This window comes from Staurois parvus, unplaced genomic scaffold, assembly GCF_062004578.1.
Source record: "Staurois parvus isolate SC_StPar_1 unplaced genomic scaffold, SC_StPar_1.0 ptg000340l, whole genome shotgun sequence".
Taxonomy (NCBI): domain Eukaryota; kingdom Metazoa; phylum Chordata; class Amphibia; order Anura; family Ranidae; genus Staurois; species Staurois parvus.
Genome location: NW_028318136.1, coordinates 4,148,624 through 4,430,907, shown reverse-complemented (window position 1 = coordinate 4,430,907; position 282,284 = coordinate 4,148,624). Strand labels below are relative to the sequence as shown.

Here is a 282,284-nt window from a genome sequence, read left to right as displayed (position 1 = left end):
CAGGGATGACCAGAGACTGCGGACACAGTACAGGGATGACCAGAGACTGCGGACAGTACAGGGATGACCAGAGACTGCGGACACAGTACAGGAGATGACCAGAGACTGCGGACACAGTACAGGGATGACCAGTGACTGCGGACAGTACAGGGATGACCAGAGACTGCGGAAAGTACAGGAGATGACCAGAGACTGCGGACAGTACAGGGATGACCAGAGACTGCGGACATAGTACAGGGATGACCAGTGACTGCGGACAGTACAGGGATGACCAGAGACTGCGGACAGTACAGGGATGACCAGAGACTGCGGACACAGTACAGGGATGACCAGAGACTGCGGACAGTACAGGGATGACCAGAGACTGTGGACACAGTACAGGGATGACCAGAGACTGCGGACAGCACAGGGATGACCAGAGACTGCGGACAGCACAGGGATGACCAGAGACTGCGGACAGTACAGAGATGACTGCTGACCTTTGGGGAGGGAGGGGGAGCGGGTACCTGAATTTGACAGGTACCCGCTCTTACTTCCGCAGAGTTTTTTTTTATCTTACCTGTTCCTTTATCCAGCCGCGCGCTGTCTTCCCGGCTTTTGTAGTGTGGGCGCTCGTCGGACAGCCGGATGCCCAGTGCGCATGCGCGAGAAGCGCTGCGCTTTGTGATTGGTCCGGCGGCTTCTGGGATCTGTCATGTGTCCCAGGTACCGCCTTACCATTCACAAAGAGCACTGCTTCTTGTGCATGCGCACTTGGGACCCGGCTGTCACGCACACTACAGCCGGGAAGACAGCGCGCCGCTGGATTCTCCTGGCGTGCCCACAGATAAGGCTCGGCGTGCCGGCTGTGGCACGCGTGCCACGGGTTCGCCATCACTGTTATAGGGTATCCCTCAACTATTTGCAGTTTCTGTTCTTCCTGTAACTATATTGATAAGAATGGAATGTTTCACTGGTCATCCTGAGATTAAGCAACGCCTACTGAGTTCTGTATAACCGTTCTTGTTTTGCATTAAACGTTCAGAGATTTAGCTTACACACTTCGGTGTCTGGAGCGGTATTTCTCCCAGGCCTGAGGGTGAAAATAACTAGGACAGGGGCTACAGACATACAGTTGTGTTCAAAATAATAGCAGTGTGTTGAAAAAAGTGAATAAAGCTCAAAATACTTCTAATAGCTTTTATTTCCATACACACAAATACATTGGGAACACTACACTTTTACCTGATCATGTCACCCTGGTCAGATGCACCCAGATAAACCCTGCAACTCTTCTCCCTCTTCCAGGGGGGGGGGGGTAGACGAAGCAGAAGAAGACACCAAAGACGTGGCACCAGAGGATGTGGTACATGACTGTTTGGAACTTATGCAGGCAGAAACTACACACCTACCAACAGTCCATGATACGCCCCTATCAAATCCTGACCTAATACTTTTTGTGGTAGGTGCCAGCATTATCTGCAAAGCGGGATCCATCCACAAAAAGTATTAGGTCAGGATTTGATAGGGGCGTATCATGGACTGTTGGTAGGTGTGTAGTTTCTGCCTGCATAAGTTCCAAACAGTCATGTACCACATCCTCTGGTGCCACGTCTTTGGTGTCTTCTTCTGCTTCGTCTACCCCCCCCCCTGGAAGAGGGAGAAGAGTTGCAGGGTTTATCTGGGTGCATCTGACCAGGGTGACATGATCAGGTAAAAGAAGGGAGCCTTGCAGTCGCAGATGCCTGGCGGCAGATAGATGTTTTGGTTGGGTTTGGTTCAGTATTGCGGTAATGTCATGGGGGGCCAGAAGTGTGAGTGGATGTCCTAAGACCAGATCTGCCGTCTTATCCAGGAGAAGATGGACAGCAAAAACAGCCCTCAGACAGGAGGGACCACCTTGTGCAACCGGGTCTAGCCTGTAGGAGTAATAACCCAGAGGCCGGAGGCGACCCCCATGGCGTTGTGCCAGAACTCCTGTTGCATGACCCTGTCTCTCAGCCACAAAAAGTTTGAAGGGCTCATCATAATCTGGTAGACCTAATACAGGTGCAGTGGAGATGGCTTTTTTCAGGCGATGGAAATCAAGTACAGCTTCTTTTGTCAGGGTAAAGGGTTCAGATTTCAGGGCATCATAAAGGGATTGCATCAAGCTGGAGGCTTCTGGGATCCAGGAACAACAATAGGAAACCAACCCTAGAAAAGCATGCAGGGTTTTTGGTCCCTGAGGTATTGGGACATTCTGGATAGCCCGTACTCTATCCGGTGTGAGGTGACGAGTGGCTTGGGAAATGCAATGTCCCAAGAAAATGACAGAAGTTTGGCACCACTGTAACTTGTCCTTAGAAACCTTGCAGCCCTGTTCAGCCAGGTGGTGGAGGAGGCTCAGAGAGGAGATTTTTCCTTCAGAATGGTTGGTGGCACATAGGAGCAAGTCATCCACATATTGGAGCACTATGACTTCCGGGTGTGACTGTTGCCAGGTGCTGAGGATAGTTGTCATGGCCTTTGTAAACTGGCTTGGCGAATCTTGGGCCCCTTGGGGCATACCTCTCCAGGTATACTGTCGGCCAGCATGGGTAAAGGCGAAGAGAGGGGTCCAGCGGAACACTGAAGAAGGCATTTGCAAAGTCAATAACTGTGTACACTTGGGCTGTGGGAGGTACCCCTGCAAGCAGGGTGTGGGGGTTTAGTACAATGGGGGTTTCCAAAATAGTTGCCTCATTGACTGCTCTCAGATCTTGAACCATGCGATATTTGGTGGGCTCACCTTTTGGAGTTTTTTTCTTCACTGGGAAAAGGGGTGTATTGCATGGGGACACACAGGGAATTAATGCCCCATTTTCCAGAAGTATATTGACTTGTTTGGAGATGGCGTCCATCTGGGCTTGCTTCAGAGGATATTGAGGCTTTCGTGGCAATGGTGCTCCAGGCTTAAGCTGGACTAACACTGGAGCAACTTTCAGATGGCCAATATCCTCAGGGCCGGTGGACCAAAGAGTGAGTGGCAGCTCCTGTAAGGCCTGTTCTACATGGTCTGGCAAGGGGTGGCCTGAAACTTCCTGTAGAGACATCATCAGTGGTAATGAACATAGAGCCGAGGTGTCTTCCTCTCCCAAGGGGGTGGAGAGCTGACAAGACATCAGCTCCCAGCAGATTCAACGGGCAAGTATTTGACACCACAAAACGAGACAGAAGATTGGGTAAGGTGCCGATATGTAGAGGTTTTGTAAGCCAACTGCGTTGTGGGCAGCCGTCTACTCCAACGCAGGAAACATCAATGTTTGAGAGGTATGTTTCATTGGGTAAATCTTCTCTCCGCAAAACGCTTATGGCTGCACCTGTGTCCACTAAGAATTGCGTAGGATGTCCCTCGATGGGGACAGTGACCTTTGCTAGGGGCCCACTAGCACAATATCCATGAGAAGAAACTGTCATAAGGGGAGTGGACACAGGTTTGCCCCTGTCCTATTGGAGAAGGTTTAGATGTTCTTGGGTAGGACCTGTGCGTGGGGGTCCTGGAAGCGGTGGAGGTGGTGGCATTGCAGACTCTTCCCACCCTGAGTTGTAGTCATTGGGTCGTCGTGAACGTCTGGGAGCTCTGCATTCCCTTCTGAAATGTCCTGGTTTTCCACAGTTGAAGCAGATAAGTGGGTTTCTTCTGGAGACCTGCTCTCCAGCTGACAACATGAGTGGTGCCGGCTTCCGGGCCACCTGGGTGGTCTCTAGACCTTTTGCCACCAATAGCAGTATATCCAGGTGGAGGGTACGGTACTCTGGACGGGCAGTGATCAAACCCTTGCGAACAGACTCCTTTAGTCCTGATACAAATGCAGAGGCCAGCATTTGAGTATGTACCTTGTTATGGACACTGAATCCCAGGTCTGTAAACACCTGTGTTAGTCTGGTATGGAACTTTTCCACCGACTCAGTCTTGTCTTGGGTAATGTCCTGCAATGTGGTTGCCTGGTCCGCCAGTCTCTCTCTGGCCCACTGCTGCAACTGGTCACAGAAAGAAATTCCCGAGGCATAAGTGGTGTCCTCATTTGGCTTTACTCTGGTGAGATCCTTTTCCATTATAGGCCAATATGCATCCCCAGCCTTGATCTCACACAGACTGACCAAATCCCTCCAGGCTGTGGAATAGGTCTTGTGGATCTGGGCTATGCGCCGGTAAAAAGGCATCGGGTGTTTCTCCGGGTCCGGGAGAGTTGTGACTAGTGCGGAGGCTTGGGATGGAGTGAAGGCCACATACATGATAGGAGCATCAGGTAGGTTGGGCACCGGGCGGGGATGGTCTCCTTCAGATCCTTGGGGGCGATAGACAGGATTGTGGTAAGTGGAAGAAAAGGGATGAGGTGCTGAGTCTGCTTCCATTCCAGACTCATACATAGATAATTTTTGACGTTGGGGTTGTGTGGTTGGGGGAAGTTGAATGAGTGGTTTGCTTTCTGGACCATGGCCTTCTGAGAACGGATCATTCTGTTGGGAACGAATGGAAACAGCATCATCCTCTCGGGTACCCTGGCGGACTGCCGCAGCCACTGTCTTTTCTTGAGCCCATCCTCTTCTGTCTGGCAGAGAGGTAGGGGTTACCACATCTGTAAAATTCCAGCCCTGCCATTCTGTGGGTGTCTTCAGTTCAACTTGGTCTGAAGCCTCTGTTTGTTTTGGTGGTGGTGGTACTACAGGCATTAGGGGTGTGTGGAGGGCCGAAGGTGGTTGGGAGCCAGAGACAGTAAGCACTGGGCACAAGGTGGTAGCTGGTATGAGGTGTGTATGGTGTATCGGTGTACTAAGCCCAGAGTCAACATGGCTTCCGGTGGCCTCACTGGGCGCCGCCATCTTTGAAGAGGGCGGAAGCGGAAGGGGCGGAGGCGGAAATGGAGGTGACTGAGTTGGAAGCATCGGATGTTGCATAGTCAGCTTCCGGTCACATCCCTTGCAAATCTCCTCCCACCCCGGATTCTTAACTGAACACCCCTTACATATCCGGAGGTTCTGACTACACGGTATGCAAAAATCTGGACTCTCGGGGTGGGGCCTTCCTGTATTTCCACATGCCTCGCACCTCCAGGACGGGCCATCATCATAGGGGGGCGGCGCCTTGCCGGGCGCATCTCCTTTCCTGTAATATACATATACAACTCCCCTGTCCTGATCCAGTTTTTGCTCCACCCACCCCTCCTGATGTAGGGTGCGGGCCACATTAAACCAAGTTTCTGCTGTCTTTAACATGTTATATTTCAGTAGAAGCCCTTTCTTCTCTTTACACAGCTTTCTCAACTTTTTTACATACTCTGGTCCCTCTCTCTCCTCCACCAGTTCACAAGCAAACGAACTGTTCTCTGGCTTTATAAGTTTCTGTCCCATTTTGTTTTACTTCCCTCCCGGGGACCCTAAGGTGGTCCCCAAAGCCGTCACTCTCTCTTGTTCTGAAAGTGCTGTGTCATGAGACGTTTAAGCGCAGCACTTGCCCCCCTGCTTCTCCTTCAGAGAGACTTCCCTATTTTTCAGCTACACTGAGAATAATGTACATTAACCCTGTAAACCAATATATCAGGAGCTACGATTGTCACTGTACCACTACTTGTAGTACTTTCACGAATCCCCACTCTTTCGTGGTGTACACCAAACATTAATCCACATACACAGTGTGATCATGACATAGTATTTCAGACACGCCTGTCAGGAGTAAAATGTTTTTTTTTTGTTTTTTTTTTTAGTTTTCTTTTTCCCCCACAAGCCAATCCCTGGCTGTGGTTATTTTTTCCCTCGAGTCACCATTACTGCGACTACGAGTTTCCCCTCGACAGTCACCATCACCACGACTGCGAGTGCCCGGCACCCTCTCTCAAATCAGAGTGTTTCCTGTCCACTCCTGACAAGGAATATTTTGCCGTAATTCTCCCCTCCCTCACAGGCGCATCAACAACAACCCAACCAATCACACTGGTACACACAGACAACACAAAAGACAAGACATATCACACTGGTAGATGACGTTACACTGACAGGTGGGTTCAAAGGAGCCCCGGGCAAGTATACCTGTCACTTTGCTGATCAACGGACAGCCAGACGGGTGAGTAGTCCCGCTGGGCAATTCCAGACTACGCAGGTAAGGAATTATTAGACATAAAAATTCACTTACCGCTTTTGGAGGTGATCAGTCTCCGCGTCTGGAATGCTCCACGGTCCCCCTCATCCACTCTGGGTCGGGCTGAGCCGGTGTTCAGAACCCGGGCCCCACGTTGGGCGCCAAATGTCTTGGACTCGGTCACTTACAGACCATTTACCGTGATCTACCAGTGAGCCAAATTAATATGAGAATACGTGCACGTGGAAGTAAGACACTGACACTTCGCAGTTTGCCAACTTCCTAAAATTCTGTTTTATTGAGGAACTAACAGTATCATTTATAGGGCATATGATGCAGGCAAAGCATATACATTGATTGAGTGAAAAGTCCACTGGGTTTCTGCGTGTTCGTCCATCCGTGTTGATATCTTCCAATCATTGTCCCCAAAGAGACTCATTCCCTTTTATGGGGGTTGTTTACATTAAAAGATACTTTTCTCCTAATGAGTCACCAAGGGCGAGACTCCGGATGAAGGCGCCATCTTAATTATCATCATTGTTCTGTCAACCTATATCTGATTGTTTACTTAAGAGAGTAAGGAATTTAAAGGGCAAGAAACAGACAGTAGCAAGGCTATAAAATTGTCATTTTACTGATCATCTAATAAAACGTGGACTGTCTATCACAATCCACTACAAGTCTATTCCAAATCAAAACATGAAGAAAAATATATCAAATTTGTGTTGTTCCTCTAAAAAAAGTGACTGTTCAAAAAAATAGCAGTGTTTGTATTCTTCTTTACAAACTCAAACATTCACTATATAAACTGAAAAATGTTTGAAGATTTTGCTTTCCTTTGAATCACTTAATGAATATTTGGTTGTATAAGCACTGTTTCTGAGAACTGCTGTACATCTGTGTTGCATGGAGTCACCCAACTTCTGGCCCCTGTGAACAGGTATTCCAGCCCAGGATGATTGGACTACATTCCACAGTTCTTCTCTATTTCTTGGTTTTGCCTCAGAAACTGCATTTTTGATGTCACCCCACAAGTTTTCTATTGGATTAAGATCCGGGGATTGGGCTGGCCACTCCATAACGTCAATCTTGTTGGTCTGGAACCAAGATGTTGCACGTTTACTGGTGTGTTTGGGGTCATTGTCTTGTTGGAACACCCATTTCAAGGGCATTTCCTCTTCAGCATAAGGCAGCATGACCTCTTCAAGTATTCTGATGTATTCAAACTGATCCATGATCCCTGGTATGCGATAAATAGGCCCAACACCGTAGTATGAGAAACATCCCCATATCATGATGCTTGCACCACCATGCTTCACTGTCTTCACAGTGTACTGTGGCTTGAATTCAGTGTTTGGGGGTCGTCTGACAAACTGTCTCCGGCCACTAGACCCAAAAAGAACAATCTTACTTTCATCAGTCCACAAAATGTTGCTCCATTTCTCTTTAGGCCAGTCAAGGTGCTCTTTGGCAAATTGTAACCTCTTCAGCACATGTCTTTTTTTCAACAGTGGGACTTTGCGGGGGCTTCTTGCATGTATCTTGGCTTCACATAGGCGTCTTCTAATTGTAACAGTACTCACAGGGAACTTTAGACCTTCTTTGATCTTCCTGGAGCTGATTGTTGGCTGAGTCCTTGCCATTTTGGTTATTCTTCTATCCATTCAAATGGTAGTTTTTCGCTTTCTTCCACGTCTTTCAGGTTTTGGTTGCCAGTTTAAAGCATTTGCGATCATTTTAGCTGAGCAGCCTATCTTTTTCTGCACTTCTTTTTATGTTTTCCCCTCTCCAATCAACTTTTTAATCAAGGTACGCTGTTCTTCTGAACAATGTCTGGAACGACCCATTTTCCTCAGAATTTCAGAGAGAAATGCACTGTAACCAGCATGGACAACATTTGCTGCCTTCCTTCCTTAAATAAGGGCAATAATTGCCACCTGTTTTTCAAAGAATGAATGACCTCACTAATAGAACTCCACACTGCTATTATTTTGAACATACGCCTTTCAATTAGTGATTCAATTACACAGAATCAGCAGCATGCATGTCATGAGTGTTGGGTCTGCTGGATTTCTATTACTCTGCTACACCTGCTAGTAAATGATTTGTCATGTAGAAATATCATTTCTACCAAAAACAGTGATTGATCAGGTTAGTGATGTCTGACTGCTATTATTTTGAACACAACTGTAGGTTGAAATTATGGTTTCAGCCCCCATTCTTCCTTAATTATTTAATTGGCTCACTATGTAATAGATATATAATCCCTTCATTGAAAGTTAGATTTAATAACATCTTCTTCTTTCCCTATGGTAGTGGGCGGTACTGGTCAAAGGGTCATTGTGTGAATCCACAGGGGCGACTAGCTGTCACACCTTATCTATAGGAGATGGCTTCCATGCTTAACAGATGATATACATAAGAAAAGACTTTCCTTGTGATTTAGTTTGCATTTGAGAATAATTTATTTTTTCCTTGAATATTATTTATTGTGATGCAGTTGATTATGGATAGAACTTTGCATTACAATGTGGTATTATTTCCCTGAGGAAGGAGCTCCTGTAAAGAGCTTTGAAACACATTGGATACCTTAAACTGACCAACTAACAATCAAGATTCAACGGGTTGTAAAGTGTGGACATGTTTTGTACATGTGTTAGCTGGGGACACCACTGTGTATAGACTGATAACAATTGTACTATTTGAAAATTAGTCCTTTAACAAGGATGTATTAAATATGGAATACTTCTGTGGAGAATATGGATGTGTGAAACAATGTATAGTGTACACTACTAGATATTTGGTTTCTGAGAAAAACCATTAATAATAAAAGGTTTTTTTTATATTCATAATGTTTTGAGTACTTATGGTTGCCTTTAAAGGCAGATGAAGGGGGTTTTTCAATTGATGTAATTTATTTTTTTTATGTATAAACTAAAAAAGGCAAAAACATTTCTACTTTCTCTTATAAAACATATGCTGTAAAAAAAAATCTAATTTCTTCATAAATTTAGGGCAAAATGTATCCTGCTACATGTATTTGGTAAAAAAAAAAATCTCAATAAGTGTGTGTATATCAATTGGTTTGTGTGAAAGTTATACAGTCTACACATCGATGGTATATATATTTGAAAATTGATCAATTCTGATGTGCTGGCGGCCTATCTCATTTCTTGAGGCTCTAAAACACCAGGACAGTACAAATGGTCCCAAATGACCCCTTTTTGGAAAGTAGACAGTCTGAGGCATTTAGTAGGAGGCAGGGAAAGTTTTTTGAAGTAGTCATTTTTTGTCAAATTTTTTTTGAAAAATTAAAAATTAAAAATGTAATTTAAAAATATTATCATAGTGGCTGGGTACTGGGAGCTGCAACCTGCCATGTCTGTTGTGGGTGCAGCACAACCCTAACCTGGAACAGGCTGGGCAACGTACATGTATGTTAGCCAGCCTGCCCATGCCACCCCCCCACAGTAAATGTACTGTGTGCGGGCGGCAAATGGTTAAATTAGAACTTTACCCATACCAGCTTGATAGAAAATAATTTGTTCTTTAGCAAGGAACGTACATTCTACATTAATAATTCTGCTACCTAAATTAGTGTGTGCTGTAAATTGCCTCCAGCATTGTTCCTGTTTCTTCTTGATAGAGGCAAGAGTCCTGAGCAGCATTAAATATTTAGGCGGTCAGCTGATCAGCCTTTACAAAATCGGCACAATGCCTAAAAATGGAGAGCAACTGAGCATGTGCAGAGCAGGGTGAGACAGTTTATTACTGGATTTTAAAGAGTATAGGCACTTATTTTTAATGTTTTACATAGCTATACCTGCAAAAGGGACCATTCTGAAGCAGGGGCGGACTGATAACTCACGGGGCCCCCGGGCAATAGGGGATCATGGGGCCCCTGTGTCCTTGCCCAAACTCAAAAAAGCCTATGAAAACGGTACCATGGGGCATCTGATGGGGCCCCCTACTGACCCCGGGCCCTCTGGCAGTGCCCGAGTTTCCAAATGGTCAGTCCGCCCCTGTTCTGAAGTGATGTAGGACCTACTTAACAAGTAGGTCAAATGCGCTTGATCAAATGATCAGTGGCAAAAAGCTATCCAGCAACCCCTCTCAGCAATTTTCCAGAGGTTTCCATTCTGCTTCTGTTTCATTGCAGATATGCCCCTATCTTTGCATTGATAAACACTAGACATTTGGTGATTACCTGCAAGCGATCGGCCCTGGGTACACACAGTCTGTGTCCAGGGCTGATCACTGCAAGGCAATCATCACCTAGCAAATACATGCGAGTGGCTGCAATTGGCTGTGCCAGCCAGCAGCTTCCCATTTCAATGGTGCTGTGTTCCGCACCTCTGCTGATTTTTTCTGCTTTTACATGCTGGTGTAATGTAGCCTTAGCCCTGATGAATCCTAATCTATTATAAATATTGCTCCTGTCTAGCCACTCTGCCATAAAGCCCAGATCCCTGGAGGGTTGCATTGATGATTGTCCTTCTGGAACTTTGTCCCATCTCCACACTAGATCTCTGGAGCTCAGCCAGAGTCACCATTAGGTTCTTGGTCACCTCTCTTACTAAGGCCCTTCTCCCCAATCGGAGCTCAGTTTGGCTGGGTGACCAGCTCTTGGAAGAGCCCTGGTTGTGCCAAACTTCTTCCATTTGAGAATTATGGAAGCCACTGTGCTCTTGGGAACCTTCAGTGCAGCAGAAATTTTTTGTAGCCTTCCCCAGATCTATGTGAGAGCTGTGAAAATGTGGAATAGACTCCCTCAAGAGTTGGTTCTGGCCAGCTCAGTGGATTGCTTTACAAAAGTCCTGGATTCTTTCTTAGATACACAGAATATAACTGGATACTAACATTTATAGGTAAAGTTGATCCAGGGAATATCCAATTGCCTCTCGGGGGATCAGGAAGGAATCTTTTTCCCAGCAGGAGCAAATTGGATCATGCATTACTGGGTTTTATTTTGCCTTCCTCTGGATCAACTGTGGGTATAGGATTATAACTTTTTTTTTTAACTGGATGGATTTTTGTCTTTTTTTCAGCTAGACTATGTATGTCTTGCAATAATCCTGTATCTGAGCTCTGCAGGCATTTCCTTTGATCTCTGATACAGTATGCATGGTGAGCTATGAAGCCTTTTATAGAGGTGTGTGCCTTTCCAAATCATGTCCAATCAGTTTAATTTACCATAGGTGGACTCCAATCAAGGTGTAGAAACATCTCAACAACAATCGAGAAATGGAAGGCACCTGAGCTAAATTTCAAGCGTTGTTGCAAAGGGTCTGAATACTTATGCCATTGTGATATTTCAGTGTTTTATTTTTAATAAATTCAGACATTTCTAAAATTCACATTATGTTTTCCCTTTGTCATTATGGGGTACTGGGTTAAACAACTGTTAAACAACTGTTAAAGTTAAACAACTGTTGTATCCGGTTGAAACATAACAAAATTGAAAAAAGTGAAGGGGGTCTGAATACTTTCTGAATGCACTGTGTATGTCTTTTATGATATTTAGTGCTCTATATCAGTAGTCAAACTTTTCAAACAAATGGCCATTTTACTGTCCTTCTGACTTTAGGGGGGCCAAATTGTGGACATTGGGGGTATAAAATGTCTTGGGCCCAGTATCAGTGAGGATATATTATGGCCTCAGGGATGGTGGTCAGTAGGAGGAGGAGTAGTGCCTCATCATTGGTATTAGTAGGAGAAATAATACCCCATCATTGGTATCAGTGGAAGAGAAATAGTGACCTATTGTTGGTGTCAATGGGAGGAATTGTGCTTCCCATTGACACCATTGACATTGGAAGGAATAGTGTTCCAAGGGCTGGATAAGGGCTAAGGGCTAGCAAAGGGCCACATCTGGCCCTCGGTCCACAGTTCGGAGATCCCTGCTCTATACCAATCAGCTTCCAGGTTTTTTTGTCAAAGCTTAACTGAACAAACTGAAGTTAGAAGCCGATTGGCTATCATGCACAGCTACACCAGATTTTGCACTCTCTAGTTTTAGTAAATCAACCCCAATATTTCCATATGGTCCCCCATGCAGTATATGATGTCGTTCAGGGACAATACTACTAGGGTTGCTGCCTCATCCCTTTAAAACTGAACACATATTAATTACACAGCAGGGGTGGACTGACAACTCATGGGGCCCCCGGGTAAAAGGGGATCATGGGGCCCCTGTGTCCTTGCCCAAACTCAAAAAAGCCTATGAAAAAGGTACCAGGGGCATCTCATGGGGCCCCCTACTGACCCCGGGGCCCTCGGGCAGTGCCTGAGTGTCCAAATGGACAGTCCGCCCCTGTTACACAGGTTTTGTGGATGGTTAAGGCAGTAATTAAACTCACTTAGGTCGTTATCTGCAATAAATTAGCCTCAGAACCTGCGTAGTCAATATGTGTTCAGTTTTAAAGGGATGAAGTGGCAACTCTAAATACTACTCCACTGGACAAAAAAATGGCAACCGTCCCAACCTATAACCAGCCTTAGCAGTAAGGTGCACATGGAAGGGCGATGCACATCACAAACAAACGATTTCCCAGCAGCACTTACCAGCCAGCCTGCAAAACAACCAATGTGGCCTTGTCTAACAGTTTGCGATAAAAACAGAGGATTTTGTTTGCACACATTTTCAAATACATGCGTAACCCGCAGTCCCACGTCAAGGATCCTCTGTATACTGTGGACCTAAAGTTTCCAGAGCCTCCACAGCAGGACCACATGTATAAATGGATAGGTTAAGGGCAGTGTTTCTCAACCTTTTTCCAGTACGGGCGCCCTTGAAAAGTATTTTCGGTCTTGAGGCACCCTAGTCTAATGCAGGCCATAGACGGTTCGTTTATCGGACGATTTTTCGTCATCGTTCATTCTGTAAACTGATGTAGCCACTAATGATTGCAAAAATTGGCTGTTTTTCAGGACTTTTCCAGCATGACCAATAAACGAAATGAGGAGGAACCGCGAAAATCGGCCGACGCCATTGCCCCACTAACAGTGCGAAAATCGGCCAATTATTCTTTCGGACAAAAAAATCGGCCGATAAACAAACCGTCTATGGCCTGCATAATGCTTGGTTCACAGTACTGCGTATCAGGAAATGCATGCAAAATCATCAAGGAATAGTGCCCCATCATTGGTGTCAGTGGGAGGAATAGTGCCCCATCATTGGTGTCAGTAGGGTTGCCCCTTTAAAACCTAACACATATTAATTACACAGGTTCTGTGGCTGATTAAGGTTGTAATTTAACTCAGTAAGTGCCTTATGTGCAAAAAATTTGTCTCAGAACCTGTGTATTTCATATGTGTTTGGTTTTAAAGGGATGAGGTGGCAACCCTAGGTGTCAGTGGGAGGAATAGTGCCCCATCATTGGTGTCAGTGGAGGAATAGTGCCCCATCATTGGTGTCAGTGAAGGAATAGTGCCCCATCATTGGTGTCAGTGGGAGGAACAGTGCCCCATCATTGGTGTCAGTGGGAGGAATAGTGCCCCATCATTGGTGTCAGTGGAGGAATAGTGCCCCATCATTGGTGTCAGTGGAAGGAATAGTGCTTCATCATTGGTGTCAGTGGAGGAATAGTGCCCCATCATTGGTGTCAGTGGGAGGAATAGTGACCCATCATTGGTGTCAGTGGAGGAATAGTGCCCCATCATTGGTGTCAGTGGAAGGAATAGTGCTTCATCATTGATGGCAGTGGAAGGAATAGTGCCCCATCATTGGTGTAAGTGAGAGGAGTACTTGCCCATCATTGGTGTCAGTGGAGGAACAGTGCATCAAGGGCCGGATAAAGGATAGCAAAGGGCTGTAGTTTGGAGACTCGTGATCTAGAGGATGTAGGCAGTGCATTAATTCCCTCCTTTTTCCATGTGTAGTATCATAATACATGTCTTGTGAAAACAACTAATTTAATTTAAATTTAATTTAAAAAAGGCAATTGTATTTTTTTGGCAAACTAAGTGTTGTTTAATTTGAATGTACATCTACTTTTATCTTTTTTTTTGTGACAGTGTATGTCTTCAAACAACCACTAGATGGGGCTGTAACGCACAATTCTGGAGTGGGCCCATTAGTTGGTGTCACATTTTGATCTGCAAGGGCCGTAATGTCTGCAGTTGATTGCCACTTGACTTAGGTTGCTGTTTGGACATTTAGGACAGGTGGAGGCAGTCTGATGTGGCGCCCAGGCTTTAGTAGTGTCTCTCGGGCGCAGACGGTGCTGAATGTGTCCAGCATAGCTTAGCTTACTGGCATTACATGAGCAGCAATGTGTAAAGAATCCCTTCAGAGCTCATCAGTGCAGGATTGGTGCCTTTGTATAATGAGAACCACTCCAGGCTGACTGACAGCCTCTACAAGGGAAATGATAGTCCCAACAAAGTGCTCCCTGTTAAAAAAAAAATGTAAATATAAATAGCCCAGCATTTTTGAAAATAAAAACAGCTTTTACTGCAATACTCGCCCTGAAAATCCTCTTTTGGCCACTAGCTGCTGCCCTTCTTCTGAGTTGAATGATGACCAGCATCATCGCCTACTTCCTGTGATCCCTGTTCATCCCATTGATGCCGACAATAGGGCACTATTCTTCCCACTAACACTAATGAAGGGACACTGTTCCTTAAACTGACACCAATGGTACACTATTCCTTCCACTGACACCAACAACATCGCACTGGTCTTCCCACTTATGCCAAAGTTGGGACACTATTTTCTTCACTGACACCAATGATGGGACACTACTTCTTTCACTGATACCAATGATGGGACACTACTTCTTTCACTGACACCAATGATGGGACACTACTTCTTTCACTGACACCAATGATGGGACACTACTTCTTTCACTGACACTAATGATGGGACACTACTTCTTTCACTGACACCAGCATTGGGACACTATTCCTCCCAGTGACACCAATAATGATCCCTTATTATTCCTTCCACTGACACTAACGTTGGGACACTTTCTTTCACTGACAACAATAGGGCACTATTCCTCCCACTAACAGCAATGGACACTGTTCTTCAAACTGACACCATCAACAGGGCACTATTCTTCCCACTGACGCCAATATTCAGTAACTATTCATTTGACTGACACCAGTGATGGGGCACTCTTCCTTCCACTGGCACCTGGTCACATGATCGGGAAAGAAATGCCCGTAGCGGAAAAGGAAAAGAAAATTAGCGCAGGGCAGGCATGACTAGGCCTAGAGTGGGAAGGAGAATAGAAAGGGTTATGTATAGTGCCAGGGGGTTTGAAAAGTATAGCTGGGGTGCTGGTTGGTAGAGAGAGAGCGTGGGTGGGCTCTGCCGCACCTTAGGGTGGGGTGTCTTGGTGGGGGGGGCGTCAGTTGGAGCTAGACGTTGGTGAGAGAGCTTCCCTCCCGCCCTCCCTATTTTAGTGAGTATTGTGTTCCTCTTGGGGGGAAAGGGGGGTTATTTCGGTCATGGGCGGTTGTTGGTCTTTGGAGGCGGTTCTTATCTTGGAGGTACAGATAATGGTGTGGGACCCATCGTTGGTATGGTGTGCCCGGGAACATTCCCAGTTAACCAAGGTTTAACTGGAAGGTGGTGGTGCTGCACTGCGGACGGTATGGTTGTCTCCGAGCTGGTTGGTTGCGGCTGGAGGCCTAGTGTATATGGTTGTCCGCAGGTGCATTTCAGATCATTTTTGGGGGGTGCCTTCGAAGACCAACAACAACTCTGTATGTTTCTGTTATAAGGAATGGTTGGTGTGTTAAAATGTTTGTTAATAAAAGGCCATGTTGGCCATTTTACTCCAAATTGGTGTCATGTTTTCCTTTAAGTATAGCAAGAAGGGGGGGATTTGGATGACCTATCTCTGGTGCTCTAGTCAAGCTTCTGGGTTCTTTAGAGATTCATCATAACTATTGTCCAACGTGAGCATTCAGACTTTGGGAAGCCAGAACAACTGGTGGAGGTAGAGACCTGATGACTGAGCCTTCAGTCCTACAGGTTTAGTATGAGATCTGTGGAGTGTGGTGCTTTATTGTTTTGTTTTTAAGATGTTTTTCATTAAAGAAGTCATTCATGGGAATTTTTTCCACTATCAGCCTATTTATCTATGTTAGCACAACATGAATTAGTATACTAAAATCCCGTAAGTCCTGGTTGAATCCATAACCAATCTATTTATTTTTGTTTACTTGTCAGCGTTCACAATCACACCTGTGCAATGCAACGAGTCACTTTTTTGGTGCATTTGTCGCACAACAGCATAGGGCAGCCCATTCACTTGGGCTGGCCTACATGTGACAAATGCAACACTGCAACACTGTACCCAAACTACATTTATATCATTTTTGTCGCACAATTAGAGCTTTCTTTTGGTGGTATTTAATCACCGCTGGGGTTTTAGAATTTTTGCTATTCTGCTACATTTCTGTGGTGCAAATAACCCAAATCAGTGTTTATGGTTTAGTTTGTAGGAAAGTTATAAAGTGTGCAAACTATGGAATATATATATATGAAAATCAAACAGTCCTGATGTACTAATGGCCTATCTCATTTCTTGAGGCCCAAAAAGTATCAGGGCAGTATAAATACCGCCCCCTTCCCCAAACAACCCCTTTTTGGAAAGTAGACAGTCCAAGGAATTTAGTAAGAGGCATGGTGAGCTTTTTGAAGTTGTAATTATTTGTCATCATTTTTTGGAAAATTAAGAGATTAAAAAATGTTTAGAGTAGTATTTCACTACTGTACTGCATATTATATAATGGTGAAAGCAGGAATGATCTCTCTCTCTTTGATAGGGTATCCTGGATGTTATCCTGTTTTTATATCTTGTGTGTTCTGGTCTTTGTACATCTGTGATCCATTGAGGGAACTTGCTTTCATTTCCTGTTCTATAAACACAACAGTTAAAGTGGAGTTCCAGACGTTTTTGTGTTTATTAAAAACTGTAGCTGCTGACTTTTAATAAACACACGCTCACCTGTCCCGGGGTTCAGCAATGTGCTCACCCACGCCGTCTCCTCTCCCCTTCTTTCCTCCCTGGCGTTGGCATCTCAAGTGTGGGCACCAGGCTGTGACAGCTTGTGGCGTCACAGCCTCTGTGCATGCGCGAGTCGTGCTGTGCCTCCTCATTGGTCCAGCAGTCTTCTGGGACCTGTGAAAGTTCCCAGGAGCCTGGGGAGGGAGGAGGGGGCTGAACTGCAAGCTATTTTGCTACATTTCTTTGGTGCAAATAACCCAAATCAGTGTTTATTGTTTAGTCTGTAGGAAAGTTATAGAGTCCACAAACTATGGGATATATATTTGAAAATCAATCAGTCCTGATGTACTAATGGCCTATCTCATTTCTTGAGGCCCAAAAAATATCAGAACAGTATAAATACCGGCCCCTTTATCTATGTTAGCACAACATGAATAAGTATACTAAAAACCCATGAGTCCTGGTTGAATCCATAACCAATCTTTTTAGTTTTGTTTGCATTCGGATGTTTGATTGGGGATTCCCGGATTATCTTTTTGAAACCTTGAGGCCCTTTTTTCTGGGAGATATTAGAGATTGGAAAGTGTCAGTCTTGGAACTCACAGCAACCTCCTGTAAGAAAGCAGTGCATGCAGGGAAATTTAAAGACCTCATATTTGGTATAGCGGCATCCTCTACTCTGCAATCAGAGATAGTAGTAGATGTAGAATCATATAAGGAATGAAAATGATAAGATGTGGAAGTAACTCTAAAATGAGGCATGCATTGATGGTGTGTGAACACATGGGAAATATCTATGACTTTATTGTCTGGGATAGGAAGGTGAAATTTCCCAATGAAGACCTAAAAATAGCTGTGTTACCGTTAGTGCTGCATGTGTGGCCGATTTAATACTTCATTTTTCTTTTCTCTCTGGATTCCTCTTTGAGACTAATAAAGAACCTGGAAACACGTCTGTTATAGAATAAATACGGTTCAAAGGAGTTTACATTTATTTACTGAACACTTTCCTGCTGTTTAAAGTCAAATAGTCGCCTACACAGTCATTTCCAGGCTTGGATGAATGTTCTGTAAAATACAGCTTATGAGCTCACGTGGACGTAGGGATGTGTCAAGGCAGAAGTACTACCACTAGCTCCCGATATATGAGATGATGCCTCCATCCAGGGGGGACTGATCATTCGGACACTCGGGCACTGCCCGAGGGCCCGGGGTCAGTAGGGGGCCCCATGAGATGCCCCTGGTACCTTTCATAGGCTTTTTTGGGTGTGGTTTGAGTGTGGGCGAAGACACAGGGGCCCCATGATCCCCTATTGTCCAGGGGCCCCATGAGTTGTCAGTCCTCCCCTGCCTCCGTCTATACTTGATGATCCCTTCTAAAGGTAACTGTACCACTTTAAAACTGAACCCCAGGCAGATATAAAGAGACACTAAACTCTATTTAAAAAATATATATATATATAGTCAAATTTGTACAACCCCAATTCCAAAAAAGTTGGGGTGCTGTGTAAAATCTACATAAAATCAGAATGCATAAAATCTCATAAACTCATAATATTTTATTCACAATAGAAAATAGAAAGCATGCCAAATGGTTAAACTTATTTAGAGAAAAAAATAGAGTCATATTGAAATTGTTGGCAGCAACACTTCTCAAAAACATTGGGACAGGCAGGGGCGGACTGACCATTTGGGAACTTGGGCACTGCCAGAGGGCCCGGGGTCAGTAGGGGGCCCCATGAGATGCCCCTGGTACCTTTCATAGGCTTTTTTGGGTGTGGTTTGAGTGTGGGCGAGGACACAGGGGCCCCATGATCCCTTACTGCCCGGGGGGCCCCATGAGTTGTCAGTCCACCCCTGGGGACAGGGCAACAAAAAGCTGGCAAAGTAAGTGGTACTAACAAGGAAGAGCTGGCAGAACATTTTGCAACGAACTAGGTTAATTGGTAACAGGTCAGCAATATGACTGGGTATAAAAAAGAGCATGTTAGAGAGTCAGAGTGTCTCAGAAGTAAAGATGGGCAGAGGTTCACCAATCCATGAAAAGCTGTGTCTAAACATTGTCGAACAAATTCAGAATAATATTGGGATATAGCCATGTTTACCATGGTGCAGCATCCCCTCTTCTTTTAACAATATGCTGAAAACATAAAAAAACCCACCCTGTTTTGGGGTTTAATATCACTTTAACTGCTTCTGCGTAATGCTATAGCAGAAATACTGCTACAGGGTGGCAGAGGAGCGCAAAATCATATACTGTATATATACACGATTTTGCAGTCTGCGCCCTACCCATGCAGCCAATCGCAGCCTTGGCTTTCAATCACCGGGTCGCTGATCTCAAAGTATTTCTGACAGGGGAGAGACCTGTAAGTAAACAATACAGATCTCTCCCGTCATCTCCTGCACACTGCTTTGTATGGCTCTGCATAGCAGAGGCATACAAAGCAGTGTGATTACAGTGTAAAGCACACATACAGCACACATAGTAAAACAGCACACAGTTAACCCTTTGATCGCCCCACATGTTAACCCTTTCCTGCGCAGTGCCATTAGTACAGTGTCAGTGCTTTTTAATAGCATGATCACTGTATTGGTGTCACTGGGGATGTCAGTGGCACCAAGTCAGTTCCCCCCCAGTGTCAGAATACCTGCCACAGTCTCACTATAAGTCGCTCATCGCCGCCATTACTAGTTAAAAAAAAATCCAGTATATTTACTGCCATTTGTATACGCAGTAACTTTCACCAACCAATTAATGTACATGTATTGGGATTTTTTTTTAGCAAAGACATGTAGCAGAAAACATTTTGGCCTAAATTAATGACAAGATTTGATTTTTTTATTTTTTTTTTACTGGACACGTTTAATAGCAAAAAGTAAAAAATACAGTTTTTTCAAAATTGTGGGTTTTTTTATTTATTTTTTTGTTTTTGTTTATGTTTATTTTTTTGTTTGTTGCTTTTTTTGTTTATAACTCAAAAAATAAAAAATGTACAGGTGATCAAATACCACTGAAAGAAAGGTCTATTTCTGGGGAAAAAAATAACGTAAATTTAATTTGGGTGCAGCGTTGCATGACTGCGCAATTGTCAGTTTAAATAACGCAGCGCCGTATCCAGGGGCGGACTGACCATTTGGAAACTCGGGCATTGCCCGAGGGCCGGGGTCAGTAGGGGGCCCCATGAGATGCCCCTGGTACCTTTTTCATAGGCTTTTTTGAGTTTGGGCAAGGACACAGGGGCCCCATGATCCCCTATTGCCCGGGGGCCCCATGAGTTGTCAGTCCGCCCCTGGCCGTATCGCGAAAAATGGCCTGCTCAGGAAGGGGGGGGGGGAATACTCTGGAGGGCAAGTGGTTAATGCACCACTTAGGATCAATATCTGCTCTCCATTATACGTAGATGACCCCTGTCTTACTCTGCTGAAAGTACAGCATCATCACTGATCTCTGATTGGTTGCTACATATTTCCCAAACTGACTGACATCCTGGCAGTAATGAGGGTGGTCCCAGGTAGTGCACACTGTGACGGGTCATCCTCTGTACAGTCGGGATGTGCATGCTGTTAGCTGCAGCTTGACTGGTACAGTCGGCACCCTGGGGAGATGTATGAGAAGGAAGAAGAAACAGATGTGGGGGGCCACGCTGACCCCACCCAGTATGCAGCACATGTTTTCTGGTAATGGTGATGAATAATAAGACCACCTCTCCTGTCCTCCCTCCTCATACCCCCTGCAGTGCCCCCAGCATAGCGCTGCCACCAACCAATACTATGGGCTGACTCACTGAAGGCTAATGAGTGACAGATGGAGGTCTTCCCTTCTAATGCACCGTTCTCTGTATTCAGACATTTCACTATACAAATCTGATATCATGAGAGTACACAGGTCAGGATACACCGACATCCCCCCTCCTAGTACACAGGTCAGGATACACCGACATCCCCCCTCCTAGTACACAGGTCAGGATACACCGACATCCCCCCTCCTAGTACACAGGTCAGGATACACCGACATCCCCCCTCCTAGTACACAGGTCAGGATACACCGACATCCCCCCTCCTAGTACACAGGTCAGGATACACCGACATCCCCCCTCCTAGTACACAGGTCAGGATACACCAACATCCCCCTCCTAGTACACAGGTCAGGATACACCGACATCCCCCTCCTAGTACACAGGTCAGGATACACCGACATCCCCCCCTCCTAGTACACAGGTCAGGATACACCGACATCCCCCCTCCTAGTACACAGGTCGGGATACACCGACATCCCCCTCCTAGTACACAGGTCAGGATACACCGACATCCCCCTCCTAGTACACAGGTCAGGATACACCGACATCCCCCCTCCTAGTACACAGGCCAGGATACACCGACATCCCCCCTCCTAGTACACAGGTCAGGATACACCGACATCCCCCCTCCTAGTACACAGGTCGGGATACACCGACATCCCCCTCCTAGTACACAGGTCAGGATACACCGACATCCCCCCTCCTAGTACACAGGTCAGGATACACCGACATCCCCCCTCCTAGTACACAGGTCAGGATACACCGACATCCCCCTCCTAGTACACAGGTCAGGATACACCGACATCCCCCTCCTAGTACACAGGTCAGGATACACCGACATCCCCCCTCCTAGTACACAGGTCGGGATACACCGACATCCCCCTCCTAGTACACAGGTCAGGATACGCCGACATCCCCCCCTCCTAGTACACAGGTCAGGATACACCGACATCCCCCCTCCTAGTACACAGGTCAGGATACACCGACATCCCCCCTCCTATTACACAGGTCGGGATACACCGACATCCCCCTCCTAGTACACAGGTCAGGATACGCCGACATCCCCCCTCCTAGTACACAGGTCAGGATACACCGACATCCCCCCTCCTAGTACACAGGTCAGGATACACCGACATCTCCCCTCCTAGTACACAGGTCAGGATACACCGACATCCCCCCTCCTAGTACACAGGTCAGGATACACCGACATCCCCCCCTCCTAGTACACAGGTCAGGATACACCAACATCCCCCCCTCCTAGTACACAGGTCGGGATACACCGACATCCCCCCTCCTAGTACACAGGCATCGGGACACTGAGTTCTCTTTACCTAATACTCAGGTAAACTCTCCTCCATATACACTGACCTTCTCCTCCTTCTCATACACTGATATTTATACACTGATGGGGAGGAATAATGTCCCATCATTGGTGTCAGTGGGAGGAATAGTGCCACATTGTTGGTGTCAATGGGAGGAATAGTTCCCCATTCTTGGTGTCATTGGCAGAAATGATGTCCCATTATTAATGTATTTGTAAGGAATAGAGTCCCAAGGGCCAGATGAAGGCAAGCAAAGGGCAACAGTTTGGAGACCACTGCTATACACTGACATTGATACATTGACCTATCCTCCTTCTCATACACTGATATTTATACACTGATGGGGAAGAAGAGTGCCCCATTTTTTTTTATCAGTGGGAGGAATAGTACCCCATTGTTGATGTCAGTGAGAGGAATAGTGTCCCATCATTGGTGTCAGTAGAGGGAATAGTGCCCCATCATTGGTGTCAGTAGAGGGAATAGTGCCCCATCATTGGTGTCAGTGGGAGGAATGATGCCCCTTTTTGGTATCAGTGAGAGGAATAGTGCCCCATCATTGGTGTCAGTGGGAGGAATGATGCCCCTTTTTGGTATCAGTGAGAGGAATAGTGCCCCATCATTGGTGTCGGTGAGAGGAATAGCGCCCCATTCTTGGTGTCAGTGGGAGAAATTATGTCCCATTGTTAATGACATTGTGAGGAATAGAACCCCAAGGGCCAGATGAAGGCAAGCAAAGGGTCGCAATTTGGAGACCACTGCTATACACTGACATTGATACACTGACCTCTCCTCCTTCTCATATACTGATATTGATATACTGATCTCTCCTTTTTCTTGTACACTGACATGAAGGCACTGATATAAATATAAATACACTGACCTCTCCTCCTTGTTATACACTGATATTGATATACTGACCTCTTCCTTCTTCATACACTGACATTGGTACACTAATGTCTCCTTTTTCTTATACACTGACATGAATACACTGAGCTCTCCTCCTCTAGAGTTTCTCCCACATCTGTGTCCCTAATCAGAGTCTCCCCCACATCTGTGTCCCCCATTAGAGTCTTCCCCACATCTGTGCCCCAATCAGAGTCTTCCCCACATCTGTGTCCCCAGTCAGAGTCCCCACCCCATCTGTGTCTCCACCAGAATCTCCCCCCACATCTATGTCCCTAATCAGAGTCTCCCTCACATCTGTGTCCCCCATTAGAGTCTCTCCCACATCTGTGTCCCCAATCAGAGTCTTCCCCACATCTGTGTCCCCAATCAGAGATTCCCCCACATCTGTGTCCCCATTAGAGTCTCTCCCACATCTGTGTCCCCAATCAGAGTCTTCCCCACATCTGTGTCCCAAGTCAGAGTCCCCACCCCATCTGTGTCTCCACCAGAATCTCCCCCCACATCTATGTCCCTAATCAGAGTCTCCCTCACATCTGTGTCCCCCATTAGAGTCTCTCCCACATCTGTGTCCCCAATCAGAGTCTTCCCCACATCTGTGTCCCCAATCAGAGATTCCCCCACATCTGTGTCCCCATTAGAGTCTCTCCCACATCTGTGTCCCCAATCAGAGTCTTCCCCACATGTGTGTCCCCAGTCAGAGTCCCCACCCCATCTGTGTCTCCACCAGAATCTCCCCCCACATCTGTGGCCCCAATCAGAATCACCCACACATTTGTTTCTCCAATCAGAGTCTTCCCCACAGCTGTGTCCCCAGTCAGAGTCCCTCATTTGTTTCTCCACCAAAGTCTCCCCCCACATCTGTGTCCCTAATCAGAGTCCCCCTACATCTGTGTCCCCAGTCAGATTCTCCCCCACATATGTGTCCCCAATTAGAGTTCCCCACATCCATGTCCCCAATCAGAGTCTCCCCCATCTGTGTCCCCAATCAGAGTCTCCCCCACATCTGTGTCCCCAACCAATGTCTCCCCCACATCTATGTCCCCAATCAAAGCCCCACCCCATATATGTCCCCAGTCAGAGTCTCCTCCACATCTGTGTCAATAATCAGAGTCTCCCTCACATTTGCATCTCCAGCAGAGTTTCTCTCCCTTCTACGTCCCCAATCAGAGTCTCCCCCCATCTGTATCCCCAGTCAGAGCCCCCCTACATCTCTGTCCCCGTCAGAGTCTCCCCCACATCTGTATCCCCAATCAGAATCTCCCTCATATCTGTGTCCCCAATCAGAGCCCCACCCCATCTGTGTCCTCAGTCAGAGTCTCCCCCACATCTGTGTCCCCAAGCAGAGTCACCCCCCCAATCAGTGTCCCCATCAGAGTTTCCCCCACATCTGTGTCCCCATCAGTCTCTCTGCACTTTTATGTCCAGCACACATTTTCCTCTTACGTTAGTGTCTGCAGCACCTCCTAGCTCCTGCTCTGCTGTCACTCAAGCACTGTGGAAGCGGAAAGGACACAGATTTATACAACGGGAGGGAACTGGGAGGTGCCTCATTGAGCATGTCATTGGTTGCTAAGACGCCGGCAGTCCCAGAAACCAGCTCCATGTCGCAGTGCAAGGGCTGGGCTTTGTCGGTGGGTTGCAGGGACTTGCCCTACATACAGCCAGCGGGTGGTGGGTTAGCGGCAGTGCAGAGGACTTTAGCTGTGGGCTGGATAAAATATACTAGTGGGCCAAACCCCGATTTACAACATGACTTGTGTAGCCAGGACCGTGGATATAGGGGTACTACCAGTCCTGTATGGGGCCCAGGCCAGCAGGGGGGCCCAGGCAGCTGGGTGAATTGGATGTGAGCAGGGAGGGTGATCGGTACAATGGCGATTACTGGACCCAATCCCCTGTATGGCTTTCTCTGCAGCAGCTGAAAACTGGCTTCTTCTCCTCTCTCTCCTGCTGCCTTTCAACTCTGCAGAGAGAGCTATACAGGGGATCGGTTTCAGTAATTGCCCCCCCCCACTGCACCCTTCACCCTCCCTGTGCACCATACGTTTCCCCTTGCTGCCCAGGCCCCCCCTATGTACCCCCCACCTGCTGCCAGCTTCCCTCCTCTCCTTCCCACTGGCAGCTGCCAGCACACAATAAGATCCTTCAGGATGGAGAGTGGGGGAAAGATCCAGTAAATATGACGCATTTACCAGCCCTTTCTTTTTTGAATGAACACAATGAGTGATTGGTACCAATCACTCACTGTGTTCATTCATAACTGAAGCCTAGAAAAACTGCTTTGTTGTTTTTTTTTGGGGGGGGGGCTGTCAGGTGGGCTGTATGGGACCCCATTGTTTCTAACAGCAGCCCTGTGTGAAGCATTTGTATATGATATATGCTTGAGGTGATCATAGCCCTATTAGTGCATTTGCAACAGAAACAATTGAGTACTGTCCGTGATACTTTTTTTAATTCAATTTCTGTGTAAAAAAAATCTAGCAAATAAAAAAAGTATCACAGACAGTACTCATTTGTTATATGATATATAGATTTTTTAATTTGCTAGATTTTTTTACACAGAAATTGAATTACCCTTTAAAGAGCTCTTAACATTTTGCTGCTGTATATGCAAGAAAAGAAATGTTTGAATGGTGCCAAGTTTTAATTCATCTATCCATACAATGAAAAATATTTTCCTGCAGTACAGTTGTGTCCAAAATTATTCAACCCCCACTGAAATTGAGTGTTTTGGCCAGTTTGACATTGCTTTTGATCATTCAGTCATCTTGCTTACATTTACATTAAAGAGGCACTTGTAGGTCAGACAAATATAACATAACAGTTATAATGAAATAACCACAAATGTCTTTTCTGTGCTCACAGCATTATCAGTTTTATTCAACCCCCAAGTGACATTCAATCTTAGTACTTAGTACAGCATCCTTTTACAGTTATAACAGCTTTTAAACGTGAAGCATAGCTTGACACAAGTGTCTTGCAGCGATCTACGGGTATCTTCGCCCATTCTTCATGGGCAAAGGCCTCCAGTTCAGTCACATTCTTAGGCTTGCGCACTGCAACTGCTTTCTTTAAGTCCCACCAGAGGTTCTCAATCGGATTTAAGTCTGGTGACTGCGATGGCCACTCCAAAATGTTCCAGCCTTTCCTCTGCAACCATGCTCTAGTGGACTTGGAGGTATGCTTGGGATCATTGTCCTGTTGAAAGGTCCAACGTCTCCCAAGCCTCAGGTGTGTGACGGACTGCATCACGTTTCCATCCAATATCTCCTGGTACTGAAGAGAATTCATGGTACCTTGCACACGCTGAAGCTTCCCTGTACCTGCAGAAGCAAAACAGCCCCAAAGCATGATTGACCCTCCACCATGCTTCACAGTAGGCAAGGTGTTCTTTTCATCATAGGCCTTGTTCTTCCTCCTCCAAACATAGCGTTGATCCATGGGCCCAAACAGTTCTAATTTTGTTTCATCAGTCCACAGAACACTATCCCACAACTTTTGTGGTTTGTCCACATGGCTTTTGGCATACTGCAGTCGACTCTTCTTATTCTTTGGAGACAGCAAGGGGGTACGCCTGGGAGTTCTGGCACGGAGGCCTTCATTACGCAGTGTGCGTCTTATTGTCTGGGCTGAAACTTCTGTACCCACATCTGACAAATCTTTTCTCAGTTCCTCAGCAGTCACACGGGGACTTCTCTCCACTCTACGCTTCAGGTAGCGCACAGCAGTCGAAGTCAGCATCTTCTTTCTGCCACGACCAGGTAGCGTTTCAACAGTGCCCTTTGCCTTGAATTTGCGAATGATGCTTCCTAAGGTGTCTCTTGGTATGTTTAACATCTTTGCAATCTTCTTATAGCCATTGCCCTTCCTGTGAAGAGAAATCACCTCTTCTCTTGTCTTCCTGGACCATTCTCTTGCCTTCACCATGTTTGTAACCACACCAGTAAATGTCTAGAAGGAGCTGAGTATCACAGTCATTTTAAAGCTGCCTAATTGGTGCTTATTATGCTTGATTGCTGCTCGGTGACATCCACAGGTGTTTTCAATACCTGATGGAAAGCACCTGTATGAACCTCTGTTCTTCAGAGTGGTAGTCTTTAAGGGGTTGAATAATTGTGGCAATGAAGAAACCACATAAGAACCATTTACTACTGTATTACATAAACAATTGATGTCATTTTAGTTGCATTTGGGTAGTTACAACGTCCTTGTAGGATTTGATTCTGAATACAATTCCAAATGTACACTATAGTCCCTAAACCCCTTTACAGCATTGGGGGTTGAATAATTTTGGACACAACTGTACCTAATTGTTGGTAATGATGCAGTAAATTGGATTTGCAACCAACAATTTACACATGGGATTGAGAACAATTGACCCCAAGCTTGTGGTTGATTTCAGCAATTTTCCAGTCTGGCCTTTCCATGCAAATAATTATATAACATCCTACTAGATAGGAATGAAAACTGCATTCGGGATCCGGCTGCCACATCTCATAAAATCTGCCAGTCTATGCCATCCTAGTACAGAGATGGCATATTTCTCCTCTCATGAGAAGGCAGGTCTCTCCTAACAGGCAGACATGTGTGCAAGCTCTGACATGAAAATACATGGGTACTGTAGTACGGGGGAGTTGTAAAAGGCAGTGGAAGAATATTTTCCTGGCAGGCCGGGCAGGCTTTGTGGTTTAGCTGTGTTATTACACTGGCATTTTACTCTAAATATAACCTGACAACAAGGCGGATCCTGTCTGTGCCCGTACGTGATTATTGCACCCTGGCACTGTCACCCAGCGTCCAACTGTCCATAATGGCACAAACCTAAATATAACCCATGGTGGCGCTACCCTTGGTATTTCTGTTTTTACCAGGGGGCTTATAGGGGTGCAGAGCCCACAGATCAGTTCGATCTTTTATTTCTCCACAACAAGCCAACTTCATTAGACAATCTTTAAATTAGAAGGGAGGCTATGTACTAACCTCCCCATTGCCATACACATACATTTGCTGCACACAGCTGGGAATAATTGCAATGCTAATATCGTTTTTCTAGTGGTCACGTGACCGCACGGCAGTGTAATATGGAGAGCCAGCAATGGGAATTGGTCACATAGAGCAGTGATGTCATTTGATGGTGCTCTAGGCGTTGTTGGAGGGGATCTGGAGCTCTGCAGTCATGTGACCCCTAGGAAAATGATTAAAAAAGGTATTTACTCTGACCTTTGTTACAAACTGTATGCATCAAATGTAATGGCAGTGGGGAGGCAGCATTTCAAAGTTTGGTTAGTGCATAGCCTATCTACTGTAACCACTTCCCGATGATCTTTTAACTGGGCTATTAGAAGGGGTGTATTTACCACAAGGCATTTTCCTAGGGCGGCATTTTTTAGGGGCGGCAGTGCCACTCCCTGGAAGAAGGGACAGAAGAAGGGACCCATGCGGCATGGGGACCAGGTGGGATCCGAGAGAGGCTGCGGGCTGCTTGACGGTGTTTGAAGAGCCTCAGAGACTCTCATTCCAGGGGATATCTGGAGCTGTGAAGGTGAGTATCTTTCTCTCTCTCACTGAGGGGTGAACGGTGTATGGAGGGTGGTGGTAGTGGAAAGCTTTCTCACGTGGGGGGTCAGGGGGGAGGTGGTGTTGGTTGGTGTCAGGCTCTCTGTGCGGGGGGATGGGGGGCGGACAATTTTTGTGTTTCCTAGGGCAGCACAAAACCTAAATACACCACTGGCTATTAGTCCTGGGGGGTGGGCTGTCTGATCATTGGCTGTCACAGCAATCACATGGTCAGGAGCCAGTCCTGTCATTGCTAAAGACAGGGACTCCTTTGGCATCTCAGCCTCTGTACTGACACCACTTTCTCTGTTACAGTTGTATACTTTAGAAGGGTAACAGTGGTGTCCTGTCTTCACCCCCAGCCAGCTGATTGGCCAATGAAAGACCAGCAGGAGACTGATGAATTCACCCTTCTACTCTTATCAGCGTTTTCTTTGCCAGCATATGTGCATGCAACACACCTGCATGGCTTTGCAATTGGCTGATACCAAATCCAAATCACACATTTCATAGAAAAAAATGCAAATAACAATGTATTCAAGTAACAATGTATTCATGAATACCTAGCTGCATTCATTGGTGTCTTTTAAATCTGTATTAAATTAAAATAGCAATTATATCAATGCAGGGCAAGCTCATCCATTTTCCATTCCAGGGAACCACTTTTTAAGCTGATCAAATATTTTACAGAATCCAATTAGCAAGTTCATGAAATTCTTGAGGAATTAATGACTTTGTTGTAGCAAAATACAGCCATTGACACTTACCTGCTGTAGGTAATGTTCACATAAATTACATGGTCTACAGTCCCCATGGAAACAAAGAAAAAGTGAACCATATTTGTCACAATGAATTCTTCAAGAGTCTGCAGCAAGGTATCAGAAAAGATAATACTTGCCATTTACAAATCTGAATAATTCACCAACCTGTCCTTTAGCAGCAAATGTATCAAAACAGTATTTGTATGTTAGCCACTAGAAGGAGTTCTCAGATATTTTGTGCAATGACATTGCCTCCACCTTAACAACTGCTGAGAAATTAGCTATGCCAGGAAGGCTTTGTTTTCAGAGAGTTGGATGACCCATAGACTGCAATACAGTTGGACTAATGTGTAACAATTCAAAGCAGGAAGATGAGCCTAAGTATGTCATTAAGAGGCATGTCTGAAACAAGGCTTTTAAACCATGTTTTTGTTCCCATATTTTTTGTCACTGTATTAAACATATACATTTGTGGACTACCAATAGAGGAAGGGTAGTTTATCTCAGCCTTTTTCAACCTTTTTATCTCTGCTAAAATTAATTGGGGATCAGTGGGAGGAATGCCCCCCTACAGTGAAGGTCAGTGGGAAAAATGATCCCCTTACAATGGTGATAAGTGGGAAGAATGCACCCCCTAACAATGGTGGTCAGTGGGAAAAATGCCCCCTTTACAGTGGTGGTCAGTGGGAAGAATGTCCCCATTACAGTGGAGGTCAGTGCAAAGAATAGCCCCATTATAGTGGTGGTTAGTGTGAAAAATGCCCCCCCCCTTACAATGGTGGTCAGAGGGAAGAATGACACCTTTACGGTGGTGGTCAGTGGAAAGAATAGCCCCATTATAGTGGTGATTAGTGTGAAAAATGCTCCCCCTCTTACAATGGTGGTCAGTGGGAAAAATTCTCTTTACAGTGGTGGTCAGTGGGAAGAATGCCCCCATTACAGTGGTGTTAAGTGGAAAGAATAGTCCCATTATAGTGCTGGTTAGTGCGAAAAATTCCCCCCCCCCCTTACAATGGTGGTCAGAGGGAAGAATGACACCTTTACAGTGGTGGTCAGTGGGAAGAATGGCTCCGTACAGAGGTGATCAGTGAGAAGAATGGTCTCTTTGGAGTGTGGATCAGTGGGAAGAATGGCCCCCTTACAGTGATGGCCAGAATTACAGCTAAAAAAAAATAATTGAAGTCACGCCACTGGCTCTCCCATGGGGAAATGGATTCAGAACTATATAGGTACCATTAGATGGGAGGTTAATCAACTACAGTTCAAGGAATCCCTAACAACATCAGGAGGAACCCTAGAGAATGGTTGCTCTATATAATGGCTTAACAGCTGTTTTATTTTCATATTAGATGTATCTACTGCTTTGAGTTCTAAAACCTATTTCTGGTGACCCCCTTAGAATGGTTACCAGTGGGAAGAATGCCCCCTTAGAGTGGTGACCAGTGGGTAAAATGCCCCCTCTTATGGTGGTGACCAGTGGGTAAAATGCCCTCTCTTACGGTGGTGACCAGTGGGAAGAATGCCCTCCTTACAGTGGTGGCCAGAATCCCAGCTAAAAAGATCATTGGTGTCATACCACTGGCTCTCCCATGTGGCACTGGACTCAGAACTATGTAGGTACCATCAGTGGGAAAATGACCCCTTAGAGTGGTGACCAGTGGGTAAAATGCCCCCTCTTAGGGTGGTGACCAGTGGGAAGAATGCCCTCCTTACAGTGGTGGCCAGAATCCCAGCTAAAAAGATCATTGGTGTCATACCACTGGCTCTCCCATGTGGCACTGGACTCAGAACTATGTAGGTACCATCAGATGGGAGGTTAATCACCCACAGCTCAAGGAATCCCTAACAACATGTGGAGGAACCCTGAATGAAAATCGCTTCTATATAAAATTGCTTAACAGCTGTTTTTATGTTCATTGTAGATGTATCTACTGCTTTAATTCTAAAAACTATGTGGTGATTTAGTTCCAACATTATCATAAGACACAGTATAGCAAGATGTAGTTCCTAGATGTCCCTAGTTCTTTCAGTGGCACTGGTGGTGTGTTTTTGAGTTGTGGTTGTTATAAATAGTTCAGATTTGGCTGAGTAGCTTGTAGTCTTAGAATACCGATGGATTGTAGAAATGAATAGGCACCTCATTTCTTCTACTTCAGCAAGCCAAGCCCTAAATTGAACTGTACAATCGCCTTATAATTTACACAGACAGAGACGCTTTGTAATTAATATAGCAGAGTTTGGTATCCTATTATTGTATCATCTCTCAAACACTGAGTCAAAGCTCCCTGCACCTCGTGCTTTGGTGAGGGAAGTAATAAACTCCATCCACTTGATGTAAAGCTGACCTTTGTGCCAGATATCTTATGTACTCTCCAGCGCCTCAGGAAATGCACAACCAAAAGGGAAAAAAGCAAAAAAAGGGCGCACTCTCATCGTGCATTACCGTGGTACACCACGTATTTATTGAATAGACAAATGGTTATATACTCACAAACCAACGAAGATAAAGGCAGAATATGTGGTCTGCAATAACAGTCACACAAACATTGTGCCCTAAATAGGGATAAGCTGACGCGTTTCGGGAGATGCACCCCCTTCCTCAGAGCTGAAAAGTATGCTAGCAAGGCTCCCATCATCCATCCACTACACATCTGCACCAGAGGTTGATCAGTAGCTCTGAGGAAAGGGATTCGTCCCTGAAACGCGTCAGCCATTTGTCTGCACTGACAGTTGGAACACCTTGCTTGCCGTTGTGGCCATCGTCATTATGCAAATGCTTCGTCTGTGAGTATGTTTTTACCTTTCAATAAACCTTGGATAATGCACTAGGTGTGTGCGCCACCTGTTTATTCTCTTGACCTTTGTGCCAGTTACAGCTCTTACTGTACCAGGAAGACGGAAGAGCAGCACCCACAAGGACATACATTTTTAGTTGTAGAGCACCACAGAAACTGGTGTAAGCAGCAGATTCCAAAGTGTTCTTAAAAGTTTTTTCCTTCCTGCTGTTTTTATGCTCAGACGTTCTTCAGGTCAAACAAAATACAAAATACAAAATGTTACAATGTAGCTTGCTGTAACAGTTGCCCTGGGTTGACCTGCTGGGTGATGGACCTGAGAAGGGTTTCCCACTCTTTTCAGAAAGTTACCTTTCCCTACAGGTCATACCATATAAACAGGGGCTTGTTGGTGCCCCAAGAGAGAAGTCTGGATATACTGACAAGATGTAGCCATTAATTTGCTGGTTTGTCCCCTTGTGGGAGCCCAGTCAGGATTTCAAGAGACATGGATCTACATGGACTTATGCTGGACTTTTGTGGATTAACTGTTGCCCTTTTGGATTTAGTGCTCATGAGGACTCTTGCCTTGCTATGGATTACTTTTATGGACTTTGCTGCTAAACTCAAGTATGACTACCTCAAGGGGCACCTAGAGATCTCTGTACAGAAGTGTATGCCGAATATGTTTTGGAGAACTGTTTCCGTGTTACCTCCAACTACTTTAGTAAATAATTGTGTTGTTCAATTCAGCTGTCTAATCTGAGGCCCTTAAAAGGGTGTATGTAAGGCATATCCAAGAACAGGGCTTACAACAGGGGACTAAGAGGTTAGATAAGATATAGTACAGAGGTCTAACAAGCAGAATGCTGTTCAGAGAAAATTATATTGCCATTGCTAAGCACTACCATCTGTGTCACTTGCTAAAGCAGCCAACCAGCCAGAAGACGGGTGACATTGCAGTGGTTATGAATGCCCTGGCAGTGAAGGGGTGTTATGTATGACCCCTTCACTAGCGGCTGGTTCCCCACATTCTGGGACTGACACCATGGCACATAGTACCTAGGTATCTATCTTGGAGTCACAGGAAAGAGATGTAGAGGGGCATCGGTTAAGGAGAACAAGCATGGAGTTATGGAATTACGTGTTTCCTGTGTACAACAGTAACATACAAATGTTGTCACTGGGAGTGAGGTGACGGGATTGCTGGGTTGGTGGAGACAGGAACATGCTCCGCAGTATCGGCTCAGAAATGCTGAATACCTAGGGAGAGGTGATCTCTAACAGAAGTTGCATCTGTAGTGCTTTAGTGTCAACAGTGTAAGAAGTTTAGCTATGGATTATAAAGTGTTAACTATGCAATCCACTTACCTCTAAGTCTTCCACATGACTTTTACATGACTGCAGCTCCTGCCTAAGGTATAGACAGCTGTAAGTGCTATTCATATTGTCCTCACTAGGGTGCGTTAAGCCCCACGCACACAGGGTACACAATTACAAAACTATCTCCCCCTCTTCACAATTGGTTCGTAACTGTGATGGGCAGTCTCATTTACTGACAGTGATGGGGGCACATGGGGTGGGTGTAGGCAGGATCTAAACTTTCTACTTATATAATAAAGCCCAGGTTTTGTTCCTGCTCCTTAACACCCAACTGCAGCAAAATTCAAAAATTCTCCCTTGCAATGGGGCTGCAGTAATGAGTCATCCCTTTGTTTGCTCTACTTTTTCCTCCTGTCAGATTGTTTCCTGTTAGCACTGCCACACACCTGACCCTAGTTTTCAGTTAGATCCCTTGGAAATACCCAGAACGTCGAGGTGTTGGAGAGCAAGTGACCCTCTTCTCTTTATCCCACAAAGACCTTTCTTTGGCACTTTGGTAAATGAAACCCAAAGGAGTGTATGACTTTGTCACTTCCATCTGTTTATTACAAAATTTTACCTTTTTCCTGGAGCTCTACTTTAAAGAACAATTATTATTATTATTATTATTATACAGGATTTATATAATGCCAACAGTTTGCTCAGCGCTTTACAATATAATGGGAGACAATAGTACAGTACAGTATACAGTATTTATATAGCGCCAAAAAGATTGCTCAGCGCTGTACAATATAGTGGGGGACATTACATGAGACAATACAGTAACAATACAATATACGAGGGGTTCGAGGGCCCTGCTCTTTGGAGCTTACAATCTAGGAGGGAGGGGATAGTGGTACAGGAGGAAGTGGCTGTGGGGGATGGAGTGGTAAGAGGAGTGGAGGAGATCCGCTGTTAGGTGAGTGTGGGGTAGGCTTCCCTGAAGAGATGGGTTTTCAGGGTGCGCCTAAAGGTGAGGAGGGTAGGTGACAGTCTGATGGATTGTGGTAGTGAATTCCAGAGGATAGGGGAAGTCCTGGAGAAGTCCTGGAGTCAGGCATGGGAGGAGGAGACAATACAGCAACAATACAGTTCAATACAAGAGGGATAGTAGCTTACAATCTAGGAGGGAGGGGCTAGTGGTACAAAAGGTAATTACTGTGGGGGATGGACTGGTAGGAGGAGTAGAAGATTCCATTATTAGCTGAGGGCAGGATAGGCTTCCCTGAAGAGATAGGTTTTCAGAGATCGCCTAAAAGTGAGCAGAGTAGGCTATAGTCTGATAAATTGGCATAGAGAGTTCCAGAGGATGGGGGAAGCTCTGGAGAAGTCCTGGAGATGAGCATGGGAGGAGGAGACAAGGGAGCTAGAGAGCAGGAGGTCGTGCGAGGAGCGTAGAGGACGGTTTGGGTGATATTTGGAGACAAGATCGGTGATGTAATTTGGGGCAGAGTTATAAATGGCTTTATATGTAATGTGTTAATGTTTTGAATTTTATCTGTTGGGCAATGGGAAGCCATTGGAGGCAATTAAACTTCTGCCTTTTTTTCTTTCTTTTTTTCGGGCCCCAGAAGCTGTTAGCCATTATGTACTAGTATGCATAGCATATCAGTGCATTATGGCAGACTTATCTGGCAAGCGATCCCCCCCCCCCAGCGCTGTATTGTCATCGCTCCCATCGAGCCCGGGCACTGCCATCTTTACCTGGTCTTCCTTCCGGGTACCAAGCCACTGGCCAGGCTGTGAAAATGTCACTTCTGCTCATACACAGAGATGTCACATGGTCACGGCACAGAGCAGTGCTATACATGGCACAGAGCAGTGCTATACATGTATGCAGAGCTGCACATGCACGGCTCAGTGTACAATAATTCTGACAGTAGAAAGAAGCAAGTAAATAAGTAAGTCGGTGTATTACTAAATACTAATAAAATAAGTGATAAATAACCCCAGACGCCAAATTATACTTTTTTCCCGAAAGTCACAAATATATAGTCCAACTCTTATTCAGCGTCTCTGTGTCAAAAAAGACAATTGTGCAGATGTCTTCTATTAGAAAATTCTTCTTTCTTTCACAAGTGACAAACTCCTCTTCCTCCACTTAATACTCTCAAAAAAATAAATAGCATATAGTGCATTATCCAAAACACATAATATCCAATACAAAGAAACGCACTTACAAAATGAGTGCAAATATGTGTAAAACACTCCACTCCACCATGTGTCTACGTCTAACCTTCTGTCATCTTTACTCTTACCCTCTTAAAATTAGGAAGAGTATCCACCTTCTTTCGTGGTTGAACGCCTATAGCCCAGGGGCGGACTGACCATTTGGAAACTCGGGCACTGCCCGAGGGCCCGGGGTCAGTAGGGGGCCCCATGAGATGCCCCTGGTACCTTTTTCATAGGCTTTTTTGAGTTTGGGCAAGGACACAGGGGCCCCATGATCCCCTATTGCCCGGGGGCCCCATGAGTTGTCAGTCCGCCCCTGCTATAGTCGTCCAATTTCGTACAGAAAATGCACCTCCAAAGGAATTATATATAGTGTCATATCTTCACAATAGCATACGTACTCCCCTCACATCAAACAAAATATTCCCAGTGTTGGTGAACACACTGACCACCACCTACTATCTTACGCACCTTACCAACTGATAAAGTCCACTTGCACAAAGAGGGGGAGGGGGGCTCCTCTCACTTCACAGCGTATCCGATTCAAAATGGCATCATAACATGTGATAAAATAAACTTCAAATAGTGTAGTAGGCAATAAATAGGGATATTTTTCTTTAATAAAGAAAATGTGCTCACAAACAAGCAAGGTGTGGTAGCATAAACGCCTACTGGCAAAACTGCATGAAAACCTTTTCCAAAATGGCCACTCTGTAACGTCACGCCCTGATGTGTTTCGTCACTTCCGACTTCATCATTTAACCACAAAAGAAGGTGGACTTTGCGGATACTCTTCCTGATTTTAAGAGTGTAAGAGTAAGGATGACAGAAGGTTAGACGTAGAAAGAAGCAGTTATGACAAAACAGACCAATGGCGTATCTTCTGTCATAATAATCCTACGTGTCTGTGTTTTTAAAAAAAAAAAACAGTTCAGGTTTAATTCCACTTGAAAGTACCCATCCACCCAAAAGTGACATTTCAGGTTGAAGTGAAGTCCAATGGGCTGAGTTGCACACTGACATTCTTTATCCCATTGCTATTCCAGTGATAAAATCTCAGGGCATCGCTTTAGCTCTGCTTCTGCTCACCTTGTAGTCTCACTCCTCCTGCCACAAAATGGTTGCTGCCACTTCCCGTTGCATTACTCCTAATGTGAACTGCATAAATAACAACAGGGAGAGCTAGACAACTAGTAAGCACAACGATGGGTGTGCCGAAGCAGAGATCATGCAAAGATCTTGACGCCGACATCACACAAATATGCAGCTTCACAGAACCCGTCTTTGTGCTGGGAGTGCGCCGCTCCCAGCGCAAAGACCGAGGTGTCACTGAGAGCCCCCTATTCCGGGTCACATGATCGCTGTGATAGCCTCTGATTAGCTATCACAGTGATCAGTCACTGTACAGCCCGGGCCCCTTGTTTTTTTCTCTCTCTATGAATGGAGGAGAGAGATACATTGTATCTCTCTAACTCCTGGCATAGAGAGGAAAAAAATGTTTGTAGAAAAAAGAAAGAAGATAAATAAATATTAAAAAATAAACGAAAAAATAAAGAAAAATACATAGATCAAGGTTTGATCTAGTTCAGCGCCAGGGTTAGTGTTTGGGTCAAGGTCAGGGTCAAAGGTCAGGGTCAAAGGTCAAATTAAAAAAAAAATTGGTATCACTGTTAGTTAGTGTTAATGTCAGTGTCAGTGTGTTTTAGGTAAAAAAAAAAAAAGACAAAAACAAAATGCGCACTATTGTTTCTGGACTGTACTACGGGTACAAACAACAAATAACATACACATATATGGTATCGCTGCGATCGTCAAGAGCTGGAGAATTTATTTTGGGTTGTTCTTTGGTGGTAGGTTATGGTAGTAACAAGAAACACACAGCTAAATAAAAAAAAATTTTTTTTTTTTGCTATTTTGGGCCAGTTTTCCTTTGATAATAAAAAAAAATCAATCAGGAGATATCCATTACCCTTTACCACCAAATGAAAGTCCAATTTGTCCTGAAAAAAATCAAGGTATAATCCACCTGGATGTACAAAGCAGTTGTGGTGATATGTACGGTTTTACTAACACATGTCAACGTTGCAGAATTGTGCTTAGGCATTTAGATTTGTTTTACCCTTAGGCGTGAAGGGGCTAATGCCCAAATCTATGAGAGATGCAAAAATAATGAATCTCTGGCATATACTGAAAACAGAACTGTTTGTTTTTGGGGTGATTAACCTTACACGAGGCCATCTATCATTATATCTCTGCATTTTTATTGCATTTCCCATCATTCCTCTTCCCCACCTTTGTCATGAAGACTGCTTGGAGCCTAGTGTGATGATGCATGTCTGCAGGGGGTCAGAGATTTTTATGTAATTAGGTATTCTTTATTGTAAAGACGTCTTCATCTCCTTCTCTTCTTACACTTCTCATCTGAGTAATGCAATCTACGCTATGTCCAATTTAATATCTTGGTTATGGATTTCTCCTTTTTGGGTCATAAGGTCCTGGGATATAGATACATTGCACAGCTCCTAGCAATGTTCCCCTGCAATGCTTGACTCAGTATATCATGCTTGCTTCTCTCTCGGCTGAGTCATCGCTGGTGTCATGCAAAAAGCAATGAGGTCCCATGGGCTGCTTTGCTGGCTAACTCCCTTCAAATGATAAGCTTTGGAAGTGGCTGTATATTCAAAATAAAGGTCCATCCTAAGTAGAGAACGGCCGGGCAGCATTGGCTGTGAGTCTTTTGTCGATCTCTGTGCACCCAACAGAGTAGAAGAGGTTACAACATTTACAGTGACCATTTACTTTATATATTAGGCTGAATTCACAAAAAGTGGTTGTAAACCTAAGACATGAAATATGAACAAGTATATCCCTTTATAGTGTGTATTTGTCTCAATCCAGAGTACTAAGGGTCATTTCTGGCTGCTGCCACGTTTCTCTGCTATCAGCATGAACCACTTCTGACAAGTTTTCCTGACACCAAGAGAAAAATGGTGACAGGGGAGGGACTTCCAGTAGATTGACAGCCTCAGCTCTGTTCCTGTGTGCTGTGTGGAGGAAGGTGTGTCCCTTCCCTCCAATCAGCTCTTAGAGCTCTCCTCACTGGGCTCTGCAGTGTATAATTTCTTCTCTCTGTCCGCTTTTTTCTAAACGTTCAGACAAGCTTTATAAATTCAGCACTTTTAATGACCGTAGAGAAGAGAAGACTGTAGATAAACAGGTACAATTTATGTCGGAGGATTTGTTTAATCTCTGTGTATCACCTGAGGCTAGTCACTTCACTGGGTATAAGTAAGAGTTTACACCACCCTAAAGCTGGCCGTAGTTGGATGGGTTGCAGAAAAGAAAATCGCTTGATTCCATCATCAACACTGTCTGTCCCTCCCTTGGAACCATTGTGTTCTCCCATTGGGGGAACCGTTCCCCCCCCCCCCAGGAGAACACAATGATTACTGCTTGTGGCTATAATAGCCACAAGGAATAATCGAATGTAAAATTCGACAGGCTGGTTGTACCCAAGTTGATCGATTGACTGATCAACTTAGTTACATTCAGTCTATACTTGGATCAAATCTCGGCTGGTCCCTGCTGAACTGGCCGAGATTCAAACTGTCTGTGGCCAGCTTAAGGCACCTGATTTTTAGCCTATGTGACAGTACTTTTTAAATTTCATTGGATTCAACTGAAAATAACTGTCACTTTTTTTTAAAAAAAAAAAGGATACTTATCCTGGTGTGTTAGCTTTGTAAATTACTATTATTATTATTATTGTTCTACATTATTTATATGATCCCAACAGTTTGTTCTGTACTTTACAAAATTGTGCCTGTAGTCTTTTTTGCTGCCCAGGTCCACCTTTGGATAAGCCCAGTAAGAAATCTGGTACAATGGGTGCTAAGGGGAGTGATATACAGATTACATGTGAGTATCCCCCCCTTCTCCAGAGCAGTGCTTCTCAACCATATCAAGACCTGGGTCCATTAATTCTTCTGTGCCCCAACAGTAAAAAAAAAAAAATAGTTTATACTCACACAATAAAAGTATGGAAATACAAAATATGAATTGAAATGATGAAAAGCTCTGGAGGGGGCTGAGTGTTACCATGGGGGAGCTCTGGTGGGGGTTAGGAGACTCTGAAGCACTTGGTAGCACTGCAGGGAATGAGGGTTCTCCAGGAGGCTGGGGACTTTGCAGGGGCACTGTGTGGGGTTGGGAGCCACAGTAGGACCTAGTTGAAGGTTGGGGCATTATTGGAGGCTAGAGGCTCTACAGCCCTGGTGCCTAACCTGAGGCTTGAGGGCCTCATACAACTCTTTGGTGTATGATGTGCGTCCCTCAGACCTCAACAGTCTATAGTGAGAACATTGGTTAGCATAATAACATTGATCTCCACTAGCCCCATATAACACCATATAACATGTTCCCAGTTTTGTATTGTCTTCTACATGATATCTCCAGCCACCAATGTATCCTGTCCACACAGTCTGACCTTCATTTCATCTATTAGGTCTGCAGTCTCTAAATACATATATGGAACATTATGTGCGGCCCTTTGGTGATGTCAGGGGCCCAATTTTAGGCCCTCTTTAGCTCATAAGTTGACAACCACTGCTCTACTGCAAGATGAGGGGGGGAGGGGCACTGTGGGGGCTGAGGGTTCCCAGAGGGCACTGAGGAGGGTTTTTGGGCATTGTGGTAAGCTATGGGAGGTTGGGTGAACTATGTGAGCTGGGAGGTTGGAGATCTGCAGATAGCTGGAGACCCGGAAAGAGGGAGGCTGTGGCCCAGTGGTGGAGAACCACTGATGTAGTGGCATTAGACTGGGATATAGTGGAGACCAGTGCTTTTCATTCTATGGTTGGTAGACCAAAGCAGGTCCATGGACATGTGTTGGGCAATCAGTAGCCATCTTCCATTGTTCTGCTATGGCTTGTGTTGCTATTATAAGCAGTGGGTGGAAGTAGGATGGGATATCTGATGTTACAGGGCAAGGGCTGACTATAGCACCACACTGTGCCATCGCACATGGCATCAGTTCTGATGGAGAAGATAACATGTCCATACATCACATTGCTCCATTGCAAGTAGCTAGCATCAGGGGTGTATTTACCACAAGGCAAACAAGGCATTTGCCTAGGGTGGCATTTTTTAGGGGGGGCAGCACTGCCCCTTGGAAGAAGGTACGGAATAAGGGACACACGTGCCATGGGGACCTGGTGGGTTCTGAGAGATGCTGTGGGTTTCATGACGGTGTATGCACAGCCTGACTCTCGTTCCTGGGGATGTCTGGAGCTGTGAAGGTGAGTATCTTTCTCTCTATCACCATGGGGGATGGTGGCTGGTGTATAGGGGGCAGTGGTAGTGGAAGGCTCAGGTGGAGGGCAGGGGTGTTCTTGGTCAATGTCAGGCTCATTCTGAGGGGGGCGACAATTTTTGTGTTGCCTAGGGCAGCACAAAACCTAAATACACAACTGGCTAGCGTACCATTCTTCTATAGGAATAATTGATCTACTGTATAGCTGACAACCCATTTGATCAATATACTACTCATAGGGAAGTGGATAGTTAAGATATGATCGCATCTCTGTTTCCACCATCTAATCTCATAATCTGATCAATCAAAATATAATCATATTCATAAGCAAAGTATTTTGGTGCTGCTGATCAATTCAAAACAATCTATAATTTTCTGCTTTGTCCAGTTTAATTGAATCCAATCTAAATGGAACCCAAATCAATCAGAAGGGAAGTTTTGGCTATTCGGTCATTTGCAGATTCGATCAAATTGATTGATTTGCACGTCAATCAGATAAGGCTCACTATACACATTACAGTCTGTGTACAATCAACCATATAATATGAGGACCACACATTACAATCTGATCGTACAATCTCCTCTAGATCTACAAACAACTATATAGCGCAAGGGCCTGCCTAATTCGATACAGATTGATTGGATAGATTGGGTAGGTCCTCATATTGCATAGTTTTGGTAAATCTAAAGTTGATTGTGCAAAGATTGTACAGTCAGATTGTAATCTGCATGGTGGCCCCTCAGGAAATGTGTTACTAGCAGATCAAAATAAAGGACAAAAAGCCTGAAACAAGAAAAGTAGCACAACCGCCATATCTAAAATTTTCATTTTTTTTTCTTTGGTTTAGGCCCCATTCACACTTCACATAGCAGGAACTCACATTTCCACTTTAAATATAAGAATTTGGTGCTGAGAGAAGGTAATAGCTCAGTAATATTGTAACAGATAAAATTGTTAAAAACATGAATAAGAAACATTAAAACAAGTCCATGATGTAGGCACTAACGTTAGCAGCTCCCCATAGAGTGAAGCAGACTGTAGGAATATAAGAAAAACACATGGGGGCGCCTTCCTAAGTGCAGTATATGAAAAAAGTTTATTGATAAAATAGCCAAATAGTTACTCACAAGGAAGATATGAAATAAGGCGTTGAAAACATGTCCTCTGGGGGCCCAGTATAGGGGCCGATGGTGTCCCAGAAGTGGGATGTATGGTAAACTGTCAGCGGTGGACGCCATGACAGGCGCCGTAACCAGCGTGGAACGCATGGACGTCAGGAACCAGAGGGCAGAGGTCTGAAGAAAAAGCGGAAGCTTTGAAACGCGTCACCTGACTCATCACCTGACCCGTCCTCGCATCCCTATTGGTGCCCTCTGGACATGTTTTCAACGCCTTATTTCATATCTTCCTTGTGAGTAGCTATTTGGCTATTTTATCAAATAACTTTTTCCATATACTGCACTTAGGTTGGCGCCCCCTTGTGGTTTTCTTATGTTTCCGTTTGCGACTTTGCGTGGGTGATTTTTAAGCTTCCCAAAATTTTTAAAAGCACGATTCTGATGTGACAATCGCAGCAAATGAACACCTTGTTTGGGGTGCCATTTAGAATGAATATTTATTTATTTCAGGTACTTATATAGCACCATCAATTTACGTAGCACTTTACATATATATAAATATTGTACATCCACATCAGTCCCTAACCCTCAAGGGGTGTACAATCTAAGGTCCCTAACTCACATTCATACATACACATACTAGGGCCAGTTTAGACAGGATCCAATTAACCTACCAGCATGTCTTTGGAGTGTGGGAGGAAACTGGAGTACCTGAAGGAAACCCACGCAGGCACAGGGAGAACATGCAAACTCCAGGCAGGTGGTGCCGTAGCTGGGATTCGAATCAATGACCCTAATACTGCCAGGTGGAAGTGCTAACCATTTAGCCACTGTGCTGCCCATAGCATCCAAATGTGCGGTGCATGTTTTGCTACGTGATCTGGATTAGCGGGCAGAATCGTGGCGATTCTGCCCATGATTCCAAGTCGCCAAGTGTGAATGGGAACTTAACATATTCATGCTAGGGCAGTACAAAGGTAAAATCCCACATCAGACTAGCTGTCAGTGACCACTTGAAACCACAAACAGCTCTTTTAAGTGTCAGGAGCCGGTGGTGGCTTGAAAAGCCTTTAATGACATCACGTGTACTAGCAGCCAATCTACTTTGAGCTGTCAGCAACTGAGTGCACTTAAGCTAATGAGAGATGATTTCTGATTGGTCACTGCACTTTGGACACAGCTCATTAGAGCTTTGTTGGCACTTGATAATGTGGGGTTAAATATTTGATGCTTCGGGAGTATCTCTTTAGAATCCGCCCACACGCCGAATATGATATTACCACGAGAATTCAGAGAGTAGTCCCCACACCTCCATACCCCCTCCCTTGCCCCCGGGTGGGAATTAAGGAATTTTTGGAATCTGAGTTATTTTAAACACCAAGGGAGAATCACCAGAGGCAGAGCATCTCATCCTCGTATTATTGGATATTTATAGCTCCGCTTCTGCTGCGGGTTATTCATTATTTTGTCATCGGTTGAAGCTTGGAATGGAAGAGCGTTGCATCGTCACAGAACTATCTTTGTAATACCCTCCATGTGTTTGAACCACAGCAACCAATGTGACCGATGTAACTACTGGCGACCACCAAAACAATTATTCCTTTCCAGGGGCAGCCTGACAACTCATGGGGCCCCCGTGCAATAGGGGATCATGGGTCCCCTGTGTCCTTGCCCAAACTCAAAAAAGCCTATGAAAAAGGTACCAGGGGCATCTCATGGGGCTCCCTACTGACTACTGACCCCGGGCCCTCAGGCAGTGCCTGAGTTTCCAAATGGTCAGTCTGCCCCCTGTTCCTTTCATGTCTTTAGTTTGTTTCAGTTCGATTACTATAAGCAACACAGGCAGTTCTTCTTTCAGACACTTTCATACTTTAAATATTTTATTTTCAGTTATTTTTTTGAGTTATTGCAGTGTTTACCTTAAATTTGAATGCTGGGCACAAAAACTTTCAACAAAATATACAGTTCTGAGCAAAAGTTATAGGCAGTTGTGAAAAAATGCTTTAAATGAAGAATGATTTCAGAAATTGCAGTGTTAATACGAGGGGCATTCAAGTCATGCCGGGACTTTTATTTTGCAGGTATAAAAAGGGATGGTAGCATGGTGGTACTACAGGCAATAGTAAGCGGCAAGTGTGTCCTATTACTGATAGGCGGCGCACATGTCGAGGACCAGTCCAGAGACCGTTACTCAAGATGGCAGACAACAGTGTTAGTGCGTGCATGGGACAGCATGTGGCGATGAAGTGTCTTTAACCACCCATCAATGCCACATACTAGTGCCCAACACTGCACATCAATGCCACATATCAGTGCCTACCAGTGCACATCAACGCCACATATCAGTGCCCATCAGAGCTGCCTTTCAGTGCCAACTATCAGTGCTAGTCAGTGCTGTCTGTCAATGCCAGCCAGTGCCGCCTATCAGTGCCAGTCAGTATCGCCTATCAGTGCCCATCAGTGCTGCCTATCAGTGCCCATCAGTGCCACCTATCAGTGCCCATCAGTGCCGCCTAACAGTTCCAATCAATGCCGCCTATCAGTGTCATATATGAGACCTGCCTTTCAGTGCCCATCAGTGATGCCTATCGGGGCCCATCAGTGCAACCTATCAGTGCTGCCTATCAGTGCCCATCAGTGCACCCTATCAGTGCCCATCACTGGAGTCTCATTAGCGCACATCAGTGAAGGAGAAAAATGACTTATTTACAAAATTTTATAATAGAAACAAAGAAACTTTTTTTTTCAAAAATGTCAGTTTTTTAGTTTGTTTAGCAAAAAATAAAAAACCCCAGTGGTGATCAAATACCACCAAAAGAAAGCTCTATCTGTATCAACAAATGTATAAAAATTTTGTTTGGGTACAGTGTTGCATGACCGCGCAATTGTCAATCAAAGTATGAGAGTGCTGAAAGCTTAAAATTGGCGTGGGCAGGAAGGGGGTAAATGAGCCCGGTAGGCAAGGGGTTGAAAAGAAAACCCACGGACATCTAGAGAAGGCATCAAGCACAGTAAGATATCTGAATGGTGTAAATGTTACAAAAATGGCCGTACGTCCGTCAGTGGCAATCCCAGCCGTGGTGGTTCCCAGCGCACAGCAGCCATTCCTGTGAACATTCAGCGCGTGGAACGCCTGATACTGGATAATTAATGCATAACCTGTCACAAGAGACAAATCTTTCTGTGGGAACACTGAACACAATCATTCACAAATACTTGAATATTCCAAAAGTTAGCACACGCTGGGTCCCAAGACAGCTTTCTGCTTTTGGCCGGTACACAAGTGATGTGCACGTCTGCGGAAAAAACAGCCTGGTTTGATCACTAAGGGCGTCCTGTTTCTCCAGGACAACTCACAAGCTCATACTGCTCACCGCACTATGTGCACATTACAGCAACTCAGCTGGGAGGTATTGCCATATCCCCCTTACAGCCAGGGCCAGATCTAGGGGGGTGCAGTGGGTGGGCTGTGCCCCCCCAAATATTACTTGTGCCCACCCCCCTTCCAAATCTCTGAGAGTGCATCCACTGATCTGATGCAGACAGTTGATGTAAGGGGGCACTCTGATGGGGACACTGGATGTAAGGGGCACTCTGATGGGGACACTGGATGTAAGGGGGCATTCAGATGGGGATAACTGATCATATGTAAGGGGACACTCTTAAGAGGACAATTGATGTAAGGAGGTGCTCTATTAGGGACACTGATGTAAGGGGGGCTCTATTAGGGACACTGATGAAAGGGGGGCTCTATTAGGGACACTGATGTAAGGGGGGTTCTATTAGGGACACTGATGTAAGGGGGGCTCTATTAGGGACACTGATGTAAGGGGGCTCTAATGGGGAAACCTGATGTAAGGGGGCACTCTGATTGGTACATCTGATGTAAGGGGGCACTCTGATGAGAACCTGATGTAAAGGGGGACTCTGATGAGTAGTCATGATTAGAGATGAGCGAATCGAAGCATCCGAAGTGGAATTCGAGTCGAATATCGGAAAAATTTCGATTCGTGCCGAATCCGAAAAACAGCCTAATTCGGACGCGCGAATCGAAATTTTTCCGAAAATGGCGGCTGACATGTGCGGCGACGGAGCGGGGATGTCGGGGAAGGCGCGCAGACAAGGCGCGCTGCCCCATAATGCATTCCTCAACGACATGTGATCGCATCAGCCAATCAGCAGCCAGCCAGCCAGCACTGTGTAATGGTCGAGGTATATATAGCGGCCATTTTGGAAATCTTCATTTGCCTGCAGTCATTGAACAGAGGCAGACCGCTCTGTACTAGGGACAGGGACAGAGTTAGGGCCACAGAAACGAGAATTGGGGACAGAGAGAAGTTACTTAGGGACAGAGAACCATTACTCAGGGACACAGACTTGTTAATGAGGGCCACAGAATCGTTATTTAGGGACAAAGAAACGCTAGTTAGGGCCACAGAATTCATACTCAGGGACAGACAGAATTGTTACTCAGTGCCAGAGAATTGTTACTTAGGGCCACAGAAACGTTATTAGGGCCACAGAATTTTTACTCAGGGACAGACAGAATTGTTACTGAGTGCCAGAGAATTGTTACTCAGGGACAGACAGAATTGTTACTGAGTGCCAGAGAATTCTTAGGGCCACAGAATTCATTCTCAGGGACAGACAGAATTGTTACTCAGGGACAGACAGAATTGTTACTGAGTGCCAGAGAATTGTTACTCAGGGACAGACAGAATTGTTACTGAGTGCCAGAGAATTGTTACTCAGGGACAGACAGAATTGTTACTGAGTGCCAGAGAATTGTTACTCAGGGACAGACAGAATTGTTACTGAGTGCCAGAGAATTGTTACTCAGGGACAGACAGAATTGTTACTGAGTGCCAGAGAATTGTTACTCGCACAGACACAAAATTGTTACTTGCACAGACACAGAATTGTTACTCGCACAGACACAGAATTGTTACTCAGGGCCACAGAATTCATACTCAGGGATAGACAGAATTGTTACTGAGTGCCAGAGAATTGTTACTCAGGGACAGACAGAATTGTTACTGAGTGCCAGAGAATTGTTACTCAGGGACAGACAGAATTGTTACTGAGTGCCAGAGAATTGTTACTCGCACAGACACAAAATTGTTACTTGCACAGACACAGAATTGTTACTCGCACAGACACAGAATTGTTACTCAGGGCCACAGAATTCATACTCAGGGACAGACAGAATTGTTACTGAGTGCCAGAGAATTGTTACTCAGGGACAGACAGAATTGTTACTGAGTGCCAGAGAATTGTTACTCAGGGACAGACAGAATTGTTACTGAGTGCCAGAGAATTGTTACTCGCACAGACACAAAATTGTTACTTGCACAGACACAGAATTGTTACTCGCACAGACACAGAATTGTTACTCAGGGCCACAGAATTCATACTCAGGGACAGACAGAATTGTTACTGAGTGCCAGAGAATTGTTACTCAGGGACAGACAGAATTGTTACTGAGTGCCAGAGAATTGTTACTCAGGGACAGACAGAATTGTTACTGAGTGCCAGAGAATTGTTACTCAGGGACAGACAGAATTGTTACTGAGTGCCAGAGAATTGTTACTCAGGGACAGACAGAATTGTTACTGAGTGCCAGAGAATTGTTACTCGCACAGACACAAAATTGTTACTTGCACAGACACAGAATTGTTACTCGCACAGACACAGAATTGTTACTCAGGGCCACAGAATTCATACTCAGGGACAGACAGAATTGTTACTGAGTGCCAGAGAATTGTTACTCAGGGACAGACAGAATTGTTACTGAGTGCCAGAGAATTGTTACTCAGGGACAGACAGAATTGTTACTGAGTGCCAGAGATTTGTTACTCGCACAGACACAAAATTGTTACTTGCACAGACACAGAATTGTTACTCGCACAGACACAGAATTGTTACTCAGGGCCACAGAATTCATACTCAGGGACAGACAGAATTGTTACTGAGTGCCAGAGAATTGTTACTCAGGGACAGACAGAATTGTTACTGAGTGCCAGAGAATTGTTACTCAGGGACAGACAGAATTGTTACTGAGTGCCAGAGAATTGTTACTCGCACAGACACAAAATTGTTACTTGCACAGACACAGAATTGTTACTCGCACAGACACAGAATTGTTACTCAGGGCCACAGAATTCATACTCAGGGATAGACAGAATTGTTACTGAGTGCCAGAGAATTGTTACTCAGGGACAGACAGAATTGTTACTGAGTGCCAGAGAATTGTTACTCAGGGACAGACAGAATTGTTACTGAGTGCCAGAGAATTGTTACTCGCACAGACACAAAATTGTTACTTGCACAGACACAGAATTGTTACTCGCACAGACACAGAATTGTTACTCAGGGCCACAGAATTCATACTCAGGGACAGACAGAATTGTTACTGAGTGCCAGAGAATTGTTACTCAGGGACAGACAGAATTGTTACTGAGTGCCAGAGAATTGTTACTCGCACAGACACAAAATTGTTACTTGCACAGACACAGAATTGTTACTCGCACAGACACAGAATTGTTACTCAGGGCCACAGAATTCATACTCAGGGACAGACAGAATTGTTACTGAGTGCCAGAGAATTGTTACTCAGGGACAGACAGAATTGTTACTGAGTGCCAGAGAATTGTTACTCAGGGACAGACAGAATTGTTACTGAGTGCCAGAGATTTGTTACTCGCACAGACACAAAATTGTTACTTGCACAGACACAGAATTGTTACTCGCACAGACACAGAATTGTTACTCAGGGCCACAGAATTCATACTCAGGGACAGACAGAATTGTTACTGAGTGCCAGAGAATTGTTACTCAGGGACAGACAGAATTGTTACTGAGTGCCAGAGAATTGTTACTCAGGGACAGACAGAATTGTTACTGAGTGCCAGAGATTTGTTACTCGCACAGACACAAAATTGTTACTTGCACAGACACAGAATTGTTACTCGCACAGACACAGAATTGTTACTCAGGGCCACAGAATTCATACTCAGGGACAGACAGAATTGTTACTGAGTGCCAGAGAATTGTTACTCAGGGACAGACAGAATTGTTACTGAGTGCCAGAGAATTGTTACTCGCACAGACACAAAATTGTTACTTGCACAGACACAGAATTGTTACTCGCACAGACACAGAATTGTTACTCAGGGCCACAGAATTCATACTCAGGGACAGACAGAATTGTTACTGAGTGCCAGAGAATTGTTACTCAGGGACAGACAGAATTGTTACTGAGTGCCAGAGAATTGTTACTCAGGGACAGACAGAATTGTTACTGAGTGCCAGAGATTTGTTACTCGCACAGACACAAAATTGTTACTTGCACAGACACAGAATTGTTACTCGCACAGACACAGAATTGTTACTCAGGGCCACAGAATTCATACTCAGGGACAGACAGAATTGTTACTGAGTGCCAGAGAATTGTTACTCAGGGACACCTAATCGTTGAATTAAATAGTATGTCAGACAACATGCAGAGGAGTGGCAGAGGAGGCAATGTTTTAGGAGCGAGCAGACGTGGCAGCAGAGGAAGGGGTCGAGGCAGCAGTATTCGCAGCCAGAGGCCAGTGCTCCCGGTGTCATCCAGCGGTCGTGTCTCCACCGACAACCCTGCCGTCATTGATTGGTTGGCTCGGTCGTCTTCCTCTTCCCAGGTCACCTCTGACACCTACAGCCAACGGTCGGTGGGTACGTCAGACACAACCGTTAGTTGGCATGGCCCGGGACCAAGCCCACTGAAATCACGTGTCCTCTACCTGCCCCTGTCCTTTGCTGTTCCCTCACCAAGCGAAGTATCGCATGCTGTGGGCTCAGCCCCACTGTACAGTGAGGAAGAGCTAACAGAGGGCGGTCAGGAACGGGGGGAGACATCGGCCTTTTCAGCAGCCAAGCGAACAAGTACTGGCGAGGAGAGTGGCTCGGTAGCCGGTCTAGAGACAGGTCTGTCTCCTGACCCAGACGCAGCCGAGGGGGCTAGTAGTGAGGCGGAGACCCTACTTGATGATGAGGAGGTTGATCGCACTTGGCAGCCTCGTCGTCATCAGGCAATTTCTTCCGCATCATCAGGAGAAGAGGGTGGCAGCTTGGCAGCGAGCAAAACAGTCGGTGGGTTGCCCAGGAGACAGCAGCAGGGTCGCATCAGTGTCAGTGGAGCCAAACGTCCACGGAGTAGAGCACCAGCTCCACTGCAGCCTACCACCACGGCCAGTAGTGGTGCCGTTGCGCACGGAGGAAGTAGCAGTCAGCCAGTGAAGAGTAGCGGGGGCAAAGTTTCCTACTCGGTGGTGTGGCAATTTTTCCTCAAGCCGCCCGAGGAAGTAAACGTAGCCGTATGTCGACTATGTGGCCAGAAATGCAAGCGTGGCCAGGGGGCCCATGTTGGGACTACAGCGTTGCGTCAGCATATGCAGCGTCACCATTCGGTGGCCTGGGAAAACCGTGATAAACATACGGCGGTTCTGCCTGCCCCAGCCCCCGCTCCATCACCCGCTCCGTTACTTGCTCCGTCACCCGACGTCGTCAATCGCCCTCTATCAGCCAGTCAAGGCTCCAACACCTCTGCTGAGGGGAGTTGTCGCTCATTGGCATCTTCCGCTCGTTCAGATGCTCCTTCTCCTGCTACTCCTCTTCTCGGATTCCGTCAACAGTCTTTCTTGGAATCCGTATCCAAGAGACAACAGTTTGCGAGCACGCACCCGACGGTGCAAAAGCTGAACGTCCTCCTGTCCAAGTTGCTGGTGCTGCAGTCCCTCCCTTTCCAACTGGTGGACTCAGCACCTTTCCGAGAAATGATGGCTTGTGCCGCGCCGCGGTGGAGAGTGCCAAGCCGTCATTTCTTTGCCCAAAAGGCAGTGCCAGCCCTGCATTCACATGTAGAAGAGATGGTGGGCCAGTCTTTGAGCATGTCGGTCTCTGCCAAAGTGCACGGCAGCGCCGACGTGTGGAGCTGTAACTACGGTCAGGGACAGTACATGTCATTTACGGCCCACTGGGTGAACGTGGTGCCGGCACAGCCGCACCAGCAACTTGGACAGGTCACGACGCTTTTGCCTCCACGTTTGCACGTCCTTGGTCCAGCAAGCATGTCCGCCTCTACCACCTCTTTTTCCGCCGTGTCCTCAGCCGCCACCCCCGTGCCAAGTCCCATTACCCGACCGGCATATCACATGTGCAGGGCGCAACGGTGTCACGCTGTGCTGCACCTGGTATGCCTTGGCGAACGTAGTCACACAGGGGAGGAACTGCTGAGTGTAATGAACAGAGAAATCGACAGATGGCTGTCTCCGCGCAAACTAAAAATCGGAACCATGTTGACTGACAACGGAAAGAACATGGTGTCTGCTCTGCGTCAAGGAAGGTTGTGCCATGCGCCATGCATGGCTCACGTGTTCAATCTGGTTGTCAAGCGGTTCCTAAAATCCACCATCCCACTGCAAGACATCCTTAAAATGTCACGTAAACTGTGCATGCATTTCAGCCATTCCTACACCGCAAAGAACACCCTCATTGAGCTGCAGCGGCAGAACGGAATTCCACAGCATCGCCTGATCTGCGACGTTGCAACAAGGTGGAATTCAACCCTACACATGTTAGACCGCCTTTACGAGCAGCGAAAGGCCATCACCGATTTCCTGATGTTACAAGCGGATAAAGGTACTCCCCTGTGTAACTTAGATGTCAGCCATTGGCAGCTCATGCGTGACACCTGCCGCTTGCTCAGGCCCTTTGAGGAGGCCACGCTATTCGTGAGTCGGCAGGACTATGGGATGAACGACGTCATTCCTCTGTTGCACGTCCTGGAACAAATGCTGTTAACAATGGCTGGTCAGGGTGCGGTAGACGTGGCGCACAGATCTCAACGCCACATGACCCCTGTGGGGGCAGGACAGGAAGAAGAGGAGGAGGTAGAGGAGGACATTTGTTCTCAGGAATTATTGAGTGAAATGGGTGGTTTTTCCACTCAGCGGACAGGAGTGGAGGAGCAGGAGCATCTGGTAGAGGAGGAGGAGGAGGAGACAGAGGACCCAGACGCACCGTGGCAGTATGCTGTGGAGATGGAGGCAGGGAGTCCCTCGCATTCCTTGGCACAAATGGCCCATAGCATGCTCGGTTGCTTGCGTAGCGACAGCCGAATAATAACCATCAGACAGAGGGATGACTTTTGGCTGTCCACCTTGTTGGACCCTCGCTACCGGTCCAAAATGGTGGCCTTTTTCACACCTGCTGAGAGGGAGGCCAAAATTACGTACTATAAAAACCACCTATGTAGTCAGTTGGTCTCTGCCTTTGTGCGCCAACGTCCATCCTCAGACACTGTGGGCCCTGTGCGCTCGCGTTCCGCTGGCATGGCAGCAGGGGAGGGGTGGGGTGGTAGGAGCAGTGGCAGCTCCACCAGCAGCGGCTGCCTCAGTCTGCAGTCGATGATGAGTAGCTTTCTTCACCAGCGCAGTGAGGAAACTACTAACCAGCCGCAGCAGCAGCAGCAGCATCAGGTGGACCTGGAGCAGGAGCTCAAACAACAGGCTTGGGCCTACTTGGACAGCACCCTGCCAACCGAGGTAGACAATCCCCTTGACTACTGGGCAACGAAACTTGACCTTTGGCCCCAACTAGCTGAATTTGCCCTTGAAAGGCTGTCATGCCCGGCCAGTAGCGTGGCATCGGAGCGCGTGTTTAGTGCGGCAGGAGGTATTGTAACTCCGCGGAGGACACGACTGTCCACCCAAAGTGTGGAGAGACTCACGTTTGTGAAAATGAATCAGGCGTGGATTAGTCTGGATTTCAAACCACCAGTTCCTGACACAACTGACTAAATCCGCCATGAATCATGCCTCAAACATGTGCCACTTTCAGGTCTCCTCACACTGCTGGTGTGTTTAATTTTTTGACATAGGGTGCTGGCAGATTACGGGCCTCCTATAGCTGCTGCCAGGCCCCTAATCTGCCATAGGCCCCTATATACCGCCTCCTCATGCTGCTGCCAAGTCCAGAGTCTGTCATGGGTCCCTGTATGGCCTCCCATTGCTGCTGTCTCCATCGCCACACTCTGCTGCCATGTGCCACTTTCAGGTCTCTTCACACTGCTGGTGTGTTAAATTTTTTGACATAGGGTGCAGGCAGATTACGGGCCTCACATAGCTGCTGCCAGGCCCCTAATCTGCCATGGGCCCCTATATACCGCCTCCTCATGCTGCTGCCAAGTCTAGAGTCTGTCATGGGTCCCTGTACGGCCTCCCATTGCTGCTGTCTCCATCGCCACACTCTGCTGCCATGTGCCACTTTCAGGTCTCCTCACACTGCTGGTGTGTAGAATTTTTTGACATAGGGTGCTGGCAGATTATGGGCCTCCTATAGCTGCTGCCAGGCCCCTAATCTGCCATAGGCCCCTATATACCGCCTCCTCATGCTGCTGCCAGGTCCAGAGTCTCTCATGGGTCCCTGTACGGCCTCCCATTGCTGCTGTCTCCATCGCCACACTCTGCCATGTGCCACTTTCAGGTCTCCTCACACACTGCTGGTGTGTAGAATTTTTTGACATAGGGTGCTGGCAGATTATGGGCCTCACATAGCTGCTGCCAGGCCCCTAATCTGCCATGGGCCCCTATATACCGCCTCCTCATGCTGCTGCCAAGTCCAGAGTCTGTCATGGGTCCCTGTATGGCCTCCCATTGCTGCTGTCTCCATCGCCACACTCTGCTGCCATGTGCCACTTTCAGGTCTCTTCACACTGCTGGTGTGTTAAATTTTTTGACATAGGGTGCAGGCAGATTACGGGCCTCACATAGCTGCTGCCAGGCCCCTAATCTGCCATGGGCCCCTATATACCGCCTCCTCATGCTGCTGCCAAGTCCAGAGTCTCTCATGGGTCCCTGTACGGCCTCCCATTGCTGCTGTCTCCATCGCCACACTCTGCTGCCATGTGCCACTTTCAGGTCTCTTCACACTGCTGGTGTGTTAAATTTTTTGACATAGGGTGCAGGCAGATTACGGGCCTCACATAGCTGCTGCCAGGCCCCTAATCTGCCATGGGCCCCTATATACCGCCTCCTCATGCTGCTGCCAAGTCCAGAGTCTGTCATGGGTCCCTGTATGGCCTCCCATTGCTGCTGTCTCCATCGCCACACTCTGCTGCCATGTGCCACTTTCAGGTCTCTTCACACTGCTGGTGTGTTAAATTTTTTGACATAGGGTGCAGGCAGATTACGGGCCTCACATAGCTGCTGCCAGGCCCCTAATCTGCCATGGGCCCCTATATACCGCCTCCTCATGCTGCTGCCAAGTCCAGAGTCTGTCATGGGTCCCTGTATGGCCTCCCATTGCTGCTGTCTCCATCGCCACACTCTGCTGCCATGTGCCACTTTCAGGTCTCTTCACACTGCTGGTGTGTTAAATTTTTTGACATAGGGTGCAGGCAGATTACGGGCCTCACATAGCTGCTGCCAGGCCCCTAATCTGCCATGGGCCCCTATATACCGCCTCCTCATGCTGCTGCCAAGTCCAGAGTCTCTCATGGGTCCCTGTACGGCCTCCCATTGCTGCTGTCTCCATCGCCACACTCTGCTGCCATGTGCCACTTTCAGGTCTCCTCACACTGCTGGTGTGTAGAATTTTTTGACATAGGGTGCTGGCAGATTATGGGCCTCCTATAGCTGCTGCCAGGCCCCTAATCTGCCATAGGCCCCTATATACCGCCTCCTCATGCTGCTGCCAGGTCCAGAGTCTCTCATGGGTCCCTGTACGGCCTCCCATTGCTGCTGTCTCCATCGCCACACTCTGCCATGTGCCACTTTCAGGTCTCCTCACACACTGCTGGTGTGTTACATTTTTTGACATAGGGTGCAGGCAGATTACGGGCCTCACATAGCTGCTGCCAGGCCCCTAATCTGCCATGGGCCCCTATATACCGCCTCCTCATGCTGCTGCCAAGTCCAGAGTCTGTCATGGGTCCCTGTATGGCCTCCCATTGCTGCTGTCTCCATCGCCACACTCTGCTGCCATGTGCCACTTTCAGGTCTCTTCACACTGCTGGTGTGTTAAATTTTTTGACATAGGGTGCAGGCAGATTACGGGCCTCACATAGCTGCTGCCAGGCCCCTAATCTGCCATGGGCCCCTATATACCGCCTCCTCATGCTGCTGCCAAGTCCAGAGTCTCTCATGGGTCCCTGTACGGCCTCCCATTGCTGCTGTCTCCATCGCCACACTCTGCTGCCATGTGCCACTTTCAGGTCTCTTCACACTGCTGGTGTGTTAAATTTTTTGACATAGGGTGCAGGCAGATTACGGGCCTCACATAGCTGCTGCCAGGCCCCTAATCTGCCATGGGCCCCTATATACCGCCTCCTCATGCTGCTGCCAAGTCCAGAGTCTGTCATGGGTCCCTGTATGGCCTCCCATTGCTGCTGTCTCCATCGCCACACTCTGCTGCCATGTGCCACTTTCAGGTCTCTTCACACTGCTGGTGTGTTAAATTTTTTGACATAGGGTGCAGGCAGATTACGGGCCTCACATAGCTGCTGCCAGGCCCCTAATCTGCCATGGGCCCCTATATACCGCCTCCTCATGCTGCTGCCAAGTCCAGAGTCTCTCATGGGTCCCTGTACGGCCTCCCATTGCTGCTGTCTCCATCGCCACACTCTGCTGCCATGTGCCACTTTCAGGTCTCTTCACACTGCTGGTGTGTTAAATTTTTTGACATAGGGTGCAGGCAGATTACGGGCCTCACATAGCTGCTGCCAGGCCCCTAATCTGCCATGGGCCCCTATATACCGCCTCCTCATGCTGCTGCCAAGTCCAGAGTCTGTCATGGGTCCCTGTATGGCCTCCCATTGCTGCTGTCTCCATCGCCACACTCTGCTGCCATGTGCCACTTTCAGGTCTCTTCACACTGCTGGTGTGTTTAATTTTTTGACATAGGGTGCAGGCAGATTACGGGCCTCACATAGCTGCTGCCAGGCCCCTAATCTGCCATGGGCCCCTATATACCGCCTCCTCATGCTGCTGCCAAGTCCAGAGTCTCTCATGGGTCCCTGTACGGCCTCCCATTGCTGCTGTCTCCATCGCCACACTCTGCTGCCATGTGCCACTTTCAGGTCTCTTCACACTGCTGGTGTGTTAAATTTTTTGACATAGGGTGCAGGCAGATTACGGGCCTCACATAGCTGCTGCCAGGCCCCTAATCTGCCATGGGCCCCTATATACCGCCTCCTCATGCTGCTGCCAAGTCCAGAGTCTGTCATGGGTCCCTGTATGGCCTCCCATTGCTGCTGTCTCCATCGCCACACTCTGCTGCCATGTGCCACTTTCAGGTCTCTTCACACTGCTGGTGTGTTAAATTTTTTGACATAGGGTGCAGGCAGATTACGGGCCTCACATAGCTGCTGCCAGGCCCCTAATCTGCCATGGGCCCCTATATACCGCCTCCTCATGCTGCTGCCAAGTCCAGAGTCTCTCATGGGTCCCTGTACGGCCTCCCATTGCTGCTGTCTCCATCGCCACACTCTGCTGCCATGTGCCACTTTCAGGTCTCTTCACACTGCTGGTGTGTTAAATTTTTTGACATAGGGTGCAGGCAGATTACGGGCCTCACATAGCTGCTGCCAGACATGTAATCTGCCATGGGCCCCCGTACCGACTCCTCATGCTGTGACGTTGCAACAAGGTGGAATTCAACCCTACATATGTTAGACCGCCTTTACGAACAGCTAAAGGCCATCACAGATTTCCTGATGTTAAAAGCGGATAAAGGTACTCCCTGTGTAACTTAGATGTCAGCCATTGGCAGCTCATGTGTGACACCTGCGCTTGCTCAGGCCCTTTGAGGAGGCCACGCTATTCGTGAGTCGGCAGGACTATGGGATGAATGAGGTCAAATCGGCCATGGGCCCCCGTACCGCCTGTTCACGCTGATGCTGGTCCCACAGTGTGACCTGGGTCCCTGTACGGCCTTCCATTGCTTCCACTCTGCCATGTGCCACTTTGAAATCTCCTCACACTCCTGCGGTTGTCCATTTTGTCATAGGTTGCTGGCAGATTACAGGCCTTCCATAGGTGCCACCAAGCCCCATATCGGCCATGGGCCCCCGTACCGCCTGGTCACGCTGCTGCTGGGCCCATAGTGTGACCTGGGTCCCTGTACCGCCTCCCATTGCTCCCACTCTGCCATGTGCCACTTTCAGGTCTCCTCACGCTCCTGCTGGTTTCCATTTTGTCATAGGTTGCTGTATGGCCTCCCATTGCTGCTGCCTCCACCGCCACACTGTGGCTCCAAACACTGGTTTTGGCCCCGTGACTGGCCAAAGGAGTGAAGTGTGCAGTGATTCTAAGATCGACGGCACTCATCTGCATGTCATACTGACAGACAGTATTATTTCTCTTCCCCAGCAGACTCCAAGGGCATTTAAATTAAAGGTACAGTGTTCTGCACTAATATTAAGTCTCTCTGAAGCCTAGAAACACCCTTTTTTAAGTTAAATTCACAGCGAATTTATTCGACTCGAATCGAATATTGTCCACGAATTCGCCGAATCAGTCGAATCGAATTTTTCATTTCTTCGCTCATCTCTAGTCATGATGTAAAGAAGGACTCTGATGAGGACTTCTGATGTAAAGGAGGACTCTGATAGGACATCTGATATAAGGGGGCACAGGTTTTGTTTAATCACCCTAATCTAATGCGTAATAGTGTTTCCAGGTCAGGTGTGACAGACTGTCAGTGACTCAAACACAATGCTGACTTTATGCCCCCTGATTTTCTTTTAATGCACCCCCAGATCAGATAGGCTAGATCCGGCCCTGCTTACAGTCTGGACCTCTTTCCGAGTGATGTCCACCTGTTTGGACCCTTAAAAGAGTTCCTCAGAGGTCAGCATTTCAGCACTGATGACGAAGTGAAGCAGGCTGTCCTTTGATGGTTCAGGCGTACTGACAAATCTTTCTATGCTGAAGCTTTCCAGGTATTAGCTAAACGCTGGGATGAGTGTATAAATGTAGCAGGGGAGTATGTTGAAAAACAAATGCAGTTTCCACTCTGTGAAATTTGTTCTTTTATTATGTAATCTCAAAAGTCCAGGTTTGACTTGAACGTCCCCCGTAGTTTATTTTTTATCAATTAACAAAATGAAAAGTAAATGAACAGAAGAAAAATCCAAATCAAATCACTATTTGGTGTGACCACTCTTTGCCTTCAAAACAGCATCAATTCCTCTAGGCACACTTGCACACAGTTTTTGAAGGAACTTGGCAGGTAGGTTGTTCCAAACATCTTGCAGAACTAACCACAGATCTTCTGTGGATGTAGGCTGCCTCAAATCCTTCTGTCACTTCATGTAATCCCAGAAAGAGTCCATGATGTTGAGATCAGGGCTCTGTGGGGGCCAAACCACCACTTTCATGTTCTTCCTTACACTGAAGATAGTTTTTAACGACATTGACTGCATGTTTGGGGTCGTTGTACTGTTGTAGAATACATTTGAGGTCGATCACACACCTCCCTGATGGTGTGCCATGATGGATAAGTATCTGCCTGGAATTCTCAACACTGAGGACACCAATGATTCTGACCAAATCTCCAACTCCATTTGCAGAAATGCAAGCCCAAACTTCCGAGGATCCTCTTCTATACTTCACTGTTGCCTGCAGACACTTATTATTGTACAGCTCTCCAGCCCCTTGGTGGAAAAACTGCCTCCTGCTACAACCAAATATTTTAGATTTTGGCTCATCAGTCCAGAGCACCTGCTGCCATTTTTCTGCACCCCAGTTCCTATGTTTTCATACATATAATGTGGAAATAAGGCTAAGGGACTCAACTATACACAAATGTAAGCAGCATAAGCTTCTGAATTTGACTTGGTATCAGCATCTGTACAGCAGAGCTTAGACTGGGAGAGGAAGAAGCAGCATAAGGAGCCATTCAGTACGTGTGAAGGCAAAGAGCACGCTGAGAGGAGTAGAAAGCAGAGTGACAAGGAGATAAGCTCTTCACTGTGCTGTTTCTCCTTTCACTGTGCAGTCACAGGCTATGGGTGGGTTCATGATGGTCAAGATAGAGAAAGTGTGTTGAATGATGCTGCTCTCCTTTTACTGTGCAGTCACAGGCTGTAGGTGGGTCCATTACGGCCTGGGCTCAGGGGAAGCAGATTGAATTATGCTGATTTTCTATTCAACCTGGAAGACTGAGGACATCTACTACGGTACTTTGTTTTCAGTGGGTCAGCTGACTCATACAATTGTTTTGTTAGAAGGAGCAGTAAAGCACTTCAAAGCAAGAAGAAGATGCTGCATATTTAATGAGCTAATATGTCTGCTCCCATGTACTGTGTATATATAAAATGACAAATTATACATAACAATTATTTAAAAAAAACAATAACAGACACTGATTTTATTATTAATATCAAACTGATCTTTTTTTCCCTCTTCTTTTTCTTGTATAGCTACAAATTGAGATAACTGTACACTCCCTTTAAATTCTGTTGCTGGGTGAAGAGGATTTACTGTAGCAACATAGAAATTACAGGCTTCGGTGTGCTTGTGTTCCTTAGATGTTGTTGAAATACTTTTATATTGTGTTCTTTGAAGTGTCGTTGGGTTACATCTGTCTACGCTCCTGATTAGTGAGTTGACACTCAGTTCCCGGATCTGTTTCAGTCCGTGATCTTCATCACTGATATTGTCTCCCTGACCTTTTTAAAATATGTAAAAATCAGATACCACCCCAAATAAAATCTTAATTTGTTTCAGAAAGACAATTATTTTATTAAACAGTCAGGGGTGGACTGACAACTCATGGGGCCCTTGGGCAATAGGGGATCATGGGGCCCTTGTGTTCTTGCCCAAACTCAAAAAAGCCTATCAAAAAGGTACCAGGGGCATCTCACGGGGCTCCCTACGGACCCCGGGCCCTCGGGCAGTGCCCGAGTTTCCAAATAGTCAGTCCGCCCCTGTAGACAGTACATATTGCCCTCAGACCCGCACTGTTGCACCGTAAAGAGAAAGGGATTTAATCATTAGATGTTCTAAATCTTCGAGATAGAATAATCTGAAAGACTGAAGACATACTGTGAGTCCAGGGTCTTATGGACCCACCCCCAAGGGGGCGTCACCATGGGACCAGGTGATCAGTGTAATGATGCAGAGAGGTAATGATACTTGAAAGGTGGTATGGCTTGCATCCTCTACTTACATGTACACTGTACCTACTGGTTCCTCATCACACTAAATCATCCATAAAATTAACCATTAAGGGGAGTCCCTAACTATAGCCTGTCTCCCAACACTAACCTCTCCTACTTCCAAACTCGAACTATTTAGGAGGGTGCCGAACACGAATTTACTTCCTAAGGCTCCATGTACACTGCAGCTGATAAACTCACGTTTAGGAGCTTTTCTGCATGTTTTTTCAGCAGCCCCTGAACTCTCCCTAATGTTTCCCTATGTGTCCATGTACACATCGTCGTTTACAGTTGTTTTTTTCAACACACCCAACTTGCGTTCAGGAGTACATTTTATCAGCGTTTCAAATGCCAAACGCTTGTAAACATGTGTAAACTCAGCTAACTGCATTTAAAACCATTTGCGTTTGGAAATTTTTTTTAACTATTCCATTTCCAGATGCTGTCCAGAGCCTTTTTTCATCATGAAAAATGCATGCAAAGCGTTTTCCCAGTACTCAAATGGACCTGGTACACCATACTTTGAGGTTTTGCATGAAAGAAAATATGTTAGACACTGCTGCAATAATTTCTGCACAGAAATGAGCTGGAACACATCTAAGCACCACAAAAAAAAACAAAGACAGCTAATCTCAACACATACTGCTCTCTCTATTTCTCTCAAAATGTCTGAAATAGTTAATTTGTTACTGTTTTTAAGTGCATTCTGGGCATTTTGGAAGGTCTCCTGAGGTTATCTTTAAAAACCGCTTCTAAATGCAAACGCTCATAAACGCGGTATGCAAACACGGCTAAACAGACGTTTTTTAACCTACGTTTTCCAGCAGTCAGTTTCCATTGTTCAGAAATGTCCCGTGTAAATGGAGCCTAACTCTAACATTCAGAAAGGTGCCAAATCTTTTACTGATTTTCTCCTGGTGATGGGTGGTCCTCAGTGATGTAGAGAATGGCACTAACCTGCTGACATCAGTGCAGCTCTCTAAAGCTGTGATTGTAGAGTGCTGTGGTGATGCGCCCTCAGGGGTGGGTCCATGACACCCTGGACTCACAGGATGTCCTCAGTCTTTCAGATCATTTATCCTGGAAGACTGAGGACATCTACTGGTTAAACAAATTACTGTCTGAACTGGATTTCATATTTTACAATACCTGGGGCATCTTTAAAAAAAAATAGCTGAAAACTGGGCTTATATTAAACCAATTCTGGAAAATGACAGTTAACAACTGAAGATTAAATCTGATTGGCTGCTACAGAGAAGTACAAAAAGTTCATATCCTAATTCCTTGCCATTACTTTAGAATATATACTTTGGCATCATGATATTGACTGTGACATTACAATAACAGTTGTCTGCTTCGATTGCTAGCTCTTGTCCTGTGAATGTCTCTACTATTGCAAAAACGGGTTATTATTTTTTCTTTATTTCAAACTTTTTTTGTGATGGAAATAGAATGTTCACTAGTACTTATACCTAAACCTCTTAACCATTGTAATCCATCCCTGCCGTGCCTAACTCATATTCAATATTTTGCCATTAAATGTTCATTAGCACATATAGTTAAAGAGGTTCTTCAGTCGTTTTTTTTTTAAATTAAGTGACAGCAGCTACAGTATTTATTTATATACTTTTAATAAATAGATGTCTTCGCGTCCCCAGCACCACCATTGTCAGGAAAGGCTTGTCCATAGTGCAAGTGAGGGCTCGCGGCATATAAGTATGCGCATGCGCAGAAAAATAACGGGCCACACGGATGTGCATGGATTTGGGCATGCGCACTCGTGCATCCAGGCATGCACCTGTCACTAATGCTGGCACTAAAAGGTCTATTTAAACTGGCTGCAATCTTGTCTCATTGCTGTTTGGTCTTCAGCTTCTGAGTGTGTTCCTGATTCTTATGCCCGACCTCTGATACTACCTGGCTTGTTCCTGATCTTCGCTTGTCTGCTACCTGCCCCGACCCCAGCTTGTCTTGGACTATTCTTCTGCCTCCTGATCTTATCCAATTGTACCTCCGCTGCTGACTTGGCCTGTGACCTGACTTCTCTGCCGTCTGCTGTCTATGCTTGATCCGCCCAACTGTTACCGACCCGGCTTGTCTGACCTCGCATATTCCATTCTGCTGACTACAGTCCATGAGTCCGGCGAGTCCGCATCTGGATTTTGCTCCCTGCTGTATAGGTATAGGTATAACCTGCCGTCCACCAAGATCCGTGCCAAGCTGTCCTCCTTCAACCTGTCCTGCTTCTTCACCTGCCTGTGGACTTCCACTCACGCACATACTACTGGACTGATCACAGGCACTCATACCTTGTCGTGCTCTTGTGGCTATTGTCCCACCACCAGTGGCCCTTGAGCCGGAGCTGTACGGGAGGCCTGCCTCTTCAAGTCAGGCTCACTATCTAAGGTACGTGACAACCATGTTTAACAGAGGGTATTCAGCTGTGAATCCTTGCGGCTTCACAGCTGGCTCCTCACTGCGTATGCGCGAGCCACGATACATCCTGTGAATGGTCCCACAACCTCCTGGGACCTATGACGTCTCCCAGGAGGTTACGGGTGTAGGGAAGTGAAATTCCAGTGGGATCGCCTAGGCGATTCCAGCAGAAATGGGAGCAGGTGCCTGCTAAAAAATAGGTACCCGCTCCCCCTCAAAAAAAGTCCTAAAAGTGTTAGAGGAGAAAGAAAGAGAAGCATCAGTGGAACTTCCCTTTTAGGGTGAAGTACCACTTTAAACTTCTGCACCGTTGTAGTACATCCCCGCCATGCTTGACTCGTGCAATATTTCACCAGTACAATTACACTTCTTCATCCCTGCTACGTTCAACTTATGTTTAATATTTTACCAGTAAATGCTCATTAGCACATATACCTAAAGAAGAGCTTCACTCTCTAAATCTCATGGGCTATTTCTAATCCTTATGTTGCTAGAATTAGTAAATCGATAGGAAAATATAACACATTTGCTTGTTTTAACCTGTTTTTTGCATTTCTTCATTTACTTCCTGGTTTCCATGCCTAGGCAAATGATGTCATACTTCTCAGGAGGCTTCAGGAGGGGAGGGTTCTCAGCACAGCCTATGCCTGAGCTAAGGACAGATGGATTTCAGGAAGTAACTGCTACATGAATCATCTACCCTTACTCAAGATGGCCTCTGCGAGAAATGCCAGGAGGTGTTTTTCAAAATAATTTCTCAGCAAAATAAAGTATGGTGACATGGTTGGATGGAGGAGTTTGTTTTGAATATAAAATTAAATTATATAGCATTTTTGGTTTGTGCTACTTAATGTACCACAGATGTAGTGCAGTTCCACTCTAAAGAGTATGTTAGCCCAACATTTCATATTCCTAATATGTATCTGATGTACCATGTTAAAAAGTATCCTGTTCTCTTTGTATTGTTTCCTTTGTGTGCAATACCTGGTGATCCTGCCAGTTCCCCTGCTTTCCTTTTTCAAACTGACCACGATTGGCATAGAAGCACATTCATCCCAGCTTGGTCATTTTTTTGGCTGTGCAGGAAGAACAGCCTGCCTGTCCTCCAATGGCCAAGACTTGTGCTGACAAGTCCCCCTGCAAAGTCATTCCCTGGGAAGATTAGTGTACTGCTTTCTCCTGCTGACACACGCAGTCTCCACCCGCAGTTTTCTATGTCGCAGCGGAGAACAGAGGTCATGTGATTACTTATAGTAAAAGAAAAAAAAAGTATTTATATATTTTTTTATATCTATATACACAAATGTTTTGCCTTTCATTTCTATTTTAAATAGAATAGGTTGTTTTACAAGGTGAGGGTTTACATATGCTTTAAGTTGTAGTCCATCCCCACCATGCTTGACTCATGGTCACCATATCATCAGTAAATGTTTATGAGCACATAAACTTCTCAACCTTTGTGGTCCATTCCCACCATACTCAACTCATGTTTAATATTTGTCCAGTAAATCTTCATTAGCACATACTTAACTTCCAGCCATTGTAGTCCATCCTTGCCATGCTTGACTCATGTTCAACATTTTGCCAGTAAATGTTCATTAACACATATACTTAAACTTATCAACAACCACAGTAGTTCATCCTTGCCCTGCTTAATTCATATTCAATATTTCACCAGGATATGTTCATTGGCACATACTGTATTCTTAAAGTAGAATTCCAGGCTTAACGTAACTAGTGTTAAAAATGTTCCTTCCCTCTCCTAACACCTATGTTGATGAACCTGTGTAAGAAAAATATATATACTTACCTTTTTTCAGCCCGCTCTTGTCCGGTCATGTGATCCGGCTCCCCCGTGTCAGCCAGAGGCTTCAGGGGAGAGGAGGGACCTCCGACAACGGATGGGCTATGGGACCTTAGGGGTGACGTCACCGCTCCCAGGCATTCTCAACCGTTGTCAAGCTCCCTCTGTTCTCCCTTGCAGCCGCCTCCAGTTGACACAGGGGGGTTTATTTACTAAAGCTGGAGAGTCCAAAATCAGACTCTCTTCTGCATAGAAACCAATCAGCTTCCAGGTTTCATTGCCAAAGCTTCATTGAACAAGCTGAGGTTAGAAGCTGATTGGTTTCTATGCAGAAGGGAGTCTGATTTTGGACTCTCCAGCTTTATTAAATAAACCCCAGGGGATCATGTGACCACACCAGTGATCATCTTTTTATGTCCTTTTCCATCTTTATAAAGCTCCATTACCTTGTTATGCAGGACTTTTGACAGTTTTTTTCTGATCCCCATGACTCAGTATCTAGCCTACTCAGTGCTTCCACGTAAGAGCTAACAAACTCATTGACTATTTATACACTGACACTAATTGCAATTTAAAAAGCCACAGATGTGGGACATTAACCTCTAATTGGCATTTTAACCCGTGTGTGTCACCTTGTGTGTCTGTACCAAGGCCAAACATTCCAGGGGAGGGAAACTTTTGATCACTTTTGATTTGGCCATTTGGGTAATTTCTGTTATCATTATGATTTAAACAACTATTTGATAATAAATGGCTTCATATGATCATCATCCTTCAATAAAAGAGCATTTTTTGGCATGATCAGTCATATTTTCAATATCAATGCCAAAATTTCACAATTTCTGCCAGGGTATGCAAACTTTTTAGCACAACTGTACTTAAAGTGGTTCTAAAAGCAGAAGGTTTTTTTACCTTCATGCATTCTGTGCATGAAGGTTATAAACCTTCTGCAAGCAGTTTCCCTCCCAAGACCCCCACCCCCTTCCCTTATACTTACCTGAACCTGATCTCGATCCAGCAATGTGCACGAGAGCCAAAGATCTCTCGACTCTCTCTCTTTATTGGCTGGCACACAGCAGCAGCTATTGGCCAACAGCTATTGGCTCCCGCTGCTGTCAGTCACAGCCAGTGAGGAGGGATTGGGGGGTGGGCCTGAGCAGCGCTCTGTGTGTCTTATACCAAATTGACTTCATAGCAAGCAGGGGAACTTGGTGGGGGAGAGGAGCCCAGAACATCGGAGGAGGACTCAAGAAGAAGGGAATTGGCGCTGCTCTGTGAAAGACCATTACACAGAGCAGGTACGTATAACATGTTTGTTATGGTAATAAAGAAAAAACGTGCCTTTACAATCACTTTAATCTTCTCAACCATTGTAGTCCATCCCCACCATGCTCGGCTACTGTTCAACATTTTACCAGTATCAATTAGAATGGAACTATATTAGTGTTAGTGCTTATAGCTGGGAATTCACGGTTCAGTTGCTGCGGTACTCTTAGCCCAGTCCAAATGAATAACTCACCAGAAAAACAACTAATTAGGCCAACAGTCAATTCTATTCATGGCTGTGGAGAAAGAGGGTGGAGGGACCTTGTTGTTTACTGAAGCAGTGCAGCGTCCGTCCAACTAAATACAAATCACAACAGTTTCATTAGTGTGCTACGAATTTATTAAAGAGTAACTCTGGTCAAAAACATTATGTGTATTATTGCACAAATCTTTTGTCAGCTAAATACATTTTTGTATACATGTGATTCACCATTGCATTCAGCAGGAGCCTCCCTGGTTGGGCCAAAGGGTTTTAGGGACTGATGTTCAGGTAGAGCCGACCAGTCTGTGACTCTGCCTGTACTCTTGTTCCCCTCTACAGATGGGGTCATGGAAACAGTTCCTCAGCATTTGGAGACATGAAAATCAGAAGAGGTAATTAGCTTCTTCAGAATAGGTAAGTTTTTTTGTGTGTCTTTTAAAATCTAGGAGGCCAGTCGGACTGGGTCTTTAATACATTGTAGGCACACTTTCGGTCCTCTTAGTGTGTCATGGCTCTGGGATGCAGAGTGAAATGTATAGCATATTTTTCTCTGCTCTATAATTGTCACTTTCTCTTGAGAGTTTTGTTTGACCACAAAAACCAGAAGATAATTGTGTTTGTGGGAAACATCCTGTGTGATGACTGCCTCCCTTCTCCCCCCCTCCCTGTTGTCGGTGTCTGATCTGGACTCAAACAGACTGACTCTGTATATACACATCGATTGGGACCCTCCAGAACAAGACCGGCTCAACCTCCCACGTGTCTGTCCACTCTGTCTGACACATCACTCACTTCATCCACAGTCTAGGGGCTTACCAACTAGATTCGGTTAAAAAAAGGGCTTTGAGGAGGCCCTTACGTCAAGTGTCTTTTTGGTTTATTAGGTTATTAGGTTATTTGGTTATTAGGTTATTTGACAAGAGCAGGCATTACCTCTTCTAAAAATGTGAGTTTCTTCCCTGTTTTTCTTTTTCCAATTCTCTCCTTCCCAATGCTAACCCTTCTAGGTCATCCATGAGGAAGTTGCATGTGCAATTACTTTTAACCTAGACCACGAGAATTAAGCCTTCCCCTATACTCCTCATGGACCACATATCTCCACATATGGTTCTTGCACTTGATATATTGTTGATCAATGCAGGTCTTACCTATGATCATATGATGTTGCTTTGTTGCCCACAACTGTATTCCCTCTGTTGCTCCAAGGAGCTGCTGGAAATAAACCAGGTTTCTATTACCTGTTCAGGGGATGCCAGGTGCAGATACCAGTTTCCCAGCACATCGAAAAGCACAGGCTCAGACAAGGGGTGTCTTTTTGAAGATTTATTGCAGTACTTTACAAAGGGGGTTGGAGGGATGAGACTGCAGGATACTCCCAAAACACAAGCAGGTACAAGAGGACAGATTCTCGAGCAAAGTCCTTCCATAACAGCCTTAAGTATTGCTGTAGGTAGAGGAGGCAGCCAGTTAATCTGAGACTCTGTAAGACCAGTCACAATTCTTGTAGCAACCTCTGTTGTCTAACCCTCAAAGGACAGGCATACCTGAAGCTCTAGGAAAAGGATCCTACTCACAATGTCCAGAGACAGCTCCCCAAAGAGCTTTCTCATGACACTTTTTAGTGAAAGGGTTCCTTCTCCTTCTCCAGACCAGCTTCCTAGAGTAGCGTCCACCAGCAGATGTCTTTCAGGCCCTTAGCCAAGTATATGCTGGGGCCTAACTGCCACAACTCTTCAGTAAAACAGGCTGCCTCCCAGGGGCAGAGGCCCCAGGAGAAGAGACCTCTAAACAGGCACTTCTTAACATTTGTCTTCTCCCAGCCACACCTTTCCAGGCACCCCAACGCAGGGCTGGCTGAGATCAGATAAATTTCATAGTCTAGGGATTGAACCCTATTTTATTTCCGGAACCTTCTTCCAGAGGTAGGAAAAAGCAATCAACCCTCAGGTTTAGGGATAGACCTGATCAGACCTAGAAAATAAACTGCTGCCTAGCTGAGTACAACAGAGCCAAAAACTCCCTAGAAGAGTGAGCTGGCTCTCTGTTTTGTTGGGACCAGTCCAGTTTCTCAATAGAATTGGCTGTGCAGTAAGTAGGAAAAGTCACCAAGGTCTGAGAATCAGCTAGTGATGCAGCACTACCTATGGTATACCATCCCAGTGTGAAAGTATCCAATCAGATGCTGAGTGAAGTTATAGAATAAATATAGTATAAACCATCATTGTCATGAACCAATCAGGAGGGCAAAGCCTTGTACAGATGGATGGATGGTTCTCAGTTCAAAAATTGCTATAATTTTTCCCCAATGCAATTCAGGGCATAAGTAGATCTCCCTTACAAGGTCCATAAACAAAAAAAATTAAAATCTAGATCAGAACCATAGTACCAACAGCAGTTTAAAATGAGAGAATCATATAAAAAACAGTGTTATGATATTAATGTTGTCAGTTAATAAAATTGAGTAAATTACAATCATGATCTGAAAACATATCTATCCATTTAAAAAATAAAACATTGTATAATTTATATAATACATGGGCAGCACAGTGGCTAAATGGTTAGCACTTCCGCCTGGCAGTACTAGGATCGTTGGTTCGAATCCCAACCACAGCACCACCTGCCTGGAGTTTGCATGTTCTCCCTGTGCCTGCATGGGTTTCCTCCGGGTACACCAGCTTCCTCCCACACTCCAAAGACACTCTGGTAGGTGAATTGGATTCTGTCTAAATTGGCCGTAATATGTGTATGTATGAATGTGAGTTAGGGACCTTAGATTGTATGCCCCTTGAGGGTTAGGGACTGATGTGAATGTACAATATATATGTAAAAAGGATGTGTAAATTGACGGCGCTATATAAGTACCTGTAATAATTAAATATAATGTAAATAATTCATTAATAATTAGAAAAGTGCAAATCTTTGTTAAACAATAATTATTGATATTTATATTTTACTTATTGTTTTTTAAAGATTGTCAACATACTGTAGATACCATGATGCTGCATTTTACATGTTTTTTCTCATTTTGACTTTTTTTTATGTCAATAAGATTCTGATATTGGTTTTTACCTTTTTTTAATTTAATAGCCCTGATGAAGGGGATCTTACAATGTCCCGAATGGTGTTGGCTAAGAATACAATACAATAAAGCAACTTCGGAATTAAAAATCATGTCAGTCTATATCTCTCCTAATCCAAAAGGTGTACTCACTTTTGGTTGTACTTTATCTATTATTTAACCACTTGAAGACCTCAATACATATATATATGTTGCAGTTTTCAAGTGGTTTACTGGGGTTATGGTTGAAGAAATAAGCCATATCCAGGTATCATTTTTTTCAATGAATGGCCGGCTTTTACATGAAAGCGGTCCTAAAGGCTCTTGAGCCATTGGATCACTTTCCATAGCATTGGAAGGGGACGTCTCCCCTCTCCAGTCACTCACCAGTGTTTCTCGGGCTTACTGTTAACGTTGGCCAACTCGAAAAACAATCCAAAGGTGCGGCCTCCTCAAGATGGTGGAGATGAAAGACTCTATGCTCTTTGATCGCCTCTGTCATGATGGAGGACCGAAGCGATGTCAAGACGTCATATCTGGTTGTTGGCAGAAGTAAACACATTTTTTTCTTTTTTAAAGCAAAAGTTAAAATAAAATCCTTTGATCTTTTGATCTTTATCCTTTTTCTTACCTGAGCCTGATTTCGAACCAGCGATGTGCACAGGAGCCGAGGTTCTCTCAGCTCTCACACCTCATTGGCTTAAAGACAGCAGTGGAGGCCATTGGCTCCCACTGCTGTCAATCACAGCCAGTGAGGAGGGAGTGGGAGCGGGGCTCTGGAGCAAGCACACACGACTGCCTCCATAGCAAGCAGACTGCTTTGGGGGCACTTAGAAGGGGGAAGGAGCCAGGAGAGCCAACAGGGTACCCTAGAAGAGGAGGATTGGGGCTGCTCTGTACAAAATTATTACACAGAGCAGGTAAGGAAAAAAGATATGTTTAGTATCACTTTAGATGTTGCGTGTTTCCATGGGTATTACTTTCAAGATCGGAAGTGGGTAGTAATAGGTATGAGTGATTGATACTAGATCTAAAACCTTCCCTCAACCTTCAACTTCTCCAACTTGGAATTCTATTACCTCTCCCCTCCTCCCACCTACAAAGCAATAGGCATGAGTGTCAGGAAGAGAAAACAATTCAAGTCAGGTTTGTTGAGGCATCTATTCAGTGTGCACCTGGGACGGGACTTCCTCCAAAGAAAGAATGGTTGGCAGCTCATATCTTTTGTAGACACCTTTGTTGGTGGGTAGATCAAGCCCTTTCTGTTAGTCATTGAACTTTTTTTTATTCCCACTGTCCATATTGCATTATTTTGCTTTATGTAATTATGGTTAATTTAATTTTAGAATTCAGCTACATTGTTGCATGACAGCTGACAAGCCACAGGTTGCCCGTTCCCATTGAAGCTTCTTGGTGGTCTTACAGTAAAATGTGAACTTTTATTAAAAGGGGTCAAGTGGATGATAATCTCTCATTGGGAAAATAGGCATTGAAGGCTGGCTTTCCTTCAATTGCCTGTTTATATGGGTGGTCCCACTCACTGGGTCTGAGTCATAAGTCTGATTCCAGTTTTTATAAGTGTATCTTTGAGTATAATGTAACTCATCTCTAATGTGCAAAAGCTTTATTTTGTCTAGCCAATATGAGCATACTATTCTCTAAGATCTGAAAGACTCTAAATAAATAGAGGGCTTCATTATTATTTATTACAGGTACTTATATAGCATCATCAATTTACACAGTGCTTTACATATATATTGTACATCCACATCAGTCCCTAACCCTCAAGGGGTGTACAATCTAAGGTCCCTAACTTACATTCATACATACTAGGGCCAATTTAAACAGGATCCAATTAACCTACCAGCAAGTCTTTGGAGTGTGAAAGGAAACCCACACAGGCACAGGGAGAAAATGCAAACTCCAGGCAGGTGGTGCCATGGTTGGGATTCAAACCAACGACCCTAGTACTGCCAGGCAGAAGTGCTAACCATTTAGCCACTGTGCTGCCTGTCCATGTGTTAGATGTATTTATATTAATTGTTACTATGCATAAAAAGCAGACCCCCCCCCTCTGGTGCCTTCAAAAAATAGTGCCTTCTGGTGCCATGAAAAATACTTCATGTATTAGATGTAATTATATAAAGTGTCCTCATGCATAAAAAGCAGACTTAAAGTATAACTAGCTTTGGGTTGAGTGGAGGTGGATTAGAACACTTATTAGGTTTTTGTTGCCACCTGTGCTCCCGTTAAAGATTCAACCTCTCTATTTATCCTGTTAACCATCATCATCGAAACAGAAACCCCAAAATTTGGGTTGTCCCCAGAAAAGTAGTAAAGGGGAAATTTACTAGGTCACACTAGTTTTGGTGACATGGGGGTCTCCCAGGAATTCCCTTAATATGTAGAGATTTTCCCACTTCCTGTTTTAGCTCTTAGGCAGGAAGTGAAGGTAAATCTCCCCAATGGAACACAGCTGGCAAATAATAAACTAACAGGGGTTTTAACCCTCTCTTTCTCTATCCAAAATGAAAAAAAAAAATGTTTTGCCTATAGTTCTACTTTAAGCAGTCTAATACACCAAAATTCTAGTGTGCTTTGTGAAACAAATCTTAATGAATGATTGCTAAAGGTGACGGACAGTCTCTGTGTCCTATAAGGAGTTGAAGGAGGGATAAGCTAGCTTTTTGACTTTTGTTTACAAAGTCTAGATTTGTATATCAGAGTACACCAGGATTCAGGGCTACAAAGATGCAGAAGACACTGGTAGACATGTTAGGGCAGCCATGATGGCAGCTATACTTGCATTATATCTTCTCTCCATGTTTTGCTCAGGTACATACCTCAACTTCTCTTTGTTTCATCCTATAATCTAAAAACATTCTGGTAAGCAGACTGGCCTCTGATAAGATTGACCCCAAAGTGTAGCCCCTTTATGATTTGGAAAGTGAGAGAAGGCAGGGCAGGACTACTATTATAAAACATACTCCAAGCACTTGGATGCTAAAAAATATTGGTTTAGGCGCAAAATTAGAAATTCTCATTTACTAATACAGTGTACGTGATGTCACAGAGATGTTTACAGCCTTGCAGCTCTCTTCTGATGCAGAAAATCTTGAAACAATTTTAACTAATTAAAATTATAGGCATGTAACCATCGATCACATCATATGGACAGAGCATCCTCATATCTCCATTCTTGAATCAATTGATGGAAGTGCTCCCATAGCAATACACAGATTATAAACCGTAGCTAACGTGTTTTGAGGAACGAACCCTCTATGTCAGAGCCAAAGCTAATGTTATTCATCTGGGACAGTGGCGTCACTAGGGTTGGTGTTACCTGGTATGGTAAAAAATAGCATCACCCCCCCCCAAAAAAAATTTTTTCCCATATAACATAGAAACTGGGCAGGCTAGCGCATTGGGCTCTCTCTTGTCTAGCCTGCCATAGTGCCAAACAGGGAGCTGGGCATGTTTGTTTCAGGCTGGAAGCGCAAGGTCACAGTGCGCACCCCAAACCAGCCCCCGTAAATATGCTGTCATGAATATGATTGATATCATTGCGGTTGGGTACAGGGCCATCTTTAATACTGATTGGACCCTGGGAAAACATTTTCTCGGGCCTCTCCCAATGCCATTTTGCTCTCTATCCCAACATCCCAAAAAACAAACACACATATAGTCTAATGTCAAAAACTTTAAAAACGTAAACATGAAGAACTGCTCCACACTCACAGATTGGTCCAGGCTCACTGCTTGGTTACTAGAGATTACTGTACATCATTACAGCTCACTGATTGGTTGCTAGAGGTTACTGCACATCATTACTGCTCACCCATTGTTTGCTAGAGGTTACTGCACATTATTACCGCTCAGTGATTAGTTGCTAGAAGTTACTGCACAGCATTACCACTCACTCATTGGTTACTAGAGGTTACTGCACATCATTACCACTCACACATTGGTTGCTAGAGGTTACTGCTGCACATCATTACCGCTCACTCATTGGTTGCTAGAAGTTACTGCACATCATTAACACTCACCCATTACTTGCTAGAGGTTACTGAACATCATTACCGCTCACCCATTACTTGATAGAGGTTACTGCACATCCTTTCTGCTCACCCATTGGTTGCTAGAAGTTACTGCACATCAGTAACACTCCCCTATTGGTTCTTAGGGGTTAGTGCACATCAAAAACACTCTTGCTAGAAGTTACTGCATATTATTACTGCTCACTGATTGCCTACAACTCAGTGCCCCCTCTGCAGGCTGCTCGGTCCTGCCACTGCATGACTAATCTCTCCCTCCTTTGACAGAAGAAGGGTGAGGGAGAAGAAACCACACACAGTCCGCTCTGTGTGTCTTTGATCTCCATGCTGCTTACCAGAGAAGGGGGGGAGAGAGGGGAAACACTCCTTGTCACAGCTGCTCTGGACCTGACAGAGGGAGAAGCCGAACGAGCTGGCTCCAGAACATGCAGCCTGCAGCTGTGCCTGTCCCCTGTCACAGTGTGGCCACGGGAGAGCATGCAGGGTGAATTGGCTGCACCCGCTACACCTTGAAAAATATTTGAGGGGCATAATGGTTCACCATGCTGGTGTGTGTCACTCAGGTGCGATCCGCATCTCCTGCATCCCCATAGCGACGCCACTGATCTGGCATAACCTTTAGTCCCCAGTCACAGCAGTGTGACCTGTCATGTAATTTGATAGAAAGGAGAAAATAACATCCTTTTTAGGCCTCTGTACGTGTCATGAAAGGTTCCAGTGGATGAGGAGGCCACTACTGTGAGGAACCTTTCTGCCAACAGTGTCTTATTGCATACTGCCTACCAGCTGCCTCTTGTGTCAGGTGCTGTCAGAATCAGAGCATCACTCTCCACAAGTACTGCATAATTATCTGTGAGTGAGTGTTTCTTCTAGTTTGAACCCTCAGCATAACCCTGCTAATGTGTGCTTAGAACGTTCTTGACAATACACTTCCTTAAAATCTGGGACTCCGTGTGTGTCGTTTCTTCCCTCTTGGGTGACTACCACCTGGATTCTCCCTGGCCTACAATCCCTTAATCTCTAGAACCTTGCTTGTTATGGAAAAGGTTCTAATCAACATACACTCACCAGCCACCTGTTCAATTGCTTGGTAACACAAATTGCTAATCAACCAATCACATGGCAGTAAATGCATTTAGGCATCTAGACGTGGTGAAGACGACTTGCTGAAGATCAAACCGAGCATCAGAATGAGGAAGAAAGTGGATTTAAGTGACTTTGAACATGGCATGGTTGTTGGTGCCAGACGTTGCTTGTCACACTTCAGGATGGATTTGTGCATGTAGAGACACCTTCTCAGATCCTGTGCCACGTAAATGTAAAAAAAAATTGGTCACCCCTTTGAAATATCTATTACACTATCAAATGTAGAAAACAATTATAAAAAAAACAATTATACTTATATAAGGAAGTATATCTACACTGCATTTGTTACTGAAAACTTGCTTTGAGTTACATTTTAGTCTAGTCAAAAGTGTTTGTTTTTAGATTTTTGTAGATTAGGGAGGGTTTAGCATGTCTGTCAGGTCTTTAAAGCGGAGCTTCAGTCAAGCCAAAAAAAAAATAAAAGTCAGCAGCTACAAAAACTGTAAATGCTGACTTTTCAAAAACAGCCACTCACCTGTCCCATGATCCAGTATTGTACTCACCGCAGCCAGTTTCTCACAGCCGGATGCCCACTGCGCATGCGCAAGTAGCGCTGTGCCTTGTGAATGGTCCAATAGTCTTCTGGGACCTGACACATGTCCCAGAAGACTATGGGGAGGGAGGACAACTTCCTCTTCCGATCGCATAGGCGGTCGCAGCAGAAGTGGGAGCTGATACCTGTCAAAATTGGGTACCCACTCCCCCCCGCTCCCCAAAGGTGCCAATTCCTCACAGGGAGCAGGGTACCAGTACTTAAAATGGAACCTCCCTTTTTTATTATTATTCTTATTAAACAGGATGTATATAGCGCCAACAGTTTGCACAGCACTTTACAAAATTAAGGCAGACATTACAGTTACAATAGAATTTGGTACAAGAGGAATCAGAGGGTCCTGCTTGTTAGAGTTTACAATCTGAGAGGGAGGGTAAAGTGATACAAAGGGTAATAGCTGTGAGGATGAGCTATTGGAGAAAGTAAAAACACAGTGCATTAGTTAGAAGCAGGATAGGCTTCTTTAAAGAGAGGAGTTTTCAGGGATTGTATAAAGGTGGATAGATTAGGAGATAGTCAGGCAGATTGGGATAGGGAGTTCCATAGGATGGGAAAAGCTCGGTAGAAGTCTTGGAGGCTAGCATGGGAGGAAGTGACACGGGAACTAGATGTGTAATGATGTGTATGTTTCCAGTAAAGAGACTCGCTCTTCCTGTTTTTCATGACGTGATGGGAAATCCAACATTTTCAGTTGTCACTGGAACAGGTGGCAAGGAGAAATATTCCAGTGGGGACAACTTTTGCAGTGACAGTGGTCCAAAAGGGAATTTCCTTTCACTTTAAATTTCCTCTCATTTACTGCTGTGTCTTCAGGATAAGAAGAAAGTTTTGTTTGTGTATATATATATATATACTTGCTATACATGAGTGCTTGAACGCATACAGTCCCCTTTGTTGTTAACCTTATGTTTACCTCCACCAGATGGTGCAGTTCAAGTGGGTTCCCAAGAGATGGCACATTACCAGCTTATATCTTCTTAATCAGCAGAGAACAATATAAGGATTTCTCAAAGGCATGTGTTGATGAGCAAATGTAGCTTACTGTGCCTTCGAAGCTGCCTTGCTGCTTCAAGCTGCTTTTGCGTTTTCATTGACTTGTATGGGGAAAGAATCTGTTGTGGCACAAACAAAAGCCCATCGACACACGCCTTAAAGGTGTTAAAGGATCATCAATGATCAGAGAAAATTTATTTTATACCATCCCAACAACTGGTTAATTTATACGCTTTTGGCCAACAGTGACAGTCTAGTCCTGCTAGATTGCTTCAGGCTGCCCGCTGAAGGTATAGCTATGCAAAACATAAAAAATATGCTCAGTTACTCCCTATGTTTAGGCACTGTGTCAAATATGTAGAGGCTGATCTGCTGACAGCCTAAAGATTTAATGCTGCTGAGGACTCTGGGCTTCTGTAAAACGGCGACCTCTGGCAAGAAGAACCAAGAACAATGCTGGAAGCAATTTACAGCAAACACTAATTTTGGTAGCATGTGGAATGTATGTTCCTTGCTAAAGAACATTTTTTTTTATCAAGTTGTTATGGCTAAATTTCCACTTTAAGGACTGAAGTCTGGATAGTACATGCATTAAAATCCAGGACCACCAGTGCCGGATTACTGGCTTATGGGCCCCACTCTAGTTAAGGGCCCCGTGACAATGGATCAAAATAATATTGATTTGATCTTGAAAGAAAATTACAGTGAAGCTTTCTTAAATTGTTTACGAAAGGTAGAAAAAATAAAACTTTACATTAAAGACTCTATAGAGAAAATACTGTATTCATGTAATGTACGTAATAACAACTTAAAGTACATAAACTACAGACATCAGGTTCACATTACAGTTTGTCTCTTAAAGGCTCATCTTCTTTCAGCTGCCAGTTTGTTGGTGCAGTCTACGTACGTTTAATGTACAGTAGTGATAGTCATCTCCATCCACTGGCCAATGTGCACACTACTTAGTTCAATGTTATCCCACTACAGTGCGCAAAAAAACTCTGGAAACCTGTGAGGGGGCCCTAAGGTTTTGACTGCCTAGGGGCCTCTTCAGAGTTTAACCTGGCATTCAGGACCACATCAGTTCTTTTATATTATCTCAGTTATCAGCACTTGCTCAATATTGGAGTTTGCAACCCCTAACAAATATCCTCATCTGTCAGATCTGAAGATGGGCCACCACCAGACAAGATGGAAGCTGTCAGGCAATCTTTTCTGCCAGTATATGGCCAATATATGATCAATGCTCTGGATGTAAGCATTCACATGATGTCATTGTTTTGTGTCAACACACTCTTCTATTGAATAGTTTTGGAACTTAATATTCTGACTTATTTAATACTCCTGATCTGCTGTTGGAACAGTTGATAAAATCCCACACTGCAATGTTCCACTCACAAAACTTGGCTTTTCATATAAATAAAATGTCAAGCCGTAAAGGAGAGTGAGAGCATGCAGCAAGGAAGGAGGTTCGGAATGGAAGGGTGCATTGACACTCCCAAGGTGATTAGATTTCAGCTGGTGGTCCGATAAGGAGAATGTGGGGGAGTAATAGAAGAAAGCATTCCTATATCCTGACATGATCTACAACACTGACCACTGGAAATGGTCTCGGGAGGATATCAGGATATCACATACTCCAGGCTCTACAACATTACACATATAGAAATTCTCTTTGTTACAGATGTCAGTGCTTCTAAATATACTTGTTCTAAGACTCCATCCACTCTGACGCTTTCCTGACAGATTTCTCTTTTCTTGCAGAGCAAAAAACAATGATGGTGCAAAAAATGAGCTGTAGCAGTCAATCAGATTCTTACTAAAACCTGACCAGTGAAGTATGAGGTTGGGATGGTTGCTACTAGACATGAGAAAGCTTGCAAAGTTCGGTTCACTGGATATTTAACAAACATAGCGCCAAACCCAATTTTATATCTGTGGGAGCCAAATCTTGTTTTTTTCAGACCTTTTTCAAGGCTAATTTGCAGGCTTTTGCTAAAAAAGGGCATGGGTAGCGCCGCACTACCATGGTGGACATGTAGCAATGCAAAAAGAATTAAAAAAAATATTATTCAGTGGGAAGAGGGTCTTTTAATGCAGCCTAAAAGACAACATTCTAAATACAAAAATCCTTTAAATAACATGCTTTGGGGATGTCTTAAAGCTGCATGTAAAGTTAGGGAGCAATATGAATTAATCCTTTAAAACTGAAATTTTTTGTTTGTAAACAGCGGACAAGTAGTTGTCATTTATCAGCAGTAGCACTGCCACTGCTAATTGACAGATCCCCAGCTGACTTCTGTCTGTAAACAAACTAGCCAGGGATCTGTCATTAAGCGGTGGTAACACCACTGTCACTAATTGACAGTTCCCTGGATAGCTCCTGTTCATAAACAAACTAGGCAAAGATCTTGGGTGACATCATTGATCAAATATAGTCAAATACAGTCATTCACAAAAACAAATTAGATAAAAGCACCCACAACCGTGAAAATGTAATTTATTAAAAAAATAAACAATGTTCTCCAATGTAAATCTAACATCAATCACGTCATGCAGCAATTTTAATCTCCATCGCTCGTAATGAATTGCCGCCTGGCGATCTTTCCCTCTTGCTTGATGATGTTTCCATGTCTCTACGACAACCCACTGCCCGGCGATGCTGCCCTGATGCTACTCCCAGCATAAATTATAGATTTCTGCCACTCAATGAAGTTTCCACTGGATGATCACCCGCTGTCCGATAAAGGGGTGACCACTACCCATGCAAAATGACAAAAATGAAAACAAAAAATTATCCCGAGCCAGCTGCTACTTGTAAAAGAACCTGCTGAGGATCCTGGGTGACATCAATATGGTCATGATCATAGCTGGTCAATGATGATTCATTGTGGCACTGTGGAAACATTGTGAGGTGGCAGAGCAACAATGTTGGGTGGTGAATCATTGCGACCGATGAGGATCTACATCACCAGATGAAGTTATTGACATTGGATTTACATTAGGGGACATTGTTTATTTTTTTACTTTTAACTTTTTTTTTTGTTTTGCAGAACCACATACTCATTCCCCTGGAGGCGGGTATCTGGGGGTTTGTTTGTTCTAATAGATTCCACTAAATCACCCCCATGCAAACCTCCACATTCCCTTTAGGGGACAGGATGTGGGGGTGAGGCCCTTTTGCCTTCAAAAACCCTCCCAATGATAAAAGCAAGTGGCATGGTATAATTTAGTAAAGGGAATGAATGCTTGTCCACCTTCCTTCCCTGTCCACCCAGGTTGCATGCTAGATTTAGGCTCTTTTATGAATTTTAAGGGGGGCAACATGCTGTTATTTCCTAAAGGGACAATGCGCATACAAAATGGGAGATAAAGTGTAGGATCCACTCTAAAATTTAAACCAGATCCTTATTCAGGCATGCAGCCTGAGAAGCCAGGAAAAATAGGGCAGTGAGCATGAGCCCTCCTGTACCAGCCTGGCTCACATGCCTTGCAAGGCATCTTGTCTCCATGTTGAGGGGACAAGGGCCTCATCCTTACATCCTGTTCTCAAGATAGGATGTGGGGGGGGGAAGTATATCAGAATCTGGAAGCCCCCTTTAGAATAAGGAGGCCCCTAAGATATCCTGATTTGTCATCCTGCGAATGATTATGTATTACTCATTCCCCAAAAAACAAACAAAGGAAATAAAAACATCCAAACAAAAAAGTAAACAATGTCCCCCAGGGTGAATCCAACATCAACCACATCATCCAGTAATGCAGATCCACTTCAGTCATGATGACCCTCTGCCCAACGATTGCCCAACGATAACCATATTATAGTGGGATCCTAATTTATGCCTCAACCACACAATATTAAAAAGAAAAAAAAAATTTACTACAAATGTATCAATTCGACAAAGGTTAAAATGTAACAACAGAAAAAATGGTTTAAAAAAATAGTTTTTACATGGATTACATATCTGAAGATCAGCACATCAACTGGGTTCATGCAAATTGCATAGTATAAGGTCGATGTATAACAATCGAAGCATTTCGTGAGAGTACCCACTTCTTCAGGTCTAGTTGACCTTGGACATTTCTATAAGTACAGAGGAGAGTACCTGCAAACACTCCCCAAGCATCAGTCCCAGAACCCGGGGGGGACCAAATCGCTCAAGTCACCACCGGCCTGTGTGGAGGAGAAGACCCAGTGCCAGATCCAGACAAATATCTTTCAGAGCGTGGGCGCCATGTTGACATCTGGAGATGAATAGAAATAAGAAGCGTAAACACTACGTTCATACAGCTTTTAGAGCATCAATGCCCCGTTGACATGTGTAGATGGATGGTAATAAGATGCACAAGCACCACATTCAGAGTTGTTTATCTATGTTATCATATGCAGGTGTCTATTAAACATGGCGGTATTGACCCACCAACATGATGACCCACTGCCCAATGATGTTCACCAGCGGCACTATTGCCACAAAATGACAAAACCCTGGCTGGCTGCTGTATGTAAATAAACTGGTTCAGATTGCTGGATGACATCACTCATCAAATATGATCATGACCATATTTGGTCAAAGACATCACCCAGGATCAGAGCTGGTTTGTTTACAAACATCAGCTGGCCAGGAATCTGCCAAATGACAGATCTCCAGCTGATGTTTGCAAACATCAGTCAAGGGTTCAGGCTGGCAAGTTTCCCAAATATGGCCAGGTTGTGTTTGGGTCAAATTCACATTCAACCTAAACTCGAAGCTCATCCGTAGCTGCTCTAGTCTAGAGCATTGCACTGTATACATTGCTTTTTTAAGGGGTTAATGTGTGTAATTCTATGTCTATTTCTCTCTCTGTCTTTCCATTATGAAATCTCTTTTCTCCATTGCTCCTTCTCCTGACCTCTTTTTCTTCTCCTGTTTCTACTTTTATTTTCATCTCTTCTCTTACTCCTGTATTTCTCATCTTCTCCTTTTTTTTCTTCTGTTTCTACTCTCAATTACTGCTTCGCTCTCCACTATTTCTTCTCATCTCTGTTCTTTCTCCTTTCCTTTTCTGCAATACTCCTCTTTTATTGTGTCACTCTTTCTCCTCTTCTTTGTTTGCCCTCTCCTTATCCCCTTGTTTGTGTCTTTCCACTCCTTGCTTCTCTTTTCTCCCTTTAGGCTAGGTTCACATCTGCGCGGATGGATGCGGGTGTGGAAATCACAACTGTTCCCCAAGGGCGGACTGACCATTCGAGCACTCGGGTACTGCCTGAGGGCCCGGGGTCAGTAGGGGGCCCCATGAGATGTGTGGGCAAGGACACAGGGGCCCCATGATCCCCTATTGCCCGAGGGCCCCATGAGTTGTCAGTCCGCCCCTGCTGTTCCCACACTTGCAACCACCCACAGCCAAATCGCCCCACTCTGTAGAGACACGCAGGGCTGCCATTCATTCTTAATAGCACCCTTGAGCATCTCAACCCACAGCTTGTTTGCAGGTGCAGGAACCGCAGGGAAATTGCATGGTGATTTCCCTGCGGCTGCTTTTTGAAAAAGGTGCAAACACCTTTTTAACGGGAAGATAGGCACGGCAGCTCATGTGTGCCGTGCCCAATCAAACAGATGTACCTATGCTACTCCTGTCTTCTCTCTTTTTCTCCTCATTCCTCCTCTGCCCTCTTCTTCCTTCTCTCCTCTCTTTTTGGCTCTTTTTACATGGGGCAGAATCCGCTTTGCTCAGTGGGGATCTATTCACTGATCCCTCGCTGAGCAGAGCAGGCAGATGATAGGTCCATTTTTTCTTTTTAAGTGGATTGAATTGGAGGTAAGTAAACAGACACAAGTTCATTGACACCCGCCGGTCCCTAGGAATACATGGACCATCCAATCAGGTCTGTCTGAAAAACTCACAGGCAGACCTGATTTATCTCATTGCTATTATTTCTCCTCTTTTCTCCTTTCCTCCCCTCTCCCATTCCTTGTTTCTTTCTCCTCTCTTTTTCCTTTTGGCATTCTCTTTTCCCTTTCTTCCTCCCTCCCTCCAGTTCTGTATCATTTAAGTTGTATCTTTCTGTCCTTCTGTCTCTCTTTCTCAGTCTTAATAGATATATCCTTTTATTCCTCTGGTTGTTATAAATCAGCTCTGTGAGGTTACGCTGCTCCATCTGTTATTCTTGTCTCCCTGGATACATGTGAAGCAGCTCGTGCTGGATTCTGGTTGATAATTCCATTCAGATGTGGGTTGACGTGCTGGGGGTCCCACCGTGTGTCACACAGTTCTCTTTGAAATCTTATTCTCCATGATCAAACAATGTCTGAGACCCCTAACAAGCACAGGTGTGTCCCTTTTATGTGGCTTTATATCCATGTGGGATGAGGGGCAGCTGGGGAACATGTCTACCAGAAGGAGAACAGCTGCCAAGAGGTAAAAAGGGACCCTGCAGAATAATATGACGGGAAGGAGTTTGTTAATACACTGATGGGGCATTGGTTAGGGTATAATGCAGACGGTTATGTGAACGAGATGTAGCATGGTAGTTAAGACAGGGTGACATTTAGCTAGCTAAGGCATTGTGTATAATAAACTATTGCCTTTTTCGTCATGTATCACCCTATTATATAAGTGCATGTTGGTAGGTAAATTTAGTTTAGCTGCATTGTAATCAGAGGAGCAGGGATTGATTGTTCTGGCCTGCTCAGTGTCTCACAGGCTGATGCTCTGATTACATCCCCCTGTATTCTAGAGGATTCTAGACTTATAGTGGGAGGAAAAACAGAGTAAGCTGCATGAAATTTATGAAGGACCAGCCAATCCCTGGGGCGGTGTGCCTGGAAGATGGCTGAAGGGCCCATAAATAATCGGAGGCCTGATGCAAAAGAGCAGAGTTCTTGTGTCCAGTCCTGCTACAGGAGACCCCTGTGTAGGGGCTCGGCCCCAGGGCAGGATAATTTGAGGTGCCATCTAGAAGACATCAAGGTCCCAGATGCAGCCTTAGCTGGGGACCCATTTGCAAAGCCTAGTTTGGGTCTGGAGAAGCTCATTGAAGAATACCAGGAAGTTGGGGGAAAAGTGTCCAGCTGTCCTATGGTGGTGTAAGTCTGTGTCTCCCTCTCTGAAGATTGCCTGGTGGATAACAGAAGGAGGCAACTGATGATGTGAGTAGATGACCCAACTGCTGGAAGTTAGTGACTGTGTACATTTGTGCAAGATAAAAAATTCCTCCAAAAATGCAGTTCACCAGTTCTGGGGTGTCCCATGCTCCCTTCATCCCATTCAAGGTCACTGTTACAATAAAACCCTAAAAAGAAACCCTTAGACTAGACTGTTCATTCGAGCCAGTGGAGGAGTGAAGAAAAACGCTGTGTGCCTGTCTGTGTGTGCATTGATCTGGGGAAATGCATCAGTTTCACCAGCAGCTCCTCCAGGGCTGTGCAACATTTATAAAATACTTTTTTTTTTCACTTTTTTAATCTATTTTTTTTCTGGACAAGCTTCCCACTAGCGATTAGGATGGACGATGTCTTTGCATTGTATGGCAATGCTGCCGCTTGTAGTCTCCAGTAGGGGAACAGTACTGGTGACAATGCAGGAGTTCAGTTGCCTAAACAATGAACTTCATGGCAGGTTCACCAGGTTAAACAATAGGATGATACTAGCCCTCTGGATTAATTTGTTTTAGTGTGAAAGCAGCATCAGAGGCTATTCTGTCTAATGTGACACTGCGTTCATACTAAAACAAGTGTAACAAATTCTTCTGGAATGCTGTTCTGCTCACATAGGAATTCTGTATGGCACAAACAAAAAACTTTTGAAGTTATATCTACTCAACACATTAAAACTTGCATGTGACTATAGTGATTTGTGGATTTAGATGTACTTTATGGCTACATGAACAAAAATGTTGAGGCATAAAATTAAAGTTAGCATAAAACTCTGGGGTTTCCTTAAAAAAGTGGCCTTTTGTTTCAGGTGTAGTATTTTGATATTTTCATCTCTTTTGTGGGTTTAATCATGTAACATCAGGTATGGTTTTAAGGCATGCTGCAAGCATGTGATTTAAAGGATTTGTGCTTTATAATATTGCCCTCAAAGTGCATGAGAAGACCTTCCTTTTTTTTTCTTTTTTTTTTTGTGTTGGCACTTTTCCTTGATGATAATGCCCGACATCCATGCTTTTTTTTTACAGTAGTTCGCCTATTAACTCTAAAAATGGGCAGAATTTATTAACAAGATTTTCATACTCCTAGATTGTAAGCTCTGAGGAGCAGGGCCCTCCTACCCCACTTGTATTGAACTGTATTGTTGCTGTATTGTCTCCTGTTATATTGTAAAGCGCTGAGCAAACTGTTGGCGCTATATAAATCCTGTATTATAATAATAATAATAATAATAATACAAGACTTATCAAACCCTGGCAAATCTGCCCATCACTAGGAGGTTTATATTACTATCTCCTAGATTGTACGCTCTGATGAGCAGGGCCCCCTGTTTCTTCTTGTACCAAATTGTATTGTAACTGTAATGTCTACCTTCATCTTGTAAAGCGCTGAGCAAACTGTTGGCGATATATAAATCCTGTATAATAATAATAATAATATGCTAATGATATTTTGAGTAAGGATGACAGAGTGGATAGGAGGCTTACTTGTAGAAAGAAGAACACATGGGAACTTTGGGGCCTTTGAAAGATTAGCAGTCTGTGTCTTGGTTGGTTAACTTTCAAGTCATGAATGTTTTTTTTTTGTTATTTTTAAGGGATTGATATATTTTTCTACTTTTTACTTTAATAAGGTGTGACTCTCTCTTTATACATACAGTATATGACTGGTAAATGCTCCTAATTCAAGGAAAATCATGAGTACCTTATCAACATTGTGGCCAATTGGGCCAATTTCCATTCTCCACATTTGAAATTTAGTAGATGCTTAAGGGATACATGAACAACTTACAACTGAGTAAGGTTTTATGTTGTGGTTGATGGAGCAATACTCTAACTAGGTTACACTATAGTGGCTGATGGAACAGTAGGAAAGCTTTAGTTTAGTTGATGGACCAGTAGGCACAATACAGTGCCTTGAAAAAGTATTCATACCCCTTGGAATTTTCCACATTTTGTCATGTTACAACCAAAAACGTAAATGTATTTTATTGGGATTTTATGTAATAGACCAACAGAAAGTGGCACATAATTGTGAAGTGGAAGGAAAATGATAAATGTTTTTCAAAATTGTTTACAAATAATTATCTGAAAAGTGTGGCGTGCATTTGTCTTCAGCCCCCTTTACTCTGGTACCCCTAACAAAAATCTAGTGGAACCAATTGCCTTCAGAAGTCACTTAATTAGTAAATAGAGTCCACCTGTGTGTAATTTAATCTAAGTAAATACAGCTTTTCTGTGAAGCCCTCAGAGGTTTGTTAGAGAACATTAGTGAACAAACAGCACTGTGAAGGCCAAGGAACACACCGGACAGGTTAGGGATAAAGTTGTGGAGACATTTATAGCAGGGTTAGGTTATAAAAAATATCCCAAGCTTTGAACATCTCACAGAGCACTGTTCAATCCATCACCTGAAAATGGAAAGAGTATGGCACAACTGCAAACCTGTTGAAATCCTTTACACACAATGTGATAAAAACATGATAGCTCCAAGCCTGGACAGAGGAACAGTAGAAGCGTTTCACACAAACACGTGTTTAGTCATTACTTAGTAATGACTAAGCATGAGTTCACATGAAATGCGTCTACTGTTCCTCTGTCCAGTCTTGAAGCTATCATGTTTTTATCACATTGTGTGTAAAGGATTTCAGTAAAGGATCTCGTTTACTACATCGCTATCTGTGCAGCCAACCATTTTGTCTTTTCACTGCGTCTACGATCACAGATCGGGCCAGCACCTGCGTGTCTGTGGAGGGACTACACAGATTTGGCACCCACCTGGAGCTGTTCTTTTGTTTTCACAAGTGCAAATCTACAAAGACATGGCCGTCCACCTAAACTGACAGGCCGGACAAGGAGAGCATTACTCAGAGAAGCAGCCAAGAGGCTCATGGTAACTCTGGCGGAGCTGCAGAGATCCACAGCTCAAGTGGGAGAATCGGTCCACAGGGCAACTATTAGTTATGCACTCCACAAATCTGATCTTTATGGAAGAGTGGCAAGAAGAAAGCCATTGTTGAAAGAAAGCTATAAGAGGTCCCGTTTGCAGTTTGCAAGAAGCCATGTGGGGGACACAGCAAACATGTGGAAGAAGGTGCTCTGGTCAGATGAGACCAAAATTAAATTTTTTGGCCTAAAAGCCATGTGTGGAAAACTAACACTGCACATCACCCTGAACACACTATCCCCACCATGAAACATGGTGGTGGCAGCATCATGTTGTGGGGATGCTTTTCTTCAGCAGGGACAGGGAAGTTGGTCAGAGTTGATGGGAAGATGGATGGAGCCAAATACAAGGAAATCTTAGAAGATAACCTGTTAGAGTCTGCAAAAGACTTGAGACTGGGGTGGAGGTTCACCTTTCAGCAGGACAATAACCCTAAACATACAGCCAGAGCTACTATGGAATGGTTTAGATCAAAGCATATTAATGTGTTAGAAGGGCCCAATCACAGTCCAGTCCTAAATTTTCTTAACCCCTTCTCATCAGAAGACGCTCTTGGTGAGGTGTTAACTTCCATGGATGGCCTGGACGTCTCGGTGAGATGGTTGCAGTTCAATCTCTGTTACATTTTTGTATCACTTTTGCTACAGTATTCTGACTGCTTAGTAAAGCTTTGCTGATCTTCATGTAGCCTTCACCTTTCTTGTGTAAAAAAATTATTTTCTTTCTCAAGTCTTGTGACATTTCTCTTTCATGTGGTGCCATTGCTGACAGCATGAAATGGGAAGGGGTTTTCTTTGTTAAGTAATTACCTTTTATAATCAACTGTCTGCTGGACACCTGTTTCATGAATAATTAGACACATCTGTAGTTGAATTCTTGTTAATTAGGATTTTGTTGTCTAAAGTGTAGCTTTGCTCCTAAGACTTTCATTTGGGGGAGTATAATTTTTGCAACATGGTCTTGAATGAATTTGTTAGGAAAAATACTTTTTTGTGTGCAAATTAACAAATCTTGTTTGCAATCAATGGCCCGCATTTGTGGGAGTATTTTGTAGTATAGTGTCCCATAGAAAATGTTGATTCTGAAAGGCAAGTAAAGATTTTCTGACAAATCAGTTGGGTTGTACTCATTTATGCTGAGCACTGTACAACATGGCTGGGCAAAGTGTGCGGCAGCCAGGATATCTCCTTTCATCTTGTCTGCATGCCTTAAGTCAAGACGAACCCATCCTCAGCCTGCACCCTCACCAACCAGCGGCATCCACCTCTCAGGACATCAGCCTGAGCGGGGATCCCAAGCATTAACTCACATAAGGTGTTATGGATTGATGGATAGCACAGTAGGTAGGGTACAGTACCATAAAACAGTAAATAAAGAATAAAGGTTAATGGATGATGAGGTGCTTTGCATTAGATAACAGAATAGCAAGTAAGCTGTGAGCTAGGTGCAAGGCAAGTCAGTGGGGCAGAAACCAAACTTAGCCACACATACTTAACCCAACTGCCAAAGATCTGTACATAGATCTGCATGCTAACAGTTCTCTTCAGAGAAGCCTATCCTGCCTACACCTATACATGTATTTTCTCAATCAGCTCATCCCCTACATTTAATACCTTTTGTATCACTTGACCCTCTCCTTTTAAATTGAGCAGGACCTTCTCATTCTTCCTGTATTGCGCAAACTGTTGGTGCTATATACAGTAAATCCCGTATAACAATATATATTGTATATAATATAATATTATATATAATAATAACAATAATAATAATGCTAGTATCGATCAACCTTGCATGCCTATGTATAGATACCACAAACTTCTTCTCTTGGGATAACAAAGCCTACTACTGGATGGGAAAATCCAATGTATCTGATCAGTTTTAACCTTGTCTATTTGGTCAACTATGCAACCTTTTGTCTAAAGGTTCTCATACACATAGCAAGAGTCTCCTGATCTAGCTCAAAATTGGATGGATTAAACAAGAGCTTTCTGGCTGTGGGTACCTTAAGACACAGTAGCTGATGCACAGTAGCTGGGTGAGTTGTCAGTAGCTCCTCAGACAGGGGGTAGTGAGTGATAACTACTCATAAAGGCCATGCTGAATAATATCTGATGATGGAACACTTGAGCTACATATTGATCCAGTGAGTACCAGAGTGAAAGTGAACCTGGGAGTTCCTGGGGTGGTCAGTGACTCAGTGATATTTTTGGAAGCGGTGACTGTGTGATTGCACAAGATGGTACATCAACTCCCTACGTAGACGTCCAGAAAGCCTTGATCCTCGGCAGAATGGGCAATCCTGCTTTCTCCTAGTGGTACAGACTAGACCTTTGTTTAGGAAAAGTGGCTGATAAGACCCTTCTTCTCCTCCTGGCTGTGTTTGAGTTATTCTAAACTCATAGCATCCTCTGATTTTCTCATACTTCTCAATAAATGAACCATATGCCGGCCATTAATCATCGTATGACAAATAACTAACCCAAGGGCTCTATACAAGAAAATGACATGTTTATGTAACTGACATCTCTACAAAGTGCTATTACTATCTAAGGGGGAAGGGGGGGTGGCGGTGATCATAGGAGGTGTGCGCCTCATATTTCCCTACATCCCCCTGTCACATCGCCCCTTCCTGTAATTATAGCTTGTGCTCCACCTGATAGAAAACAGATGTGAGAGGAAAACTTCTCTGTATCATGGAAAGTGCAGAGTCATGAATGATGGCATTTACCGGTGCCCACCCCCACCCCATAAACTACTACACCATGACAGCACAGCCAGAGTACAGGCACTGCTACACCGCAACATGCATACATACCCACAGGGATAGGGTCAAATGACATGAACCTAAACTGTTAATGTGCTCCCTGTCTGACTACAACAATCTACTTCTGGCAGCAACATCCTGTATTTTTGGGAAAATCCTATTCTCCCATTCTAGTTTCCTAAACATTCAATCCCCATATAATCAACATGATCAGCTGTGGAGTTTGCTCAGGAATCCTATATGGAACCCCCCTTTTTTTTTTCAAGAACAATTTTTTTAACACTTTATTTCTTTTATTTTCAAGATTTAGAATACACAAACTGATAAAAAAGTAAGAGATATAATCCAAATAGGTTACTCATGTATCAGGTATAGCATTATACCAGGAATAGAAATGATATGTAATGAAATACAGGCTTTTAGAAATCGTCTAAGATGTAATGTCAGTGGACAGAGTAGCATACAAAAGAATTATGTTGAATCTTACCCTTCCCTCCCTATCAGTGTAAATGGGTAGGGAAAAGTATACAACCCAGAGGGCGTTACTCTTCACTTTAGAGTAACCACAGGCAAAATGCTCGTAAAGGTAACGAGGCACTATGAGAGTCTTGAGTCCAGGGTCCCCATTCTTATTTTAGTTACTTATATAGCGCTGTAAATTTAAACAGCTCTTTACATACAGTCATGGCCGAAATTGTTGGCACCCTTGATATTTTTCCTGAAAATCAAGTATTTCACACAAAAAAGGTATTGCATTAACACATGTTTTGCTATACACATGTTTATTCCCTTTGTATGTATTGGAACAAATATAAAACAGAGGCAGAAAAGCAAATATGACATAATGTCACACAAAACCCCAAAAATGGGCTGGACAAAAGTATTGGCACCCTTAACTTAATATTTGGTTGCACACCCTTTGGAAAACATAACTGAAATCAGTCGCTTCCTATAACCATCAATAAGCTTCTGACACCTCTCACCCGGAATTTTGGACCACTCTTCCTTTGCAAACAGCTCCAGGTCTCTCTTATTGGAAGGACACCTTTTCCCAACAGCAATTTTAAGATCTCTCCACAGGTGTTCAATGGGATTTAGATCTGGGCTCATTGCTGGCCACTTCAGAACTCTCCAGCGCTTCTTTGCCATCCATTTCTGAGTGCTTTTTGACGTATGTTTGGGGTCATTGTCCTGCTGGAAGACCCAGGATCTTGGACGCAAACCCAGCTTTCTGACACTGGGCCCTACAGTGCGACCCAAAATCCTTTGGTAATCCTCAGATTTCATGATGCCTTGCACACAGTCAAGGCACCCAGTGCCAGAGGCAGCAAAACAACCCCAAAACATCATTGAACCTCCACCATATTTTACCGTAGGTACTGTGTTTTGTTCTTTGTAGGCCTCATTCCGTTTTCGGTAAACAGTAGAATGATGTGCTTTACCGAAAAGCTCTATCTTGGTCTCATCTGTCCACAAGACGTTTTCCCAGAAGGCTTTTGGCTTACTCAAGTACATTTTGGCAAACTGTAGTCTTGCTTTTTTATGTCTCTGTGTCAGCAGTGGGGTCCTCCTGGGTCTCCTGCCATAGCGTTTCATTTCATTTAAATGTCGACGGATAGTTCGCGCTGACACTGATGCTCCCTGAGCCTGCAGGACAGCTTGAATGTCTTTGGAACATGTTTGGGGCTGCTTATCCACCATCCGGACTATTCTGCGTTGCAATCTTTCATCAATTTTCCTCATCCGTCCACGACCAGGGAGATTAGCTACAGTGCCATGGGTTGCAAACTTCTTGATAATGTTGCGCACTGTGGACAAAGGCAAATCTAGTTCTCTGGAGATGGACTTGTAACCTTGAGATTGTTGATATTTTGCCACAATTTTGGTTCTCAGGTCCTCAGACAGTTCTCGTCTCCTCTTTCTGTTGTCCATGCTTAGTGTGGCACAGACAGACACACAATGCAAAGGTTAAGTGAACGTCTCTCCTTTTTATCTGCTTTCAGGTGTGATTTCTATATTGCCCACACCTGTTACTTGCCCCAGGTGAGTTTACAGGAGCATCACATGCTTGTAACATTCTTATTTATCCGCAGTTGTGAAAGGGTGCCAATACTTTTGTCCAGCCCATTTTTGGAGGTTTGTGTGACATTATGTCGAATTTGCTTTCTTTCCTCCCTTTTTTTGTTTTGTCCCAATACACACAAAGGGAATAAACATGTGTATAGCAAAACATGTGTTAATGCAATACGTTTCGTGAGAAATACATGATTTCCTGGAGAAATATCAAGGGTGCCAACAATTTCGGCCATGACTGTATATTGTACATTCACATCAGTCCCTGCCCTCAAGGAGCTTACATTCATACACATACTAGGGACAATTTAGACAGGAGCCTATTGCCCTACCAGCATGTCTTTGGAATATTGGAGGAAACCCACACAGACACAGGGAACAACATGCAAACTCCAAGCAGGTAGTGTCATGGTTGGAATTCAAACCAGCAACCCTAGTGCTGCTAGGCAGAAGTGTTAACCACTTAGCCACCACGCTGCTCAAAATGATCTCACAGTGATCATAACGTACTTGTAGGCATTCTAGAAAAGTTGATAGATTTGTGATTTTCCATTTCCGCAGAAGTACAAATCTGGATGAAAAGAGGATATGTGTGATCACAGTATGGTATTGAGTAGGCCAGTTTTCAAGACCTATTCCCAGTAGCACCAGTTGTGGGGTGGGGGTGATGGAGAGATGTAAAATGAAAAATGAAAAGGCATTGATATCCTTTCGAAATTGGGTTTGATGTGTACAATACCACCAGATGTGGTGCATAAATCCAGAGTTTCCACAGTTCTGCCAACAGTTAGGGGATCGATCCAGGAAGATGTTGGCAAGTTTGTCCAAGGTGAAATACCATCTCCGATAGACCTTCTGAGTAATCTCCCAATGGGACAAACTGTACATCTAGATTTATTCTTCGGTTTATTCAGCGATAAACAACTGTTCATGAGAAAGAGAGAAATTGAAGAGACATTCCCAATATATCATACAGGAAGGTTTAATCTGCAAGGAGGGAGTGAGCAGAATATTGTGCAGACAAGAAATACCCCTCTGAAAAGGGGAAGGTTGGTCATAGATTTTAATTATATCCCATATTAGGGACTGATTAGTCCTTGAAATTTTTCCAAGGGCATGTCCTATGCGGAGGAATTTATAAAAGTAATTCTAGGTAATGCCTAATTTTGAACATAAGTCTTGAAAAGAGCATATATTAGAATTCAAAAACAATTTTACTATTCTTAATAATAATAATAATAATAAAAATAAAATTAACTGTACACAAATGGAGATATAACCACCCCTCTTTAAAACAGTTATGTAAATATACCATATAAAATATTCTATTGTACACTGCAGCTAATGTAAGTACCTAGGTGTGACTTTGTTTCAGTCTTTTGTAATCCTTTGTACAAGGAAGGGGCCACAATTGAGCACAAATCTAGAACACACTGTATACTTTGACAAATATGCTTGCAACCCACGTCCAGAACACACTCCATACCATGACATATGCATACAGTCCTGGTCTAGTAGATATTCCTCTGCAGCAGTGGTCTCCAAACCTCGGCCCGTGAGTGTGTCCCTTTGCTTGCATTTATATGGCCCTTGGGGCACTGTTCCTCACACTGATATGAGGTACTATTGCTTGCATTGACACTAACAATGATGCACCATTCCTACCATTGACACTATTCCTTCCACTAATTACAATGAAGGGGCACTATTTCTCCAACTGACACTAATGATGGGGCACTATTCTTTCCACTGATACCAACGATGAGGCACTATTCATTCCACTAATACCACTAATGGGACACTATTCCTACCACTAATACCGATGATGGGGCACTATTCCTTCCACTAATACTAATGATGGAGCACTATTCCTTCCACTAATACCAATGATGGGGTACTATTCCTTCCGCTAATACCAAAGATGGAGCACTATTCCTTCCACTAATATAAATGATGGGACACTATTCCTACCACTAATACTAATAATGGAGCACTATTCCTTCCACTATTACCAATGATGGGGCAATATTCCTTCTACTAATACCAACGATGGGGCACTATTCCTCCCACTAATAACAATGATGGAGTACTATTCCTCCCATTAATAACAATGATGGGGCACTATTCCTCCAACTAATACCAATGATGGAGTACTATTCCTCCCATTAATAACAATGATGGAGTACTATTCCTCCCATTAATAACAATGATGGGGCAATATTCCTCCCACTTATAGCAATGATGGAGTACTATTCCTCCCACTAATAACAATGATGGGGCACTATTCCTCCCACTAATAACAATGATGGAGTACTATTTCTCCAACTAATAATGATGGGGCACTTTTCCTCCCACTAATACCAACGATGGGGCACTATTCCTCCCACTAATAACAATTATAACACCATTTCTCCTTCCTACTAACCACAGGCATTATGTAATTTTTTTATTCCCACTGATTACCAACCCCGAGGCATTGTTTACTTCCACTGATGTTGGCGCATTTTCTACTCTCACTAGCCACAGTCCAGCTCCCTAAAGTTTAAAGTTTATTTAGAAAGCTTGGAGACCCTGCTACAGTGAGGTGGGCCAAAACAAACAAAAAAGCCCTACAATTAACCAATGTGAAGCACAGTAAAGCCTTGTTAAAACATAAGGAATCCACAAGTCTGTCTTCTATCGCAAATACAAAAATAAGGGCTATATCCCTCATTTAGTGTATACACAACATGTACTGACACTGCTATACAGTATGTACCAATGTGGATTAGTAGTAGTCATGTCTGTAGTATGACGTATAGAGGAGCTCAGGTCCTGTGCAGATGCAGTTAACACCGGGGAGCTCTACCTCCTCCTCCTTCCTGGAGTAGCCAGAGGCAGGAAGTTGACCAGCAATGTGTGTTATTGTATCTAAAAACAGCTGTTTCTTCTCAGTAGACACAGAGGGCCCGACCTCTCCCAATCCAACATCTCACTATACAGTGTGTGGAGGAATGTGTGTGAAGACATCAGACACTGCTCTGTGCAGAAGGCAGCAGGGCCACAATTCTTATGTAGACTGCTTACCCATAAAATGGTAATTCCCATACCACCCAATTGGGTTCAAAATAAAACATTTGGACATCTTTAAAGGGAACCTTTTTTTATGGGTGATGACATGTTTTTAAAAGAAAAACTTTCCTGAAAGAAACTTTAACTTTCCTGGAGGTATTCCCGAGTGTAGCTCGGGGTAAAGTTTCAGCACCACAAGCGGTAATCCCGAGCTACAATCGGGAATACCTTGCAGCGCTGCTCCGGGATCTCTTCTTCACTTACCTTGTGCTGCGCTCCGGCGATGTCCCTCCTGCAGTTATGGTTTTAAGGCATGCCTCAAGCATGTGATTTAAAGGATTTGTGCTTTATAATATTGCCCTCAAAGTGCATGAAAAGACCTTCCTTTTTTTTTTTTTTTTTTTTTTTTTTATGTGTTGGCACTATTCCTCGATGATAATGCCCGACATCCATGCTTTTATTTTACAGTAGTTTGCCTATTAACTCTAAAAATGGGCAGAATTTATTAACAAGATTTTCATACTCCTAGATTGTAAGCTCTGAGGAGCAGGGCCCTCCCATCCCTCTTGTATTGAACTGTATTGTTGCTGTATTGTCTCCCGTTATATTGTAAAGTGCTGAGCAAACTGTTGGCGCTATATAAATCCTGTATAATAATAATAATATGCTAATGATATTTTGAGTAAGGATGACAGAGTGGATAGGAGGCTTACTGAAAGAAACTTTAACCTCCCTGGCGGTATTCCCGAGTGTAGCACGGGGTAAAGTTTCAACACCACAAGCGGTAACCCCGAGCTACACTCGGGAATACCCTGCAGCGTTGCTCCGGGATCTCTTCTTCACTTACCTTGTCCTGCACTCCCGCGATGTCCCTCCTGCAGTGTCCCCGGATATGTCCTCCGGCCGATGCATCTGTCTTACGGGTTCCGTTCCCTGCAACATCAGGACGTACGGGGGACGGAATGGTGGGAAATTTAAAAATGTGAAAAAGCGACATTCACTAAATACACTAAAATCACATAGTAAAACATTACTGTATCAAACCATTTCACATACATTTTGTCCCGAGTGCTTTGTCCTGTGCCCTGCCTGCATTTTGACTGTTCTTTCTGTCTTGAAAAATGTCCATGGCGTCCAAAAAGCATCCCTTTAGGTCAAAAGCGGTTTTAGACCAGCTGGAGAACAGCGATAGTAAAATAGATTGTAAGCTCGAAAGAGCAGGGCCCTCGATCCCCTCATGTTTTGCATTGTATTGGTATTGTTCTGTCACATGTTCTGTCCCCCTTTGTAATGTACAGCGCTGAGCGAACCATTGGCGCTTTATAAATACTGTATAATAATAATAATAATAATAATAAATAGAACCACTTGCAGAATTGAGTGATAATGATTCGTGGAGAAATTCGTCATCAGACACTGAAAACGATTTTGCGACTTTGCTCAGTGGTGTGCGAACTTGGCGCTCTATTTCAAATTTCAGTGTTTTTGGTTTGATTATATTATTGAATAAAATTTATTATTATTATATTATTATTTTTTAGGATTATTTATTAAATTATAATTTATGATTTCGTGTTTCAAATTCTATCATATCCGGAATGTTTACTAGACTCTTGTTCGGACAGATTTCAGTGAGTTATTCCTAAAAATTACAGGCCTACATTAAAAAAAAAATACATATTTCCATGCAAAAAAATGTACCACTTTGAGCACAGAAATATGGACATAATCAGACCGCTAGGGAGGTTACAGCTGAACTCCAGTAATTACATTTTTTTTTTACAAACTTACATTGGGCCAACTTAGCTTGATGTAAGTATCTAATATCCTGAGGGCCACAATCACTGTAGTTGATGGCACTACATTAACCACTTCCAGACCGGACACTTTTACCCCCTTCCTGACCAGGCTAATTTTCAGCTTTCAGTGCTCTCACATTGTGAATGCCAGTTACTCAGGCATACGACACTGTATCCAAATGAAATTTTTATCATTTTTTTCACACAAATAGAGCTTTCATTTGGTGGTATTTAATCACCACTGGGGGTTTTATTTTTTTCTAGAAAAGTGGGAAAAGACTGAAAATTTTGAAAATAAACATGTTTTTCTTCATTTTTGTTACTAGATTTTGCAAATAAATATACTTTCTTCATTAATTTAGGCCAAAATCCATTGTGCTACCTTTGTTTGGTAGAAATAACCCAAATCAGTTTGTATTATTTAGTCTGTATTAAAGTTATAGAGTCCACAGACCACGGTATATATATTTGATATATTTGAAAATTTATCAATCCTGATGTACTGGCTACCTATATAGTTTCTCAGGGCCCTAAAATGCCAGGACAATACAAATACCCCCCAAATGACCCCTTTTTGGAAAGTAGACAGTCTGAGGTATTTAATGAAAGGCAAGGAGAGTTTTTTGAAGTTGTAATTTTTTGCAAATTTTTTAAGGGGAAATGATGAAAGTAAATAATTTTAATTTTTTTTTCACAAAGTCGTCATTTTAACAAGTTCTTTCTCTCACACGGCATAGGCATACTTGCAGTTACACCCCAAAACACATTCTGCTACTCTTCCTGAGTATGGTGATACCAAATGTGTGAAACTTTTTCACAGCCTAGCCACATAGAAGGGCCCCACATCCAATAAGCACCCTTAGGCGTTCTAGGGGCAAAAATTACACATCTAATTTCTTGACTGTCTATCACAGTTTTGGAGGTCCTGGAGCACCAGGACAAAGGAATTACCCACAAAATGACCCCATTTTGGAAAGAAAACACCCCAAGGTATGTTTTAAGAGTCATGTGGAGTCTTCTGAAGACTGCATTTTTTGCCAAACGTTTTTGGAAAATGTGAAAAGAAGATGAAAATGTATTTTTTTCTATGCAAAGTTGCCAGTCTATGAGATATATCTATTACACAACATAGGCATACTTAAAATTACACCCCAAAACACATTCTATAACTCTTTCTGAATATGGCGAAACCAAATGTGTGAGACTTTTTCACAGTCTGGCCACATAGGGGGGGCTCCACATCCAATAAGCATCTTTTGCAGTTCTAGGGGAAAAAAATGACACATCTAATTTCTTGACTACCTAATGCCATTTTGGAGGTCCTGGAGCATCAGGACAATGGAATTACCCACAAAATGACCCCATTTTGGAAAGCAAACACTCCAAGGTATATTTTAAGAGTCATGTGGAGTCTTCTGAAGACTGCATTTTTTGCCAAAAGTTTTTGGAAAATGTGAAAAGAAAATGAAAATGTTTTTTTTTTACGCAAAGTTGTCAATCTATGAGATATTTCTATTATACAACATAGGCATACTTAAAATTACACCCCAAAACACATTCTATAACTCTTCCTGAATATGGCGATACCAAATGTGTGATCAGAGATACCGTGAGCTGGCAGGCAATGTTTTGTGAGTGTGTGTGTAAACTGTGTGCAAAGACTAAAAAGTACTCACAGTTTGCTGTAATGGCTCTCAGGTGATCAGGACTGGTATGGTGGTGATCAGGACCCGTGGGTTTGGCAGCGATCAGGATCCAATGATGTGGCGGCGATCAGAACCCGCTGGTATGGCGGGGATCAGGACCCACTAGTTTGGTGGTGATCAGGATCTGCTGGGGTGGTGATCAGGACCTGCTGGTATGGCTGTGATCAGGATCTGCTAGTGTGGCGGCGATCAGGACCCGCTGGTATAGCTGTCCTGGGACCTGCAGGTGTGGCGGTGATCAAGACTTGGTGGTATGATGATCAGGACCTGGTAGTGTGGAGGTGATCAAGACCTGCTGGTGTGGAGATCAGGGACACTGGGACGCTATGCAGTGATCAGGGACACAGCTGGGCCGCTGTGTGGCGATCAGGGACACTGACGATCAGGGACACTGACAATCAGGGACACTGACGATCAGGGACACTGACGATCAGGGACACTGACTATCAAGGACACTTGTGATCAGGGACGCTTGTGATCAGGGACGCTTGTGATCAGAGACACTGACGATCAGGAACGCTTGTGATCAGGGACACTTGTGATCAGGGACACTTGTGATCAGAGACACTGACGATCAGGGACACTGACGATCAGGGACACTTGTGATCAGGGACACTTGTGATCAGAGACACTGACGATCAGGGACACTTGTGATCAGGGACACTTGTGATCAGAGACACTGACGATCAGGGACACTTGTGATCAGGGACACTTGTGATCAGGGACACTGGCGATCAGAGACACTGGCGATCAGGGACACTGGCGATCAGAGACACTGGCGATCAGAGACACTGGCGATCAGGGACACTGGCGATCAGGGACACTGACGATCAGGGACACTGACGATCAGGGACACTGACTATCAAGGACACTGACGATCAAGGACGCTTGTGATCAGGGACGCTTGTGATCAGGGACGCTTGTGATCAGAGACACTGACGATCAGGAACGCTTGTGATCGGGGACGCTTGTGATCAGGGACACTGACGATCAGGGACACTTGTGATCAGGGACACTTGTGATCAGAGACACTTGTGATCAGGGACACTTGTGATCAGAGACACTGACGATCAGGGACACTTGTGATCAGGGACACTTGTGATCAGGGACACTTGTGATCAGAGACACTGACGATCAGGGACACTTGTGATCAGGGACACTTGTGATCAGGGACACTGGCGATCAGGGACACTGGCGATCAGGGACACTGGCGATCAGAGACACTGGCGATCAGGGACACTGGCGATCAGGGACACTGGCGATCAGAGACACTGGCGATCAGGGACACTGGCGATCAGGGACACTTGTGATCAGGGACACGGACGATCAGGGACACTGGCAATCAGGGACACTGACGATCAGGGACACTGGCGATCAGGGACACTGGTGATCAGGGACACTTGTGATCAGGGACACTGGCGATCAGAGACACTGGCGATCAGGGACACTTGTGATCAGGGACACTTGTGATCAGGGACACAGGCGATCAGGGACACTGGCGATCAGGGACACTTGTGATCAGGGACACAGGCGATCAGGGACACTGGCGATCAGGGACACTGGCGATCAGGGACACTGGCGATCAGGGACACTGACGATCAGGGACACTTGTGGTCAGGGACAGTCAAGGACACTTGTGATCAGGGACAGACAATCAGGGACACTTGTGGTCAGGGACAGACAGTCAGGGACACTTGTGGTCAGGGACAGTCAGGGACACTTGTGATCAGGGACAGACAGTCAGGGACACTTGTGGTCAGGGACAGTCAGGGACACTTGTGATCAGGGACAGACAGTCAGGGACATGTGATCAGGGACACTGTGATCAGGGACAGACAGTCAGGGACACGTGATCAGGGACAATTAGGGACACTTGCGATCAGGCTTGCTCAGGCTATCCGGCTCCTTCTCTCACAGACAGAACTCCGTGTGAGGAGAAGGAGCCGGAAGCCGCACCATGCGGCTTCTGTTTACATTTAGACTGTGTCCTTATTGGACACAGTTGGTCACATGGTACAGGACGATTTCATTGGTCCTGTACCATGTTACCTGATCCCCTGTATCTGAGGGACCCGGCGATCTCTGGGCACGCGCGTGCGCGGTCAAGGGGGCGGAAGCCGCACCATGCGGCTTCTATTTACATTAAGACCGTGTCCTTATTGGACACAGTCGGTCACATGGTACAGGACGGTCCTGTACCACGTCAGGTGATCGCCGGTATCCGAGGGACACGGCGATCACCGGGCTCGCGGGTGCGCGCTCTAGGAGCCGCGCACGAGCCTCGGATGCGGGCGGCCGTTTATAAACGGCCACCCGACCCTGCACTGCCACCGTCCGGCCATTTATATACAACGGCCGGTCGGGAAGTGGTTAAGAAATAGCCATGATCTTCCAAGTCCTTCTCCAGTGACTTCTCCTCTGCACACTTGCTACTTGCTCAGCAATCAAGGAATGCCCCGTATTTTTTTCCAGTGAATACAAGACATTTTCTGATAGGACAAGGTGCAGAAAAGGGGCAGATGACACCACTATCTTCGCCTCATGTAATTAGCGAACATCTTGTAATGAATGAAAAACATACAAGGAGTTCTCTGAATGGCAACAATGCCAAACGAGTGGTCAGTGTGCAGAGGGAAAGCCACTGAAGCATCACCAAGATCAGTGCTATCACTTTATGTCAGCCTTTTTCAACCAGGGTGCCCAGGTACCCTGGGGTACCTTCAGGTTTTTTTCAGGGGTGCCTTGGCAAAATGCCTAAAAACTTCTAAAAAAGTCTTTATAAGCCAACAGGTGGATCAAGCCTTCCTTTTAGTTACACAAAGCCAAAGCTTTTCATTGTGCACCATAACAATCTTCTAGCTGCCGGCATCGTAACAACCAATGACATCATCGGATGATGAGGACGTTGGGCACATGCGCAGCATCCTTGTTTGCCCCTGCCCTCTCCATCAGTACTGGGGTCACATTAGCTGAGTGATAGAGAAAGAGAAACCCTGGAATACTAGTCATTACCAAAATGCAAAGGTGTATTTGCTTTGGAGAATACATCTCTAACCTTGGGTATCTTACTCGTCTGGATGTTGCTGCATTATGTAAAACTATTGGTTTCGTTTTTAACATTTTAGAATGGGGTGCCTCAAGATGTGCAGAATTTTAAAGGGTGCCTTGGCTGAAAAAAGGTTGAAAATACTGCTTTATGTAGTGCAGATTTCCAGTGATTCCCAGCACCTCAGTGGCCCTGTGGTTGTCAGATATGGAAATTTACAACAAGCCAAGCTGGCCCAATGGTTATAAAGAATATCATTCCTGGGGTTCTTCTTTAAAACTGTTGTTGCTGACTTCTCTTTTTGTAAATACCTCTAACCATAAGATCTTAAGTCAATAAAGAAGAACAAGTGTCCAGATAAGGACTTTACCATATGCACCTTTGCTCTTGGACAGTGACTGAGGGTGGGCACAACAGCCAACTAGTAATTTCAGGAGCAAGTCAGCAATGGTAGCTTTGATATTTCTTATAAATGATGATTACTTTAAAGTGCAAGTTCAGCTTTTCAGGAAGAAAATAAAGATGAGCTAACACCCTACACTATCATTTCTCAACCTTTTCAACACAGGGGAACCCTTGAAATAACTTTGCGGTCTCAGGGAACCCCTGCTAAAAATGACTATATCTACAACTCAGGATACATTGGTGTGATGGTCACAGGGAAGAATGCTCCCAACACTTGTGGTCATTGGAAATTATTACCCCCTTACAAATAGCTGAAAAGATCAGTGGTGATTGAGGGAACTTATCTGAGAAGCAGACATTTCTCATTGCTCAAGGAACCCCTAGCAACCTTTGGAGGAACCCTAGGATTCTGTGGAACCCTGGTTGAGAAACCCTGACCTACACTGTCCCTACAGGACAGGTAATTAGCTGCTCCTAACCACACAAAACCAGTGCAGTGGTCCAGACATTTGAAATCCCAGTTCATCTTTCCCCTTTTTCCTTAGGGCTTCCAGGACAGGTCAGAACAATGATTGGTCAAAATGGTCATGTGCCAGCACCTGACCAATCAGAATTGATTTGATCCATAAGGGGTAGAAGAGTGGGGCTTTCAAATGCCTGAAATGCACTGCCTGCATGGGTAGTGACCAGGGGCGGACTAACAACTCATTGGGCCCCCGGGCAATAGGGGATCATGGGGCCCCTGTGTCCTTGCCCAAACTCAAAAAAGCCTATGAAAAAGGTACCAGGGGCATCTCATGGGGCCCCCTACTGATCCCGGGCCCTCGGGCAGTGCCCGAGTTTTCAAATGGTCAGTCCACCCCTGGTAGTGACAGCTAATTACCCACGGAAGTAAGTACAGTAGGGCCCAGGGGAAAATGGGAAGAGGGAGGGAGGTGTGGGGTGTTTATTTTTTGTAAAAAAATGAACTTCAATTTAAGGTACAACTTTAAAGGCTATCATCTTTCTCCCTGCTTCAAAGCATATTGAGTCACGGACTAAGATGAAGCATGCAGCCAGGAATGTATCAGGACACCCTTCAGGAAATGGGCCTATTTTTTTTCCCAGGGAAAGGGATAAATCTGTATGTAAGCAGAAACCCATTTAATGTAGAATGCTGGGCACATACATTTTCAATAAAATCTATTCCTCAGTAGCCACAGAGGCTATACATCTGTTTTGTGTGCACAGAGTGCCTTTGCAAACCCAGTTATTACCTTGTAAAAGTAGCAGTGACATCATCAGTTTGCTATACATAGCCTGTGCAGAACGCAGAGTTGTAGGAGAGACCCAGTAGGCTCCACCCATTACAGGATAGCTGCAGAAAGCTACAGGAGGGGGCGGAGACAAGATCAGTCACCCTGCACAAGGAGAGAGAGCAGCAGTGACCGGTCTTTATTACAGGAAGCTTTATTACAGGCAACGTTTCACACTGGATTACTGCACAAGGTTTAAGTAAGAATACACCTTTTGTATTTAGACAATATTTGCTTTTCTCAGAGTTCAGCTTTAAGCACAACTACAGCCAAAATTATTTTATTATTATACAGGATTTATACAGCGTCAATAGCAGAGCTTTTTTTTAAGGGGGAATACAGTCCTGGCACCTCCAGCATTGAATGTATGTAATGGCAGAGGGTGTTGGGGTGTGCTGCAGAGACTATTGATGCTGGCTGCTGGGGGAACTACTGTTGCTGGAGGGATCTATTTTTGCTTGCGCTATTGCTGCTGGGGAGGTATGTTGCTTCTGGTGGGGAATCTGTTGTTGCTGGGGGTTCAGTTGTTGCTGGGGGGTCAGTTGTTGCTTGGAGGGATCTACTGTTGAGGGAGGGGGTTTATTGCTGCTGGCTGCAGAGAGGTATGTTGTTGCTGTCATAGGTCTATTGTTGCTGAGGGGGGTATTATGTTGCGGTTGATCCATTGATCCATTGTTGCTGGGGGGACCTATTATTCCTGGGGGGGTCTAGTGTTGTGGGGGTCCACTGTTCCTGTGGGGAGGTCTAGTGTTGTGGGGGTCCACTGTTGCTGGGATGGTTATTGTTGTGGGTGGATCAATTGTTGTTGGGGGTGTCTATTGTTGCTGGCTGCAGGGTTTCTATTTTACTGCTTTTCTTGTTATCATTAACACATTTCATAAAATTACTTGACACTCCAAAATGATACTTGATTCTATATTCTCTAAAACGGGTGGTACTAGGAGGTGGATAGGAGGTGTAACCAAAGGAACGATGACTGGAGGTGGGTAGGGGGTGGAACCAAAGGAACGATGCTTGGAGGTGGGTAGGGGGTGGAACCAAGGGAACGATGCTTGGAGGTGGGTAGGGGTTGGAACCAAGGGAACGATGCTTGGAGGTGGGTAGGGGGTGGAACCAAGGGAAAGATGAGTGGAGGTGGGTGGGGGTGGAACCAAGGGAACGATGCTTGGAGGTGGGTAGGGGGTGGAACCAAGGGAACAATGCTTGGAAGTGGGTAGGGGGTGAAACCAAGGGAATGATGCTTGGAGGTGGGTAGGGGATGGAACCAAGGGAACAATGCTTAGAGGTGAGTAAGGGGTGAACCAAGGGAATGATGCTTGGAGGTGGGTAGGGGGTGGAACCAAGGGAACGATGCTTGGAGGTGGGTCGAGGGTGGAACCAAGGGAACGATGCTTGGAAGTGGGTAGGGGGTGGAACCAAAGGAACGATGATTGGAGGTGGGTAGGAGGTGAAACCAAGGGAACGATGCTTGGAGGTGGGTAGGGGGTGGAACCAAGGGAACGATGATTGGAAGTAGGTAGGGGGTGGAACCAAGGGAAAGATGATTGGAAGTGGGTAGGGGGTGGAACCAGGGAAACGATGCTTGGAGGTGGGTAGGGGGTGGAACCAAGGGAACGATGCTTTGAGGTGGGTAGGGAGTGGAACCAAGGGAACGATGATTGGAAGTAGGTAGGGGGTGGAACCAAGGGAACGATGATTGGAAGTGGGTAGGAGGTGGAACCAGGGGAACGATGCTTGGAGGTGGGTAGGGGGTGGAACCAAGGGAACGATGCTTGGAGGTGGGTAGGGGGTGGAACCAAGGGAACGATGCTTTGAGGTGGGTAGGGAGTGGAACCAAGGGAACGATGCTTGGATGTGGGTAAGGAGTGGAACCAAGGGAACAATGCTTGGATGTGGGTAAGGGGTGGAACCAAGGGAACAATGCTTGAAGGTGGGTAAGGGGTGGAACCAAGGGAATGATGCTTGGAGGTGGGTAGGGGGTGGAGACAAGGGGTGACTCAAAGAAAGAGTTCCTATTCTCTGAGAAAAAAAGCCCTGGCCAATAGTTTGCGCAGTGCTTTACAATATAAAGGGAGACTACAGTTACAATACAATAAAAAACAAGAAGATTAAGAGGGCCTTGCTCATAAGAGCTTACAATCTATTATGGTGGGACAAGTGGTACAAAAGGTTATAACTGTGGGGGAAAATTCTATATTTTGTTTGGATAATGCCTATAAAAACTGGGGCCAGGCCAGGTTTATATTTAGCCCTCATAATTGTGGAAATTTCCCCTCTCTTCCTGTCAGGCCAGGAAGTGATAGTAATCTCTTCAATGGGGACATCATAAACAAAAACACATTTATATTAAAATAAGGAAAGCTTAGAACTTACGGCAATGGGTTTTTTTTCCCCTGTCCCATGACAACCATTCTGTAAGGGCGTCAGAGGGACAGGGAGTGAGGGAAAATCTCCCCAATGGGGTCACAGACAGAAATAAAAAACCTAATAAAAACTCTTACACAATTTATTCAAATAAAAAAAAAAAAATCAGCTGGTGACAGGCTTTAGTCTTTTTGTCTTGAATAGAAACGAGTGATGTTCAGTCGGCGTATCAACGTTTTGCAGAGTCACACGGTTTCCTGGACGGCGCTGACAGAGATCAGCTGTGGGTTGATTACAAGCTGAGGGCTGTATCAGCAGATGCTATCCAGTCTTCAGAGGGGCTGTGGAGCCGGGTGATAAGGGGGGGGGCAGGATGCTCCTCGGTGCTGAGGCCGATATGGCCTGGCATATCCCTTCTAGGGTTTATTTTTAGAGCCCGCAGCTGCTTTAGTCTTTTGAACAGTGATATCTGTCAGCGGGCAGTGCAGGGTTGAAGTGTCAAGGAGGAAGAAGATGAAGGCTCACTTTACTTAGTATAGGACAGAACAATTCAGATCTGGGGAGAATGCCAAACCTGCGAGCCTCGCCTGTCACGTATGGATTGTCGTGCATCCAACGAAACGTCCGTATGATGAAACCACACAATTAGAACAAGACTAGGGATGAGTGAAATGGAGAGTTTTCCTTGAATTTTTAGCTAAAATCAGCAAATTTCTGTAAAATGTATTGATGTCAATAGGGAAAGTGAAATAAAGTGTACACTCACCGGCCACTTTATTAGGTATTCCTTGCTATCCGGTGTTGTCTTCTGCTGCTGTAGCCCATCTGCTTCATGATTCAACGTGTTGTGTGTTAAGAGATGGTATTCTGCATGCCCGGGTTGTAACAAGTAGTTATTTAAGTTACTGTTGCCTTTCTATCATCTCGAACCAGTCTGCTCATTCTCCTCTGACCTCTCACATCAACAAAGCATTTTCATCAACACAACTGCCACTCATTGGATATTTTCTCTTTTTCAGACCATTCTCTGTAAACCCTAGAGATGGTTGTGCATGAAAATCCCAGTAGATGAGCAGTTTTGGAAATACTCAGACCAGCCCATCTGGCACCAACAACCATGCCACGTTCAAAGTCACTTAAATCCCCTTTCTTCCCCATTCTGATGCTCGGTTTGATCTTCAGCAAGTCGCCTTCACCACGTCTAGATGCCTAAATGCATTGAGTTGCTGCCATGTGATTGGCTGATTAGCAATTTGCGTTACTAAGAAATTCAACTAATTTTCCCACTTGATCTATGGAAGATTTTACCCCCTTCATGACCAGGCCATTTTCTGCTATACCGCACTGTGCTACTTTAACTGTTAATTGTGCGGTCATGCAACACTGTACCCAATCGAAATTTATATAATTTTTTTCACTCAATAGAGCTTTCTTTAGATGTTATTTGATCAGCACTGGGGTTTTTATTTTTTGCGCTATAAACATAAACAGACTAAAAATTTAAAAAAAAAATTTTTCACTTTCTGCTTTAAAACATATCCAATAAAAAATTTAATTTCTTCATAAATTTTGTCCAAAATGTCACTGCATTAATGATACTGGCTGGGAAGGGTTTAACATCTACGACAATCAAGGGGTTAAATGTGTACCTAACTATGTGTAATGTGTGTAAAGTGTGCTGCTTTTACTACTAGATGTCTAAGTTTCTCATCCTTGCTTTGCAGTAATGAGAAACAGAGATTGTTCCCTCTGTACGGAGCTCTGTGTTGATTGTCAACACAGAGCTCTGGGCGGTGATCGTACACAGATGATCAGGCCTGGACTTGCTGACAGGCTTCTTCTGTGTACAATCACAGTGGTTGTCAGGTGGGGGGGCGCTCATGTGCACAGCCAAAACTTGGAAGTAGGCAGCGACATATGGGTACATCGCTTTGCAGGGCTGCTGGTAGAAACCACATGCCCCATACAGCCAACCTGGCAGGCCCCCCCCCCCCCCCCCCGTGCAAAAAAAAAAACAGTTTACTATGCTTCAGTTATGAATGAACACTGTGAGTGATTGGTACTGATCACTCATTGTGTTCATTCAGGAAAGGAGGGGGATGGTAAATGTGACATATTTACCAGACCTTTCCCTCACTCTCCATCATGAACAATCCTATTGTGTGCTTGGAGCTGACAGTGGGACGGAAAGGAGGGAAGCTGGCAGCAATTACTGGAACCGATCCCCTGTATGGTTTTCTCTGCAGCAGCTGAAAGCCAGTGGGAGGGAGAAGAAGCCAATTTTCAGCTACTGCAGAGAATGCCATACAGGGAATTAGTTCTAGTACCTGCCCCCCCCCCCTTCGCCGCCATGCTGATCACCCTCCCTGCCCACTTCAAATTCGCCAAGCTGCTGGCCTGGGCCCAGGGGCGGACTGATAGCTCATGGGGCCCCCGGGCAGTAGGGGATCATGGGGCCTCTGTGTCCTTGCCCAAACTCAAAAAAGCCTATAAAAAAGGTACCAGGGGCATCTCATGGGGCCCCCTACTGACCCCGGGCCCTCGGACAGTGCCCGAGTTTCCAAATGGTCAGTCTGCCCCTGCCTGGCCCCATACAGAAGGACTGGTGGTACCCCATTATCCATGGCCCTGTCACTTTGCCTACAGCAGCCGCCCGTCCACGTTACATTGAGGGCCGGCAGTTGTTAAGTGATTACACTAGCAGTTGGGGGGGGGGGGATCAAAACCCTGTGATGGAGCCTTAATTTTACCACCCACTAACTGTGGGTTCAGTTTATGCCTATGGGTAGAGGTCTGTGTTATACTATTGCACTGTTTAGTTGGGCTTTCCCTGCCCAGGGAGGTAAGGGTTAACCCAGTTGGCTAGGTTTTCCTGGGCTTTTTGGGGAAGTACCGCCTTCCACTTGGCCAAACACATAAAAAGAGAAGGAAACACCTCTTGTGGGCACTGCAGTTAGTAAGACAGAGGTATGGTTCCAGGTCTCCACATTCAAAGAACAGAATGCTGCTAGGGATGGGAAATACTACTTGCACTTAACCACCCCGTGTGGGAGCCCAGCCAGGGTTTCAGTGTATAGACTCAGAATTGACCAAAGGACTCTAAGGACTTTCTCACCTATTTAACACATGACTACCTCATGGGGCAACCAGGGGCACCAGTGAGGGGCTTTTAAAAGATTGTGTACAGGAATGTGTATAGAAGACATCTTTGTAGAACGATTCATCTGTATTATTTAAACTACTTCAAAGAACATTAAAAGTAGGTTCATTGCTATTTAACTTTGCCTGGTCTGAAGTTTCTTGAGGACAATCTTAAAGGGATGCAATGCACTCGCTTTTAAGTTGGGGTGCTGCCTTAACAGCAGCCTCAGCCCGCCTTTGGGGGCACTAGGGAGCACTTTTTCTGGGTCCCAACATGGGTGCAGTAAGCTCCGCCCACATGCTTTTTAGAAGAGCAGCAATCCCTGCCATACATGTGAATGAGCGCTTAAAGTGGAATTCAAGCCTAACACTAACCATTCTTTAAAATGTTGTACTTTATGCAGTAATGCATGCATGTTATATTTACTGTGGAACATAAGGGGTTAATCCTCCCCATTGTGTAGAAAGGATGTTTGAACCCGTCTTCTCTGATCCTCCCCTTCTTCTACTGTCCGCAATCTATCTGCTGATAGAACAGAGCCTTGGAGGCAAGCTGCACATGATCAGTTTGGTGTGTATTGCTAGAGAGTTTTTTTTCCTCTTGGGAGAGTACATGTGATCAGCACAGGGCCAATCAGCACTGTCCAGACGGAAGGTCAGGGGATCCAAGGATTGCTGGTGGGTTAATTGGTTCCTGTCTAAATTGGCCCTAGTATGTGTATGTATGAATGTAAGTTAGGGACTTTAGATGGCTAAGGGACCTTGAGGGTTAGGGACTGATGTGAATGTACAATATATATGTAAAGCGCTGTGTAAATTGACGGCGCTATATCAGTAGCTGTAATAAAAAAAATGTAATTAAATATGCAGTCTCATAGGACAATGAGGGGAAATGTAAACTCCTCCTACAAGCTTTAACCAATGCTCTGTTGGACACTTATAGAAGTCACAAAACTGCTCTAACTGCTGAAACTGATTACTGGGATCTACTGGTTGCTGGGAGACACCCACTGGTGGACACTGGAGTGACAACCTTCTGCTCTGGGAATCACAGTGCCAATAGCAGGTGATCCAAGTCCTGACTGTTTATTCAACTTGACTGTGTTCACTACAAGCTGTGGAGATGTATCCCACCCCTTAATCTACTTTATGTCTATAGCTGTGTTTGATGGTACATCTGAGAACAGTCAGATATGTGTCCAATATCTTCTTCACAGCTTCTGCCCTAAACAGGAGCGTTCAGTATATTAAATAACCACTTTACAACCACGCTATAGCCAAATGATGGCTGCACTGCGGTTGTCCAGTTCTGGGAGAGCGTCATATGACGCCCTCCCAGAATGCGCGCCCCCCAGCGATGCGACCTGGCATAGCTGATCACATGACTAAGTAAGAGGCCAATCACAGAGGCCTTTTACCACATGATCAGCTGTGTCCAATGACACAGCTGATCACAAAGTAAATATAGCTGCCGGTTATCGGCAGCACTTTCCTCACGCTGTCACAGAGTGAGGAAAGTACTGCCAATAATCGGTAAGTGTCAGGGGACATCTGCACTGATAAGGGCACTAATTATCAGTGCAGCCCCAAAAGTGCCCCTCAGTGCCACCCAGCAGTACCCAGCAGTGCCACTCATCAGTGTCCAGCAGTGCACACCATCAGTGCCCAGCAGTGCTGCCAGTCAGTTCTGCCTATCAGTGCCCATCATTACCGCCTATCAGTGCTGCATATCAGTGCAGCAGCATCAGTGCCTCCTCATCAATTTCCACCATAGCTGCCTCATCAGTGCTGCCTATCAGTGCAGCCTCATCAATGCACATCAGTGAAGGAAAAAATTTTTCACATTTTTTCTCTTTTTTTTTTATAGTGATTAAATACCACCAAAAGAAAGCTCTATTTGTGTGAAAAAATGATAAAAATGTCATATGGGTAAAGTGTTGCATGACCGCGCAATTATCATTCAAATTGCAACAGTGCTGAAAGCTGAAAATTGGCCCAAAAGGGGTAAAAGTGCCCGATAGGCAAGTGGTTAAAGCAACTTTTATTTTCCTGATTCAGTTTTGTCCAAGTATGACATTTTGAGGCAGAGCGCTGGCCACATGCAGGAACAAAAATGCAAACCTCTCCATGTATTTGTTGACTAAGGCATAGGGACAATGAAAGGTGATTTCTGGATTAATGTGGTCCTTGTAGATCAACATATTGCTCATCTGAGTTGACATGCAATGTGTCAGATAGCGGGATCAATGATGCATGCGTTTTTATCATCCAGGAGAATATCCTTTTCTCATAACTGGAAATTCGTCAGCACAGACTTGTGAGCTCTCCTCATTGTGTAGTCACTGTTTGCCTGTGACTGGATCAGCAATGATGTCACTGACGGGAAGTAGACGATTATAACTGGCAGGAAATCAGTTGTGTACCCGCTCATACACGCCGCTCTTTATCAGAAAATCATGAATCCAAATAATTCCATTAATAGTTAGTTTGGCATCTCCTGTGACAAGAACTATTGGTCGTGTTTTGCAATGCTTAATATTGCAACCACAACAGACGTCTTTTATGGATTAGTTTAAAAATCAAAGTGCAGCATGCTAAGCAATGTATGATTGTGTGTAATTGTAACACCTCCTGGAACAACAGTCCCCCCAAAATTGCTTCAGACTGCTTTTCTGCCTAGAAGTACTGCACCATCTTTGTTCAGGCATCATCCAGGGTCAGCGTCTACTCCTTGAACTGGGATGCTGGCTCAGAGATGATATTATTAACCAGGGGCGGACTGACAACTCATGGGGCCCCCAGGCAATAGGGGATCATGGGGCCCCTGTGTCCTTGCCCAAACTCAAAAAAGCCTATGAAAAAGGTACCAGGGGCATCTCATGGGGCCCTCTACTGACCCCGGGGCCCTCGGGCAGTGCCCGAGTTTCCAAATGGTCAGTCCGCCCCTGGTCACCACTGCACCCTGCACAGTGAATACATGCTGAGACTGATACTGATGTCATCATGTTGGCACCACTCTCTGCATCATGAACCGCCCAATACCAAGAGATAATCCAAAGAGAAGAGGCTTCTGCCTAAACTCATCTGCAAAAGTTTCTTAAAAAACAGCTTCCTAGAGCTGATATTTAAGGGTTCCATTTAAAATACGAGGTGGTATCAAGAAGCTTCGAGACTAGTTTTGTAACACGCCAACAGATGGCAGCACAATGCTGCATGCACAGTCACAGGGAGCACCGACCTTTATAAGTCAGTGTGCCAAAATACATCATCCTGTGTACATCGGGAGCTGTGCTTTTTCAGTACCAAAAATGGTAACTCCGAGCCACACTCGGCATTACACTGTAATGTAACTTACCTTGTCCTGCGATCCTGCGATGTCCTCCCGCTGTGTCCTCCAGCCGTGTCCTCCAGCCATGTCCTCCGGCCGATGCTGGTGTAGCAGCAAGATGAGTATCCCCATAAAGATGTGTCTCCCTGACGCATCTGCACATGTCATGGTTTTCGGCAGAAGTAGCCGATCGCCATCCACAGCACAGAACTGCCGCAGTTAACCCCTTTTAGGCTGCACCGCTGAGTACACGCACTGCTGAAGCTGATCCCGCGGATCAATAGCCGACGCTCCCGCAAGATGGATAGAACCATCATGGAAAGGAGAGAGATCGGATGCAGTAGCTCTGTGATCGCTTGACCGTCTCTGAAACCAAGACATGCGCAGATGTGTCAGGGAGACACATCTTCATGAGGATACTCATCTTGCCGCTACACCGGGATCCGTCTTCCAGGTTCCCTTCCCTGCGAGCGTCGGTAGGCAGGGGGGCAGAACCGACTGGAGATTCAAAAAAGCAAAAATATGACATAAACACAATACATTGTAGTCTGTTAGGATTACATTACTGTATCAAACCATTTCACATACATTTTGTCCCTACTGCTTTGTCCTGTGCCCTGCCTGCATTTTTACTGTTCTTTCTGCCTGGAAACTGAGAAACGTCCATGGTGTCCAAAAAGCGTCCCTTTAGGTCAAAAGCAGTTTTAGACCAGCTAGAGAACAGCGATAGTAAATCAGAACCACTTGCAGAATTGAGTGATAATGATTCGTGGGGAAATTCGTCATCAGACACTGAAAACGATTCTGCGACTTTGCTCAGCGATGTGCGAACTTGGCGCTCTATTTCAAATTTCAGTGTTTTTGGTTTGATTACATTATTGAATTAAATTTATTATTATTATATTATTATTTTTTATGATTATTATATTATAATTTATGATTTTGTGTTTCAAATTTTATCTAGACTCTTGTTCGGACAGATTTCAGTGAGTTATTCCTAAGAACTACAGGCCTACAATATAAAAACATCATATTTCCATTGAAAACAATGTACTGCTTTGTATATGTAAATCACTAATTTTCCCAACTATTTATAAGCACGCTTCACCTCTACCCTTAGAGGTGTACAAATATAAATACAAATATGCTCAGTGATAATCAATAAAATAACTTTTCTTATGTAATAATCTCCAAAAAATCCAAAATCTGTAATTATTCAAATAAAGTCCAATTTTAAATTAAAGTCCAATAAACAAATACGTGTAGTCCAAAAATTGATTCAAGTGTAACAAACTCTCCGCTGCTTGCAAAACCGTGTTTTCACTTGGGTGAATATTATTGGATTGATTTTATATGTTAATTTTTATTTATAAAGGATAATGCACTATGTATATTTTTTTGTTTTTTTGAGGTAATCAAGGTTTTGCAAGCAGCGGAGAGTTTGTTACACTTGAATCAATTTTTGGACTACACGTATTTGTTTATTGGACTTTAATTTAAAATTGGACTTTATTTGAATAATTACAGATTTTGGATTTTTTGGAGATTATTACATAAGAAAAGTTATTTTATTGATTATCACTGAGCATATTTGTATTTATAAATGTACTGCTTTGAGCACAGAAATACTGACGTAATCAGAGCGCTAGGGAGGTTAATGGTATGTTAAGGGGGTATGTGAGAGAGTGAGACGGTGGTGTAGGGGGTCTTAACTAGCACAGCTCTTATGCACTAGTCCTGTAAATCTTGGTGGTTGTGCAGTTTTGGCTGTTGGTGTTCACAATATCTAGGGCAGCACAGTGGCTAAGTGGTTAGCACATTCGCCTAGGGTCATCGGTTCAAGTCCCAACCACAGCACTACCTGCCTGGAGTTTGCATGTTCTCCCTGTGCCTATGTGGATTTCCTCCGGGAACTCCGGTTTCCTCTCACACTCCAAAGACATGCTGGTAGGTTAATTGGCTCCTGTCAAAATTGGCCCTAGAATGTGTATGAATGAATGTAAGTTAGGGGCCTTAGATTGTACACCCCTTAAGGGTTGGAGATTGATGTGAATGTACAATATATATGTGTAAAAGCACTGCGTAAATTGATGGCGCTATATCAGTACTTGTAAAGAATAAATAAAATGTGAATGGCTACAATGTTGAAGTATGATCAGTGGGGGAGAGGAGACTGAGGAAATGCTTCCTCCTGCCTGCAGCAGACTGACAACCTCTTCCGAGCCTAGGCAAAGTCACTGGACTAGAGCTCCTGAATGGCCTTGCAATGATAAAAGAGTTTGTTTTGAAAAATGATACTGTTACTTCAATTTCTTACTTGTCAGGAATGTGTCAATGCACACTTGACATCTGTATAACTCAAACTGGTCATTTTTTTTCTGGAAACCCCAGTTGACCCCATTAATTTTGCTCATTCAACTAGCTGAATAAGTTCAGTCTTAACGGCATAACTGAGCCCTGCAGTTTATATTCCGCTTAAATACGGGGCTCTGTTATTTGATCCTGTTTTGCACTCTAAGGAGTTGGCAGAGCGGCTAAAGTGTCAGATTCAGACTAAAATAAAGCTAAGCAAGGGCACATAAATCTTAAACCTGCAGAGTTAATTTAAGGCTGAATATCCAGATTCGTGGATTATTGTAACCAATTCTCAGCAATTTATAAGGTTTAGGGAATGTAATGGCTGTTTTTAAGGATATGAAAAGGCTGTTCCTGAAAATTAGATAGAATAATGGTCAGTGGGGGGAAGAATGCTCTCTATATACTGTTAGACATTAAGAAGAAACCCTGGTACACTGGAGATTGGTGGGAGGATGAAAGCCCATTACATTGGTAGTCACTAGGAAAAAATACCCTGGTACATTGTGGATCAGTGGGAGGATGAATGCCTCTTATATTGGTACTCATTAGAAAGATTGCCCTGGTACATTGGGTGTTAGTGGGAGGATGAATGTCTCTATTACTGGTGGCCATTAGGAAGAATACCTCGGTACATTGAGAATCAGTGGGAGGATGAACACCTTTTATATTGGTACTCATTTAGAATGATGGTCTTGGTACATTGGTCTAAAAAAAGACCAACATTAGCTTCATTAATATAGAGTTTTTTCTCAGGAAGAATACCATGGTACATTGGGGATCAGTGGGAGGATGAATGCCTCTTATATTCTTCACTAGGAAGAATATCCCAGTACATTGGGGAGGATGAATGCCTCTATTATTGGTAATCATTAAGAAGAATACCTTGGTAAATTGGGGATCAGTGGGAGGATGAATGCCTCTTATATTCTTCACTAGGAAGAATATCCCAGTACATTGGGGAGGATGAATGCCTCTATTATTGGTAATCATTAGGAAGAATATCGCGGTACATTGGGGATCATTGGGAGGATGAATGCCTCTTATATTCTTCACTAGGAAGAATATCCGCGTACATTGGGGAGGATGAATGCCTCTATTATTGGTAATCATTAAGAAGAATACCTTGGTAAATTGGGGATCAGTGGGAGGATGAATGCCTCTTATATTCTTCACTAGGAAGACTATCCCAGTACACTGGGGAGGATGAATGCCTCTATTATTGGTAATCATTAGGAATACTGTGGTACATGTGGGATCAGTGGGAGGTCGAATGCCTCTTATATTCTTCACTAGGAAGAATATCCCAGTACATTGGGAAGGATGAGTGCCTCTATTATTGGTAATCATTAGGAAGAATACCGTGGTACATTGGGGATCAGTGGGAGGATGAATGCCTCTTATATTTTTCACTAGGAAGAATATCCCAGCACATTGGGGAGGATGAATGCCTCTTTTATTGGTAATCATTACGAAGAATACCATGGTACATTGGGGATCAGTGGGATGATGAATGCCTCTTATAGTCTTCACTAGGAAGAATATCCCAGTACACTGGGGAGGATGAATGCCTTTATTATTGGTAATCATTAGGAAGAATACCGTGGTACATTGGGGATCAGTGGGAGGATTAAAGATTCTTAGTTTGGTAGTCATTAAGAAGAATACCGCAATACACCGGGAATCATTTGTAGGATGAATGCCACTTATATTGGTACTCATTAGAAGGACTGCTCTGGTACACATGGTATCAGTGGAAGGATGAATGTCTCTATTATTGCTAGTTACTAGGAAAAATACCCCTGTACATTGGGGATCAGTGGAAGGATGAATGCCCCTCATATTCATAGTCATTAAGAAGAATATCTCAGTACATTGGAGATCAATTGTAAGCTTATTGGCTCTCATCCTGGTAGTCATTAGGAAGAATACCCTGGCACATTGGTAATCAGTGGTAGGATAAAAGTCTCTTACATTGATAGCCATTGGAAAGAATACCCCATTGCATTTGGAATCAGTGGGAGGATGAATGCCTCTCACATTGGTAGTCACCAGGAAGTATACACCACTACATTGGGAATCAGTCCAAGGATAAATGTCTCTTACATTGGTAATCACTAGCAAGAATATCCTGTTGCATTGGTGATTGGTAAGAGGATGAGCGAAATGGAGAGTTTTCATTGCCCTGAAATTGTGGGTAAAATAGTAAATTTCACCATATTGGTAAAATGCATTGAAGTCAATAGGGAAGGTGAATAAAGTGTAGGTATAGTACATCCTAAAACTAAACTTCTCTTATTTGATCCCTTCTGCTTAACATCAATAAGTGCAACAAAAATGATGATCCACCCAGAAATTTTATGAGCTGATAACTTCCAGTGCCAGTGCTCCCTGCCTGTGCTGACCAGTCAGAATTTTTCCCAGTTCTCCCTGTGTACTACAGAAAACCTTTCCCTGTGTAGTCCAAAAACACTTCTTGTCCTAGGGTGACAACACTGCGTCTCCATAGATACAATACAGTAAGTGAGCTTTGTCATCCTAGGACAGAAATTGGGTTACTGGCAGGATCACAAGCTGAAAATAAATGGAAAAAAAGTCTGATAAAGGGAAAAGAATGCAGCCACCACATCTAAGGATGGGTAAGCTGCAATTGATTATTTTTTTGGTCTTGGATTTTATTGCACTTTAAGACAATTTTTTAAAAATTTATAAGCGTGCACTTTACTTTAATTGGCTCTTGTGGGTTACAAAAGCTCATTATAAGTATTCTAGGCCTGTTCTTGCCCAAAAACAACCCAACATTAACTTCATTATTTTAGAGGTTTTTTTTAATCAAAAAGAATACATTGGTATATTGGGGATCAGTGGGAGGATGAATGCCTCCTATGTTCTTCATTAGGAAGAATACCCTGCTGCATTGAGGATCGATACATTGGTAGTTAGTAGGAAGAATATCCTGGTACATTCACAATTAATGGAAGGATAACTGTCTCTTACATTGATGGTCAGTTGGAAGAATATCCTGGTACATTGACAGTTAATGGGAAGATAAATGCTCCTTTGCATTGGTAGTCAGTAGGAAGGATACCCCAGTACACTGAGGATCAATGGGAGGATAAATGCCTCTTACATTGGTAGTCAGTAGGAAGAATACCCTGGCTGGCACATTGATGATTATTGGGAGGGACAAATGTCTCTTACTTTGGTAGTCAGTAGGAAGGACATCCGTGTACATTGAGGATTGATGGGAGGATAAGTGCCTCTTACATTGGTAGTCAGTAGGGAGAATACCCTGGCTGGTATATTATTGACTAATGGGAGGATAAATATATCTTACTTTGGTAGTTAGTATCAAGAATACCCTTGTACATTGAAGATTGATGGGAGGATAAATGCCTCTTACATTGGTAGTCAGTAGGAAGAATACCCTTGTACATTGAGGATTGATGGGAGGATAAATATATCTTACTTTGGTAGTTAGTAGGAAGAATACCCTTGTACATTGAGGATTGATGGGAGGATAAATGCCTCTTACATTGGTAGTCAGTAGGAAGAATACCCCGGTACATTGAAAATTTGTGGGAGGATAAATGTCTCTTATATTGTTACTAATCAGAAAGATTGCCCTGGTAGTGAGTAGGAAGAATAGACTTGTACATTGAAAATGAATGGAAGGGTAAATGTCTCTTGCATTTGCAGTCAGTAGGATGAACATCCTGGTACATTGGCAATTAATGGAAGGATAAATGCATCTTACATTGGTAGTCAGTAGGAAGAATACCATGGTACATTGACGATTAATGAGAGGATAAGTGTCTCTTACATTGGTAGTTAGTAAGAATACACATGGTAAATTGGTGATCATTGAGAAGATGATGTTCAAGTGGTCCACGCAATGGCTCTAAAACTAAGTTGACACTGTCAGGCGGAATCACCACTGCTCACTGTCCAAGGAACCCTAAACACCTCTTTTGGAATGCTGTATAGAAAGGCTGCTCTACTATAAATGACTGCTCTACTACATATGATCATCTCCCATCCCCAGTCAAAAATAAAAGCTTTATAGTTATTAAAAAAAACTGTAGGGGAAACAAAATTAATAAATATATTTGCCTCTCCCACAGCTGCCATATTGCAAGTGGTAACACCATGCTGCTTCTGACTAGATCCTGGAGAATGCTGAGCATACCAAATATTGCGAGGGGATGCGAGCACAGTGTTTGTGTTCTCCTGTGTTCTAGGATTCCCAGCATTCCTCGGGATCTCACCAGGAGGAGGTTGCTTTCACTTTCACCTAGGCGTCACAGGTGGAAATCATGAGTAAGGTAAGTATTTTTATTAGCTTTTTCACTGTAAAGCTGATATTTGTGAGGGGTCTTAGCATTTACAGCAGATTGCTAAAAGGAGGTTGACGTCACTATCACATTGGCACCTCAGATGGAAGTTGGGGGTAAGGAAAATAAATTTAATAGCATTTCTTACTGTAAAGCTGCTATCCATGAGGGGTCTCAGTATTTTCAACAGATCACATTTTTACTGCAAGGTTCACTTTAACTATTTGACATTGCATTGTGCGTATGTTATGCAGTCAGTTTAGATGCAGACAGTTCTTAGCTGATTTTCCCTTTACTAAAAACTGTCTTTTAAAACTTTTTTTCAATAAACACACACACATCTTTTCCAAGTACCAATTTTATTTATGAACTTTAAATCATTTATTTTTAAATAAGAAAGTCAAACTATATTAAAAAAAACTGATAAAGACAAAATTTTACCTTAGAAAGAGAAATAATCTGCCTTCCAAACCACTGCAATTAGTCAATGTATGTCAGGTGTTTACCGTTCACCCTGAATTATTGTCCATCACTGAAATTAATGGTCTTTTTATGTGTTTGTTTTCCCTGAGTAGGCACCATTTCCATTTCATTCCAAAGAAGCAGAATTGCTGACAACTTTTAGTGGAATTTTTTGTAATTTAAATACGATGTCCATTAATACATTATTTCTGCGAATTGTACACCCCCCCCTCTCCAGAAATTTTAGTTTCTAGGATTCCAAATAATTTGTCTGCTTCACATACTGTCATTGACTCATGTAAGAGTCAGCAGTAGAGCCTGACTGACTCTTATAAGTGAATCATGGCAAAATTGTAAGAAGGACAGATTGGCCAGCATCTTCACTGACAGCAGCTATGACATGGCTCCAGGAGCTCCAGGAGCAGAACTTGGCTTTTCATGATGGTTACTAAGCACCTGTAAGCCTCTGTCTACTATTAATACTATAAAGTGGCTTTTCAAAAGCAAGTTTTTTTCATTGCTTCTACCTTTTAGACAGCAAAGGTAACAGAAGCCTTGAAACTTAACCCTGGCTGCATTAACTGCTCCTCCAGAACCCAACTGGTCTTTTGAGATCTTTTGAAGGGGAAGATCAGCCAGGGGCTCTACGTTATTTCAATTCCCCCTTCAGCAGGCAGGCATCACAAAAGCAATGCCTAAAATTTTGGTCATATAACTTACCACTGTAAAGTACCAGAACAGCAGTTTCTGCAGCTGAGGTAATTATTTTATGTATTCTATATTTACTGGCTTTAAGGGCCCAGGGTTGGCTGGTTAAAAATGGAGCAGTCTCATTTGGGTCAATTAAATGTGCCTGTGGATCTCTGTGTATGCTATGGAATCAAATGCATTACTGTATTCTTTATAATGAAGACAATCAAGACAGCAATTGTGGTAGTGGATATAGGTACAGCAGCAATTGGTGGGTTATATGATGCCACAGTACAGGGACAACCTGCACATCAACTCATCCTACCTGATTTGAGGCACTCTTGGAACTACGTCTCATTCATAAAGCATAGCATATAATACATAGCAGTCTGTTATCTTTTGTTGCCCAAGACAAGACCAGTAATGGGGCAACTGTGACTTTTTCCAAAGGAGTGAAAGTACCCTGACATGTCACTGGTCTGAATAGACTTAAATCTCTGCTCAGATGCGCTGAGCAGCCTCCACCACTCCTTAGTTCATTTCCTTGGCAATGACTGATATATCATCTAGGCTTCATGTTCACCACTCTACCAAGCTGGCACAGCCAGCAGAAGAAAGGCATAGCCATAGTGGAAGAGGAAACATTTTTGGATTTTCTTTGCTTGTCCATGGTTTTCTTGGCATGCTTACTAGGCTTGTAAATTCCAGTTTGACTTTGGTGTTTCCCAATGACATACATTAAAAAAAACAATGTGACTGTAGTTTGTATACCAAAGGGAGTAGAAGGGCAAGGCTCTTCAGGAGTGTTGAACTTTGCAGGGAAAATGGTGAGTTACTGTTTACTGGTGGTTTTGCTGAGCAGCTATTTGTACTTAGCAGGAATACTGTCTGCTGAACTTTGAACCCAAGCACACTGAAAGCACAAGAGAGGAAAGTTTCTTTTAACCTAAGACCTCAGATATGAAAGTTCAGAGTGCAAAGGCAAGTGTAGACCACAGGTGTCTCTGTTTAATGTTGGTGGTAGCAAAGTCCAGTACCGTGTTGTTTCCTTAACCTCTGACCTCCAGTGTTAAGTCTCAGCTGCACTGACAAGATCGGACCACCATGTTTGACAGTTTCTCCACTTTCGCTGTTCGGCCCACGTAGTAGATAATAGGGAGTGGGTCCAAGACTTCTGGTACACAGCATGGCGAGATAGAGGCTCCTGGATTGTTCTGGTTATATAGAGACAGGACCTGAAACCAACAAACATTGGGCTTTATTAAAAATTGTCAGAGCTGTTGCTTGTTCAAGCGCTAGGAAAGCTTTCTCCTATTGCTAAAAACAAATAAAGACACTGTACTGTTTTCTTTATGCTTCAATATTTTGCGTCACTGACTCAGAGCAAGTATGTACAAGGTGTGACAATTTAATTCCAGGACTGAACTGTAAAATAAAATGTTTCCTTTCCTATACACTAGTGGAGGTTGTCACCTTCAAAGTAGTCCCCTTGTGAGATGATGCACTTTTCTAGATGACTGTATTGTAAGCTCGAACGAGTAGGGCCCTCTGAATCCTCCTGTATTCATTTGTATTGTAATTGTACTGTCTGCCCTTATGTTGTAAAGCGCTTCGTAAACTGTTGGCGCTATATAAATCCTCTATAATAATACCACTGCCAGAAACATTTATGGAATTAGTTTTCCGGAATGCCGTGCAGTATTTTTGTTGCAGTGCACTGGATGTTCAGAATGTCATCAAATCTGTGTCCTTTTAAGGCATTTTTTAATTTCTGAAACAGCCAAAAATCACAGGGTGGTCAGTCAGGGAAATAAGGTGGTTGGTCAAGTTTCAGAATGGATTTCTGGGCCAGGAACTTGCAAACACGTAACGCATCATGTGCAGGAGCACTGTCATGGTGGAGAATCAACTTGTCAGGCCAGAGTTTTCAGAGGTCTTTTCCTCTGATCAGATTCCAGTATCCTTTTCATTTTCCATATTTGCATCCATCTGTCAGACACTGCCTGGCGGGATCTCTAGTGATCCACAGAATGGGATTCCCCAGGACGTGGAGTCTAAGTCCCAGTCTGCCTTTTTACCAGAGCCCCTGATGGTGGGGATGGACTTGGTGCAAGACTGAAACCAGGTCGCGACCCCTGAGTGCACCCAACTGTGGTAGAGGGGTCCCGCTGAGGGTATGTGCCAGGGATGAGCCTGATGTGAAGAGGCTGGCAAGGCCAAGTCCCGAGCAGGATGGATGGATGACAGTCAGGAGTGAGTATGGTCAGACTAGCCGGGTCCGTAACGGTGGCGGTGGGTAGGTACCAAGCAGTAGACAGAGAGTAGCCGGGTCACCAGCCAAGGTTCAGCAACGGGAGGTCCAATAGTAACATTAACGACAGGCAGAGGAATAGTCAGGGACAAGCCGGGGATCAGAGCAGGAGAAGGTCAACACAATTCAGGACAAGCAGGATCGGCAACAGGAATGCACTTCAGAAACACAGGTACAGGAACTAGACCTTGCGGCAACTTGATCACCGCCTTGCCAGTTTAAATAGTGCACCCTGCACCGTCATTGGTGCCAGGCGCGCGCCCGCATGCGCGGCCGCAACTGCTGCCGCGGATGCCCAGGTCCTAGTGCCTGCACATTGGTGCACCTAGGCAATCTGCGCATGCGCAGACCTGTGCGCCGCGGGCGAGACCCGCAGTCCCTGACACCGTCCTTTGCATTTTTGGCTGCTCACTTCTTGCGTCAACTTGGACATCTTCCTGCCCCTAGTTAAACTGCCTATGCTATTCAAAATCACTTGGTTCCTTCATGGAATGTTCAGCATAAGCATGTTCACCACCAAAGTGCTATTGCACAGGCATTATGGGAATTAAATTGTCACACCTTGTACATACCACTCAATGGCAGTGGGAGGGACAGACTCCATGTCTCATAGCTTCATTAGGTCTGTTTCCCCCTGCAAAGGGACGGATGGACTCCATGGGGTTGATTTACTAAAATTGGAGAGTGCAAAACCTGGTGCAGCTGTGCATGGTAGCCAATCAGCTTCTAACTTCAGCTTGTTCAGTTAAGCTTTGATAATAAAACCTGGAAGATGATTGGTTTCTGTGCAGAGCTGCCCCAGATTTTGCACTCTCAAGTTTTAGTATAAGAACCCCTATATCTCTTAGATCCCTTCTAGCTATGTAACCTTTCAGTAGGAAAGACAAACTCCATGTTTCATAGCTCCTTTTTAGATGTATAACCCTTTAGTGGTAGGGACAGAATCCATGTCTCATATCCCCCCCCCTTCTGTCTGCTTCACCTTTCATTGGGATTAACAAACCCCAAACCCCATATCTTATAGCTCACTTTCTTTCTGTGTCACCCTGCAGATGGAGACACTTACTCCATGTCCCATAGCCTCTCTCTACAGTGGCTGGGACAAGTGCAAGGTACAGTACCCCTTACAAATCAATCAGAATTCACCTTGTGCTGTTCTGAATTTTGGGAACTTAAATTAAGTCTTTTTGTGGATTACCAATCTTGGTGCATTTAGCCCTTCCCAGGGGCGGACTGACCATTCGAGCACTCGGGCTCTGCCCGAGGGCCCGGGTCAGTAGGGGGCCCCATGAAATGCCCCTGGTACCTTTTACAAGTTTTTTGGGTGTGCTTTGAGTGTGGGCAAGGACACAGGGGCCCCATGATCCCCTATTGCCTGAGGGCCCCATAACTTGTCAGTCCGTCACTGGCCCTTCCATTGTTTATTTACCGTGACCATCTTTATCATTCTCCTTGCTGGAAGAGCCCTTCATACTCAGTTGCCACTATACTCCAGGGCTTACCTTGCTGTACTGTTTGTCCATACTCCAGATAAATGGACAATTTCCTAAACAATAATTGGCTTCATATCCTTTAGGTTCATGAATCCATTTCCAACCAAGGTCCTTTCGGAAGTTAATATAAAGGGGTTTTAAACAGCAGTTCTTCCCACTGTTCCTGTAATAGAAACACAAACTTTTCTTTAAAGGGTTTTTTAAATTTTCCATCCACTCTCACAATGTCGGCATTTGTATAAGAGCTTCAGCTGGTGTTGGTGTATTGTGATAGGTTAAAATTATATTAAAAGCTAATTTTAAAAAAAATAACAAACATGTTATACTTACCTGCTCTGTGCAATAGTTTTGCACAGAGCAGCCCTGATCCTCCTCTTCTTGAGTCCCCCGTTGGTGCTTCTGGCCCCTCCTCCTGTTGAGTGCCCCCATAGTAAGCTGCTTGCTATGGGGGCACTCGTGTGCTTTTCCTGAGCCCCACTCTGTGTGTCTATAAGACACACAGAGCATGGCTTGGCAACGCACCCCACTCTTTCCTACTGTCTGTGATTGACAGCAGTGGGAGTCCTGCTGCTGTGTCTCAGGCAATGAGAGAGAGACCCGGGAGAGCCGCTGCTCCCATGCACAGTGCTGAATTGATATAGGGCTCAGGTAAGTGTTAGGGGACTGAGGGGGGGGGGGGGGGGAGCTGCACACAGTAGATTTTTTGTTCCATAAAACACAGTAGGTTTTTTTACCTCCATGCATAAAATGCATAAAAGTAAAAAACCTTCAGCCACGTTGAAGTAAAGTGAGGTACAATAAAGTATCTGTCTGCACCAGATATAAACATATACTGTATGCATATTGGTTTTGGCTACTACGGGGGCATTTTTATTTTCTTTTTATTTTCTTTGATAATGTTTTTATTTTGAAAAATATATTCCAATAATTTTACTAATATATATATATATATATATATATATTGACAGTGAGAGGCTCTGTCACTGTGGAAATGGGTTTGAGAAGAACACAGGACTCTCGAACAGTCAGTTTGAGAGGCTCCAGCAAATGTTTTGCAAGCAGAGAAAGCTATGTTTTAAGCTTTCTCTGGATTTGGTAAGTCTGGATTGGGGCTGTAAGCTTGAAGGCTTCAAAGAGTATTGGATGAAACGGAGTCTTCAGTCTTGTGTCCAGGTTTTTCAGATGTTCTGCAGTGTGTGTCTGTGTCCGGGTGCACACACTTGTTATAAGGCAGATCTAAGCATAGCTCAAAAGTGGTGGAGGTGGAATAGCAGTTGCTATTGCTGCAAGCCTGAAGACAGAGCCCTGTCAGGAGACCTGGAAGCTCCTAGTGGAGACTACAACACCTGTGAGGGGGATTCTGGGCCCAAGGACTGGAAAAGTCTGGCCAGCTACAAGAGTCTTGGAGACCAAGAGAGGGCTGGGAGGCTGAGGAAGTTGCAGAGGCCAGTGAGTCCAAGGGGCTGGAGGGAATCTGTGAGTCTCTGGAGGAAGAAAGCTAAGGTACAGGGAAAACTGTCAAGAGGCCATGTGGGGCTTGAACAGAAAAGAGCTGTCACCTAGGCTGAGAGAGCCTGAATAGCCAGTCGTCTAGGAGACCAAGCCAAGCAGAGGTACTGCTAACCAGAGAGCCAGGTGGCTCTGCATTTTCACTGTGTATTATTTTGAGTGAAGTTGAAGCCCCCAGCGTGGAAACCTTGTGTTGAACGGACTTTTCAGTTACTATTTAATAAAAGTGGGCTAACAGGCCCTTAAGTTTAATTCCTGTCTGGCGTGAACTCACTAAAAAAAGCATCTACCATTGAGCTAAGAATCCCCCATATCACAATATATATATATATATCACATATACAGTAGTTACACACTGGTATAGGACTCCATCAATTCTTGCCAAAAATTTCCCACAACAAATGGACTGATGTTGGCACTGCGGCCTACATGTGGGCATTATTCTTCACATTTTTTGGGAGTGCCGAAAATTACGCTCTTTCTGGCAGTCCATACTCCAACTTATCCATAAATTTACGGATATCTCCATTCAGGATAAGCTGCTGCAGTTCTACTCAACCTCACCCCTCTTTCTAGGAGGAGGTATCACAAATCCTTTCTTAAACACCTCCTAAATGCTGCTCGGACCTGTATCCCATGTATGCAGAAACTCTCCTTGTGTGGGGGAACTCTCCTAGTGAGTAGGGATTGCACCCAAACTGTCACTATTGATGGGAAAGTGGAAAACCCAAATACTCCTGCTCTTAGGGATGGACTCTATGTCATAGGAATCACACAACGAATGAACGAATGTCTTGGAATATGCATGCCTTGCTGCCTTCAAAGAACCGGGGAGTCCAAAAGTACTAATAGAGAAAAACAAAACAGAGGGCGCACCAGCCTTGTGCATTACCTTTAAAAGTATGTTTATTAAATTTAAAAGAAGGTATTCTACTTACAAAAGTACATGAATATAAGCACATCATATGAGACAGCTCTGTCAAATTCGCACTGCGTTTCTGAATGGTGATGAGAATGATGGACATCCAAAATGACTGACGCGTTTCGAGGACTAGCCTCTTCCTCAGAGCGGTCTCATATGATGTGCTTATATTCATGTACTTTTGTCACTATTGATGGGACTGTTTGCCTATAACTTCTTAATCTATACCATCTGTTTAATTATTTATACATACTGCTGCACATTACGATGGCTGTTTATTGTACTTATTTTATACATACCTCACATTGGCGCCCTGGCATTCCAGATGTGACTTAAGCATTATGTAACCTGTTGCAATTTATGTGATGTCAACGTTTTATTGTGTCTGTTGCACATCATTAAATTAAAAAAAAAATGGATGTAAGTGAAAAATGTACCTGCTAATCAGGCTCCTGATATTGAGAAGATAGCAAAATCCTATTTGTAACAGAGCGTCATTTTAAAGTAACCTCTCCAATTCTAAATTGTAACAAGAAATAGTAAGTACCCTCTGTGTGTTTGCATGTAACTGTAATATAAAACCTCTCTACATCCCCCCAAAACAAAGAGTGTCATAAAAGACAAATACAAACTTTGCTTTTTAAAATTAAGGGCCCCTCTCTTGCCTATGTTAATTCCTACTGTGCATGGCTACATACTGAACAATTGACATATGTTATATAAATTTTGTGAATTGGATACTAACGTGCGGCAGTATTCCTCATCCACTGCTCTCTTGCGGCGGGTGCTGGGAGTCTGCTCCATTCGCCACTCTGGGGTGTACGTGATTAGGAGGTAGGGGGGGAATTCATTCCGTGAGAGCCCTTCCATGTCTCCTCGTTTTTTCGAGAACCCTGAAAATTAAAGTAGAACATCTGCTGGCTTACTCCATCTGCTATTGACCATAGTGCTATTATTTTAACACGAAATGCAACAGCAGCCGAAACTGTGAACAATTTTTTTGGAATCTGATGTTTAGTCCATCATTTTGAGTTATCAGCATGTAATCATGTAGAACAAAAGCCAAAATTTGTTTTTTTTTTCATTTTGGATGGTATAAGGGAGGTTTATAGCCCCCAATTAGTTTCTTTTGACATCTGTGTTCCATTGGGGAGGTTTTCCTTCACTGCTTGTGCCATAACCACAAAAGGAAGTGTCATTTTGGGTTAGCCGATGTGTATGCTGGACAGATAGTGATTGGCTAGAGGAGGACACAGAGGAAGGGGATATGGATTGCTGGGCATTCTGGGACAACTAGAGCCTGCAGGGAAAAACTGAGACTTGTGTGAGAGATAGTCCCCAGACAGATTGAGCTTGCATATCAGATTGGTAGAGGAAATACACATCACAGAATTAACGGGGCTTTGTGGAGTGGAAAAGAAAGGCCCTAGTGCCAAAATGTTTTCCACCGCATCAGGGACACAGAAAGACAGAGGAACTGATATCTGCTGGTACATGAGAACACCACCGATGCTGACTGGTTCCACTGCCTGATTGTTGCTGACCTGCAGAACGAGACCAGCTGTGACCTCAGGAGTTGGTGAGAGGCAGCTGGCCAAACCCTACTGCACCCTATTAAAGTGGTAGTAAACTCCTTTTTTTATACTTTTACCTACAGGAACACTTATAATAAAATTTACCTGTAGGTAAAATGAATATCTCCTAAACATGCATCGTTTAGGAGATATTCGCTCTTTTTGAGATCCAATGCATGCGCTCTGAAGGAATGGCATACCTGTGCCGTTCCTTCAGAGCACTGTGCTGAGGCCCAAGAGTGATGACATTGCGGCTCAGCCAGTCAGAAGGCCAGAGCTTGCAAACCTGGAAGGAAGAGCAGGTAAAGATGGAAGCCTCTGCAGAGGTGATAGGGTACCACTGGAAGGCTTCATTTTAAGGAAGGCCCTTCATAATGTGCTAGTATGTGATACATACTAGTACATTATGACATTAACTTGCAGGGAATTTTTTTTTTTTTAGCTGCTGTGTACTACCACTTTAAAGAGGAACAGTATTGTTTGTTTGGGACACAGTGAAGATGCCTATACCTGGGTTAGGAGGAACTTATCTTGAGCGCTCCAATACCAAATCTTAGCTCAACTTGCTGGCCAGCAGGGAAAGGGTTTAATAAAGAGTGACAGACTGTTATTGTAACATTGACCCTCTAGGCAGGACCATCCCCAGTATAGGGCTTACGGACATCTTCTGGACCATTGGCTTATTATCAATTTTATATCCTATTTACTAATGTTTATACACAGTATATTTGTTTACAAATTAAATGCCCTCTTGTATTTGCTACTGTTTTATATATATGTTTGAGGGATGTTTTCCATTTACATTTCTTTGGTTGCTGCATATATATGTCACAATAAATATACCCTGTTCATCCTGGGTGTGTCAGTTATGCTTACAGAGTCGTGGGCTCTGGGAACAGAGGACTCAAGAAAACAGCGGCTCCTTGGGGGTAAGCACTACCTATACACACATATACTTCTAACAATTGCAGCACTCCGGTTTTCTTCTGTGATTTTCAGAGACATTTATTTATCAGGTACAAAGATACATATAACACAACAGTTTCAAGTGTGTGTCCCCAGGCGTAGGTATAAATATAAATTTGGGATCGTAGACAGTTTAGAGTTGGACTACATTTTAAAGAGATGCCTTGACACTGCTGAGTGGATTCACATTTATTTGCAAATATTTGTAAAAAAATAAGTAGAACTATGGCCTCCCAAAAAATACATGTTCTGCAGCACTTATGTCCACCTAGTGCAGCTTCCTGTGACGGTGGGACAACTATGCTGGACTGCTTCTAAATTTAAAGTGAAGTTGCCACTCTCATGTAGGCTGTGCCACCTTGCACTACTGTGGAATGGGGGGATGTTGCAGGTGCTGTGGCTATCGGCATTGTCACTGCTGATTCACTATCCTGTAGCCACTCTTAGTCCTGCCCACTGCCCTACCTCTGTTGCTGAAACCAACCACTGTGAGCTGCAGTGTCTGGGAGGGGGAGCATGTGAGACACAAATGGAGGAGGAAAATACTTAGTCAGGGAACGTAAAGGAAGTTTTTGTTCACTTTATAAGGCTCGTGCATAACATAGTAACTGGATTTTGGTACTTGTTTAGACTGTCATATGTACATAAACCTAAAATGTACAGTTTATATAGACATTAAGTGCTGGCTGGATGGGGAAAGTGCTGGGCATTTTCTGGATTGCAAAGTGTGTAGATTAAAACAGTTATTTTTCTGACCATGTTTAAAAAGAATATTTTTGCTTCCTATCTTACCACCAATTTCCAGCGGTTCTTCTTCCTTGGTGCCCGAACAAGAGCAAGGCATTTGCAGTTTGAAACTTTGATTCTCGCTTGTGGAAGATGGAGTAATACCTGAAAATACAAACAGTTCTAGATGTGCTAAAGCAGTATCATTCTCATGGGCACTATACATGAAAACTGTGCTGCTACCAGTAGACATTGGGATGCAAACTTTAAAAAGTCACCAATTGGCATCTCAAAGAATTGGAGACTCTACTCTTGAAATGTATTAACATTGCAGCCTTGCTGTCAGGGATTATCAGATTTTTTTTTGGTATTTACTTGTTTTCTTTCCTTGTCATGGAAATGTTGAGTTGTAAGGCCATCCTAATTGCTGCCTGAGCTCAGGACTGACAACAAATACTCAAAAAGCTGTATATCTTACTACGCTGTCAGGAATATATCATAGAACACGAGAAGATTTGTTGATTGACAAGTGTTTCCTTCTCCGGCAGCCCAAAAAGTGGTAACTTTTTAATCCTGAACACGTGCAAGAGACAAAGCAGCCTCCACTGAAGCCCAACAACCCAACACTGGGCCAGTTTTTTTGCCCTAACAGGGAGAGAATACAGGTAAATACCAGAACATACAGCTGTGCCTTAGGCCCCATTCACACCTGAGCGTTGTGTAGTGCGAAGCTTGAAGTTTCAAAATGCTCAGGGAGAAAAAAAATCAATATTACTTTATGGAGATGGTTCACATCTCCACTCTAAGTTGCCTGAAGCAGAACGCTTGAAGCTCAAAAAAGTTTTGGAGCTACTTTTGAAGCTCCATTTGGGCAAAGTGATGCATTTGTTACTAGTTTTCATTCCCATAGAAATACTTGGAAATGCGCAAATCGCGCGTTTTCATGTGCTTTAGCACATTTTGTCACACAACCAAGAGTTTTTTTCTGGCATGGCAAAACATGGCAATAATTGATGTTACAGATGACATTTTTCTCTATTGGCTAATACAAAAATGTCAGAACTCAAAAAGCCTGAAAACTGCCTGAACAAATCACGCACAAATATGCTACACTCAGGTGAGAATGGGGCCTAAGGGTTAAACCTGCTCTATTATAACAGCATAGGAACACAGATTCAGATTCCTACAAACATCCATTTCTGATTGTCTCTCTTTAAAGCAGTACTAAACCCTCCTGTCCTTTACAACTGAGGAAGCTGCCACCTTATCCTCTGTTTGATCTGTAGGTGTCATGGTGTTGTACATGTCATCAAATATGACACCAGACATTTGATGGCTTGACAGTTCTGTTGAGTTCACAGGCAACTGTAACAGTTATCATTCAGGGCTTTGAATGTAAAGGAAAAGGAGAGGAAGGCGCCTCTAAGTGCAGTACTGACAATTTATTCAGTAAACAATGGAAAATTTGCACTTACAAGATAAATGGTTAAAAAGACTCATGGTATGGTAATTAGATCCAGGTGGGACATCCAGCCGTCCAGCAGCAAACTATGTCTATAGGATCAGGAAGTAGAGTCCAGGATGTGCATCAAAAATGAAGCTTGGAGAGCAGAGTCAGATGTAGCAGGTGAAGGGGGCGGTAATGCATTTTGGAGCATGCTCAATAGGCTCCTTCTTCAGACCTTCAGAGCCTATTCTTCAGAGAAGAAGCCTATTGAGCATGCTCCGAAATGCATTACCGCCCCCTTCACCTGCTACATCTGACTCTGCTCTCCAAGCTTCATTTTTGATGCACAGGCACATCCTGGACTCTACTTTCTAATCCTATAGACATAGTTTGCTGCTGGACGGCTGGATGTCCCACCTGGATCTAATTACCACAAGATGAGTCTTTTTAACCGTTTATCTTGTAAGTGCAAATTTTCCATTGTTTACTAAATAAATTGTCAATACTGCACTTAGAGGCGCCGTCCTCTCTTTTTCTTGTTACTGCATTAGAGCCTTGCTTCTACTCTAAGAAGAGCTCAGTGTAACTGCTCCCATCCATCCATCCATCCATCCATCCCTGATATCCAACTGGCACCTTTATCTTACAGCTACAGAGGCTGGGCTCCAACAAGCGCGCCCTATATAATATACATTTTTTGAATGTAAAGATTCTAGGCTCCATGCACACTAGTGGTTTTTTTATAAGCTCAAAAATGCTAGAAAAAAAACGCTGGATGAAAATTGCTGATAATAGCATTTTTTTGCCAGCTTGTAGTAGCTTTTTAGTAGCATTTTAATAGCGTTAGCGGTTTATTAGTATTTTTACAGTTTTTTTAATTATATTATATTATAATAGAATTACATGAAAAATTAAAAAAAGATAAAACGCTCAAAAAAAGCTGTTAGGGGTGTTTTAGTAGCATTTAGAAGCATTTAGGGCTCGTTCACACTTGACTTTATTTCTAACTCTTGCCAAACGCCCCTATAGCATTTGACAGGCGTTAGACAGTCGTTTGGGAAGCGTTTTTAAAGCTCCCCAAAAGCCCTATGCGTGGTTTTGAGGCGGTTGATAGGCGTTTGTCAAGTGTTAAAACCGCACCACAAACGCCTATAATGAAGTTAAATGGTAATAATGCTCTGCAACCGCCTCGCAACCGCACCAGGCGTTTGCGGAGCAGCACCATAGACTCGAATGGGAGACTTCAACTCCTCCTGACTTGACACAAGACATCCGTGTTGCTGCGACGCGACATTAACGCTTCCGTGTGAACAGCACTGTGTGCTGCCATGTTCAGAATTTTCATAGGCATTTGAGAAGCGTTAAAAACACTTTTCAAACGCCTGTCTGACGCCTGCTGACAAAGCTAGTGTGAACTGAGCCTTAGGAGCGTTCAGTGTTTTTTCTGATGTGAAAAAGCTTCAAAAAACTCTACAAGGAAAATGTATCTAGTGCTTAAACGATGAAGCTTGAAAAACGCTTCTAGCATAAAATAGTGTGCATGGGGACATAGGATAACACTATTAGCTTCTAGGAGCAGAAAACAAAATGCTCATAATAACTTCTAGGAGCTTAAAAAAAGCTAGTGTGCATGGAGCCTTGGGAAGCAGATCAATCAGTGGGTTTAGTTCCTCTTTAAGGTGCACATATACAGTGTGCAGTCATTTATATCCACGAATAACATTGCTTCTTTTTTTAAAGTGGAACTAAACCCTCCTAATCCTTTTCAGCCATAGAAGCTGCCATCTAATTCTCTGTTTGATCTGCAAATGCCATGATGCTGCAAATGTGATCAGGGGCGGACTGACAACTCATGGAGCCCCCAGGCAATAGGGGATCATTTGACCCCTGTGTCCTTGCCCAAACTCAAGCCTATGAAAAAGGTACCAGGGGCATCTCATGGGGCCCCCTACTGACCCCGGGCCCTCGGGCAGTGCCCGAGTTTCCAAATGGTCAGTTCGCCCCTGCATCTGATCAGTTATGGGACCAGCCATTTGATGGTCTGACAGTTTGAGAGCACAAGCAAATGTGACAGTTAGCAATCCTGGCATGCCAGAGATGTAACTGTTTTTTGAAAGTTAAAGTGGAAAGTCAGAAAATCAGGTCCTGCATGTTACATCACTTTAGGTTGGTCCCACTTGCAGGTATAGCTATGTAAAACATTACAAATAAGTGTCTGTACCAGGGGCGGACTGACAACTCATGGGGCCCCCAGGCAATAGGGGATCATGGGGCCCCTGTGTCCTTGCCCACACTCAAAGCACACCCAAAAAAGCCTATAAAAAGTACCAGGGGCATTTAATGGGGCCCCATACTGACCCCGGGCCCTCGGGCAGTGCCCAAGTGCTCGAATGGTTAGTCCGCCCCTGGTCTGTACTGTTTAAAAGGCAGTAAAACAATGTGTCACCCTGCTGTGCACATGCTCTATTGTTCTCCAGTTTTAGGCACTGATACATTTTTTAGAGGCCAATCTGCTTTAACGCGGAATTAAACCCTCCTATCCTTTACAGCCAAGGAAGCTGCATCTCTTTGATCTGCAACTGCCATGGTGCTGCATGTGATCAGTTATGACACTGCCATTTGATGGTTTGACAGTTTGGTTGAGGACACAAGCAAATGTGACAGTTAGCAATTCCGGCATTCCAGGAATGTAATTATTTTTGGAGATGGGTTTAGTTCCACTTCATGATTTACTGCTGTTCAAGGGCAAAATGACAGCCTTCAGCAAGAAGAAGCAGGAACAATGCTGGAGGCAATTTAGAGTACACACTCAATTTGGTAGCAGAATTATCAATGTGGAATGTATGTTCCTTGCTAAAGAACATTATTTTTTATCAAGTTGTTATGGGTAACGTTCCACTTTAAATCAATGAGTTTAGTTCCTCTGTAACCACTGTGGAAGATTTTATCCCCTTCCCGACCAGGCCATTTTTTGCTATACTGCACTGAGTTACTTTAACAATTGCGCGGTCATGCAACTCTGTACCCATATGAAATGTAACTTTTTTCACACAAATAGAGCTTTCTTTTGGTGGTATTTGATCGCCAATGAGGTTTTTCTTTTTCGCGCTATAAACAAATAAAGACTGACAATTTAAAATATATATATTTTTTTTAACTTTCTGCTATAAAATGTGTGTGTATATATATATATATATATATATATATATAAAATCAGATTTACTCATAAATTTAGACCAAAATGTATTCTGCTACATATTTTAGGTAAAAAAAAAATCACAAAAAAGGTATATTGATTGGTTTGCACGAAATTTGTAGCGTCTAAAAACTATGGTATATATATATATATTGGAATATTTATTTATTTTATATACTAGTAATGGTGGTGATCAGCGACTTATAATGGGACTGTAATAGTACGGCCATCAATCTGACTCTAACTGACTGACACTTTGTGGGAATCAGTGACACTAATACAGTGATCAGTGCTAATAATATACACTAACACTGTACTAATGACACTGGTTGGAAAGAGGATAACATCTATCAAAGGGTTAATTGTATACCTAACCGTGCTTTGTGTGTGTACAGTGTGTGCTTTTACTAGGGGATAAGCAGATGTTTATTCCCTGCATGGCAGGGAAACAAAAACCAGACCATCAACACTGACAGGGCAGAGCTCTGTATTGTTTACATACACAGAGCTCTGTCCTGTCAGCCTCTTTGACAATCACGGCACAACAGCTCAATCTGCTTAGCGGGTCCTGGCCAATGATTGATAGCTGGGACCCACTGATCACTGATCAGCTTGTGCTATTTCTAATCACAGCACAGCCAGGGCGGTGTGAGTGCACACCCCCTAACTGGACGAGCTGAATCACGTACTAGGTATGTGATCCAGAGCAGGAGAGCTGCCTTTCCATTGCACATCTAAGTAGGGTTTCCACCTCATCCCTTTAAATCCGAACACATAAACACATATTACTTCTCCAGGGCTTCCCCCATCCTCTGGAACTCACTACCCCAATCCATCAGACTGTCACCTACCCTCCTTAGGCGCACCCTGAAAACCCATCTCTTCAGGGAAGCCTACCCCACCCTCACCTAATTGCAGATCTCCTCCACTCTTCCTACCACTCCATCCCCCACAGCCATTTCCTCCTGTACCACTATCCCCTCCCTCCTAAATTGTAAGCTCCAAGAAGCAGGGTCCTCGAACCCCTCGTGTATTGTACTGTATTGTTACTGTACTGTCTTGTGTACTGTCTCCCATTATAATGTACAGCGCTGAGCAAACTGTTGGTGCTATATAAATACTGTATAATAATAATAATAATAATATTAGTTAAACAGGTTCTGTGGATGATTAAGGTGGTAAATAAACTCACTTGGTGCCTTTTGTGCATTAAATTAGCCTTAGAACTTGTATCACTAATGTGTGTTCGGGTTTAAAGGGATGAGGTGGCAACCCTACATCTAAGTGATGCGATCAGCAAGCGTTTAAAGTGACTGTAAACCCATACATAAAACTAGTGAAGTGACTGACCTCAGGTGATACACAGAGATGAAGCTAATCCTCCTACATAAGTTGTACCTGTCTTTCCTCTTCTACACCCATTCAAAGTCCAGAAATGATAAAGATTGTCTGAGTTCAGAATAAGGGGGTGGAGAGCTGAAGTTACACACTGCAAAGCTCAGTGAGGAGATCTCTGATTGCTGATTGGAGGGAAGAGACACACCCCCCTTCATAGAGCTCACAGGAACAGAGCTGAGGCTGTCAATCTGCTGGAGGTCCTCCCCTGTCAACATTTTTCTCTTGGTGTCAGGAAAACTTGTCGGAAGTGATTCATGCTGATAGCAGAGGAACAAAGCAGCAGACAGAAATGAGACTTAGTGCTCTTAATTGCAATAAATACACATTATAGAGGGATATGTTTTGTACATATTTCATGTCTGAGGTTTACAACCACTTTAAGTTGTAAGTTTAGATCATCTTTCCTCAATTATATCAGTTTAAAAAAAATGTACGAATTTGGATTCTGAATTGCTGAATGACAGCTGAACTTGTCAAACCTCCTTCTTAGCCTTACCTGCCACAGGTGCCTTGTTAACAAGACGGCTTCAGAAATGCACAGTGGAATGGAGTGGGCTGTAGGCTGCGCCTAAGCGGCTGAAGGTTGGCTCATCGTCAGACACAAAATGCAGGCTGTTGTATGTAATACCTGCCACTACTCTGACATGTTTTGCCCCGCAGTAACTCCTTATTCACGACAAAGATCAACCGAGCTCTTCTATCAGCTAACGGCTGTAAAATTCAGCAGATGATTGGCACGTGGGTTTTACATAAGACTTTATGCACAACCTATACATGTATATCTAAAAGCCCCGTAAAAATGGTTCCAAAACAACTTAACACCATTATGTTTCCAATTTTTTTTAAATGTATATTTTATCAGAACATTATATCAGAATGGAATTCATCGCCAAAAGCAACACAAGTTGCTTTTAATTACGTTTGCATTTGAGACCCATCATAAAATCCACAGGAGCTCTACCCTGACAGTGGCTTCTTCAATATTAAAGCTTCCCCATAGTTAAGGAATAACGTCTACTCTTTTTACTATTTTAAGCACGAGAAAATTTACCAAGTAAAAATATTTCTACAAAAAAATGTTTTGAAATACTTCACTTTTACCAAATGAAGTAAGTCTAATTTTGGAAAGAGTAGGAAATTGTTAAAACCCTTTTCTGTGCCTCAGTAGGGAAGATCTCCCCTCACTTGTGTCTAGGAGGCTCAACATGAAACCAGAGGAAGGGTTTAGCGGTGAAATTTGGCAAAATTTCTTACATTTATTTACTTGGTATAACTTTTTAGAAGTGTATCTTTCCTTTGACTCAAATGCATTTTGCCAACATTTTGCTTAAAGGAAAAAAAATATAAATTTTGATGAATATGGTTTCAAAATTTAGCCATAATTTCTGCAAAATGCATTGTAATTATTCAGTCTAAATTGAAAAATCTAGGGGTGATATTTGATGCTAGTTTAACCTCCCCGATCATTAAGAGTTTCAGAAGTCGGGGTTTTAGGGTCATGTGACCGCTATAATTCGCTGTCACATGATCAGAAATCCCCATGATCTCTCCTTTCGATCGGGACCTTTCCAGGAGCCACGGACATACGTGCTGGGAGTGCGCAGGGCGCGCGCTCTCAGCGCATATGTCATTTCTAATTGCACACATATATTCGGCCACTCGGCATCAAGGCCCAGACGCCGAGAGGCCACATGTTTGCATGCGATCGGCGTCAAGGGGTTAACCTTTGATCCACATGTACAAAATGTTGTCAGAACATCTTTTTTTTCCACTTGAGAAACATTGCTCGGCTGCGTCCAATGCTATCACACATAGTTGAAAAGCTGATCCATACATTTGTGTTCTCCTGACTGGACTACTGCAATGCTCTACTCACTGGTGCACCTAAATCCATTATTAAAGTGGGAGCAAACTCCCTTTTTTGCTTTGTACCTACAGGTAAGAGTATAATAAGGCATATCTGTGTTGACCGTAAATATCTCCTCAATGTGTACTGTTTAGGAGATATTTACATATGAAACAGCCAGTGATGTCACCGGCGCATACGTACTGTGCTCTCAATGGATGGAACGCCGCATATTGAGAGAGCTGTGCCACAGCCGTGACTCCTGCGGGAGTGAAGTCATCGTGGCTCGGCCATTTAAGTGGCCAGAGCTGGTGAACCCCGAAGGAAGATCGGGTGGAGATGTATTCAGCGATGACAGGGCGCTGCTAGAAGAAACTGTTTCATAGGTCCTGTACATCTGTGATAATGTGCTACTATGTGTACATTAGCACATTATGCCTTTATCTTGCGGGGGGACAAGTATTTTTTTTTCAAACAAAGTTTACTACCGCTTTAATCTGCTACAATATGTACAAAATTCTGCAGCCAGAATATTCACTAGGCCTGGTTCAAGAAACCATATTACCCCTATTCTGGAGTTCTTGCACTAGCTACTGATCAGGTTTCACATAGACTTCAAGATCCTCTTGCACTTCACGTCTTGGAACCCTGTTATCTGTCTGACCTAAGTTGTCTCAACCTACTCCCTTGTCCCCTTGTTACCCCTGCTCCTCAAATACTGGTCTTCTGTATGTCCCACCTACACTCAGTGGGAGACAGAGCCTTCTCCTGCTATGCTCCAAAACTCTGGAATTAATTCCAAAAAACATCAAAGGGTCATCTTCTCTAAACTCATTCAAATCAAATCTAAAAACTTTTTTCTTTAGACAAGCTTTCATGTAATTGACCCTTTATTTCCATTGCTTTATTCTGTATATTTCTTTTTTTTCCTTGTAAAGCTCTGTATCTGCCACCCCTCTCTGCCAGTTTCTCCACTGGCTTCCCATTGCCCAACGGATAAAATTCAAAACATTAACAATAACATATATACATTTATAACTCTGTCCCAAAATACATCACCGATCTTGTCTCCAAATACCACCCAAACCGCACTCTCCGCTCCTCGCACAACCTCCTGCTCTCTAGCTCCCTTGTCTCCTTCTCCCATGCTCATCTCCAGGGCTTCTCCAGAGCTTCCCCCATCCTCTGGAACTCTCTACCCCAATTTATCAGACTATCGCCTACTCTGCTCACTTTTAGGCGATCTCTGAAAACCTATCTTGTCAGGGAAGCCTATCCTGCCCTCAGCTAATAATGGAATCGTCTACTCTTCCAACCAGTCCATCCCCCACAGTTACTACCTTTTGTACTACTAGCCCCTCCCTCCTAGATTGTAAGCCCCAAGGAGCAGGGCCCTCCTATCCCTCTTGTATTGAACTGTATTGTTGCTGTATTGTCTCCCGTTATATTGTAAAGCGCTGAGCAAACTGTTGGTGCTATATAAATCCTGTATAATAAAGCACTTTGAGAAGCTACCTTTAAAGGCGCTATATAAAATAATGTTTATAACATTTATTACTAATAATAAATTAATGTTACCGTAGAGTAAATTCCGAATAATTTTGCAAAAGGTGAATTTAATTTTGCCGGATTTTGCGGCTCATTCCTAGTCAGTGAATATCTCTCTAAAGTGAGTGGAAAGTCCTTCTTAGTTGTCACCTGAATTGGTGTCCCCACTGGAAGATTTCTCCTGACCTTTGGATTCCCTATCGTTTTATGTTGCCATGAGAATGGGGGATGAATCTCTGGCTGTGATAATAATCTGACACGTGTTCTAGCCTTCCTCCATTTTTTATTGAAGAAAAGGTTTTTTTTACATTTTAACCATTTCAGCTTTCACACCTGTATGCCCCTTATGGACCAGAGCAATTTTTATATTGCAGTTGTTGTTCTGTTGATTTGCTGATAACGTTGTCTTTACATAATCCCTTCCGGACCATCTGCCCACAATGGTGGGGTTGAGCAGCTCGTGAAGCCAAAGCAACGTATTGGTGTGTCTCTGCCTGCTTCCATGTGTAAGGCGTGTGCCCCCCCCCCCCCAGTGGACACCCGGTGTGATTATAAACAGTGGGAATCTGGCAGCAGATCCCAGCCAATGATTCATGGCAGGGATGAGAAACAATGAAATCTCTTCATAAAAGCAGCACACTACACAAATTACACATAGTTAGGCACATATTTAAACCCTTGATCGTCTTAGGTGTTAACCCTTTCCCAGCCAGTGTCATTAGTACAGTGAAAGTGTATCACTGATCACTTTTTTAATGTTACTGGTGATGTCAGTGGCAGTTAGTCAGTTCCCCTCATCGTCAGTTAGTGTCAGATTTCCCACCACACTATTGCAGTCCCACAATAGGTCGCTGATCACCAATATTAGTATTTTAAAATAAATAAATACATACATATTCTAATATATATATACCCTAGTTTGTAGACACTAAATTTCACACAAACCAATCAATATACACTTATTGGGACTTTTTTTTACCAAAGACATGTAGCAGAATACATTTTGGCTTAAATTTATGAAGAAATTAGATTTTTGTTTATTTTATATTGGATATGTTTTGTAGCAGAAAGTAGAAAAGATTTTTTTCCAAAATTTTTCATTTATATTGCAAAATATAGAAACACAGTGGTGATCAAATACCACCAAAAAGAGCGCTATTTGTGTGAAAAAAATGATATAAAATTAGTTTGGGTACAGTGTTGCATGACCAAGCAATTTTCCAGTTAAAGTGCTAGATAGAAAAGAAAATGGTCTGGCCATGAAGGGGGTAAAATCTTCCAGAGCTCAAGTGGTTAGGATAACAGTATGCTTTTTTTTTTGTACAAACCACGCTTTATTTTAATAATATTATCATGCAAAAACTATTTTATTTTCTATGCGATCTATATAAAAAAAATTAATACCATGAAAAAACCTTCTCATAATAAACTATACTACCACAGACTGGTCATTTTTGAACCCCCCCACCTGGACCAATGAAAGAAATAACGCATTTTACCTGGGTCAGCAAGCCATCTCTTTATAGACTCTGTCACATCAAATGAAATCCATTCATCATCATCTGTTATCCATACATACATGCTATCAAGAAATCGAGGAGAGCCATTGCTGACAACCTGAGGGAGAATAGAGACCCTGAATTTTAATTGGTTGCAGTGAAAAAAAAACATTATTTTAAAATGTATACGAAAACCTAATGCAATGTTTAAATTGAATGTAGCCTCAGAATATTTATTTTTTTATGTTATGTGCATGGATGTTAAACAAAGTGTAAAGACATGTTCACACTTGTGCAGAGATTTGCAGTTATCTGTACTATAAAAATTTAGATCTCCATAAGAAAACAATTGTTTACACTTAAACGCTGCCCTTGGGGTGGGCTGCAGTGTGGAAATCTGCACCATGTCTATGGTTTTCTGTCCCTCCATCACAACCCACCTGCAATTCAGTTTCTGTCTGCATGTCTAAACACAGCAGCTCAGTTGCAGTGCATAGAAATGAATGAAATGCCATGCATTTAAATAAAGTTAAAAAAAAAAGTATGTAATGTAAAATGTGGCATTTTAGCCATGTAGGTGGTATGAACTGGCTCAAAGTATAGCACTTTCAGGTATTCATTATTTCTTAAGAGATATATCACAGTACTCCTGACAAAACTTTCATCTGCTTTTTAGAAAACAAAACAAACTCTGGGTGGCTGCACTCTTTAGCCGGCTTCATCACATTGCCATCGGGGACGGAGAGTGTTAATACATTTTGCGCCTTCAAATCACTTAATCACCATTAGTTACAATTATGTGTTTAGATGGCGCGAAACGCGTTAACACTCTCCGTCCCCCACGGCAATGATGTTTTTAATCTGCGCTTGATAATAAAGAGTACGGCCATCTGGAGTTTATCTTTGCTTTCTAATGAGTGGCTGACAAGCTGGGCTGGCACTTTTGTTAAGTGGCAAAGCAGTTACTATCAGAGTGGAGGAGCAGGGACCTTGGAGCTGTGCAAGTTTGTTTTCATCTGCTTTTCTCTCCAGAAGGACAGATCCATTTTTGTTTAGGCATTATTCGGGGTCACCAGCTGATGTCTGACACAGATCAGCCCCTGCTAAAGCCTCACATCTGACTTGCTGAAAAGTCACATAATTATGGTCAAATAATGAGTTTGAGAAGACTGTGGAAATGTTCCATCTGCCTACAGCAGACTGAGGACATTATCTTGGCCTAGACAAAGTCATTGGACTCGGTATCAACAATTGATTTTTACTGATAAAAGGTAAAGCTTTTAAAATATTTTTAGCTGTATGTTGTGAAATGTCAGGAATTAACTCAATAAGACTTGCATTGTTAATAAAAGTTCCAACTGCATATTTAAAAAGGTTCTGCTGACCACATAATCTTGGTATGACATCTTATCCTGAAGGAATCTATTTAATCAGCACCATTGGTGGACTGACAACTCATGGGGCCCCCGGGCAATAGGGGATCATGGGGCCCCTGTGTCCTTGCCCAAACTCAAAAAAGCCTATGAAAAAGTTACCAGGGGCATCTCATGGGGCCCCCTACTGACCCCGGGCCCTCGGGCAGTGCCTGAGTTACCAAATGGTCAGTCCACCCCTGATCAGCACTATCTCCACAACATTCAATAATGACATGTAAATAAGGTCTTGTAGTGATGTATCATAAGCTGTCCCAAGCTGTGGATATATGTAAATGTTGGAGTATCTTTCTCGTACTCATTGGAAGTGAAGAAGTGGCTTGGACAAACTATGAAATGTCTTCATGTCTTCAATATTACAGAACAAGTCCAGTTGAATGTGACCAACTACTACTAGCTATACCATGACCTGGATAAATGAGAACCTTCACAGGTTTATTCAGATATTTATTTAATTTATGCACTATATGGGCAATAGTTGGTGGACACCTGTCACTCCTATATGAGCTTGTTGAATATTCCATTCCAAAACCGTAGGCATTATTATGGAGTAGCTTCCTGTCCTTCCTTGGTAGCTGTAACAATCTACTTTTGTAAAAAGATTTTGTTGGATGGGAAGACCTGGCTCACACTGTGTTTCAATTTACTTCAAAGGTGTTCACTAGGGTTGAGGTATGGGCTTTGTGAAGGTCATTCAAGTTCCTCCACATGAAAGATGAATTTAGGCATTCTTTGAACTCATCTCTACCTGAACCTGGGCTTCCAGCTATCTTCTAAACCAATGAACTGCAGGCCGGGTCATTTCCTGCTCTGCAGCACACATAAACAAATGGGCATGATGTTGGTGATGTCAGGACACCTTTCCATATTTAGTTAATGACATACAAGGTCAACATCAATGGCATTGCCCTTATATGGACACATGCCCATAATTAGTCAATTACATTGACTAAATATGGGCATGCCCTTAGTCAATGACTAAATCTGGGCGTGTGTCCTTATAAGGACACTACCATCACCAACATCCTGCCCCATTTGTTTATGTCTGCTGCCGGGCGGGTAATGACTCCACCTACAGCTCGTTGGAAAATATCTGGAAACCCAGGTACAGGTAAAGATGAGTTTGAAGGATGCTCAAGCTCATTTCTACTCCATACAAACCCATCAAACCATGTATTGATGAATCTGTCTTTGTGAATCCAATCCTAACATTTTGGAGCAAATTTTTGTCCATTTAGTGTATAAGGAATGAAAATTGTTGTTCCAAATTTCCCAAGTAACCGAGCCATGTTTCAGAAGCTAAAAGCTTTGCAGGCACCACAAGGTAAGTATACTTCAACCATTGTTGCCTTGGACAGTTTTAAAAGAAACTTGAATTATTGACTAAAAGCAACATGTCACATTGGTCACTAAAGTGAATTTATACAGTAATAGTGCTGATGACCCCAATGGTGTCCCCATAGACTCACCCTGTACAGCTCCACTCTGACCTCTCTACTCGTTGATGCTTTTGTCGACTTTTTCCGAAATATTCGCAGTTCAGCCTGGTGCAACATTTCATTAGATACCACAATCTCCCTTATTTGGGTCATGTTGAAGGTGAATAGGAACTCGTTGGGCTTAACTTCAGTAAATTCTGTAGGGATAATCATAAGAACAAACTATGGATAAGTCATTTTGCCATTCACACATAGACCCTTGTACAATAAATATCTACTGTTGGCCTGTTAGAGAACATACACTCACACATCTGCTGTCAGATATGAGTCTTGATGAGTGCAGTGATGCTTAAGGCAGTAATAAACTCCCCAAAAAAGTAATATATTGCAGTTCTCTTCTTAGATGTGGTGGCTGTACTAGTTTAAATTTTTTAGCTTTTTTTCCCTTTATTTTCACCTGGTGATCCTGCGAGTAATGCAGGCCATAGATGGGTCGAAAATCAGCTGATTTTTCAGCCAAAAAAAAAATCGGCCGATTTTCGCACCGTTACTGGGTTAATTGGTCATCCGTTTTTCTGGATTTTGGCACATTTTTTTTAAAGATAAAGTTGGAAGAAAATCAGTCGATTTTGCTGATCGGCCGATTTTCACGGCAATGATGGGCAAATCGGCCGATCTTTTTACCGATAAAAAATCTGTGCATGAGCCATGACCTGCAAGTAAAAGAAGAAGAAGAAGAAAAAGAAGAATAAGAATTCCAGTCCGCTATTATATTTGACATGAAAAAGTATAGCTGTTGCAACAATGTATCTATTTGTATCCAAATAAAAACATCTGTATTCGAAATGGATACAAATAGATACAATGTTGCAACAGCTATACTTTTTAATGTCAAATATAATAGCTGAGCTCTCTGCAGGGACAGAAGTAATTAAATGCCGGCCCTAGACGGGACGAAAATCAGCTGATTTTTTTTTACCGTTGGTGGTAACGCCGACCGAGTTTTTTTTTTTTTTTTTTTTAAATGGCCGGTTTTCGACCCATCTATGGCCTGCATAAGTCTGGTAATTTCAACTTTAAAAGACCAAGCTGTACAGCAGAGGAGGGGAAAGCTAACCTTGTCAGCTTTTTATTGCTGTCTTTACCCCTGCTGTAGATTTTTGGTCATTGTCCTGTCCACTCGTTACTGTGACAGTGAGGTTGAACATTTACTTTAATGATTTTGAGGCGATATTTGCAAAAGAAAAAAAAGGTATTAAAATAAAACAGATTTTCACCATTTAGGTAATGCAAAAATAGTATTTGATATGCTTCTCATTTAACCTGATTTATTTATGGGACCCAATACGCTCTTTGTCCTCCAGGTGTCACTTTTAAATTTTAAATTTGCTATCAAAATGAACTAGGCAATAGGAATAGGATTTACTAAACAAGTGAAAATTGCAAAGTGAGAGTTTATATAGCTTAAAGGAAAAGAGGGATTTTATTGTCACATGATTGGATGATTGAAGTGAGCACAGCATCAACTTGTTCTCTAAGCTCAATGAATAAGTCACTTGAGAGAACAGTCTCTATGATCTTAATCTATTAAAGTGGAATGTTACCCATAACAACTTGATAAAAAAAGAATGGTTTTAGCAAAGGAACATACATTCCGCATTAGGCTACCAAAATTAGTGTGTGCTGTGAATTGCCTCCAGCATTGTCCCTGTTTCTTCTTGCTGGAGGCTACCATTTTTCTGAAGCTCAGAGCCCCTGAGCAGCTGTAAATCTTTAGGCTCTCAGCTGATCAGCCTCTACATTTTTGCTACAGTGCCAAAATATAGAGAGCAAATGAGCATGAGCAGAGCAAGGTGAGACAGTGTTTTACTGGATTTGAAACAGTACAGACACTTATATTTTACATAGCTATACCTGCAAAAGGGACCAACCAGGAACCCGGCTCTATATCAATGTCCATAATATTGGAATAGTTTTGCTACAACCCCTGTGTATAATTGTGGAGGATTGAGTGAAGGAACTTTAAATGTGCCATTTCATAGACATACTGCATATGCATATACAGCTTTATGACCTTAAAATTCCATTAAAATCATGAGTATTACAGTTGCAGGTCTAATAAACCACAAATATTGCTTGTTCTTTATACCAAGGTAATGAGGTGGATCAACGCGTTTTGCTTTCAACTTTTTTCCTCTTTTCCGCTCTCTGACTGTAAAATGGCTACTTATATATTGGCTGTTTCTTGTTTCTATGTGTATATATACATATGTGTACAAAGATTTTTATTAACTCTGTATCATTGTCTGTCAGCCAAATCATTAACTAATCCAAGTGAGTGGATCCTGAAGAAGCAAGCTGAATTCAAAACGCATTGATCCACTCCTTGACGTTCAGAACTTCCGGGTCTTCAGGTGTTCAGTCAACTTACTGTCTTCTAGATGCATCCTTTGAGATTGATGTGAGCCATATTCCTCCTCCTAACTGGTCTTACCATGCCAACTGTATCCAATCATTTGCAATTGCTGTGCAGGTAATACAATAGCCCAGCATGGGATTTGTCCATTCTTCCAGGAATTCACCCAAGCACATTCTGTGCTTTAATAGATGCAATGGAGGTAGAGGTGACATTAGAGATCTAATAGACCTATTTACCCATTAACATTTATAGGTAAAGTTGATCCAGGGAATATTCGATTGCCTCTCGGGGGAGCAGGAAGGAATTTTTTCCCCTGAAGGAGCAATTCGGATCATGCTTTACTGGTTTTTTTTGTCTTCCTCTGGATCAACTGTGGGTATAGGATTATAACTTTTTTTCTTTTTTTAAATGGTTGAACTGGATAGACTTTTGTCTTTTTTCAGCCAGACTAATGATGTAACTATGTAACCCGAAGCAATCCCTATTTTATATTTTACCAAATATTGTGTATTATACTGTTTTTGTGCAATCAAAACTGTTTGCATTTGACAAAGAGTTGCACAAATATTGTAAGACATAAAAATTTGCAACACCCACCATTTTATTGTACAGGGTCTCTGCTCTCAGAAAATATTTAATTATTTGGGGTTTTAAGTAATTTTTGGCTGTTGGTACACAGCTCCATATTTGGTGGGATTGTGACCAAATACAACCCTTCTGGCGACAGGTTTTTGCTGTGTATAACAGGGTCTATGGTGAGTCCTTCGCCCCTTTGCCGGAGATTGCTCTACTCTCTATATTACAGGGCTCACCGGCAACACAAAAGAAAAGTCTGTTGCGCTTCTTTCTATCTGCAGCCCACCAATTGATACTCCTCTTTTGGAAAACGGACACTCCCCCGACTCTTCCGATTTGGGTTTTTGTGCTTAATGTGCTTATCATGCGTATGGAGGACATGCTGGCATTTGCCAATGATACCTATGAGGAACATAAGTTACTGTGGTCTGTTCAACTCCATTGCTCCTCTTCTTTGACTCTCCATGATATGTGTTTCCCTGTCGTGCCCTAATGGAGTTGAGCCTTGCACCCAGGTGCGGGAAGAGGGGTCACCCCAGTGGGATACTGGTGGAGGAACACCTTGGTTCTGCTTTTTGCTGATCCCGTCTCCCGACCCTCTCTCTTCTCATCTTTCACCATCTCTACAACTGACTTCTCTTTTTTCTCTTCTTTTTATACTTTCTTCTCTTTTTTCTCAGTTTGGGTTTATACTGTTGGTCATATTATTATTATTATACAGGCTTTATATACATACAGAGCTATCTCATTTTGTTTCATACATCTTGCTGGGTATGCCCCCCTTGAAACTGTTTTTTCATATCTCCGTAATATGTGTTACTGTGTTATTGCTCCTTCCTTCCTTCTGTTGTTTGGAATCATTTTCGCCCATCCACATGGATCATTGCTACATCTGTGATTTTTTTTTTTATGTTCATCTATTTGAACTTGTTTTCATTATTTCTCATGCCTTGTTTTGTTAATTTGTTGAAAATGTAATAAAGACAAATTTGCCTGTAGCCTCCTTAGTGGTCTGATTATGTCCATATTTCTGTGCTCAAAGCGGTACATTTTTTTGCATGGAAATATGTATTTTTTTATTGTAGGTCTGTAATTTTTAGGAATAACTCACTGAAATCTGTCCGAACAAGAGTCTAGTAAACATCCCGGGTATGTTAAAATTTGAAACATGAAATCATAAATTATAATTTAATAAATAATCATAAAAAATAATAATATAATAATAAATTTAATTCAATAATATAATCAAACCAAAAACACTAAAATTTGAAATATAACGCCAAGTTCGCACATCACTGAGCAAAGTCGCAAAATCGTTTTCAGTGTCTGATGACGAATTTCCCCACAAATCATTATCACTCAATTCTCCAAGTGGTTCTAATTTACTATCTCTGTTCTCTAGCTGGTCTAAAACCGCTTTTGACCTAAAGGGACGCTTTTTGTACGCCATGGACGTTTCTCAGTTTCCAGGCAGAAAGAACAGTAAAAATGCAGGCAGGGCACAGGACAAAGCACTCGGGACAAAATGTATGTGAAATGCTTTGATACAGTAATGTTTTACTATGTGATTTTAGTGTATTTAGTGAATGTCACTTTTTCACATTTTTAAATTTCCCTCCAGTTCCGTACCTCATACGTCTTGACGTCGCAGGGAACGGAACCCAGAAGACAGATGCCGGCATTGGCCGGAGGACATTGCCGGGGACACTGTAGGAGGGACATCGTAGGAGCGCAGGACAAGGTAAGTGAAGAAGAGATCCCGGAGCAACGCTGCAAGGTATTCCGGAGTGTAGCTCGGGGGTTACCGCTTGTGGTACTGAAACTTTACCCCGAGCTACACTCGGGAATACCTCCAGGGAGGTTAAACTTTTTTATTTTTGGTCTTGGATAGTATGAGGGAGTTTAGCAACCCTGTCGTGTAGAGGGAAAGTGTTCCTATGCTACCACAGTGACAACTGTATAAGAAAAGAATTCCCTTTCACTTCCTACTGTGTCTATGGGCCAGTAAATTAAGGAAAATCTCTCCAATTGGTTACAGTCAGCAAAAACAATCTAATAGAAGTTTAACCCTTCTAATTATCCAAAACTACAGTAAAAAAATTTTGGTATATGATATACTTTAAATTAAAACTAAAGGCAAACATTTTGTTTTTTCGTTTTAGAAGGATTAGGACACCTGTCTAATTTTGTATTGCTATCTGTGCTTCCATTGGGAGTATTCCCTCTTTCTATTTTATCATCACTGAAAGTGAAAGTACAAGGAAATCTCAAATTTTGGGCTGGACTAGAACAGGATTAGAGGGAAAATCTTCCAGTGGAGACACTAGTTCTGGTGAACCTGCTGGCAGCCAGGGAATCCTTCGCTTTTGTGGGATTTCCTCTAATTTTCTGTTTTGGCTATGGGACAGGAAGTGAAGAGAAATCTCCCCAGATGGCAAAAAAATTACAGCTGTTATACCCTCCCTTAGGGCCGATACACGTGATAAACAAAAATCGTATGATAATCTGATCATTAGTACATACCTCCCAACTTTTTGATATGGGAACGAGGGACACCTATTAACAAAAGTATGTAGGAATAGGACACACCCACTGACATGAACCCTTAAAGGAGAATTATCCAAAAACAATGATAAGTTAGCCACACAGGTGCTTTTTTTAAACTGCTAATTATTTTTACCAGCTTGTGAAATTTACAAATGCAGCAATTTAGAAGTTGGGTGAAAGGTTTAGCACTGGGAAACACTTTTTAAAAAATAAAACTTGCATTTTATATACAACTATATACAGTGCCTTCAAAAAGTATTCAAACCTCTTGAAATATTCCACATTTTGTCATGTTACAACCAAAAACATATATGTATTTTATTGGGATTTTATGTGATAGACCAACACAAAGTGGCACATAATTGTGAAGTGGAAGTAAAATGATAAATGGTTTTCAAAATTTATTACAAATAAATATCTGAAAAATGATCCCAAGCTTTCAGCATCTCACGGAGCACTGTTCAATCCATCATCTGACAATGGAAAGAGTATGGCACAACTGCAAACTTACCAAGACATGGCAGTCCACCTAAACTGACAGGCCGGGCAAGGAGAGCATTAATCAGAGAAGCAGCCAAGAGACTAACTCTGGAGGAGCTGCAGAGATCCACAGCTCAGGTGGGAGAATTTGTCCACAGGACAACTGTTAGTCATGCAGTCCACAAATCTGGACTTTTTAAAATAGTGGCAAGAAGAAAACCATTGTTGAAAGAAAGCCATAAGAATTCCCATTTGTAGTTTGCGAGAAGCCATGTGGGGGACACAGCAAACGTGGAAGAAGGTGCTCAGGTCAGATGAGACCAAAACTGAACTTTTTGGCCTAAAAGCAAAACTCTATGTGTGGTGGAAAACTAACACTGCACATCACCCTGAACACACCGTCACCACCATGAAACATGATGGCTGCAGCATCATGTTGGGGGCATGCTTTTCTTCAGCAGGGACAGGGAAGTTGGTCAGAGTTGATGGGAAGTTGGATGGAGCCAAATACAGGTCAATGTTAGAAGAAAACCTGTTAGAGTCTGCAAAAGACTTGAGACTGGGGTGGAGGTTCACCTTCCAGCAGGACAATGACCCTAAACATACAGCCAGAGCTACAATGGAATGGTTTAGGTCAAAGCATATTCCTATGTTAGAATGGCCCAGTCACAGTCCAGACCTAAATCCAATTGAGAATCTGTGGCAAGACTTGAAAATTGCTGTTTACAGACGCTCTCCATTCAATCTGACAGCTTGAAATATTTTTCAAAGAAGAATGGGCAAAAATGTCCCTCTCTAGATGTGCAAAGCTGGTAGAGACATCCCAAAAAGACTTGCAGCTGTAATTGCAGCGAAAGGTGGTTCTACAAAGTATTGACTTCGGGGGGCTGAATACAAATGCACCCCACACTTTTCAGATATTTATTTGTAACAACTTTAAAAGCCCTTTATCCTCTTCCTTCCACTTCACAATTATGTGCCACTTTGTGTTGGTCTATCACATAAAATCCCAATAAAATACATTTACGTTTTTGGTTGTGACATGACAAAATGTGGAAAATTTCAAGGAGTATAAATACTTTATCAGGGCACTGTAGATCAGACCAAAATGAGGGACAAATGAGAAGCAAAGAGGGAAAGAGGGACTTTGCGTGAAACCAGGGACAGTCTCTTGAAATCAGGGACAGTTGGGAGCTATGTTAGTAAACATCTTTCGAGAGCCGATCACGACAGTTCATGCGACAATAACCAAAGGAACAAGCCAGAAAATATTTCTCGTACGATACCTGTTTGTACAATTTTCATTTAATCAGTACAGTAGTCACCCGGAAATACAATACATGACATCACTTCCGAAATTCTATTCTGTCGTATGAGAATTTTTGTAAATTAAGTAACCGCTTAATTTTCAATATGGAGACTAGCATGCAAAAAAAATGGATTCTCATCGTGTGTACTAGGCATTACTATCCAAATATTTTAAAAAATGCCTCTAGTTGTACTTTAAATACAAAGCTAAATAATATGGCACAGCAAGTACAAATATGAGAAACTTAACTTTTACAGTATGAACTCACGGTCAGAATGTATAATCACCACAAATTACTTGATTGCGTTAAATAAGTGATAAAATCAATGCCATTTCAAAACATATCTCTTTCCTGCATATTTTAGCATTTGGAAAAGCCTATCCAAACTGTAGGCCATTAATCGGACAGTAATGTGACACAAGTGCTGCCTTGCATATAAATACAAAGGGTGTCCCTCAAGAGCACCAACATGAAAGCTGGTTACAGCAACTAAAATTATTATTTTATATGGGTGACCTGGGCGTTCGGGGGAAAATGTTCAGTTTTTCTTTTCTGAAGCTTACGCACATCAGCTGATAATCTTCTAACTCTCCCCAATTATTACATGATGAAGCTGGATTCTTAAAACATGATGTCAGGTTGGGTTTGTTTGCTGTCCATGATAACCAGAGAGCAGATTATAAAAATACCATTCATTCCATTTAGGTCAGTTACAAAGACAGGGGAAAACCTGAGATTTATGCAGATTCTACTCATGATGGTGTCATAACACAAACAGGCATAATTTAATATGGACGTCACTGCTTTGTAGTCTGCTGTTACAATATGGAATATCTTTGGCACGCTGGATGACCAGAATGTCATCAAATTTGTTTTCTTTTAGACATTTTTTAATTTTGGAAACAGCCAAATGTTGCAGGGGAATAAGGTGGTTGGTCAAAATGTTGGAATTAATTTCTGGACAAAGCCAGAGTTCTGATCTTTTCCCATAACCTTTTCATTTTCCACATTTGCACATTCATCCTTTGTGTTTTTGGCTGCCCACTTTTTGCATCATCATGGACATCTTCCCACCCCTACTCTACCACCGATGCCATTCAAAAACACTTGATAGCTTCATGCAATGTTCACCATAAGCTTTAAAGTTTTGTCAATTTTCACACAAAATTTTGTTAATATGCTGTCCAGATTCCTGTCACTCATTTTCCGCCAACAGTTCAACGCACACACGTGTTACGTGTTATTTCTTCTACTACTCTATAAAGGTTGAGTCAACTGATCTGTGACCCAGGCATGTAAAAGTTACAACATCTCAGAACATGCTCAAGTGTGAATGGCTGTGTGACTCACCACCATAGTGCTATGTCACCAGCATTTCGAGAATTAAATTGTCACACCTTGTATGCGGCCACCTATAGAGTGTTGTGGATTTTAGTGGACTCTACAGAAGAGCATAGCATGACTAACTGCCATTTTTAAAATGTAGGTTAGCCACTGAAAGGGCAACTTTAATACAAAAAGTATGTTATGTATTTGTTCAAGATCAGGCATAATTTAATTTGGACATCACTGCTTTGTAGTCTGCTGTTACAATATGGAACATCTTTGGCACACTGGATGACCAGAATGTCATCAAGTTTGTTTTCTTTTAGGCATTTTTTAATTGTGGAAATAGCCAAACGTTGCAGGGGAATAAGGTGGTTGGTCAAAATTTTGGAATTAATTTCTGGAGACAGCCAGAGTTCTGATCTTTTCCCATAACCTTTTCATTTTCCACATTTGCACATTCATCCTTTGTGTTTTTGGCTGCCTACTTTTTGCGTCATCATGGACATCTTCCCACCCCTACTCTACCACCGATGCCATTCAAAAACACTTGATATCTTCATGCAATGTTCACCATAAGCTTTAAAGGTTTGTCAATTTTCACGCAAAATTTGATGTTAATGTGCTGCTCCAGATTCCTGTCACTCATTTTCCACCAACAGTGCAAGCACACACGTGTTATGTGTTATTTCTTCTACTACTCTACAAAGATTGAGTCAACTGATCTGCGACCCAGGCGTGTGAACGTTACAACATCTCAGAACACGCTCAAGTGTGAATGGCTGTGTCTCATCACCATAGTGCTACGTCGCGGGCATTTCAAGAATTAAATTGTCACACTTTGTATATGGCCATCTTTAGAGCGGTGTGGATTTGAGTGGATTCTACACAAGAGCATAGCATGACTAACTGCCATTTTTTAAATGTAGGTTTAGCTACTGAAAGGGCAACATTAATACAAAAAGTATGTTATGTATTTGTTCAAGATCAGGTATAATTTAATATGGACGTCACTGCTTTGTAGTCTGCTGTCACAATATGGAACTTCTTTGGCAAAGATCAGCTAGCTCAGTAGCAATTGATTTTACAGCGTTGGCAGTTATTTGAGTGCATCAGGCCAAGACCTATGGAAGACAGACCGGGACCTGCGCTGAGTGCAGACATACAGCTGAAAATGCAGAGTTGTCAGTGTAACAGGGGCTGCTAAACACATGTGCTCCAGACGGGCCTGTGCTTCATGTGTAGATCAGACGGCAGCTCCTGCGTGTTTACAATACGGCCAGTTGGGGAAGTTTCTGTAACAATCGCTTCATAGTTTGAAGTCCTATGGGATGCGGGGCACGGGGGCTCAGGCAGACGGTCAAATAAATAGTTTACTATTCCCAGCTCCCCTCCCTCAGTAAGCGATTGAAAGCTATTAGCTACACAACCTCTCGTCTGACTGGCTTTCCTCTAGATCATGTTCCAAATAGGAAAGAGCTTCTGGCTCTACATGAGCTTGTATGAAATAATCCTTCACCCTCTCATTCATGTCTGTAGTATCAGACCTGAATGGTGTAGGCCATGATCCTGGTTGGCATATCTGTAGGCCTCACTTATAAAAGGTGAATCAATGAACAACAGTTATTGCCGGCCCTAACAACCAATGACATTCCTGCTTTTATCATTCAGCCACACTTCACTGGGAACAAGAATGGGCGTATCAGGTTTGCTATTGGTATCAAGGCCTGATTTTCCACTTTAATGAATGAAGCCTTCAACAGTCAATGCAGGAGTTCATTTAACCCAGAGACACTTTTGTGTTTTTTTTTTTTGTACATATGTTTAAAAAGCCATTTTAGGCCTGGAGATTACTTAAAACACCCAAAGCATTATATCTTCTTTGAAAGCAGACACCCCGGAGAATAAAATGGTGGTAGTGCCAGCTTTTTATGTCACACAATATTATTGCAATGGTTTACCAAGTGCAACATTTCAGTAAAACATTCACTAGAGTTCATTTAAGGGCTCACAAACGCAATACATTACTCTTTTTTGGGTAAAATACACAGGATGAGGTTGTGCCAAGTAAATAGTTCCTGGAGAATAAAATGATAGTGCCAAATTTTTACGTCACACATTATTATTATTATGATACAGGATTTATATAGCGCCAACAGTTTGCACAGCACTTTACAATATAAAGGGGGACAGTACAATTATTCAATAAATCATTCGGTAATTTATAACCTAAAATAACTCTTAAAGTGTATCCCAACTTTTAAGCCCAAGAAAAAGTCACACTTTCACCCTTGAAAGCAAATACTGTTGATAAAACCTTTTCCTTCACCTCAACTCAATAAAACTCTATAAAACAAGCAAACCAAAAATTAAATTACAGTCCCAAAAAAATATAGTCCCAAAAAATATATATATTTCAGTCCACCAAAATATCTCAATCCTGTGTGTCCAATTTCAATATTTCCAGCATTCCGGACCCAGTCATACCTTGAAAAAAATAAAGTGACGAAACGCATCAGTGGATGTGACGTCTGACGTAATTGCGCAAAACCGGAAGTGGTGGCGTGGCCATTTTGTTGACTGGAAAAACGTGATTTTGACTTTTTTTTGTGCTGTTTTTGAGTGTTCACAATTTATCACTTTATGTTAGTTAATTGGAATGTACACAGAGTGATTTTGCATGATTCACGTGTTACTCACAGTTGAATCTATTGATGTCAATATATTTTTGCACATATAATTTTTGCACAGATATAGTATATACTTATTTGTTTAAAAGATATATACATTTATTTGAAGGTAATACACTATTTTAGTTTTATTTTTTCAAGGTATCACTGGGTCCGGAATGCTGGAAATATTGAAGTTGGACACACAGGATTGAGATATTTTGGTGGACTGAAATTAATACAATTACAATACAGTTCAATACAAAAGGAGCAGGAGGGCCCTGGTCATGGAGCTTACAATCTAAAGGAAGGGGGAGGTGGTACAAAAGGTGATAGCTGCAGGGGATGATCTGATGGAGGTGACTCAAGTACATTTCTTAGGTGGAGGTGGGGTAGGCTTCCCTAAATAAGTGTGTTTTCAAAGATCTCCTAAAAGTGGACAGGGTGGGGGCTGACCAGACATACTGGGGTAGAAAGTTACAGAGAATGGAACAATATTAGCACAATGGTTTTCCAAGGTAAAACATTTCAGTAAAAAATTCACCCAAGTTCATTTTAGGGCGCAAAAACTCAACATACAGTATAAATCTATTTTAGGTAAAATATAGGATGAGGTTGTGCGAAGCAGAAAGGTACCCAACATGTCAAGCCTTACCCATGCACCTGTTAAAGGGTGACAGACTTTGCAACCTAAATTTTCCATAGGAAATTCTTTAAAAGCTCCTACAGGTCATCAGTTGAACGTGAGTGTAAAGGATTACAAAAAGTCCACTATGAGATATTTTTTTTCAACACACTCAATTTAAAGTGGAACTTTAACAAAAAAAACAGGAAGGATTGTTAATGGCAAAGAGACATATTAAGTATCTCCTGCATCAAAGTTTTTTACCTGCCAGTACACTTAGTTGCGCATGCACAGCTCAGTGTACAATTTCGGCAATGCCAAAATGAATGAAATCTTGCACGGGAGTGATGTCATCCCATGCGGGCCCAACAAAATGGTCTAAGATCAGTATCTGGAAGCCAACTGGCTGGTAGGGAGCTCAAGAACACCTTGGCGCTGGAGAAAAGCTGATGAAGGGGGGGGGGAGGGGGGCATATGTACCAGGGGAGCTTGAAACTGATCTGGTCACTATCCTACAGCCAACAGTCAACTTCTCAGATTTACACATATTCCTGGATGCTATAGCACCTGGGAGTGTTTGTAACCCCCCACTCACCATGCAAGGCAAGTTATGATACATGTCAGCGGCAGTGAAAGGGTTAAAGCCCAACTCCGGGAAACTTGTCTCGAAAAAGTATCCCTCATAGTGGGACTGCACCCGTACTGCAAGGGTTAATTGCTGGTTTAGTCTAGGGGAGAGGGATATCACTTTCACTTACCTGATCCTCCACTTCTCCACTCCCCCTTGCTTGCCAGTGGAATGTCCCCTGGAATTTTATATATAAATATATATATACAGTTGAGTTCGAAATAATAGTGTGTTGAAAAAAGTGAATAAAGCTCAAAATCCTTCTAATAGCTTTTATTTCCATACACACAAATGCATTGGAAACACTACACATTCTATTCCAAATCAAAACATGAAGAAAAAATTGAAGAAAAGTGAATATTAGACTGTTCAAAAAAATAGCAGTGTTTGTATTCTTCTTTACAAACTCAAACATTCACTATATAAACTGAAAAATGTTTGAAGATTTTGCTTTCCTTTGAATCACTTAATGAATATTTCGTTGTATAAGCACTGTTTCTGAGAACTGCTGTACATTTGTGTTGCATGGAGTCACCCAACTTCTGGCCCCTGTGAACAGGTATTCCAGCCCAGGATGATTGGACTACATTCCACAGTTCTTCTCTATTGCTTGGTTTTGCCTCAGAAACTGCATTTTTGATGTCACCCCACAAGTTTTCTATTGGATTAAGATCCGGGGATTGGGCTGGCCACTCCATAACGTCAATCTTGTTGGTCTGGAACCAAGATGTTGCACGTTTACTGGTGTGTTTGGGGTCATTGTCTTGTTGGAACACCCATTTCAAGGGCATTTCCTCTTCAGCATAAGGCAGCATGACCTCTTCAAGTATTCTGATGTATTCAAACTGATCCATGATCCCTGGTATGCGATAAATAGGCCCAACACTGTAGTATGAGAAACATCCCTATATCATGATGCTTGCACCACCATGCTTCACTGTCTTCACAGTGTACTGTGGCTTGAATTCAGTGTTTGGGGGTCGTCTGACAAACTGTCTCCGGCCACTAGACCCAAAAAGAACAATCTTACTTTCATCAGTCCACAAAATGTTGCGCCATTTCTCTTTAGGCCAGTCAATGTGCTCTTTGGCAAATTGTAACCTCTTCAGCACGTCTTTTTTTTCAACAGTGGGACTTTGCGGGGGCTTCTTGCAGATAGCTTGGCTTCACATAGGCGTCTTCTAATTGTATCAGTACTCACAGGTAACTTTACACCTTCTTTGATCTTCCTGGAGCTGATTGTTGGCTGAGTCCTTGCCATTTTGGCTATTCTTCTATCCATTCGAATGGTAGTTTTTCACTTTCTTCCACGTCTTTCAGGTTTTGGTTGCCATTTAAAACATTTGTGATCATTTTAGCTGAGCAGCCTATCATTTTCTGCACTTCTTTATACGTTTTCCCCTCTCCAATCAACTTTTTACTCAAGGTATGCTGTTCTGAACAATGTCTGGAACGACCCATTTTCCTCAGAATTTCAGAGAGAAATGCCCTGTAACCAACATGTACAACATTTGCTGCCTTCCTTCCTTAAATAAGGGCAATAATTGCCACCTGTTTTTCAAAGAATGAATGACCTCACTAATAGAACTCCACACTGCTATTATTTTGAACATGCCCCTTTCAATTAGTGATTCAATTACACAGAATCAGCAGCATGCATGTCATAACTGTTGGGTCTGTTGGATTTCTATTACTCTACTACACCTGCTAGTAAATGATTTGCCATGTAGAAATATCATTTCTACCAAAAACAGTGATTGATCAGGTTAGTGATGTCTGACTGCTATTATTTTGAACACAACTGTGTGTATATATATATATATATATATATATACAGTATATATATATACAGTTGTGGCCAAAATTATTCAACCCCCAATGCTGTAAAGGGGTTTAGGGACTATAGTGTACATTTGGAATTGTATTCAGAATCAAATCCTACAAGGACGTTGTAACTACCCAAATGCAACTAAAATGACATCAATTGTTTATGTAATACAGTAGTAAATGGTTCTTATGTGGTTTCTTCATTGCCACAATTATTCAACCCCTTAAAGACTACCACTCTGAAGAACAGAGGTTCATACAGGTGCTTTCCATCAGGTATTGAAAACACCTGTGGATGTCACCGAGCAGCAATCAAGCATAATAAGCACCAATTAGGCAGCTTTAAAATGACTGTGATACTCAGCTCCTTCTAGACATTTACTGGTGTGGTTACAAACATGGTGAAGGCAAGAGAATGGTCCAGGAAGACAAGAGAAGAGGTGATTTCTCTTCACAGGAAGGGCAATGGCTATAAGAAGATTGCAAAGATGTTAAACATACCAAGAGACACCTTAGGAAGCATCATTCGCAAATTCAAGGCAAAGGGCACTGTTGAAACGCTACCTGGTCGTGGCAGAAAGAAGATGCTGACTTCGACTGCTGTGCGCTACCTGAAGCGTAGAGTGGAGAGAAGTCCCCGTGTGACTGCTGAGGAACTGAGAAAAGATTTGTCAGATGTGGGTACAGAAGTTTCAGCCCAGACAATAAGACGCACACTGCGTAATGAAGGCCTCCGTGCCAGAACTCCCAGGCGTACCCCCTTGCTGTCTCCAAAGAATAAGAAGAGTCGACTGCAGTATGCCAAAAGCCATGTGGACAAACCACAAAAGTTGTGGGATAGTGTTCTGTGGACTGATGAAACAAAATTAGAACTGTTTGGGCCCATGGATCAACGCTATGTTTGGAGGAGGAAGAACAAGGCCTATGATGAAAAGAACACCTTGCCTACTGTGAAGCATGGTGGAGGGTCAATCATGCTTTGGGGCTGTTTTGCTTCTGCAGGTACAGGGAAGCTTCAGCGTGTGCAAGGTACCATGAATTCTCTTCAGTACCAGGAGATATTGGATGGAAACGTGATGCAGTCCGTCACACACCTGAGGCTTGGGAGACGTTGGACCTTTCAACAGGACAATGATCCCAAGCATACCTCCAAGTCCACTAGAGCATGGTTGCAGAGGAAAGGCTGGAACATTTTGGAGTGGCCATCGCAGTCACCAGACTTAAATCCGATTGAGAACCTCTGGTGGGACTTAAAGAAAGCAGTTGCAGTGCGCAAGCCTAAGAATGTGACTGAACTGGAGGCCTTTGCCCATGAAGAATGGGCGAAGATACCCGTAGATCGCTGCAAGACACTTGTGTCAAGCTATGCTTCACGTTTAAAAGCTGTTATAACTGTAAAAGGATGCTGTACTAAGTACTAAGATTGAATGTCACTTGGGGGTTGAATAAAACTGATAATGCTGTGAGCACAGAAAAGACATTTGTGGTTATTTCATTATAACTGTTATGTTATATTTGTCTGACCTACAAGTGCCTCTTTAATGTAAATGTAAGCAAGATGACTGAATGATCAAAAGCAATGTCAAACTGGCCAAAACACTCAATTTCAGTGGGGGTTGAATAATTTTGGCCACAACTGTATATATAGCTTGTACATTATGCAGGATAACACAACATGAGCCAATAAGTGTTAAATATGTCCAAATAACATGACCTACTTGTTAATGTACTGATGAATAGAGTATGAATCAATCTGGGAAAATCCCTGTACTTTTCACAGTAAGTAGGAGGTGTAAAGTAGTTATAAAGTAAACAGTCATGTAATAAGTTTCAGTATTTAGAGAACAAAAGCACTAGGAAAACCTTGTTTATTATCTCCCTATCTGTGATTTATGACACCTCTCATTTCCACTTAGTGAGTAATCCATTTATTAATTTTAGTGTTAAAATAAATGTTTGGGGCTATGAATATGGGATCTGCCGTGGCTGACTTGGTTTAAAAAAGTACGACTCAGGGACTGTCATCCAGGTTTTCCTACCTAATGAGTCATTGACCAGGAACAATGCAGCCAAGGAAGTCTGAACTTCCATCCTATATGCTTGTTCCAGGTCAGTGGCTCAGTGGGTAAGGGCTCATTCATATGGGCATGGACTACAGGTGTCAGAACCGATCTCAATGAGGTCTTATAGATCTGGGATCAGCATAACTGCCCTGGAGATTCAACCTTTAAAAGCCAAGTCAGTAATGCCAGGTGCCATATTTCTCACCTCACATGCTCACTGTGATTTTGGATTGTAATACTGGAGGTGTTATCAGTAGTATTGTAAATTAGAAATGGTAGCTTTCTTAGGACCTATTTGTACATTTTAATTTTGCTGCAATAAATTAGATGTAGATTTTTTTGTATTTTTTGCTAAATGCAATTTATGTGCTAAAAATATTTTAATGGAGCCTGTCCTTATCACCCTGCTGTAAATCATTGTTCTCTAAAATTTCCTGCATTGTACATTTTCATGTTAATGTGCATTAAGAAGGACATTTAAAGTGAGGATTAATACAAACATGCATCTATATATCTTCTTGTTTGCTTTTAGACCTCTCCTCCTTGGAAAATCTGTATTCTTTAATGTTTTCCCCCACTTTACATCACAAATAGATGTGCAATACAGCAGGCACATAGGTATGAAAATATATAAAAAAAACTATCAATGTAGAGCTTAGTTGATGATACATATAATTATTATTAACCACTTCAAGTCTGGACACTTTCACCCCCTTCCTGTCCAGGCCAATTTTCAGCTTTCAGTGCTATCTCACTTTGAATGATAATTGCATGGTCATGCAACACTGTATCCATAATAATTTTTTTAGCATTTTTTGAGACAGTTAAAGCTTTATTTTGGTGGTATTTATAAACGACTGGGATTTTTATTTTTTTGCTATATAAATGAAAAAGTCCAAACATTTTCAAAAAAAAGTTTTTCTTATAAAATTTTGCAAATAAATAATATTTCTTCATAAATCTTGGCCACAATGTATTCAGCTATCTTTTTAGTACAAAAAAAAAAAACCCAGATTAGTTTATAACCAAAAACTATAATTTTTCACAAATTCTTTTTACATTTTTATTTTTTTTTTTATATTATCATTTGTGTTTTTTTTTTTTTTTAACATACTGCCACCATAGCAGTACACTATAGTGACACTGTACTACTTGTGGGGGGGTGATGAAGATTTTTTTTTTACACTGATTGCTTTTACACCCTTAAAGGCTATAAAAGCAATAATTTCTCCTTCTCTTTGGCTGCATTCTTGCAGCCATTGAGAAATGCTGTGCGAGCTGTGATTGGTCACAGCTTGTCACATGGTACAAGGCTGTTGTGAATAGCCTTGTACCAAGTGACCTCTGTGATCAATCACAGATTTCACTAGTAGTAAGCAATGATGTCAGCAAGTGACATCTTGCTTCTTACTTTTCATGTGATCACTGATTGGCTAATCAGTGATCACATGATCAGGACCTCACACAGAGGTCCCGTACAGTGATCAGACACAGCAGGCCTGTCCAGCGAGCGGACACAGGATCATGGTGCTGTACGCTCCCAGGAAGCGCGCACAGGCAGAGAATGCGGGAGGACGTTTATAAACAGCCACCCACTCCTGCACTGCTCCCATCTGGCCGTTTATGTACATGGGCCGGACAATAAGTGGTTAAGAAGGCCATTTAAAGTGAGGATTAATACAAACATGCATCTATACATCTTTTTGTTTGCTTTTAGACCTCTCCTCCTTGGAAAATCTGTATTCTTTAATGTTTTCCCCCACTTTACATTAAAAATAGATTTGCAATACAGCAGGCACATAGGTATGAAAATATATTAAACAATCAGTGTAGTGCTTAGTTGATGATACGTATGATTATTATTAATAACCAATCATCCACCAAAGGTGAGAGGTCACATACAGACAACACAAATAAACCAATGAAAAAAAGTCCAAATAATCTGGAAGTGCTGGTGCTTTGCAAGAAGCCAGAACCCAAAAAGAATAGAAAAAGTCCTTCACCTTCCACCCAATCACACAGCCTCTTACCAGAGAGTTTGACCACCCGAAGGACTGGTCAAACAGCACAGTTATCAGGTTCAGCTGATGTATCAAGGACTGGCAGAAAATCCAGACAATATATAAGAGATCCTCCGAATTATATAGCTCTTAGATGGCAGATGTCTTTCCACACATTGGATAGCCAAGAGGGAAAAAGTAACCGCTCACAGTTTAATATGTTAAGAATGCATTCATTAAAAATATTCCACTTACAATCAGCAGGATAAACATCAGCATATCTGTATAAAAGTTTCCATCCATCAAAATGGCCGCGGTCCATAGTGGTGCATAGTGACATCATACATCACGCTATGATGCTCCACCCTACGCGTTTTGTCATTCTTAGGACGTCGTCAGTGACGTGGTCAGCACGCAACATTGCACCCAATAAATAGGGAGAGGGGAGAGACCCTCCTCCCTTATTAATTGCACTCCATTCACTGGAAAAGTTCCAATGGACTGTAAATACAATTAGATTAGGTATGAAATGACCCTTAAAGACCGTAGCTAACCTTTACCAAAAACTGTCTATGTAGATAAGGGGAGTCTGTAAAAACAAGCTGTACAGCTTTGACCAACGTTGAATTATGCCCTCTATGCTATAGGTTTAGATCATTTGAATACCTCATAAAGCCTGCTTGAAAAACTCCAAGAGATTGCATTGATCCATCCTGTCTTGTTGCTAGGGTGTTGCTAAGACATGCTGTTACTGTTCACCCCCAACATCACAGGAGCAAGATCTTCCTCTGATTCAAACCTCCTCACCTATGCTTTCTCTCCTATGATGCAGGGGCTCTGAGCTCAGCATTTTAGAGCTCACTCCTGTGATAGTGAATGTGAACAGTAACAGCTGGGTGTGTCTTAGCAACGTCCTAGCAACAAGGCAGGACAATGGGATGCAATCTCTGGGAGTTTTATGTTTGCTTTTATGTACAGACACCCCTTACCTGCACAGGTACAGGTATGTTCGATACCCGGTCCCCCACTGGCTGCTACATCACTATAGGACACAATAGTAGCACAGCAATCAGTGACAGGAACTACAGTGCCCAGCATGGGACCAGGTATCTGAGACACCTAAGTGTTGGTTAATAGCAGTGTCCATAGCTCTTCAATAGAATGAGGATCTGACTCAAAGATAACTACTCATAGTGGAATTAAAAAAAGTGTCAGGTAGGATTTTTATGACAGGAGAGACCCTTACTGGTCTCTTCTGTCTTAATCCCTTTTCCCTGCCTGTTGTTGTAGACTGAGCTGCACATGCACAGCTCAGCAAACAGTTATAGCTCTGTGCCATGATGATGCGACTCCCTTGCACATGTGCGAGAGTGACGTCATTGTGGCCCAGCCAACCAAGCGGCTCAAGAGCCAGAACCTGGACGGAAGACTGGGAGATGATGGCAGCGACCATGACCGATGAGATCACTAGCCAGCTAAGTCTACCATAATGTGCTAACATGCTGTGTGTATTCGCAGATTATGGCTTTTTAGCTATATAAATCCTATATAATATTAATAGTTCCTGCAGCACAACTAAGAACATATTTTTGTAGAGTTTTAATTCTACTTTAAGGCTGAGCTCTAGGATAAGAAAACATTGTATAAATACAAGAGGTGTATTTTTCCTTGAATCTTGTTGTATTTTGTGTATTTATTCCAGATCTGTGCAGTAATCCAGTGTGAAACTTTGCCTCTGTGTAGAAGCTTCCTGTAATAAAGACCGGTCACTGCTGTTCTCTCTCCTTGTGCAGGGTGACTGGTCTTGTCTCCACCCCCTCCTGTAGTACAAACAGCCTGTAGTGGGTGGGCCTACTGAATCCCTCCCACAGCTCTGCCCTCTGCATGTGCCATGTACAGCACAATGGTGATGTCATTGCTATTTTTACAAAGTATTACTATATGTACAGTACTACACACTACCTCCTGCTTAACTGGTTCCACACCACCTTATAGCAGAAATACTGCTACCGGGCGGCATGGATGCGCAAAATCAGGTATCACGCCATTCGCGGCCTCGGCTGTCAATCACCAGGTCCCGGCTGGTGATTAATTGCTGGCACCCGGTGATTGCTGAGTATCTCCGACGTGGGAGAGACCTGTGTATGAACAACACAGACCTCTCCCTTGTCAGCTCCTGCATACTGCTTTGTATGGGTCTGCATAGCAGAGCCATACAAAGCAGTGTGCTTACAGTGGAAAGCACACACACAGAACCCATAGTAAATCAGCACACAGTTAACCCTTTGATCGCCCCATGTTAACCCCTTTCTGTCCAGTGCCATTAGTACAGTGCCAGTGCTCTTTATTAGCACTGATCACTGTATTGAGGTCACTGGGGATGTCAGTGACACCAAGTCAGTTCTCCCCAGTGTCAGAATACCTGCTGTAGTCCTGTTATAAGTCGCTGATTGATGCCATTACTAGTAAAAAAACAAAAATTCCAGTATATATACTGCCATTTGTAGACGCTATAACTTTCATGCAAACCAATTAATTTACACGTATTGGGATTTTTTTAGCAAAGACGTAGCAGAATACATTTTGGCCTAAATTTATGAGGAAATTTAATTTTTTTTTTTTTTACTGAAAAAGAGGATTGGAACCCCTTCGAGCACCCCACGAGGAGATGGGAAGCACGTGACTTCTAAAATATATAAGATACTCACAAATTTAAGTAAGGATATAAGGCCACTATTTATAGAAAAATGGGAGAGGGATTTAGGAGTAATAATTGATGAGAAAAAACAAGAGAAAATGTATAGTTTAATTCACGGAAATGTAAATATGAAGGAGGTAGAAATGAACTATAAATTTTTGACAAGATGGTACATCACACTGAGTGTTGCACATAGGATAAGTGAAGATAATTTACCTTTATGTTGGCGGGGATGTGGAGATAGAGGCACAATGTTTCACCTTTGGGAGTGTCATAAAATACAAGAGTACTGGGGAGGTATAGTACATCTAATACAGGAAACAACAGAGGTCAATATTTCAAAGGAACCAGAGATTTGTCTTTTTTATGGCTCTGAGCTTTCAGTAAAAAAATACAAAAAAATCGGATTAGTGTACTATTTGAATGCCACGAAGGGACTGATACCTAAATTTTGGAAGGAACAAGAAGCACCGAGAGTAAAGGATTGGATAGAAAGGGTGGAGAGGACCTACAAATTGGAGGAACTCTAGCACATGGAGGAACATAGGATGGAGATTTTCCGTAAAAGATGGGAAAAGTGGGAAGGATTTAAAAAGTCAAACTCATACTTGGAATATATATACTAGGGAAAAGAAGACATGGAGGATAATTATAATATTAAATTAAAAGAGTAATATTCTTTTAGGATAAATAGGACGAGTAGGAAAGAAATCAATCAGGGCTGCGGGGGAAGACTAAGAGGCTGGGGAGGTATGAGGTAGGAGGGAGGGGAAGGGAGAGGGGGAAAAAGGATACCAAGAGTAATGTTAATATTTTGATATATTGATAGATAAAAGTGAGTATCATATTATGGTGGTTTTATTAGCTTTTGTACATGGAAAATGGTATTTTGAAAATGTATAATAAAGTATTTGAATAAAATTAACAATTTTTTTTACTGGATATGTTTATTAGCAAAAAGTCAAAAATATTGTTTTTTTCTCAAAATTGTCGTTTTTTTTTTTATAGCGCAAAAAATAAAAAAATGAAGAGGCGATCAAATACCACCAAAAGAAAGCTCTATTTGTGGGAAAAAAGGACGTAAATTTCATTTGGGTGCAGCATTGCATGGCCACGCAATTGTCAGTTAAAGTAACGCAGCACCGTATCGCAAAAATAGCCTGGTCAGGAAGGGGGATAAATCCTCAGGAGGGCAAGTGGTTAATCAGTATATACAGTATGTGCATAATAATAATGCTTTAAATTAAATAGTTAAGTTTATTAAGTAATCAAGTTAAATATTGCATTAATAAATCAATAAAGTGACATATTGCATTGAAAATAAAGTGTCCAGTGCTTCAAAGTGCTTTTTTAAAGTGTCTGCTGCATTAAAAGAATCCTAAAGTGTCCTTGTAATCCTTGTAAGTGACCCGTATATTTCATTCGTTCCATCTCTACACTGGACTCTTTATTTCGGATGCCATGGGGTGATTTACTAAAACTGGAGAGTGCAAAATCTGGTGCAGCTCTGCATAGAAACCAATCAGCTTCCAGGTTTTATTTGTCAAAGTTTAATTGAACAAGCTGAAGTTAGAAGCTGATTGGCTACCATGCACAGCTGCACCAGATTTTGCACTCTCCAGTTTTAGTAAATCAACCCCTATATGTCACTTTAATGATTTTATCATGCAATATATCATGCTATTAATGTTTAAGCATTATTGTTATGCACATATTAATTGATGAATTGAGCATTGATTAGGCAGGAGGCAGTGTATAGCTCTGTATAAATAGTAATTCATTGTAACACTCAGCCTAGGTTCACACTTGTGCAGTGCGGCATATAGCATGTGAACTGCACTGAATTCCTGTGCAAATCACATGTGAATTCTGTGCGGTGCGATTGAAGCCATACATTTTGTAAGGATCAAATTGCACCGAATCCACACCAAAACGTTGCAGGACCCTTTTTTTTGTCTGCACTGGAATCGGATTGCATGGGTATTCACACCCATGAGGTCCGATTCTGCACATTGCACCGAGTTATGTGAACCGATTTCGGGGTGTTGTTAACTTACCATACACACCCGCAGCGGTTCGCATGCACAGGGTGCGATTATGATGCGGTGTGGAATTGGCACAGAAACCAGTGCAAATTCCGCACTGCATCAGTGTGAACCCAGGCTAAAGCTCACCATAGATGGTTTGAACCTCGTCCAGTTCAGCAGGGACTTCGAGATTTGAACCAAGCATGGACAGGTCGATTGTACCTACGTTGATTGATCGATCAACTCGGGTACAACCAGCATGCTGGAATTTTAATGCAATTATTGCCAGCAGCTGCAGCCACCTGCTAGAATCGCGGTGTGTTCTCCCAGCATGGACAGCTCCCCCCTCCACTGCGAGAACACAATTGTGCCATAGGTGGGATTTCCCCATCAACACTTACCCCTGGTTCACACCTAAGCATTTTCTGCAGCGTTTTGCAGAAACACAGTAACACATTTAACATGATTTCCTATGGGACATGTTCACATCTGCACGGTTTCATCCGGTGTGTTTTTTGGAAAGGGTCAGGAACTTTTTTGAATGCAAAAAGTTGCATTTTTAGTTCTATAGGCTTCAATGGAAACGCTGCAGAAAAGCATGTATAGCATTTTTGTTGCGTTTTTGATGTGTTTTAAATCTCCCTAGCAAGTAAAATTTGTAAAAAAATTAACAGAAAAAAAAATATAGCAAAACGCGTCAAAAATGCAGGTGCAAAACGCAATGCAGAAAAGGGTCAAAATCAACCTGCGTGAACCTAGCCTAATGCAGGCCATAGATGGGGAGAAAAACGGCAGATTTTCGGCCGATTAACGAACTATCGGTCGGTCTAAAAAACTTACCTGACCACCAATTATTATGAAAATCGTCCGATTAATGAGTAACCTATAACGGGAAATGATGTCATTTTGTGGCCTTTGTGATCCTTTTTCGGAAAACGATTGTTCGTTTTTGACCATCAATGAGGATAAAGTCGGGCGTTTTTCGAAAATTTTCCAACATCACCGATAATCTGAAAGTCCAAAATACACGAAAAACGGCCGACAAAATCGTCCACTAACGATAAGATAATCGGCCGGTTTTATTTTCGGACGAAAAATCGGCCGTTTTTCTCCCCATCTATGGCCTGCATTACTGTGTTGATGGGAAAATCAAGCAATTTTCTTTCCTGCAATCAGTGGTGGCAGGAAAGAACATTGCACCATCTGTGGCTGGCCTTAGGGCTCGTTCACACTTGTCCTTACTTCTAACTCTTGCCAAACGCCCTATAGCAATTGACAGGTGTTAGACAGGCATTTGACAGGCGTTAGACAGGAGTTTGGGAAGCGGTTTTAACACTCCTCAAACACCCCATGCGCAGTTTTGAGGTGGTTGATAGGCATTTGCCAAGCGTTAAAACCGCACCACAAACATCTATAATGAAGTTAAATGGTATTAACGCTCCGCAACCGCACCGCAAATGCCTGCCAGGCTATGCGGAGCGGCACCATAGACTTGAATGGGAGGCTTCAACCCCTCCTGTCTCAACACAAGGCGTCAGTTTTGCCACGACGCAACGCGACGCTAATGCTTCAGTGTGAACAGCACTGTGTGCTGCCATGTGCAGAATTTTCATAGTCATTTGAGAAGTGTTAAAACGCTTTCCAAGCACCTGTCTGAGGACTGCTGACACAGCTAGTGTGAACTGAGCCTTAGAGGTGTTTGCTACAGCTGCTGAAAAAATTAATCTTCCATCCAGAGCAGCTTAAGCAAGATTGATTTTTACAAGGTAAAATCTGGGTTTGAAAAGGTCTTTGGGGCACGCAAAGTGAATGTATATCATTTGTGGCTATAATTTATTTATTTATTTCAGGTACTTATATAGTGCCGTCAATTTACGCAGCGCTTTACATATATATTGTACATTCACATCAGTCCCTGACCCTCAAGGGATGTACAATCTAAGGTCCCTAACTCACATTCATACATACTAGGGACAATTTAGACAGGAGCCAACTCACCTACCAGCATGTCTTTGGAGTGTGGGAGGCAGGGGCGGACTGACAATTTGTAAACTCGGGCACTGCCCGAGGGCCCCGGGGGTCTGTAGGGGGCCCCATGAGATGCTCCTGGTACCTTTTTCATAGGCTTTTTTGAGTTTGGGCAAGGACACAGGGTCCCATGATCCCCTATTGCCCGGCAGCCCCATGAGTTGTCAGTCCGCCCCTGGTGGGAGGAAACCGGAGTCCCCGGAGGAAACCCACACAGGCACAGGGAAAACATGCAAACTCCAGGCAGGTGGTGCCGGGGTTGGGATTAAGGAATATATTGAAATATTTTTCTGTGCCTGGAGATCAGGTCAGCATCTTTGTTTATATGGTGCTTCCAATTGATCACTCATTACTCAGCGACAGAGCCACTTAGAATCATGACTCCACTTTGGTTGAGCAATAATCACTCTTCTCTCTGTAGATTCCTAATTCCTGCTGTTCAGCAGAAATGACCAAGGAAATTCCATTCACTTCCTCCTTCCCGTGTGCTGAGTAGAAGGGTCTGCCTGACCTATGTATATTATGAGTGCCGGTCGTGTAATGGCAGCAAACTGCCGGGCAAGAAGCCACTAGCAAGAGCAGGAAGTGACATTTCTGGGGACGCGCTGTACAATGAATGCCCCCCTGTTGCCATGGTTACAAGGAAGGAAGATTTCATTGTTTTGGCAGTTGCAGAAAATCGCAGCTGTCTGCAGTTTGAAAGCAAAAGGTCATTTTTTTTTAATAAAAATGAAATTACAGATGGCTGCTCCAGCGATTATAAATGTCATTTCAATTATTTCACAAAAGTGGAGTTACCCTTTAAGGGTCCTTAGGGTGAGCAATCATCTGCAGCATGCAAAGTACAGGCAATTGATTCAGAGAACTTCACATTTACTGATTTATAAATAGGTCCCTAAGTGTCAAAAAATCGCAGCCTCAATAGGCTCATTTATTTTCTGACCACTGATAATGGATTCTGTATTCACCTGCGCTGTGTGTGAATGACAGCTGCATTTATCCATAGTCATTGGCACAGGATATTGAAAACAAAAAAAGAATTCAGGTCAATGGGAAATGTTGATGATGACTGAGCTGGTAATAGTATAGTGAGAGCAGTGATACGTTCATACAATGGCGGTGTGTACCTATGGATTAGCAATACATTGATGGGGCACCTATAGATCAGTGATACAGGGATGGCATAATTATGGATTAGTACAGCAATGGTGGAACTATACATTGTTGGGACAGTGATGTATAAATACAGATTATAATTATTAGTATAGTTGTAGGGGTTCATTTAAAACTGGGGAGTGCAAAATGTGGTACCGCTCTACATAGAAACCAATCAGCTTCCAGGTTTTATTGTCAAAACGTAACTGAACAAGCGGCAGTTAGAAGCTGATTGGCTGCCATGCAGAGCTGCACTAGATTTGGCACTCTCCAGATTTACTAAATCAACCCCATAGTGTAGCCATGGATTAGTGGTATAGTGATGATATAACTCTGGGGCAGTGGCACAGTGATGGTGTAACTATGGATTAGCGGTACAGTGATGGTGTAACTATGGATTAGCGGTACAGTGATGGTGTAACTATGGATTAGCGGTACAGTGATGGTGTAACTATGGATTAGCGGTACAGTGATGGTGTAACTATGGATTAACGGTACAGTGATGGTGTAACTATGGATTAATGGTATAGTGATGGTGTAACTATGGATTAATGGTACAGTGATGGTGTAACTATGGATTAATGGTACAGTGATGGTGTAACTATGGATTAGCGGTACAGTGATGGTGTAACTATGGATTAGCGGTACATTGATGGTGTAACTATGGATTAATGGTACAGTGATGGTGTAACTATGGATTAACGGTACAGTGATGGTGTAACTATGGATTAGCGGTACAGTGATGGTGTAACTATGGATTAATGGTACAGTGATGGTGTAACTATGGATTAATGGGACAGTGATGGTGTAACTATGGATTAATGGTACAGTGATGGTGTAACTATGGATTAATGGTACAGTGATGGTGTAACTATGGATTAATGGTACAGTGATGGTGTAACTATGGATTAGCGGTACAGTGATGGTGTAACTATGGATTAATGGTACAGTGATGGTGTAACTATGGATAAATGGTACAGTGATGGTGTAACTATGGATTAATAGTACAGTGATGGTGTAACTATGGAATAGAGGTACAGTGATGGTGTAACTATGGATTAGCGGTATAGTGATGGTGTAACTATGGATTAGCAGTAAAGTGATGGTGTAACTATGGATTAATGGTACAGTGACGGTGTAACTATGGATTAGCGGTACAGTGATGGTGTAACTATGGATTAATAGTACAGTGATGGTGTAACTATGGATTAGTGGTGCAGTGATGGTGTAACTATGGATTAATGGTACAGTGATGGTGTAATTTTGGATTAGCGGTACAGTGATGGTGTAACTATGGATTAGCGGTACAGTGATGGTGTAACTATGGATTAATGGGACAGTGATGGTGTAACTATGGATTAGCGGTACAGTGATGGTGTAACTATGGATTAATGGGACAGTGATGGTGTAACTATGGATTAGTGGCATATGATGGTGTAAATATGGATTAGTGGTTTACTGTAGCAATGGTGTAAGTATGGATTAGTGGTTTATTGAAGGTGTATCTGTGGATGAAGGTGAAATTATAAATTGGTGGTAGATACAGTATAGCTATAGACCAGTTATAAAGGGAGGGAAAAATTAAATAATGGTAGTAGGATAGTGTAGATATGGATGAGTGGTATAGAGATGGTATAGTTACAAATTGGTGGTAGAGGGTTAGTATAGCTGTGGATCAGTGGTACATGGGGCGAAAGTATAGATTGGTTGTAGAGTAATATTGTAGTTAAGGATGAGTTATACAGAGATGATAAAGTTAGATATTGGCGGTAGAGGGATATTGTAGGTATAGATGAGTGGTATAGAGACGGTATAGTTACAAATTAGTGGTAGAGGGTTAGTATAGCTGTGCATACACAGGTACAGGGACTGAAAGTATAAATTGGTTGTAGAGTGATATTGTAGCTAATGGTGAGTTATAAAGAGATGGTAAAGTTACAAATTGGTGGTAGAAGGATAGTGTAGCTATGGATGAGTGGTATAGAGATGGTATAGTTAAAAATTGGTGGTAGAGGGTTAGTATAGCTGTGGATCAGTGGTATACTATTATCCTGCGTTCCCAAAATCTCCTTTCCTTACCCCTCTGCTCCACCCCAAAGATTACACATCTCACCCTCACTGCTACCATCTCCCTACTACTGCTCTCATCACCTCCTGCTGATACTTCACTCACCTGCTGTCCCAAACACCAGGACTGGAAGGCATTTATACTCGTGTACATCCTGCTCCCATGTTACTTTCCTCACTCTTCTTCTTCTCTTAACCTCTGGGGATATCGCCCCAAACCCTGGTCCTCCAGTATCTCACCCCCACACCAGCCACCCTCCTTCCTCCAGGAATAGCGCAATCCCCTCAATTTAATATCAATCCCCATGCTCCCAAAAACCACCCTCCCTTTTTCATGTGCACTCTGGAACGCCCCCTCTGTCTGCAATAAGCTCACCTCTGTCCATGACCTTTTTGTCTCCCGCTCCGTTAACCTACTAGCAATTACAGAAACCTGGCTTCAAGCAGCAGATTCTGCTTCTCCCGCAGCACTTTCCTATGGAGGCCTTCTCTGGACTCACTCACCCAGAACCAGTGGTTGGAAAGGTGGTGGGGTTGGTTTGCTTCTATCCCCACTGAGCACTTTTCAAGTCCTCCCTAACCCTCCCTCTCTATCCTTCTCTTCTTTCGAGACTCACTGCATCCGGCTGTTTTCTCCCATTTCTCTGAGGATTGCAGTGATCTATTGGCCTCCTGGACAGGTGTCCCACTTTCTTGATGATTTATTCGCTTGGCTACCCTACTTTCTCTCCTCTGAACTACCCACTATCATTCTTGGAGATTTTAACATCCCCATTCATGTCAACAACCCGGCTACCTCCCAACTCTTCAACCTAACCTCATCTTTTGCATTAGCAGAATGTATACAGTCCTCCACTCACTCTGATGGGAATACATTAGACCTTATTTTCTCCCGTCTTTACACTCCCTACAACCTCACAAACACCCCCTTTCCTCTCTCTGATCATAATCTCATCACCTTCACAGTGTCCTCATCTTCAAACACTTATCCCTCCAAGCAGCAAACAATTACCTGCAGAAAACTTCACAACCTGAACCCTGCTCCTTTCCACTCTGCAACTGACCAACTCTACGACAGAATCTCTCCCCTCTCCTGCCCTGACCTGGCCACTACTGTCTATAACAGTTTGCTTTCATCCACATTAGACTCACTTGCTCCTCTAACAACACGAAACATCAGGCCCCGACCGTTACAACCTTGGTAGACTGACGACACCAGAAATCTTAAACGACAGTCGAGCGCTGGAGCGATTGTGGCGTAAAACCAAATCTCAACAAGCATTCACCCTATATAAATCTGCTTTCTTAACATACAATTCCTCCCTCCATGCTGCCAAACAAGCCCACTTTGTCACTCATATTAATAACTTGTCATCCAGTCCTCGTCGTCTCTTCTCTACTTTTAACTCTCTACTTTCTCCACCTTCACCTCCATCCAGCACCTCACTCACTGCTCACGAGATTGCAAATTATTTCAAAAGCAAGACTTTTGCAATTCGTAGGGGCATCTCCACTGCACAGACATCCATCCCACTTAGCATACCTTATACTAAACCTCCGTCAACACTTTTCTCTTTTGACCTTGCTACTACCGAAGAGGTCACTAAGGTTTTCTCAGAAGCCCGTCTCACCACCTGCCCCCTGAATCCTGTCCTCTCACAACTACTACGATTACCCTCTTCTTCCATCCTATGTTCCCTCACTCACATCTTCAATCTCTCCCTCTCTACTGGTGCCTTCCCCTCCCCTCTAAAGCATGCACACATCACTCCCATACTTAAAAAGCCATCCCTGGACCCCACCAACCTGAACAACTTAAGACCCATCTCCCTGCTCCCGTTTACCTATAAACTTTTAGAACGCTTAGTCTACAATCGCCTGAGCTCCTACCTCACTGACAACAACCTTCTTGACCCTTTACAGTCTGACTTTCGCTCACTACACTCCTCTGAAACTGCCCTATTAAAACTCACTAAATCTACTAACTGCTAAAACCAATGGCCACTACTCCGTACTCTTACTACTTGACCTCTCTGTGGCTTTTGATACGGTTGACTATCCCCTCCTCAAAAAAAAACTCCACTCTCTTGGCCTCCGAGACTCTGCTCTCTCCTGGTTCTCCTCCTACCTATCGCAGCGCTCCTTCAGCGTTACTTATAACTCTGGCTCCTCCTCTTCACTCCCTCTTTCTGTAGGGGTCCCTCAAGGTTCCGTCCTTGGGCCCCTACTCTTCTCCATCTATTCCTCCTCCCTTGGTCACTTGATAAACTCCCATGGCTTTAAGTACCATCTCTATGCTGATGACACACAAATCTATCTTTCTACCCCTCACCTCACCCCTTCAGTCTCCAGTCGCATTACTAACCTACTAAGTGACATATCGGCATGAATGTCACTCCACTTCCTCAAACTCAATCTTTCCAAAATGGAACTCATACTATTTCCTCCAGCCCGTGCCCCCTCCCCTGACTTCTCCATCAAGATCAATAACACAATCACAGTCCCTCCCCTCATGCCAGGGTACTAGGTGTAATCCTAGACTCCCATCTGTCCTTTCAGCCCCAAATCCAATCGTTGTCCAAATCTTGTAGGCTTCACCTCCGCAACATCTTTAAGATACGCCCGTTCCTAACCTCGAAAACCACTAAGCAACTCATTCACTCCCTTGTTATATCTCGCCTTGACTATTGTAACTCCCTCCTCATTGGCCTACCTCATCGCAGGCTATCCCCTCTTCAGTCTATCATGAATGCTGCTGCCAGACTTATCCATCTTACTAACCGTTCTGTATCAGCCACCCCTCTCTGCCAATCCCTCCACTGGCTTCCCATTGCCCAACGGATAAAATTCAAAACATTAACAATAACATATAAAGCCATTTATAACTCTGAACCAAATTACATCAGCAATCTTGTCTCCAAATATCACCCAAACCGTACTCTCCGCTCCTCGCAAGACCTCCTGCTCTCTAGCTCCCTTGTCTCCTCCTCCCATGCTCATCTCCAGGACTTCTCCAGAGCTTCCCCATCCTATGGAACTCTCTACCCTAATTTATCAGACTATCGCCTACTCTGCTCACCTTTAGGCGATCTCTGAAAACATATCTCTTCAGGGAGGCCTATCCTGCCCTCAGCTAATAATGGAATCTTCTACTCTTTCTACCAGTCCATCCCCCACAGTTACTACCTTTTGTACCACTAGCCCCTCTCTCCTAGATTGTAAGCTCCAAGGAGCAGGGCCCTCCTATCCCTTTTGTATTGAACTGTATTGTTGCTGTCTTGTCTCCCTTTATATTGTAAAGCGCTGAGCAAACTGTTGGCGCTATATAAATCCTGTATAATAATAATAGTATAGCTTTGGATCAGTGGTACGGGAAGGGTAGGGGGAATGGTTAAATTTTAGATTGGTTGTAGAAGGACAGTGTAGATATGAATCAGTGGTTCAGGGAGGATGAAATTATAGACTGGTGCTATCGGGATAGTGTAGCTATGGATCAGTGGGACAGAGGCAGGAAAACAATATATCAGTAGTAGAGAAATTAGTAAAGGGAAGATAAAATGATAGGCTGATAATAGAGGGAGGGTGCAGTTATGGATCAGTAGTACAATATACAGGTGAAACTCGAAAAATTAGAATATCGTGCAAAAGTTCCTTTGTTTCAGTAATGCAACTTAAAAGGTAAAAAAAATATATGAGATAGACTAATTACATGCAAAGCAAGATAGTTCAAGCTGTGATTTGTCATAATTGTGATGATTATGGATTACAGCTCATAAAAACCCCAAATCCACAATCTCAGAAAATGAGAATATTACATGCAATCAATAAAACAAGGATTGTACAAAGAACAATATCGGACCTCTGAAAAGTATAAGCATACATATGTACTCAGTACTTGGTTTGGGCCCCTTTTGTAGCAATTACTGCCTCAATGCGGCGTGGCATGGAAGCTATTAGCCTGTGGCACTGCTGAGGTGCTATGGAAGACCAGGATGCTTCAATAGCGGCCTTCAGTTCTTCTGCATTGTTCGGTCTCATGTCTCTCATCTTTCTCTTGGCAATGCCCCATAGATTCTCAATGGGTTCAGGTCAGGTGAGTTTGCTGGCCAATCAAGCACAGTAATCCCACGGTCATTGAACCAGGTTTTGGTGCTTTTGGCAGTGTGGGCAGGTGCCAAGTCCTGCTGGAAAATGAAGTCAGCATCCCCATAAAGCTCGTCTGCGGAAGGAAGCATGAAGTGCTCCAAAATCTCCTGGTAGACGGCTGTGTTGACCCTGGACTTAATGAAGCACAGTGGACCAACACCAGCAGATGACATGGCCCCCCAAATCAACACAGACTGTGGAAACGTCACACTGGACTTCAAGCATCTTGCAGTGTGTGCCTCTCCATTCTTCCTCCATACTCTGGGTCCTTGGTTTCCAAATGAGATGCAAAAGTTGCTCTCATCAGAAAAGAGGACTTTGGACCACTGAGCAACAGACCAGGTCTGTTTTTCTTTAGCCCAGGTAAGACGCTTCTGACGTTGTTTGTTGTTCAGGAGCGGCTTGATAAGAGGAATATGACATTTGAAGCCCATGTCCAGGATCCGTCTGTGTGTGCCGGCTCTTGATGCACTGACTCCAGCCTCAGTCCACTCCTTGTGAAAGTCCCCAACACTTCTGAATGGTCTTTTCCTGACAATCCTCTCCAGGCTGCGGTCATCCCTGCTGCTTGTGCACCTTTTTCTTCCACACTTTTCCCTTCCACATAACTTTCTATTAATGTGCTTTGATACAGTACTTTGGGAACATCCAACTTCTTTTGTAATTACCTCTTGAGCCTTTCCCTCCTTATGGAGGGTGTCAATGATGGTTTTCTGCACAACTGTCAGGTCAGCAGTCATTTCCATGATTGTGATTCCTACTAAACCAGACTGAGATACCATTTAAAGGAACCCTTTGCAGGTGTTATGGCTTAATTAGCTGATTAGAGTGGGACACTTTGAGCCGAGAATATTGCACCTTTTCACAATATTCTAATTTTCTGAGATTGTGGATTTGGGGTTTTCATGAGCTGTAAGCCATAATCATCACAATGATGACAAATCACGGCTTGAACTATCTTGCTTTGCATGTAATGAGTCTATCTCATATATTAGTTTCACCTTTTAAGTTGCATTACTGAAATAAATGAACTTTTGCACGATATTCTAATTTTTCAATTTTCACCTCTAGGTATAGCTATAATTTACTTTTACGGCAAGGGTTTAGGAATAAATCAGAAACACTGTTTAGAAATAATTATAGATCATTAATACTCTTGTTATTAATTATATTCCGAGGTACTGTGGACAAACATGTGACTATAAGTTATTGACAACTACCAATCATATGTAGTATTGGCGGACTAATGACATCATGAAGGCGTAGTGATTGCCACAGGACTCAGGGAGGGTGGATTGGCTGATAAAGGATAATAAAATGATCTTGTTGATAATAAGTGGCTTCATGAGAAAGTAATTACATATAATTACTTAAAAGTGGCAGAGCGAGGGTGTAATTGCTTCTAATTGAGACTTAGGAGACAATTCCTGATAACTGCCACAGAGGAGGTGACTGCTGATAACTGGTGATAAGTGGCACACTGAAGCTTCGCTGATCAGTGACATATTTGCATTCTCTAACATTTTCTTAGTATAAGTTTGCCTGTGATTGAATGCCATGGGGCAACATAGACTGTCTGTAGTCCAGACAGTTTAATAATAAATAAATATTTCTAGGGATCAACTAGAAGGATAGCTGTGGGTTTGTAGCATTTGGGGGGGGTAACTGTTATCTTACTAATTTCAGCTAAAGTCAACAAAATGGGTACTCTGCTTGTGAATAGGGGAGCACACACACACATTTGAATTAACCATAGAAATATCATACCATCAATGATGATGACAAATATATCATAGTACATTTATCAAGATCATGATGTTCATCACATCGTCAACTGCATAACCTTATTTATAACTTCTAAAAACAATCATGGCACATACTGTAATTATATACCATTATATACCATTATATACCATTAATGATAACCATTTTATTTATGAGGACCATACAAGATGTTCTATAATGTAGTATAATAGCTGTCAAACTTGGAAGAACTCTACACTGGACCACCTGTATGTCAGATGGAGTCTTGTAAGGCTGAGCGGTGCTGGTATGTACTGCTATATTACCACCATATCATGATGGATGGTGGCTCGCAGTCATGTGCGAGACACAACATAAGATAGTTGCATCACATGCTGAAAGTCCATGATGGTAACATTGAAGTAAGAAACATTGTTGTCTCCTATAGCAATAGTGAGGTGTGCTCACTATGTCCCCATTCTGATGCTTGGTTTGAACTTCATAAAGTTGTCTTCACAATGTCTAGATGCCGAAATGCATTGCTGACATGTGATTGGCTGATTAGCAATTTATGTTACCAAGCAATTGAACAGGTGTACCTAATAAAGTGTGTGTATATACAGTGCATCCAGAAAGTATTCACAGCACTTAACTTTTGCCACATTTTGGTATGTTACAGCCTTATTCCAAAATGGATTACATTCATTTTTTTCCTCAACATCCTACAAACAATACCCCTTAATGACAACATGAAAGAAGTTTGTTTTGCAATCTTTGCAATTTATTAAAAAAAAAAAACCACATGTACATAAGTATTCACAGCCTTTGCCAAGAAACTCAAAATTGAGCTGTGGTGCATCCTGTTCCTACTGATCATCCTTGAGATGTTTCCACAACTTGATTGGAGTCCACCTGTGGGAAATTCAGTTGATTGAAAATGATCAGGAAAGGCATAAACCTGTCTATATAAGGTCCCACAGTTAACAGTGCATATCAGAGCACAAACTAAGCCATTAAGTCCAAGGAATTGTCCGTAGACCTCCGAGACAGGATTGTATCAAGGCACAGATCTGGGGAAGGGTACAGAAAAAGTTCTGCAGCATTGAAGGTCCCAATGAGCACAGTGGCCTCCATCATCGGTAAATGGAAGAATTTGGAACCATCAGGCGGCTCGGCCAAAATGAGCAATCGAGGGAGAAGGGCCTTAGACAGGGAGAAATCCAAGCACCTGATGCTCACTCTGAAAGAACTCCAGCGTTTCTCTGTGGAGAGAGGAGAGCCTTCCAGAAGAACAACCATCTCTGCAGCACTCCACCAATCAGGCCTGTATAGTAGAGTGGCCAGACGGAAGCCACTTCTCAGTATAAGGCAAATGGCAGCCTGCCTGGAGTTTGCCAAAAGGCACCTGAGGGACTCTCAGACCAAGAGAAACAAAACTCTCTGGTCTGATGAAACAGAGATTGAACTCTTTGGCCAGAATGCCAAGCGTCATATCTGGAGGAAACCAAGCACTGCTCACCACCTGGCCAATACCATCCCTACAGTGAAGCATGGTGGTGGCAGCATCATGCTGTGGGGATGTTTTCCAGCGACAGCATCTGGGAGACTAGTCAGGATCGAAGGAAAGATGAATTCAGCAATGTACAGAGACATCCTTGATGAAAACCTGTTCCAGAGCGCTCTGGACCTTAGACTGGGGTGACGGTTCATCTTTCAACAGGACAACAACCCTAAGCATACAGCCCACATAACAAAGGAGTGGCTACAGGCCAACTCTGTGAATGTCCTGCAGTGGCCCAGCCAGAGCCCAGACTTGAACCTGACTGAACATCTATGGAGAGATCTGAAAATGGCTGTGCACTGATGCTTTCGATCCAACCTGATGGAGCTTGAGAGGTACTGCAAAGAAGAATGGGAGAAATTGCCCAAAAATAGGTGTGCCAAGCTTGTAGCATCATACTCAAAACGACTTGAGGCTGTAATTGGTGCTAAAGGTGCTTCAACAAAGTATTGAGCAAAGGCTGTGAATACTTAAGTACATGTGTTTTTTTTTTTTTAATAAATTGCAAAGATTTCAAAATGAACTTCTTTCACGTTGTCATTATGGGGTATTTTTTGCAGAATGTTGACAAAAAACAGTAATTTAATCCATTTGGGAACAAGGCTGTATCATAACAAAATTTGGCAAAAGTTAAGCTCTGTGAATACTTTCTGGATGCACTGTATGGATATATATACATATATATATATATATAGATATATAGTATTCTGACATCTGATGACTGAGACCCCACCATATCTTTCCATAATGTTAATTGAAAATTGGCTTTGTTTCTATTCAATAAACTTAATGGTTTTACGCCAAGGAGATTCTTCCTTTTCTTTATCTACTGTATTAATGTGGAGTATTTAAGAGAGTTATAAAGATCCAGAGAGTTTTTACCATAAATTGTAAACAAGCTTTCTATCCTGGATAGCTCATAGTCAACTACTAATGATCAGGGGCTGGTAGTTCATGCTTCAAATGACATCAGCACTGTGCTGTCAATCAAAGGGCTACATATTCGGGACAGCCTCCTACCGGTCTCACAGCCCATTTATTGCGCCGGGTCCTGCCAACGTAAAGTGTTTACATTTACATATCACTATTTTTGTTAGCTTATATATTTTACATTTTATTGGTATTATATATCCAGTCGGGATTTTTCTGATTTTTATTTTATTCAGGTAGCTTTTATCTAGACATTGTATAAATAACAGCACTGTGCTCAAGCAATTCTAGTTTTCACATATTCAGGTATCACTAAGTTGAACTACAATTGTACAAACGTACCACAATAGCAAAATGTGGAACCGCAATAAAAATGTGAAAGTTACATAAAAATGCCTTTAAGTGGTTTTGTCACTTCACCATATAGGTACTTCATGCTTGGCCCAACTTTGGCAACTAAGGTTGACTTTCAGTCCTTTGAGGACTTTTGATAATACTCTGAACGACTTCTGTGGGTTTCCACTCCTTTCTTCATTTTTATTCTTTTTTTCCTTCATGTTTATCGCCTGTACATAGTCTGTCTTCAGCACTCTGCTAACGTTTTCTTCTTAACTCAAGATTAAATTACACGCCAATAATTTAATGCAAGGCACGTCTTCTGTGCTTATTTCTGCCGGTTTATAAAGTAACATCATGAGACTACCTCATCATATACTTATAATTTCCCTAGCATGACGGTTCCTCTACTCTTCTGAGCATGTTGAATTTCTGTCAGCCGATTTGATGGTGTTTTCTTCAGTCCATTCCAAAAAGTTAAAAGTCAGCAGCTACAAATACTGTAGCTGCTGATTTTTATTAAAAGGACATTCAGCTGTCCAGGGATTCAGCACTATGCTCACCCAGGCCAGTTCTTCACCTTTCCCTGGAGGTGGTATATTTACTAAGGGAAGTCAACGGTGACTCCTTGTGGCTTCACAGCTGGCTTCCCAATGTGCATGTGTGAACCGTGCTGTGCTTTATGAATGGTCTTGCAGTCTTCTGGGACCTGTGACATGTCCCAGAAGGCTGGGGGCAAAGAGAGGGGGCTGAACTTCTGCTTATATCGTCTAGGCCATGGGTGTCAAACTCAATTTCATGACGGGCCACATCAGAATTATGGTTACCTTCAAAGGGCCAGTTGTATCGGTAACTCTAGATGTCCAGAGCACCCCACCTCCCACATACATCCCACTTACATCAGATGTCAAGACCCCCCACCATCAGAAGTCAAGAGTCCCCTTCCCTCCCTTACTTACAGTGAACCCCCCTTACCTCCTTGGGAAGAAGCTGGAGACTAGGCTCTCTGTGTCTGCATGGAGAAGGTCAGGATCTGTAGGAGTTCTGTCCTCCTCTCTGATGACTGCTGAGACAAGGTGAGGGGTGGAGACGAGGAGGGTGCCACAGCTGCAGGGGAGGTGCAAGGGCCACATGAAATGGCCTAGCAGGCCAGATATGGCCCATGGGCCTTATGTTTAACACATGTGGTCTAGACGATCCAAGTGGAAGTGGGAGTGGGTTCCTGTCAAAAACAGGTACCAACTCCACCTCAAAAACTTAAAAGTGTCCAAACGTTGGGAAGGAGGGGGAGGGGGCAGAAAAGAGGAACCTTTTGGTTGAAGTTCTGTTTTAAGTTATGTCCGATGAATCACTCCTGTGTGGGTATGCTACCTTTTTGAGACCGCATTGTTAGGTGCATTCACCACTTTGTATGAAAACTGCCCGTTGTTGTAAAAAAATATGTTTTGATACCATTACTATATCGTGAACCTATGGTTTGCCCATGAAAGGCAAAGTAACAAGCTCACTCAACTACTGTCCTCTCCAGCTTCATGTACTAACCTTCCTTTCCCTTCCTTGTCACTTCATCACCATTGAGTAAAGAGAGGGCGCCATGTGCAAGTTCAGAAGCTGGCCATACACCAGTGGAATATTATTTGACATTTTTTGTTTTTGGAACCATTGATTTTGAAGTCGTTCATGGGGTCAAATTGACATTCATTTTCAACTATGGTGAAAATAGAATTCAAAGCAAGATGAAAATTTATTTTCAGTGAACAGAATTCTGTGAACATGATTTTCATTCAGGCTGGGTTCACGCTTGTGCGGTGCTGTATATCGCATGTGATTCACACAGGAACCGCACCGCATTCCTGTGCAAACCACATGCGAATTGTGTGCGGTGCGATTGGAGCCATATACTTTGTATGTTTCCAATTGCACTGTATCTGCACCAAAAAGGTGCAGGACCCTTTTTTGGGCCGGTCTAGAATCGGATCGCATGGGTGTTCACACCTATGCGATCCGATTCTTCACATCGCAACGCGTTTTGCGGACCAATTTCGGGGTGTTGTTAACTTAACATACATACCCACAGCGGTTTGCATGCACGGGGTGCAAATGTGATGCGGTGTGGAATTCGCACAGAAAATGCTGTGAATTCTGCAACGCATCGGTGTGAACGCAGGCTTTGGGAAAAATTGTACATGTTATAATGCGTGTGTTCTAGATACAAAGGACACCTATTTGATACATCTGGGATTCCATTCAAATAAGCAGGTCTGAACAAAACTTTAGGGGTTTCAAATGAAATCAGTCAATTCATTGATGGCGAGATTGAATGCTCTGTTGCACGTTTTTCTAAATTTCTGTACAAACAAAATTCTACTGGTGCATGGCCCGCTTAAAGTGGTAATGAACCCAAAACCAAAGATGTAATATATTGCAGCTTACCAATCATTAGATGTGGTGGCTGCATTTGTTTTCTTGTTTAGGTTTTTCCCCTCTGTTTTCACTGGTTGATCTGACTAGTTACACACCTCCTGTATTGGAGTGCCCCCACTCTGGATGGAGAAGCAACAGAGTCATTTTTGGACAGCAACATTGTTAGTCTGGGGAATGGAGGGGGGGGGTCGTGTTAGATGTACTAGCAGATATAGATACAGTAACAAATGAACCCCTTCACGCTGGATCATCCTGGCGTGAGAATGAAGTTCCTGCGCCGGGAAGTGGGCAGGGCGGGGTGGGGCTTAGTGTCATGTGGCCGCTGGGACGACACGTCACGGCCGGTCACATGATTGGGAAAGGTCCTGATCGAAAGAGCAGACCGGGACCTTTCTGTGAGTACCGCACATGTGTGCTTGGAGTGCGCAGGGCGCGCCCTCTCAGCACATATGTTTTTTGTTACATGAACGCAAATGTGCGGCCGCTTGGAGTCTAGACCCAGACGCCGGGAGGCCGCACATTTGCGTGCGGCCGGCATGAAAGGGTTAAACCCAAGCTCCAGCTTACACTTTATTAGCAGTTATAGCTTTTTTTATGTTTTACAAAAATAAATACAAGCTGATCATTGTAAGCACCCCACAGTCAGTACTAAATGGTTTGTCGTAACCTTCAACCTGTTACATCTATAGGTCAGCTTGAACTTTTGAAATACAACAGACTTACTGACAAGATCACCAGGTAATAATAAAAGAAAGAAAGCCTAAAATGAATTTAACAAAATTAACAAAATGAATGCCCCCATCACATCTAATGATTAGTAAGCTGCGACATATTAAATTTTTGGTTTTGGGTTTAATACCGCTTGAAGTTATGACTTCTCCTTGATCCATGCAACAGCCCTGGAAACCTGATTGGGCAATCATCACACACCAGTGCCTTTACATAGAAGGAAGGGAAGTGGGTCACATGCTCCCCCAAACCTAGGAGTTATAGATATTTCCCTTTACTGCCAGTGGCTGAACAGACTGGGGGGAGTAAAGGATGATAGATATACGCCTGATGGTGGACACAATTTAACTGGCTTATTTCATTATCTTGTATGGACAAAACACAGGTTTACCTTAAGGTTAAAGTGGTTGTAAACCCTTACATATACCCAGTGAAGTGATGCACAGAAATTAAACTAATCCTCCTATGGAAGTTGTACCTGTTTATCTGCAGTCTTCTATTCTCTACATCCGTTCAAAGTGCTGAAATTATAAAGCTTGTCTGATAGTTCCAAAAAAAGGGGGAGGGGAGCTGAAATGAGACACTGCAGAGCTCAGTGAGGAGTGCACTGTGAGCTGATTGGAGGGAAGAGACACATCCACCTCCATACAGGTTCACAGGGATAGAGCTGAGGCTGTCAATCTGTTGGAGGTGCCTCCCCTGTCACCATTTTTCTCTTAGTGTCAGGAAAACTTGTTAGAAGTGAAGAAGGAGGCAGCAGACAGAAATGACGCTTAGTGCTCTGAATTGAGACAAGTACACACTATAGAGGGATATGCTTTGTTCATATTCCATGTCTGAGGTTTACAACCACTTTAACATTGCAATAATAGCTTCAACTATGCAGTATATAAAACATACTATAATTTCTCTTTAGAGAAAGCGAAGAGAAACAGAAAATAGATAAAACCCAGCTGGAGAATAAAGGAAGAGCCGGAAGAATGACCGGTGACAAGCAAGGGGATATTAAAAGCTTTGACAAAAGAGGAAGGGGAGCAGGACAGATGGATAAGGAAATGGCAACCAAAAATACAGGAAGAGATGCAATGTGGTCACAATATGGTTCCTTTTACCCTTTCATTCCCTCGGCGGTGCTGCTACAACTGGATGTCAGTTAGTATTGAAATGCTTTTCATTGTAACCAGACAGCACTCCTTACTTTAATTAGTTTTCCTCTGACTTCTCATATATGGTAACTTCACTCTCCACATTCATAAACCAACAACTGAACCACATAGGCACAACTAAACACAAATACTGCAAAAATAATGTACAAAGACCAACACTGTATAGCAGTTTGGGCCTCTTTCACATAGGCAGCAGTCTCTAGCACCTAATGAAAAGTGATCTCCAGTAGATCACTTTTTAGAGGGCAGTAGAGCAGTGGCTGCAGGTATTTAGGAGGTGATCCTTTTTTCATTCCCAAGGGGGATTTTGAACTATATACTGCACCAAAAACCAAGCATTTTGGTTTGCGGTTCCAGAGCGGTCCCATTGACTCCAGTGGGTGAGTTTGACAGGTGTTGGCTCCAAGCCAAGTTAAATGTGCCATGGCCACAGTGTAATTACCAACCCTCCAGCTGCCACGTTAGGATTTAGGTGAGTAGTTGGGGGCTGGTGAAAATGAGGATCAACCACCTGATCTTACTGCCCTCTTGCCACCGATGTGAAAAAGACCTAAGGCAAGCCATAGATTATATAATTTTCTTTCCTTCCACCACGGTTGAAAGGAAAGAAAATCACTCGATTCCCCCATTAACATAGTTAGTGTTGATGGGGGAATAACTCCTGCAGCACTTTTGTATTCTACTGGTGGGGAGTCTTCCCAACTGGCAGAACACAATGATCACTGCTAGTGGCTATAGCCACCGGCAGTGATTGCATGCAGACAATCAAATAGGCTGGTTGTACTGAAGTTGATCAATGATTCAACTTCAGTACAACAAGCCTGCCCATAGATGGATCAAATCTCGGCCGGTCCCTGCTAAATTCGATCCATCTATGTGCAGCTTTACGGTGATCATCAGGGCCAGATTTTCATCACTGGAGACTCTGGGCACAGTCTTTATCACCCAACGCATCACCCTTCTGCTAGGAGTACCTCCTTTGCATGGAACATTTTCTTGTGTTACTGGTTCTAACCTGGCTTAGAATATTATGACAATCTTGATATAAAATTAGAATTTATTATATTATTATATATTTATTATAATTATAAGACAGTAGTATGCTTATATTAGGGAAGAAAATGTGTAGCAGATATTAAACAAAGAAAATCCGCCTCTCCCTGCCGCCTATAGGCATAAGCCTACTGCACCTAATACAGTCCCAGACCTGGTGTCCAGAGAGGTTGAGAATTCTGTCCATCTTCCTTTGGATTGAACAGTGCTGGGACTCATCGTTCCTCCTTGACCACGACGGTAATCCAAGGATTGCCAATTGGTCATAGAGATTTTCCAAGATGCTGAAAAATATGTGACTACAAGATTCAACATCTACAAACTCCTAAAGCCTCATGCACACTGGCAATAATCTTTAACTCTCCTTGAAGCCAGCAACATTTTGGCTAAAAAAGTGCTTGACACGTGTAAAAGTGTACGCGTTTACACACATCAAGCCTTTGGGAGTTAATGAAGTTCTTTGGCCAGAATAAATAATTTATTTACTCACCACTGTACTTCACGATGGTCCCAGGCAGGGGCGGACTGACAACTCATGGGGCCTCCGGGCAATAGGGGATCATGGGGCCCCTGTGTCCTTGCCCAAACTCAAAAAAGCCTATGAAAAAGGTATCAGGGGCATCTCATGGGGCCCCCTACTGACCCTGGGCCCTTGGGCAGTGCCCGAGTTTCCAAATGGTCAGTCCGCCCCTGGTCCCAGGAAATGCTGGAATCAGTCATTCCTTGAGAACATCTGGCTGTGTATGGAAGTCCAGAGTTGCCAACAGTTTAAAATCATATCTAGGGACATTTAGCTGCTGATTATTTTTTATTTTCTACACAATAATATAATATATACTACTACAGTATAATATACTATCGAATACATTTTATAAATGGAATTTAAATTCTGTTTGTATAAGTTATATCCTACTAAATAAAAGCTGCTTAATGAGCAGAAATGCCAAGTGTGCACTGGTACATATTAAGAATATAGATTTTAGATCCATGTCCCACCAGTGGTCCTGTTGTTGGTGGCAGCTTGTCAGTAACAGACCATAAAGTACACTCACCTGCTCCTACAGTGTCACGCTCTAGTTGGCTGACGATGATGTTTTGGCTCTGTTCCTTTACGCTAGGTTCACATCTATGCAGGATGCGGTTGATGCGTTTTTTCAGCACATTTTGCTTTTTGAACACGCATTATTTATGTGTTTTGCGGAGGGGGTTCTGGTTAATAGGAGAGTATGACAGTTCTGTTCCTGTAGTGAGATTTTGATACTACATTGATTCTACTTGAGTGCCTGAGAGTTTAAAGTTGTAGTAAAGTTCCTTAAAAGTCGCATCAAAGTCACACTACATGAACATAACTGTCATACTTTCCTATTAGCAAAAAAACCCCCGCAAATTCATCAAAAATGCATCACAAATGCAAAACTTGTGTTTTTAGTGCGAGTCCATTGAAGTGTATTACACGCAAAATGTAACCTGCTGCAGGAAAAAAGTCCCTGACCCTTAACAAAAAGAAGCACTGGCTCAAAATGCATAGATGTGAACCATAGGAAACCATGTTAAATGGACTGTAGTGCATTTCAGTAAAATGCACTAAACACATAGGTGTGAACCAGGGGCGGACTGACCATTTGAGCACTCGAGCACTGCCCGAGGGCCCGGGGTCATTAGGGGGCCCCATAAAATGCCCCTGGTACCTTTTATAGGCTTTTTTGGGTGTGTTTTGAGTTTGGGCAAGGACATAGCGGCCCCATGATCCCCAATTGCCCGGGGGCCCCATGAGTTGTCAGTCCGCCCCTGGTGTGAACCAAGGGTTAGTGGCGAGTGAGATTTTGGACAGATGGGGGGAAACGTAATAGGAGCACACAAGTGCCCTCTTAGTGATCTTTTTGCTGCCATCAGCAACATGCCCATTGGTGTGATATGGCCCTTAATTAGACAAAGACAATGTTTAAGCTGGCCATACACACATAGATATATAAAAAAAAAATCTAACAGATTCTCCAGCTGCAGCTGGTGGAGGCACAAGCTGTCAAAATACCGAAAACTGGCTGCAGCTGATTAGATGTAGGCGCTATTTGGGCAACAAATTTCCACCCAACTCCCTTTGGATTTCCAATGAAGGATGTCAGGCAGGAGGGTGCCAACAGGACCACCCACAGAGCGAATTTCATCTACAAATTGCTCATATAGCCAGCTATATGACACAGGGAGCCCTGAAAACCAGGGTTAATTCTGGGGATAAACCTTTACAACCTAGTACGGCCCCAGGATTGTTAGCAACTATCTGTATCAAAAATGAACAGTTTATTATAGTTAAATGCAAAAACCTGATTTCTGATTGCTTGCTATGGATAAGTAGGCATCGTTATTCTTTGCACGGTTCTATCATAGATCAGTTCATGGCTGATATGTGAAAGGAGTTCCAAAGCGAAAATATTCTTATTGGCTAAAGCAACCAATCAACTATCAATTTTAGATTCCAGTTTTAAAAATGAAACAAAGGTTCTGATTGGTTGTTATATACAACAAGACTTTTTTTTTCCCTAAAGCACACTTTTTATACATCTGTGACACTAATGTACCATTAACACTAAATGTAGGGATATCAGTTACAGAAGAAAAGTTGAGGAGTGCTAAACGTTAAAGACTCTAAAAGTTTGTCAATACATTTAACAATTTATAAGTTGGTTTGGCTGAATTGGCAAGTACAAGAATATTAAAACAAACAACTTAAAGAAATAGTAAACCCAAAAGCCGGAATTTATTATATTGCAGCTTACTAATTCTTAGATGTGATGGCTGCATTAGTTTTCTTTTTTAGAGTTTCTTTCTTCTATTTTCATCTGGTGATCTGGCCATTGAGTCTGTTGTTTATTAAAAAGAACAATCTTTCTTGCAGTTAGAGAGATGAGACAAACCATATAACATTATCAGGGGTGCGTACAATGATCAGCTTTTATTTATTTGTGTAAAACCTTTATCCCAAAAGGAAAAAAAAGTGTTTGCTGTAACTGCTTATAAAGTGTTAGCTGGAGTTTGGCTTTAACTCTTCTAGTACATCTAATACTCCTCTCCCCCCAGACTGACAATGCTGCTGTCCAAATGTGTCCCCTGTGCTCCTTCATGCAGAGTGGCGGCACTATAAGACAGGAGGTGTGTTACTGGCCAGAGCACCAGGTGAAAACAGAGGGAAAAGCCTAAAAAATTAAACCTAATGCATCCACCACATCTAATGATACTGTAGGTAAGCTGCAATATACTACATTTTTGTTTTTTATGGCTCAATACTACTTTAATCCAAAAAGGAGAAACTTTGTTATATTTTAATAGCACCATTCTTTTACTAAAAGGGTAGTAGAGTCTCATGTCCTGCAACCAGCAGATATATTGTGAGGATCAGTACAGATTGAAGTAAGCTTCCAATAAAAACAATTTAAGAAAAAAGTGCAATTAAATAAAGTGAGCTGATTTAGTGGACCTCTGAAGAGCAGTGATGTTGTACAAAGCGTAGCCACCCACAGCAACCAATCTGATTGTATTTTCATCGGTTTAGAGCAGTCAGAACAAAGTTTGCCGGTTAGAGGCTCTAAACACGATACGCTGCTTTTTACTCTATGAAAGTCTTTATTTGCTCTCAGTGTTGTGTTTCTGTTTATGTTTCTAAGAACTGCTGCCCAAGCCCTTCTATTAAATAGTAAAAACCTTTCGAGTTTTATTGGGATAAAATCTTCAGAAGAGCAATACTCTCCATCCTCCCCTCATTTCTCTTCTCACTTTATCATTTTCTAGTCTTTGTGTTGGTGATTTTAAATATGATCAGCATACATTTCTCCTGAGAACAAGTTTATGTACTGTACAGAAATAAAATACATGAGAACATAACATAACAAACACCCAAAAATATCTTTAAGGAGGTTTTGGTTATCTTACCATTCTTGACCATCTCGATCTTTTCAACCTGTTTGGAATAATATTCCTCCACGACAGGCTTTTCCTTCTTTATTTTTTCTTTTATCGTGTCCACAGTGCTATTATATATAGACAAGACCTCTGTGGGAACTGTCATCTCCTCACTCTCTACATCTGGAGGTTCGGTGAGCTTCAGTTTACTAAGAATTTGCCCTCTAATGGCTTCAATCCTCCTCTTCTTCACCTGTTCCATGTCCACTGCCTTACACGTAGACATTGACATAGCCACATGGAGAAGGTCCACCATCAAAACCAATGACCACAACCACTGGAGTCCCATGGTCTAAATTTTATGACAAGGCAAGGAGAAGAACCTTCTTGACTTCCAGGCTTTAAGGGTTTCTTTATTACCTGTCTTGTCCCTCCAATTTTTCTCCACTTGGCCAATTTAAATCAAGACTTGTTTTGAGCTCATCATCTAACTATTGTTAGAGCATCCACTTGGAACCCATGTGGAAGAGTCCAGTCTCAAAGCTCAGATGATGTACAGCTTGGCCAAAGCATAACTTGACTTAAAAAAAAAAAAGAAGCAAAGTTTTTACACGAGAATAGTAAACAGCATCCCACCTGGGTGAGGATGTGGTGGAACTTTAAGCTGCCTTGGTGATGTCTGACACTCCTTAAAGTGTGTGCCAAAGTTCTCCTTGAAGAAGCTGTATTGGATGTGCTTTGAATGTAGTTTGCTCCCACTCTCTCCTATGTAATTTGATGGCCTTGTCTTTCAGCTTGCTAGAACATGCTTCTACCGGCCCCCTCTTTCTCTCTCTCTCTTCTTCCTCCTGTGTGCTGTAACAGGCTGAGGTTTTTTTTTTAATGCTTTTTCTGTAACTTCAGGCTCCACCCAGGATATGATGGTATGATTTTAAGTTTGACACACACAGACACAGAGTAGTTTAAGGAACTGTTGCTGGGTCCTGGGGGTGGTGAGGGCTCACAGTGAAACCTGATAATGTTTTATTAGAAAACAGCCGCAGCAGAATGTACTAACACATGGAATATCTCACATGACCACTGCATGCTACGATATAGGGAGGACTATCGTGTAACAATGTGGACCAGATCATGAAAGTAAAAAAAAAAGATCAGTTCCTTAAAATTGTCTGTGTGCCAAACTTCAATAGAAAGTTTTGTTAGACAAAATGTTTGCATGAATGATGCTGGCATTATAAGGAGACTGCATGTACAGTCACACACCCTGCAAAAAACTTTGACTTCGGTTTCTGAAGGTTCGTCCCCTCCAGCCTCTTGTACTTTACTACTGGTCAATGAGGCCTCCTATCATAACTATGGACCAATTGGAAAAAAAAAGTCCTTAGTGTGACTTTAATCACTGAAGCAGGAATATGCATAAAAGAGCTCTCCCGGTAGAGATGTGCAGGACGGAAACATTTGTTTTGTTATGTTTTTTTACATTAAAAAATTCATTTTGTTTCCTCATATTCATTATGTTAAAATGGTCTGTTTTCGGAATTAATTTCAGATATTCAGATTCGTTTCATATATTTGTTGTTCCAATTCAATTCGTATTTTCGGAAGTTATTTAGGAAGATTGGCTATATTCGGTTTAACGTGTGCATTCATTATTTCTGGAGATACTTATGCACTCTGAGTCATTCCTGCTAGTCCAGCTCACAAAGAGAAATGGAATGAGCTGATTGGACAATATCGACTGGAGTCACGTGAATCCAAAAGTAACGAATGGAACACAATCAAAGTGGTTCTAAAAGCAGAAGGTTTTTTTTTACCTTAATACCTTAAACCTTCTGGTTGCAGCTACCCCCCCTGCCCCAGTCCACCCTTATACTTACTTGAGCCCCTTCTCGATCCAGCGATGTGCATGAGAGCAGTGGCTCTATCAGGTTTCTCTCTCCTCATTAGCTCAAACAGTAGCGGGAAGCATTCACTCCTGCTGCTGTCAATTACAGCCAGTGAACCAATGAGGAGAGACCAGAGGGTGGGGCCAAACAGCGCTCTGTGTGTGAATGGACAATGTCCTTTCACAGGAGCATGGGTGGGGAGCAAGACTGCTCAAATGCTCTTACTGCATGAGGCTTGCTATTGGGGGCACTTGGCAGGGGGAGGACCTAGAACCACCAGCAGGGGACCCAAAAAGTGGAGGATTGGGGCCAGCGGCGTATTTACCATGAGGCAAACAAGGCTTTTGCCCAGGACGGCAATTTTTAGGGGAGGGGGAAGCACCATCCCCCACTGGAAAAAGGACCTGGTGAGCAGGGGCGAACTGACCCATGAGAGACTCCTAGGAGGATGTGGCAGCATGGAGTAAGTGGGTCCAGTCCTGAGAGCAGAGAGAGAGAGACTCGCAGAGACTGAGAGAGTCCGGGGAGAATGGCAAGGGTAGGCATCGGTTCAGGAGACGAGAGTGGGGGAGGCGGAGAGTGGCAATAGCGAGGCTCAGGGGGGGTGGGGGGGTGGAGAATGGTTGTTTGGCGGGGCCTGGGGGGGGCACTTGTCGGAGAGTGGCGGTAGTGGGGCCTGGGGCAGCACAACAACTAAATACATCACTGAGTGGCTCTTCTCTGTGCAAAACCATTCAGCAAGTAAGACAGTCATGTTTGTTATTTAAAAAAAAACCATTACAACCTTTCGAATTATTTTAATTTCAGATTCATTATTTATGTTATGATTCAGAGATTCTGATGGATCCATTTCCATCCAACCCAATACAATAAGTAGGAATCATTTTATTTCACTTTTATACCTTACTGTATTTATGGCAATGTGTTTCAATTTCATATGTAGTACATTTTTTATAATAATGAAAAATGTAATATAGAAAGAATCGGCTGATATTTAAGAGTCAAAGACTACCGCTCCGCTCTGATCCAAATAAAACAAAAGGATATGAATCAATCTGGATCATTTTTTATATCATTACATTATTTTGGATGCTTCAAATTTTTACAAAAGGCCCAAACTATCGCATCACATCATCTGAATGAAACAAATGAATACAAAGAAATTTGTTGTTTTTGTTATAATTTATTTCATATTATTTGAAATTCGTTACTATTGTGATTTGCAGATTCAGATAGATCCAAATCTCCGAATAATGAAAATTTTATCAGAATTTCCATTTGTGAATGAATTGCACATGTTTATCTCTCATTTTTGGTGGCTCTTTGGATGTTCTGCAAGGTGTGACTATACATTATGGCACCTACAGGTGCTTGCATTCATTCATACTTTTGAAAGGCGAAACTTGGCAGCTGAGCGCACATCTGAATTTGCATAATTTTGGGGTAATGTGCTCCTTGAACTTCAGATGTCATCTTGGCAGAGGGAGCCCTGCTGAACGGCCTTTTCAAACGGGCTTTCTGGTGAGGTCCGCCTGTCCGTTTTTCAAGTGGACCTGATCAGAAGCTCCATGCAGCTCTATGCTGGGCAGGCTGGGCAGCTGGGCAGGCTGATGTAAATGGACTTGTGTCTGTTGATACCCGGGTACTTCTGAGTCTGTCCAGGTCTGGAAATAAAATGGAAAATGATTGTGTCCTTTTCCATTTTTCCATACCTAAACATGACAGATCAGAGGTAGCCTGATGTACGTGGCCACAAGTCAGTTTACATCTGGCCACCCATAGAACTATCGTGGGTCCACCACTCTCCGTTGTGTCAATGTGGAATCAAACTGAACAGACATTGATGTCAAAAACTGACATCTATCTCGTTCAGCCCCAAGTTAGCAGGGGATCTGCTCATGTATTCTCTGCTGAACCGAGCAAAGCGCTCTCATGTGACAGAACCTTTAGGGAGCAGATGTCAATCAATGGGTCCGCAGCATCTAGCAAGAGACGGACATTGCAGAAAATGTTGAAGCAAGAAAACCAAATGCTTTGCTTAGTACTGGTGGGCATAGCACCCATTGAAGGAGAACATCTCTTTTTTGGTATCGCCTCTTTCTTCCTCAGTTGTCCCTCATTTGATCAGCTATGAAAACCTTTATACATTTTTACTGTTTAAAGCCTAAAAAACAAAAATCAGTGCAAGGGGCATTACTTCCTATTAATCTGATGTGTCCCTTGTGCTGATCTATATTATATATATTTTTCCAGGTACTCACATTATATAGCACAATCAATGTACACAGCACTTTACATATACAGTATATGTATTGTACATTCACATCAGTCCCTGCCCTCAAGGAGCTTACAATCTAAGGTCCCCAAATCACATTCATATACAGTATATACATACTAGGGCCAATTTAGACAGAAGCCAATTAGCCTACCTGCATGTCTTTGGAGTATGGGAGGACACCCACACAGGCACAGGGAGAACATGGAAACTCAGTGCAGGTAGTGCCATGACTTTGATTTAAACCAATGACCCCAGTGATGCTAGGCTGAAGTAGTGACTGAAGTAGTGACTGCGCTACCATCTATAGATTGTGTTCCATTCATAGAAGCTATAGTATAACTTCTATGAATGGGGGGGGGGGGCAGAAATAGCAGGCACACTCGGCACTCTTGAGCAGAGCCCATCACAGGTCCATTGCCTCTATTAACCCCTGCAACTCTGGAAAATTACAGTGGCTGGTGTGTGAGGATCAGAGGAGGAAGATTTCAAGTAATGCAGAAGTCATCAGCACAAGGGACACACTGGATTAATAGCAAGTAATATCCCTTGTGCTGATTTATCTTTCTTTTTTTTTTTTTTTTAAATTGTTGGTTTTAATTATCAAAAGTGTTATACTATACTAAAAATCTCATTTAACCTCCAAATTATTGAATTTTTACTACTGCTACCTACTGCAATTCCCTTATGGTATTTCAAAGAGCTTTTCCACAATGCACTAGAGTGAACAGTTTCTAAAGGAAACTTGTGCTAAGAGACATGCGGGAGTTACCATTGATGATTTCATCTACAGAAAATGCTAGTTGCCTGGCTGTCATTCTCATACAATGACTTTAGTATTTTCAGAGTCATTTAAACAAGTGTGCAGATCAGGAGTTCTGAATTCACTCTGACTTTACTGATTTGTTTCCAGGTCAGTGACTAAGAGAGAATTGAAGGCAGACAGCCAGCTAGGGAATGCTATTGCTAAGCTCACTGTGAAAGTACTAGTTGTCTGACATAATCCATTGGCTTCTGGTCAGTGGTTCAAGTTGTACTGAAGCCACTGGATCCCGACAGCCTGGAATCTACGGTTCTCAAATGTAACGTTAACAATTGCTTCATCTGAATTTCTTTCAACAGGTTACCTTTAACTGCTGAGTGGGTCATTACTTCATCCAGAGATTCATATCTTGCAGCTGGCTTCCCCGATCAGCACATCTCTATAGCTGTCAGCACCCACAAAGGTTCAGGTTGGTTTCCTTGGGTCCTGAACGGTAGTCTTTTGCACCAGAGATTGGCACGTTCAGTGTATGCTAAAGGCTGACAGAAAGAATTAGGTCAGTATGATACAGGGAGCATTACGTTACCTTTTGGGATTAGACTAGGGTTTAGGCTAGTATTAGGGACTTAGGGAAATTATTTTAAATGTTAAAGAGGACCTGTAACCTTGATAGTTTTGGGCAAAGCAACAAGGTCTCTTTAGGGTCTCTTTCACAAGGCTGACCAGGGGATGGTAAAAACAGGTGGTTGGGTCAGCCTCCTAAAAACTAGCATATTGTGATGAATTTAACATGGCTTGCCAAGATGACAGGTGGCACTCCCTATCAAACTTGCACAATCAAGTAAATGGGGCTGCGCCACAACTGCAAGCCAATGCGGCCTCTTGGTTCCATTCAAAATCTGAGCAATTCTGATATGGATGTAGCACCCTCCTACCATAGGATGCTAGGTAAATTTAGTTCTTGGCTTCTTCTGTAATCAGGGGAGCAGTAATTGTTTGTTCTGGCCTGTTCTGGGTCTTACAGACTGGGAGTTTCTTTGCTTCCCCTGCCTTTGGAAGAAGCTTCCATAGCTTAGGGCAGGGGGTTCAAAACAACCAGCCTGAATGTTTATTAGGGTCCAGCCAATCCCTGGAGAGGAGTGTCCATTAGGGGGGGTAGAATGGAAACACTGGAGTCCTTCTCCACAGGAGGGTTTCAGAGCCAGAGCTGCTCTTTTAGGAATCCAAGGGACTGTACACCTGCTCTAAAGGTCACAGCAGTGCCAGAGCTGAGGACCTGGAAGGACTTTACTTGTAGCTGATTGCAGAACCCCACAACAAGGGATTTGATTTAGAGAGGTGCCATCTCACTTACTGGACCATGTCCAGAGGAAGCTGGAAGGAAGCAGCTGTCCTGGGGACTTGTGAGTAGTGACCTTAAACTGGTCCTTAAACTGATGGCTGGGAGGTGTACTGCACTGGGTACCAACAAGCAGATGCCAACACAAAGACTTGTCAAATGGTCTTTAGCTGTGGGGCCTTAGACTGTTTAACACTGGCTACCACTTCTAGCAAAGGTTGTCCTCCAATTACTACTACTGAGCGTTTTGGAGTATTCCATGCTCAAGCTCCCTTCTCCTATTGAAGCTCTTCAAGCAATAAAATACCAAAAGACATCCCCTAGACTGTTTATTGGAGCCCATGTGAAAGGACTGTTGCTTGTGTGGATGGGCAGCCTTTGTACTTGTTGGGGAAAAACCAGATAAATGCCAGTGTCCACATGAGGTAGCGCTACATGTAGTAAAATAATTTGTTTGTTAATGTGTTAATTAAATGTTTAAAGAGGAACTCCAGTAAAATTTGAAAACTAGCCTTTGGGTGTGAGGGAAGTCCCCTCCTTTTTTGTCTAGGGTACCATTAAAAAGTTGTCCTACTTACCCTACCCCTCTCTCCCGCAGTTCCTCCTCTGTGAGCAGTCCCCAAAGCCCCTTCTCTTCAGCACTCTCTCCAGCAGTCACACTCCGACATCATCACATGCAATGCAGGACCCCCTGCTATTCTCACAGAGGGATAGTTGCACAGGAGAGAGTCATGTGACAAGAGGATGCATTCCCATCCTCCTTTGCTTCTGTTAGGGATCCGGGTATGACCAGAAATGGGTGGACTGACACAGGGAAGTAGCAGGTTTCAGGAACACAGGCGTAGTCAGGGCTGGAGAGGTGGAATGATCAGGCGGGCCGTAAGGTACCATCAGGCACCGCCCGGCAGGATCTCTAGTGACCCACAGACCAGGATTCCCCAGGGCGCGGAGTCTAAGCCCCAGTCTGCCTTTTCACCAGAGCCCCTGATGGTGGGTATGGACTTGGCGCAGGACTGAGACCAGGTCACGGCCCCTGAGTGCACCCAACTGTGGTAGATGGGTCCGCCGAGGGTATGTACCGGGGGAAAGCCTGATGTGAAGGGGCTGGCAGGTTTGGACAGTAGTGACTGGATCCGTGTGGGATGGATGGATCGTCTGGGTAGCATCAGGCGTAGTCAGGCAGGCCAGGTCAGCAACGTGCGGGCAGTGAGGTACCGGAGGAGCAGGCAGAGAATAGTCAGGGTCACAAGCCGGGTCCAGTAACTCACGGGCAGCGCGGTACAGAGGATCAGGCAGAAGGATGGTCAGGCAAGCCAGGGGTTCAACAGGAGAAGGTCAGCAGAGGTCAGGATCAAAGCAGGGTCAGCAACTAGGAAGATTAGCAGGACCACGGGATACCAGGTACAGGGGCTCATGGGAAACATACACCAAGGTCCTGATCACAGGCCTGGTCATTCCTTAAATACACCTCCTGCAATCAGCCCCAGGTGTTGGCTGACTGCAGGAGTGAGCTTCTGGCTGCTGAGAGCACCCGCTGGCCAGCCCTGGTACTGCAGCCAACACGGCAGGTGAGTCCCACCACCAGTGCTGAGTCCATTCCTGACAGCTGTGCTTGCTGCCTTTAGCTATAATAGACTATATAAACTTATATTAGGCGTTATCAGTCATCAAGACTTTTAGGGCAAATAAGCTACTTTCTGGCTGCCTAAAACAGTTCACTGGGTAAAATTTTGTGCTGCCTTGCAGTTGGGTGGGAAGCAATACAGTGAAGGCGACAGCAGTCCTTTCACTTTTATATATTTAAAAATGGTTTATAAGCTAATTTTAACTCTCCTGCATTGGTCATGTTACATACCATAAACCCAACGTGTCACTTCCATCCTATGACAGCCTTCTGATCTCAGGAGCCACAGAGGTCTCTCAAGTATTATGCTCTATTCCACCCACAGTATTACCATTAGAAGAATAATCTTTTTGGATGGAGGAAAAATTCTCACCAAATATTTTCTTGACCACAAAGCTTCATGTTACAAAATGATGGAAAACAGCACAGCTGACCTTATCCTGGGGTGACTGAAAAACATAAAGAATTATACGGGGAATAACAAGCAAGTTGTTTTAGAAACTGTTTTAAAGAGAACGCTGAACCGTTGACATCAGTACATACCCAGAGGAACTTAAAATCAAAATCTAATGTTCTGAAAGGGTCAGTCCACCTAAAAGTGATATTTTGCTTGTAGGTGGAGCATGGTAGACTGTGTCAGGCCTTGGTTTCATATACAGTATATTGCCAAAAGTATTGGGACACCCCTTCAAATCACACAGGTGTATAAATGCAAGCACCTAGGCATGCAGACTGGTTCTAGAAACATTTGTGGGCAGCACAGTGGCTAAATGGTTAGCACTTCCGCCTGGTAGTCTTGGGTCATCGGTTCGAATCCCAACCATGGCACCACCTGCCTGGGGTTTGCATGTTCTCCCTGTGCCTGTGTGGGTACTCCGGTTTCCTCTCACACTCCAAAGACATGCTGGTAGGTGAATTGGCTCCCGTCTAAATTGGCCCTAGTATATGAATGTAAGTTAGGGACCTTAGATTGTACGCCCCTTGAGGGTTAGGGACTGATGTGAATGTACAATATATATGTAAAGTGCTGCGTAAATTGACGGCGCTATATAAGTACCTGAAATAAATAAATTTGTGAAAGAATGGGTCACTCTTAGGAGCTCAGTGAAATCAAGCATGGTAACATGATAGGTTGCCACCTGTGCAATAAGTCCATCTGTGAAATTTCCTTGCTACTAATTATTCCATGGTCAATATAAAGTGAAAGCAACTGGGAACAACAGCAACTCAGCCACCAAATGATAGGCAACGTAAAATGACAGAGCGGGGGAAGTGCACAGTGCACAGAAGTCGCCAACTGTCTGCAGAGTCAATAGCTAAAGACCTCCAAACTTCATGTGGTCTTCAGATTTGCACAACAACAGTGCATAGAGAGCTTCATGGAATGGGTTGCCATGGCTGAGCAGCTGCATCCAAGCCTTACATCACCAAGTTCAATGGAAAGCATCGGATGCCGTGGTGTACAGCACACTGCCACTGAACACTAGAGCAGTGGAGACTTGTTCTCTGGAGTGATGAATCCCTCTTCTCTGTTGGGCAATCCAATGAATGTGCCTAGGTTTGGTGGCTGCCAGGAGAACAGTACTTGCCTGACTGCATTGTGCCAAGTGTAAAGTTTGGTGGAGGGGGGATTATGGTGCCGGGTTGTTTTTTAGGTTTTGGGCTTGGCCCCTTAGTTCCAGTGAGGAGAACTCTTAAGGAGTCAGCATATCAAGACAATTTGGACAATTTCATGCTCCCAACTTTGTGGGAACAGTTTGGGACGGCCCCTTCCTGTTCCAACATGACTGCACACCAGTGCCCAAAGCAAGGTCCATAAAGACATGGATGAGCGAGTTTGAAGTGGAGGAACTTGACTGACCTGCAAAGAGTCTTGACTTCAACATGATAGAACACCTTTGGGATGAATTAGAGTGGAGACTGGGACCCAGGCCTTCTCATCCGACATCAGAGCCTGACCTCACAAATGCGCTTCTGGAAGAACGGTCAAACATTCCCATAGACACACTCCTAAACCTTGTGGACAGCCTTCCCAGAAGGTTTAAGCTGGTATAGCTACAGAGGGCGGGGCCAATGCAATATTGAACCCTACGGACTAAGACTGGGATGCCAATAAAGTTCATGTGCGTGTAAAAGCAAGTGTCCCAATACTTTTGGCAATATAGTGTATATGTTAGATACTCCAGCAGTGAGACCTCCCAGTCATAATTTCCCACTCTGATTTTGTCCACCTGGGAGGTGTGGGTGTTCCTTACAACCTTTGTGCATTCCAGGTCCTCCTGTTGCTTTCTCCATAAAAAAAATACAACAGGGAACTCCTCATAAGGGCCACAGCATGTGTACAGATCCAGTGCAGAGATCTCAACAATAAGGTTCCCAAGAGATAAAAGATAATGTCTCCTGTTTTAAAGCTGAATTTCAGGCAAATATAAAAGATACAAAATGCAACTTCATATTTAAATTTTGCTGTTCGGCCATTGTACATAAATGACCAGACAACTCAATCCTGAGGGCATTTTAAAACATCCTCCCACTCACTCTGATCTGTGATGACTGTGTCCTTCTTTCCATGTGATTGCTGTGACCAATCAGAGTGATCACCTATGTAACCTAAAGCTGCATATTGCAGCCACTGGTCTGGCTCCTGTCATATGATCAGCAGAGGATCTTTTTTTCATGAGTACAGTGCCAGCAGAGCAGCCAGCTAGTATCCCTAATCACCTCCACTCCACTCACAGTTTCTCCAGAGCAGCACAATCAGCAACCAGTATTCTTGATCGTCACCAGACCAGTGAGTCAGAAACAGTGTTTTTGATTACCGCCAGAGTAGGGCCAGCGTCACCATACCAGTGTAAGTCGATAATAATATTCCTGATCACCACCACACCACTCCTGTGACACCAGACCACAGTAAGCCAGCAACAGTGTTCCTGATCACCACCACACCACTCCTGTGACACCAGACCACAGTAAGCCAGCAACAGTGTTCCTGATCACCACCACACCACTCCTGTGACACCAGACCACAGTAAGCCAGAAACAGTGTTCCTGATCACCACCACACCACTCCTGTGACACCAGACCACAGTAAGCCAGCAACAGTGTTCCTGGTCACCACCACACCACTCCTGTGACACCAGACCACAGTAAGCCAGCAACAGTGTTCCTGGTCACCACCACACCACTCCTGTGGGACCAGACCACAGTAAGCCAGCAACAGTGTTCCTGATCGCCACCACACTAGTCCCAGTTTCACCAGTGCAAGCCGACAACAGTGTTCTTGATTGCCACCATGCCATTCTCAGTGTCACCAGACCAGTGTAAGCCATCAATAGTATTTCTGATCACCACAACACCATTCCAATTTCACTAGACCAGCATAAGCCAGAAACAGTGTTCCTGATCACTACCACACCAGTTCCAGTGTCACCAGAGCAGTGTAAGAAAGCAATTGTGTTCCTGATCACCGCCACATCAGGAGTCAGAAATAGTGCTTCTGATCACCGCCACACCAGTGTCAGTGATCCAAACTATTGCAGCCAACAACAGTGTTCCTGATCACCAACACACCCATCCCAGAGTCACTAGACCAGTGCAGCCAGCAACAGATTTCCTGATTGCCACCACACCAGTCCCAATGTCACCAGATCAGTGTAAACCATCAATAATTTTCCTGATTGATGCCACACCAGTGTCAGAGTGACCATAGCCAGTGCAGGCAGCAACAGTGTCTCTGATTACTGCCACACTTGCTCCAGTATTAGCAGACCAGTTTAAGTCAGCAACTGTGTTCCTGATCGCTAGACATACCAGCCCCAGTGTCAACAGACCACTGTAAGCCAACAATAGCATTTCTGATCTCTGCCACAACAGCACCAGTGTTGCCAGACCAGTGCAGCCAATGAAATTGTTCCCAATCACTGCCACACCAGTGCAGGGTGGCCTCCTCCTGTCACCTGTACTGACCCTGGCCTGTTTTCTGACCATGCATCTGCCTGCTGTCTGGACTGATCCTGTGCCTGTTTTCTGACCACGTCTCTGCCTGCTGCCTGAACTGACCAATCTGCCTATCCAACTAATTACGTTCCTCTGAAACACCAGCCATTCCCTGCAGACAACTGCACACCTGGAACCACAGGTTCAACATTTGATCAGCCTCATGTACCTCCTGGCCAGAGAACATGGCATTATTGGGGGCAGCCACGTACCAGTAGGCTAGGTTCGCTTGTCTTATAGGAAAGGAGACTGCTATAGGTGATGCTACATTACGTTTAAGTCTCTGACCGCTTGTACAGGGCAAACATTACAATACACTGTTTTTAATACAAAGTTGCTTGATTTTTGTGATGAACCAGATACAATGTCCAGTATATAATAAGTTCAAACATTGAAAAAATCTCACACATGTGGTAACACCATACTCCTGGAGGAGTAGCAGAATTTATTTTGTGTAATTCCAAGTAATAGGAATTGGTGTGGAGCTGCCCGTAAAATCTATTACAATGGCAATGAGAAACAAATGTGCACACTTGTACTATAGTGCACCTCCCTCTAAAACCAGACAACTCTAGTGCATGAAACACTAGGCTGCAATGTGAATTTAAAAAAATCTTTATAATTAGTGATCCACTATGACCTAAATCATATTATACAGCTGGAAGAAAAAGTATGTGAACCCCTTGGGATTACGTGGAGTTTTGCATGAATTGGGCATAAAATGTGCTCTGAACGTTATCTAAGTCACAACAAAAGAAGAACACAGTCTGCTGAACATAATACTATAGAAACATTAGATGTTGCCATGGTTTAATTGCACATAACATGTACAGTGCATAACATTCACAGTGCAGGGAGGAAAAAGTATGTGAGGCCCTAGCTTAATGACTTCTCCTAGAGCTAATTGGAGCCAGGAGTGAGCCAACCTTGACTCCAATCAGTGTGATGATATTGGACGTGTTGCTGACAGCTGTCCTGTCCTTAAAAAACACACACCTGTTTTGGGTTTACTGCTTTCAAGAAGCACTGTCTGATGTGAACCATACCTCGTGGAAAAGAGCTTTCAGAAGACCTACAATCAAGAATTGTTGACTTGCATGAAGCTGGAAAGGGTTACAAAAGTATCTCCAAAAGCCTTGATGTTCATGTGTCCACGGTAAGACAGACTGTCTACAAATGGAGAAAGTTTAGCACTGTTGCTACTCTCCCTAGGCGTAGTCGTCCTATAAAAATGACTGCAAGAGCACAGCGCAGAATGCTGCATGAGGTAAAGAAGAATCCCAGAGTGTCAGCTAAAGACCTACAGAAATCTCTGGCACATGCTAACATTTTTGTTGACACATCTACAATAAGGAAAACATTAAACAAGAATGGAGTACATGGGAGGACACCACGGAGGAAGCCATTGCTGTCCAAAAAGAATATTGCAGCACGTTTGACGTTTGCAAAAGAGCACCTGGATGTTCCACAGCACTACTAGCAAAATATATTGTGGACAGATGAAACCAAGATTGAGTTGTTTGGGAAGAACAACTCAATCAATCTTTTTTTCTCTCAATGTGTGGAGAAAAAAAGGCACAGCACACCAACATCAAAACCGCATCCCCACTGTAAAACATGGCGGAGGGAGCATCATGGTTTGGGGCTGCTTTGCTGCCTCAGGACCTGGACGGATTGTTGTCATTGATGGGAAAATGAATTCCAGAGTTTATCAAGACATTTTACAGGAAAACGTACGACCATCTGTCCGCCAACTGAAGCTCCGCAGAGGATAGGTGCCACAGGACAATGACCCAAAGCATACAAGTAATTCAACAAAACAATGGCTGCAACAGCACAGAATACGCCTTCTGGAGTGGCCCAGTCAGAGTCCTGACCTCAACCCGATTGAAATAATGTGGCATGACCTTAAGAGAGCGATTCACACCAGACATCCCAAGAATATTGCTACACTGAAACAGTTTTGTGAAGAGGAGTGGTCCAAAATTACTCCAGATCGTTGTGCAGGTCTGATCTGCAACTACAGGAAACGTTTGGTTGAGGTTATTGCTGTCAAAGGAGGGTCAACCAGTTATTAAGTCCAAAGGTTCACATACTTTTTCCTCCCTGCACTGTGAATGTTTACACGTTATGTGCAATTAAACCATGGCAACATCTAATGTTTGTGTAGTATTATGTTCAGCAGACTGTGTTCTTCTATTGTTGTGACTTAGATGACATTCAGAGCACATTTTATGCCCAATTCATGCAAAACTCCACGTAATCCCAAGGGGTTCACATACTTTTTCTTGCAACTGTAAATGAAGGATGTGTGACTTATGGGAACTTCTCTTTTTACCTGTAAGTGCAATATTTTTTATTCCTTTCGTATAAAAAAAAGGATTTACACTATGGAGTGTCTCTCTTTCTGGATTCTCACTTTATGGTCCGTATGGAGGAGGAATTAACCAGATAGGATGGGGAAGACACATCAATCACCCTGCCACCATCCATTGAAGCGCATATTACCCACTTTTTATAGGGGTCTAAAATAGCGGTGAGTGTGGTGAATATGGGGGAGCGCGATTTTATGTCACCAATGCTTATAGACAATTTCAGTTCACTTCACACAAAGGGCACTGGATGGTAAACGGCACTGAATGTCAGATGTCAAAGCATATACTGAGATGACTAGATGCCAGATTAGATTGCATTCACTCACAAGAATCAAAGACTCTTTTGTGGATATAGCATGTTTTTTATTCATTCCCAATGTTACGTACCCTAATGTAATTTATTTATGTGGTACACTTTTATAAGGAATTGTAAGTTTAGGGGGAGGTGCACTATAGTTCATGGTATTTTACTGTTCCGATAAGTCACACATCCTTCATTTATAATATGATTTAGGTCATAGTGGCTCACTAATTATAAAGATTTTTTTATTCACATTGTAGCCTAGTGTTTCGTGCACTAGAGTTGTTTGGTTTTAGAGGGAGGTGCACTATAGTACGAGTGTGCGCATTTGTTTCTCATTGCCATTGTAATAGATTATAGGGGCAGTGCCACACCAATTTCTTGTGTCTGTTTGAACACACTCCTTTTGGGACTGTGGTAGGTGTTAGCAGCAGGCATTTTCTTGATTCTGTCGTGCAGAATCTCTCTCTTTTTTGTTTTTAATTTCAAGTATTTCCATGCTTGGGTTTCTGATCATATGACCACCGCGATCGGCACAGTTCTGTTCATCTTTAGGTACGCATATACAGTATATGGCCTCTTGGCGTTATGGCCCACCCACAGAGAAGCCACATATATGCATATGACTGGCATAAAGGACTTAAATTGTCAATTTTGTGTAAAAAAAAAAAATAATAATAATTTTCATTGCCTTTGCGCACTTTCCAAAAATTTGTGGCAAAAAGATGAAATCTTCATAAGCCTCACAATGCATTGTAAAAATACCTTGGGGTGCTATTACGACAAAATGGGGTCATTCTGTGTGCATTTCTACTGTCCTCCAAAAATGTCAGGAAATTAGAAACTGGTCATTGTGTGTGTGTTTCTGCTGTCCTGTGACAAAGGGATTCCCCTCCGCTAAATCATGAATGAACTGTGATTTGAAAAGCCGCGTTAAATTTCACTTGAAACACCCAGGCGTGATTACTGCCAGACATTTTGAATCAAGAAAACACTTAAATAGAAGCTGTCTGACAAAGTGAAGCATGCTAACAGATCACAAAAAGCAATCCATCATGCCACAATCTAAAGAAATTCAAGAATAGATGAGAACTAGTAATTTACATGTATCAGTCTGGAGAGGGTTACAAAGTCATATCTAAGGCTTTGGGACTCCACGAACCACGTTGAGAGACATTATCCACAAATGTAGAAAACTTGGAACAGTGGTGAACCTTCCCAGGAGTGACCGGCCTACAAAAATAACCAAGAGCACAACGACTTATCCAGGAGGTCTAAAAAAAACCCAGAACAACATCTAAAGAACTGCAGGACTCACTTGCCTCAGTTAAAAATCAGTGTTCACGATTCAATAATAAGAAAGACAGGGAAAAAATAAAATCCATGGGAGCGTTTCCAAGGAGAAAGCCACTGCTGACCAAAAACAACACAAAGGCTTGTCTCACATTTGCCAAAAACATTTAGATTATCCCAAAGACTTCTGGGAATATATTCTGTGAGCTGACGAGACAAAAGTTGAACTTTTTGGAAGGTGTGCGCCCCCTTAAATCTGGTGTAAAACTAACACAGCAAAAAAAAGAACATCACACAGTCAAACATGGTGGTGGTAGTGTGATGGTCTGGGGCTGCTTTGCAGCTTCAGGACCTGAACAACTTGGCATAATTGATGGAACCATGAATTCTACGCTCTACCAGAAAATCCTGAAGGAGAATGTCCGGCTATAAGTTCATGACTTCAAGCTCAAGTGCACTTGAGTTACGCAGCAGGACAATGATCTGAAACACAAAAGCAAGCACACATCTGAATGGCTAAATAAAAACAAAATGAAGGTTTTGGAATGGTCTAGTCAAAGTCCAGACCTAAATTAGATTGAGATGCTATGACATGACCTTAAACAAGCCGTTCATGTCTGAACACCCTCCAATGTGGTTGAATTAAAACAATTCTGCAAAGAAGACTGGCCCAAATTCATTGTCAGTTATCACAAAGGCTTGATCGCAGTTGTTGCCACCATGGGTGACACAACCAGTTATTAAGTTTAGGGGGCAATTACTTTTTCACCTAGGGCCAGGCAGGTTTGGACAGCCTTTCTCCTTTAACTGCTTTCCGTCTGCCCTATACCAGAAGTACTGCTACAGGGCGGCGCGGGTGTGCAAAATCACGGGTATATACAGTATATAAATGATTTTGCATTACCGGGTAGTTAATAAATGAAATCATCTTTTAAAAACTGCATTTCGTATCTTTGTGTAATATTAAAATTTGTTTGGAGATTTGAATAATTTGTGACAAATATGAAAAAAAAAAAATCGGGAAGGGGCAAATACTTTTTCACACTTTTTTGCACTGTAAGTATTTTTACTGAAAGTGACACCAAACTCTATTTTTGTAATAAATTAAAAAAAAAACTGATATGTTTAAATATAAGTAGAATGCACCTTCTATCTTTCTCTTCCTTTGTTTTATCTCTGAAATGCAAGTTTTTTTTTCTGCTATTCTCAGCCTTTCTTCTCTAGGGTGGCTACGCTCATTTTCCATTCCCCCCCTCTGGGGTATCTGACCATAGCTACCCTTTCCTCCTCACCCTGGAGATGGACAACACATCTATAGACCAGGGCTGCTGTTTGAAACCATGGGGCCCCATACAGCAAACATGACAGGGGCCCTCCCCTCCCCCCCTCAAAAAAAAACACAGTTTACTATGCTTCAGCTATGAATGAACACAGTGAGTAATAGGTACTGATCACTCATTGTGTTCATCATCCTGAAGGATCCTGTTGTGTGCTTACATTACCGGTGGGAAGGAGAGAACCAAGGAGCACTGCAGGGTTGGGCACAAAGAGGGGCCTGGGCAACAATGTATAATGCACAGGGATGTGATGGGTGTGGCGGGGGGGGGGCAATTACTGGAATTGATTCTCTGTATGTCTCTCTCTCTGCAGCAGCTGACTGCTAGTGGGAAGGAGAGGGGAAGAAACCAGTTTTCAGCTGCTGCAGAGAGAGCCATACAGGGGATCGGTTCCAGTAATTGCATTTGCACCGTGCTAATCACCCTCCCTACACACATCCAATTTACCCAACTGCTTGGGCCCCCCTGCTGGCCTGGGCCCCATACAGGAGCACCGGTGTTACCCCATTATCCACAGCCCTGCTATAGACAGATGTATTCAGAGCTCTGGCAATTGTAAAACATATAGCAGAGCGTGGGAACAGAATGCTCACTCTACACTAGCTAGTAGCGGTGAGGTACATCAGTGGAGGGTGGAGAGCATGCACAGGACAAAAAAGGAGTCTGAAAACAGCAGACTGAAAAAGATAAAAAAAACCAGGACTAGTATACTTGATATTTTCCAATGACTGATGTAAAAAAACTGCATTCATTGTCACCTTAATCCTTTCCCCCTTTTACCAAATGAGAATTTAACCCATGCAGTGCGACGGGGGGGGGGGGGCATTGCAGCCTGGAATGGAGCCCCAAGGTCCAGCCAAGAGGTGCGTTTGTTTTTGAAGAGGATAATTCACTTCTTGGTGGAGTTCTGGCAGGGAATGTGTTTGGTGAAGGCTAGACACATTTTCTGTTTGGATGTCACGCTTTTCCAATCTTGGACACGGATTGCACAGTTTGATGATAAGAAAAGGGTGAAAATAAGATTCATGGCACCAAAGTATGGAATTTTTCCTAAATATTTTTTATATTTACTAAATGATAGATTTTATACATCTAAGTGGAAGATAAAGTTAACTTCAAAAAACTTTGTATATAGGCTAGAATAAATTAAATATCAATATATCAAATAAATTGACAAATTGATAGACTAATCAATTAATAGCCCATATCATCGCGCCAAACTGACATGATATAAGAATCAAATTCCTATTCATCAAATGTATGATTAGAGCTGCTATTTTAAACAAAAAAAAAGTGTATAAATAAATGGAAATACCATAAACAGAGCTCTCATAGCTACATATGCCCTTAAATAATATATATAAATATAAACAAAATAAATAAATCAATAAATAAATAAATAAAAAAACTGCCACCAAAACAAATTAATATGTGCAAAAAATGTGAGACATCAAAAATAATAAATCCAAAATAAAGTGTAGTCCATATATAATTTTCTTCAAAAAATATATTCGCCACAACTGTGAATTCCTTTGTGCTCAACACACCGTCAAAGTGCTAACTCACCAGATGCTGGTGTTTAATCAGCATTTCAATCAAATATCAGTGGATGTGGAAGATTCATCAACAAAGCGATCATTATGAAGAGAATGATCCCACCCATAAATTCCACCTCTCCTGGTCTCAACTCCCTCCGCTCCTCAATGATAGGAAGGAAAACATTCAGCTTCATTGCTTCAGTGAGGGCGATGTAGCTGAATGTTTTCCTTCCTATCATAAAGTTAACTTTTAGCCTGGGTTCACATATGTGCGGCTCAGTATATCGCATGTGATTCGCACAGGAACTGCACCGCATACCTGTGCAAATCACATGCGATTTTTGTGCGGTGCAATCGGAGCCATACATTTTGTATGGCTCTATTCAGACCGCACCCGCACTAAAAATGTGCAGGACCCTTTTTTGGGTCTGTACTAGAATCGAATCGCAAAGGTATTCACACCTATGCGATCCGATTCATCACATCGCACCATGTTTTGCGGTCCGCTTTTGGGGTGTTGTTAACTTAACATGCACACCCGCAGCGGTTCGCATGAAAGGGGTGTGATTCTGATGCGGTTTGGAATTCGCACTGAAAATGCACCGCATCAGTGTGAACCAGGGCTAACTGTTCTTAACCCCTTCACGCCGGCCGCACGCAAATGTGCAGCCTCCCGGCGTCTGGGCACATTTGCGTTCATGTAACGAAAAACATAAGTGCTAAGAGCGTGCACCCTGCGTGCTCCCAGTACACATGTGTGGTACTCATGGAAAGGTCCCGGTCCGCTCTTTCGATCGGGACCTTGCCCGATCATGTGACCGGCCGTGACGTGACATCACGGCGGCCACATGACACTAAGCCCCGCCCACCTCCCGACTCAGGAACTCCTCTTCACGCCAGGACGATCCGGTGTGAAGGGGTTAAAATTGTTCCCTGCCTCCTACCTATCCTGCGTACCCGGTATAAAAAAAAACAAAACTTTTTTTAATTCGCTGTGGTTCGATGATGCGATCCGGCAGCTCCAGCTCCAAGGGCCTGGATGGGCCTTTGGAGCCTATGTGTGATGTCATGACTGTCATGACGTCATGACTGACGTCACAGCTGTTGTCAAGTACATCCTTACACAAGAGAGCTGCTGAATCATGTGATCAGACTTAATTAAAATAAGGATTTTTTTTTTATACAGGATAGGGCAGAGGAGAGGGGAAGTTTTTAAGAATAGTTATAGTTGGCCTTTACTACCAATTTCATTTGTATTGTATTGATGATTTAAGGGAGCATTGCAGCATTTACTCACCATATATATATTTTTTTGGATAAGTACATTTTTGGGTTCAGGCTACTATTGGTTTGTACAGTTTATTTATGTCAGGTACTTATATAACACCATCCATTTAAACAGCACTTTACATATATATTGTACATTCACATCAGTCCCTAACCCTCAAGGGGCATATAATCTAAGGTCCCTAACTTACATTCACATACTAGGGCCAATTTAGACAGGAACCAATGAACCTACCAGCATGTCTTTGGAGTATGGGAGGAAACCCACACAGGCACAGGGAGAACATGCAAACTCCAGACAGGTGGTGCTGTAGTTGGGATTTGAACCAACAACCCTAGTACTGCCAGGCAGAAGTGCTAACCATTTAGCCACTGTGCTGCAGCTGTTTGCATACAGTTTGTGTGTTTACAACATTTACAGCGTTTACAACCACCAGCAAGAATCTACTGATTTTTACTGGTGGCCATCCATAGCGCCCAGGGGCGGACTGACCATTTGGAAACTCGGGCACTGCCCGAGGGCCCGGGGTCAGTAGGGGACCCCATGAGATGCCCCTGGTACCTTTTTCATAGGCTTTTTTGAATTTGGGCAAGGACACAGGGGCCCCATGATCCCCTATTGCCCGGGGGCCCCATGAGTTGTCAGTCCGCCCCTGCTAGCACCTGCTAAACTGTTGTGTGAAGGTAGCCTAATTCTAACAAGAGGAATTCTGCAGTTGCCACCGATTCCTACCACAAAATGTGACAGGGTCACAAGTGATGAAAGGTGAAGCCAGTGCATGCAGACCCAGGACAGAAACCTGCACAGACCTGCTGGTACCTATAATGTAAACATTCTTCTGTTCCTGCAATGCAACATTAATGAGTTTTATTGCCAACCTCTTTTGGGTTCAGAATCTTTGGCCATCTTGATTGGCTAAGCCAGGGTGACATGACTCCCATGCATGCACATGGGATTTAAAGTGGTTGTAAACCTTCACATTCACCCGGTGAAGTGACTAACTTCAAGCGATACACAGCGATGAAACAAATCCTGCTACATAGGTTGTACCTGTTTATCTGCCCTCTACATCTATTTAAAGTGCAGAATTTTCACAGGATGTCTCAGCGCTGAAAATCAAAGGGTGGGGATCTGTAGTTACCCACTGTACAAAAGCTATGAGAGCTGATTGGAGGGAAGGAACACACCCCCTCACAAAGCACGCTGGAAAAGAAATGAGGCTGTCAATCACAGACTGTGCCCTCCCCTGTCACCTTTTTTCTCTTGGTGTCAGGAAAACTTGTCAAAAGTGATTCATGCTGATAGCAGAGGAATGAGGAAGCAGACAAAAATTACACTTAGTACTTTGAAGAGAGGCAAGTAAAGACTATAGAAATATGTGCTTTGTTCATATATCATGTCAGAGGTCTACAACCACTTTAATTCATCCTGGCACCTGGCATTTGTCAGGATTGGACACTGAGCTGGACATGCATAGCTCAATGTAAACCGTGGGGAGTTTGGGAGGAGAAAGACTTATAGCAAGAAGCTTCTCTATTATTTGCTCAATCAACAGTATAAAAGTAAGTAAAACAAATGGCGGTGTCTGTGCACATAAAATATATCAACATTATATCATTTGCACTGGCCAGAGCAGCGTGATCAAAAAATCAAGTACCAACACAATGTCACTTTCCTTTCATTTTTGATGTGTTATATTTAGTTAAACCATACAAGGGAACAAAAATGCTAACCCAAAAAGAAGTACATGACTCAGTGTACAAACCATTGACTATACATAAAATATTTTTTTTTCGGACATAGGAACATTTCCAATTTTTCCACTGTGTGATCTTATCGGCATGTTCCAAGTTCCTCTTCGCAATTTCTAAAGCTTATGTAAGCCCACAGCCAAAAATATTTATATTCATTTTTTATAGTTTCTGTAATTCTCTTAAAAGAAGCCGAGCATGCTTGTAAATGGCTGGCAGATTTAATAGGCTGAATTTTCCTTATGATTCTGTGCATAGGAACATAGTGGAAGACAACGCTGCCTTTCAGTAGAGTGTACTCAAGCAAGTGCTGGATGACAGAGTGCCGCTAGCACTTCTGGGGGCACTGTCCTGTCTATTCATCACCCTCCCAGGTGGGGGAGCCTGCCTAGGGGAGCAATACAAATGAATGGAGACTACAGTCTTAGCACCCACAGGTACCATAGCTAAAGTGCATAATTTTTTTCAATTTTTTTTTTGTAAAAGAAATCAGCGTGATGAAAATAACCTTATCAAGATATGTTTATATTTTAAAAACCTTGCTTCTATGTATAGTTTGTAATTACATATGTACATGAGGTCAGATATATACAGTGCCTTGAAAAAGTATTCATACTCCTTGAAACTTTTCACATTTTCTCATGTTACAACCAAAAACGTAAAATTTATTTCATTGAGATTTTATATGATAGACCAACACAAAATGGCACATAATTGTGAAGCGGAAGGAAAATGAGAAATGGTTTTCAAAATTTTTTACAAATAAATATCTGAAAAGTGTGACGTGTATTCAGCCCTCTTTACTCTGATACCCCTAACTAAGATCTAGAGGAACCAATTGCCTTCAGAAGTCACCTAATTAGTAAATGGAGTCCACCTGTGCATAATGTAATGTCAGTATAAATACAGATATTCTGTGAAGCCCTCAGAGGTTTGTTAGAGAACATTAGTGAAGTTTAATGAAGGCCAAGGAACACACCAGACAGGTCATGGATAAAGCTGTGGAGAAGTTTAAAGCAGAGTTAGGTTATAAAAACATATTTCAAGCTTTGAACATTTTGCAGAGCACTGTTCAATCCATCATTGGAAAATTGAAAGAGTATGGCAAAACTGTAAACCTACCAAGACATGGACGTCCACCTAAACTGACAGGCCGGACAAGAAGCGCATTAATCAGAGAAGCAGCCAAGAAGCCCATGGTAACTCTGGAGGAGCTGCAGAGATCCACAGCTCAGGTGGGAGAATCTGTCCACAGGACAACTATTAGTCATGCACTCCACAAATCTGGCCTTTATGGAAGAGTGGCAAGAAGAAAGCCATTGTTGAAAGAAAGCCATAAGAAGTCCCGTTTGCAGTTTGCGAGAAGCCATGTGGGGGACACAGCAAACATGTGGAAAAAGGTGCTCTGGTCAGATGTGACCATAATTGAACTTTTTTGCCTAAAAGCAAAACACTATGTGTGTGTCAGGAATGGACTCAGCACTGGTGGTGGGACTCACCTGCCGTGTGGGCTGCAGTACCAGAGCTGACCAGCGGGTGCTCTCAGCAATGGACTCAGCACTGGTGGTGGGACTCACCTGCTGTGTGGGCTGCAGTACCAGAGCTGACCAGCGGGTGCTCTTAGCAGCCAGAAGCTCACAATCAGCCAAACCTGGGGCTGATTGCAGAAAGGTGTATTTAAGGCATGACCAGGCCTGTGCTCTGGGCCTTGGTGTATGTTTTCCCATGAGCCTCTGTACCTGGTATCTTGTGTTCCTGCTTCGTTGCTGACCCGGCTTGATACTGACCTCTGCTGACCGTCTCCTGTTGAACCCCTGGCTTGCCTGACCATCCTTCTGCCTGATCCCCTGTACCGCGCTGTCCGTGAGTTACTGAACCCGGCTTGTGACCTTGACCATTCTCTGCCTGCTCCTTTTGGTACCTTGCTGCCCGCACGTTGCTGACTTGGCCCGCCTGACCACGCTAACTACTCTGCCATCCATCCATCCTGCACGGATCCAGCCGTACCTGCACATACCTCTGGCGGATCCCTCTACCACTAGCAGGTGTACTCAGGGGCCGCGACCTGGTTCCTGTCTGCTCCAAGTCCATCCCCACCATCAGGGGCCCTGGTGAATAAGCAGACTGGGACTTAGACTCCGCGCCCTGGGGAATCCTGTCCTGGGGACCACTAGAGGTACCACCAAACGGTCATTACAGAACCCTACGGCCGGCCTGACCGTTCCACCTCTCCAGCCCTGACTACGCCTGTGTTCCTGCACCTACTAAGATTAGTGGAAGGTTGGTTTGTTCACTGTGCTTTTATATATATATATATATATCTGGGTGGCTAAGAATAAACTGTATTATTATGCTATACCTGAAACCTGCGTTTCCCTGTGTCAGTCCACACCTTTCTGGTCATTCCTAGATTCCTGACAGTGTGGTGGAAAACTAACACTGCACATCACCCTGAACACACCGTCCCCACCGTGAAACATGGTGGTGGCAGCATCATGTTGTGGGGATGCTTTTCTTCAGCATGGACAGGGAAGATGGTCAGAGTTGATGGGAAGATGGATAGAGCCAAATAAAGGGCAATCTTAGAAGAAAACCTGTTAGAGTCTGGGGCGGGGGTTCACCTTCCAGCAGGACAATGACCCTAAACATACAGCCAGAGCTAAAATGGAATGGCTTAGATCAAAGCATATGCATGTGTTAGAATGGCCCAGTCAAAGATAAGACCTAAATCCAATTGAGAATCTGTGGCAAGACTTGCTGTTCACAGACGCTCTCCATCCAATCTGACAGAGCTTGAGCTATTTTGCAAAGAAGAATGGACAAAAATGTCCCTCTCTAGATGTGCAAAGCTGGTAGAGACATCCCCAAAAATACTTGTAGGTGTAATTGCAGTGAAAGGTGGATCTACAAAGTATTGACTCTGGGGGGCTGAATACAAATGCACCCCACACTTTTCAGATATTTATTTGTAAAAAAATTTGAAAACCATTTATCATTTTCCTTCCACTTCACAATTATGTGCCACTTTGTGTTGGTCTATCACATAAAATCCCAATAAAATACATCTATGTTTTTGGTTGTAACATGACAAAATGTGGAAAATTTCAAGGGGTATGAATACTTTTTCAAGGCACTGTAAAAAAAACTCTGGTTCTTGCTTCCCAGTGACACACAGTGATTGTTCATTACTACTGTTTCTCACAATGCAGGTCTATGAGTAGGCTGCCCTATTGAAAACATTGCACTCTCTGTGTGCCTGATGTCCTATCTCATCTTTAAAGCCTAACTCCTGTCCCCATGCTCCCCACCAACATGATATGCTAGGTCCTCTTCCTTTTTGGTCTTCTCCTGGTGATGGCCAGTGCTGGATTATGCAGAGAGTGGCCATCTGACAACATAGCTAGCAAGGAGATTGCTGCATTGATAGATGTTGCTTTTCTCCAGCTCCAAGCACTTGCCTAAGACAAGCACCGGTAAGAGGATTTGGGATGGGGAATACTTTTGCATTCCCCTTGCCAGCACTTGACTCAGGAAAGTGCTTTGAGACAGAGACAAATGCTGGATATCAATGCAGATATCTCCTTACTAGCTGCATTGTCAGACATCCATGAAGTTGAGGGGCATCCTGTCTGACCATGTAGCTGTTTGAGTAGGAAAGGTCTAGAAAAAGCCCGATGGTGGCCTGATCGGCATAGGCACACGTTAAGATAAGTTTAAGGATGGGCTGGAGAAATCTGGTTTAATGAGCATTGAATTGCTTTATTTCACCAGAAAACACATTTCGTGACTGTAAATTGGCACGTCTTTAGTGTAGGGTGATTCATACATTCATTTGGAGAGAATTGCAACAATTGAGAAATACAACACATAAGTGTATCACCCTCAACAGAAGAAGTGGCAATTTATAGCTACGAAATGCATTCTCTGGTGAACTAAAGCAGTGCAATGATCATTAAATGAGATGACTCACCCATCCTTAAACTTATGTTATTGGGCACCTCTGCCGATTGCACCACCGATGGGCTTTTTCTAGACCTTTCCTATTTAATGAGCTCAACACCCACCTGAAACTCTGCAGAGGATCCAGGATTGGGACCCCAGTGGCATTGTGAGTGACCTATTATCTCCTGCATGGGGACAGGGTTTTCTCCCCATGTGCCAATGGAAGGTTGTGTGTCCCTACACCACAATTGACCACAACCTCAATAGAAGTAAATTGTTTTCCCTCTTTTCTTTTTTTTCTATCTTCAAACCTGCTGAGCTTATCACCATAATTGAGCAAACTAATTACACTATAAGGGCCTTCCTTCCTCATTCTTTTTTTTTATGGTGGACACCACAAGATGGCCCAGGGGTTGATATCAAAACCTTTGGGTCCGAACCCCCTGGACATCTGTGGACCACAACTTCATAGCTCGTAACCATGTAGCTTGTCTTTCCTGGACATGTAGGAATATGGAACAAAATGCTACATGTATTTTGTCCCTGGAAGACAGAAAACTGTAATGGAAAATGAGACTTGTTCTTTAAGCATTAAATACAGTCATTGGAATACGATCACAGTGTTAGAGGAACAATCTGTGCCTCCCTAAAACCCCGTGTCAACATTACCTACTGTGGTCTACTTCCTACGCCATTTGATATATTAAGCCAGATTGTGCCAGTCAATTAGCCTTTTTAGAAGGATATTAGCCATGGCAGCCCAAATATTTCTGTCTGTACAGGATCCATTCATGAGTGGACTTCTATGGAATCCCAATTTTTCATGATCCACTGTATCCCAAATACAATTGTATTGGTGTGTATGGGACCATGCATGACATGACTGCCTGTTTTGTTCACAGTTATTATTAACTTGTTCGATGTGAGGTTCCCTGTACAAGCAGTGAAACAAGACCCGCAATGTAATACACAGGCAACATAAACTCTCAGACTTAAGCAGTGGTATAGCAACTAATGCAAAGGTATGTGTCCTCTACAACTCTGTAATACAATACACTCCGCAAACATGAGCACATCTCCTCCACACTCATTAAAATCGTGATGGTATGGGAACCATGTTTAATGAGCAATTCTGTCTTTCCATCAAACTAATTCTGAGTCATGGACTGAGTTACTATGATCTCTCTTCTTAAAGCTGAACTCCATACATCTAAGTGCACAGATGAACTGGTTTGTATTTTTGTCCATCCAGTTCTGAAATTTACACAGCACTGTATAGTCAGGGACGAGGACTGACTGTTCTCTGATGCAGTTTAGGAACACTTATGACCCATTTAGATCTTTTTACATCTGTTGATTGACCTGTGTTGCATTAAACTAGCCCGTTCAATTAACTGCTCAAAAAAACAGAAAAGCACCAATTTTTTCAGATGCAATGCATGATAACACATGGTTGTGTGTGGGGACGGACACCGCTCTAACCAGCCCTGCGAGTCTGGTGTGTATAGAGGATAGGATGGCCTCAGTTGCTGCTCCATCCACACCTATTGACGCGTTTCGCTCCAAACAATGGTAGCTTGGTCTGTGACCAAGTCCCGATGGGCACAACAAAACTTGTCAGTGGGTGTGTCTGGAGCAGCAACTGAGTCCATTCTATCCTATACACATCAGACGCCCAGTAATGGTTAGAGCGGCGTCCCTCCCCACACTACTTCAGAGCCACTGGAAGCATTCTGGGACGTTGCTCCCTCTCTTCATATACCGGCAGGGTTACTCTCTTTTACTTCTCAGCTTGGAGTGATGCCACAAGGTCTTTTCTATAGTCTCCCAATGCATGGTTGTATGTTTCCTGTAGGAGTTCTGGAATGCAGGTGGCTTATGGAGGTGCATTGAGGTGCCTTTCAACATGAATGGTACTGCAACGTACCATAGCACATAATGTGCTTTACCACAACTCAGTGGTAGAAATTGACCCTAAGAGGTCTTCTTCCCACCACTATGTGACTGGACAATAAAAAGAGAAGCAGCAGACTGAGGAGCTGATTTCTCTATCACTCTGCTCTCTTCTTCTACCAGCATGCTATCTGCACTGCAACACAACTGATTGCTTCCATATGATGTTTCTCCCATTTCCAGTCTGAGCTCTACTGTACAGTAGATTGCAAGAGAGTGATACCAAATGAAGTTCACATATTTACAATGTTTGCGTAAAAAAAAAAGTTGGGACAAATAATTCATTATAGAGCTGCATTAATTAGTGTCTCCTATATTTGCCTGAAGTTTAGCTTTATTTTAATATATATATATTGTTTTTAAATGTGTAACTTGAGTTGCAATGGCAAAATACAAGCTGTTAATGTCTTCTCTTATTTCAATGTGGTGGGAGAGCACCACATCCTTCAGTATGGGGACCTCTGATTTGATGACTTGTTTATGATGTGATGGGGGACCTCTGATGTGAAAGGGAAGACTGGTGTAAAGGGGGCACCTCTTACAAGATAGGTACCTCTAATTTGATGGGGTACCTCTGATTTGATCGGGAACCTCTGATGTGATTGATGTGATGGGGACCTCCGATGTGATGGAGGGGCCTCTGTCTCTGTCCTCTCCTTCCTTTACATCTTCATAACAGTGCATTTTACAAATAATAGAAAGGTAAAGTTCCCCATTGCACGATGGTGTTTTTGGTTATGTTTTTTTTTCCTGATGAAGCCTTGATGAGATAAAGCAAATGAATGGAGGATAGTGGCCATATACAAGAACCAAAGTTTAAATATTGACACATATGAGCTAGGAACACGGGACCTCCATAAAACTAGGCTTTATCCGCCAAATAAAAGACCGTAGGGTTGACGTTTCATATTTGCTGTAAAGTCTGTGCATTATGTGGATCAGTTTGCCCATTGAACACATTGGGGTTGATTTACTAAAGGCAAATAGGCCATGCACTGCAAGTGCAGTTGCCCTAAGGGGAACATGCAAGAAAAATTAAAAAAAATCACATTTTTGCTTGCACATGATTGGATGACAGAAATCAGCAGAGCTTCACCTCGCTTCAGAGATTCCCCTCAGATTTAGCGCAACTGCTCTTGCAGTGCACAGTGTATTTGCCTTCAGTAAATCAATCTCATAAAGCAGCTGAAAGGACTTTCCATCAGCAAATGCTCCCAATCTTCTGTGTGACATCATTGCCCTAATTAGAAAATAATATTTTTCTTCCCCTAATATACCAAATATGTCACTAGGGGATGGTCATTTTTATATTAAAAGTGATCCTGCTAGGTAACTCGCTTTAAGCATAGGCTTCCTCTCTGGCAGTGCTTCTCAATATCAGGGTGCCATCTGGGTTCCCCCGAGGTGCAGCTAGCACGAGACCCCTGGACCAGCGCCATGGGTTGCCATGGTGCAGGCAGGCCAACTACAACCAATGGCTCTGTGATAAATGAACTGTGCGATTCAAGGACTCGGTGATGGGAGGCTGTGTGTTGGGGGACTGTGTGATTGGGGGGGGGGGTTCTGTAGTGACAGGGGACTCTGATGTGAACTATGATGTGAGGGGGGCCTCTGATATGATGGGAAATCCTCCAATGTGAAGGACTTCTGATGTGAAGTTAACCAATTCACATCTGGACACTTTCACCCCCTTCCTGTCTAGGCCAATTTTCAGCTTTCAGTGCTATCACACTTTGAATGAGAATTGGGTGGTCACGCAAAACTTTATCCATATGAATTTTTAGCATTTTTTTTGAGACAGATACAACTTTATTTTGGTGGTATTTATTCATCACTGGGATTTAGATTTTTTTTCTACATAAATGAAAGACCAAAAATATTGAAAAAAAGTGTTTTTCTTATAAAATTTTGCAAATGCATAATCTTTTTTCATAAATCTTGGCCGACATGTATTCATCTATATTTTTAGTAAAAAAAATAACCCAAGTTAGTTTATAACCAAAACTAATAATAAAAAAAAACATTTTTATTTTACTTTTTTATATTATTATTATTTATTTTTTTACATACTGTCACCCTTGCAGTATAGTGTCACCATAGTGACACTGTATTACTTGTGGGGGTGATGAAGATTTTTTTCTCTTTTTTTACACTGATTGCTTTTACACCCATAAAGGCTGTAAGAGCAATAATTGCTCCTTCTCTCTGGCTGCATTCCGGCAGCCATTGAGAAATACTGTGCGAGCTGTGATTGGTCACAGCTTGTCACATGGTACAAGGCTGTTGTGAATGATGGAGAGAAATTATAATAATAAAACTCACAAGCAATGTTGCCATAACCTGGCACTCCGTGTATTCAGGCTTGCTGCCTCTGAATAGGAACCAAGATGGCAATGCGAACCAAATGGTGGAAATGACGTCAGCAGAAGTTGCGTCTTCAAACCTCGATTGGTTTCGATCAATGGATTGTCATCAGGAAGTGCCATATTGGTTCCTATTCACAGGCAGCAAGGCTGAATACACTGAGTGCCAGGTTATAGGCACTTTTTTGTGAGTTTTATTCTTATAATTTCTCCCCATCATTAAAGTTTTTTATGGTTTTACACTATGGGATGTTTGCTTTTGTTTCTGTTCACATGCTGAAACTTGGTTTACTGCCTGGGAGGAGAGGAGAAAGTTTAAAAAGGCTCTTTTGAAACTACACTGTCATTTATATCCACACTGGTCATCATCCTATTGGTTACTATCAGCCAGATCGCATGATTCTCAGGAATGAATATTGGTGCCATTCTTGCCATCGTGCATTGGGCTAGTCCCAAACCAGGCGCTTAAGACTAACCTAGAGATAGGTGATCCATGGCTAACGGTGAGTGCACATCCATGTGGGGCACCGATTGAGCAGAGGAGCACCTGTCATTTTTTGCACGAAGTTCACCAATTAGTATTCGCACAGGGGTCCTTCGTCGTAGTGTCGCCGGAGGAAGTGTTGTGTGGAGCGGCGTGAGGTGGAGTATTACATTTCAGACGCCCTGCACAAGAGAAAGATCCATCCCAGTACCCAGAGAGGGATTCTCCTGCATATCCAGAGAGCAGCACCCACTCAGCCCTTAAGGGGAGCTCTGGCTGTTTTAGATCACCAGTAAATCCCCAGGATCCATTTGATGTACCATCCTACCCTTCAGAGGGAAGTTACCCCATCTCCTGGCTTACCCTGAGGACATCTGGATTTATGTTTACAGGCGCATTTATATTGCGCGTCTAGTGAGTGCGCAATTCTTCCACAAATATTGCACAAGCACCGACCCACCGGGATAAACAGGCACCTTAAGAGCACTGAAAGTCACCTTTGAACTGTTTTACTATTTATTTTATGCTCATTTACAAACTTTTATCTAGTACCCTTTTATCAGATTTATGGTCATAATTTTAATAATATTTAGCGCTGCACCATTATTGAATGGCACTATATTTTAATTTAAATATTTACACACAATCTTTATAAAGAAACGCAATCTTCATGTTTGAATGCACCTTATGTACATGTAACTGACTAAACTAGATGGCCCAGTATCTGCTAGGAGAGAGGAGGGAAATTCTCCTTCTCTATGACTCCAGTGTATGTATTCTGATCTCTCTGTTGCGTCCACTTTACACGGAGAGGCAAATAAACATTGCTTTCTAATAAAGGGAATGTATAATGGTTTTTGGTTATTTTATTTTTGAAAGTAGACAATTGAATTATTTCTATACAATCTTTATATAATAAACAAGCACAGTGAGAAAACCCAGCACCATGTGCATATTTGAATGCACCCTGTGTATATAACTGAGTAAACCAGATGGCCCAATATCTGCTAGGAGAGAGGAGGGATATTCTCCTTCTCTATGACTCATTCTGCATGGTATGTGGCACTGCAATCAGAGGAGCAGGGGCTGATTAATAAGGGCTGCTCAGTGTCTCACAGGCTGCTGCCATTACTTCCCCTTGTCTTCTAGAGGATTCTAGAATCATATTAGGAGGAAGAACAGGGTGTTCAGCCTGAATATTTATAGGACTTCAGCCAATCCCAGGGAAGGTGTGCCCAGTGGGCTGTGAGAGAGCCCATAAATAGTCTAAAGCCAAAGCATCAGGGTGCGGAGTTCCTGGGTCCAGTTCCACTGGAAGATACCCCTGTGCTGGGGGAGATTTCTACAAGAAGCTGTTAAGAAGATTCCGAGATCCCAGCTAGGCTTAGCTGGGGGGCCTATTAGAAAGCTTGAGCTCTTAGATCAAGTTGGGTCAGGAGAAGCTCACTGGAGAGAGACCAGGAAGAAGTTGGTGGGAAAGAGTCCAGCTGTCCTATGATGGTGATAGTGTATATATCCCTCACTAGGAAAAGCCTGGCGGATATTAACAAGATATAACCAATGATCCTGTGGTTATGTAAGTGAATGACCCCAGTGCTGAAGAGTTAGAGACTTATGCAGGCCATAGACGGGGAGAAAAACGGCCAATTTTTCTTTTAAAAAAATGAAAAATCGGTCGTTCAAGCGGCCGACGTTACCAGCAATGGTAAAAAAAAATCGGCCAATTTTCATCCCGTCTACAGCCGGCAAAAGGTGTCCCTGCAGAGAGCTTTTATAGCGGTTGCAACAATGTATCTATTTGTATCCATTTAGGATACAGATGTTTTTATTTGGAAACAAATAGATACAATGTTGCAACCGCTGTAAATGTCAAGGAACTGTCAAAGAAATAGCGGAGCTCTCTGCAGGGACACTTTTTGCCGTACTGGAATTCCTCTTATTTTTCATCCTTCTTCCTCTTCTTCTTCATCATCATCCTCTTCTTCTTCATCATCATCATCATCATCATCCTCTTCTTCTTCTTCATCATCTTCTTCTTCTTTTTCTTGTTCTTCTTCATCCTCCTCTTCTTCTTCTTCTTCTTCATCCTCCTCTTCTTCTTCTTCGTCATCATCCTCTTCTTCTTCGTCATCATCCTCCTCCTCTTCCTCTTCTTCTTCATCATCATCCTCCTCTTCTTCTTCATCCTCCTCTTCTTCTTCTTCCTCCTCCTCCTCCTCCTCCTCTTCTTCCTCCTCTTCTTTTTCTTCTTTTTGTCTTCCTCTTGCAGGTCACTGCTCATGCGCAGATTTTTTTATCGGTAAAAAATCGGCCGATTTGCCCATCAGTGCCGCGAAAATCGGCCAATCGACAAAATCGGCTGATTTTTTTTCCAACTTCACCGATAAAAAAAATCTGCCAAAATACCGAAAAACGGCCGAACAAATAGCCCACTAACGATCGATTTTCGACCCATCTATGGCCTGCATTAGTGTAGCTTTTAAATTCTGAAAGGAGTACTAGTCATGTCAGCATAGAGATCCTATGAGGCATTCTTGTTGTGTGAAGTGCAACCAGAAGTGAGGAGTCCTCGAGTTATTCAGTTCTACAGAGTATCCCATGCTCCTTCTCCCTATCCAAGTTCATTGTTCCCAATAAAACCCCAAAAAGAAACCCTGTTCTTTGAAGCCAGTGGAAGTGTGAAGAAAATACTGTATTCCTGCCTTTGTTTGCTCTAAGGGGCAAATTGGACCAAATTCACTAGCAACTCCTACAGAGGTGCACTATACACTCACCAACCACTTTATTAGGTACAGCTGTTTAATTGCTTGGTAACACAAATTGCTAATCAGCCAATCACATGACAGCAACTCTATGCATTTAGGCATCTAGATGTTGTGAATACAACTTACTGAAGTTCAAACCGAGCATCAGAATGGGGAAGGGGAATTGGGTTTATTTATGTAATAAGATGTTCCTCTTTGTACTAGAAAAAATAAATAAGTAAATTATAAAAAAGAATGGGGAAGAAAGTGGATTTAAGTGACTTTGAACATGGCATGGCTGTTGGTGCCAGATGGGCTGGTCTGAGTATTTCAAAGACTGCTGATCTACTGGGTTTTTAGCACACAGCCATCTCTAGGATTTACAGAAAATGGTCCGATAAAGAGAAAATATCCAGGGAGAGGCAGTTGTTTGGATGAAAATGCCTTGCTGATGTTAGAGTTCAGAGGAGAATGGGCAGACTGGCATGAGATGATAGAAAGTCAACAGTAACTCAAATAACCACTTATTACAACCAAGGTATGCAGAATACCATCTCTGAATGCACAACACATCGAACCTTGAACCAGATGGGCTACAGCATCAGAAGACCACACCGTGTACCTAATAAAGCAGGGTTTGGGTTTTTCGCGCACAACCATCTCCAGGGTTTCAGAAAATGTTCTGAAAAAGAGAAAATATCCAGTGAGTGGCAGTTGTGTGGATGAAAATGCCTTACTGATGTCAGAGGTTAGAGAATGGGCAGACTGGTTTGAGATGATAGAAAGGCAACAGTAACTCATGTCAATATGGACTAAACGTTCAGAGGAATGCAGGGGCGGACTGAGAACTCATGGGGCTCCTGGGCAATAGGGGATCATGGGGCCCCTGTGTCCTTGCCCAAACTCAAAAAAGCCTATAAAAAAGGTTCCAGGGGCATCTCATGGGGCCCCCTACTAACCCCGGGCCCTCGGGCAGTGCCCGAGTTTCCAAATGGTCAGTCTGCCCCTGGAGGAATGTTTCCAACACCTTGTTGAATCTATGCCACAAAGAATTAGGGTATTCCTGAAGGTAAAAGGGGGTCCAATCAATACTAGCAAAGTGAACCTTATAAAGTGGCCAGTGAGTGTATATGTAATCTAGTTACTCTGCTTCCAATTCACATGTCAACTCTAAAGCAGCCTCGAAAAACCTGCTGCTTTTACTGGTATCTTGTCACCTGTTGGTTGAATATGAATTATTTTATATTTACTTATGTCCTAACAAAGTAAAAAAGGACAAAGAAAATGCTACCCAATGCCAGCTTCTGATTCTCCACGGGCAGCTCAGCAAAGAATACACATCGCATCTTTCTACTAAAAAGGTCACAGCTAATATTGCTCAGAAGACAAGGAAAGGGTTGGCGTGGTTAGAAGATGCATCCTAACTGGAAATCTAAGTTTTGGTGCCAACTCAGAATGATGCCCTGTGCTGCCACACCATAGACACTTTAGATTGTAAGCTCCATGAGCAGTGCCCTTCTATTCCTTCTGTATTGAACTCTATTGTAATTGTACTGTCCTTCTTTCTAAAGTGCTCCACAAACTGTTGGTGCTATATAAATCCTGCATAATATTAGTAATAGACAATGCCACCTGACACCATCCTTTTGCTTTGAAGATATGGCAACAATAGGGTGCAGCTGGGAATTTTGATATCCCCCAATCCCCCAAATACAAGGTGCCAGCATGGGAGTCAACTTGCCAACATCCATGAAAAATACATTTTTGGAAAAAAAAATGTTTTCGATGAAGTTTTCCCTTAAATAGACCTCTTGGTGTATATGATTAAGGGATCTGGACAGTTGGACAGGCTGGCAGAGGATTCACAGAAATTCACATACAGATCCAGCTCTCTGTATTCCCGGGTTCAGCTCTTCTGGGTTGGGCAAAAACCAACACGTCAGATCATGTGTCTATAGCAGATTTTATTACAGTGTTAGAAGAAGGGCCCCGCAGGCTGGAATATCCCAGGAGCCTCTCACACCCAGCAATGAAAGGGCAGATCTTATTAACCCTCTCATCTCTGCATAGACTAACATATCGAGGAACCTCCAATACTACCTAAAATAATTAACTCTCTAATGTCTCCGCAGGCCATTAGTGATAATACTGGCATTATTAACCCTCTCATCCCTACATAGACTAAAATACCCAGGAGCCTTGTATACTGAACTGATACCAGACACCCCTAGGGGGATTTACTAAAACTGTTGCACTCAGAATCTGGTGCAGTTGTGCCATGGTAGCCAATCAGCTTCTAACTTCAGCTTTTTCAGTTAGGCTTTGGCAATAAAACATGGAAGCTGATTGGTTTCTATGCAGAGTTGCTCCAAATTTTGCACTCTCCAGTTTTAGTAAATAACTCCCATTAACCTTTTCATCTTTGCATGTACTGGAATATTTAGGAGTACCCTACACTGCAATATTGACCCTTGAATGTCATAGGAGAGACACGGCAGAGAGGAGATTGCCCCTTGCATTGGCACTGGTGAAGTAGAGGTTAATAAACCTTTATCATGGCGAGGAGAGAGGAAAGCTCATTAACTATCACTTAGATTTTAAGCTTTTATGGGCAGGGCTTTCCTTCGGTGTCATGTGTCTTGTCTGGAGGAGTCTATAATTTGCTCTCTTTTATTACTGTAGAACGCAGCATATTTAGTTGATGCCTTATTAAAAAAAAAGAATAATATCTCCACTCTGGTACTCATTTCAAACATGGGGTCACGAAAAAATGATTCCAAGGTTTGAAGTGCTCTAAGGATTCCAACAAAGTCATCCTAGTGGGATGGGTGGATGCAGGGGCGGACTGACAACTCCTGGGGCCCCCGGGCAATAGGGGATCATGGGGCCCCTGTGTCCTTGCCCAAACTCAAAAAAGCCTATGAAAAAGGTTTCAGGGGCATCTCATGGGGCCCCCTACTGACCCCGGCCCTCGGGCAGTGCCCGAGTTTCCAAATGGTCAGTCTGCCCCTGGGTGGATGGAATGGACAGAAGGATGAGTGGAAGAAAGGAAGCAAGGATGGAGGGATAGAAATAAGGATGGATGTAAGGACAGACGGACTGATGGATGGACAGATGGGTGACAGGACAGAGGGACGGATGGATGGACAGATGGGTGACAGGACAGAGGGACGGATGGATGGATAAATATATAAATGGAAGGATGAAAGGAAGGAAGGAAGGATGGATGGAGAGATCGGAAGAAGGATTGATGGAAGAAAGGATGTATGTAAGAATGAAAGCAAAGACGGATCGATGAATGGAAGGACAGGCGGACTGATGGATGGATGGAAGGATATATAGATGGATAGATGGAAGCATGAATGGAAGGAAGGAGGGATGGAAGGAACGATGTATGGAAGGACTGACAGACTGATGGATGGATGGAAGGATGGGTGGCAGGACAAAAGGACAAATAGACGGATGGATGGATACATATACGATGAATGGAAGGAAGGAAGGAAGGATGGAGGGATGTAAAGAAGGATGGATGGAAGGAATGATGTATGGAAGGACGGACTAATGGATGGATGGAAGGATGGGTGGCAGGACAGAGTGACATATAGATGGATGGATGGATATATAGAAGGATGGATGGAAGGATGAATGGAAGGAAGAAAGGATGAAGGAATGGAAAGAAGGATGGATGAAAGAAATGATGTATGTAAGGATGGACTGGTAGATGGATGGAAGGATGGGTGGCAGGACAGAGTGACAAATGGATGGATGGATGTATATACTGTATAGAAGGAAGGATGGAAGGATGAATGGAAGGAAGAAAGGATGAAGGGATGGAAAGAAGGATGGATGGAAGGAAAGATGTATGTAAGAATGAAAAGAAGGATGGATCGATGAATGGAAGGATGGACGGACTGATGGATGAAAGGAAGGATATATAGATGGATAGATAGATGAAAGGAAGAAAGGAGGGAAAGAAGGATGGATGAAAGGACAAACGGACTGATGGATGGATGGAAGGATGGGTGGTAGACCAGAGGAACAGATGGATGGATATATGGAAGGAAGGAAGGATGGACTCATTGATGGCTGAATAGATAAACATGGATGCAACGAAGGCCAGCAGTGAGATCAGAGATCTTCAAAAAGAGCTTGTCATTGTTGTCTGGTAGCAATTTCATTCTTACAAAACCAACCAACCCCTCGCTTCATATGGCAACACAGTATTAAACCCAACATTATTTGCATAGTTATTTGTTCTATTTCTTATTCTTTTAAAACATATTTAATTAAATACTTTTCCACACCGTGGGACCCTGTGTACAAAAACATGTCAATGTTCTGATGCAGAATGTTCCTTAAAGCTGCCAACAGACTTGATAAGGCAGTGGATCATATAAACACAATGTGAGCATATTCAAGGTATGCTGTTAATTGCATTTGTACAATCTGATGGCATTCATTTTGAATTGCCAACCAACACATGTGCATTACAGTGCACCAGAACTCATGATAATGCACTACCATGTGTTGTGGTGAGCTACATTGGAAAAAATGCTGCTGTATGTAATTTTGTCCATTCTTGTGCATGGAAAGCCTGTTTAAAACGAATGGCTTGCCTTAATACAACCCATGTGACACCATGTATGGTAACATGTATGCTTTTTAAGTGTGAAGGGCTTTCGAGTTTAAATACCCTTTAAGCACATTAATCAGCTCTGTGTGAAATTCATATATCAATAGCAATGCACAAAAGACTCCAGTAATGAACCGGGCTGCCAGTAAGTGCCCATCCTTATTATTACTACACAGCAGGGGTGGTTTGACCATTCAGGCACTCGGGCAGTGCCCGAGGGCCCAGGGTCAGTAGGGGGCCCCATGAGATGTCCCTGGTACCTTTCATAGGCTTTTTTGGATGTAGTTTGAGTGTGGGCGAGGACACAGGGGCCCCATGATCACCTATTGCCCGGGGGCCCCTTGAGTTGTCAGTCCTGCCCTGCTACACAGTGATTCTCTGACCTGCAATAAATATCTGTATCTCAGGTGTTCCAACACTTTATTGGGTATGTAGTTGTTCTAGGTTAGTGACTCAATTAGTAAAGCAATGATAAGGATGACAGCCATGGAGTTTGTATCTTAAAAAAAAAAATTACCCATAATTGATCTTTATATCACTATCTTGACAGGTTCCCTTTATCCCAGCGATAGAGCCATATGTCAGAAATGACGGAAGAGACATTATTTCATTCTAACATAACCACAAGTTAACAAGAAATGAGCGGAGATGTTTAAAAGATAAGTAAACCCTAAGGGTCCTTTCACACAGGCGTTCAGTCTAGATCTGTCTGTCAGTTGTTCAGATGGATCCAGACTGAACCACAAAGTATGTCTATGGGTGAGTGATGTAAACAGATAGTCATTTGTTTACATCCACCTACACCTGTGTCCGTTCAGGTCCATTTTGCTAAACCAAACAAGGCTGCTTCCCTTCCATTTAGATGGATCTGATTGGGATCTATTGGAACTTTTAGATGCAACCTAAGAAATTAAACAATACAAAATAATTATATAAAATAAATTTTACATTTTATTCCAAATGTAGCACCCTCCTAGTCAGCTAGGGGGAGCTAGATTCTGATTGTTACCTAGGAGGGCTTAGTAGTAGCCAGGGTATGATGGCTAGCAGGGTTCAAATTGTGGTCAGAGCTGAGGGGCTCTGCAAACCAGCCCTCTGGAATTTCCCCCTGCTCTAGAACTTTGGAAAAAGATCTAGAAGCAGTGGGCGGATCTGAGGAGTGGCTGGTCTGTGCTCTTAGAGGATCCTGGCCAATCCCCAACAGGAGGCTTGGCAAGGGGCAAGGATATCCTTTAAGAGAAACCAAGCGTGCTCAGCTGCAGGAGAGTTGGAGGAGTTGGAGAGGAATTGAGGAGGATGTTAGGCTAGAGGCAGGAGCCTGTGAGGGGGCCCAGATGAAGAGGGGCTCACCTACAGGCAGAGGACCTTGGAAGGAGGGAAGCTCAGGACTTCACCGACCCCCTGAGAGAGGACCAGCTGTAAGGCAGGTAAAGAGCGGCCCAGCTAAAAGGCCTGGTAGCAATCACCGACCCACCAGCAACATAGGAGAAGGATTGAGTGAGTAGACCTGCACTCCCTGGGCCAGATAGGGAAAGGAGGCACTCTAGTGGGAAACTGGATTAGCCTGCTACCCAGGACTGTTTCACCGTTTATGTGGCAGACACTGGATCCCCTGCTCAGGGACAGAACAGCTGGATAAGGAGTATCTAGGGTCTGGGGTGGTACTACAGGAGATGCTGGCTAGCTGTCCAAAAGAGATTGCTGTAATCATTTGTACATAGTTCAAGAAGTTGTCCTTGGTTTCTCAGTTCCATTGGGCATTTCATACACCCCTAACCCTATCCAAGTTCTAAATCCCCTAATAAAACCTCAAAAAAAGCCCAAGGACTGGGTACTGTCTCCTGGATACAAGTTGATGTGGAAAATGTGTGTTGCCTGGGTGTGCGGGGCTATAGGGAGACCCAAAACTCAACAATTCCTACAGGGGTAGTGCTACACAAATATAAAAAACAGCCAAAAATAGGACCCTGTTTAAAAGCATTGTGTCTTCTTCACATATATACGTATAGTTGCATGATACATTTATGAATGAGAAAACATTCTTTTGCACGGTGTGGTAAATCCAGTTAGGTCTCTGCTGTAGTAGATGTACTTCCACAGTCAGTCCTTTCAGTGGAAATATCCTGCACATTCCAAATTATTATTGCATGAAATTCTTCTTCAGGGAAGTAGCCACAAATTCAGCATATCATGCTGGAAAGTTGCACAGCTTCAATTGCCTTTGCAAGGCTGGGAGGTGTTCTGTAGTCCTTTGCTAGAGTGGCATAGATAAGGAGCCTGTGAGCTGAATGAAAAAAAAAATCTGTGCATGACCATCTTAAAATGTTACTAAACCCAAAGTAAAATCAGTCTATATATGCAGTAAAGCATGCTTGTTATACTTATTGTAGAAATTGAGGGGTTAATCCTCTGCATTGTGTAAAAAGGCTGTATGATCCTGACTTCTCTGATCCTCCCCTGCTTCTAGTGTCCCCGATCCATCTCCTGATAGAACAGAGCCTTGGGGGCAAGCTGCACATGCTCAGTTTGGTGTGTATTGCTAGATAATTTTTTTTTTCTTGGGAAGAGTGCATGTGATCAGCACAGGGCCAATCAGCACTGTCCAGACAGAGAGTCAGGGGTCCTGAAGCCTCATAGGACAATCAGGGGAGAATTAAAACTACAGTCTTTAACCAGTGGTCTGCTGAACACTGCTACAAGTCATAAGACTGCTAACCGCTGATGAGAAAAGTCATTTAGCAGTTAATATTTACTAAAATAATTGCATTTCCGTGTTCTGTGTACTGTAGGAGACCAGATAGAGTGAATGCAGGGTCCTGGGTGTAGAAACACTTTATATTTTCTCAGGCATTCTGGGTAATCCAGGTTCACAGGCAAGGGTGAGGTCCGATGGACATTTTCTGCATGTCAAAATTGACAAAGAAAAAAAAATTAACAAGAGAATTCTTTGGCTGTCTTTGGAGCATTTTGAGTGTGTGTCAAGGCAAGGGAAAATATTTGGAGGAAAAGCACCTCTCACTCACCTCCTCTTTGATGCTGCTTGCGGCAGTTAAAAGAAACCTGCCAACACCCTTTTTAATAGCACGCTGGCAAGTCTCATGTGCTAATATATATCACGTTCAATAAAGAATATCTAAAGGCAAAACTTTTATTTTTTGTTTCAGATAAAATAGCAGAGGAATTAAAACTCAAACCTTAACCTCCCTAGCGGTCTGATTATGTCCATATTTCTGTGCGCAAAGCGGTACATTTTTTTGCATGGAAATATGTAGTTTTTTTATTGTAGGCCTGTAATTTTTAGGAATAACTCAGAAATCTGTCCAAACAAGAGTCTAGTAAACATCCTGGGTATGTTAAAATTTGAAACACGAAATCATAAATTATAATTTAATAAATAATCATAAAAAATAATAATATATTAATAATAAATTTAATTCAATAATATAATCAAACCAAAAACACTGAAATTTGAAATATAGCGCCAAGTTCGCACATCACTGAGCAAAGTCGCAAAATCGTTTTCAGTGTCTGATGACGAATTTCCCCACAAATCATTATCACTCAATTCTGCAAGTGGTTCTGATTTACTATCGCTGTTCTCTAGCTGGTCTAAAACCGATTTTGACCTAAAGGGACGCTTTTTGGACGCCATGGACGCTTCTCAGTTTCCAGGCAGAAAGAACAGTAAAAATGTAGGCAGGGCGCAGGACAAAGCACTCGGGACAAAATGTATGTGAAATGGTTTGATACAGTAATGTTTTACTATGTGATTTTAGTGAATTTAGTGAATGTCACTTTTACAATTTTCAAATTTCCCGCCAGTTCCGTCCCCCGTATGTCCCGACGCTCGCAGGGAACGGAACCCGGAAGACAGATGCCGGCACCCTGAAACTGAGCTGCAGCCCGGTGGCCAAGACCATACAGCAGTTTAACAGGACAGGTTTCACTCAGAACAGGCCTCGCCATGGTCGACCAAAGAAGTTGAGTGCACGTGCTCAGCATCATATTCAGAGGTTGTCTTTGGGAAATAGATGTATGAGTGCTGCCAGCATTTCTGCAGATGTTGAAGGGGTAAGGGGTCAGCCTGTCGGTGCTCAGACCATACGCCACACACTGCATCAAATTGGTCAGCATGGCTGTTGTCCCAGAAGGAAGCCTCTTCTAAAGATGATGCACAAGAAAGCCTGCAAACAGTTTGCTGAAGACAAGCAGACTAAGGACATGGATTACTGGAACCGTGTCCTGTGGTCTGATGAGTCCAAGATAAACTGATTTGGTTCACATGGTGTCAAGTGTGCGTGGCGGCAACCAGTTGAGTACAAAGACTAGTGTGTCTTGCCAACAGTCAAGCATGGTGGTGGGAGTGTCATGGTCCGGGGCTGCATGAGTGCTGCCAGCACTGGGGAGATACAGTTCATTGAGGGAACCATGAACGCCAACATGTACTGACATACTGAAGCAGAGCATGATCCCCTCCCTTCGAAGACTGGGCCGCAGGGCAGATTTCCAAGATAACGAACCCAAACACACCTCCAAGGCGACCACTGCCTGCTAAAGAAGCTGAGGGTAAAGGTGATGGACTGGCCAAGCATGTCTCCAGACCTAAACCCTATTGAGCATCTGTGGGGCATCCTCAAATAGAAGGTGGAGGAGCGCAAGGTCTCTAACATCCACCAGCTCAGTGATGTCATCATGGAGGAGTGGAAGAGGACTCCAAGCTGTACACTCACTACTTTACATTGTAGCAAAGTGTCATTTCTTCAGTGTTGTCACATGAAAAGATATAATAAAATATTTACAAAAATGTGAGGGGTGTACTCACTTCTGTGAGATACTGTATGTACGTGATTTTGCGCACCTGTGCCGCCCTGTAGCAGGAAAAAAAAAAAGTGGAACTAATACCACTTGCACAAAAAATGCCTAGGATAAAATTCCCAGCATTTTTTCAGCACAAAAATGCCACAGGTGGGCTGTACGACCATAGATGTGAATCTTTCTGAACACAAAAATTTAGCATTTGGGAAAGACGTCATACACACACCTGCGGGAAAAAGCCAGAGAAGAGTACGGGGCGTCCAGCCATTCACATCTACGCTCAGTTGTATACCCCACCCGCGGCACCTCAGGTGCGGGAAGACTCCAGGAATATTATACTAGGTATACAGTATTTTATGCCTGCAAACGTCTGTGTGCAGGAAGCCTCAAACTTAGGCCTCTTGCATACGGTACCATCTGCTTTTTGGAACGTAATTTCAGACATTTGTTTTGCACGTATTTATGGGCGCATTTGAGCACATCTGCGCGCACAATATATTCTTAAGGAAAATGCTTTAATATTTATGCCCATATGCGCATATTTGTGCACACGCGGCTTAAATTACTGACCAAAAATTCTGATTTTTTAAAAAAAAATTTCCTGAGCAATATGCGGCACTTGGTTACGTGCCTGTGTGCAAAGGCACATTGTAAAAAATAAGCTACATTTTACCTCATTAAAAAAAAACGCTGTACTGAGCTTTTTAAAGTGTTACTAAACCCCGGACCCTGCATTCACTATATCTGGTCTCCCAGGATCCTGCATTCACTATATCTGATCTCCCCGGACACTGCATTCACTATATCTGGTCTCCCCGGACCCTGCATTCACTATATCTGGTCTCCCTGGACCCTGCATTCACTATATCTGGTCTCCCAGGACCCTGCATTCACTATATCTGGTCTCCCAGGACCCTGCATTCACTATATCTGGTCTCCCAGGACCCTGCATTCACTATATCTGGTCTCCCAGGACCCTGCATTCACTATATCTGGTCTCCCAGGATCCTGCATTCACTATATCTGGTCTCCCAGGACCCTGCATTCATTATATCTGGTCTCCCAGGATCCTGCATTCACTATATCTGGTCTCCCTGGACCCTGCATTCACTATATCTGATCTCCCCGGACACTGCATTCACTATATCTGGTCTCCCAGGACCCTGCATTCACTATATCTGGTCTCCCCGGACCCTGCATTCACTATATCTGGTCTCCCCCGACCCTGCATTCACTATATCTGGTCTCCCAGGATCCTGCATTCACTATATCTGGGCTCCCCAGACCCTGCATTCACTATATCTGATCTCCCCGGACCCTGCATTCACTATATCCGATCTCCCCGGACCCTGCATTCACTATATCCGGTCTCCCCGGACCCTGCATTCACAATATCTGGTCTCCCAGGACCCTGCATTCACTATATCTGCTCTCCCACAGTACACAGAACATGGAAATGCAATTATTTTATTAAATATAAACTGCTAAATACCTTTTCTCATCAGCAGTTAGAGTAGTCTTGTGACTTCTATCAGTGTCCAGCAGAGCACTGGTTAAAGCTTGTAGGAGTTTTCTATCTTCTCTTAGAGAATGCAGAACCCCTTATCCTCTGTCTGGACAGTGCTGATTGACCCTGTGCTGATCACATGCACTCTCCCAAGAAAAAAAAAAATCTCTAGCAATACACACTATATTGAGCATGTGCAGAGTGACTCCACATGATATATCTTGTCAAGAGGGGGGCACTGGACTAAGGGGAGGATGAGAGAAGACAGGATCAAACAGCCTTTTTACATAATGCAGAGGATTAACCCCTTAGGATCCACAGTGAGTATAACAAGCATGCTTTCCTCCATATACAGACTGATTTTACTGTTGTGGGTTTAGTAACACTTTACACTGCAGTGTGCAAGAGGCCTAAAACTCCAGTCAAAATATTTCATAACAGTCTTGGATAGAGTAGGGAAAGGTTTACATTGCTGCCTGTGTCCCTGTCAGGCAGATTTACCCTTACTTCCAGTCTGTGTCCTTCTGGATAGATTTCCGCCAATGAGGACAAACAAAACAAGGAAAAACCCGACAGAGGTTCTAACCCCCTACATGCTCTTGTCTCACATCTCCCATAGCATACACCAGTAATCTCCAAACTGCAGCCCGGGGGCCGGATGCGGCCCTTTGATTGCCTTTATCTGGCCTTTGGGGCACTATTTAATCCACTGACACCAATGAATTCCTCCCAATGATGCCAAGGATGGGGCACAATTCCCATCAATGATGGGGCACAGTTCATCCCAATGATAGCAAGAATGGGGCCCAATGACACCAATGATGGGGCACAAATTCTTCCAATGATACCAACGATGGGGCACAATTCCCACCAATGATGGGGCACAGTTCATCCCAATGATACCAAGAACGGGACCCAATGACACCAATGATGGTGCACAATTTCCCCCAATAATACCAACAATGGAGCACAATTCCCACCAATGACACCAATGATGGGGCACAGTTCATCCCAATGATACCAAGAATGGGGCCCAACGACACCAATGTTGGGGCACAATTTCTCCCAATGACACCATTGATGGGGCACAATTCCTTTCACTAACACCAAAGATGGGGCATTGTTTACTCCCACTGATGGGGGACATTTTCCAGTCCAGCCCCCCTAAAATCTGTAGGACAGTAAACTGGTCCTTTGCTTAGAAGGTTTGAAGACCCCTGGCATACTTCTTGTGAAGACCGGCTGTTAACTCTTTGGTGTCCACGCAAGCTGGGTTATCCCACTCTGCACATGAACACAGCTCATTCTGTAGGCACTATAGGGCAATCGGTTGTACTGCCAGAAAGCTGGAAGTAATGCTGACATCAACAGAATACAGATTTCCACATTTTCTTGCGGTCGGCGATACTGCCAATGTTCCGTGAATACAGCACTGTGTAAAAGAACTAACCCTGCGCTGTTTAAAGGACCAGTACACCTAGAAAAGAGCTATGGGCTACTTTCACTAATATGGCCATACTATTACTATATCATCATAGCTTATGTTCAATCATTAGTACAGGAACGCAAGCTAGAGACCTTAGATTCTACGCTCCTTGAGGGTTAGGGACTGATGTGAATGTACAATATATATCTTGTTCAAACAATTTTATTAACAATAAAGCTGATTGAAACAAACAAAGAGAAATTGCTAATGTACACTGGACATTGTAGTGGCAATAGGACATAAAAAAGATGAATGTGAGTCACAGTACAAATGTCTATATATTATTAGCAGAAACAGGTAGGTAAAAGTTGACAATAAAAGACATTATTGTTCCAGCCAATCAAAGTAATGTCTCCCGAGTACATTAAAGAAATAGGGGAAAGTTTGAAGGGGGGATCAGACAGGGGTGGGAGGGGGGGAAGGGGGAAGGGGGAGGGGAACAACAACCATGACTCTGTACAATATATATCTAAAGAGCTGTGTAAATTAGCGGCGATATATAAGTACCTGAAATAAATAAAAATAAATAAAGTTATAGGGTTTGTACTGTTTTTCTATATATAGAACTATTTAGATATTTGCATTAACTGGTTTCCATTTTTGCTATTTATTGCTTTGATGTTTTGAATTATTGTTATTATTCTTTTCATGTAGTGGGCCATTAAGTCAATAAAAGCAGTAATAAAACCAAAAGCAAACATTTATTCTCACATTCAGTAAAATCACCTTTGTAGGCAGTAAAATTATTATTATTATTATTATTATACAGGATTTATATAGCACCAACACTTTGCTCAGTGCTTTACAATATAACGGGAGACAATACAGCAACAATACAAGAGGGATAGGAGGGTCCTGCTCCTTGGAGCTTACAATCTAGGAGGGAGGAATAATGCCCCATTTTTGGTGTCAATGGCAGGAATGGTACCTTATGGTTGGTGACAGTGAGAGGAATAGTTTCTCAAGGAACGCAGTTTGGAGACCACTGATCTAGATATAAGACACAACTGTCAACTGCTAACTATGTATGTTAAAGAGGACATGCAGGTTATGGGAATGGAGCTGAACCCTGATCCTTGGAGCTTACAATCTAAAATCACCTATGCTTCTTATAGCATATTCCACAAATATGACAGGGATACAGGACTCCAATCTAACGCGTTTCATGCTCCACTAGCTCTTAGTCATAGCAGAAAGATACACTGCCACATGTATGTATATATATATATATATATATATATATATAGATACACACACATACAAGTAACAAAATAATTACTAATTGAAAATTTTTTTGTGTCTAGTTTGTTTCAACGAACACAGCAGCGGCAGCCGAGTAATTGGTAGCTGCATCTCACTTGTTAACTCAGGTTTTTTCATGAGTGTTTTGAATTAGTAATTATTTTGTTACAATTACTCGGCTGCCACTGCTGTGTTCGTTGAAACACACTAAAATTTTTCACCAAACAGAGCATGTGAAGCTTGCCCCCAAGGCTCTGTTCTATCAGATGATCAGGAGATAGATTGGGGACAGTAGAAGAAGGGGAGGATTAGAGAAGACAGGATCAAACATCCTTTTTACAAAACGCGGAGAATTAACCCCTTAGGTTCCACAGTGAGTATAACAAGCATGCTTTACTGCATATACAGACTGATTTTACTGTTGTGGGTTTAGTAACACTTTAAATTACTCTCTCTCCTGTGCATTTCCCGCACCGCATTGCAATCGCATGATGTCCATGCGATCTGGTACGGGTGTCAATGTTAAATTAACAACACCCCGAAAAAGATGGTAAAACGCAGTGTGATTACCAGAATTCGCATCGCATGGGTGTGAGAACTCATGCGATGCAAGTCAGGTGAAAGAAAAGAAAGGGTCCTGCACCTTTTTGGTAAGATGTATGGCTCAAATCGCACCGCACAGACATCGCATGTGATTTGCACAGGAATTCAGTGCGGTTCCTGTGCAAATCACATGCGATGTGCCGCACCGCATTAGTGTGAACCAGGGCTCATGGTGCTCTGGCCAGGATCAAACACTTTGCCTTATCTTGTCTCCATGTTGCTTGCAATTTGTTTAGCGCAGAAAACTTTCACCATGCATGTCTGGCTCACACCTATGCAGGTTGCGTTTGAGCCATTTCTGCATTGCAATTTTGCACCTGCGTATTTGCTATGTTTTTGCTGCGTTTTGAGGGGGGGGGTCATTTTTTAAAAATTTTTCTTGTTGCTAGGCAGATTTAAAATGCAAAACACAGCAAAAATGCACTACATGCTTTTCTGCAGCATTTCCATTGAAGCCTATAGAACCAAAAACGCAACTTTGTGCTTTCAAAAAAGTCCCTGACCCTTTCCAAAAAATGCACCGGATGAAAACGCAGAGATATGAACATGTCCCATAGGAAATCATGTTAACTGGCATGTACTTAATTTCTGCAAAATGCTGCGGAAAGAGCTTAGGTGTGAACCTGGGGTATGGGGTGCAGGCTGGCCCTTCCTTGTAAGTGTGTGGCCCTTCAACAAAGGCAAGTACAAATATTAGTGCTCCACTGCAAGTAGTCTGCTCTTTCCTCTCTTATCTCTTTCCCTCAGCCTTCCTTTTTTTTTTTTACTTTCTACTCGCCCTCCTACATGCTGTTACTAAGTCTCCTTTTTTGCTGTAACGCCCTCTCTCCTCAAACTCTCATTTCTTCAGCCCTCCTTCTCAGCTCACAGCCTGTACATGTCACCCCACTTCTGCCCGCTCAATATTACTGCACTTGTCATCTCCTGCTCTGAGCCCAGATAATGTCACCCCTTCCAAATCACTGCCGCATCGCCCCTCATATGAATCCCACCTCACCTCCCTCCTACTACTATCTTCCGGAGATATCACCCCAAACTCTGGCCCTCCACCATCACACTCCCATCTGCAGATGCAGCAGTCTCCCTTCTCTGGCAGCAGCCGCAACAGTCACTCTCTTACCTCAATTCCTCTGCTTCCACGAGCCAGCCCCCCCTCTTATGTGTCCTCTGGAACGCCCACTCAGTCTCCAATACACTGTCCTCTGTCAATGATTTCTTCTTCTTCCGCTCCCTCAACCTACTTGCTGTTACCAAAACCTGGCTCCAGGAATCCGACTCTGTCTCCTCAGCTGCTCTCTCCCATGGTGGCCTGCTGTGGACTCCTGGACACCTAGCAGATGAAAAGGGGGCAGATCTCTGGGTGCAATATTTCAATTTATTACCAACTTTGTTTCCGCCACAGTAATTTATTTTGGCCACTAGATGTCCTCAGTCTTCTAATTTGATTCAACCTGGAAGACTGAGGACATACTGTGAGTGCAGGGAATGCTGAGATCAGTGCTAATGATGCTTTCAGATACAGGGAGCTAGAGGTGGAGATGTAGAGGTATATTTCAGCCAAATGAGAGCAGACAGAGGACTTCAGCAGTATGATGAGTCTCTTTCATTGTCCATTGAGCAGATAGGTGACTCAGGGAGCTGAAAAGTTGCAGTAAAAATAGTACTGTCAACCTCCTGACTGTGTACAATGGCAGAAAGGTGTCAATCAGATGTCCCCTTTTTTTTTTAATTTCATGCAGTCATGACAAGAAAAGCTGCAGTTAGAAACAGTGGTGTCATCCATCTGAGTATGAAGTGTGACAGGGGGTTGTGAATTACATGGGTGGTTAAACTGAATTGTTTGGTGGATTTACAGTTCACATAAATGAGTTTTAAGTATGCGCTGTTGTAGATCTTTAACTGACCTGATTGATCTTAGTGGTCACCAGGTGTCTAACAATGAACCTTTAATACCAAACTTCTCAGAACCATTAAGAATAGTTTAGCCCGAGGTGCCTGTTTCCTGGAACACCTGGCCATACCTACCTGTGCTGACAGGACCATCGAGATGTCAGTGTAACCGGTAAGTAATAAACAAATTTATCAGCAATGCTCTAAGTCTAGGTTCACACGTTGCGTTTGAGGCATTTCTGCATTGCATTTTTGCACTTGCGTTTTTGATGCATTTTACGTTTTTGTTTTCTTGTTTCTAGGCAGATTTTAAACGCAAAAACACATTAAAAAGTGGCAAAACCGCAATACATGCTTTTTTGTAGCATTTTTTTATAAGTTTTGCAATTTTTTTTCTCTTTAACTTGTTGCCGAGCAGAATAAAACGCAAAACGCATCAAAATTGCACTACATGCTTTTCTGCAGTGTCTTCATTGAAGTCTATAGAACCAAAAACGCAACTTTTTGTGTTAAAAAAAGTCCCTGACCCTTTCCAAAAAACGCACATGGGGAAAACACGGCGATGTGAACCTCTCCCATAGGAAATCATGTAAAATGGACTTTACTGCGTTTCTGCAAAACGCTGCAGAAAACGCTTAGGTGTGAACCTAGGGTAAAAGTTTATGTTGTACAATCACGTTTGTTTCTGTTGAACCAACCAATTATATTCAGAGTTGGATTTCACTTCTGTGTCCCCATAGGTCAGTTCTATGAAGCTGCTGTCTGAATGGTTGTAGTTCTCATAGTTCCATATGCCTAAAAGAATAGGGCCCCTTTCACATGGGTGGCACAAATGTAAGCTCCATGTAAGTCTATGGGGAAGCAGGTGATACATCCGATTACCTCCGAGTTTATCCAGGTTTAGAAAAAAATGGAAAAGAACAGAAAAAAGTGGAAAATGCCTGTGTCCTTTTCCATTTTTTTGGACCTAAACGTGACATGGTAGTCCCATGTAAACAAATGCATGTCCATTTTCATCTGGCTGCCCATAGATCCATTATGGTTCCAGAAAAGCTCTGGGTTATAAAAGGGGAAAAAAAAATGAAAGGGCGCAATGTCCCAAAAGTGATACCCATCCCGTTCTGTTCTGAATCAGCGATCTGTTCATGGGTCAGAGTTCCCCTGCTGATGGCACCTGTGGGAAAGGAGCCTCAGGGTGCATGCACATGGCCATAATCAAATTACTGATCATCTAGGCTACATATGGCTGTCAGAAAGATCCTGCGTAAAACAGCGCAAATGGTCCATAAAGTGCTTACGTTTACATGTGTACAGACATGCAAACATCCATATAGCATACAGATGCATACATTTCCACTTATTTTCAATTGCACTGGATTACATATACATGTGAACCAGGGGCGGACTGACCATTTGGAAACTTGGGCACTGCCCGAGGGCCCGGGGTCAGTAGGGGGCCCCATGAGATCCCCCTGGTACCTTTTTCATAGGCTTTTTGAGTTTGGGCAAGGACACAGGGGCCCCATGATCCCCTATTGCCCGAGGGCCCCATGAGTTGTCAGTCCGCCCCTGATGTGAACACATATACACTAAATTGCCAAAAGTATTGGGCCGCCTGCCTTTACACGCACATGAACTTTAGTGACATCCCAGTCTTAGTACGTAGGGTTCAATATTGAGTTGGCCCCACCCTTTGCATATATAACAGCTTCAACTCTTCTGGGAAGGCTGTCCACAAGCTTTAGGAGGGTGTCTATGGGAAGGTTTGACTGTTCTTCCAGAAGCACATTTGTGAGGTCAGGCACTGATGTCGGACAAGAAGGCCTGGCTCACAGTTTCCGCTCTAAGTCATTCATGTTGAGGTCAAGACTCTGCAGGTCAGTCAAGTTCCTCCACCCCAAACTGGCTCATCCATGTCTTTATGGACCTTGCTTTGTGCACTGGTGTGCAGTCATGTTGGAACAGGGAGGGGCCATCCCCAAACTGTTCCCACAAAGTTGGGAGCATGAAATTGTTCAAAATGTCTTGGTATGCTGACACCTTAAGAGTTCCCTTCAGTGGAACTAGGGGGCCAAGTCCAACCCCTGAAAAACAACCCCACACCACAATCCCCCCTCTACCAGACTTTACACTTGGCACAATGCAGTCAGGCAAGTACCGTTCTCCTGGCAACTGACAAAATCAGACACGTCCATCGGATTGCCAGACAGAGAAGTGTGATTGGTCACTCCAGAGAACACGTCTCCACTGCTCTAGAGTCCAGTGGCAGCGTGCTTTACACCACTGCATCCACAGCTTTGCATTGCACTTGGTGCAATAAGGCTTGCATGCAGCTGCTTGGCCATGGAAACCCATTCCATGAGCTCTCTATGCACTGTTGTTATAGATACCAAACATGTCATGCTTTAAAACTGCATCCACCTGTGCAACGGCAATAAATGGTGTAAATCTTACTATTCATAAGATTTAGATTTACAGAGGAAGTTTTGTACTAGAATTACTGCCTATGATCGGAGCGATACCTCACATGTGTGAGATGATCACTGTGTGCGTGCGGGACCGATGCATGCGTTAGCCTTTGCACAGGAGGGTGGGCACTGTAATTTTTTTTTACATTTTCACTGTTTTTTTATCACTTTTATTGCTGTCACAAGAAATGTAAACATCCCCTGAGATATTGACGCCCACGCGATCCGATTCTGCACATTGCACCGCGTTTTGGGGACCGATTTCGGGGTGTTGTTAACATACACACCTGCAGTAGTTTGCATGACCGGGGTGTGATTGAAATGCATTGTGGAATTTGCACACAAAACCGCATCAGTGTGAACCCGGGCTCAGAAAGGTGCATGAGCTACAGAAAGCCCAATGAACACCCTGCAAAGCCAATGTAAATATTTCTGGGAAACTGGATACTGTCTTTAACCACAAACTTTAATTGGTAACATGAAAACCAAATAAATACATGTGATGTTTATCTACAGGCAAAGATTACCATCAATACTGATAAAAAGAAACAATCTAATTGGCAATCCTGAACTCCCCGAAGTATCTGCTCCATTCCTATTTCATTATCAATGGTTATTATTGATAAATGAGAGAACAAATATGATCAGTCAGCTCACAATATATTTTTATCATTTTTAACCACTTGCCCTTTTGAGGATTTACCCCCCTTCCTGACCAGGCCATTTTTTGCGATACGGTGCTGAGTCACTTTAATTGACAATTGCGCAGTCATGCAACACTGCACATAAATGAAATTTATGCCCTTTTTTCCCCACAAATGGAGCTTTCTTTCAGTGATATTTGATCACCTGTGCATTTTTTTTTTGACGCTATAAAAAAGATCGACAATTTTGAGAAAAAAAACAATATTTTTGTCTTTTTGCTATTAAACATGTCCAATAAAAAAATGGTAAAAAACTAATTTCATCATAAATTTAGGCCAAAATATATTCTTCTACATGTCTTTGCTAAAAAAATCCCAATACGTGTAAATGAATTGGTTTACGTGAAAGTTATAGCGTTTACAAATGTCAGTATATAGACGCAGATTTTTTTTTTTTACTAGTAATGGCGGTGATCAGCGACTTATAGCGGGACTGTGGGACTGCAGCAGACATTCTGACATTGGGGAGAACTGACTTGGTGTCACTGACATCCCCAGTGACACCAATACAGTGATCACTGCTAATAAAAAGCACTGACACTGTACTAATGACACTGGGCAGGAAGGGGTTAACATGTGGGGCAATCAAAGGGTTAACTGTGTGCTGTTTCACTATGTGTGCTGTGTGTCTGTGCTTTCAACAAAGTGATTTTGCGCACCCGTGCCGCCCTGTAGCAGTATTTCTGCTATAAGGCAGAATGGAAAGTGGTTATAAGAGAAGTAGGGCTTTTTTTCCCTATTTATACCTACCTAGGTGTATGCAGCAACACTCCGATGCTGCCCCTGTCCCCCGCCAGCTCTAAGTGTGAGAAAAATCTATCTACCTTTAGATGATCCCTGATCTATCCTATCTCTTTAACCCCTTTGCGCTGACGTCACACAAATATGCGGTCTCACAGAACTGGGCTTTTTTTCGTGAGGGGCAGCATATTTGCATACCTGTCTTTGTGCTGGGAGTGCGCCACACAGCGCGCTCCCAGCACCAAGACCGGGGTGTCACTGAGAGCCCCGGGTCCCGTTCGAATGATTGGGACCCAGGACTCCCGATTCCGGGTCACATGATTGCTGTGATATCCTAGATTGTAAGCTCCAAGGATCAGGGCCCTCCTATCCCTCTTGTATTGAACTGTATTGTTGCTGTATTGTCTCTCTTTATATTGTAAAGTGCTGAGCAAACTGTTGGCACCATATAAATCCTGTATAATAATAATAATAATAGCCTCTGAATGGCTATCAGTGATCAGTCACTGTACAGCTCGGCCCCCTTTTTTTTTTTCTCTCTTTATGAATGGAGGAGAGAAATACATTGTATCTCTCTAAGTTCTGGCATAGAGGGGAAAAAATGTTTGTTAAAAAAAAAAAAGTATTAAAAAAATAAAGAAAAAATACCTAGATCAAGGTTTGCTCTAGTTCAGTGCCAGGGTAAGTGTTTGGGTCAAGGTCAGGGTCAAAGGTCAAAGTCAAAGGTCAGGATTTTTTTTAAAATGGTATTAGTGTCAGTGTGTTTTTTTTAGGTAAAAAAAACAAAAAAACAAAAATGTACACTATTGTTTCTGGGCTGTACTACGGGTACAAACAACAAATAACATACACATATATGGTATCGCTGCGATCGTCAAGAGCTGGAAAATGTATTTTGGGTTGTTCTTGGGTGGTAGGTTATGGTAGTAACAAGAAACACACATCTAAATTAAAAAAAAATATATTTTGTTTACTATTTTGGGCCAGTTTTCCTTTTGATAATAAAAAAGAAATCAGGAAATATCCATTGCCATTTACCACCAAATGAACCCAATTTGTCCTGAAAAAAATGCGGTTGTACCTGGATGTACAAAGTAGTTGTGATGATATGTACGGTCTTACTAACACAGGTCAAAATTGCAAAATTGTGCTTAGGCATTAAGATTTGTTTTACCCTTAGGCGTGAAGGGGTTAAAGAAGCCTATCCTGCTTCTACCTAGTAAACTGCCATTTATTTCCTCCATCAGCCCATCCCCCTTTTGTATCACTCAACCCTTCCTCCTAGATTGTAAGCTCTGATGAGCCGGGCCCTTTGTTTCTTCTTGTACCAAATTGTATTGTGACTGTAATGTCTCTCTTCATTTTGTAAAGCGCTGCGCAAACTGTTGGTGCTATATAAATCCTGTATAATAATATAAATCCTGTATAATAATATAAATCCTATATAATATAAATCCTGTGTAATAATATAAATCCTATATAATATAAATCCTGTATAATAATATAAATCCTATATAATATAAATCCTGTGTAATAATATAAATCCTATATAATAATATAAATTCTGTATAATAATATAAATCCTATATAATATAAATCCTGTGTAATAATATAAATCCTATATAATATAAATTCTGTATAATATAAATCCTGTGTAATAATATAAATCCTGTATAATAATATAAATCCTGTGTAATAATATAAATTCTGTATAATAATATAAATCCTGTATAATAGTATAAATCCTGTATAATAATATAAATCCTGTGTAATAATATAAATCCTATATAATATAAATCCTGTATAATAATATAAATTCTGTATAATATTATAAATCCTGTATAATAATATAAATTCTGTATAATATTATAAATTCTGTATAATAATATAAATTCTGTATAATATTATAAATCCTGTATAATAATATAACTTCTCTATAATAGTATAAATCCTATATAATAATATAAATCCTGTGTAAAAATATAAATCCTATATAATAATATAAATCCTATATAATATAAATTCTGTATAATAATATAAATCCTATATAATAATATAAATCCTGTATAATAATAATATAATAATAATAATAATAATAATAAAAAAGAAACTGCATTAAAACAATGCTGACTTTAGCCAAATAGAAACTGCGCTGTCACATGTTCTGAGCCCTTCCTTATGGAAAGTAAACTTGTTCTCAGTCATTAGTTCTTCAAATCCCAGCCGTGGGTGTCAGTTGAGAAGTCAGCCACTAATCCACTGACATGGACCTACTGAGCTAATCTTCCTCCTCCCTGGGACTGGATCTTTCTAGGGCTTGTCCTGGTGACATCAGCACAGGTCATCCCAGAAAGTCCCTTTAGTCACATAGAAGTCTCATCTCATTTCTAAGTTTAGCCTGCAGATTCCACTATAAATGGTTTGTGCTCTGACCACAGGGACACGGAGAAACTGGGAGGATTCCCGGCTCTGCTGCCCAAACTGAAATCAAGTGGACATCTCCAGTCTGCTGGATCAACACAGAAGTCATAAAGGGCTTTTTTACATCAGTGTTGCCTTCTGAAGAGTGATCTACAGTGGATTGGTTTTCAGATGGCGTTTGGTGAGAAAGCGATATCCTCTCTTCACCATCTCTTTTTAACCCCTAAAAGCCTGCACCACAGAGCCCGAATGGCATGTATTCTATGTGATATCAGGGTGGTTGCTGCGCGACCCATTCAAAGCGTGCATTTTACCCGCTGAATGCAATAAGCAGATAATTTTTGTTGTGCTACAAAGCATCGCAGCTGCTGCAAGTATACATCTCCGACTGGAGCTTACCCCAGGTTCACACTTAAGCGTTTTTTGCAGCATTTTGCAGAAACACAGTACAGTCCATTTACCATGATTTAGCATGTTTACATCTCTGCATTTTCATCCGGTGCGTTTTTTGGAAAGGGTCAGGGACTTTTTTTACAGCAAAAAGTTGCGTTTTTGGTTCTATAGACTTCAATGGAAACACTGCAGAAAAGCATGTATTGCGTTTTTTCTGTGTTTTTGATGTGTTTTTAATGTGTTTTGCGTTTTAAATCTGCCTAGCAACAAGAAAAATGAAAAAAAAAAAACTCATCAAAAAGCATCAAAAACACAGGTGCAAAAACGCAATGCAGAAACGGCTCAAATACAACCTGCATAGGTGTGAACCTAGCCTTAAAGAGGGGCAGGTGGGGGTAGTAAAAACAGTGGCTTAATTGCCTGTTTTTACTGAACCCAACTGTAAGCATAAGGGTATATGTAGACATGCAGCTAAATCTCGCTTTCCTCTGAAGCCCAATCTGTGTTCGGATCGTACTTCAGAGGCTACTTGACAGGCAGCGAGGAAGCGATGTGGCACCCCCTCACCATCTGTTTTCATCAATCGCACCACAAGCACATGCATTGCACAAGGTTGCAGGGTGATCGCAGCTCTCCCCCATTTGCTAGCATTTGGCAGGCTTGCTGCTTGGCGATCCCTACATGGCGGGTGTACTTTGCCATTGGCGCAAAGCATTGATGTAAACATCCCCGTCAGCTGCCTACTGTAGCTGAAGAGGAGTGGTGGGTGGCAGAAATGCAGCTCAATCGTGCATCCTTACCGACCCCCCCACAACTGCAGGTCTAAATGAAGCCTCAACATAGCCTACAGCCCAAATGCTTTCTTTTGTTTGGAATAGAGCAAAGGTTGCTGTCTGTGTTCCCAGCAGGGCAAATTGTGGCTATTTCCTGCTGAGTCCTCCAAAATTTGATCTGAGTGGCTCTATCAGCACCAACTGGCTCAACAAACTATGATCTGAAAGGAAATTTGCAGTGATTGCAGCCAATCAGATGCAGCCACTGGTCGGGTATTCTGACAGCCACGGGTGCTGGCTGTCAGAATACAATAGCTGGCAGGTAAGATTAGTCCATCAGCACTGAATGGATGGAGGAATCTGCTACATTTCTCATGTTCAGCATGCATGCTGAATGGGGTTAATAGCCCATGCTGAACGTGCAACTAGTGGTGTATGTAGGATTTGTGCTAAACTAGGCAACACAAAAATTGGCTGCGTCCCCACAAGGAGGGAGCCAGACACTAACCAAACCCCCCCAGCAAGAGAGATAAAGACACTCACCTTAAATGAGCGTCATTATTAGTATTTATTTTAATAAGGGCCCTTTGAAAACGTGCATGGGCACGAAACGCGTTAGAGAGGAGCCCGGCTGGTGACGTCACGGCGCACAGGCCACGAGGGAGGCCAATGGCCATCTTTATTTCAGTCTAATGCCAGATGTGAGTTCTATTTCCTTTGATGTGCATTTATCCTTATTAAAATAAATACTACACTATCAGAGGTTTCTGCTTGGGCTCGTTTTATTGCGAGCCCCCCCTTAAGGTGGATTCCTATTACTCCGCACTTACAATTGAGAGTGGTCCCCCTTCTGGATGGATATGTATCCCTGGAGCCTGGAGAGTGATGACATACTGATTACCTGTCTTGCGGTTGTTTGCCAGATGATCCTCTGATTTTCACCTTTCCAGATCCAGATGACCAGGAGTGATCTGACATACTGAAATGCGCATTATATTGCACTGTCTGGTTAGTGCAATACATGCTCATTTTTAACCACTGAAGTCACAGAATTCACCGATTTACACCGTGTTCCAAATTATTATGCAAATGATATTTTTCTCATTTACCTAAATAATTGATGTAAATAACAGTCAGCATAATTCTCATGTTTTCAACTATTAAGAGTACAATTCACATTTTATTGAACAAACCTCCTAATGATAACAGGATTTTTTTAAACATAAAACACTTCCAATGCACTGTTCCAAATTATTCCGCGCAGTAAGTTTCAAAACACTTTATAGCTTGTAAAGAACTGAAAATTGTCATTTGTTGTGTTTGCAGCATATTTACTAAAATCAAAAGCTATTTCAATCAAACTTTTAACAACATTTTAACTTTTTAAACATTTTAACAGATCACGTTACATTGTAACATAGGACCCCTTATTTGACAGCAGCTTCACAAGTCTTGCATCCATTGAACTTGGGAGTTTTTGGACAGTTTCTGCTTGAATTTGTTTGCAAGATGTCAGAATAGCCTCCCAGAGCTGCTGTTTGGATGTAAACTGCCTCCCACCCTCATAGATCTTTTGCTTGAGGATGCTCCAAAGGTTCTCAATAGGATTGAGGTCAGGGGAGGATGGAGGCCACACCATGACTTTTCTCCTTTTATCCCCATAGCAGCCATTGATGCAGAGGTATTCTTTGCAGCATGAGATGGTGCATTGTCATGCATGAAGATGATTTTATTACGGAAAGCATAGTTCTTCCTTCTGTACCAGGGAAGAAAGTGGTCAGTCATAAACTCCACATACTTTGCAGAGGTCACCTTTATACCTTTGGGGACCCTAAAGGGGCGACCAGCTCTGTTCCCATGATTCCAGCCCAAAACATGACTCCACCACCGCCTTGCTGACGTCGCAGCCTTGTTGGAACAGGGTGGCCGTCCACCAACCATCCACTACTCCATCCATCTGGACCATCCAGGGTTGCACGGCACTTATCAGTGAACAGGAATCTTTGAAAATTAGTCTTCATGTATTTTTCTGCCCAATGCAGCCATTTCTGCTTGTGAGCATTGGTTAGTGGTGGATGAATAGAAGGTTTATGCACAGTTGCAAGACTCTGGAGGACTCTACACCTTGATGTCCGTGGGACTCCAGAGGCACCAGCAGCTTCAAATATCCGTTTGCTGCTATGTAATGGTATTTTAGCAGCTGCTCTCTTGAGCCGATGCATGGATCTGGCAGAAATCATCCTCAATGTGCCTTTATCTGCACGAACCCGTCTGTGCTCTGAATCAGCCACAAATCTCTTAATAGTGCGATGATCACGCTTACGTTTTCATGAAATATGTAATGTTTTCATACCTCGTCCAAGGCATTGAACTATTTCACTTTTTTCAGGAGCAGATAGATCCTTTTTCTTCCCCATATTGCTTGAAAATGGTGCTCTGCTTAATAATGTGGAACACCGTCCTTTAGTAGTTTTTCCTTAAATTGGGCTCACCTGCCAATCTAATTATCACAGATTGCTTTCAGTGATCAAAAGAGCCCTGACACACAATGCCATCCATGAGATAAACTGAAAAACAAAATATTTCATCTTTGTGACACTTAAATAGAATTTGCATAATAATTTGGAACAGGGTATATTTTGGATTTGCAATCTACTTATTTATCATTTATTCTTTATGTCACCTTTGCACTTAATAATGTCGTTTCTTCACGTTAATGACTTTTAGCGCTCCACAGCACATTTATTTAAGTTTATCATATCATACATCTTTTTAGATTGATATCGACACGAAATTTAGTGCTGCATTTATTTACAGGTTTAAGTCATACATATTTGAATGGTTGTCACCAGGGGCGGACTGACCATTTGGAAACTCGGGCACTGCCCGAGGGCCTGGGGTCAGTAGGGGGCCCCATGAGATGCCCCTGGTACCTTTTTCATAGGCTTTTTTGAGTTTGGGCAAGGACACAGGGGCCCCATGATCCCCTATTGCCCGGGGGCCCCATGAGTTGTCAGTCCGCCCCTGGTTGTCACTGAAAAACATGGTAAAGTTGCATGACAAGTTGCACAAGTGTGAATGGAGCCTTTAATGTACCGTGAGCGGGCGGCAAGCGATTCATTGAATGCAGCATGTGAAGGAGAAACCTAAATGAACCATACAGAATGTAATCATAGCATGTTTCTGAGTTCTAGGAGACAGGTCCACTTGCCATAGTTCAGCATGTATCATCTGGCACGAGGAGAAGACAGAAATGTTGTCTGTTCCAACAATCAGGTGTATTAGGCAGTGAAAGTAAATAATGGTTAGACGTGGTGAGTAATTAACATGTGATGCGCTTGTAGAACATTAGGGAGAGTTACAATTATGAGTGGTAAATATTTACTGTAAGTTATTGCAATGTGCAGGGGCTTGTTCCATCGGCAAGTTTTAGCAAGCTGAACCCGAGCGGCTCCTTCCCTAGTGATGCAGGAGGTATGCGAAGAACATCTGGTTTACTGGTAACTATGTCAAGACAGCAATGTGTACACCTTGTAGCACCTCATTACATGTCACTGCGGAGCCAGAAAACAACAAACCCATTCCGAGACAATGTGCAGATATTCCCACAAGACGGACTTCAGGATTGTCCACATTAAAGCCAAACTCCAGAGATCGGAAAAATACTCCCGTGCAGTGGAGCTTCCCCTTTACTACAAGGGTTTATCGCAACGTGATGGTTTGTAGCGTTTTTGCATCAGCGTTTAGCAGCGCTTTGCTGCATTTGCATTTTTTACTGAAAAAAAAAAATTTTGTGCTAAAAAAAAGTCCAAAAACTCTGGTTTGCCACGTTTTACTGCTTTTTACCGTGTTTTTCAGCGTTAGAGTGTTTTTAGCGCTAAAAACCTCCTCTCTTCTGCGTTTTTTTTCCAGCCCAAAAACACCCCTGACAAAAAACGTTGCTTACAGACTATGTGTGCATGGACACATAGGATAACATGCTGGGGAGTTTACTGGTTGTAGACAAAAATGCCAAAAGCCAAAAACAGCCGCTGTAAAAACGTCCAGTGTGCATGAAGACTAATATCGCTGGTAGCTGTGTAAAATCACATTTATAAAAGCAAGTTTTTTAGCCGTTTTTGCATTAGTGTTTAGCCGCGTTTCTCCGCATTTGCATTTTTTAGCATTTTTGTAGAAAAAATTTTTTTTGCTCAAAAAAAGTCCAAAAACGCTGGATTGCAACATTTTACTGCGTGTTTCTGTGTTAGAGTGTTTTTACAACTAAAAACCTCCTCAAGTATCCCACTAGTTCCGGGTTTTTTTCCAGCCAAAAAAATGCCCCTGTCATGCTAATTACAGCCTATGTGTGCATGGACACATAGAATAACATGCTGGGAAGTTTACTGGCTGTAGAAAAAAAACCGCCAACAGCCAAAAACAGCCGCTGTAAAAACGCCCATTGTGCATGAGGACTAATAACGCTGGTAGCGGTAGCTGTGTAAAATCACGTTTTTAAAAGCGAGTTTTTCAAGCTTTTTTTGCATTAGTGTTTAGCCGCGTTTTGCTGTGTTTTTCCGCGTTTGCGTTTTTTAGCATTTTTGTACAAAAATTGTTTTTTTTTGCTCAAAAATTCCAAAAAAAGCTGGTTTGCCACATTTTACTCCTTGTTTCTGTGTTAAAGCGTTTTTACAGCTAAAAACCTCTAGTCCTGGGGGTTTTTTTCCATCCAAAAAATGCCCCTGCCACTCTGATTACAGGCTATGCGTGCATGGACACATAGAATAACATGCTGGGAAGTTTACTGGCTGTAGAAAAAAAATGCCAAAAGCCGAAAATAGCTGCTATAAAAACATCCAGTGTGCATGAGGTCTAAAGCTGGTAAACACGGAAAAACGCTGTCAATTTTGGGCTTTATATGAGCAAAAAAAATTTATTTTTGTGTAAGAAACTCTAAAAACCACAAACGCAGAAAAACGCGGTTATGCATGGTTAAGCACGAATGCGAAAACACTAAAACACTATATGCACAAAAAACCTCTACTGGGGATTTTGAAGGCAACCTATTGGGGATTTTGAAGGCAACCAAACAGATATTTTACTAAAAAGTTTACTTTATTTAGACAATCGTAAAATCTATTTAATTTGAAAGATTTTTTTCTACAAAATCAAAAAACATATCACAAACCAAATAAAATCAAGAAAAAAATAATTGACAGTTGTGCTCAAAAGTTTGCATACCCTTGGAGAATTGGTAATATACAGTACAATGTACCTATGTACCATTTTTAAAGAGAACATGAGTGAGCAGGCAAAACACATTTCTTTTATTTCTTATGGGATTCATATTCATCCGTAGGTGATAACAGAATGGCACAGTTGTAAAACAAAACATGGCAACAAGCAGGGGCGGACTGACAACTCATGGGGCCCCCAGGCAATAGGAGATCATGGGGACCCTGTGTCCTTGCCCAAACTCAAGAAACCTATGAAAAAGGTACCAGGGGCATCTCATGGGCCCCCCTACTGACCCCGGGCCCTCGGGCAGTGCCCGAATTTCCAAATGGTCAGTCCGCCCCTGGACACAAGTAAACAAATGAAATGACCCCTGCTGAAAATTCTGAATACTCTTAGTTCTTAATACTGTGTATTGCCCCCTTTAGCATCAATGACAGAGCGCAGTCTTTTGTAATAGTTATCTATGAGGCCCTGAATTCTTGCAGGTGGTACAGCAGCCCATTCGTTTTGGCAAAATGCCTCCAGATCATGCAAAATCTTCAGTCGTCTTGCATGAACGGCACGTTTGAGATCTCCCCAGAGTGGCTCGATAATATTAAGGTCAGGAGACTGTGATGGCTACTAGAGAACCTTCGCCTTTTTCTGCTGTAATCACTGGAGGGTCAGCTTGGTCGTGTGCTTAGGGTCATTATCATGCTGGACTCCAAGAGTGCACAGCTTTCATGCAGAAAAATGCAAATTGTCTGCCAGTATTTTCTGATAACATGCTGCATTCATCTTGCCGTCAATTTTCACAAGATAAGCCATGCCTTTAGAGCTCACACCCCCCCCAAAACATCAGTGAGCCACCACCATGCTTCACAGTGGGGATGGTACTCTTATCCCTATAGACCTTGATGACCCCTCTTCAAACATAGCGCTTATGGCTGTGACCATAAAGCTCTTTTTTGGTCTCTTCACTCCAGATCAGTGTGCCAAAAGCTGTGAGGCGTGTCAAGGTGTTGTCAGGCATATTGTAACCGGGCTATTTTGTGACATTGGCACAGTAAATGATTCTTTCTGGCAACTCAACCATGCAGCTCATTTTTGATAAAGTATTGTCACATTGTGCTTCTTGAAACAACCACACCATCTTTATATTTCTAAAGAAGCCTGTATTTCTCCTGAGGTTACCTGTGGGTTCTTCTTTGTATCCCGGACAATTCTTCTGGCAGTTGTGGCTTCAATCTTTCTTGATCTACCTGACCTTGGCTTTGTATCAAGAGACCCCCAAATTTTCCACTTAATAAGTGATTGAACAGTACTAACTGGCATATTCAGGGCTTTGGATATCTTTTTATATTCTTTTCCATCTTTATAAAATTCCATCACCTTGGTACGCAGGTCTTTTAACAGTTTTTTTCTGCTCCTCATTGCTCAGTATCTGGCCTGCTCAGTGCATCCATGTGAAATCTAACAAACTCATTGACTATTTATACACGGACACTAATTGCAATTTAAAAAGCCAAAGATGTGGGAAATGAACCTTTAATTGTCATTTTAACCTGTGAGAGTCACCTTGTGTGTCTGTACCAAGGCCAAACATTCCAGGGGATGTAAACTTTTGATCCGGGACATTTGGGTGATTTCTGTTATCATTATGATTTAAAAAGGAGCCAAACAACTATGCGATAATAAATGGCTTCATATGATCACTATCCTTAAATAAAAGACATTTTTTTGGCATGATCAGTCATATTTTCAATATCAATGGCACAATTTCACAATTTCTGCCAGGGTATGCAAACTTTTAAACACAACTGTATTAACAAGCCAGTAAATAGTGGTATTCCATGTAACTAGTTTAAAAGCACACAATCATATATACACTATATTGCCAAAAGTATTGGGACACCCCTCCAAATTATTGGTTTCAGGTGTTCCAATCACCTCCATGGCCACAGGTGTATAAAATCAAGCACCTAGGCATGCAGACTGCTTCTACAAACATTTGTGAAAGAATGGGTCACTTTCAGGAGCTCAGTGAATCCAAGCATGGTACCGTGATAGGTTGTCACCTGTACAATAAGTCCATCCGTGACATTTCCTTGCTACTAAATATTCCACGGTCAACTGTTAGTGGTATTATAACAAAGTGGAAGCAACTGGGAACAACAGTAACTCTGGCAACGTAAAATGACAGAGCGGGGTCAGCTCATGCTGAAGTGCACAGTGCACAGAAGTCGCCAACTTTCTCCAGAGTCAATAGCTAAAGACCTCCAAACTTCATGTGGCCTTCAGATTAGCATAACAGTGCATAGAGAGCTTCATGGAATGGGTTTTCATGGCCGAGCAGCTGCATCCAAGCCTTACATCACCAAGTGCAATGCAAAGCGTCGGTCACAGTGGTGTAAAGCACACCGCCACTGGACTCTAGAGCAATGGAGACGTGTTCTCTGGAGTGACCAATCATGCTTCTTGGTTTGGCAATTGAATGCATGTGTTTGGATTTGGCGGTTGCCAGGAGAATGGTACTTGTCTGACTGCATTGTGCCAAGTATAACATTTGGTGGAGGGGGAATTATGGTGTGGGGTTGTTTTTCAGGGGTTGGGCTTGTCCCCTTAGTCCCAGTGAAGGGAACTCCTAAGGCGTCAGCCTTCCAAGACATTTTGGACAATTTCATGTTCCCAAATTTGTGGAAACAGTTTGGGGATGGCCCCTTCCAGTTCCAACAAGACTGCACACCAGTGCACAAAGCAAGGTCCATAAAGACATGGATGAGCCAGTTTGGGGTGGAGGAACTTGACTGACCTGCACAGAGTCCTGACCTCAACCTGATAGAACACCTTTTGGGATGAATTAGAGCGGAGACTATGAGTCAGGCCTTCTCGTCTGACATCAGTGCCTGACCTCACAAATGTGCTTCTGGAAGAATGGTTAAACATTCCCATAGACACCCTCCTAAACCTTGTGGACAGCCTTCCCAGAAGAGTTGAAGCTGTTATAGCTGCAAAGGGTGGGACCAACTCAATCTTGAACCCTACAAACTAAGACTGGGATGCCATCAAAGTTCATGTGCGTGTAAAGGTAGGCATCCTATTACTTTTGGCAATATAGTGTATCTTGATTGCCAGCTTTATCCACGGACTGGGACATCCAACGCATTTTGAACTTCTTAACTTTAAGTATCTTTCTCAGGGATATAGAACCACTAACAAATATCATAGGAGCGTGTGTCTCCGAATTTCAAAATGGGCAAACGGCTACCTCCAAAGATGGAACCACTAACACGCAAGGACAGCATAGGTCCATAACTCTTGTATCTGATTTTCCAAGAGTAAAAGAACCTGTAACAAAATGGGGACCGTCATCAATAATCTCCTTTAGTGTAGCCCAAACTTCAGCTCCATACCTCTCATATTCTTAGCTTCTCCCTTCTCCACAAGTGGGGCCCATCCCTGATGTCTAAATTAAGTAGTTAACTTTTTTAGTAAAATATCTCTTTGGTTGCCTTTAAAATCTCTATGAGTTTAATACTTTTTTAGGTCTAGAGAGAGCAGGAAAAGCACTTTTAGGCCTTGTTCACACTTGTGGCTGGAGGGCAGAAAAAAAAAACACACAGTTGAGCCATGGTTTTAAACCCCTCCCCCCCACACCCTCCTTTTGAAGTGTAAACTGTCACCTTGTAAAACAACCCATTTAGTATAAAATAGAAATAAAAGGTAAAATGTTTTCCCTGTTTTATATGCGATTATGTACCTTCCAAGCTCCTTATGCAGGTGAGAACAAAGAGCTGGGGAAAGAGAAACAGCAGCACGCTGAACTTCCCAGTAAATGGCTGTGCAGGGATGGTGTGTGAGCAGAAGTCTGATCATTGGAGAAGAGCATAATGAGTTCCCAGCATAGCTAGAGGCCTGACCACGCTGTGCTCTCATGCCTAGTGCAGTCAGTTTTTAATAGGAAAGGAACACCAGAGATTTCACACAAAGAAAGCAAATCAGTGTTGCATTCAGTGGGTAGTATCACCACCACATGCAACCCATTCAAGCAATGGGTTCGTGTACAATGTGCATGGTTGTGGCGAGGTGGTGTGGCATTTAAGGGGTAAAAACAGGCAGTGAGGAGGTGACAAATAACTTCCTCACAACCTGTCAAGCGACACTGAAAAGTAATCTGGCCGCAGACGCACTGACAGCCACATGTCTACACCTAGCCTAACTTTCCTGATCCTCCGCTCCCACAGACCTCCTACAGGCTGCGATTCTGGTCTCCGGAGGCTCTTCTCCCATATGCTGCGATGGTCACAGGTCCTCTGACATCATCACTTTTAGTTGAGAAAAGTGGAAAAATAGTGCTGGACCCACAGGGTTATCTCACTGGTGTTGCTATCTTAAAATATTGATGTTGATATAAATGATCTGGTTCCCGGGTAGGCAGCTTCTACACCCCAGAGGATCTCCACAGTTTCTTTGGCCTGTAGTATAATGTGACAAAAATTAAAATTCAAGCACCACACCACTGCTAAGAAGCCCAGATAGAACTTTACTCGATAGAAATCAGGGGCACGATCCAAAAAGTAGCCAACAAGTTTCAGGAGTCCAATAGTGCCCCCTTCATCAGAGTTTTTCCAATGTTATTACAAACATAGGCCTCGTCAACAGCTGGTTTGGCAGCCAATGGCCTGTGCTTGTAATCACACTAGAAAAACCCTGATAAAGTGGGTGCTCATGGGCCCCTGAAATGTGTTGGCTACTTGTATCTGGACCTCTTAGTGGTGTGATGCTTCAATTTCTATTTTTATCATACAATTCAGCGCAGGGTCCATAGCCTTGGACTGGACATGAGGACAATGGGGAGAGCCCACCACCGAGGAGGAGAATGTTGTCTGCTGGGGGTGCATAAGGTCAGTTAAGCAAAGGTGTTTTTTGTGGTCCCCTAGACAGAAATTAGGTTTTAACCCTTGCAGTACAGGGCTGCCCCCACTGTAAGGGAATATTTTTTCTTCCCCCAGAATTAGACTTTAATAATCCAAAAAGGAAGCTAAGGGATCATTCACTGGCACAGTGTGTAATGCATAGCAGATTAGCATGTGAGCAATGCATTGTTATAATGTATTGCAGTAACTGCTTTACTTTTTTTCTTCTTATTTTTGTAACTTCTGTGTTAATTCTATGTGCTGCCCCATGTTGGAACATGCTGCAATAAACTAACACATGCCTTGATTGTAAAGCACACCAAGGTAGTGCAGTGGTGTGAACAGGCCCATATAAAGCAAATATTTTTGCCTTTGCATCGGGACAAGTCTTTTTACAGGATTTTTCAAGCTGAATATATGATTGCAATCACCTACAGGGGAGCTGAACCACTTTAGGTACAACTGAATTTTTTACTGCACCAGCACCCCAAATTTCCTCCTCCCCCTCCCCCTCCTCATGAAAATAAAATGTGTAATCCCTGACCTCAGATAAGATCATCTGCTCTGCCGGTTAACCTCAGTAGCATCTTCAACTTCTGCTAGCCCGCAGTTTGCGTAATACTATGCATGCAATAATTTAAAGCTGAACTTCACAAAAGTACAGCCCCACTGCAAGGGTGAAATGCAAGGGTGAGAAAGGTCTAGGGCAGCCTTTGTCAACCTTTTCAATGCATAGGAACCCCTGAAATAACTTTCCCTGCCAATAATGATTATATCTACAATTCATGATACATTAGTGTGACAGTCAGTGGGAAGAATGCTCCTTAGACTTGTGGCCATTGGGAAGAATTAACACCTTCACTAAAAGGATCAATGGTGTCAGTGGGAACTTAGCTGAGAGGCAGAAATTTCCCATTGCTCAAGGATATTCTAGCAACCTCTGGAGGAACCCTAGGGTTCCATGTAACCCTGGTCTAGCATTCCCACAGGCTCCCTATGTGTTGTCTAATCCACCCAGCCTCTTCTCCCCCATAACCTGGTGGTAGCAGATCTTTGGCATCATCAAGTCCTATACAGGCTCCATTGGATGTGAGGACGCAGAAGAACTGGAGGGTAGGGGAGTCCCAGTTGCTGCAGCAGTGAAGGATCAGATCTGTAAAACTGCTTTTCCTGTACATCCCCTAGACCTAAATGAGCATTTAACCCCTATAGTGTGGGGCAGCCCCAATGCAAGGGAGGATTTTTATTTTCTCTGGATTTGGGTTTTATTTAGAAAAGCATGGCCCCACATCTGTTCATTGCAGATCTACAGAGAAGCCATTATATTCTAAAACAGAACCAGCATGTGTGCAGTATTATACAACCCAATGGACATCAGGGGAGGAAGATACGTAGCCTCCCTAGCGGTCTGATTATGTCCATATTTCTGTGCTCAAAGTGGTAAATTTTTTTGCATGGAAATATGTATTTTTTTTATTGTAGGCCTGTAATTTTTAGGAATAACTCACTGAAATCTTTCCGAACAAGAGTCTAGTAAACATCCCGGGTATGTTAAAATTTGAAACACGAAATCATAAATTATAATATAATAAATAATCATAAAAAATAATAATATAATAATCAATTTAATTCAATAATGTAATCAAACCAAAAACACTGAAATTTGAAATATAGCGCCACATCACTGAGCAAAAGTTGCAAAATCGTTTTCAGTGTCTGATGACGAATTTCCCCACGAATCATTATCACTCAATTCTGCAAGTGGTTCTAATTTAGTATCGCTGTTCTCTAGCCGGTCTAAAACCGATTTTGACCTAAAGGGACGCTTTTTGGACGCCATGGACATTTCTAAGTTTCCAGGCAGAAAGAACAGTAATAATGCAGGCAGGGCACAGGACAAAGCACTCGGGACAAAATGTATGTGAAATGGTTTGTTATAGTAATGTTTTACTATGTGATTTTAGTGTATTTAGTGAATGTCACTTTTTCACATTTTTAAATTTCCCGCCGTTCCGTCCCCCGTACGTCCTGATGTCGTAGGGAGCGGAACCCGGAAGACAGATGCCGGAATCGGCCGGAGAACATTGCCAGGGACACTGCAGGGGGGACATCGCGGGAGCGCAGGACAAGGTAAGTGAAGAAGAGATCCCGGAGCAGCACTGCAAGGTATTCCTGAGTGTAGCTCGGGGTTACCGCTTGTGGTGCTGAAACTTTACCCCGAGCTACACTCGGGAATACCGCCAGGGAGGTTGAGAGGGCAGCAGTTGTTATTTTGAAACCTCAGGCAGAGCATTCAGAAGCAAGGTGGAATGAGGGGTTGAGCCACTCCTACTCCTTCACATGTGTGTACATAACAACCTGAACTGTTGAGCTCAGTAAACAAGAGACTTTTTCCAACAGAACAGATAAGGAAACCCTAAAAACAAGCTATAAAAAGAAGACTTCTTGATATAATACAAAATATGCAATATATCAAAAATTCACAAAGGACCACAAAGTAAGAAAAATATATATTTTTAAATGTTGTTTTTATTCTAACCAAAATGGAAAAGAACATACTTTATATGGTCAAACGTATTTGACTCTCCTCAGAATTGAGTTCACATTTTTCCAGTGAATGAGTACTGTTAACGGATAACTAAAGGCAAAACGTTCCTCTAGATTTGGATAGGGTGGTAAGAAGGTTAGAACCCCTGTCAGTTTTTTGTTCCTGTCTGTGTTCCTGTTAGTGAGATTCACCTTCTCTGCTTTCCTGTTCACCAGTGAAATTGGGAATTAAACTGAGGATAAGTTCATCATTTTTAGTTGCCTCCAAGACAGGAATAGAGGGGGATTCTGCATATGGGATATTTGTTCCTGTGGCTACGGTATAATATGGGATTTGCCCCAAGTCCAATCTTTAACAAACTCGTGCAGACTCCACCTCCGCAACATCGCCAAAATACGCACGTTCCTAACCCCAGAAACCACTAAACAGCTCATCCACTCCCTCATCATATCACTCGATTACTGCAACTCCCTCCTCACTGGCCTGCCTCGCCGCTGGCTATTCAGTCAATCCTGAATACAGCTGCCAGACTCATTCACCTTTCCAACTGCTCCGTTTCCGCCACCCCCCTCTGCCAATCCCTCCACTGGCTCCGATTGCGCAACGGATCAAATTCAAAATCCTAACACTGACGTACAAAGCCGTCCACCATACTGTCCCGAACTACATCACTGACCTAATATCCAAGTACCGCCCAGCACGCACACTCCGCTCCTCACAAGACCTCCTTCTCTCTAGTTCCCTGGTCTCCTCCTCCCATGCCCGCCTCCAGCACTTCTCCAGGGTGTCACCCATACTCTGGAACTCCCTGCCCCAACCCATCAGATTATCACCTACTCTTCTCTCCTTTAGGCGCACCCTGAAAACCCATCTCTTCAGGGAAGCCTACCCCACCCCCTGCTAAGTTGCCTCCCTCCTCCACTCTTCCTACCACTCCATCCTCCACAGCTATCTCCTCCTGTGCCCCTATCCCCTCCCTCCTAGATTGTAAGCTCGAAAGAGCAGGGCCCTCAATCCCCTCATGTTTTGCATTGTATTGTTGTTGTTCTGTCACATGTTCTGTCCCCCTTTGTAATGTACAGCGCTGAGCGAACTATTGGCGCTTTATAAATACTGTATAATAATAATAATTCTGAAAAGATACTTTAGATATACGATAATGGTACAACACACAAGGACATAAGACTAGCCTTTTTCAACCAGGGTTGCTCCAGAGGTTGCTGGGGGTTCCTTGTGAAATTAGGAACTTCTGTCTCTCAGATAAGTTCCCACTGACACCAAATATCTTTTCATCTATCTGTAAGGGTGGAATTCTTCTCAATGACCCCCAATGTAAGGAGCATTCTTCCCAGTGATCATCACATAATATAAAAGCTTTTTTTAAGGGTTCCTCTATGTTGCAAAAGATTGAGAAATGCTGGATTAGACAGTTGTAATTATAACCTTATAATAACACTTTGGTGAAGGTCCTTTTCTTTTCTAGCATGACTGTGCTCCTGTGCACAAAGCCAACTCCAAATAGACATACCTACCCAGCAGATCCAGCATTGTTGTCCTGCTGAAATCCGATTCTCTGCTGCCAAGACCCGGGTCTTGTGCCGCCATTATCCTCCATGCAATCTTTGGGAGGCTGCTGTTTTTCTAGGTTCACGCAGCTGCCTCCCAATGACATGCCTGGCCTGCCCCCACCTCCTTCTTCCATGAATAGAAGCTGATGCCTCCTGGGATATGGGGGATCAGGGGGTGCATTATGTCATTCTACCCTATGTGTGAATGGAGGACAAGGGGTGGACTGGTGGAACTTGCAAAATAAAAAAGTAAAAAAAAATAAAAGGAGGGAATTTCCTGTAGTCGAGGGTTGGAGAGGAGGAGAGTTTGATTTCAATGCAAAGGTCCACCTTAAGTGGAACTGCTGATAACATTTCTTGATATGCAGATGATGACTAGAGGGAGAATGAACAAATCTGTGTAATACATATAATCAAAATATGGTACATCAAAGAATTAATTGAACTTCTGTGGTAGCCCTTTAATGTCGATAATTACACAAATTTGGTAGCTATAGCTATTATACTTTGGGCTCCAGTTGTAATTAAATACATACATACATGTTTTTTTTATTTATAAATATATATATATATTTTTTTTTTTATTGAGAAAAGAGCAAGAGAGAGCTCATTCCCAAAGTATTCAGGCCCCTGTCAAATTTTTCAATTTTGTCACGTTGTACCCTGATACTGTAGTTGTTCAAATTCATTTTTTGTTCTCATTATTTCTACACTCAGTACTCCATAATGACAAAGTGAAAACGGAATTTTAGAAATGTTTGCAAATGTACGAAAAAGGAAAAACTAAAATATCACATTGACATAAGTATTCAGACCCTTTGCAGCAACACTTGAAGTTTAGCTCAGGTTCCTCCCATTTCTCTTGATCGTTGCTGAGATGTTTCTACACCTTGACTGGTGTCCACCTGTGGTAAATTACGTTGATTGAACATGATTTGGAAAGGCACACACTTCTATATAAGAGGCCTCACAGCTGAAAAATGCATATTGTATCATAGTAAAAGCCATGAGATCAAAGGAACTGCCTGCAGAGCTCAGAGACAGGACTATTGCAAGGCACAGATCTGGGGAAGGCTACAAAAAAATTCTGCTGCACTCAAGGTTCCTAAGAGCACAGTGGCCTTCATAATTATCAAATGGAAGAAGTTTGGCACAACCAGGATTCTTCCAAGAGCTGGTCGTCTGGCCAAACTGAGCAATCAGAGAAGAGTCTTAGTAAGAGAGGTGACCAAGAACCTGATGGTCACTCTGACTAACTTCAGAGATTCTGTGTGGAGATGGGACAAAGTTCCATAAGGACAACCATCACTGCAGCCCTTCACTGATCTGGGCTTTATGGCAGAGTAGCTAGATGGAAGCCTTTCCTCTGTGCAAAGCACATGAAAGCCCACTTGGAGTTGGCAAAAGAAAGAACCTGACAGACATTCAGACTGTAAGGAACAAGATTATCTGGTCTGATGAAACCAAGATTGAACTGTTTGGCTTCCATCCTAAATGTTATGTCTGGAGGAAACTAGGCACCGCTCATCACCTGCCCTATACCATTCTAACAGTAAAGCATGGTGCTTTTTCAGTAGCAGGAATGGGAGACTGGTCACAGTTGATTGAAAGCTGAATGGAGCAAAGTGCAGAGATATCATCAATGAAAACTTGTTCCATAGCACTTGGGACTTCAGACTGGGTTGAAGGTTTAGCTTCCAGCAGGACAACAATCCTAAGCACACAACCAAGACAACACAAGAATGGCTTAGGGACAACTCTGTGACTAGCCCAGCCAGAGTCCTGATCTGAAACCTATTGAACATCTGTGCAGAGACCTAAAAGTGGCTGTCCACTGATGGTCCCCCTCCAACATGACTGAGCTTGAGTGGTCTGCAAAGAGGAATGGCAGAAAATCCCCCAATCCAGGTATGCAAAGCTTGTGGCATCATACGCAAAATGACTCAAGGCTGAAATTGCTACAAAAGGTGCATCAACAAAGCACAGAGTAAAGAGTCTGAATACTTATGCAAATGTGATATTTTAATAAATTCACAGACATTTCCAAAATTCTGTTTTCACTTTGTTATTATGGGCTACTGAATGTAGATTAATGAGAAAAATATAAATTAAAACAACTGTCGTATCAGTCTGCAACATAACAAAATTGAAAAAAGTGAAGGGTGTCCGAATACTTTAGCAATGCACTATATATATTGTGTTTTTGATCTGGGACTTAGAATTCTGTTCCAACTTTTTCCTTTGGTAAAAAATAATACATTATGGGCTCCCCTTGGGAAGTTCAAGGGGGGTTTGATGAGTACTTATGTAAAGTAGAAGAGCCATAAAGTAGAAACGTCATTCAATAGATATTACTCAGCAGGGTCGGTTACTCACATCTGTAACAGATTTCGTTTTTTAGTATGAAAAGTAAAACTTTGAAACAAGCTGACCCTTTGATGTACCTAGATTTTGTGAGTCATGGAATTCAGACCATGTGTGAACGTATATACTGTTGGTTTTACTGTGTAATGGCAGGGGAAGATTAGCGTTACTTGTGGCCGGTCTGATTAAAAGGCCAGAGAGTAAGTCACAAACAAAATCAGTGCAAGTGAATGACACGGAGAGTATGAAGTGTTTGATTCCACGCTGACCACATAAGTGACTGTCCTCCGCCTGTCACTGATCCCATCTCTGAGTAACCTGATGATGGAAGGGGGGACCCCCAGTCTGACCAGCGGTCAGTATAAAATATGATTAACTGCGGCATAATAACAGGTTGCAGCTCAGACAGACGGAAATGTTTGTCCTGCTGTAGAGGAGAAAGCCAGACGCTTCCTCTCCCTGCCAGACAGGACTCAACCATTCCTGTACTGAGTTATTGTACGGCATAGTAATGCGGGGTCTCTGTGCACTGATGATGCTGAGTATCTGTTACCTTTAATCATACTATGCTGTGTACTGGTGTTGAGTACCTGCAGTATTTCATGATAATGGTCACACACAGCTCTGTACAATAATGTACAAATAATAATATCTATACTATTAGTCCCCTTCCCTTGGGGGCCCTCTAGTTGCAGTGTGTCCCTCCTAGCATTTTAGTGCACTCAGAAGGGAAAATTGCAGCAACCAGCCCTGTTGCCTACAGCCCATCAAAGTCTATGGTAGGCTGCAGATGAATGTTGTACAGAGTGGTACCTGAGTTTAGGGCCCTTTGCATTCAGAGACAAATGCCAAGAAAACAGGTCTTCTGCATTCCAGACATTCTTCCCTGGATGCATAGGGCCATAAATACTGGTACCACTCCGTACAGCATTCAGCCCCGTCCACACATTGCCTGCCATAGACTTTGACAGGCTGCAGACAGCAGGGCTGGACGCTGTACCAATTCTTCCCGAGGGCACTAAAATGCTGGAAAGCTGGATGACCCTGTCTGCAAGGGGGCTTATAATGATCATACTGCTCGGTATAATAGTATAGAGATGGTCAGAGACTGTGGGTATGATGCAAGAGATGGTCAGAGACTGTGCATATGATACAAGAAATAGTTAGAGATTGCAGACGTGACACAAGTGATGGTCAGAAACTGCAGAAATGATAAAAGATATGGCCAGAGACTGCAGACATGGTACAAGAGATGGTCAGAAACTGCAGACATTGTACAAGAGATGGTCAGAGACTGCAGACATGATACAAAAGACAGCCAGATACTGCAGACATTATACAGGAGATGGTCAATGACTGCAGACATGGTACAGAAGATGGTTAGAGACTGCAGACCTGATAGAAGAGATGGTCAATGATGGCAGACATGATGCAAGAGATGGTCAGAGATTGCAGACACGATACAAGAGATGGTCAATGACTGCAAAAATGGTTGGAGAATGCAGACATGACACAAGTGAAGGTCAGAGACTGCAGGCATGACACAAGAGATGGTGAATGACTGCAAAAATGGTTGGAGACTGCAGACATGACACAAGTGATAGTCAGAAACTGCAGACATGATAACAGATATGGCCAGAGACTGCAGACATGGTACAAGAGATGGTCAATGACTGCAGACATGATAACAGATATGGCCAGAGACTGCAGACATGGTACAAGAGATGGTCAATGACTGCAGACATGGTACAAGAGATGGTCAATGACTGCAGACATGGTACAAGAGATGGTCAATGACTGCAGACATGATACCGGAGATGGTCAGAGACTGTAGACATGATACAAGATTCTGCAAACATGGTACAATAGATGGTCAATGACTGCAGACATTGTAAAATAGATGGTCATTGACTGCAGTCATGGTACAAGAGATGGTCAGAGGCTGCAGACATGCTGGAGGAGACTGTCGGAGACTCTGAATGTGATAAAGAAGTTGCTGGAGACTGAGGACATGCTTTAAGAGAGTCAAAGACTGGAGACACATTACTGAGACTGCTAGAGATCACTGATTTAAACAGAGCAATGGGGAATCACAGATTAGTGGCTGCAGGGGTCCCAAGGGTCGTACAAAAAGTGACAAATGATCACAATGCTCTGTATAATAATATATAGTATCTATACACTGATGACCATACACTGCTCAAGCTGCTGAGTCTCTATACACATATTGATCACACTGCTACGTATAATAATTTTGAGTATATATGATAAAGGTCCTAGTGTGCTGTATAATGATGTGGAGTGTCTATGCAATAATGACCACATTGCTTTGTATAATGATACTAGGTAGCTAAGGGTATGAATCTACAATGATGTGTAATGATGCTGTCTTCACTATTTCCCCATCGGCAATGTTCTGTGTAATAATGATGCATATCTATAACCATATCACAGCCTCAGTGCTCAGTTTAATGATGAAGATTGTCTATGCAATAACGATCAAACTGCTTTCTATAATGAAGCTGGATAGCTAAGGTGATCTATCCATATTGCTCTGTATAATGATGCAATCTGTACTATTTTACTAACCTCAATGTTCTGTGTAATAATGAGGCACGTCTATCGCCATACTGCTCTGTATAATGATGTTGAATATCTGAACTTTGACAATAACCTCAGTCATCTCAATAAACTAATTATGCCAAATATCTGTAACAAAGTGTGGTTTTTTAGCATATTTGAAGAATTAATGTAGAGCACAAGATATCTGGAAATGTTATTACATAGTTTTATTCTCAATGTCTTGCTTAGGAGTGTATTTGAAAAAAAAATTGCATAGCAATTTGCCTTGTGAAAGTGATGTACATGTGTTGTGTGTGAATGAGGCAAACATCTGTCATTAGGCTTTCCTATGCTGGTTGAGTGTTTTTCATTGATTTATAAAAGAAATACTGCATTTGGTCACTAGATGGCTCTATGTGATATTATATGTTTTAACTCAACTAAAAACATTCAACCAGCATAGGAAATAGACTATTAACATTAGTGTTTGCCCTAATCTCACAGAACACATGTACGCATATGCACAGGGTGGGGGGCTGTGGAATGGCACCATGTTTCATGTTTCCTCTGCTCAGGAGGAGAGGACATGTGATAGGGGAGATGAGACTGGAACAGGAGAACGTGGGAAGGGGGAGGATGATACTGGAGAAGAAGATGGGACTGGAGGACGACATGGGATGGGGGGATGGGACTGGAGGAGCTGGACATGGGATGGGGGAGGACATGAGATGGAGGAGATAGGACTGAAGGAGGATATGTACTGGAGGAGGACATGTGATGGAGGAGATGGGACTGGAAGAGGACATGGGATGGTGGAGATGGGACTGGAAGAGGACATGGGATGGAGGAGATGGGACTGGAGGAGGACATGGGATGGAGGAGATGGGACTGGAGGAGGACATGGGCTGGAGGAGGACATGTCTGAGTATAGATCTATGTTTGTCCATGCATGTTTGAAGCTATTTACTGTTGACTGGCTCACTATCTCTGCTGGATGTTTATTCCAAGCATCAACAACTCTCTCAGTAAAAAGGTACTTTCTGAGATTAGTTTTGAACATTCCTCCTGTTAGTTTGAGGTCATGTCCCCTTGTTCTTGATTTTGGTTTCATGTTGAAAATACTGCCCTCCTGAACCTTATTCACCCCCTTGATGTATTTAAAGGTTTCAATCATGTCGACATGGGATGGGGGAGATGAGACTGGAGGAGGACATGGGACAGAGAAGGAGGAGGATATATGATGGAGGAGGACATGGGATGGAGGTGATGGAACTAGAAGAGGAGAACATGAGATGAAGGATATATTAAGTTGTAAGAGTGTTAAACAAAAGTGGGTGCACTGAAGGACGCCAGTGGGAAGGCCCTGAATCTCGCCAGTGGGAAGGCCCTGAATCTGGCCAGTGGGCCGGTTCGGTAGGACTGCCAGTGGAAAGGCCCTGGAGAATGTTTGTGGTCAGGCCCGAGGGGCCAAGGCCTAAAGCTTTGTTCAGGACCCCAACATTTCTGATGGTTGTCCTACATACAATATATTTATTGCATGCAAGTTATGTTTATGTGAATATCAGATTCTTACAGAGGTCACTGGTTCAAACATGGTTAAGAACCACTGCCTTAAAGCATATCCAAACTCAAGAACAACCTTATATTCAGTTTACCAGTCCTTAGATGTGGTGGCTGCTTTAGTTCTACATTTCTTTTTTTCAGTTTTTCTCCCCTTATTTTCACCTAGTGATCCTACCAGTAACACAACTCCTGTCCAAGAGTGACAACACTCACTGTACTGTATCTATTGAGGAACAAGGTTGTCACACTAGGAAGTATTTGAGTGCTACAGAAGACATTCCCCCCTCCTCATCTCTAGAACATTTGAGAGAGAGGTGTTCGTTGTCCACAGAGAGAGCCGGCAACAATGCTAACTAATAGCAATGAGCAGATGCAGAGAACACAAGAAGTTATTAGCTCACTAGATTTTTAGAAGTATTTTAATAGGGACACTTGTTCCAGTCATGTTAGAAAGATATCCTCTCACTTCCTATTGTGTCTACAGTACAGGAAGTGAAGGAATATCTCTTGAATGGGACACAAAAAAATCGACAGCGGATCTAACTCTCCCTTACTTTATCCAAAGCTAAAAAATAAGTTATGGCTTTACATGTAATTTAAAAGCTTGGAATTCTACTTGTTTACAGTTGAATATATCATAATTTTTTTAATTTTCAATTCTATGCATATTTTAATGCATACAATCCTCATCAACTAAGTAATATGGAAACATTTTTTTATTTTTGGATGAAATATGATACATGTCCAGAGCAACTTTATAAACAGCCAACACAGCTAGAGTGCTATTTTCCATAGCAAATTGTAAAAAATTGTGATTTTAGAAATCCAATCATGGTGAGATAACTTGGAAATTGCTTTATAAGTTCTGCATCTATAATGATTTTGGTGCAATGGTACACATGACCTCACAGCTTTCCCTTCAGATTTATTTTGCCCATAATTCCAATATTAAACCACTAGGCAATTAAATCCTTTTGATTGCTCTATACGCACCAGTGGAAGGATTATGGACTAACGGCAGTAATTAGTGATCAAAGGCTTCTAAGAGGAAATCTAGGAGTCCTACATAGCGCTGCGGGTTGGAGCCATTAATTGTATCCCACACGTTAATTAGTGTCAAGGAACACGGCCCGACAGTCCATTAATGGGCGCCCTATAGAGTTACAGTTACAGATTTATCCAGCTGACCAGAGATTCCCAGAAGTCACCAGTGGAGGAACCAGTCAAGCGAGAACATACCAGCCAGTTATGGGAACACAGTTTGTCATTTGCACTTCCAAAAAGTGATAAACATTCAGTATGTCATTATTTCTGTGTCATACTCATAAAACTATAATGTGTCCTAAGGGTTCATTCAAACCATGTCTGTTGAGCTTTGTTGATCTGCATAGATCAATGTAAGGGCAAATAGAAAACAAATGTTTTTATGTGACCTATTCACACCATACACAGGCAGTGGTGTGTTATGCATAACAAATGCAGCACCACATCACATGTCCATCACTATGTGTCATAATGCATTGGGGTGAATAGAGTTGAATGATGAGTAATTTGGTGACACCGAAATAAAGTAATGGAAAAAAAAAACTCAGAGCAATGTGTTATAGCAATAAATCACACCGCCCCTTCACAACATACACCAGCACGCGTGTTTTAGCTTTTAAGCTGGTGTGAACAAGCCCAGAAAAGTACCTACAGTAAAATGGATGTTAACAGCCTTACTGGAGCAAAAAATAAATGCTCCCAAGTAAGAATGAACTTGGGTTTGTTCTGAATCCATAAGTTATTCAGTTTTCATTGCTAGGCATGTATATACACTATATTGTCAAAAGTATTGTGTAAAGTTTAAGTGTAAAGTTTGGTGGGATGATGGTGTGGGGTTGTTTTTCAGGGGTTGGGCTTGGCCCCCTAGTTCCAGTGAAAGGAACTCTTAAGATGTCAGCATACCAAGACATTCTGGACAATTTTCATGCTCCCAACTTTGTGGGAACAGCTTGGGGATGGCCCCTTCCGTTTCCAACATGACTGCACACCAGTGCACAAAGCAAGGTCATAAAGACATGGATGAGCGGATTTGGGGTGGAGGAACTTGACTGACCTGCACAGAGTCCTGACCTCAACTCAATAGAACACTTTTGGGATGAATTAGAGCGGAGACTGCGAGCCAGGCCTTCTCATCCAACATTAGTGCCTGACCTCACAAATGCACTTCTGGAGGAATAGTCAAACATTCCCATAGACACCTTATGGACCACCTTCCCAGAAGAGTTGAAGCTGTTATAGCTGCAAAGGTCCGGCCAACTCAATATTGAACCCTACAGACTAAGAATGGGATGCCATTGAAGTTCATGTGCGTGTAAAGGCAAGTGGCCCAATACTTTTGTTAATATAGGGTGTGTGTGTATGTATATACAGTCAGGTCCATAAATATTGGGACATCGACACAATTCTAACATCTTTGGCTCTATATACCACCACAGTGGATTTGAAATGAAACGAACAAGATGTGCTTTAACTGAAGACTGTCAGCTTTAATTTGAGGGTATTTACATCCAAATCAGGTGAACGGTGTAGGAATTACAACAGTTTGCATATGTGCCTCCCACTTGTTAAGGTAATGGGACAATTGGCTTCTCAGCTGTTCCATGGCCAGGTGTGTGTTATTCCCTCATTATCCCAATTACAATGAGCAGATAAAAGGTCCAGAGTTCATTTCAAGTGTGCTATTTCCATTTGGAATCTGTTGCTGTCAACTCTCAAGATAAGATCCAAAGAGCTGTCACTATCAGTGAAGCAAGCCATCATTAGGCTGAAAAAACAAAACAAACCCATCAGAGAGATAGCAAAAACAACTGTTTGGAACATTCTTAAAAAGAAGGAACGCACCGGTGAGCTCAGCAACACCAAAAGACCCGGAAGACCACGGAAAACAACTGTGGTGGATGACCGAAGAATTCTTTCCCTGGTGAAGAAAACACCCTTCACAACAGTTGGCCAGATCAAGAACACTCTCCAGGAGGTAGGTGTATGTGTGTCAAAGTCAACAATCAAGAGAAGACTTCACCAGAGTGAATACAGAGGGTTCACCACAAGATGGAAACCATTGGTGAGCCTCAAAAACAGGAAAGACAGGTTACAGTTTTGCCAGCCTCTAAAAAAGCCTTCACAGTTCTGGAACAACATCCTATGGACAGATGAGACCAAGATCAACTTGTACCAGAGTGATGGGAAGAGAAGAGTATGGAGAAGGAAAGGAACTGCTCATGATCCTAAGCATACCACCTCATCAGTGAAGCATGGTGGTGGTAGTGTCATGGCGTGGGCATGTATGGCTGCCAATGGAACTGGTTCTCTTGTATTTATTGATGATGTGACTGCTGACAAAAGCAGCAGGATGAATTCTGAAGTGTTCCGGGCAATATTATCTGCTCATATTCAGCCAAATGCTTCAGAACTCATTGGACGCCGCTTCACAGTGCAGATGGACAATGACCCAAAGCATACTGCAAAAGCAACCAAAGAGTTTTTTAAGGGAAAGAAGTGGAATGTTATGCAATGGCCAAGTCAATCACCTGACCTGAATCCGATTGAGCATGCATTTCACTTGCTGAAGACAAAACTGAAGGGAAAATGGCCCAAGAACAAGCAGGAACTGAAGACAGTTGCAGTAGAGGCCTGGCAGAGCATCACCAGGGATGAAACCCAGCGTTTGGTGATGTCTATGCATTCCATACTTCAGGCTGTAATTGACTGCAAAGGATTTGCAACCAAGTATTAAAAAGTGAAAGTTTGATTTATGATTATTATTCTGTCCCATTACTTTATGGTTATGCCTCCAAGTACAAGGAATTTGGTCACAAGTGTGTCAATTTATTGAGATGGCGATCGGACTCTCAAGCATTCAGCATCTAGGGTGTCAGGAATGGACTCAGCACTGGTGGTGGGACTCACCTGCTGTGTGGGCTGCAGTACCAGAGCTGACCAGCGGGTGCTCTCAGCAGCCAGACGCTCACACGTGCAATCAGCCAAACCTGGGGCTGATTGCAGAAAGGTGTATTTAAGGCATGAGCAGGCCTGTGATCTGGGCCTTGGTGTATGTTTTCCCATGAGCCTCTGTACCTGGTATCTTGTGTTCCTGCTTCGTTGCTGACCCGGCTTGATCCTGACCTCTGCTGACCGTCTCCTGTTGAACCCCTGGCTTGTCTGACCATCCTTCTGCCTGATCCCCTGTACCGCGCTGCCCGTGAGTTACTGAACCCGGCTTGTGACCTTGACCATCCTCTGCCTGCTCCTTTGGTACCTTGCTGCCCGAACATTGCTGACTTGGCCCATCTGACCACGCTAACTACTCTGCCATCCATCCTTCACGGATCCAGCCGTACCTGCACATACCTCTGGCGGATCCCTCTACCACTAGCAGGTGTACTCAGGGGCCGCGACCTGGTTCCTGTCTGCTCCAAGTCCATCCCCACCATCAGGGGCCCTGGTGAATAAGCAGACTGGGACTTAGACTCCGCGCCCTGGGGAATCCTGTCCTGAGGACCACTAGAGGTACCACCAAACGGTCATTACAGAACCCTACGGCCGGCCTGACCGTTCCACCTCTCCAGCCCCGACTACGCCTGTGTTCCTGCACCTACTAAGATTAGTGGAAGGTTGGTTTGTTCACTGTGCGTTTATGTATATATCTGGGTGGCTAATAATAAACTGTATTATTATACTATACCTGAAACCTGCATTTCCCTGTGTCAGTCCACACCTTTCTGGTCACTCCTAGATTCCTGACATAGGGTCTGTGTGTTGGAGCTGGTGGAGGGCCTACCAATTAGTTCTTATACCAAAAAACTACTGCATATACTGTACTCGCTTTATAACCCAACTGGGTTCCTTTTAGACCAATTCTTACTATGTATAATCCTTTAACATACCTTTTGACTTGATATTGTATAATCAGACTTCACTTTATAATGGATATGAATACGAGTTACACAGGACATGGACTCTGTAAAATGATGTGAAGTTTATAGTTATTGTTTTTGGTATTTGTACCTTTGTACACTTTTAAAGATGAATAAATAACATCTTAAAAAAAAAAGGATTCCAGATATTCTTTTGTCATTTGTCCCTTTAAAAGACTGTTAAAGGAAACCCATGCTAAGAAAAAAACTGTGGATGCTGACCTCTTCTTCTTTTGAAAAAGTTAGTTACCTGGCTGTCATACTAATCAACACCTTGAATCACTCTCCCAGAGCAAGTTTACAAATCAGGAGTTCTGACTTTGCCATGCCAGCCAGGAAAACATTATTTTAGATGGTGCAATGACAGTCTCTGGACATTTTTTAAAAAATTTAGATACAGTGGGAAAAAACATAGATTCTGAGTTGGGCATTTATTGCAGTGTTTGCCCTTGTTGAGGAGATTTCTCCTTCACTCTCTGCCCCAGGTGACACAAGGTACAGGCAGGAAGTGTGGGTACATTTTCTCAGTGTGAACACAAAAATAGAGATTCTGATTCTTCCACACCCTACTTAAAAAAGGTGCTTTCATTGCTGCCTGTGTCCCCACTAGAGAGAGTAAGGGGGAATCCCACTGCCCAATACCACTTTAAAAGTATAATTAAAGACAAACATTTTTTTAGATTTGGAGTGAGCTATTTAGGATTTGAATCTCTTTTGAGTTTTTATTGCTGTCTGTTATTTATTCTATCTAATTCTGATCACAAATGTCACCAGGAATGAAAGTGAGATACGAAATGTACCTATGCAGGACAATGTGACAGTGCCTATGTGAAGGAGTCCCCTGGCCCACCAATTCTTGCCTTGCCAGCACTCCCCCCACACCTGGCACAAATACCTGGTTGGTCTGTGTATAGGGGAGAATTAGACCTCCTTACATGTTACAGTACTCGGGTCTAGCAGGCAATAACTAGGTCTGAGCACTGTCACTTGACTGAAGTATTGCTGATGTTGCAGCTGCTATAACCCATTACTTCCATAATCCATATACCATTCTGCTCCTTTCAATAATGACACAACCACATACTTTGGATTAACATGGCCATAGCAGCCCTTTATTAACAACCATAAATAACAGAATCATTTTTAATATAATTTTACTTAAACAAAACTTTACAACCGTAAAATACCTCACTGACTATCACCTTTGTCTCAGGATAACGAAGGCCCGTTTTACCATTGCGTAGGCTGTATCAACCATCACATTCCTATTCCAGCCACTAACTGCAGTTACAGCGGTTCAGAGACAATTTGTTAACCGTTTTAACACCCGATGCAGCCCAATGACTGATAGCCCTTACTGATGTCACTTCATAGGGAAGGTAAATCCATACCAAAATGGGCCCTACCCATTACACTCCACCTACTGTTGACCATGCCGGCCTACAAGAACCTGAGACCCCTGCCCGCTGTTATGACAAAACAAAGCCAACTCTCAGACCCAATGCCGATAAACCAACCCATAACACACCTCACCCCTTGCAGTCCTCAGGAAAATGCAACACAAGAAATATGACCCTTAACAACCTCAGAAAAGAAGATGAGAGGGAGGGAGGGCGGGCAAGTGTCTTCTCCCATGACCTGGCTCCCACTGACCCCCTAGAAACTCCTCCCTTCTACCAAGGTGCTGCCATTCACAGCCACACCCTACCCCCCTTTTGTCCACCAATAAGGTAAGCTTTCCATTTACTTTAAACCAAAACTATTAAACTGCTTAACTGTAGCCTCCTCAGCCAACTCAGTCATGTATGCCCTACACTTATGCTCCACATACAGTTCCTGGCCTTTTCTTGACATTGGAGAGGGTGACATCTAACACCAGTTAATACTAGGGATTCCTGTAATGGCTACAATGGAGGAAGGAGTGGTGGGGGAGCACTAGCAGGGTATCCTTGGGTCGGGGTGGCCTCTTTACATTGACACTGCCACTGTACCCTAAATAGACATGGCGACTCTTTAACATACACCTACACTTTAAAAGAGTTGGGTCTGTCTTTTCACAACACATCAACGGCAGTATAGAGCAAAGGGTCAAGCTGGATAACTGGGACAGGATACAGCTCTGTCATTTTTGTAGGCTTTTTTGGCACTCACCATTTATCCCATTAGAATAAAGCCATCATGTGAGAAAGTGGTTGCCATGGCTGCCCTTTTCTTGTGAAAATGATAGTTTCCCTCCTACCATGCTGACCCTCTGCCTTCAGAACTTTGTCAGCCACTGACCCTCAACATGAATACAGATTAGGTGTTCTGGCATTACTTGGCGCATGCTTGCCCCATTCCAAGTCAGTGACCTGGCAATGGCAGCTACTGGACTTTTCTGTTGTTGAGTTTTCTTCATCATTCTTTTATTGGTAGTAAGCTTTGACTTTATCGGCTGTTCCCTTATTGCTGATACAGTTTGTTCAGCCTTGGCATATGCCATCATGATTTTTAATACCACTCCCCTCAACACAAAGAATTATGCTGTTGTTTTTTACCAACGCATATAAAGATTGGATGCTGTAGAATTGATACAGATCTGAACTGCACTCCTTATAGTGTGGCAACCAATGTAACAGGACAGTGCTAGTAGTAACCACAATGGATGGCGCCATGTATACACCACATAAAAGGAAGAAGAGCCACTAACATTCAATTCAACATTATTATGTGAAATATCACATATGTCTACTACAGATGATGTTTCAGGGCCACACAGGGTCTCTTCCTCAAGGCAACATAATGATCATCATCATCTTAGGCATTAAAGAAGGAAGTAAAGTACAGCTAAGTACAGTATGCTTAAAACCAATGCTTCCCCTTCCTCCTACCTATGCTGTATACTGCTGTGTAAATACCGTATTTCATTTCGTTCTGCTCCGGTCATGTTGTCTCTGTTTGATTACTTTCTGCCCGTTTCATTTATTTTGAATTTTCATGTTCAATATGGACTGAGGTATTTGTCCTTGTGTTGACTTTATTCCCCACTTAGTATTGAACTTTTAATTAATCACGTTTGCATTTTAGACACATTTTATGTTTAAGATAGTACTGGTATCATCTTTTTGCTTTTATGCATTTCCATTTGTGATCATATTATGATTTTATCTATGCTTTGTATGCTACAGTTGTGTTAAAAAAAATTGCAGTCAGACATCACTAACCTGATCAATCACTGTTTTTGGTAGAAATGATATTTCTACATGGCAAATAATTTACTAGCAGGTGTAGTAGAGTAATAGAAATCCAACAGACCCAATAGTCATGACATGCATGCTGCTGATTCTGTGTAATTGAATCACTAATTGAAAGGGGCATGTTCAAAATAATACCAGTGTGGAGTTCTATTAGTGAGGTCATTCATTCTTTGAAAAACAGGTGGTAATTACTGCCCTTATTTAAGGAAGGAAGGCAGCAAATGTTGTACATGCTGGTTACAGTGCATTTCTCTCTGAAATTCTGAGGAAAATGGGTCGTTCCAGACATTGTTCAGAAGAACAGCACACCTTGATTTAAAAGTTGATTGGAGAGGGGAAAACATATAAAGAAGTGCAGAAAATGATAGGTTGCTCAGCTAAAATGATCGCAAATGCTTTAAAATGGTAACCAAAACCTGAAAGACGTGGAAGAAAGTGAAAAATTACCATTGGAATGGATAGAAGAATAGCCAAAATGGCAAGGACTCAGCCAACAATCAGCTCCAGGAAGATCAAAGAAGGTGTAAAGTTCCCTGTGAGTACTGTTACAATTAGAAGACGCCTATGTGAAGCCAAGCTATCTGCAAGAAGCCCCCGCAAAGTCCCACTGTTGAAAAAAAGACGTGCTGAAGAGGTTACAATTTGCCAAAGAGCACATTGACTGTCCTAAAGAGAAATGGCGCAATATTTTGTGGACTGATGAAAGTAAGATTGTTCTTTTTGGGTCTAGTGGCCGGAGACAGTTTGTCAGATTACCCCCAAACACTGAATTCAAGCCACAGTACACTGTGAAGACAGTGAAGCATGGTTGCACAAGCATCATGATATAGGGATGTTTCTCATACTACGGTGTTGGGCCTATTTATCGCATACCAGGGATCATGGCTCAGTTTGAATACATCAGAATACTTGAAGAGGTCATGCTGCCTTATGCTGAAGAGGAAATGCCCTTGAAATGGGTGTTCCAACAAGACAACGACCCCAAACACACCAGTAAACGTGCAACATCTTGGTTCCAGACCAACAAGATTGACGTTATGGAGTGGCCAGCCCAATCCCCGGATCTTAATCCAATAGAAAACTTGTGGGGTGACATCAAAAATGCAGTTTCTGAGGCAAAACCAAGAAATAGAGAAGAACTGTGGAATGTAGTCCAATCATCCTGGGCTGGAATACCTGTTCACAGGGGCCAGAAGTTGGTTGACTCCATGCAACACAGATGTACAGCAGTTCTCAGAAACAGTGCTTATACAACCAAATATTCATTAAGTGATTCAAAGGAAAGAAAAATCTTCAAACATTTTTCAGTTTATATAGTGAATGTTTGAGTTTGTAAAGAAGAATACAAACACTGCTATTTTTTGAACAGTCTAATATTCACTTTTCTTCAATTTTTTTTTAGAGGAACAACACAAATTTGTTATATTTTTCTTCATGTTTTGATTTGGAATAGAATGTGTCGTGTTCCCAATGCATTTGTGTGTATGGAAATAAAAGCTATTAGAAGGATTTTGAGCTTTATTCACTTTTTTCAACACACTGCTATTATTTTGAACACAACTCTATATATGTTATTTGTTGCGACACATTTAGCCCCCCCCCCCCCCCCAAACGAGGCCATCCCACCTATTAGGGAAGGCCCTTTGATAGAGCAGCACCATAATTAGGGGTGGCTTATCTCTTTGTGACTAGCTCTGAGGAAGAATGGACCCCCCCCCCCCTTCGATACGCATCAGCTTGACCAAGAGTCTATCTTCCTTCCGGATGGAACTTGCACGTGTCTTCTAACCCTGTGTTGGTTTTGGATGTTATATGCCTTTTTTACAACTACTCGTGAGTATAATTTATCAATAAATTCACAAACTGTTTACTGAGGTAATGCGCAAGGTTAGTTCGCTTTGTTCTTTTGTTCTCTACTACATGTGATGCAGAAGCCCTGGCTCATCTGTATCATAAGTCACTTGACGACAGGACTGAATTCCAGGAGCTTTGATGTCACTCACCAGCTGGCATTACCTATCCGTTATCGGTGCTTCATCTTCTCCCCTGCAGCAGCTGCGCTGCGACCATCAAATGACCATAACAGATTGAAAAAAGATATTTACACACATTTTTTTTGGCAGCAATATACAGCACAGGTAGAAGAAGGGGGTAACCAGTGGTTGTAGGCCCCATTCACATTATTGCATAGCAGGAACACGTATGTGACAGGCAATTGTCACGTGATTTAGCATGTAGTATAGGGCAGCTCATTCACTTGAATGGGTTTCCCTATGCGTGTTTGTCACCCAAAAAAGAAGTTTCCTGCTCCTTTTCAGACGACAAGGTTCACACGATTTTAAAAGAGTCATGTTTGGGGTGTCAGTGAAGGATGATGGCACCCAGAATGCAAGTGTACAATCCAAACGCACATGTTCCTGCGTTAAAAATGGCTGTGTGTATAAGTGGGTGCTACAGCGACCATCGGCTGGAACCGAACAGAATCAGCAAGGGAAAATGTCACCAACACACCGAGGATCACCAATGTGGGTCCAATATTGGACCCATATTGGTGATCCTCGGTGTGCTGGTGACATTTTCCCTGGATGATGGCACTCACACACGTGTGCTTCAAAAGCCATGCAATTTGGGTTCGTGGGTGAAATTACAGTGGTTCTGCCCTTGATCCCGAAACACAAGATATGAACGGGGCCTAAGGCATGTTATTTCACAAATAAATCATTCACAAAAGATGAAGCTCCTCATAAGACCTCTGCAATACTGAACTCCAGCTTGCAGGTGTTGACTCCTCCAGGGCCTTTCTCCCATACACCATTTAGGAAAGTCCTGAAGCTGCAAAAATAAACACGTGAGAACCTTCAATCGTGTGCCGATGACTCTCCTTTGTTTTAAGAGTACTGTAGATTTCTGGTGCTTTGAAAACTCACTCTTAAAAGTACTAATTGGCACACTTCGTATAGCTGAGGTGTACTGCTAATTGGCAATCAGCATTTTATGACTTGCCTATGCAGCAAAACTTCTTTTTCATGTGGTTTTTCTATTTAGTCCACCCCACATAGGTGCTTAATACAGGCAATCCAAGAAGCACTATGTGGATTAAACAGAAGTGACTTTGAAGAGGATACAATGCTGGGTTGTTTCTGTGAACACAAAGTTGCCCCAAAGGCCAGTTGCTCCTTTCCTCCACCTGCCAGCACTGCCCTGTATTCTTCAATGCTAGATTTGCTTCTGTGCCCCGAAACATTTAGTAAAATGGTACTTGAATATCTAGTGCCATCCCCTGGCTGGGAAAAGCAGTACATCGAAGGAAGGTGCTATTTTCCTATGTACACAGATTTCTGCTATTTTACCTCCACAGCAGTATAAAAAGAAGGCTCTGCTTGTACGAGGAGGAAAAATGTCAGAACAGAGCCTCATCCATACAGTATCCAGCTTAAGGTTTATGTATACACATACATGGTTTCCATTTATATAAAAACTTTCTGAAACAGACATCTAAAAGGTGAACAGGAAAGGATCTCCACCTACAGAGCGCTAATCCAGAAGACGGTACAAACGTCCCTTTCATATAGGGAAATGGAAAACGGATATGTCTGCTTGTAATAATTTAAAATATAAATAAAGAAAGGTGGAAAGACGTACTGGTCCTGAGAAGCAGTTGTGCAGCAGATAATGGATAGAAGACAGGAATGCTTTCAATTTACAGTGAGTCACAGACAGCTGCTGGTGGCCTAATATAACAACTTGACTGTTAGCTCCTCTGCCAAGAATTAATCAGGTTCACATGTTACTAATAAGACAATGTACAAATGGTAGATGCACATTGAATACACATGCTTGTTGTGCAATATAAGTTACAGTGACATTTTATCAGATGTAAGTGATATTTTCTGTTTCAATATTTTTATTAAGAAAGTTTTGTTTTATGAACACAACAAGCTCAATACACGCCCACGCAGGGGCCGAGCGTAACGATAACTCAGGGACAGGTACATCCTGCTGACCTGTATTAGCCAAATAATAAAATGTCCAATAACAGCAAGGAAGGACGGTAAACAGCCGAACCAAATATTATCGGCAGTAGTCCAACATAATACCGTAAAGAGAAGAGGAAAGAAAAAAAAGGTTAGAAGAAAGCAAAAAAAAAAAAAAAGGGAATCAGAAAGAAAACATAGAGGAAAGGGAGACTAGAAGAGTCACGGATCCAGGGCTAGCACAGGCAGCAATTATAAGGGGTCATAACTAATAATGGGCAGGGATGGCAAGGAATATCATATCCAAGGTTCCCAAACCTTAAGAAATCTTGGATGAGAATCATGAAGAATGCTAGACACCTGTTCATTGATCAGCATATCATTCATTTGGGTCTTCACCCCTTGGAAGACCACCAAAGGGGTTCTCCAAGCTTGAGCTATGGCGCGTTTAGCAGAAATAAATACGTAGGATGCCAGTTTCTTCTGAGATCTAGACAGACCCAGAATTGGGCAATGGTAAGTGACATTTTAATACAGAATCCCTGAAATCCCTGGAGAGAGAGAGAGAAAACAGGTGGCGCACACACTTAGTGCATTATCCAAGGTTTATTGTAGGAATGAAATAAAAACATACTCACAGACGAAGCATGTATCTAAAAAGCATAGAAAAATGACAATGGCCACAACGGCGGGCAAGGTGTTCTCACTGTCAGTGCAGTCAAATGGCTGACGCATTTTGGGGATGAATCCCTTTCCTCAGAGCTGATGACCAACCTCGGATGCTGATGTATGATGTATGGAAAGAAAGAGCCTCGCTGTTGATGCCTTCTATGGATCTCTTACCTGTCCCGCCCGTGCGGTTGGAGGGTGGACATGGGCTTTTAAATGCACTCTCTGATCAGAGGGAACCAATAGGGTTTCTTTATTTAAAGCCCAACTCCATGAAACATAAAAATCTCCCCATGCAGTGGGGCTGCCCCTGCACCTACACAAGGCCCACGGACCGAATTCGACTCTCCAGGCACATTTCATGTGGGCCTCGCACCTTCCCTGCAGCTGCGGAACCTCACCTGTCTCCACACCCACCTTGTATTAGCAGCAGAGAGGACAGAGATCCTTCTTCAGATCCTGCACTTTTCTGTGCATTCACAGCACCCCCAATCAATGGATCGACTTTTGTGTACAACCAGCCTGCCCATATGTGGATCAAAATTTGGCCAGTCCCTGCTGAACCAGTCGAATTTCAATCCATGATGGCCAGCTTTACTGAATTGCCTCCGTGTGCAAACTCTTCTCCATCTGCAAACATAATATACACACTTCTTATATACACTCACCAGCCACTTTATTAGGTACACCTTGCTAGTACCGGGTTGGACCCCCTTTTGCCTTCAGGACTGCCCTAATTCTTTGTGGCATAGACTCAACAAGGTGTTGGAAACATTCCTCTGAGATTTTAGTCCATATTGACAAGATAGCATCACGCAGTTGCTGCAGATTTGTCGGCTGCACATCCATGATGCAAATTTTCTGTTCCACCACATCCCAAAGGTGCTCTATTGGATTGAGATCTGGTGACTGTGGAGGCCATTGGAGCACAGTGAACTTATTGCAGGGGTGTGGAAATTTTTGAAAAAGCTACTTGTCCAAGGACTAAATCGGTGCCCTAATCTACTTGTCCCTCATGATGATCTATTTGTCCAGATAAAAAAAAAAAAATGTATCCAAAACCGTATTCAAATCGGAGGTGATTTTAGGAATGTCTGGGGCTTTTAAAAACAAAAGGGACTTTATGGCGACTTAAACGTTTAATATTTTTACCATTTCGCTGTTTATTTCCTCCTCCCCACCCTTCCTGTCTCCAGCCCTGTACCCAGGGACTACAAGGAGGGGAAAGACCTTGCAGTGTAATGAGCACTGATAGGCTGCTCTTCAGGAAAGGGTGGGTCAGCTTATACTTTATCCCTTTCGCTGCCAGAGCCGGTTTTGTGTTTTTTGCACACGTTTAAAAAATCATTTTAGGCCTGAAGATTACATAAAACCCCCAAACATTATATATTTTCTGAAAGCAGAGACTCTAGATAATAAAATAATGGTAGTTCCAATTTTTTATGTTGCATGATTTCACCACAAAAGTTTAGTAAAAACAAGTACATTTTATGGCACAAAAAAGCAATAATTGACACAATTTTTTTGTAAAATGTAAAAGATTAGGTTGCATCGAGTAAATAGATATCCAACTTGTCAAACCTTAAATTTGTGCGCACTCATGAAATGGTGACGAACTTCAGTACCATATATTTTCTATAAATCTACACTTTTAAAGCTCCTTATAGGTCACCAGTTTAGTGTTACGGAGAAGGTCTGGTGCAAGAATTATTGCTCACTCTGGCATGCACGGTGATAATGTGACGTGTATCGCAATCAACGGTTTCATGCGTAGGTACCCCAACGTGTGCTTTTATGTTTGTATGTGCATATATGCGGGGGTATCAATTTTTTTTTGGGGGGGATGGTATGTGCCTGGGTGTAACTTTAATTTTTTACAATTAAAAAAAAAACTTTTTTTTTTTCATCACATAGGGGACAAAGTCCCGTATGTGATGATTGTTGGTGACAGGTTCTCTTTGAGACATCCAAAGTTCAAAAGACCCTGCATGTCTCCCCTCTGCTCCACTGAATGTAATGCAGTGCACATCGCACTGCATCACATTCTTTCCCGGGCATTGCATTACAATCTCTCAATGGGGAATTGTCCGCTCTTCTCCCTTCCCTCTAGCCAACGGCGAGCCAGGCCCGCAGATGGGCAAGCAGAACCCGGGAAACCTCACGGGGGGGGGGGGGGGTGAAGAGGCTGGCACTGTGTGGAAGCAATCGGTGGCACCTTCAGCTGTGCCCGCTGCTTGCCCACAGCAGGGCTAAAGGTAGAAAAAAAAAAACCTACCTGCTCGGCGCCCAGAACTGCATGACCCGGGAGTTGGGCGACAGGAATCGAACATCCCTGTTATTGTCATGTTCAAGAAACCAATTTGAGCTGATTTGAGCTTTGTGACATGGTGCATTATCCTGCTGGAAGTAGCCATCAGAAGATGGGGACACTGTAATCATAAAGGGATGGACATTGTCAGCAACAATACTAGGTAGGCCGTGGCATTTAAATGATGTTCAAATGGTACCAAGGGGCCCAAAGTGTGCCAAAAGATTATCCCCCACACTGTTACAACACCACCACCAACCTGAACCATAGATACAAGGCAGGATGGATCCATGCTTTCATGTTGTTTACACCAAATTCTGACCCTACCATCTGAATGTTGCAGCTGAAATTGAGATCAGGCAACGTTTTTCTAATCTTCTATTGTCCAATTTTGGTGAGCCTGTGCAAACTGTAGCCTTCGTTTCCTGTTCTTAGCTGACAGGAGTGGCTCCCAATGTGGTCTTCTGCTACTGTAGCCCATCTGCTTCAAGGTTTGACGTGTTGTCTGTTTAGATATGGTATTCTGCATACCTTGGTTGTAACAAGTGGTTATTTGAGTTACTGTTGACTTTCTACCATCTCAAACCAGTCTGCTCATTCTCCTCTGACCTCTCACATCAACAAGGCATTTTCATCCACACAACTTCTGCTCACTGGATATTTTCTCTTTTTCGGACCATTCTCTGTAAATTCTAAAGATGGCTGTGCATGAAAATCCCAGTAGATAATCAGTTTTTGAAATACTCAACAACCATGCCACGTTCAAAGTCACTTAAATCCCTTTTCTTACCCATTCTGATGCTTGGTTTGACCTTCAGCAAGTCCTCTTCACCACGTCTAGATGTCTAATTGCATTGAGTTGCTGCCATGTGATTAGCTGATTAGTTCTTTGTGTTACCAAGCAATTGAACAGGTGTATCTAATAAAGAGGCCAGTGTTTACCTTCAAAAAAACTCTAAACCTTTGCCATTCTTGA

At 43.1% G+C, this 282,284-nt stretch overlaps 1 protein-coding gene and 1 long non-coding RNA gene across 2 annotated transcripts; one reads left to right on the top strand and one right to left on the bottom strand.

The window, feature by feature from the left end:
• The first annotated feature begins 102,194 nt into the window (after window positions 1–102,194).
• On the top strand, window positions 102,195–231,213 carry LOC149456963 (uncharacterized). The gene is made up of 2 exons (XR_016313769.1): window positions 102,195–102,312; window positions 230,229–231,213. It is a non-coding gene; the product is annotated as an uncharacterized LOC149456963 (long non-coding RNA).
• TGFB1 (transforming growth factor beta 1) lies at window positions 117,976–189,431 on the bottom strand. The gene is made up of 7 exons (XM_089684257.1): window positions 188,552–189,431; window positions 142,125–142,291; window positions 139,223–139,340; window positions 128,355–128,453; window positions 125,768–125,915; window positions 122,601–122,754; window positions 117,976–120,022 (listed from the first exon to the last, which is right to left on the bottom strand). The coding sequence occupies exons 1-7, from the start codon at window positions 188,868–188,870 to the stop codon at window positions 119,864–119,866; spliced, it is 1,164 nt and encodes a 387-aa protein (XP_089540383.1). The 5' UTR covers window positions 188,871–189,431; the 3' UTR covers window positions 117,976–119,863.
• Window positions 231,214–282,284: the final 51,071 nt, after the last annotated feature.

Bases quoted from the DNA above. Each gene is read 5' to 3' on its own strand.
- TGFB1 (XM_089684257.1), bottom strand. From the start codon at position 188,870: ATGGGACTCCAGTGGTTGTGGTCATTGGTTTTGATGGTGGACCTTCTC. The intron at 139,341-142,124 runs GTGAGTCTATGG...ATTCTCCCTCAG, and splicing joins TCAGAGTGGAGCTGTACAGG to GTTGTCAGCAATGGCTCTCC. The intron at 128,454-139,222 runs GTAAAATGCGTT...TTGTATTTTCAG, and splicing joins GAGATGGCTTGCTGACCCAG to GTATTACTCCATCTTCCACA.